Consider the following 273031-nt stretch of genomic DNA (forward strand, 5'->3'; position numbering starts at 1 on the left):
CAAGGTAAGCATCCAGTAAGAGGGTCATGAGTGCATGCTCTCTTCATCTGTCTCACCAACGTGCCTCCAATGCAAAAGCATGAGAAAAATCTGTTGTGAAGACAATTTTGTAGAAAACTAACCCAACAGATTGTTCAACCCAAGACTAAACCTAACAACTCCTTTGCAAACTGTAATGATGCTCTGGACAAATGAGGAGAGAATGCACGAAACAAACACTAGATGATATTCTTAAACCTGATGATGTTTTAGCAGAGTAAGTTGTAGTGATGGGAAGCTATTCTCCTGCTTGGGAAAATAACTGAAGAATAGGACAAATACTGGGAGAAGACACACTCTGTGACTTCAGTAGCTAAGAGTTGGGAGAGGAGATACGTCAGTGGCTACCAGTGGGAAGAAGACATACCTGCTACCTCAATTGTTTTGCACATTGTCAGAGCTGGAATGATGTGAATGTGAGCAACGTTACTTTTTCAACCTGGCCTGAAATTCTACATTTGATGAGTTGAACAATATCCCACCGTTTTAAATCTGTTTCCCCTGACACCTCAGAACATAATCCTTTAAAGAAATGTTTTACAAATAAAATTAGCTGAGTGTCATTTATTTAGAGCAGACTTTAAATCCCAGTGATTGATGTCTGCAAGAAGACATGACAATACAGAGAGACGCACGGAGAAGAGTCGAGAGAAAGAAGCAAAGAATGACAAAGATTGATGAAAGCTGCCAGAGGCTCGGAAAAGGCAATCAACAAAATCTTCCCCGGGTGCCAGGATCATGTCAATACCTTGGTTTCAGACTTCTCGACTCTGGAACTGTGAGAGAATACATTTCTATTGGTTTATGGGGATTTGTGGCTGAAGACAATCCAAACAAATGTTAAAAATAAAACTGCAGTGAAGTGAGGAGACAGAAGGGAGAGAATCAAATGGTCGGATCGCTGTCAAGTGGACAGCATTGTATCATCATTAAACACACATTAAACGTCATTAAACACAAGCATCTGTGTTTGCTGGCCACCACAATGAGGTCTAAAGAGAGGCTGCTTTCAGAGATCATCTGGACCAGCTTCCCACTACTACTGATGGGATGGGAAAACGGAGGTCTAAGGTGAGCTCAGACTCATGCAAAGGGCCAGAAGTGGTTTTGAACTTTCAGGTGTATATCCCAGGAGACTCCCCCTCAGTCTCATCTCTAACTCCCCTCACACCTTTTTCTGGGCCAAATTCAGGTGGGCAGAGAATTTCCTAGTGTGCAAGATGAATAATAGTTAAAGAATATTACATATATTCCACAAAATACATACATAATATTACATAGGAGAGATGGAAAAAGAAAAGCCCAAGGCAAAAGGAAGATGAATAATATACAGAAAAAAAATTATAGAAACCAAAATTCAGAAGGGCCAGTGAGATGGTTCAGATGATAAAGGCACTTGCTACCAGACTCAATGACCAAGTTCGATCCCAGGACATAAGTGGCAGAAGGGAAGAGAGAACCAACTAACTTGAGTTGTCCTCTGAGCTCCCCACATACACTCTGCATGATGTGTGCACACAAATGCATGCACACACAAAGTAAATGAAAAATGAAGAAAAAGAAAAAAAATGTTCCAAGGAAATATTTACCTCAAAGAAAAAACATTATGATGTCCTTTTCTGACTGTAAGAAGCTGAACGCACAGCTAGAAGAAAGGGAAATGGAGAAACAATATGGTGACATAAAAATATGAGACAGAAGAGCTGAGAAAAGAAACCAATTATAGTAAAACCAATGGAAATTAAAATCCATATTGAAAAACAGAAAGAAGATATAAAAAACCCTCCCAAAAAGTTTTCAAAGATTCAGTGGTATAACACACAGCCCTTGTCTCTTTTCTAGAGCTAATTACCCAATAGCACAGAGGAGATAGATCACACCAAAAATAGGCTTGTTTGGGCTCACGGTTTTAGTTCAAGGTTGGGATGTGGGATATGACAAGAGAGTCCTTGCTCTCTGAGTTCCCAGATGTCATACAAGACATCTTGGGAAGGCCCAAGGATAGCACAAGAGACCTGGCCTATGAGGCTTTTATTTATAGCACACTCTTTTCGAGATGACACATGTGACCATATGTCTATTAATCCAGTCATGAAAGCAGAACCCTAAAACCACTCAAAGGTCCCATCTGGTCTCACCTCTCCCTGTGTCATGAAAAGAAATAAGTTTCAATATCAGTTTTAGCAAGGGCAGATTATATTCAAATCCATGCAGCCTTCTTTGAAAAGCTTCGTGAGAAAAATGTAATGGAAGGAATTAGGAGACATTCGAAAAGAGCAAAGCGAAAGTGGGCAATGCAGTGACATTGTGTATGTGATGGTAGTTGTTCCTGAAGATGGCAAAAAGTGAAAGAAGGGGAAAATGTGTTTTTAACCAGAAGTGAAGATTCAGCAAACTGTTCAGAGTAGGGTGGGGAGAGGGTAGTTATAGTTATTCAGTGAGACTTTTCAGGCAAAAAAAAAAAAAAAACTTAGTTTCTCTATATCAGGAACACTGTATGACAGAAAGGCAGGGAGACAGCATCCACAGTTAGCTGTAAGAGGCATGGTATAAGTGATTGGATTCAATTTATTGTCTACTTATAATGAAAGCCAAAAGATTTATCAAGATTAAAGTTCTCAGAGGGAAGCATGGTAGTACATGCCTGCAACCCTAGCAGTTGAGAGGCTGAAACAGGTGGACTGAAAATTTAAGGCCACCCTGAGCTTATAGTCAAATCCTATCTCAAAATGAGAAATAAAGACAAAAAATAAGAAAAAAATTTTAGCCATATATCCTTCATGCAAAACAACTTGAAAATGGAATTCAAATCATTAAAGAATCAACAGCACTAGAATGAGTAAGTTATACATTGAAAGTGATTAAACAGGGCAAACATCTTAGGACAGAGCTAAGGTTAAACACTTGGTGGGTTTGTCTGATTCATGCAGTGGAGAAAGTACATGCAAGTTTAAGTTCCTGGGCATGTGTGTGTTTCAGCAGTCAGCCAATACATTTGTCTAGACTTGTCAAATCCACAAATATAAACGTGATCACATTATGTAAATGAACACAAGAAAGAACACAAAGATACATTAAAAAAAGATAAACCACTTCAAATGAGAAGGGAAACTTAGCACATTTCAAACAAATATAAATGAAATACATTGCAAATTTTAATTGCAAATAGGATTTAAAAACAAAAACAAACAAACAAAAACCAAAGGAACCAAGAGCCTGTCTCAGTGGTTAAAAGCACTGGCTGCCCTTCCAGAGGTCCAGAATTCAATTACTAGAAACCACATGGGGGCTTACAACCATCTCTAATGGGATCTGATTCTATTTTTCTGTGGACATGAAGACAAAGCACTTAAATGAATTAAAATACATGAATAAACAAATCTTAAAACAATAAGAGCCTCTGCTAGAAAAGCAACTGCCTGGTAGAGCACTTGCTTAGTACAGGCAAGGCCACAGGATGCAAAAATAAAGAAGTTAAAAAGTAATATGGTTTCAATAACCTGCTACATTGGCAAGATACTCCCTCAAGGAAAAAAATGGCTTGTGTCTGGCATTCTGACCAGAATTCTGATAACAAATGTATGTTGCTGTATGATATACTTTATAGTATTTGTTGTAGTTGCAACAGAAAACTAATAGTCTCAAGATGGGGCTGGCAGTTTGAATTGGTGTCAAATGACTGATTATGTCTTTTAATTTCCTACTGTCAATAATTCATTACAGCAGAAGGACAAAACAAGAACTTCAAAACATCTATTATAGATACGATCAAAGAAACCTTAAGGAGTGTGTGTATGTGTGTGTGTGTGTGTGTGTGTGTGTGTGTGTGTGTGTGTGTGTGTCCACTGTGAAATACACAACAACATAAATGGTGGAATGCAATGAAATAGAAATAGAATCAACAAAGAAAAACCAAACTGAGGGAAAGCTGGAAATAAAAAATTTAGGAACTTGAACAGGAACCTCAGAGGCAAGTGTCACCAAGAAAAGCCAAGAAATAGAAGAAAGAATCTCAGATATTGAAGACAAAAAAATAGAAGAAATGGACACCTCAGTTTAAAAAATGTTGAATATAAAAATATCCAGATACAAAACATCCAAGAAATGTGGGTCACCATGAAAAGACCAAATCTATGAATGATAAGACAAAAAGGTGAAGAAGAAACCCACGGCAAAGGCATAAAAACGTTTTCAATAAAGTCATAGCAGAAAATTGCCCTAACCTCAAGAAGGAGGTTCGAAGCAAGGTATAAAAAGCATATAGGACACCAAATAGACTAAGCCAGAAAAGAAATTTCCCATGACATATAAAGTCAAAACCCTAAATTATAAAACAAAGAAAGACTACTAAATGCTACCAAGGGAAAGAACCCAGCAAGAAATATTCAGAGAGACCTATTAGAATAACACTACACTTTTCAGTGGAGTTTCTAAAAGCAAAAAGAGTCTGGACAAATGTTTTATAAACTCTTAAGAGACTTCAGATACCAGTGCATACTTCTATACCCAGCAAAACTTTCAATTACAATAGAAGGAAAAAGAAAGGCATTCTATGGTAAGCAGTATCTATTTACAAATCTAGCTCAACAGAAGGCACTAGAAGAAAAAGTTCAACAAAAGTAATGTACACACACACACACACACACACACACACACACACACACACACCCATACACACAAGTACCCTTCCTATGTACAAAGGATATACTGAGAAATAACAGTAACCATACATTTCAAAATAGCCTTAAAAAAAAAAAAACCTTAAAATATCTTGGGATAACTCTAACTAAGCAAGTGAAAGTACGCACTCTACCAAATTACAAAACCTAAAAGAAATAGATAATTTTCTTGATATGTACCACTTACTAAAATTAAATCAAGACTGGATTAATGATTTAAATAAATCTATAACTCTGAGTGAGATAGAAGCAGTCATTAAAAGTCTCCCAGACAACAAAAAGCCCAGGGCCAGATGGGTGTAGCATAAAATCCTACCATATTTTTTTGAAAAAGAATTAACACCAATACTTCTCAAAATATCCAACAAAATCGAAACAGAAATGCTGCCCAATTTGCATTGTGAAGTTGTAGGACCCCCTTTCGGGGACCCCCACTTGAGTCTCAGGACACGGGGTTACCCAATGAAATGCGAGAGACCTTCTTGCTGCAAAAGCACAAGGTAGTTTAATGACGGAGCTCCGGGCCGATACATATCTCACGCAGGAGACAGAGGCATCGACCCTGAACTCAATTAGGGGAACATATTTATAGGGAAAATTACATAAGCAGTTAGCAACAAGCACATAATAATTTCATTGGTTTATTCAAATTGGCACTCTCTGCTTTTGGATATGATTTAACTCTAGACCACTCTGTTTTGGGGCACACTGACCTTCATACTAGTTTTTCTCAGGACTTGCAAGACCAGCCCAGAACTCATGGAGTCTAGCCGGTCTGAGTTTGGGCCATTTCTTTAAACAAGTCATTTTGTTCTTAGCCTTGAAGCATACTTGTCCTCAAAGCAGGGTTAGTGGGAGCTAACTTGAAATTTTAACTCTTTCAAAGTCATAGTTATTACTCTGATACCCAAACTACATAAAGACTCACCTAAGAAAGACAATTGCAAACCGATTTCCCTCCTGAGCACAGATGCAAAAACTCTCAGTAAAGTACTTGGAAATGGAACCCAAGAGCACATTAAAAAGACCATCCACCATGATCAAGTAATCTTTATCCCAGAGATGAAGGGATAGTTCAACATACATAAATCAATAAATGCACTCTACCATATAAACAAACTCATGGACCACCTATACCAGATCTTGGGCATATACTCAAAAGTATTATACATGCTGCTTGTTCAACCACGCTACGCTCTACTTATAATAACCAGAAACTGGAAACAGACTAGATATCTGTCAACAATTTAATGGATAAAGAAAATGAGGAGCATTTGCACAATGGATTGTTACTAAAAGACAAAAAGAAAGAAAGAAAGGAAGGAAGGAAGGAAGGAAGGAAGGAAGGAAGGGAGGGAGGGAGGGAGGAAGGGAGGGAGGGAGGGAGGGAGGGAAGAAGGAAGGAAGGAAGGAAGGAAGGAAGGAAGGAAGGAAGAAAAATGTAATTCATAGGTAAATGGATGGAGCTAGAAAAAAAAATCATCCTGAGTGAGGTAACCTAGATCTTAAAAGACAAATTAGGTGTGTAATATATGTGAATGTCAGCTGTTAAATCATTGATAAGCAGGCAACAGTTCTTATAACTACAGGTTGATTATGGAGTAAGGGACTAGAGTGGATAAATGGATCTGCCTTCGAAGAGGAAATAGAATAGACAGTTATGGATGGACAGGGGATGCAGAGGAAACAACAGGAAGATCAGATAGAGTAAGAGATGAAAGAGAGGATGAGGGAGATTTTTTGTGAAGGAACAGCTAAAGCAAATGGTCATTTGAGGAGTCATATGGAAACCCCAATACAGACAAAGCTTCCTAAAATGTACGCTAATATGAAAGTGATTTAAACAGAATTACAAAACAATGAAGTAGGTTGAGCCTGGATTGGGAATCTCTTCTCACCAAATGCAACCTCTAGTCCTAGGAATTGGCTACATCTAATTGAATTGTTGGTCAAATGGGCCACAAGGGAGTCCTCACACCCAGGCCGTTGTCTACAATGTTGTCTACAAACTGCTAGTAAGGCCCTTTGAAGAAGACAACACCCACACAATTCACTGAACATGGAGAAGTTGAGCTGGTGCCTCTCTAAAGCCTTCTCTCCCAGAAATTACTCTTCATAACACTAAAGGAGAAAGGTAAACAGCAACCCAGCTACAAACCTTTCATCTGCAGCAGTGGCCTGAATGCAAGATGTGCTAGAGAAACAGTGGTGCAAAGTTTCTGGAACTAACCAGCCAATCTGGGAATGGATTCAAGGCCCACTCCATGAGATGAAACCCATCCCTGACACTGCTCGGGGTGGCCAAGAACATGATCTAACAGTCCAGGGATCTATGGAAAACAAAATACTGCTGTTCTCCTAAAGAAACATAACAACAAAATGACTCCTAATGATATTCAGCTACACTCATACACCAGTGTCACAACAAAGAAGTTACCTCCTACAGTACATGTGATACAGAGACCCACCACTGGTGCAAAGAGGGGGAGACTTTATAAAACTTGGTCCTAAATAGGCTGTCTCCAAATCTCTTTCTTTCGGACTCATGAAACCCTGAAGATGAGAAGGCAGAGAGATCATAAGAGCCAGAGGACTTGAGAAAACCTAGGAAACAAGATAACACTAAACACAGCAGAGCAGACATGCATGGATTCAGTGTGGTAGCATGCACAGGACCTGCACACAAATACCCAGATGTGGCCACAGTGCTGAGAGAGGAGGTGAACATAAGCCCCCTTCCCTAACCCAGAAGCTATCGCCAATTGATAACCACTGGCCAATGAAATATCAGTTTTCTGCAATGGAGTCTCACTGGATATACAAACCACTTTTAAATGTAGACTTTGCCCCACAGTAGATGGATAACAGAAAGCCAATTCAGTGGTTACGGTATTTTGTGGTTTTGGTTTCATTTTTTTTTTTTTTATTTCTTTGTTTCATGATGCTTTTTCTCAATATTTTTCAATGTTTTTATTTATCATATTCTACAGGTCTTTTGCTTATATATTATAGTTCTGATGTTCTTAGGGGATTTCTCTACACGATGTGTGTCTGTGTCTCTCTGAGTTCCTTGTGCTTTTGCTTTGGCTTCATTTTCTGTTAACTTGTTAGTTTTGGTTTATTTGGTTTTGTTTCTTTTTATTTTATCTTAGTTTTTCTTTAGATGCCTGTAGTTTTCTTTTTTAATTATTTTATTGGACATTCTCTGTATTTACATTTTACATGTTATCCCCTTCACCCCACTCTCATTCCCATTCCCCTCCCCCTACACTTGTTTCCATGAAGGTGCTCCATCTCCCAACCACCCTCTCCACCTCAGTACTTTGGCATTCCTCTACACTGGGAAAATGTGCCTTCACTGGATCAAAGGCCTCTTCTCCCATTGATGCCAGACAGTGCTAACTTCTGCTACATATGCAACTGGAGCCATGGGTCTCTCCATGTGTGCTCAATAAAAGTTGTAGATTTAGGTGGGTGGAGAGGTAGGGTGGATTTGGAAAGGGTTTGAAGAGAAACACCATAATCAAAATATATTGTATGAAAAAAAATCTATTTCTAGTTTCAGCCTGGGCTATTTAGGGAGACTCTGTTTCAAAAAAGCAAAATCAAAGCAAACAAACAAACCCAGAAAGAAACAAAAATATCAACTCGACATTTCCAGGAAAGGGCCATTTTAACCCCCAAATTTATAGTTAGCCATGCAAGGCTTGTGGAGACATTTTTCTTCCTACCTCTCTTAGAAGACACACTGGGCTGCATTCCAATAAGCAAAGAAATATAAATATGACTGTAGGTTGGAGGCAGGAGGCGGGAGACGGGGAGGGCGGAAGAATGGACACTTCTCAGTGTAGCCCTTGCATTCCTATCTATAGCACTGATGATTCTTTGTCATTTGTCGTAGCATTTTGGTTCCCAATCAGCTGAGGAATGAACCAGAGGAGCAGCAAGTGGGAGAGAAACTGTCATTACTGCCAAGGAAGCTGCCGTGGAGAAGGGGAACAAACTCAGCCACACAGATATTCATCTGACCCCAGAGTTGGGGCAGAAATCTGTGAACACAGAGTGGTGTGGAAAATTTCACCCTCGAAAGCTCCATCACACGTCAGCAGTTGTTTTAGGAACAGGTGCTATACTCCACCTATACAACCGGACACCCTCAACCTTGGAAAACGGCTAGTGTTTTTCATTCCAACGCCATGACGTAACGTAAATATTTTACGTCAGCGATCAAGAGCCAAAGCCAGTGCCACACTCTTGATGGCTTGTCGGAGGCCAAGGCCTGTGACTCTGAACTGTGACTTTCATTTTATGCTCAGATTCGGAACCGGAGTTCGGTGAACCACAGACAGTACAGCGGATGGAGGCCACAGAGGTGCATTTTCTCATCCAGGCAGTCTTGCTTACCACTCTTGTCTGTAGTTCCCTGCCAATGTGGCTCTGAGAGACAAGAGGGCCATCCTGGAGGTCACTCAAGAAGTCCCCACTGGAACCAGGAAGACAGCCAAGGCTTTAGACTCCAAGTTACTGCTGAAATCAATAGACTGGATTCTGCCTTCCTCTGGGCATTGGTGTTCAGAAGCCAGGCTTGCAAGGAGATGCTGACGTTTAGCTTTCTGGGCATTTAAAAGGCAGAAAAATAACTGATCCTATTGTAAAAATAATAGCCATTCATCATTTCTCTTTACTCACTATCTAATCAGCAGATGAAAGGCATCTTTGGGATGGGCATATGTATGTGCTACTGAGGTATAAAAGGGAAAGAATCCTAAACTTGTCCCTCAACTTCACAATGTTTACTGTTTCGATTCTCATACAACCAAAAGATGAAGGCCACAGACAAAGGAAATAAACCCAAACCAACCTCTAAGAGCAAATGAAAGAGGGTAGGGACCAAAGGAGAGCGTCTTTAGAGGATGCCAGAATTCTATTTCAACATTTATACTGTGGTTTTCAAACAAGCAAACTAGATTCTTTTCAAAGAAGACCGTTGTTAACTGTGGAATGACTAGTGGTGGCAGAAATGTATTGGACCTGCCTAAGCATGTCATCTCAATAAGAAATGTCACAAACCCTGTCGTATTCCGTGAGCAATACTGCCAAGAACTCTGCCTTTGGAGACAATATTGGGCTCAAGTGGAAACTGTTTGATGTTGAGCAAATTACATTATCATACAAGATCTTCATTTCTTCACCCACAAAATGTGAGTTGTATCGATAAAAAAAAAATCTAGTAAAATAAAAAGATAAAAACTGTTTTTCAATGAAAACTCCGGTTAATGCTTAAGATGTTCTTTATTCCAATCTCATTGCCTGATACGACAGTGACAAGTGCTGGGACAACACTCTCCATTCTTCCAAGCGTGTAGAATTATTGTTTCTTCTCTGTGACCTTAGATTGGTCACGTGGTTGGCTTCAGCCAATGAGCAGTGAGCAGCCAGTGCCATAAAAGCTGAAGCCATAATAGAAGTTTGTCTGCGTGTTCCATGACTATAAACGCCAGTATGCCCACTTAAGACAACTTGCAACCCAGAACAAGGGTGACACAGCAAAATTCACCAGGGTCAGCTGTGCAAGGGCAAGCCTATGCGTGTTAGGCCACTGTGATCTCCGAGACTCCTGTTACCACAGAAAAAGGTACTTCCTGGTTGGCTTTAAATAACACTTGACAGCAGCTGCTTTCCCATCTCACAGTTTCCATCACCTCATGCCGGTTTAAATGCACAGACCGATTCTTGACTTTAAAAACCATTATGTTTAATCTTTACACACCAAGAAAACTCGGACTATTTCCATGTTACATTTTGTTTTACATGTACTTTATGCTCATTGTAACCAGTAAGATTTCAATGCATACTATCAAACCTTTAAAAAAAAATCAAGTACTGGCAAAAATATACTCATATAGTTTTACTCTAAAATGCTTTTAAAAATCTGTACATGGATTTCTGATTTGTTTTTTCTTTTTTTAATAAAAATTGTAAAAAAAACAAAAAGACTTCACAAGCTCCTAAAGGGGGAAATGTCAGGGCTGTGGTCTGGACACTGCCAACTCTTAACAGGTGATTTTCACATTCAGCCTAAGAGAAGTCCAGAAACTGCTAATGCTGGGAACCCTGGATCCTTTGCATGTGGTCTCACAGCCTACAGCTTTTGATAACATGGAAGCTAGAAACTGTAATAAAAGATGGACAGAAAGGGGGGTGGGGGAGGGAGAATGAGGAAAGAGGCAGTTAAACCAACTCTGCTCTGTTCACTTCCACTTTCTAATGATTTACTATGTCTTTGATTTTTGGGTTTTTTTTCTGATTTGCTTTGTTTTTACATTGTTAAATCAAAAGGAGTTTTAAAGATCGATAGTCATTTCTATGATACTAGAGATGGCTACTTGAAAGAAAAAATCTTGCCAGTTAAAAAACATAGTCCCAGGTTGTTTGACATTACCTCTCCAGCTATTCATCAGAGGTGTTATAGTGACTATTGAAGAAGTAAAGGCTATTGCCTTTGCTCTTGGTTGCTCACCATAATTTTATGGTAAGACCCTACTGCTGAAGATACCATACACCATGCAGGTCTGTCAACAGGACTTGGAGAAATCAAATAGTGATGACGAGGATGCTTCCTCATTGCAAGATAGCTCTCATAGTACTCCGTGGTGCTTTGCAAACAGCCAGGGAGAAAAGATCAACAGTCTTGCCCCACTATGAACTCTTTGAACTACAATGGTGATCTGTGTGGCAAGACATGCCCATGCATGCATGCAGTAGTGGCACAAATGTCATGGACATAACCAATTGCTTTCTGATGAAATTTAAAGCCTCCTCCATAGGAGGAAATACCTGCCTGGTGCTATAAATCTGGATGAAAGCCCATGGTCGAAGAGCTCATAAGCCCTAGATGCAAACCTCCCATTATTATTCTACTAAAAGGAGCATAGCATCAAATAGTCTTCTAAATTCACGTATCTTCACTCACAGATCAATGAAGCTTTCAGACCTCCTCAGAGAAGTTTCTTTGTGTATCTGTGAGTGGTTAACACAGAAACTCACAACTGATATGACACAAAGATCCACTTGCCTCTGCTCCCTGGGCTATAAGTTTTGTGTGACACTATTCCTGGGGAGCCGAGAACAAACAGCAATTGATCTCAGATAGGAAACTAATGACAGACCAAGTCCAGATACCACCAAAGTCCAACTTGGCAAAGCAATGAGCTTTACTGGGGTTACTTACAAGAATATGGACAAGGGGTTAATTGCAGAAACACAGTACCATCACCAAAAGCCTATCCCACCATGGGTGACTGTTCACTAAAGCTAGATACCTAGACTATACCCCAGAGCATGTAGGCAGCTCAACAGGTTGGAGAGTGCTTATTACTCAGTTGGTCTGAACCTCTTCCAGACAGCTTGGTTGGGCTCTGTTTCTTCAAGACACTGAACAGCAGACCTATGCTCCTTCCAAGATGCTTGGGTAATTTCTGCCTCTTCCAGGTGGCTGGTCAACCAAAGCCTCTTTCTAAGCAACTAAGCTTGTCTGAAAGATTTTGATGGCGCTTGTCCTGTCTGAGAGTGACTGAGCAGTCTTTATATATTCTTGGGAAAGGGGTGGCTAGTGAATCCTGTCAGTTTCAGGGTCTTCCTGAAGATACTTTGGGTTGTTTGCTTCCTCTCTTAAAGTCCCTTAGCTGTCTCAGAGCAAGATGGAGTATTTCACTTACCCCCCCCCCCCACCCAGAATACCCAGTTGTTTTACTTTCTTGTAAATATCCTGCCTTAAAATATCTTGGTATTTTTGTTTGTTTGTGTATTTGTGTTTTGCCTTCCTTTTCATATCCTATGTTTTACATTCCCAACTAAAATGAAGGGAGTGAATGTCAGAGAAAACTGCTACACAGCCCTTGAATTACAGGCCATGGTTATCATGCTGTTTGTTTGTTTTCTCTTAAGCAGAAGCTTTGCATGCTGTTCCCATTCCCTTGCACTTAGCATCTGCAGCCTGACACAGATGGGGATGTTTCAGTCAGTAAGGTCACAAACAAGGGAAGCAGAAGCTGAGGGAGGTGCCCTCAGGTTCCATTTGTACAGAAAGGTAGAAGAGATGCATGGTGGTACTCATTCTTCTAAAGTGCTTCTGTGACTTGGTTCCCTCCTGTCATCAATGGTTTCCAATCTGTTGCGTTGTTTTGGAAACATTATGAATGGCTGGTGATAACCTGAAGCGATTGTGATGATCTCCTCCTGATGTTCAGGTTGACTCATCATGACCAATGTGAGCCTAACTGGGCCATTTCTGTGTCTGTCCTGAGACAATGTTAGTATCGGTTAACTGCTTCCTTCCTTCTCCTTAGGTGTTTGTAAATAAAATGATGTGCTGCCTGAGACTTGTTTCACGGAAAGGGGCACTGGGAACAGCAGCAAGTATAAAATACAACTGGCCTGGAGTCGATGATCCTGAAAGGTAATGATGGCTCCAAAAACTTTCTGTATTTTTTTTCTTACCTCTGTGTGTATTTCCTAGAACAGAAAGTAAAGGTTTGTTTTCTTTTTAAGTTCACCCCACGATGTTCAAAATAAAAATTGGAAACTTCAGTCACGCAATAGTCTTGGATGTCTGATGGAACTGGAGAGCTCTAGGTTCCCAAGGCTTCTTTTGACTTGGCAAGACCACCTGAGAGGTCTGAGTAAACCTGTGATGGGCTGAAGAGCCAAAAAGATGGAGCACAAGAAGGGGCCCGAATGCACAGAAAACCTCTAACGTTTCCTAGGCTCGGTCCCCTCTGCCATCAAGTTTAAAATATAAAATTTCCCTCGACAGTTTGTTCCGGCTTCTGCTCATTGGCCCATACTCTTGACTTAATCCCCAGGGAGCTGAACTCAGTTTCTCCTGGTTATGGACATCTTTGCAAATAAGGCAGGACGAAGCACTGGGTTGGAAATCCAGAGGCAAAACCATTTGTCCTGTCAGGAACACCAAAGTGACCCAATGTCTTGGGTAATGTCATACTGATAATAAAGAGTTACCCTGCCAGACTAAAGACCTTTCAGTGTCTCATTTTTGCAAACAAAAATTCCCGCCAGGGCCAAGAGCCGTGCCCCACGGCCTATGCCTTTCTAAAGACCATCTTTCCCACCTTTGCACATAACAGAGCGCCAGCTATTCTTGCTGATAATTGGAGAGGAGGTAGCTACTATAGGTGACCCCAAACTTGACAGCACTGTCGGGCATTGGGAAGCAGGTACAGCAAGGACCTGTAAGATTTCTCCTTTGTGCCCTTGCCTGCTTACACACCCTGACCTGGTCCCCACTGCGGAGAAATCTGGCAGGCGGCGGCAGCGGGCGTGGCCCGCGCAGGAGGCGCGCAAGGCGGGAGGGCGCCGAGCTGCGGCTACTCCCGCGCCGCCGAGAGGGAGGGGCCCAGCGGCATCCGCCAGCCTGGCTCGCCACAGCTCGCCTGCTGCTCAGTGTCCTCGCGAGCCTAGCTTCGGCGGCCAAGGCGACATCCAGCACGAGCCTGGGCCCTGTCCTCAGGAGGTGAGAGCACGGCCCGGCGCGGAAGCCTTGCTCACCGGTGCTGGTAAGTGCGGGTCTCCGGGTCTCCGAGTCTCCAGCTCTGCGGCCGCTGAGCCGCTGGTCCCCTGGCAGGTCGCGCGCATCGCGCTGCTACGCCGCAGGCTCACAGGTGGCCCCGCGGTGAATGTGGCGCCCCAGGCCCACCTCTGAGTTAGCCAACTCTCCGCCCGGGGGCGCGGGTTGCCAGCCCCCCCCCCCATGGCCCACCCAGGCTCTGAGAGGGAGGGCATTGGCAAGAGGCTGACTTAGGAGGGGATGCGCAAAGGCGCGCTCCTTCCCCAGACACACACAAGCTATCCGGGAAGAAGTGGAGCAAGCTCCATGCCAAAGGCATCGCAGCTCCAGGCTGGCAGGTGGGATGGCTACGTTTTATTTTCTTACTGACCCTCCATAGGAAAAGTTTAAAATCATGCAAAGCAAAGTTGGGGCACAGCTGGGGGCACATCCCAAAGAACAGAGTAGTGGGTTTTCATAGCTTGCTCATGAGCTGATCTTGCGTCTTGGGAGTCCAACCCAGGCTAGCCTTGACCTGGCACTGTGACAATCTCTAGAGCGCTGTGAGTCTCTTAATCACTCAGGAGTGCTAAGCTTAGACATCTGCAGGCAGCCAGTTCGATGGGCTAGGGTTATCTGAAGAGCAGCTGCAACTCAGCCTGTGTTGACTGGCAGTCTTACTCTGCTCCAGCTAATCCCAGTGTGTAAGTGGCCTGTGTTTAATTAGCTTATTTTACACCTGAGGTGATCTCGGCGAATGCCCCTAAAATGAAATCACTGGCCTCGAAAAAGAAAATCAAGACAGGAAATGTAAAGGCTTGTTTAGAAAGGGAATCTTGGCTGTAGCAGCAGTCCGGTGGGGTACTTTACCCACCTCTTCCGTGGACTAGCCAATCAAAACTCTGCTTTGCGTTATCTGGCATCAAGGATAGGTGTTGAGGCTACTCTGGGAGGATTTTATGGACGGAGGTGTTGCTGCAACGTGCATGTTGTTTACGAAATACACACTTGGTGTCTCTAAATAGCCTTCTGGTCATGTCACTGCCTTGAGCTTTGCTTAAGCTTTTGAAAATAAGACTAAAGGATTTGGTTGTTGTTTTGAGGCTCCTGCTGAAGACGGTTTAGATGCTTTAAGAAAAGAGCAGCTCGTTTGTGTTGCCAGGACATTTTTTTTTTTTTTTTTTTTTTTTTTGTAAACTTAAATATTTAAAGAGGAGGATTTCTCTACCTAATATGAAACACTTTCAAAAAATAATATCCTGTGATTATTACGTGAACAGGAAGACAGTATTACCTCCTCCCAAATCCACCCCTTTCCAAATGATAGGTTCAATCAGAAAATGCTCTGAATTACATAATTGTTCTAGTAGAAACATAATGTATAGTGGTCAGTTGTCAAGAACTTAGTTCCGAAGGAAGTGAGACCATTTTAGCACTGGGAGATGGTTGCATGACTTCAAATGGATGACTTGACTTTGGTTTATAAATTTTTCATTCTTACACGCATCTCTGCTGTCTGAACCTAACATCGGATTTGTTGAAATATTAACTTGGTTTATTCATATGTGATTATGAGTCCATTCTAGATACCACTTCTTCCAAGTGCACCTTATGTTTTAATTCTTCTTAAAGAATTTATGAGGCTGTAGTTCAGTGACAGAGTTATTGTCTGGAGTGTTGGAGGCTCTGGATGGGAGCCTCAGTGCATGCGTGTGTGAGCATGCATGCACACACAGCAGTTCTGGTCGGTAAAGACTTTAATTGCCTATGAATTTTAATCAGTAGATTCATTAATCAATCTCTCTCTCTTTCTCTCTCTCTCTCTCTCTCTCTCTCTGTGTGTGTGTGTGTGTGTGTGTGTGTGTGTAGGGAATAAACCCAGGGTTCCAAGCATGCTATGTAAGCACTTCAATGTCATCCTGTTGACCTGTTTTAAAATAAGGAAACCCAGGGCTGGAGAAATGATTTAGAAGTTAAGAACACTTGCAAATACATATGTAATTTGTAAGAGCACTCTACTCTTGCAAAGAACCAATATTTGGTTCCCAACACCCATGTTAGATGGATCCCAACTGCCTATACCTATAGCTCCAGGTGACACTCCAGTCTTTTCTGGACCCCAGTGGCACCTGCACTCACATGTGAACATACTCACACACAGACACACATGACTAAAAGTAAATGAAGGAAACAGAGGCACATGGAACTTTAGTAACTTACCCATGGACACAGACAAGGGGATAAGACTTCATCATATCTGCAAAGTTACCTTTAGAGAAAGGTAAGATTTTATGACTTACTTTACCATTGTTGTGTTTATTTAAGCTTAGGTGGTGATATTTTCCCGTGAAGAGTAAAGATCCCCAGTTGTAGAAGCACCCTGTAACCATCATCAACTGGAAGCAAGGAGCAGTATGATAGAACCGTCAGTCTGAGTCTGAAGTGTGAAGACCACCATATCCACCAGAAGAGCCAGGATGGATCTCCATCAAAGCACCACAGTAAGGCTCCTGCAGAAATGGTGTTCCCATGAGTCACCATCTGGCTGCAGGAGACATTATAGTACCAGGAAAAAACTGAAGCTAATTCGAGTCATTGGCCTTGTCATGGGCCTGGTAGCTGTGAGCACTGTCCCGTTTTCAATCAGTGCCTTGACTGAGACAGACTATCAGAGCAGCAGAGGAGAAGCCAGTGAAGTGAGGGGCCCTCAAGTAGCACCGGGTCACCGTCAGAGAACTCTCTTAGACTTAAATGACAAGATTCGAGATTACACCCCAGAGCCACCAGCTTCTCAGGAAGACCCATCTGAGAACAGTACTGATCATGCCCAGGGAGACTACCCAAAGGACATCTTTTCCCTGGAGGAGAGAAGGAAAGGCGCTATCATTCTCCATGTCATCGGAATGATCTATATGTTCATAGCCTTAGCCATTGTCTGTGATGAGTTCTTTGTTCCTTCTCTAACAGTCATCACTGAGAAACTGGGGATATCTGATGACGTGGCCGGAGCCACCTTCATGGCTGCCGGTGGGTCAGCACCGGAACTTTTCACGTCTCTTATAGGGGTCTTCATCGCGCACAGCAATGTCGGCATTGGCACCATAGTAGGTTCTGCCGTGTTCAACATCCTCTTTGTTATTGGCATGTGCGCTCTGTTTTCTAGAGAAATCCTAAACCTGACCTGGTGGCCGCTCTTTCGGGATGTGTCCTTCTACATCGTGGATTTGATCATGTTGATCATCTTTTTTCTGGATAATGTCATCATGTGGTGGGAAAGCTTGCTCCTCTTAACAGCCTATTTTGCCTATGTGATTTTCATGAAGTTCAACGTCCAAGTAGAGAGATGGGTGAAGCAAATGATAAATCGCAATAAAGTTGTCAAGGTGACAGTACCAGAAGCCCAAGCAAAGGTCGGTGGACATAGTCTTTACTTAAACCGTTTTCTTAGCATAGTTCTGAATGCAGATGTTTTGGCAAGCCTCAGCTTGCTTGGTTTTTTTTGTGGGGCGGGGGTGTTTTGTTTTAACTATGATGATCTTTGGGCTATAGTGAGTAATAGATTGCATTCTGCAGATTTGTGGGAGCCAATGAAAGTGACATTAGAAAATATAATTTGTGTAACATTCTTCTGCATGTCTACCGAGTTTCCAAGCTACTATAGAGTTAAAAACAAAACAAAACAAAAAATGTAAATATAGGTTACATAAGCATCCCATGGCAGACTCGGCATTGGCTTGTTTTTTTGGAAAACGGACCCAGTGATTTTGAGAGAGGTTTAATTTTGATGGGCATATTCTTAGCAAGTGACAGGGTTTTGTTTTTTAGGTAAGCATGTGACAGTGATCAAGAACCATGTCTTTAAAGATGTGTAGGAGAGAAAGTTTGTTTGGTAAGAGCCGCATCCTTCAGCAGCAGTCTGGGCTGAGCAGCAGTTTGGCTTCATTGCAGGGTTTATAGTTCATTCTTCTTTTCTATTTAAGTCAGTTTTATTTCACTGTTCTGGGGGTTAAACCCGGGTGCCACCCACATTGCTGGGTGAGCACCCTGAGACTGAGTAGCACCCCCAGACCTAGGCCTATTTTGCTTGGTCCATGTGATCTTACTCGAAACGAATCAGTGTCCACTGTAGAGGAAGTGGTTGTTTCTCTACTGCAGCAGTCTTTCTGCACAGCGAATAAACATGACCCGGTGTGCTTCCACAGAAGCACCGGAGGCAGTGCTGTTTAATTAGGAGGCAGATTTGTGAAGAGTTTAAAAGAAACTGACCTAAAATTAAAAAAAAAAAAAACCTGTAAATTTGAAAGAAAAACAATAGATGAACGGCATCAGGGAATTTTTATGTAGTTTCATAATTAATGCAGCATCCTGATTTATACTCTAACCATAAAAATGCCATCTCTGAATATGATTTTAAACGGAAAACCCAAGGACATACAGGAACTTTTCATGTTTGCAAGTGGGAAAATCCTCACACATATAAAAGGCAGCTGTTTGACTAGAGGTAGGAGATTTGATCACAAAAGGAAGGAAAACAGTATTATTTTAGTTAAATTTACATAGTTCCTTTATATTCTAGTTTGATCATCATTTTTGTAGTAGCCACACAGCAGAAGCTGAGTGAAAAAAAATCACTAGTAATATGTATGTAAACAGGACATGGAGTATACACAAAACATGCAAAGGAGAAATGTTTTAATTATTTTTGTCATGTACATGATGTGTGTGTGTTGGGGTGTGAACTGAAACTCCATATGTGTCAACAAGAGGGCAACCTGGTTGAGTTCATTTCTTCTTTTATCTGAATGAGAGTTCAGGGAGTCAGACTCTGGTCACCAGGCTTTTGTAACAAGCGCCTTTTCTTCTCTGGTTGGCAGCATGTTTATACTATATATATTTATTATAACATGTATTTCAATGTTCAAAACTGTAGTTTCCAGAGCTGTTTAGCACAATATTCAGCAAGCATGCATTTACTTGTGACAACTGATGATGTACCCTTCATGGCATTTGACAGGAACAATCTTTGTGCTCTGTGCTCTACCTTAGCAACAAGGAGGGTGGCCCTCAACTTCTCCTTGGGCCTGCTTGAATGATTTGCTTACTAGTCCGTGGTTTATTGCAGTCAGAGTGCTGGACAGTTCTCAGGAAAAGCCATAGTTTTGAGAAGCAAGGAAGTGACCTGGCACATTAGAAATACCCCAGGCACATCATCAGTGAAAAGTCTTTTGAGAAACTCTGTGCTTTGGGATCTTTTTCTTTACTTTTCTCTTTTTCCTGCCCTGGGCCTTCTTTTCATAGGCATATACTTGGTTGGAAATTGTGCTGGCCACATTTGCAAACGTTGGAACTTACAGAGTTCAAATTCTGATTTTAGTGGGGGTAAGAATGCAGCTGGTTTTGTGCATATGGGAAATAATTTTAAATGCAGACTATGGTATGCACTCGGTCATCTATAATGTCCTCACTAAATGAGACCCGGCAAAGTACTTACCTGAATAATTAGAGGACTGTTGTTTTACTTTTCTGATCATTTGTAAGTCAGTGATTCAGGCTAACAATTCCGTCTTCATACCCAAAATTTTATTCTTAATTCTGTCTTAGTTTTAATTAGGAAATTCTGAGTATACATAATATTATCATAAAGCTAGGGGTTCTAATCTTAAATATTTCCATATATGCTTATTCTTTTATTGTTTTTTCACAATACATAGTTTTAACTTATTCTAGCCAATCATCATCATTTCTTTTGGCATTGGATAACTAATTGGAAAAGGTGGGGTTTTTCCTTAGCAGAGCTCTATCTGGCTTGAACACAGTCAAACATTTTCAAGTGGGGTGGTTCCTAAGAACCAGATTCCCTTCCGGAAACTAACCATACCCTGTTGGTTTCTCTTTGGACTCACTGCTGGAACTTTGAAGTGGTTGCAATCCTTATCACATTCCTGATTCCCGAATTCTATAGAGCTTGCTCCAAGATCTGAGCACAGATGTCTCAGATGGACTAATTTCAGTATAGCTGAAATTTTTTTCTGGTGTCCTGAGCTCACTTTGACTGGAATAACACTTTCCTGTTACAGGAATTAGTGCTCTGTTGTCATCTGGACATAGAAAGGGAGATACTACACTGAATGTATCCCACCCACACCTCAGTAGGCAGGACTACACTATATAGGCACCCAGAGAGAAAATATTAGCACATTTTCCTTTGTTCTTGAAATTGTGGGGCAGGAGAACTTGAGAAAATAGAGAAAACACATCTTAGATAACCTCACACCAATCATCAGATGGTTCGTGCTATAGAATCATCAACTCTGCTGGGCTCAATGTAGTGAAATGTCTTTCAAATGACTTACTTCAGTCAGGAAGTGGGAACTCCTGATTTGGTTTCATAATGACTGACAGATTGTGCCAGGAGGCAATAGACTATGAATGTAGAGAAACTGGGAATTCTTTTCACAAAAGGCTGCTTCCCTGTGTGTGTTTTTCAGCTTTTGTTTTTATTTGTTTGTTTTAAAATTTTCTTTGATGGGACTATTACCCTCTTTAAAATGTTTCATTATATCATTACATGATACAGAAGCCCAGACAGAAAAGTTTCTTTTAATTAGTTGAGTTTCATACAATGTATTTTGATCATATTTACCCCCCAACTTTTCTTAGTTCTGATCCCTTTTTATTACTTATTCAACTTTGTGTCCTTGCTTTTAATCCTTAAAGACCAATTTGTGCTGCTAAAATATTCTTGGATGTGTAGTCTTCCATTGAATAGTAATCAGCTTACCAAGAGCTATAAGCTTAGAAAACGTTTCCTCCCGTCTCTCCCTGCCAGCAGCAGGTAGCAATGTATCATGGTGTCATGATCACCTCCCTTCTTCATAGTGGGGTTTAGTCTGGCTTGAGTTTGCGCAGTTTCACTGCATGTTATCACAGCACCTGAAAGTTCACTTTTGCACCTACCTTGCTGTATTTAGAAACCATGTTTTCTTGTTGTCTACTACCTCAGACCCTTACCATCTTTCTCTCTCCTCTTCCCCAGTGATTCCTGAGCCTTGAAAGAAAGGGATAAAGTATATATGTTCCTTTAAGGCTGAGCATTCTTCAGTCTCTTGTTCTCTGAACCTTGGCCAGTTGTGGATCGCTGTGTTATTAACTATCTGGTGCAAATTGAAGCTATGCATATGAGGATTGAAAGATGCATTGATCTATAAGCATAAGGATCTATAATGATTTATAGGTACAATGATAAGTCATTAGGAGTTGGTTTAAAACTCTTTCCATTGAACAAAGTAATAGCAATAGGCTCTACTCTGGGGCCTTTCTTTATCTAGCCATAGGCTTTTAGCTGGATGATAGTACCAGGCTTAGGTTTCATCTTCTGTGGGGGAGAATCAAGTTCAATTTTTTTAAGTGGTTGTTTACTCCCATGATAGTCATGCCTTTGTTACACCAGTGCATATGTCTTGCCAGACTAGTCATAATTGAAGCTTATCGGATTCATCACTGAGTAAAACTACTGATGTATTTTCTCCTCTGGTAGCCTGCCTAGTATCTTCCAGAACTATGAACACTAGCTATAGAGAAAGCTTCTAAGTCAATACCAGTTGGAGTTCTCCATATTCTCTGACCCCAAGTGTATGGTGGCTTAAGAAGCGTCTTCTGTTGGTTGTGGAGGTAGCCAAGAGTATATGAGAGAGCATGGGATGTTTGAGGGTCTCTGGGACCACTCTGGACAACAACTCCAAAAGAAAGAATTAGTTCCTGGTGGTAAGAATTTGACTTGATAGCTTGTGGTATCTAATGAAGGCATTGTTGCCTGCTGTGGCAACATTTTCTCTAAATGTATGTGTGCTTATAATAGGATGCGTCTACTGAAGTGTGTTTCTGATGTCCTTTTTTGAAATGTTTTTAGTTCCACATATTCCTCTCTGTATTCCCTCCTCTACCCGGCTCTCTGTTTCCCCATCTCAGTTTAACCCTTTCTTTTTCATTACTCTGTTTTAATCCTTTTTACCAGTTCATTCTGTCTCGTCTCCCATGACACCTGCCCCACAAGTATCCTGAGTAATTTCCTGCTTCCCAGGATATCAAGAAAGAGGTTTGAAACCCATTCCTGTAACAATCCTAGCGGCTTCAGAGAGATTACTGAAGCTCTCTAAGCCTCAGCTTGCTAATTTTAAAGATGAAAATGGTAGCATTAATTTTCTAATGATTGGGAAAACAGTTAACTGATCAGTGAAAGGTTAAGTATCTAGCATAGTCTTTGACGATTTGGTGTGGTCAGTCTGTGTTGGTTCTCCTCTTTCATTGTTCCATTCTTAAAAGAACAGTGAATCAGAATAAATGATTCCAGGTCTAATCTATAAGAGCATTATTTGAAGGGTGAATTTACTTTAGTGGCTCACTGGGTTAAGCAGGTCGCTGTGTCTCCCAGGGGAATGTATTTACCATGTTATAATATTCATAAGCCTAATTGATGTACAGTGACTACTGCTTGCATGTCATCAACTACAGTGAAACCATGTGTGTGTGTGTGTGTGTGTGTGTGTGTGTGTGTGTGTGTGTGTGTGTGTTTGCCCTAAAATATCATTGCTCAAAATTTTGCATGACATAAGAAGACTATTTGGAAGGGGCTCAAAAATAACTGTACCGAGTGTAACTTCTGTTTAAAACATTAAGGCATAAAATTATTGAGACCCTGTTCTCCAAGCCCCGTCCTAACAGGTCCATGGTACAGGGTGTTAGAGTTGTCCCTTTTCAGGACGTGCAGACATTCTGGGGAGGAAATGGCTGCTGAGACCTGGTTTTGACATGTCACAGTAATAGGCTGTTACTGGCCCAGAAAGCAGCTGTCCGTGGTACTTAACTTCTTAGCCTTGGCACACTAATCTGACAGCAAGTCAGCTGAGTTCTAATCAAGGGAGCGATCCAAATAAAGACACCGAACGCAACAGAGTGGGATGCTAGACTCTTCTAATCTGGAAGCTTCTTGCTTTCCTCACCATCACTGTTCCTGGAAGTTGAAAACAGTTTTTGCTGTTGAAACTTGTTAGTTATATTCTTGGGAAGTTAGAATTAAAACACTATAAATATTCCTTACATAGTTAACATTTCTTTCATTAAATCATAAGTAATTTTATAAACACTCTCATGGAGCCCAAAGCTTTCTTAAGATTCAGAATGTGTTAGAAAACTCATGCCCTTCCAAAGCTAGTATATAAATCAATAAAAGCTTGTGTACAGACATCAAGAAAGACAAGATCAGTCTTATGCAAATAAAGGTTTGTTTTTTTTTTTTTTTTTTTTAATTTTCACCCTGCTTTCTTCCTCCCTCCCTTTCTTTCTATCTTCCTGGTCTCATTATGTTGCCCAGGATGAACTGGCAACCTCAATCCTGCTCAGCTGCCAGGTGTACAAGGATTATAGTTGTGCATGCCCCAAGCTAAAAAGGATGTATTTCTAAATAGATGAGAAAAGTGATCATCTCTTTTTAACAGAAAGAAAATGTAGGTGTCAGTAAAATTTCGACTGTTATATGCTCACTTAGATAGAGATATAATGTGCTGCTATTTTTATTGCTGTTTTTTGCATTAACCAGTTGGTAAGTGGATGTGGTTTATAATGAGTGAAAGCTTTGGGACGACCCCGGAGGTCAAGGATATTTAATGCATTGAGTCCACATTTGACTAACCCCCTTTTAATCTGGTTTAAACTCTTGAGTTGTCCAGCAATGCAGAAAAGCTGTTACTTTGCCCCAGCCTCCTTTTCTGCCTTCTCCTTCCTTCTCCTCTCCTGCTTCTTTTGGGTAGAACCAAACAGTTACAGACCTGCATTTTAACTGTCACCAAACATCAGAATGTGAGGTAGAGGAGCAGCTCAAAAGTTAAGAGAGAGCTCTTGCTATGTAAATCTAGAACTTCAGATCCAAGCAGCCAAGTGCCAAGTCAGTGTCCTGCACACACATTTAACCACAGCTCCCAGCAGAGCAGAGGCAGGAAGACTGTTGGGGTTTGCTGAATTGCAACCTAGGTAGAATAATGCAAGCCCTGGGGTAAAGGAGAGACCCTCTGGAGGAACGCACAAAGGCACACAAATACACACACAGACAGACAAACACACACGTAATAAATCTCTTTTGAAAAAGGAGAACGGAATTGTGTTAACCTTTCCGGGAGACATTTGGCAAGTTTAATCTTCCCATTCTTTGATTTCTTACCTTATTTTGAGTCTGTGTGAAGAATATAGCTACATGTTGTTTCTTTTGCAGGTTGACAGTCATTTTCTTTGAACTGGAGGCTCAGTGTGCTTGACTGTGACATTTTTCTGTCATACCCATATGCTTTCTATTGTCTGACCTTGCTGTTTCTTTTCACATCTTTTTCCTTGCCTATTTTTGAAAATGTTTTTTTTCTAAGTTTGTATTTTCCAGTACTGTTCTAGAACTTGTTCACCATACTTGAATAAACTTTTTGTTATTGTCTTGTATTTGAAGAATTTTCTTTGTTTGGTGATGTTATCTTGTATGGGTGTGTGCGTGCTATTTTGAGAAGGGATTTTCTGAATACATCATCTGTCATATTGCCAGAAATTCATTTTGGCCCATGGATTTGTTCAAAGATAGCATGCGCAGGTGACAGTGATGTGCAATTTTAATAATTAATCCCAGGGTTTTTAATGTAGCCTATCTGCAGAAGAAAACACCCTCATTAGCAACCATCCAACCAACAGCAAAATCTTGAGTCAAATCAGTTTTAAGAGGATATTCTAATAAGAAGTCATATGGGATCACTTTAAATATTAGACTTGCCTTTTATATTATATTTTTTTAACCAGACACTAAAATAGCATACTCATTTGATAAGACTATGAACAATGAACGCACTAAAGATAGGAATCTGAAGTAGCTTCTAATCTCCTCATTGTTCCATCCAAACATAACTTTTGCTTGTCTGCTTCTAGACTTTTCATACATATGCATTTGCACATGTACTGTTTGGTTACATGCATACCTACATATTTACACAAACTGGAAGTATATGAGACATGCATGATTTAAAAATTATATTAACTATAGATTACTTAACGTGGTAATTTCTTAGCCTACTGAGAGCTTGTCCTCTTCCTGGAATATGTTAGGTACTGTTTAGTTTTATCATCTTGTATTATTTATTGCTGTAGCTCACTAATGCTATAAAAAGGGATAAGACAGATTGCATGTGAGCTTCTATAGAAGAAGAAACTTAACACCAAAGGTTTTGAGCTTTTGAAAGTTTCTACTACATCGCCACATTCTTCAGGAATATTAAATGTCATGGTGCTTTTCAACTCCGCAGGTGAAATCTAGAATTTTGATTAGTTCTCATTTGCATTTCTCTGATTAATTGGGAGGTTCTGCTTTGAAACATATGCTTATGACAAATTAGGTTTTTCTTGTATAGATTGCCAGTTTCCTATTTCTTCTGTGTCAATTTTAAAGTTCACTCTGATGACTAACATGAAGATCTTTTACAAATATATGCTGAGAATCCTAACTTTAGATTTCTTGTCTTTCCCATTTCCCTACCTAAATACCATCAAGAAGTTTTTGCTTTTGTTGAATGGGTGAATTGTTCTGAAGAAGGGGTCTTGAGACAGAGGTTCCAAATCTGACATGTGTTCCTTGGCCATATGACCTTGGGGAAATTTCTACCAGTCAAGGTCTCTGTTTCCCTATAGAGAAATGGAGGTGTGGTCTAATATATAAAGAATGGCCTTATTACGATGTATGTTTGAGATGACCTAGTATATCAGTGTTTTAGCATCTTGCTCCTGTGCTTAGAATGTCTAGTACTCTGTTGACTGTCCTAACCAAGCCAGCCATCTCCTATGTTGACATTATCAGAAGACCAGATTCTAACCAGATCCATACCACCTAACTCTTCTCATTAACTGCCTTACATGTGATGTTTCACTTGAATGTTTTAATCAACTTAATTAAGCTGTAATTTAACTTAATCATGCCTTGGGAGATGGCTCTTCTGGACAGATGGGAAACAGTGTGCATGGAGGAAAGTCATTTAAAGTTTACTGCAGGACACTCGGCCTCCTTGGCACTTGCAGCTTCTGGCAGTAAATACCCTTGCTGGCAGCTGCAACTGCCTCCCTGTGCTACCGGGGCCTGCTGAGCCCTGCTGGCCTTCCAAAGTCAAGGGCAGAGAGGATCAGAAAAGTAGACAGCACTCCCTCTCTGGCTTACCCAGCGCCATACTCTGAGGTAGATATCTCCACCTGCAGATCAAGGGATCCAGGAATCTGAAAATACAGATAATTTGAACTGAATTTGAACTTGTGTCTGCCTGACTCCAAAGTGCATCCTGATTCTCAGACCTTAGTGCTTCTCAGGATAATTAGCACCAAAGATGAATCACACTTCCAAATTATATTCTGTCTTCATATTAGGCTCCATTGAGTCAGCATATTCCAAATATTTTTTAACATGACTCATGTTTAAAATAATTTTAAAAATGCTTATTTGTTTTTAAGGTTCTGGAAATTGTACTCAGAGACTTGAACATGCTAGACAAGTGCTCTACCACTGAGTTATATCCCCAGAACTAAAACATACAGCTCAGTGTATAGAAGCTTATCATGTTATGTCCTGTACCACCAAGCCAGGTATAACAACTTAGCGTATATACACATGCATGGGTATGAACATATATACATACAAAAATAAAATCTAGGTAAATAAAACTCTTTGCCTTCACCTTTGCACTGCTTGCATTTTCCATTCATTAAAAAACATTCTCTTCAACCTTTTAAATAATGGCTTTGTGATTTGAGTTGTAAAACATCTGTTAGAAAGTTTCTTTTTCTTCTTATTCTTCTCTGAAGGGATTCTCAGCAAAGCTTTTAGTTGTGTTGACATGTGTCTGGAAAAAGGAATGAATAAGGGAAGAAATCCAGAAGTCACCTCAATGGAGTAGCTCTGTGCTTCAGCCCAAGACTGTGGCTCCCAAGGAATGGGAGGTGACCCTCATTGTGTGTGTGTGTGTGTGTGTGTGTGTGTGTGTGTGTGTGTGTGTGTGTGTGTGAGGGAGGGATGGATAGTCAGATAGAGACAGAGAGAGAGAAAAGGAGAGAGGGGGGAGGGAGGGAGGGAGGGAGAGAGGGAGAGAGGGAGAGAGGGAGAGAGAGAGAGAAAAGGAGAGAGATATCAGAGGGATACTTGTAGGACTCACTTCTGTCCCACTCCAGGGGTGCTGGACCTCAGTGCATCAGACTTGACAGCAAGCACCTTTCTTTGCAGAGCCAACTCACCAGGACTTTTCAGTTTGACAAAAGATGTTCTTTGGTCTAGTGGGCTCCTTGCTTCTTGTCGATAAATTTTCCCTTTTATGACTTTAGTTTCAAAGCCATGAATCCAAAGAAATCAGTAAATACAAATAAACCCATGCTAATTTTAATGATAGAAACTTCTGCCGTTGAGATGTGTTCATGTCTTTATAGCCTCCTTCCCAAGCATGCACCTGTGTGCACATGCACACTCATGCACACATGCGCGCACACACACAGACAACCCCCCCACACACACACACTGTGTATCCTAAGAAGCCAACATTCAGCAAAATGTGTGCTGCACTGTGGCTCTGATGTGGTTAGGAGGGTATGATGGTTAGTTGTTGTTGGGTTTCTTGTTGTCATTTGTTTACTTATTTGATTGATTAATTTGACCCAAGATAGAGTTATCTTGGAAGAGGGAACTTCAATTGAAATAAATGCCTCCATCATATTGGCCTGCAGACATGTCCACAGGACTTTTTTTTTTAATTAATGAGTGTTGATGGAGGGAGCCCACTCTGAGTGGTCCCATTCCCGGGGTAGATGGGCCTTGACTGTATAAGAAAGCAAGCTGAGCAAGTCATGGGGATCAAGCCAGTAAGTTGTGTTCCTACATGGTCTCTGCCTCAGTTCCTGCCTCCAGGTTCCTGCTTCAGTTCCTGCCCTGACTTCCCTTCATGGTAGTGTATAAGCTGTGAGGTGAAAAAAAATAAAACCAACAACAACAAATAACCCTTTTCTCCCCACATAGATTTTGATCATGCTATTGATGACAACAGTAGGAATTGGAATATGACTAGAGTGAAGATTAGCTTGTAAGCTTACGGAACTTCAATTCATGCTTACTTTCCAGTGGGCTTGTCAGGAGGTGGGAAAGAAACATGGGTTATGAAATCAAAGAGAAGCCAAATTTTGTCAAGGGCTGAGGCTATGACTGTTAAGTTGGTTGGCTGCCTTTCTATGAAATAATCTATTCATGAACCAAATAATACACAGTTGTTATACCAGTAAAATTGGTGGTTTGTGAGGAGTCTGGGCATCATGCTTCATTTAACACCATGCTCACAGCTTTACCAGATGCACTCAGAACCGTGCATTGGCAGGGACCAAGCCTAGAGGGATGCAGTGCCCTCTAGCCCACACCCTGGCTGTGTAAGACTGTACCAGGCACATTACACCAAGCCGCTATTCTCTGGAAATGAAAGGCTGGCTCATATCTGATACCCCAGCAGCTCTCATAACTGTGTTTCTCTGTTAATGGGGAATAAATAAGTCACATAAAATGCCCTAGTATTTGCATAGAAACTAGATCAACCTCTGCCATATTTTCAATTGCCTCTCAGTCACCTGTACCTAATACAACTGGTTACATAAGTGGCTGTTGGACTGTGCTGTTTAGAAAAATGAAGACAAGAAAATTTTCTATTGCTCAATACAGGCAATACTTACTTTTTAAATTATTAACCTGTGGCTGGTAGAATCCATGAACGTGCACCTGTTTATAATGATAGGTTGACCATGCACAGAAATAAGCAAGTACTGTAGCCCTGAATTTATCTTCCTTGGAGACATTTTTCAATGAAGAGATCAGATCAAAGAAAGTGATTCACAAGCAATGAATGAAAGGGGCTTCATTCCTTCTTTACCTGCACAATGGACCTTCTTAGAAAGGGCCAAGTGAGTCTGCGCTGCTCTGACACTCTTGCTATTATCATGTGGAGGAATTGGGCATGTGCAATGCAGGGAGAAATATGTTTCTTCTCGGTAGTCATGCAACCTTCTGGAATGCTGAGGCAGGAAGATGCAGAGTTCCAGGCCAGCTTGGCTTGCAGAGGGAGTCACAGGCTAGCCCCAACTTCCCTCTGTCATGAGAGTCTGACTCATGAGAAACAGAGACAGTGAGATATACACATGTAAAAACAGACCAACACACACAGGGAGAGAGAGAGAGAGAAAAAGACTTTTATCATTTTAAGCCCAGGGTCATCACTAAACACAACATTTTCCTGAAATCCATTGTTCTTTTTTCTGAGATTACAATGATTAAGAGCTACATTTAGAACTAGGATGGTCATGTGATCTTAGATGAACTGCTTAACCTTCTTGGGATTATATTTACTTATCCATATGTTTAAAACAATAGAACGATTTCCTTTGCAGCGAGGCTATGAGTTCTAAATGAGACTAAATGGCGTAATTGTTTAGCCAAGCCCAGCTCAGGCCCTACAACTAACAAGGTACATGGCAAACTCTGGATCTGTAGCTCTGAGTCTTGTGTGCCAGCCTCCCCCACAGTTCTCTCTTGCTTCCATTGTTTGCCTCCTGCTATTCAGGCCCCTTTCTTTCCTTCTTTCCTTCTCTCCTTCTTTCCTTCCTTCTTTATTTCCTTCTCTTCTTTCTTTCTTTCTTTCTTTCTATTTCTCTATCATTTTTCTATCATCTATCTTTCTTTTTTCTGACTGCTGTGCCCTCCCCCTTCATGCCTCCCTTGCAGCCACATAACTATGCAGTTTCCCGACTAATCCTTAAGTGATACCTTCATGTTTGGATGTAAATCTGCCCTCCCTTTCTGTTTATGGAAGATTAAGAAAGCATGCCTCCTTACCTATGAAACTGGTCCTCTGTCAACCATAGAGTTATTCCAAGCTCTGCATGTCGGCCCTGAAATTATACTTACTTTTTCCATATACTTCATCAATATTTAATCCTAATGCCACTTTTGTCCATCTCCTTGTCCCTGTTCTTATGTTGACTTAATGATATCTGTTTTCTGCCTTGAGTAAGCTATACTCCTCTCCTTAGGAACTATTGAGTTGCAATTGTAGAGTTGATGCCTGGCCCAGGCTCATGAGGAGGAAGGGAATAGGTGCTTAATGTTTCAAGAAGTTAATATTGGTGGTAATGAATGTTTGCTCTTGATGAACATTCTAGGCCTGTAAGTTCTAAAATGCTTCGTCCCTCTGCTAAGGCCCATGGTTAATGGCAGTTTTCCTACATAGGAAACAGAATTCATTAAAATTCATTTATTATTCCTCATCACAGTGCAGATAGGAAAACATGTCTCTCGGATATAAAGAAGAACCTCAGTTCTGCAAGCTGTATTTTTCCAGCTGCGGCCCTAAGAATTCTCTTGTGCTTTTCTGTTGGCTTTTTAAAGTCTTAGCTCCCTTAAAATAAAATTAATTTCCCACAGTATACAACATAAGAGCACACTGTAGAGATTTTTAGAGGTGTTTGGATTGTATAATTTTAGAATGTTTTAATCACCCCAGAGAGAAGCCTTTAAGATAATAGTATTACCACCTCACCCTCTGGTTCCTTGTTGACCCTCAGTAGTCACAATCTATTTTTCCTGTAAAGATTTGTCCATGTCAGGGCATTTGACATAAATGGAAGCATAAAATGTATAGCTTGCTTTCTGGCTTCTTTCAGGTAGAATAACATTTTCCTGGAACTTCAGGATTGTATCTTTTATGGCAAAACCATACCCTGTTACATGACCTTAACACATCTTGTTGACTCTTTCATTTGTGGACACTTGGGTTGTTTCACCTTTTAATTCATTAGGCATAATGCAGCAACAAGCATCTGTGTACAGGTTTTACAGATGCTATGGATACTGTATAGAATAGACTTAAGAGCACAGTCACTGGGACACATGCTAACACGTGTGTTTAGCATTTCCAGGAACTGCAGACTCCTCTCTTTTGTTCCAGTACCATTCAATGGCATTTAAGAGTTCTAGTGTTTTCATCATCACCCCCTCCTACTCTTCATTTTGCCTTTTGCTTTTTTCTTGCAACAACAGCTCTGGCTCTTGTCAAACTCCTGCTGACGGTCCCCAAACGCTGTTTGTGGATGTAATCGACCCCACCTCACTCCCTGATCCTTTGTCAAATCCCTCAGTTCATACCAATGCATGTGAGTGTGAAGTTGTACCTCAGGGTAATTTTATGTGCATTTTCTTAATGGATGGTAGTAGTAAGCTTTTATAAGATAGGGATGTGAGACCATTTGCATAACTTCTCTGAGAGAGTCTCTTGCTTGTTTATAATTGGACTGCTTGCTGGAGTGATTCAGTTATATACCCTAATCAGGTGTATGACTCACAAATATTTCCCACAGGTTTTGAAGTCTCCAGTGTGCTTCACAGGTGAGGCTACTCCTAGCCTAGGAACCTATGAAGATTTAACTGGTCCATATAGTTCTCAAGGCATACTTGTGTGGAAAGTAATTTAGAATTTTGGGGTCAACCCTAAAGGTGCATCCTGTCAGGATCTTGGAAAAAGAGTTGATCTTTGGGAAAAGATTCATTCCCTTGAAGCTGAAACCTTTGTAGGACCCAGGCCTTGTTTAGGAGTCTCTGAATTCCTGACTATAGGGAGCCTGGAGTGTATCTACATGAACTTTAGACCCAGCATGCTTGTTTCCAGAACGTTCTCTGTCTTACCTTAGGTTTTCTCACATCCAGTCCCCTTCCCTGCTTCCTGCTCAGAAGCCCTTTCATGACACACCAAGGCTATAATTCTCTTCGGTATCTAATATGGGCAATTTTAAAAGATTTTTTAATGCATATAAATGTTTGCCTGAATGTTCATGTATCATATGCATACTTACTGCCCAGAGACCAGAAGAAGACATTGGATCTCCTAGAACTAGAGATATAGATGGTGGTGAGCCACCAGGATATTGGTGGGTGCTGAGAACTGAACCCAGGACTTCTGGAAGAGCAGCAAGTGGTCTTAAATGCTAAGCCATTGATCCCAGTCTCCACAGTATAGGCTTGTATCTCATCTACTGTCTGGCATTAACCCTTAGATTTATTCATTTTGGTTGTATTCTAATCAGGCCTGTGTGTGTGTGTGTGTGTGTGTGTGTGTGTGTGTGTAGCCCTTCCCATTCCAGGCCCTAGTAACATTTGCATCTTTCTTGAACAAGGTACTGAAGCTAATGTGCTATACACAGCTATATAGTATAAGAAGAGATCTGTGGCATTGTCTAGAACGAGCTAGCGGTAACTTCACCAGCCTGATCCATGAGCACAATCTGAGGATAAAGACAACTTAACCAACATGATTATGCTTTTAATGCACAAATGGTTCAAAGCTCTAGTGATTTCCTAGGGGCCCCGGAAACATCTTTTCCCTAGAGTCTAGCTTGCGTCAGCTGCATAGTAACTGGTGGCCTTGTAGATGGAGTTCTGTAGCCTTGAGCAAGAAGCTGATTTATTTAAATGGTATTCAGGTGAGCCAGGCTGCTCTTTTTAGGCTGACTATGAAGGGCCATTACCAATCCACTATTTTCTGCCGCCTCTTATTTTAAGTCCAAAGATACAGATCGCCATAAATAGCTCTGACCTTGAAAGTCTAAGTGAAGGTGAGATGTGATAACACGCTTAGGGAACATATGTTTTGATGTGCTAATGCTCTTGCAAGTCTCATACACTTACAGAAATAAATAGAACCGGACAAGAGAGAGTTGTGCTGCAGGGGGATGGATTTAAAAGCTCTAGGAAAGAGCACCACAGGCCTCGCTGGTGAATAACCACAAACTAGGATACAGTTTCACCCTGCTCTGTTTCTACGTCTCCCGGTGGCTCTGGGAATTAGCTGCATGTGTATGGGATTTCCGGTGATGTTTATTGTGTGAGTGCCTTTGACCAGCCACAGGACATAACTGCACATACTTCCTTCTTCTCCGAAGTCCCAGTGTGTGCTCAGCTTCTTTCTTTTCAGTAAAACAGTGCCAAGAATGCCAAACCACCATGTCGGTTCAGCTTGTCACGAACGTGGATGGCAGTTGTATAGCTTCTGTAAAAAGATATTACCAGCACGGGGCCTCTTATTAAAATGCTTAAAGCTCTGGATTGGGCTGTGGAGATTCTAACAGCTACTTTTGTCATCCTAAAAAAATAAAACTACTAAGTATTTGCGATGCCCCCTGAACATTTGTTCTCTGTGTTTAATCTGCTCTGTCCAGGGAGACAGATGCAGCTCTGAAACTTACTGACACCACGGATGGTCAGTGTTACATTTTCAGTTCCCACACTGTCTTTATGTATTGTTATGTCCCTGCTTTCTCACTGTTCCCACACTTCATGAGTTACAAATGCCTTTATCCGTCCCCAGTTTTCTACATCAAAAAATGGGAGCAGATGGCCTTCCTCTTGCTTCACAGGGTAGTGTGAATATTAATGAGGTAATGGGAATGTTTCACAATCTGAGCTCATGTCAAAAGCAAAAGTGCAGGCAGGAAGAGACGGTGAGAGATGCTAAGTGGGTATGCTAGGCAGCAGGATTAGGATAGTTGCATGCACATTTTAGTGTAGAGTTTAAATGATCTTTTAGGAAGGGTTGTTCTCGTGAGGTTATCTTTGTTAAATGCTTCGTAGGAATCTCAAGAAGCTAATGCATGAGCACATGATTTTAATCCTAGAAACCTTAATTTATCCATAAGCTTCTTACTGATGCCCAGAGCATAACCAAGGTGTAAAGCCAAGAGACCTGTGACCAGAAGATCACAACTTCACATTTCACATAGGAACTTCTTGAGGCCTGTTGCTTACAATCTGTTTGCTTTTTATCATATTCAGAATACAAATGAGTTCACTTGCTTTGTTTCCCACCCCATAAAGAAACTAGAAGTAGAAAATGTGCTCTGTGAGTCTTGGTGGAGAGGATTTTTAGTTCATCTTGATTCCCATACCTACAGTATTAGCTGTTGTTCAGTTATAGAGTCTTTAAATGGATTGTAAAGGATCCCTAACCTGTACAGTTTAATCAGAAAAGATGTATACACAGAAGTACAACCAGTCACACACACATGTAATATATATATATATATATATATATATATATATTACATATATATAAACATATAACAGTTATATGATGCATATGTAATATATATAATTTTACATATATTACATATATAAACATATAGCAGTTATATGATACATATACAATTCAATTTTATTTATTTACTTATGACAGGATGGGCAGGTGCTTCATTGCACCCATAGTTATACACCTTTGGGCAGTGCACAAATTCACAGCCTAAGCTGATCACAGCAATAAGACTTCCCATGACAACAAGGGTCAGAGGAACTTTAGCAACATACAAGAATCTCTGGGGCCAGAAAGTGTACAGTCAAATTACAGTAGTTTACTTTTTTCATGACTATTATTTCATGTGAATAATAGTGTTATATATTGATGAATGTTGAACTTGCCCACAAAATCTTTGAGAATGGCCATGCCCCACCCTGGCTTCATTAGAGGCAGTAGGGCTGTTGAGGCAGACAGGCAGACCAGGGTAGGAACGTAGTGTGTGTGCTGATGCTACCCCACATACAAGTGATGATGGTGACTTGGCCGGTAAGATGGGAAACAAACAGGTAAAAATAAGTGTTCACATTTGAAACACATATTAAAGGTATAGCATGTTTTGATGGATTCTATGCAAACTAGAAGAAAAGGGGAAAGAGGAGAATGATAAAGAATGCTAAAGGTTTTGTCCCTGTGATGGGAAAAGCATCCCTCAGATGAGAAAAACATTGACCAGAAGCAGGTTTCCAATGAATGTTATAAGTTGTATATCTAATTAGCTAAGCTAAATATCAAAGGGAGTAAAAGCAGGCATTTGTATAGAAATCTGAAATTCAGACCATAAATGCAATTTCAGAAATTACTAGAGATTATCTAAATCTAGAAATCATAAAGCTGTGAGGCAAGTAAAATCCTCCAAGAATAAGTGTAGATAAGAGTGTGAAGACTGAGTCATGAGGTCTCCACAACACAGAGAAAGGAAAATGGAAACCAATTAAAGGAACTCAGAAACAACAGGGAACAGGGAACGAAAAAACCTGGTGATTGAGGAAGACAGTAAAGAAGGTATCTCAAGTGAGTGATTGTGTCACAAGGTGTTTGAATAAGGACAGGGATTGGAGCATTGGAGCTGGAGTTAGCAATGAAACAGTCATTAATAACTTGACAGGAATGAATAAATGGACTGGAGAGATCGCTCAGTGTCTAACATTTCCTGATCTTGCAGGGTACCTGTGTTCAGTTCCCAGCACCTTTGTTGTGCAGTTCACAAATACCTAGAACTACAGCACTGGGGGACCTGACCTCTTCTGGGCTCTGCAGGCACCCATACTCATGTGCGCATGCCCACACATGTACATTTATAGATTAAAATATTAATCTTAAAAAGAAATGAGGGGAAAAAAGGTGGAGGTGTTGGAGACAAACAAGGAGAAAAGGGGGAGGAAATATAAACTCGGATGGTTTTGGTGGTGTTGATTTGTTATTTTATCTTGTTTTGTGATGGGGTCTTAATCTAGCACAAACTGGCCTGGCACTCTTGGTAGCCCTCTTGCCTTAACCTCTTGAATGTTGGGATTGCAGATATGAACCATCACACCTCCCTTATCTTTTTAAATGGAAAAATAATAGCATAGTAGGATGGGAATGGCATAGCAGAGGGAAGACTCTGTGGTGTGCAGAAAAATGGTACAGCTGGAACAGCGTGCTCAGTTAAGTGGGGAAAGGTACCAATGCTACACAAAGGTGAGAGGGCTGGGCTGATGAACACTATACACAGAGGAAGGAAGGCTGGTGTCCCAGCAGTGCTTGCTTTAGGTGATGGATAACTACATGGGGTTTGAGGAGTTATCTTCTTGCTTCTGTCTAATCAGTAAGACAGAAGGGGGCAGATTTCCAAACTTTGATGGGAAACTCTTAGAAAATAATACAAATCATCTGTCATTCAAACTAACATTGACCAGAATAACGTGCCATGCCTCAGATTGAATTACAAAAATCTGTTCTGCTTGTGAAGCCAAGTAGAAAATGTTCAATTATCCTGTTGAAAGGAAGACCACAGATTACATGGAAGGACATCTGTAGGCAGGTTGATGGGGCTCAACCTCCTCTCTATTCCCAGGAACCTCACAGTCTTTAATAGAAAGACAGAAGCTGGTGAAGTACACACTTCATTAGGGCAGAAGTCCGTTTTGTTCACACATGTGTATGAGTGGCAAACACTGGGTGCTCAGTAAAATCTACTGAAAAATTGACGAGCGTCAAAGCGAAGAACAACCAGGCGGGATTTTATAAGAGTTTTAAGTCATCTGTTTCTGCATTCTTGGCTTTCCATCCTGTGCTGAAAGTATCCATATGGCCACAGTGACGCCATTTTCCCTCCTTCGATTCTTTTTTTCATGCAGTGACTACAGTTCTGCTTATGGGATCCTTTCAGAGATGTCAATCCCTTGGCAGTTGAAAAGCTAGCAGGGTCTTTGTGCAGAATGTGGACCTTCCCTTTGATGTTGTCTGGACCAATCTCATTATGAAATAGTGATAGTGATCATAATGCCAGGCACTCCTTGTAGGCAGTTCAGATGCTTAATCTGGAGATGAGGCCTTTTGCCATTCTACCACCCTATGGGAGGGACGGTAAGAATCAGAAGTAAACAGAAGCATCATGCTTTGTGCATGGTCTGAGGACCAGTTTGTCATTAGCTGTTGTTTGATCTTCTTTGTAAATGGCAGGATTACAGAGTAAGCCAACTGTACTTTATTTCTCTTGGCTGGGCAAAAATGTCTTTACATAGATCAATAGGCCGCATACTGATAGCTGCACCATCTCCTCATGAAAGGATGAGGCAAGCACTTTTGTGGGTCACTGCAGAAGCCTCAGGAAAGGTACATTGCAGGATGGGGTGAACTGCTGAGTCAAGAGGAACAAGTGACTTTTCCACTGGAGAAGAACGTGCTAGGTTTTACTTCCAGATTGCCTGCCTTGCTTTAGTATTGGATTTAACACTGTTCAAAATTAATTGCCTTCCTTTTTGGAAGCAAGTAAGTCTGACAAGTTCTCTTCCTCTTGGGCCCTCTCTTGTACAATTCAACTTCTTTGCACACCACCTGCATAACCTGACAGGAAAAACATGGTCTTTTGTCCCTTGACTGAAAGAGGAATTTATTTTCTAAGTCACAATATATTATGACTCTTGGTTTAGCCTTTCTCACTGAAGATATGATGGAAACAAATAAGAAAAGGTCAACATTGCATATGAAATAATTCCAGTTAAAATGCAGCACAACTTGCTCAACCTGTAGATAGGTCACTTAAGGTTTCTTCCAGAGGAAGGCTGAGGTCCTACTCATGTGAAGAAGTGGACAAACAAATAAATAATGGAATGTAGCAACTGTGGCTGCAGGGCCCTCCCCGTGTGGCTCCTCTCCACCAGTGTAGTGTAGACCATTGGCTAGACCTCATGACTATAGGTGGATCACAAGTTGCTTACTTTCCGCAATAAAATTACCCTAACATGGGCTCAGTGACTCAGTCTCTTCACTTCTATTCATAGATCTTCAACTTTGCCAAGATCTTTGCCAGGCTCTACATGGATTTAAGATTCTAGAAAATCACATTTAGCTTCTCAGGTTGATGATTTTATGTTTCTTTGTTTCAGTTCTGGGTTTGGCCTTTTCCTCAAACTATTTTTTTTTAATTATTGTAGTGGTATTTCTAGTTTCTATCTGTTTGCTAACAAAGAAAAGTGTAATATCATGGCATTTTAAGTTAACATTACTTTTTAAGAAGGGGAGAGGGCAAAATAATGTTGCTTTGTATATTTCCCTTCTTCTTGTAAGTGATTCTGAATCAATGTAAATGATCAATAACTAGGTATTTGTTTGGCTGCTATGCGAGTTTTCATTGGAAACTCAAACCTCCCATTCTGTGTATGAAAAAAACATAAGAGAGATCATGGTTGGGTCTTGGGATACAGAAATAAATGTGACATGTTCTTGCTTTCCAGGCTGATGTTCTCTGTTATTCAGCCAGTTACTTGCTTCAGTAGAACTTGGAGATTCCTGAATTCTTAGTTAGTTATTTGTATGTTAAAGAAGCTTCAGGGAAAGACCAAGGCATAGATTCTCAAGTCTTGAATCTGCACATTTCTGATACCATCTTTCTTATCGCCCAGAGTCTTCCCTGACCTGGAGCAAATACAGAAATGCAATTCTTTCCCCAAGAAAACATGCTCATGTCAAGGTTTTAAGGCACTTGTCTGAATTAAAACAGATTAAAATCGGGTTTTCAGTTTCAGAATAATGTTGACCTCTTGAATAGCCTTCAGTGCCTCCCAGGGGAAAACTAGATGTCACATAACACAGTGATTGCACCAGGAAAGAACCCTTTTTCCCATGCCAGGCCTGGCTTTCTGACCTATAGCAACTAGGAGACATTAAGTAGATGTTACAGTAAGCTTCAAGGTTTTCAATGATTTTTTAAATTGAAAATAATATAAGATATCAGTATAAGAAACTACCCAATGTTAGACTAACAAGAGCTAAGCTTTGAGCATGTTTGGAGACTCACTGTAGAATATTTAGCCCATGATTTACCCTTACATAGAATCCCTTTAGAAGAGTTTTCTTCTCGTTTTGTTTCTCTGTTTTTTTTTTTTTCAAACAACCCTGATAAAGGACACATCCATGTGTTAATGGATTATTTCATCAAGTATTTATTATATATCAGCTATGTATGTACTTGGCACTCAGCTGATGTTTTAGAGGATCAAACTAGAAATGATCATTATACCTCAGGAAGTCCCAGACATGGAAGCAGATCATGGTGTTAAGATGTTCAAGTTTCAAGGTTATCCCAGTAACTGGAGACCGGAAACAGGTAACTTGGTGGATGAACAGTGCTCAGGAACCTTGTATTCAGCTCTAAGCCCGATCGCACAAGTCACTGCAAATAGTATAAACTCATATTAGCATGCTCATTATGGCTGTTCTTCATATTATACAAATCCAATTAGGGCTCCTAAACGACAATCATAACCCCGTCTCTATCACTGAGTGGACTGTGCTTTATTGACCTGTAGGCAAGTGCATGAAAAGCAAATTATAATAATCAGGGTGACCATCTATTAATTTACAATGCGAAATTAAGCTGTCAAGTTGACTAGTCTTTCCAACACATTGGTTCATATAGATAGCCAAATGGGGAGCCAGATGATTCCATTATGATGGCATCAAAAGTGTTACTTTGCTAAAATAGCTCGACAGACCAAGCCACAGCAGGGGTGACCTCACTGAGGAAAATGGAGCAGCTTCTCAGCCAAAATTTCCTCTATCCCGGAGTGGCCTAGGGCAGACCTGGACAGCTCCACCTCTTGTGAAATTTTGTGTCATTCACCTGTTTGAGACTCTGTTTCTACAGTGCAGCACAACACAGTTATGCTTTGTTGAATTATAATTAGCTCCAGTTCTCCTTCAAAGTTATGTCTAGATCTGTTTAGTTCGAGTTTGTAACATTCCTGTACTTTTTATTTATGTTTAATAGGCATTCTCTGGGTTTGTAGTCAAGAGGATTAATCAATACAGTGTGATACATGCTATCAGAACTCAGCACAGGAAGAAACTGATATTCAATATTATGGACCAAGTATTACAGTAAGGATTCTACATGTAGGATCTCATGTAATCCTATAATAACCATATTATGTAGTAACTGGGGATTAAGGCCCTTGCCTGGGGTTATGAAGCAAGCAAGAAGCAGGAGCACAGTTTAAGCCCAGGCCGTCTGAGCTCAGAGCTTATGTTCTTAACTGTTAGCTCTGCTGCCTTCCTGGATGTTTGGTCCTTACATGCCCATACCAAAGGACAGTCTTTCCAACACATTGGTTCATATCATTCTGGACTTGAAGAAAATAGGAAAGGCTCTGTTGTATTAAAGATAGCAAACATTTAATGAAGGAATAGTGTGCTAAGAAATGCATTTGGAGGACTTTAGTGGCAGGCTGAAGCTTCGGGAAAGCTGTCCAGATGTTCTCTGTGACTGGCCTCCAGAATAGCTGCTGCATCTGCCACAGTCAGAAAAGTAATGAACTGTGAGGCCAGAACAGAGAAACCTGGGGAAACTCATCTTCTCTCCTATCTACTCTATGTGGGATGCCCATTTGGTCTTTGGGTGTATGTTCTCACTACTCCATGCCTTTAGTGAAACAGTCGTTTTGAAGAAATATTTTATTCTAAAGAGGTGGCTTAAGTAAGCAAACACTGGCAGAAAAGATGAGAAATTCTAAACTCCAGGAAGTACTAAAAGATGCTGACACATCAGAGGCTGAGAGTGGCAACTGTAATAGACTTAATTACCGTCCAGAAGCACCAAGGTGAGCACCACAGTACAGAAAGATGGCATCTTAGATCAACACTGTTTTTATACTGTTATCATGGCTAAGTACTGGTATACAGAAACAAGTTGTGTGAACAATTGTAATTTGAGGGTTTTTGCCCTCTTCATTCTTAGGTCTTCCCTCCCACTTTGAGAACTTTCTAGAGTAAGAACTTAATCTAGTTTTAAAATATGTACTGATTGTCGGCGCAGATAAAATCCAGGGTTTCTAAAATGCTGGGACTTGAGAGTGAGAAACTGGTGGCGCTGTCCTTGTGGAGCCTGGACAAAGGTGACAGCCCGGGTGAAATGATTCAGCTGCTGTGTTCCTGTCCCCTCTGCCAGTGCGGTGCAGAGGAGCCCCCAGAGGTCTGAGGGCTTCAAGGGGTGCTCTATGTCTTCACATGAGGCTGTTCTTAACAACCCGTAGAATGAAAAAACAGAGGTGAAAGTGAATCTAGGTCTAAATTCTGGGAACATCTGAAGAAGTGGGAGCCTCCTTTGAAAATGGCAGCTTAAGGATTCTGGCATTCCCACCTCTCTCGCATCTGCCATTTGTCCTCATTTTGTCTGCTAATCCCTAGAGAGAATTTTGTGCATAGAGTAGTCGTCTCAGCACGGGCTCAAAGACTCTGGTATCAAATTATCCTGGATCAAAGTCCAGCCTTGCTGCCTAGTTATCTGTCTGACTTTGGGAGGTCACCCTGATTCTTTGCACTTCTGCTTGCTCACCTGCAAAACGGACGTGCTCATAGTTCTTACTGCCTAGGGTTGTTGGGAGGGTACCCAACTGAATGCACACGTACGTACACACCTTTTGTCTTAGTTAGGGTTCGTTTCATCTTCTATGATTCACATGACAGCCCATCATCAAGGGAAGTCAGGTAAGAGCCCCGAGGGCTGGAACTGATGCTAAGGCCATGGGAGAGCCCTGCTTACTGGTTTGTTCTCCAGGGCTTGCTCAGTCTGCTCTCCTATGCAGTTAGGAGTACCAGCCCAGAGATGGCACCTCCAGCAACGGGCTGAGTCTTTCCGCATCACTGATTAGGGAAATGAGCTAATGGCTTGCTGACAGTCAATCTGGTGGGGATATTTTCTTAACTGAGGATATTCGACCTTGTGTCAAGTTAACAAAGCTAGCCAGAGTTCCTTCCATAACTGATAACTGTTGTTGAAGTGAGTTTTTTTTTTTCTTTTTCACTTCTTTCTCTTCATATCATATGAGGGGAGTATTTATTAAGAGTATTTGTATGTGGAGAAACTGAAGCCCACTGTAGTTACAAAGCTTTCCCACAGAGACACAGCTTACAAAGGAGCCTAGCCAGGGCCTGAGTCCTAGGATTGCTTGACTATATATCCTATGCCAAATGGCACATTGCTTCCTGTGACAGTTTCCTTGACAGTAAGAAAGAAACAGCAAGCTCTATGCCACAGCCATTGGGGAAACTTTGCCTTTTCTTATTGGGATCCCACTGAAATCTATCAATTTCTGGGTCAGAACCGATCTTTCTATAGCTTCATGAGCCTCGTCATTCTCCCACACTGCATACTACTGATGACTACTCGGTGATCTATCATTCTTAGGTCTTTTGTATCTGCTAAGGAAACTCCTCTTCCCATTGTCTCTCCATCCTCAATCAAGTCCGTTGGCCTGGTTTCTAGTTCTTTTCTCTTTCCTCCCTGGCGTGCAGCCTGCCCGGCTGCTGTATAACCAGATGCCTGTCATACTCTCATCAAATGAACATTTCTTAAGGTCAGATTCTGCCATTTGACAACTTTTCACTACATGTAAAATGGTTCCTGTGCTTTACATCCTCACCTGTGGAGAACGAGCTCTCTTTGCAAGCCTGGAGCTGGTGTACAGAGAGAAGCGGGACCTGACCTGTCTCCAGAGATTAGGTGGGAACACATGTGCTCTGCAAGGCTTGACCCACCCTGAGCCTGCCTCTGTCTCCCAGATTGGAAAGGAGCCATTTCCACCTTCCATCTCCCAGCATGTACTGACTAGGGAAAAGCATAGGCTCTTCTGCAGCATTCAGGAAGAATCTGGAGTGTTCTCTCAGGTGGGCCTGCCCCCCATGTTCATCTATATGGGTTTTTACAGATGGTGTCCACGGGACCATAAATAGAAAGCTACTGACTAAGATGCCAATGTTTCGGTTTTTTGTCCCCTATCAAAAAGTAAATACATAAAATATAAATAAGCAAACAAATAAATAAATATTCTTTAGCTCTTGTTCTGTTTTCTCAGTACTAAGTTTTCCAAGGAGACAGTAGACCCATGATCCTCAACTCTCTCTGTACATGAAAACCACCAGCACATTTCCATAAGACTGCTCAGGCCCCAGCCCTCAAGTTGTTGGCAGGAGTTCCCAATTAAGACTGAGCATGAAAATTTGTAAACATCTTCATAGTTAAAGCTGTATTTAAACCTCCAGGTCCCTACCTAGAATATTGGCTATCCCTTTTACATCCTTGCTTCCATTTTTTTTCCCTCTCCTGTCAAACAGAGAAAATAAAAGTGATGTTGTCAGCATTAGAAACTTAAAGTAGAAGTGGGGTCTAAAAAAAAATAACAGCATGAGAATGCTTACCAGAATTTGCCACAGAAATAGCTCCTGCAGTTATTACTGCAGTCAGTGCTTGTGAGGTATCCAGAGGCTGAAAGGCATAGCAGAGGCCCATGCTGTAAGCTATGGAATAGGAAGCAGGAAGGAACGTCCATGTCAGAGAAGGAAATGGGCTTCCAGGATGCAGAGCTAATACCCACATACTCTCTGAGTCTTCTAAAAAGCAGCATAGACAGAGGATGTCAGGTAGAGCCAAACAGTCTGTACAGAGCCATCTTGCAATCAGAGTATCAGATGATGGCTGGTCCTTTAACAGGATATGTTGTTGGGGACAGTGATGGTCAAGAGGCTGTAAAATAAAGACCAAAGCCAAATCTTGAAGGACATGTGCCTCTTTTGCCTGGGAGTAATTTGGATTGTTCCCAAGTTTGGTTTTTAATAAGTGGGGAGAAGCCTCCTGATATTTGCATTTTAGATGATTAGCTTACCTAGCCAGGAGAGTCAATTCAGAAAAGAAATCGCAATGCAGGAAGAGCTTAGTCCAGACACCCTTGCTGTTGTGGAGGTCCAGAGGTTGACAGCATAAGGTGAGAGACAGCAGCCTTCCAAGGAATGGGCATTGGATGTCTGGGATTACTGTGGGCTCTCAGCCAGTACTGAAGACTAACTATTATGTCTGTAGTTGAATTGGATCATAGGAGGACAAGTGGTATTAGGGGAAAAAAAGTAAATTAAGCAATGAATTCTGCTGAATTGGGGGAATGTTTTTGGCTATGTAAGAAAGTATTTGAGTAACAGTATTCTGTAGAGAGCTGGAGAAGCCTTTGAAACCATAACTCCCCTAGGCCTCTCTAGTGTCCCCAGTAAACCTTCCTGCATTTTGGAACCCAATGAGACATCACACTGCAGCCAGCCTCTAGAGCTGTTAGTACTGTGCTTAATGGTTGTATCATTCCTTGGTGACATTTTTCTCATTAAACACCGGTCTACTTGGCAGCATCCAGTGGTTATGGATAACTGGGATTCTTCCTGTGTTGCCTTGAGTTCCTCAAATGTCTGAAAACTACATAAATTGTTCTTCAAATGATTGTATTCCACTGATCTTTCTCACAAACAATGGTCCCAGGTTGGATAATTGGGTTATGGTTCTGTTGGCATTGTTCACCCCAGTGAAAAGAGAGGAGAACAATGTTATTGGGTTCCCCAAGATGGTCACATGTGTACTGCTGCTACATGACCTATGAGTCTATAGGGCCCTTCCTCGTAAGGTTGTTAGAAAAAATACAGGATGCTCAAAAAAGCTTGAATTTCTAGTGACTACTGGATAATTTTTTTTATATGTGCACTCTCCAAAGTACTGGGACAAATGTCCTAATAACACAATGGCCTATTGTTTTCTCTCATGTAAATTTACTTCAGAACCTTGAATTTTTATATGTTTCCTCTGGCAACCCTAAACTTAATCTATGTCACGTAGTCCCCATTTTTGTTTTGAGACAGGGTCTCACACCACCTGATCTTGTACTTACTGTATAGCTCAAAGCAGCTTCAGACTTGTGGCAGTCTTTCTCCCTGAAAGCACCAGGTGCTAAGATTACAAGCATGTGGCACCATGCCAAGCTTCTTTTACACAACTTGCAATGGCTGTGTTGTCTCCTAATGCAAAAAGAATGACCCCCTTTGCACAGGGAGAGCAGCTAAATCTGGCTCCTGAGTGATGCTTCTCAAGTTTCATCCCACAAGCAGTAGGCTCAACGTTGGTGGTTTAGTTTTGGTTTTGGTTTTGGTTTGGGATTGTTTTATAAATCTTTGGGGGGCTTTGTTTTACCAATTTAATCTATACATCCGCCTTTTAAAAAGATGAACCTGGGGTAGTCAGCTTTTCATGACTGGTAACAAATACTACAGGAAAATGAACTGACGTTGAAAAGATTGATTGGGGGTTTGGTTTCAGTGGTCCTAGCCCATGATTGCTTGGTTCCAATCCCCTTTGGGTCTGTGACAGTTCAGTCCATCATCGCAGGAGCACATGAGGGAGGATACACATCCCTCATGGCAGCCATGAAGCATAGTAAGAGATTGGAAGAAGCCAAGAATCTAATTCCCCCTTTAGGGGGACTCCCCCAGTGGTCCAACTTTCTACTAAGCAAAACCTGTTTTGTTTATTTGTTTGTATTTAGATGGGATCTTATTGTGAAGCACTGGCTGGCCTTGAACGCATTATTTAGATCATGGTAGCCTCCAACTCCCAGAGAACTGTCTGCCTAAAGGTTCAACAAACTCCCAATGGTACCACAGACTAGTGACTAAACCTTTGACCACGTGGACATTTAATGTTCACGTCCACACCGCAGCAGGTTATCAAAAGTGATACAAAACACAGCCAAAGACAACATGGGTTGGTTTTATATCGTTCACGAAGGGAAACCGGCCTAAAGAAATACGCTTTTTATGTCTTGTGGAAACATTCAATGAATCTGACTTCAGTTTTGGGGAAGCTGTATTTTAAAACCCTTTTCTCACCTAAGCAACTAAAGCTGAGAGCAAAAGAGGGAGGTGAGCTGGGTCAATATTTGGAACACACACACACACACAGATTGATTTTGCTGATTCATGGGAATCTTGGGGACATATTGATGGCATCTGGAAATAGCTCTGGAAGCTGGTTATGCTGATCAGATGTGTCTCATCTCTTACCCCAAGGTCCCTGGAGAAACAAATGCTGCAGAGTTGAGAGGCAACTGTATCTTATTTACAAGGCCCTTCTTTCTCCTGTGTCCTCTACGTTGAAAAGCAAAACCCATGCTTTGTGGTTCTCAGCTGATGCTGCACTAGTCCCTTTTCCTTCTTCACCTGGAAATATTTTCTCCTTCTGGTCAACCCAGTGTTATCAAGAGGCTGGAGAGTAAACAACAACAAAGGAACAACAAAAAGTAACCAGGCCCGGTGTGCTGAAATAAAAAGACGGGTCAATTCTGCCAGAAACTGATTATCAAATAACACTGGGTAAGATCCTGGTTCTGCCTCTATCCATTCACATCTGGCACCACCTTTACTGCTCCCTGTGACTCCAGAGAATTTTAGTTAACCATTCTTAATTACTGTCCTGTTGCCATAAGGAGACACCATGACATCAATACAACTTTTAAAATAAATCATTTAATTGGGAACTTGCTTACAGTTTCAGAGGGTGAGTTCACGATCACCAAGGCAGAGAGCAGGCAGGTAAACAAGGTGCTAGAGCAGTAATTAAGAGCTCATATCTGTTCCATAATATGCAGGCAGAGAGAGAGGAAGACTGGGTCTGACAACGCCCACTCCCTGTAATACAGCTCCTCCCACAAGGCCACACTTCCTAATACTTGCCCACAGCTCCACTAACTGGGGACTAAACATTGAAATATATGAGCTTCTGGGAACTATTCTCCACAGCACCACAGACATCTCCATACTTTGTAGATGCCTTGCTACACAATATAAATGGAAGACCAGTTTAAAAACCTCTGTCATTTAGTTTATTCCAGCCTATGGTTAAGAAGAAAAGATTCCAACTGTGGTGTTTGCATGAGCTGGTGGAATTCAGTCTCTGCACAAGTCTGAGATTTCTGTCTACTCAAGCTGGACTGTTAGCTCATTTCCAATGCAAATAGCTCTGGGGATTTATTCTTAGTAAATGATTCATCAGATAGCTCGTATAGCAGACATGACATTCACTGTCATTCATTCATTTACGTGTGTGTGTGTGTGTGTGTGTGTGTGTGTGTGTGTGTGTGTGTGTGTATTCTGTGATCTTGTAGCCTATGGAAAATCATAAAATAGAAAATTTTGTATAGGCAAAGAGGTTAAGAAGCAGTAAACATCAACAGGCATAGACTTGAGCAAATCTGTTTGCTTAGAGACTTCTGCTGTGATGCCTCTTATTAGCTCTGTGATCCCAGACAATGTGTTAAATTCAGTGTGCCTCAGTTTCCTCATTTGGAAGACAGAGGTGATGAGGTAGTGTTATGGGCATCAAATGGTTTGATGCAGATCATCTTTTATGAGTTCCTGACACAGAACCTCTGTACGAGGTGTGTGCCTACACGTTTACATCTGCACCATCCCATGTGGAATATCAGTCCCTGATGCTATCTTTATGCTTGGCCTGTTTCTGTGTCACACAAAGCAGATAGAAATGCTGGCATTTACCAAAGACGTGGTAAAACTGAATTTTCAGATAAGGCAAGGAATTTGCTTTAGCTAATCTCTTGAAAGGCAGAGTGCTGTGTCAGATAAGAACATTCTGTAATTAACTTCTCCCACATGCCTATTACCTGCTGAACACTGTGCTAAACATTTTACTCCTGTAGGTAGGGTTATTTTTCTTGTTTTATATATGAGGATTTTGAGACTTAAAGAAGCTAAATGTGTGTATAAGAACTTGCAAAATGAATAAAAGGAGTGAAAAGGGCAAATCATGTATGGATATTATACAATTATTTATAGAGACAAATTATACTCATATATATTCATATATGTGTATTATGAAAAGAATATAAAGACATAACTGTGCTGGGGAGATGTTTGGGAGATGGCTCTATGAGAAAGAGTATTTGCTGTGCAATAAGAAGACTTATATTTGAATGTCCAACATTGACATAAAAGCCAGATGTAATCAGCCAGACATAATCCTGCCTCCAATGCCAGCTTTGGGAGAAAGATACAGGAAAATCTTGAGGGTTCCCTGGCCAGTCACCTAACTAAAACAAGCTTCAGAGTTAGTGCTAAACACTGTTTCAAAAAGTATATGGGGAAGTAGGGTGTAGTGGCTCATGCCTTTAATCTCAACATTTAGGAGGCAAAGGCAGGCAGATCGGGCTAGATTGAGACTAGCCTGGTCTACAGAGGAAGTTCCAGAACAGCCAGAACTCCCTTTATGTAGGGTCACAAAACAAACAAGAGTAGATAAACAGAAAAGTCATAGAGGAAGATACCCAATGCCCTTTTACCTTTTACCTTTACAAATACACAGATGAGTTTATATGCCCATGCACACATATGTATACCACACACACACACACACACACACACACACACACACAGAATATTCATGAGGATGATAAATATTAAACAACGTGGTGACAGAGAGAGATGTGATTGAATTAGGGAGGATGCACAGAGTCTCTTCAAGTTTATCTGTGAGACTTTATTTCTTGTAAATAAAGAAATATGAAACACCATTAAAATTTTAAGAAGCAATAGATTCATAATTCTATCTTTAAATATTAAAATATTTAGTTCTTTTATAAAGAAATCATTTCTCCATGACTTGGAAAGACTCAATACACGTTACAGGCACACAAAAGACACTCAACAATTCTAATGATTAAGAATTTTCTCTCCAACCCTAAAAATGTGGGCTGTGAAGCAAAACTGCTGATTTTGGTATTGGAATTATATTAGATTGATTTCAGTATTGGAATATTAGGAGAGAAGATATAGGACACCACCTCAATTACCCACCTGGAACTCAGACTACTTTGGGAAACAGCCTTGCTCACAGTCAGGCAAACCATCAAGAGGAACAAGTGCAGCTAAAATACACCCCCAAGTGAGCTCTGCTTACACACAGTACAAGTATCACTGGTCAGCAAAAGCATGAGCTTAGTCTTCTGTGAGTTTCCCAGGGACTCCTCTGCCTTAGCTTCAGAGCATGAACTTAAGGGAAGATGAGAGGTTAGAGAAATGCCAGAATCATGGATAAACAATCCCCTGGATCAATAAAGAAGAATCAAGATTCTCATTGACTGTCCTTGAGCACTTTTTTCTTCTTTTTCTCAGAAGCAATATCAATTTTGTTCGACACAGCACCGTTATAGAAATGGCAGGTTGTTCTTACTGGATTCTATTATTGTGAGTCGTCTTGAGTCCGTCCTTGTTATCCACAGTTAGAGTTGCCTCAGCTGCTCGGTCAGATAAGGCATATTGAATATTTTTGCACCCGGATTAGCAGTTTCCTCTGTTTTCGTCCTAGAAAAGTCAGCAAAGCTGGCTTACTCTTACTTACAGTTTACTCTTATTTTAAAATTACTTAGGAAGTTGATGAGTAGAGACATAAAATTTACGCTTCACAGAGATGCACTTGCCTTTGCAGAAGGTATTGCACTGCAAGAGAGCTCGCTCCTTCAGTCAAAAGAAGAGAGACTGGAAGAAAAGCATATTGTGGAGGGTAGGATTGTGGCATTGTGGTTGATTTCTCCTTTTCGTGTTTTCTAGATTTTTCTGCAACTGATATAGCTGATTATTACAAGTATTTTTTTTATTTTGGTATTCTTGAAGATTTCATATTCATTCAGTCTCCTTTCTCAAATCTTCCCAGATCCAACCTTTTTCCTCACTCACCCAACTGTGTGTCCTTTAAAATAGAAAAATTAAAACCAATTTACACTGCCTTAGAGGAGAACCTACTAATGGTACTCTGCTAAGTGTGTATTTTTTAATACTATTGCCAAAGGACTGAAGGGAAGAAAAGGCTGTGATTTATGTCAGGAAGTCAGACAGAAACTAACTCTGACACATCTCTTTCTACTGATTTTTACATTCCCAAGACTGTCAGAATGGGGAAGATAAGCTGACTTACTTTCCTAACATGCAAAATCATTATATGTAAAAGTTAGTTGATAAAATGTGAAAACTTAAGAATAAAAAATATTTCATCTACAAAAAAAACCAAAAAACAAAAAAAAAACTTTTTCCCAGCATATAGGAGAGGGAATTGAAGTTGTACAGCAAGATACAAGGGATAGATTAACTGCCCTTTTATGTATCATTAGGCAGGTATAGAGGGCAATAGACCTCACACTTGTAGCTGTCAAAAATACTGGGAGAACCTGTAGTACCCAGTCAACCCTTGGGTTTATATTTAACAGGTCTTGGGAAGGGCATGAGATTATGTGTTTTTAGAAAACTCCCATCTTCTATTCAAGAACCATTGTTTGAAGTAGGCACAGAGGATGAAGCATGCACAGTTTTTCTAGAAAATTGGGTGTTTAGACCCTTAGTGGTGACCTTGGAAAGTACACATCCGGTAGAAGGAAGATTTGATAAAAACTGGCTGAGGAGAGAACTTGAGCTGTGGAAAAGATGTCAACAGTCTCAGGCTAGATGTTGGGCACATGTGAGTAAAATCACATGGTACTCGAGTGGGAAGGTGACAAAGTAAATTGTTAGGCAAAAGATGAAATATTTGGTGGAAGCCCATGAGGTATTCATTTTACCCTCATACCTTATTATTCAATCTTCTAAGCTTGTAGTCAACATTTAAGAGTAACCAGTTTTCATATAGAAATCCAGGTTTCCTTCTGGTTTTGGAAAATCTGCTGTGGCACCTTGAGATCTGAATTCCCAATGTGACAGCAAGTGAGCAGAGATAAGACTGGCTGTCCCCTCTATTCTTGGGCATTTATTCTCGGGCTAACCCACCTACACATACCCAACAGATCTCTGTATGCCTGTATGTTTGCACAAAAGCTAACACTCTTTGAGGTGTAGCCACATCATGAGATAGTCAGCAAGAGCAGGAGTGGATGGACTCAGGAACACAAGCAGAATTGTTGACGTTGGGAAGAAACAAGAAGTCATTTCCACCATGTGCCAGAGGTAAAGGATGGATCGTCTTGGGCCAAAGATGGCAACCTTCAGCTTCTCAGTAGCACAAAAAAAAAAAAAAAAAAAAAAAAAAAAAAAAAAAAAAGACTTTTGAGTGAAGAGGGCTTTAGTCCTAGAAACAAACAAGGAATTTGGTCTGATTGCTGAAAATGTATTGAGGAGTTAACAGGGCATTCTAAAGCATTACAAAGTAGGTTTGTTAGCCCATTTGCAGTAAGAGTATGAGGTTCCTCTGCTCCAGCAGCAAAGTGCATAGGTAGAAGCAGTGAACTGATACTGAGAATTCACCAAATAGTGATATCCATCCATGTGTAGAATTTCTACTGTACCAAGAATTCCATCTAAGTGTTTACGGTGTTTGAATTATAAAAGTAATGTACTTGAGATAAACAGAACAGGAAAACCTGACTATATTTTATTGGTTAATATCTCTCCCTCTCACTCTTTCTCTCCCTCCCTCCATACATGCCTGTATGCATGTGTGCGTGCGTGTGTGCTGTATGTGTGATGCATGGGTTACTTTGGCACATATGTGGGTGTACATATGTATTCGTGTGTGTGAGGCCGGGGATTGATGTCAAAGATCATCTTCCATTGCTTTTCCACCTTACTTGTTTAGAATCTTTCAGGCAAATCCAAACTCTAAGACATGGTTAGATCTAGTCATGCTGTGCCTCTTGCTCTGGGATCCCTGTCTGCCTCCTGGGGCTGGGGTGGCCGATGGGCTGTCCTGCCCACTTGAAGCTTATATGAGGTTCTAGGGGTCCAGACTCAAGCCCTCAGCCTTGCACAGAAAGTGCTTCACCAGCTGAACATCCAACCCCTAGCTCCTGATTGGTAGATACTTTAAAAGAGGGCAGCACTTGAACAATTTCCCTAGCAGACAGTTCAGCAAAACTGTGATGGGTGTGGAATCATCTTCTCTTTCCTAACGCAATCTGAATTTCAAGGAAATTGGTGTACACACCTCTGCCCAGCCTCCAAGGCTAACACCGTTTGCCTTCTGTCTGAGGACAATAGCAAAGCTTGGCAAATGCCACCAAAGGAAAACATTTCATTCTTCACAGTTAAACTTGCAGCACAGTGAACGATGGTGGTTTTTAAAAATTCAAGAAATTAGGCCTGCAGTGTTTTAAATAGTTCCCCTAAAATGCAGCCTACTAAAATTCTGTATAATTTATCAGGTGAATTTCAAATGAGGGCATGACTGAGCTTGCTTTGAACAGAAGTGATACACCGATTGACCTCTTGACATAACGTCCGCAGTGAGGTCCAGCCCTAACTGCTCTGTCAGCAGAGGCTTTCAGCGCTGAGTCCTGCATGTGAAATGCAACACTTTGCAAGCTATTACTTTGTAAAAGAGGTGTTAAGTACACAATTCCTTTGTCTCTCCAAAGAATGGAGTCCTGGCCTGCTTTTTCCCTAGAAAAACAGACAACTACATCTTTTAGTCAGAAGAATATTTTTAAGAAGAAAAGGTAGCAATAGAAAGAAGCTGCTTGTGCTTTAAGGGTGCCATGGGAATTCACCAGGGCCACACCATGATGCTGCTCTGGGAAGGGATATCAATACCCCCTATGGTTAATTAGAGTATCAAAGGTGGCTGCACTTCCAGTTCTGTTCCAAGGATATTTTTTGTTCTAAACAATTGATAGTGTGTCTATTTATGACCCAATGGGGGAAAAAAAGCAAGAGTCCTTCCCCCATCCCTGGCCCATGTCCCCAGCTCAGGAATTTGCATTTGGTGGAGAACGCTCCAGTGGCATGTTGTACAATGGAGGACCTCATTTCCTGTCTTCAAGCCCTCAGAAAAGATGGAACCCTGAGAGCAGAAGATTAAAATCAAAGAGCTGAGCTGCGAATCTCTTGTCTTTCATTCTCCGTTAGTCTAATCCAGCTGAGTTCATTATCATTTATTGAATTTTTCCCCCTGAGGATAATACCTGCCCATCTTTCCGAAATGGACTGTGACTCAGTTCCCAATGTGGAGCTTTTTGCTTTGGGCAATATCCACTCATGCACTATGCAAGTTTCTGATCACCCACTTGTAAATTCAGCAGCTCCCTTAAAATGTCCATATATCACACGGCTAACTATAGTATTATTTAATCTAAATGAGATAGCTGAATTCTCAAACGAATAAACTTTTCTAAACAGTTGACAGTATGTCCATTAGGTAGTTGGGTATTAAGTTGCTAATTGAGATAACTGAATTTTCAAACATATAAAATTGTTCTTCGTACCTAGAGTGGGAGCAGGGCTGAGTAAAGCCAAGAGGCTGTTGGCTTTTTAATGCAGATGTATCCCCAACATAAGAAGATAATCAATAACTCGATGTCAAGTCACCAGAGCAGCAAGAGCAGAGTCTAACTCTCGAAGGTCCGTCCATCTAGATCCAATTAGGAGGCAGAAATTGCACCTGCTGTTTCAGCAAGGCAGGCTTCCCATAAAGAATTGTTAACTAGGTAGAGATCTGTTAATTATCACGAGTGAAAGGGAACTTTTTAAGGTACCAGGGAGATGAAATTACAGGAAGCGGCTGTCACTCTAGGCACTGGGGAAACAAAAGGAAGACACTAGAATTATTAAAACGGAGAAACTCGGAGGAGGCAGTGGCTCAGTTAGTGTTTAGAGCATGGAGAGACAAACAGGTCCCATGAGTGCTGGAAAATCTGCACACTGAATTCAGCTGCTGTAAGAGACACTGTCAGCCCTGGGGTGGAGCAGAAAGGATGGGGAAACAGGAAATGCACAGAAAGTAAAAAGCACAGAGCCGATCCCATCTTCCGCTCCCCCTTATAGGCCTCTGCTCTTTTTAAGCATGCCATTTTTAGAAGAGCCTGAAGGCCAGATGGGAAAAGGAAAGGAAATTTGCAGAGTCCCCTCTCCAGTGTCACAAAGCAAGAATCCAGGGCAGGTTGAGGACCCAGAGGCACTTAGTGTTGCTGCACAGAAGTCTTCAGGCAGGGGGCTAACCTGTGAGCTCCCATGGGGCAGAAGTAAGGCAGATCCTTCTGCTCGGAACAGCCTATAGATTATAGCTTCCTAATTGTTGTCCCTAAATGACAGTCTTCATTTGCCTTCAAATAAAGCCGGTAAAACTGATTTGAAAGAAGAGGCTTTAAAATCATCGTACAGATGCTGTGGGACTCAACAAATGAACTGCTGCTGCCCTTGTCCTTGTTGTAGAAAAGGCAAAGTAAACTCCAGTATGGAGCTATGACAGCCATAAATATTTGTCCATTCTTTCGTGTCATTGCAGCCTTTCTGGTTCTCCCTCGGCTTCTCACTGAACTGCCACTCATAAGCAATTCATTGTGTTTCATTGCCACTTGATGAATTTTTACAAAGCAAATAGCTCCTGTAAATCTCACTAAGATCAAAACAGAAAACTGCAAACACTGGAAGCTCTCCTTTGGAGAGCTCCCTTGGGTCTCTTGACTGTTTTCCAGAAGAGAGGCCCCTTTTGCCAGGTTTGAACTGTGTGTGTCTAGACATGTACTTTTTCAGAGTCCTTAGGATCTTTATTCTTAATTGTTCTGCTTTATTTTGTTTCGCTGTATGTGACACGGGTCTCCGTAAGTACATTTTCATATGAGTATGTATTTCTTCCCCATGCCCCCCTCTCCCTCCTCCCCTGCTCCCCTTCCCGGCACTTCCATCCCGCCCCATGCCAGCTTCACCTCTACTTCTGCGTCAGCTAGACACATTCGGTTTTTATGCGTCTATATAAAAGCTTAGGACCCACGCGAGAGAAAAAAACGCAATCTCTGTCCTTCTCAGACTGAGTTAATTTCTTTACTATGACTCTCTCCAGCTCCACAAATTTTCCCGAAAGCACTGAAGCTTTGTTCTCTATGGCGAAAGCGATTCCATTGTGTGTATATCTACCACGTCTTCTTTATGCCTTCCGTCCTCTGATGATGGTTCTGTGAGTTAGCTGTTGTGGCCAGCACTGTGATAAACTTGAGTGTGCAGCATCGCGTGTGCCACGTTGGAATCCTGCTTCTTTTCTGAGGAACACTGGAGCAACAGTTGCTCGGTCGCCATTCCCACCAGCAGCATATAAGGGTTTGCTTTTGTCTGCATGCTTGCAGGTATTTCTTAATGGCTGCCACTCTAACCAGACAGACTCTCACTGAGGTTTCAATTTGCATTTCTATAATGGCTAGTGAGGCCGAACTCTCCTTTTTCATCTGTTTATTGACCACTTGGAGATTCTATGTTTAAGAACATTTTGCTCTTTTCCTTGTCTGGGTTGTTCGATTTCTTATTCAGTTAAATATTTTAAATTTTTTATGCATTCTAAATCTCGATCTTCTGTCAAATATGTGACTGGTAAAAAAAAAACGTTCTCCCATTCCACAGGCTCTGTCTCCAATCGTTTCCTTTCTTGTACAGACAATCTTGAATTTTATAGGTTAACAGTGTTAGAACCCAGACACTCTGGATACAGTCGCATTTTCTCACAGAAGCTGTGAAGAGCTGGCAGGCCAGACCCAGCCAAGCCTTTCTTCCCTCTGGCTCTTCAGGTCTTTCCCATCTCCAGTTCTCAGAATTGTCCTTTCCTGTAGCAAAGCCCTAAACAGAAAACACTACAGGCAGACCAGTACTAACTAGATCCAGCCACTTATCCAAAAATGTCCGTGGGCCCGTTAGAAGATAAATCTCTGTCTCTTTTAGGTGCTGTTCACTAATTCTGGACCCCTTTCTTCTCCACAACTCCCATCCTTCTACTCTGCCTAGACTGCCTGGGGCTTTCTTTCCAACCCCTCTTCCTCAGTTCTAGTAAACCGTTTGCCTAACACTGGATCCATCTCTGTTTCTGTCTTGAACCCCATCTTTTAAACTGCAGAACCCCACACGTTTGCCAGTTGTTGTTATAATGTCTCGAGCTCCTTGAGCCTCATTCAGAAAGTCCTTATCTATATAGGCATCTTGACATATTTTCTCTAATTTTTCCTGTAACAGATTCAGAGTCTTGGGCCTTACAATGAAGGCTTCGATCTATTTTAGTTGGTTTTCATACAGGTGAGAGAAAGGAATCTAGTTTTGTTTCTCCTTCATGTTCTTGTTTAAATTGAACTTCCACATTAATTATAAGATCTACCAACAACGCCTCATGTGGTCATATTTCATTTCCCTTCACTGTGCTGTAGTAGTGCATTGTAGGAGTATCCCTGTTTTCTCCAGTCTTTGCTCCACAGATATATAATTGCATTGCCACCTTTGGCTACTAGAAACAATACAACTGGACATGCACATCCTCTAGTATATATTTGTCTACCTTTCTGTTGAGAATATGTCAAAAATAGGCTTCAGGATATGGATGTGTTCAACTTTATTAAACATAGCCTTTGAGTTTTGAAAGTACTTCAATCAGTTTAGTTCTAGTTGCTTCGTGTGTCAATACATGACGCTGTCTCTACTGGCTATTTTAGCTGTTCTATGGGGTACATGCTATTTTATTCTCGCTTTAATTTGCATTTCCTTAATGAGTACATTTTCGATGGATGCTTAACTTGGCAACTGAATGTATTTTGTAGAGTGTTCAATTGATATTTTTCTTGCTGATTTGTGTTTGCATGTTCAGAATATGATTTTTTGTTGAATAAGAACTCTGCAGATATTTTTCTCACTGTAGCTTATTTTTCCATTCTTTTTGATGGTATATTCTTAAAGAATAAAACCCATAATTTTAATGTAATTTAATATATTAGACATTTTTGAAGTGAGCTCTTCTTGAGTCTTATTTAGAGTGAGCCTGTTGGCTTTTCCATTTGGGTTTGTATTCTGCCTGATAGGGAACTTTGTGAATTGAGGTAGATTGACCAAGCAACACGTAGCGGAGAAAACAAGCTTTTCCTTACTGTGACGTTCTTCTTTGTCATAAGTTGTTAGTACAGACAGGAACCTGTTTCTGGTTTCCCAAGCTATGCATGAAATCCCTGTGTGGATAGCCTGCTATTTTAATTGTAATAGAAAGTGGGATATCTGGTAGCGAAAATTCGTGTTTTATATATAGTTAATTTATTTGCATTTTATGTGTATGAGTGTTTTGCCTGCGTATATGTCTTTGTACCATAAGCAAGCAATGTTCTTGAAGTCCAGAGAGCATCAGAACTTCTGGACCTGGAGTTATGCACAGTTGTAAGCCACTGTGTGGCTGTTGAGAACCAAACTTGGGTTTTCTGAAAAAGCTCTTAACCAGCATCCATTGTCTCTCCAACCCCAGTGCACATTCATAAGGTTTTCCTTCAGAATGTCCTCTGCTTTTTAGAACTTTCCCGTACATTTTAAGCTCATTTGCCAATTTTCAATTTGTCAATTAAACCTAGTCGTTTTAATAAGGCTTAGGTTCAGCCTACAGGTTGCCTAGAAATGGCTTCCTTACAACATACAATAACTTTATTCATGAACATTTTGTGCCCTTTCTTTGATCTAAATAGCTTTATTTGCTTTGGATAAAGGCAATTCTCGCTGCAGAAGCCATGTAAATTATTAGGTTTATTTTTCCAGGCAAATATTTTGTGTTCTCTTAAGTGGAATCGTTTTATATTTTGTGTTTTGTTATCATGTGGGAATTGATTTGCAAATTTATGCTAATGCAAATGACGTATTTGGAGATAACTTTTTTCTCTGTTCAGAGAATCATACTGACTACCAGTTTTGACACTGTCTTTATTTGTTTCTTTCTGACTCATGCCTTCTGCTTCTTTTTCTTGCCTTCTTGCATTGATTAAAATCACCATTGCTTTTAGACCATCGTAACTTCATAATGGATGTGGACCCTCTCACTTGAAATCTGTCACACTAAATGCTCACTATTTAAAACTCCCCAGAAAAAAAAAATGTCTCCCCATTCCTTTGCCTTTACAAAACTGTTATTAGTAAAACTTTAAAAAATCAAATTTATAGTGACAGATTAATATTTTTACTTGAAAATGTGAGACTTACTAATTAATTTGTATTAATTTTTTTATTTTGATATATAGTCATGAAACATTTTGAAAATTTATGTTTTTAAATCAGCAAAAAATAGCTTTTTATATTTTTAAATGAACTATATTAAAACTTATTTATTCCAAAAGGAAAACCTACAGAATCACCCAGCTTGGCCTCATAGGGGGGGCTCACAGAGACTGAACTGATGTTCAGGGAGCTTGCATGGGACTGAGCTACTCTGCATATATGGTACAGTTTCATAGCTTGGTCTTCTTATGGGACTCCTAACAGTGGGAGCAGGGCCTGTCTTTGACTCTTTTGCCAGCTATTAGGACCCTTTTCCTCAGTAAAGATTGCCTCCTCCAGCTTTACTATGAGGGGTGCCTAGTCTTACCTTGACTTGATGTGTCCTGTTTGGTTGATATTCATGGGACGCCTGCTCTTTTCTGTAGAGAAACAAGGAGGAGTGAGTAGGAGGGGAGATGGGAAATGCGGAGAAGGACTTGGAGGAAAAGAGAGAAGGGAAACTACAGTTGGGATATAAATGATAATAGTGGTAGTAGTAGTAAAAACTTATTCATCTTGAGGGCAAGTACATGTTACTTTTATCTTTTAAATTTATACTATAAAAATATATCAGCCGAGTGAAAATCTTTCAACAAGACGACAAGCTTACGAATATGAAGTTATTGAAAAAATTTAAATACATATGTAATTATTGACGGCTTATTCTCTCTTAATTTTTTTCCTTACTCAAACACGTGCAGTCCAACAACAGCACATCTGGATATGTACCATAATGGTTAAGTGCTATCATCTTTGACACTTTGCCCTCCTTGATATTTTTAGTCATGTGCTAATGATAGTTTTATTTATTTTGCCTAGGTCTATTCATCAATGCAGAAAGGAAGAGCGTATCTTGACAGTGTCTTAGCTTGATTTATTATGCTAACATATTTAGGTATGTGAAATGCAGAACTCCATTTGTCTTGCTGTTTTCACAAATCAGTGAATCTGACAAAGACCTTGGCTCAGAGTTGCAAAAAAGAAAAGGCACTGGGCACCCTTGTTCATCGTGTGATTCAAATAAATCTTTGGTTATTTCAGCTTTGGCTTTTTATGCTCTTCCTGTTCCCTTTTAGAAGGCCTTGCTGTGTTTTTAGATTAGCTTATTTCACCATTCAGCTGTTTATTTCTGCTGTAAATACCTTGACTTTATGTTGTCAAATTCATTACAAGTTGGGAATCTTGTCACACTATCACTGATGTGCAGTGGCTCTCCTGATTGTAATAATCAATCTGGTTTTAAAGCTAAGCTACTTTTTGTGGTTGACTTTTGAGATTGTAATTTAGTTTCATTTCTCTCTTCCCTCCCCTCCTCTAAACACTCCGATATACCCCTCGCCACTCTTTCATTGTATTCATGCATCTATTTCTACATACATATATACATATACATACACTTACAAATACATAAATATAATCTGTTGAGTCTATATAGTGTTACTTGTATACTTGGATGTCCAAGGCTGACTGTTGAGTACTGAACAACTGGTATGCTCCTCCCTGGAAAGGACATCTCACCATTTCCAGCTCTACCCAGTCACCAGTACTTCTCTGTATATTTTTCCCCATTCAGTTTAGTATGTCTGTTGGTAGCATGATTGCACAGTTACGTTGGTGAGACTTTACTGGTATACCTTTTGATGCTAGTAATAGGAGACACAATCTCACAGCAAAACCCCTGATCCTTTGGCTCTTACAATCTTTCCACACTCTCTTCTGTAGTGCACACCTGAGCCTTAGGTGTGGAAATGCTTCGCAGATGTATCCATTGGGACTGGTCTCCACAGCTCTGCATTTTGATTGATTGTCACTTTTCTGTGATGGTCTCTATCTGTTACAAAGAGCAGTTTCTTGATGAGGGGCGAAGATTACACTTACCTAGAATGTTTATAGATTGTGGTTAAGGCATATGCTGGTTTAGTAAATTAGTAGTTCTAAATTCTCCTTCGATAACTATGATTTCACTGTCATTAAGTAGTTAGGGTTCCAGTAATAGGCCTGATATCTGTCTTGCTAAGTAACTCTTAAATCTTAAGTCAAATTAGAGATCTGTTGGTTACCACCAAGTGTGTATTGCCACAACCATACCTGTAGGGCTTTTGTGCTGTGCGAAACTGGTCGCTGATGTGGTTCAGAGTAAGTCAGGTTTTTTGTCTTAATGTTGTCTGGAATTTTCTACTGTTTACTTTCCATTCTTTCATATTTAAGATGCCTCTTACAGACTGTGAGTGTTTGGATTCTGTTTGCAATTTGTTGCTTAAAGTATTTTTCTTTAAGTAAGATATTTAGTCTACCCCAATCTGATGTAATTGTGGGTATATTTGGTTTTTAAATGCCTGGGTCATACCTGCTTCCTAATTTTTGCATTAATCAAATATTATATTTTGTACCTTTCTACGAAAACCATTAAAAAAGGGGTCTAGGGTAATTTCTCGGTGTGTAAAGTGCTTGCCATGCAAGTGTGAGAATCCGTGTTCAAATCCTCGGGTAAAAGCCAAGTGAGGCAAGAAAATCAGTGCTCCTAAGGCAAAAATGGAAGGCAGATGCAGGAGAATCCTTGAAGCTCCTGAGCCAACCATCCTGGCATCTACTCTGAGCAACATTCGTAGATACTTAGATAGGCAGATAGATGGATAGATGGATGGACAGATAGACAGATGGATAGGTGGATGGGACCCTTGCCTCAAATAAGGTTGAAGGTGAGGACCAATATCCAAAACTTTCCTCCTATTTCTACACATGGCTGTCATTTACACATTCATAAACACACATGACATACATAGTGCACGTTCAGTGTCCTAGATAAACTAGTTACTACCTTCTTGGTAGCATATACTAAAAACTTTAGACTACTTGATCCCATATAATCCCCTCTATTTTTCATGACCCTGCTGTCTCATTTTAATTCTAATGGATTCTAATGGCACCTTGGCATGGCTTAAACCATTTTGTGTTCTGTCTACATACCTATTTCTTTTGCAGGAAGCTCCGTTAGCACCATCCCAATTAAAGTATCCTCACTGGACTCTTTCTTTCCCATTTTCCCATTTTTCTATCTGCTTTTCTCCCCAGGCTTCATGCATGACATGGCAGTATGCTTTTTGTTTTGGTCTGGGTTTTACATTAAGTTTCCCAAGGGCTGGACTGTTGGGAACCCTGCATTGTTGGCAGTCAATAAATAAGTTTAATCAGAAGGATGAATAAGGGGTGCCAGACAAGGGACAAGGGACAAAAACCACTAACACTCATAGCATTAGAGATTCAATCTACAAACCATATGGTTTTCCTCGCAAGAAGACTTGGGAGGGATATGAAGATCACTGCAGGAGCTAAGTGTGCAGATCTCCCCTGTGCACATTTTTTCATTTGTTTACTATTTCCTTAACACCTGCACAGATCCAGGGGTTGGTCGAGGTGCAGAACTAGATGCTATGCTGCATGGAGTAATAGCAGCTTCTCCATGGGTTCCTGAAGCAATCACACTGAAAACAGTTACTGGCTGGGGGGATAGGGAGTAGGAGCTGGATGGCTAAGAGAAGATTAGAATAAGGAAGAACTGGAATAGAGACAATTCTATTCTCCATAAAGCATTCCTGGGCTGAAGGAAGTCAAGAGCTTTGCGCCCAATGTCCCTAGATCACCAGCAACAGACAGTGAAGAAATTCCCAGGGGTATTCACACATAAAGATTCTGGGAGCTGACCCATAATATTCTACACATGCAGACCTGGTTTTACAATTCCCTGTTAAGTTCATCCATAAGGTTTAGAAACCAAAGGCCACAATGCCTGAAATTTTGCGCCAGGGTCCTGGGCAAATAGTAGCGCAGATACCCAGTGTTTACTTGAGATTATTATTAGCCTTTAAAACAAAAACCAAACAACAACAACAAATGAAAATCAAAAGGGGAGAACAAAGCTACCAGTCAGGGGGCTGGAGATATTACTTGGCGACTTTCTGTTCTTGTACAGGACTAGAGTCTGATTCGCAGTACCCACAGGCAGCTCACAACCACCATAACTACAGCTCCAGGGCATCTAGTACCTTCTGGCTTCCTTGGGCACTTGCACATGTGTGATACAAATAAAACTTATCCATGTTCCCATGCAATACATGCCTGTTGCATCCTAGGACCCCCATGTGTCCTATCTTCACATGAAGTCACAAAACAAAGGGACTGTGCAGTTTTTGCATCCCTAAATACTTCTCCTTGGTTTTACTCACTTTTGAAATAATAAAACAAAAGGCACATGAGCTAATTCCTAAGTTTAACTCACAAAATGGCAGTTGAAGTTCTGAGATTTTTGTTGTTATTGTTTCAAGTAGTGGGGTTGTATTATTTTTAACCTTTTCACTTTTCAGAATTCCCTCCAGCCTCACAGACAGATGGGAAGGCAGCTTGCTCTACAATAACAAATGACCCTGACTATCAGTCTGTGTTTCAAGGTCTGCTTGAGACAGCCTTGCATGGGTCCTGCAAAAGAAATGTGACCGGCAGATTGGCTCAGAAGAAAGACCCAGGGCAGCTATAGGGAAGAGGTGTCCCTCAAGTTGGCGCTAGGATTAAACCTTAATGCACACCTCACACCGCTGAAGCCTCATTAAGAGCTGCTGGTCCTGGTGGAATTGTATGAGTAGATGTTCTCATGCTGTTTAACAACCAGTTATTCCCAGAATTTCCGCAGGGTCTCAGGGTACTGTGCCAATCCAAGCTTTACTTAAGGGTTCTTTCTGTAAGCTAATTGGAGTGTGTAGAAATTATTCTCATGACCTCTGCCTCATATGATGACTAGCAAGGCTTAAGCACTTGGACTGTATGGGGAGCAGACATATCTGGGTGCTCACAAGAGTCTGGTTCTGGGTTGGGTATAATAAGCTATCTGAGCCTGTCTTTCTTTTCTATGTGTATGAAGGTGATGGTGTGTATCACTTACACACCTGTGTGTGCTAATACTACCTTGGTGCTTTGCTTCTGTTCCCAACTCCTCACTATCATTGTAGATACTGTGCTATCCACTACACAGAGAGCATCTCCAGAAAACTGTTCACGAGGTGCCTGTTGCAGGCCTGGTGCTTCCTAGCCCAGGCACTTAAGACGGTTTACATCACATCTCAGTCTCTCTTACAGTTATTGACTGAGTATGTGAACTGCTTCCCTCCCTCCCTCCCTCCCCCCCTCCTCTTTCCTCCTCCTCCTCCTCCTACTCCTCCTCCTCCTCCTCCTCCTCCTCCTCCTCCTCCTCCTCCTCCTCCTCCTCCTCCTCCTCCTCCTCTCTTCTCTCTCTCTCTCTCTCTCTCTCTCTCTCTCTCTCTCTCTCTCTCTCTCTCTCTCTCTCTCTCTCTCTGCAAGCACTTGGGCAACTGAGTTCCCATCTCTCCATTTGGAATGAGCTCATGTAGGGAACTTTCTTCATTTCTGTATGATTCAAACCACATAAGATTGGAGCTTTCTTCTCGGTAATTCTCCACTTTCTTTTGACACAAAGATTGTAGAATGTCCAGGCAACCATTTTAGCTGGAGGGCACTGTCCTTTAGTTTTACGTTTTCTTGTTTATAGTGTGTGTGTGTGTGTGTGTGTGTGTGTGTGTGTGTGTGCGTGTGTGTGTGTGTGTAGAAAAGAGTATCAGACCCTTTGGAGCTAGAGTTAGTCAGTTGTGAGCCACATGACATGGGAACACGGCTCTTAGTGCTCTCGATTGCTAAGCCATCTCTCCAGCCTCCTCAGATTCCATTTTGAATATGCAGAGTAGCCAAGGACTTTGTGTCCACTATGTCCAAACGGAAAGCATTTCTATTTCAATGGACCGATGATGACAAACTGTGTATGTTCATTGGCAACTTATCATCATTATTACTGCTGTTTTCGGTAACAGGTTTAGTATTGCTATTAACTAGACTGATAGTGTACTTTTATGGACTTCTTGGAGTGTGTTTTGAATATATTAATAAACATAATCGCAATGCACGGATAGCATATTATTTAATGTGTTGATTCTAGGTTCACAGCATATTTCTGAAGTAGCTGCTGAGCAAACCGAGGACAGTCTGATCACACAGGTTCCACTGATGGGATTTGGTGTGGCACAAACTGTAGTGTGGCTGCCTGAAGCCATTTACTTAGTGTCAGCTCTGTACTAGGTGTTTAACAGAGGTGTGCGGGCGAGCTTCATTTACACCGAAATACCGCAGCCTGGGTATCGTAAGCACTACAGGGTTTCTTCTAGTGGGCTGTGCCGTGAAGGTCAAGATCAAGACATCAGGTGATTCTGGCTTTTGGTTTTGGTTTTTGGTATTGTTTGTTTTGTTCTGCTTTTTAATGGACTGCAAAAGGCTACCTCATTTCAGCTAGAAGGAGGGAGGGAAAAAGAATAAGGTCAAGTAAGGGAGGGAAGAAGGGAAAGGGGTAGAGAGACAGAGGGAGAGACAGAGAAAGAGAAACAGAGACAGACAGACAGACAGACAGACAGAGGGAGAGACAGAGAAAAAGAGAGAATGTTTCTAGTGTCTTTTTTCACTTTAATAACACTGAGTCTTCTGCGTCAGGACCCTACCCTTACCAATCTATTTAACTGAGTTGTTTCCTCAGGATTTCTTCTTCCAAATACAATCATATTGGGGATTGAGCAGGCTTCATCTTTCTCAGACATTAAAGGACAACACATTCCGTATATAACACTATCCTAGAACCCCATAAGAAGTCCATTTTACACACAGAGACCCCGAAATGCTGAGAAGGCATTTCATACTGGAAAGTCTCTTCAGAGACAAGTTTCAGATGAGAACTGATGACAAGAATCTGTGCCGCCCACTAGCTGGGTTTCCCTGAGCATCGCTCAGCACTATGTGACATCTGGACAGTAAAGGGAATGGTGAAAGTGCCTTGTCAAGGACCATAAAGTTTCTGCTAGTCTGCCTTGTGTAGGCTTGTTCTGAAAGATGTACTCACAAGAAATCAGCATCACTTCCTTCGCACACAGTGTATATGGCAGGATACGTGGAAACTGTGACTAATTTCCATACATCTAATTCTTAGGAAATGAGTCTTTTTACATTGTCAGAAACATTTATTACCAAAGGCAAAAATTAACCTAAAATATGCAAGACTTAAAAGGACAGAGGGATAAGGATTGTGGGTTAAAACGCTGTTCGATTTTAATTAAAATATATTCTTTTTGTTGTTGTTGTTGTTGTTGAACTTCACACAGTCTGTGAGTTGTTTCTGGGGTGTTCAGGGCTTTCTGAGGTTAGTATCCCATTATCGGTGACTGCATGTTATGTCTGTTCTTTTGTGACTGGGTTATCTCACTCAGGATGATATTCTCTAGATGCATCCATTTTCTTAAGAAATTTGTTAAGTCATTGTTTCTGATAGCTGATTAAAATAGAACTGTATCACATCCCCCTTTCCTCCCTTAAGCCCCTCCTAGTCTCTCTCCTAACCCCTCAAATTAATAACCTCTTTTCCTATATTATTGTTACATATATACATATGTGTATGTATATGTTCCCACAGATACTTAATTACAACCTTAAAAAATGTATTTGTATACTTTTATGCAAAAATGCTGAAAATTAGTACATTTATCTTTGTTTAAAAAAAAAAAAAAAAAAAAAAACGCTGTTCGACGTGAATGGTGCCCATCAACCAATGCTTTAAGTATAGCTAAAACCTTTAAGAAAATGTAGACTATTATAGGTGTATTAATCTGCGCAAGAGAAAAATACATCAAACACAAATCAAACACAAGAAATACCCAGTGTCAATACACACCTGTACACACTCGTGGACATTAGATTCCATAGTTAATGTCTTAAACTGGATATTTTTTATATTACCACTCAATAAATTAACCCCATTCTATGAGGCGCCATCCTGGACATCGGTAGGCAGTTGTTTAACTTTTTATGTATAAACAGCAGAGCGCATCTTTGGTTTGCCTTATTGCCTTTTAAGTCCAAGTCTCAAGTCAAGCAAATAAAACTGCCTTTGATTCTGAATGCCCTTTTTCACCATCCGTGAAGAAAACAAAATCAGCCAGACTGAATGCAAAAAAAAAAAAAAACAAAAAAACAAAAAAACAAAAAACAAAACACTTGAGGAACCTTCTAATAGGTAGAGCCTCCTAATCCTAAGTTTTCCCAATTGAACCTCTTATGCAAACAATGTAAAATGTAGCAGCAGCTTTTGTACATGCTTGAAACATGCTACGGTCTTTAAAAAGTAAAGCAACCTACTTGGCCCTTTTCCCCAACAGTAAAGAGCCTTCTATAATTACAAGTATGACAACTTAAATATTTTTCACTGTAACAAAGTACAAGAATTAAAAAAAAAAAAAAACAACCTTTTTTCAAAAAGGATAGTCCCTAGGCAAGAGCCCTGTGACATGCCAGTATGCTGTATTCAAGAGCAGCTAGTCTACTCTCATTAATGGCCAGTTGTATGGGTTTGTGAGATACTGTTCTTCTGAATTTGGCATGTATGAATTGATCCAACTGAGAGTAAGTCCATTTAATTTTTCTGTCAGTAATTCATTAGAAATGTCAGTCACACAAAGCAGCAACTCAAGAGAGACCAGCTGCTTTTCCAAAAACCTTACACACACACACACACACACACACACACACACACACACACACTTGGCTAGAGGCAGAGCCATCCTGAGCTCAAAGCTCTTACCTGCTTCCCAGGGTTGTCTAGGCCTTCTTTGTGAACTCTTCCTTTTCCTTGTCCTGTGGTGAATTTGAGGCTATGCCCTTAACACTGCAAACAACCACTTTACCCAAAGAGAGGTGAACATTGTCTCGGTTTATGACTTCTTGTTTCTAATAGCCATGCTTTTAAATAAATGATAGTCAGACTACATGGCAACAGGACTCTTTTTAACATTTAAGGCACGTGTGTTTCTCAAAAAAATTATTTCTTCTAGAAAGGGGTTTGCCACAAAGTTACTTAGATAGCTTTTTTAATGGGAGGAAGAGTGGGAGACTGAGGAAACAGCCTACCCCTGCTGGCCTGCACTCTGCTTGCTCAGGTTCCTGTAAGAAGTAGAGCTAGTTCAGAGGCCCAGCCTCCTGGAACTTCCATACTTGAGAGAAGACAGACAATACAGAAGAAATAACTAAATCATAAAGAACAGAAAAGAGTGCAGTGTTTTGCCGAGGAAAAAGAAAAAAAAGAATGTGAGAATTATGGTCAGACTCACCTGCAAAATGACTGGTCCTATAGCATCCTCACCATGAGGACTCTCCTGGCACCTTCTTTGTATTTTATTTTGTGAGAACAACAGAAATGTCACTCCACAAACATCCTCATTGTTTGGTTCTATCCACATAGGATGTCTAATTTTTATGGCAACTTAAAAGGAGAGGACACAGCATTTAAAGTTGAACAGCTTTTTTTCATCAGAACACAGTCATGGTGAGGCCTGTGGATACACAACCGCCCCTTCTGCTTGTCTAATACTTAACATGGTGCAATCTTATCTTAGTCCCTGTTGATAAAGTTCTGTCTCAAAATATTTAGGAGGCTTGATGAAATGGGAAAAAACAATAGCTCTGGGACTGGTTTCAGGAAAGCTTCAGACTGTAGGATGATCTTCCATGCACCAAGCAATAGACTAACTGCCTATTACCTGTTCTCACAGGTAAAAGGAAACAGAATATGCCCAAGAGCATTTATCGGAACTTTAAAGTTAGCCAAGAAACATTTCTTGTTGTTGTTGTTGCTGTTGTTATTTATTATTTAAAGAAAAGATATCACATTGACTTGCCTTGAGGCAGAGAGACCAATGCTACCGGGTGCAAAGTTATTCTATAGAACAGTGGGCGAACTGAAGATGAATTCAGTGTCAAGCATGTGTGAAGAAGGAGTCCCGCAATGATTTGAAGTGAGTCATCTGCACAAGGAAGGGATGTTTAATGCCAAAGGGGTGTGTCAGCCTGTCTCACAGCTACTCCCTCTTCAGTCTGGAGAAGGTCACTCAGGACTCCAAGCCCTGAGCGCTTCTCTTCCTTCTCCACTTTCAGGAGAGGTTCGGGACCTTCTGCCTGCTGTCTGGAACCACGTGGCAGTTTGATTTGAGTTTTACAGAAACAAAGAAAGAGGGACAACAAAAGCGATATTCATGAGAATAACATAAACCTATGCTAGCACATGAGGAAGTAGGCACGTTGGTTTTAGAACTAGGTTTAGCCACCTTTTATTTGGTTATATTCTTGAGGTTCTGGTATCTCCCAGGCAATTATACCCTCAGCAAAGAATCTACCCATTAAAGGGAAGTATGGTCCCTATGTCATTTTTAAAAAAGTAATTTATTTTTTAGATATGTTTCTATGTGGGATTTTCATACATATTTCATTTTGGCTGATTCTTTTCACAAGATGGTTGGTTCTGGGAGGATGAGTTTGTGGGTGCTATAAAGTTCAAAGCAGAAACTTTGATGCAGACTCATTGTTCTTGAGTTTTTATTTGTTTGTTGTAGATTTTTGTTTTTGTTGTCTTGTGTTTTGTTGTTGTTCCTTAGTGAGGTTGTGATTTCCTTGGAGCTGTGTTTGAGTGTAAAGACAAGCAATCACCATGTTCACAAACCCACCTTGCTAAGAACCAGGTGTCACTGGATATGGTACCAGCTCTGTGAAGGGTGAGAAAGGAAGGCTGCCACAGTGTGAAGGTAATAGACTGGCCTATAAGAAGAGACCATGATCTTAGAAGAGGGGAGAACCAGGGAAGGATGAGGAAGAACATCATCAGTGTATGTACTGAAAGCATAGGGGCTGTTTTTGTTTACAGCTTTAGGGTTTTTAGGGGGGGTGTGGTTAGGGTGGGTTTGGTTAGGTTGGGTTGGGTTGGGTTGGGTGGGGTGGGGTGGGGTTGGGTTTGGTTGGGTTGGGTTGGGTTGGGTGGGGTTGCCTGTGCCATCCAAATCTGAACATAAAGGGCCAGGCAGTGATGGCTAGACTTTTGTTGTTGTTGTTGTTACCCAGGAGCAACCTCAGCATGGGTCTGGCTGGTGAGGCTCTGATAGGCTGTACCCAGTGCCCATTTGTGCACTCTGGCTTCTCCCACTCAAGAAAGAAGAGTTGAGAGATGTGACAGGCACAATGAATCTATCCTCTCAAATGCTCAGCCTGTAAATACTGTAGCCAAGGCACCTTCTTTATGTGCTAATGCTGTGCATTTTATCCATATACCAGTTCATCCTGTTTCTGGGTATTTCCTTTAAAACAGAAAAAAAATGTATATATGAAAAAGTACTCCAAATAAAATAAAATAAAATGTCATGGTGTATGTAAATGAAACTAGGACATAGTTTATTTTGTAGACAGTTTACCTCCAAATCTGAGAACTTTATCAAAACATTCAACAGAGATTGGACACAATCCATCCTAAGACAAATTATAGTAAAAAACAAAATTTTCTGAGCCAAACTCTCTTACCTAAAGTATTGGCTTGTTCTGAAGGAGGCGTGTACAGATTGGCATTGGTTCATTTAACTGTGTGTCATAGTCGGGGCGGGGAGCATGGAGACACCTGACTGAGTGTAAATAAAATGTAATTAAAATGTGCAGTGTGAAATGAACTACTTACCAGAAGTTTAGTGTGCAAGGTACACAGCAGGATTTCTCAACCTGGTTTTCTTTGTCATGGGTCACTGTCCCAACTACCCTGAGCCATTCAACAACATTCCCAACCTCATTCACAAGACCCCCAGCAACACATTTCTCCTCTAAAGGCACTAACCAAGATAAGATGATAGCCTTCGTCCTGCTCTAGGGCTCCTCATAGTATTACAGCAGATTCTAAAGGTACATGGCAGAGATGTCTTCTTTCAGTGACTATGTTAAAGCCATCTTGAGTTGTTGAAAGATGCGGTTTGTGGCCGAGAGTAGGGGGAAAGCCTGGGTTGTAAATTAAATGGAAAGTGATAGAATATTTAGAATAGGAACACCTACCTTTGATGTTACTTTTTTTAATGAGGAAGGTATACCAGATGTTCTGTGGGCTCACTCTTTTTGGTGCCTCTTATTTTTCTTTGTTGTTAAGTAGAAATGTGAAGTAAATTAAAAGTCCTTCCCAAATGCACAGCTGAAATAGAGAGGGCCACCAGCACACATACCAGATAAAGCACTCCTGGAAATAATTGTCACAGGCTATTTGCAGCCTCCTTGTGAATAAGAGTGCAGAAATGTGCATGATAAAAGTGGCATCTGTCATTTCAAAAACAATATAATTTATTTAAAAACGAATCTGTATGCACTGCTGAGATTGACAGGTCTTTAAATTGTGATGATAATTTTATCACTACCACCTCCAAGCTTCAGTATTTTATGTGCTTTTTGCTTTGGGATCTTCCTTGAATTAAAAATTGAACAATCTTATTGCACTGCAGAAGAGATTTCATTACTTTCTGAGGTGACCTTCCAGATTCTATTAGGGCAAGAAAATAGCCCTTAACAACATCACTTAAAACCTGTCTTCCCATCCTGCCTTCACCAGATTCTAGCACCTCCAAATGTTCTAGAAACTCTTTGACATTTCTCTTCTCCTTGATTTTCCCAGACAGACGCAGTAATAAGAATGTGTGAAGGTTCTTTGGAAGTCATCTTCTCCATTGTTCTGCCTGCATCTCTGATTCTGATACTCAGAATGCATTATCACAAAGGCTTTTTAAAGATGTGAGCTCGGCCCTGAAGGTGGGGCTGCCCTATTCTTGCTCCTTTGCTAACTTAGCAGACAGTCCACTCAATGGCCGCCGGATCTCATTGACTTCTTTCTCATGAAGCACCCCATGTGCCCCAGCTTGATTTGCTGTTCGGTTTAGATATTGCATAAAAACTACAAACCAAATAAAACCAAGTGTTCCCAGTCTTTTTATTACTAATGAGGTGGTGCCATGGAAGGCACTGTATATTTTTATCTTAAAGAGATACGAAAATATGTATTGAACTCAGTGTTTACAGCTCAGTTAAATTAATTCCTGTGAGGAGTTATAATTTTATGCTACTTCGGGAATTCTAGAGATGAGACATATTAGTGTCTGGTTTCATCTGCTCCAGGTTTTTTAGTCCATTAGCTTGTGCCCCGGGCTAAACATAAAATGACTTAAAACTCTACAGTTTCCAGTTGACTCAAGCCTGACTGTAAACATAACAAGTACACAAAGCTTACAAGCAGTTGCCAGTTACTGTAATGCTTTCTCCTCTTGGGGTGGGGTGGGAGCAGTTTGGAAAGGTGTTGTGGGAAATCAGGAAGCTGTTTTATATTAGAAGATGCAGAGCAAAAAGTGCCATTGCGTAAGTTTGGAGAACCTCACTTATTTGTCTAAAGAAAAAGAGGAGGAGGAGGAAGGGAAGAAGGAAGAGAAGCTTCACTAATTCAGTGGGTATCTCATCTATGTAGTTACTTGAAGAGGGTCACCAATGTACTCTCTATAAATACATAGACATGGAGTCTTATCAAAAATAAAATAAGTCTTAGAATTCAAAGATTAACCTTAGATTAATAGATCTTAATTAACGAAAATACCCTCAAAATGAAGATATTATATATAGTAGAAGTGGTCCCTTAAGGTCTGCAGATTGTTTCCTTGGGAAGCAGAAGGAATGAGGAGACGTAAGTGCAGGCATGTAGAAACCAAATTCACATCATACACAACTGAGCCTCCTTCTCAATGCTACCCAAGACTTCTTTCCATTTAATTTTTAATTTCTTGATTAACCTCTTTGATTTCATTGTACTTATCATCATTTCATGAATGAAGCTTTTAAACTCCATTTTCAAAAGAGGGAGACGACATTGATGCTTGCTTATCTTATTGGGCATGTTTTTGTCTCGTTTTTCTTCATTTGCCGTTAGTACTTCAATTAACTCAAAACATTAGCTCCAAGTGGAAAACAATTCCAGATGCACGAAAAGCCTTCTCTAGCCAGTGTCAATAGAGATCAGCTTTCAGAATATTTATTCCATAAGAAACGTGTGCCTGGGATCTAACTGACATCACTATTTTGAACTGTTATGGCATTTGTTTTCCAAATAACCCATGGGTGTGTTCTTAAGGTGACATTTTCAGAATTGGAAATTTCCTGAATTAGGTGCCATTTTTAAAACGTTTTTCTTTCCCATTCCTCTGTTTCTCTTCTTAGTTTGCAGTAAAAGATTTTAAACTCCCTTCACTTTGTGACAAGTGAGGTTTCTCGGATTTACAAAAAGGATTAGTTGCTATGGGATGTAATTGGCAGTGAGAAATGTCTGAAACAGCACTTCTTGCTTCCACACCACAGCGGAGTTATGGCTACCACAGTTAGTGCTTGTGCCAAGCACTCTGTTTTGGAAAAGACAGATAAATAAATAAATAAATAAATAAATAAATAAATAAATAAATAAATAAATGCATGATAATACTAGCAATTGGTAAATATAGAGATAATATACATGTGTTGAGATACAGCTCATATATGTATTATTCTTTACACAAATACAGTCTAAAATGCACACACCACTCTGTACACACAAACCACTATACACACATACTCCTTTTCACATACACACACACACACATTCCTGTAGATTTATACACACAGCTGTACACACACACAGTCCTCTTCACATACATACCACACATACATATATTCCTTTATACATACACACAACACTATATACACACACAAACTTCTCTACACACACATACCACTCTACACATGACACTGTATATACACACACCTTTGTACATTCACCACACCACTACACACACACACACACACACACACACACACACACACACACACACAAAACCAGTTTATACATGCAATAATCTGCTCCCACATACTACCATACATGGCAGAAATTAAAGGAGAAGAGAACAGAGTCCTCTGTTTTGAAACTATAAAGATGAAATCAGGATGAGTTCTGCTTATGTGTTTTCTGTTAAGTCACTAATATACTGGATCCTAAACTATAGCAGATAACACGATTGGGAACTGTTATTAGCTTCTGCCTTTTTGGTACTCACTACATGTTCAGTAAGAAATATTCATCAGCACTGATTTTGAAAAGAAGTAGCAGATGTAAAAAATGTGGCATATGGATGGATGTCAGACATGCCCTTCTTCCAACAGAACTGTACTTCAGCAGCACCTTGGGGAGAGTGGAGACTTCATCCCAGCTGCAGAATCCACTGTCCACTGCATCTTTCCATGTTTGAATTTTCACACAAGCTGTCTCAAGTCAGTTCTTCCATCCTTACTTATTCACGGAGATGTGTGTGCCCTCTTCTGTGATACTCCTCACTGTGTCTGGACCTTAGGGCAGAGGAAGTCAAGCTGATGACTCAAAAGCCCTCCAAATGAGACTCTTTTCAACCCAGGGGTTTTTAAGATACAACGTGAAGATTGCTTACATTTCTCTTAGTCACAGTACTAGCAGCATGGTGTTCGCAAGTTTCAGCCTGTTCCACCATCTATATTTCCTCTCTGGCCTCATAGAGCTCCACTAGGACCCCAGGGAGCTTGAAGACTCTCGTGGATGAACCCAGAAAGCTTAAGTATCCTGCTGGACACCACAGAATAATGCACGCACCAGCATGTGTTCTGAAAAGTTTATATTGTATCTACTAAAGAAAACCTTTTGTAGTTTGATGTGTTAAAACAAACACCAGACCAAAGTCAATTTACAGGAGGAAAAGATTTAATTGACTTATAGTTCCAGGAAACTGTATATTATTGGGAGAAGTCAGGGTAGAATCTTGGGTAGGCTCCTGAAGAAGCCATGAATGGTCATTGTTGGCTTGCTTGTTCACACTTTTATAGCTTTCTCATACAGTCCAAGACCAAGGGAATTGTGCCACCCATAGCAAGCTGGCCTCTGGTAAATCAATTAACAATCAAGACAGTCTCCTACATACATGCCCACACAACAATCTTATCCAGACAGCCTTCATTTGTGATCCTTAGGTGACTCTAAGCTGTGTCAAGTTGACAGTGAAAGCTCTGGAAACACAGCATACAGTACAGATAATGGGTGACAATATGTGATAAAGTTTTCTGATTCAGCAAAACGTTTACATGAGTTTGCCTGGGTTTGAACTACATCTTACTTCATCTCTAAACTGCACCTTTGTTTTGTTTGGTTGGCTAATTGGTTGGTTTGGGTTTTGGCATGTCTATGTTGTTGTTGTTTTAAGTTAAGCCATGGGTGGTGCCACATAGCACGTATGAGTCAGAGGCAGTTAGTTCAAAGTCAGCCTGGTCTACATAGCAAGTTCTAGTCCAGACAGGGATACATAGTGAAGCCATGTCTAAAAGAGCCACAATATAATTAAAGTAAGTAAAAGTATTCAAGATTTTACCTTAATTGCAAAATGAAGCAAAAGTGTCAGCATTTGGTAGAATGAAGTTGGAGTATTGCTGCAAATTCAAGTTCAAGGCAAGCCTTGGCTCTATAGCAAGATCCTTCCCCCATATCAGAGAGAAAAATAAGAAGAGAGACAGAGACAGAAGAAACAGAGGGCAAATTTTTCAGGACCAGGAAGGAAGGGACAGAGAAGTGGGAGAGGGAGAGGAAAATGTTTCTATAAACCCCTAAACAGCTTGCTAGGCTGATCTTTTCTTTGTCTAGTCTGCTTCTCACTGAAGACCATTTCTCCTACCGTCATTGCAAATCCCCAACAAAGCCAGTGTCTAGTGTCCCAGCCTGAGCTGTCATCAACAGTCTAGGAAGCAAGATGATCTGAGGCAGAGTAGACGTCAGATAGTAGTGACATGTCCTTCAATATGTGCCCTAGTCTGAGACAGATACACATACAAAACATAGTAGCTTTAAAGATATCCCTTAATGACTGATCAGACAGATGTGATAATGACTCACTATCTCAAAGGTGAGTTAAACTACAATAATTGGACCATAATGAAATAAAATTTGTTTAGAAAAGATAGTCAAAAGCTAAACTCATCTCAGTTGGGAACCATGAAATTACTCACCTGAGACCAAGGGTCCTTGCTGCCAAGCCTAGTGAATGGAATTCTGTTCCCAGATGTGAGTCACACCGATGCGAAAGTAACTAGAACAGGGTACACAAATGTCTAAAAGGTCTTTAGGGGTTAGTCACACTTCCTCGCCCACTAAGTTGGTCATGAGAATATTTCAATAGGTTGCACTGAGCAATAGGAAGCCCCTCCCTCACAAAGCACAGGGAGTGTCTTGTAACTGCAAACATAAGGCCAGCAAGCTATGCACCTGAATGTTCCACCAATCAATCAACTCTTAGTTCTTCATGCCCGGAAGGCAGATTCATCACGAGCCTTCGCATTTGGGGTGTTATGTGAAATGTGGGTGGAAGAGACTTGGGTACGATCCACTCTGCGGAGGACTTGATTGCTTTCAGCCAATATTCAGTTTAACAGCTTATTGCAGATGGGTCTTTCCTTTTCATGTATCTTGAAATATGTCAAGAGAAATGTGTCCCACTTTCTCAGACCAGCTCTAACATTTCAAAAGGCAAAACGCCAGTATAAATTCAGAAAGAGTCATGGGGGAAATAAGTTGACATCATACTCCAGAGCTCCCAAAGTTGAAGAGAAGAGAAAATGGGTCACCTTTAAAATATTTTTTATTTTTGAAATTGTAATATAACTAGATCATTTGCCCCTTTCCTTTCCTCCTGGCAACCCCTCCCATAAATGCCCTCGATCTCTCAAATTCTTGATCTCTTTTTCCTTTAATGAACCAATAGAAAGGCATCTCCACTCTGGAGACTGTGGATCCAAGTACTCAGACATACATGAGTTCCACCTCTGGGTCTAGTCTTGCTGTGTTCTTACCATAATAACAAAACCTGGTTGGTAGCAAGGGCCGTGGTGCCTATCCAACATCACAGTGATGTTATAACCATGTGAGGTTCCCCAAGGTTATTCAACGGATACCCAGTTCACACCTATCTTCACAAAGTCCAGCCTCAGTAGAGCTTTGAAAACACATGCATTCTCGGGACTTGCAATTAGTTAAGTCACCAAGAAGCTAAACCTTTGACAATCCTTGTAAGGAGGGATTTAATATGATATGGTCACTGAATGAGGCTATGGAGTTCTTAGTCATAGAAAAAAAAGAGAGTAGCTCTCCTGAGCAATTAAAAGAATAATAATAAAAAGAAGTCCTGAATCTCAAGCATGCTGCTGAGCCATTCGGCATAACCATATTGTTGAACAATTGAGCTTTCAAAAGCAATGTGTTAGTGTGGATTCTTCCTGTTAGAATCCTAAAAACATAATCACACAAATAGGCTTTTCAAAATTGCTACAGTGTTCTTACTGCTCTTCAAAGCAAACATTTTGACAGCAGCCTTTTAACAATAAACACATTTCTCCCTGGTTGGGTAATCTGTATTTCTGCTAGGTGCCTTCTAAAGTGGAGTCCAGCCAGGCAATTATAGTGCTAACCTTGATGGGAAGGGCTACTCGCTTTAATCATTTTCTTGCCCCTCAGTGCATCACCTAAGAACAAAACACAAGAGGAATGTGATGTGTCGCCAAAATACTCAGCTCACTCCCCATTAAAGGTCACCTCTCATATATCTGCAATTCTGTTGAAAACTAGACGGTTAGAACACAACAGACTGGTTCTGTGGTGGTTTGAATAGGAATGGCTCCCACAAACTCATGTGTTAGATTGCTTGGCCCATAGGAAGTGGCACTCTTAGGAGGTGTGGCCTTGTTTAGAAAAGTGGGTCACTGCAGAGGCAGGTTTTGAGGTCATATATGTTCAAGCAATGTCCAGTGTGGTACACAGTCTCCTGCTGCTTCCTGTGGCTCAAAATGTAGAGCCCTCAGCTCCTTCTCCAGCCCATATCTGCCTGCACACCACTGTGCTTCCCACCATGATGATAATCTCTGAACTGTAAACCAGCTCAACTAAATGTTTGCCTTCATAAGAGTTGCTGTGGTCATTAACTCTTCAGAGCAATAGAAACACTATCTAAGACAGGCACCAAATGTCAAGAAGTCTTCATTTTCTGATGACGGTAATGTACTGGTGGTTGTAAAGGTGGAACTGTCTGAGGCATCTTAGAGATGGGTTTTCTACACTGCATTACATATAAAATCTTAGCCTATTATATGTCCTTCAGCCTACTGCTCTTTTCTCCTTCCCTGCCTTTCCTATAACCAACCATTGTTCATCCCCTGTCTCTACACAAAGTAGCAGATATGGGAGATATGGGGAATGAACAAGCTTAGAATCCTAATTGTCAACATGAAGAACACACTTTAAAGTAGTGTAGTAAGACCCAGCAGGGGTGGAGCACTCCTATCATTCCACCACGCCGGAGACCGAGGCAGTGAGTGTGAATTCAGCCTAGACTATAGTAATACATGCTATGTCTTTGTGTTTTTCTCCTTGTTACTGTGAAAAACAAACAAACAAACAAACAAACAAAAAAACTGTCAAAAGCACCCGAAAGGAAAGGGGGGGTTCTTCTGGATTATTGTACAAGGCTATATACACTCCACTGAATTCAAGGCTACAGGAGCATGAAATAGCTGCTTGCATCCACTCGAGAAGTAGAGAGAGATGAATGCACTCTGCTGCTCAGCTTCCTTTGTCCATGAGTGCAGTCCAAGATCCTTGTTAAGGAATGGAACCGCCCACAGTGGGTGGGCCTTCCCACATCACTTAACATATTCAAAATAACCTCTCACAGGCATGCCTCCCCTGTGATTCTAGATTCTATCAAGTCAATAAAGCATCTTAGCCTATCTCTGAAAGAAAATAATAATTGTAAAGCAGGAACTGGAGAGGTGGTTCAGTTACACTTAGTTACTTTGTTACTCTTGTTACCTTGTTACTCTTGCAGAGGACCCAGGCTTAGTTCTTCAGGCCCACATGCTGTCCCACAACTGTTCGCTTATAACTCCAGTTCCAGGGAACCCATTGCCTCTGAACTCTAAAGACACCAGGCATATTGCATGCGTGCAAGACACTCATGCACACAGGATAAAATAGATAAACCTAATTCAAATTTTAAAAATGAGTGTAGAAGAGTCTAGGTGTTGTTGCCACAGGAGGAAAAGTAGTTATGCAAGGAGCACATGTTAACTTGTTTCGTTATTTTTTTTTAAAAAAAGCATTTCACTTGATATGTAAATATATAATCATATATACCTTAGATATACACAATAAATTTATTGGTTAAAAGAAAGTATTTGAGTAATGGTGAATATTCCCTTCATTCAAAAACTGACTGGAAACAAATGTATAGTGAACCCCCAACAGGACCAATGGTGAAAGTCACAGACAAGACTAAAAGGAATAAAGAAGAGGATGGTGTATTTTAAGTCAAGATAACTCCAGAAGGGAAGGGGTCCTGTCAGCCTTTGACTAGGCAGTTTTTAAAGGCAGGATTTAAGCCTCTGCATGTCCTTCAGAAACCTGTGCTGGAGAAAGCAAGCTTTAGGGCCACTCGAAATCCCACATTCTGAGACCTACACCCACCTTTGGTTGTGCTGATATAAACATTTGCTGAAGGGTAAGCATATGTCACTAGTGCACGTAAACTCTCTGTCTCTGTCTCTGTCTCTGTCTCTGTCTCTGTCTCTCTCTCTCTCTCTCTCTCTCTGTCTCTCTCTCTCTCTCTCTCTGTCTCCCTCCATCCTTCCTTCCCTCCCTCCCCCCCCCCTCTAAGTTTTTATTATTGTCTTTAAAAAGTGTTACCAAAACATTTCCATCCACTTACAATTGGAGAATAGGATCATGGTATTACTTAATTTTACCAAGTTATATTTAATGTATTTGAAAGTCCTCATTCCCTAGAGGTTCTCTGGAGTGCACAGCAATAAAATATCTTTTAATAGCTGACTAAACCCAAGTCTTAGGAGGATGGATATTCTGACTGTTTGTAAGAGCTGCCAGCAGTCGAGGGAAAGCTGCCCTTAGCCTCTCCCAAATGTGAAGCTTCCTCTGCCCTTAGGATTTCAATTCAGCACTTAAAGTTCCTTCCAGAAAAAAAAAAATCAGCATCCTAGAAATAAGTCCAGCATCCTTTAAGGAATTCAGAAAGACGGCTGCATGCTGGGATTGTGTGGTGATGTTACTTAAAACTCAGAGAAACACACTTACAACTGAGAAGGACAAGGAAAAGATACCAACCTTTCATCAGATACTTTCCTAATTACCAGCATGATTTTTGCCCTGTGCCAAGCAAACATTGGGGTAAATACCGGCTGAGAACTCTGCCCTTTGATGTTGGGAAATCACTGCAATTTTAGGTCTCAAACACAAAACATGTATGTTGTTCACAGACGTGCTTGACTATAACATGTCTCTGCTTTCAAAGAACCATTTTAGAGAGAATGGGTGAAAACGTGCCTCTTGTTAGAACATCCCTAAAGCCCAATCATCATGTAAACAATGACCACTGCCGTTTTTAACAGGTTACACTGAAGCCTTCCTTCGAGTGCAGGAAATTTCCATGCTGCCAAGAGAACTTCCCATCCCTCTTTGGAATCTTGAAACAGTATTTTATTCACCAAAACTTCATCCCAGGTACCTGAGTACTAGGTGTTAGGGGTTCAGCCTTAAATGACTAATGTAAGTGCATACACAGCAGGGCATCTGATTTGGCATTATAATTGTGATAAATAATAGGAAGAAAATAATATGGGGAAGCGGGGAAGGTAGAGCGTGGGCTTCTTTTTCCAGACTGGGTTTTGAGAAAGTTTCCCCAGAGGTAACATTTGAGTGCAGACCTAAATTAAGTGGCAGAGTGAATCAGGCAGATATCTAGGGCAATGATTCCTTACCAGGGGTGACTTTGCCTCTCAAGGGACATTTGGCATTTAGATGTTTTAATTGTCACAGCCAAGGATGGGGTTGCTGCTGACCTTTGCCATTCAGGGGCCAGGAATTGTGTGAAACATCTATGTATACTGTCCTCATCTTCCACTTTGTATGACACAGGGTCTCTTTGCTGCTTTTCCACAGTGTATTGGCATATACTGACTGACTGGCCAGGCTGAGTGACCGGCAGGCTTCATGGGAATCTTTGGTTTCAATCTCCCTTCCTCCCCGTAGGAATGACCTATGTGTACACTGGGTGCTCAGCTTTTTCATGAGTGCTGGGGATTCCACTTCAGGTGCTCAGACTTGCAGAGCAAGAATTTGTACACACAGAGCCATCTCTCTACCTGTTCAAACATCTTAAAATGCACAGGACAGGCAAAGAGTCATCCGGCCTAAGCATTGGAGACTGGGACAGAACATTCCACACTAAAGACAGTAAACACCAGACCAAGCACTGAGACGGAAGCTGAATTGGATGCTCAAGGAAGACTAAGAAGGCCTGTGCAGCAAGCCTGGTAACAAATGGGTATGCAGCAAAAACAGATTTTAGACACAGCTCAGAGCCAAGTGCTAGGGTCTCACTCAAGGCCTCTGTATCTTCTTTCCCCAGTCCTGCTTCTCACTTAAGATCCTGCTACACATCTCTCCTAGGAGACCATGCTGGTTTTGCTAAAACTTCTGGGTAGGTGACCCCAGGATCTTATGAAAAACAGGAATTTTACATACTCGCCTTTATGAGGGATCTTAAAGTTGGCTCTCTAGTGATTTAGGAAGATCACTCCACTGAACCAGTAGAAACACCTTCACCTCTAAGGTAGTCCTTTCTCTTGTGGGTCTCTGAATTTATGTTTTAGGAATCAAATAAAACACAAAACTCGTCCCTACCAGCCCATGAAATTCTAGTCTTAGGGCTTGACCCTGCCTGGCCCTCAGTATCCTGGGTCATTTCCTGGGTATTTGCTTTTCTTCTGACCTCCCTCAGGCTTTTCTAGTGAAAGTCCCTGGCTTCTGGGAAAAGTGGACACCCCAGGATTGTTGGGGGCACAAAGCAGCCTGCTCTGGGTTCTCCTGGCCTCTGCACATGGTATACAGAGAGACATTCAGGGATCTGCCTGCTTGACTAGTGCATTGCCCTCTGATTTTTTTTTAAGAATGTTCTAAAAAATAATGATGATGAGAGGAGAGACTGGTCCCCGAGGCATGCTAGCATCCCTCTGGGTGGTCACTTGGGTCAGGCTTCTGGTTCTTGGCGTCCTCTACATCATGTCTGAACGCTGTGTTATTTTCCCACCTGCCCACATCCTCCAGCTTTCCCGCCCACACGTCGAAGCCTGTTCTGATCTCTGAGTATTACTCACTTGCTCTGTTCTCTCACTTTGTTTAATGAACAAAGAATCCTCTGAATTGCAGATACAGATTTCATATTTCCTCTTTCGGGCATTTTCCTTGCACTCTGCTTTGAAGAGACAACAAAGCTAAGTTAGGAACCAGCTTCTTCTGTGGGCACTGTTTTCCCTCTCTCAACTTCCCACACTCTTGGTAATGGCTTGAGAATGATTTTCATCCCTCGAATGCCTTAAAGGTCACGGAGGATCCCAAAGATCCTTTGCTTATAGGATTTTATCTTTCTGTATTTACCATACTCCAAATTAAAACCAGGGACATTTGGAGCCTAATACAGACCATCACCTATCAGAACAATGATGTTATTACACATTCTATAGCCTTTGGAAAACCCTGTGTGTTCCTGAAAGAATAGAACCAAACAGGAAAATGGAGTTGTCCTTTGGTGTCTGGTGAGAGAGTTTTGATGCCAAGAATCAAGTCCCTTATATAATATGGTGTTTGCGTATGACCTACACACTTCCTCTGCTTTAAATCATCTATGCATTACTTGCAGTAACCAATATAATATAAATTATATATTTGCAATATTGTATTAAAATGATAAAAATTCTGCACATTTAATACAGATCCGTTTTTTTCCTACTAGTTTGCCTCCTGTTTGGTTACAGCTACAGTGGAACAAATATAGCACCTTAGTGTTATAAACATAGTTTTGATCTTTAGTGGAAAAACAAATTCTCAGATCTCACTTTGAGAAATGCTAAGAAGAGGCAGGTATTCTTCAACATCACTAAGTTAATATTCCCTTGGCCCGAAGCGGTTAATAGATCTCCAGAAAGAGGAAAAATACAGTCCCAAAGAGCTTTTGTTTATAGGATTGTATCTTTAGTTGTTTTTAACCAAGAACGTGTTAAAGGCTTTCTTGGTACTTATTCTATCACAGTCTCTTCCCGTCAAATGCTGGTCTTAGCCCATGAGCAGCTGTCTGTCTTCACTGACCTACTTGAGGATGGAATAAGCTCTCCCCTGTATCCATACAGCAGCTTCAAAGCCAGCCAATACTCGACAGCCCACTGCCTCCGACCCACATTCCCCAATCTTGACTCCAGGCATGCATTCAGAACAACCTTGCTAGGCCCTCATATTGATCCTGTTTGACCTTGACTTTTCCCACTGTCCTTTGGGTAAAGTTAAACTCTCCCACATAGCTGATAAGGTTCATGTATGACCAGGCTCTGTGGAGCTAAAGGTTTATCTGAACATGTCACTTTGTTCTTTTATTCGAACCCTCGCATGTGTCTGTCTTTCCCTCAAATGTGCAGATGTCACTTTCTCAGGAAAACTCCATCACCAACCCTGCTGCACAGAGACATTGGTCCTCCTAATGTTTGCCAATAGCTCATTAAGGAATGAAAATAAAGCAACTTCCTCTTGGATTAGTTTGAACAAGAGTGAACCCAAGTTAGAATTCTGTTTCTCTCACTGTCTTCTGTCTGACCCTAACAAAGGGCATTGCTCTCTATTTATTAAACAGCACAGAAAATATGGTGTGGGAAACACATAAGGCATTGTTTACTATTTATAAAAACAGTATATTTAGTCATATCATTTCTCCTCCCAGATACTTCTTCTCCTATCAAAGCAAATTCATGATCTATATCTACCCCCTTCTCTCTGCCTGCCTCCCCACCTCCTCACTCTTTAAAACAACAACCAAAAAACTACCAGATCAAAAAAGTGCACCAAACAAGCAAACAAACAAACATGAGAACCTGCTTCGTGTTAGCTAACTGACTATTCTTGAGTATCAGTGAGGTCTACCCCTCTCTGTGTGAATCACTCCCTTGGAGAGAAAACTGATGTTTCCTCTCCAGAAGCTATCCATTTCATATCCCCTTCAGAATGAGGGGCTCTTTGCAGAAATCTTTAGCAGAGTTTTACAAGAAAAGAAGTAACTTACACTGGTTGGTCCCAGCTGGCCCAGGACTCAAAACCACAAGCAGATACTATCACCCTTTTACACATGTTGTTCCTAATGCTCATGGAGAATATTTGTTTTAAGGTTGCCTTCAGTTGGTTGGCTGATTCAGCAAATGATCACAACACACATTCGAGTCAGGCATAGAAGCCTATATAATTTGAAGATTAGAGCCATGAATTTAGCTTGGGTTATAGAAGCTGGTTGTATGGGAAAGTCGGGGCTCGGTAATGTTGATGACATTGTTCTCTTAGAGGCCGGGTAACTTAAATAGGTGAGTATGAAGTACATGTACAGCAACAGGCTACATACATGATCTTAAGTGACCTCAAAGCATGTTATTAACTTGACTAAGAAGTCCAACGAAAGTTCAGCCTTTTGGAGCCAAGAGATATTTCATTAAAATCTGTCACTACAGTCCCTCTCTACAGCCTGACCTTCCTCATTATGGTGTCACTGGTCACCTCAAAATATCCCAGGTAAGGGAATGTGGCTGACATCATTTATTTCCTCTGCCTGGATACATGCTACAGTGTTGTTGAAGAGAAAATTACTGAATGAATCAATCAACTTTTAATTCTTCTTTATGCTCAGTGTTAATTATTTCATTAAATACTCTAGACTACAGTAGCCCTCACTCCCCCTATTTGAAAAAAACGTTGGCTCTTTACTGCCATACCCTGAACACTCCAACAGCTAGAAACTGTTGAAGCTGGGGTTTTGAATCACATGCTTGTTCCTGTGTGCTGAGAAGGGTATCACCGAATGGAGGGAGCACTGCAGGAAAGGAGTGCATGTAGGAGGAATTTTCCAAGTGAGCATGCAGGTGAAGAGTCCTTTCAAAAGCAGCTGGAGCCTCTTTGAGCCAGAGGGGACACTGCTGGGATAGTCCCAGCCAGAGCTTAAAATAAAGCCACTGAAAATAATTGTTCAGGAAAACTGATCTGGTTCATCATAAAAGTATTTTCTCAGCTGGCAGTTTTGAAAAGATCTATTACTATGTCTTTGTGGCCTTGTTGAAAGAGAAAGAGAAAGATTGACGAGTGCGTAGACACAGCTCTCTGTCTTTCTTTCTCTCTCCCTCTCACACAAACTCAAACACATACACACACTCAAACATACACACAAACATACCAAAACACACAACACACACACACACACACACACACACACACACACAGGGTACAGTGGCTGCTGAAAGCCAGAAGAGGAGGACTTGGTTCTTCTAGTGAGAGTGAGCTGCTATATGGGAACTGAAAAGTGAACCTAGGTCCAGTGCAAGAGTTCCAAGTGTCCTGAACCAGTAAACCATCCCTCTAGGCCCATTTGGAATATTTTAGGGCAAGTTAGTAATAGAAAGTGCAAATCAACTAAGGTGTAAATGATTTCTTATACACCACCATTATTTGGGTTTATGTTCTCCTCTGTCTGTTTTATGTTTGTCTCTCTTATTTTGATTTATACATTTTAAACCTTTGTCCTTCTTCATGTGAAGGCAACCTCTTTCTTAGCATTACTGATGTCTTTCTGAGCCTCAGTTCCCTGGCTCACACTTCAGTGCCATGAGAGTCACTGGGAAACGGAACTGCAGAGTCAGCATCTCTGAGCCCCCTCAGACCTCCTGCCCTGGAAACTGCCCTGTAACGAGCTCTAGGTAAAGGCATGTTATGGTCTAATGACCATATTTCAGCAGCAAAGGGTGACATATTTTATGCACACTACACAGAATCTCAGGGTCAACATAGTTAGGGTGATTTATGACTTTCCAGTAGAGATGTAGGGCTTCCTTATAAGCATGAGCACACACATCTCTCAGCATTCTCCTAAAGCACAACACTGTCAGCTAGATACTATACCTACTTAAAGAAACTAATTCATTTTTAAAGATTCTAGAACAGTAACTGATGCCACCTGGGAGCACATGAGGCTGTCAAAGTGGCCACAGCAACTTCTAACAAGTTTCTAACATCTTTCCCAGTCTGCAGTGACCCGAGGCTAAATTTTTTTAACGTTATTTGAAATGGTTTTCCGTCTGTCTGTTCTTCGAGTTACTGGATTCTTTCCACCTTCACCACAAGGTTGTAACCTCACTTTCACACTCTTGAAGTTGCTCGTAACAACCCAAGATGCTGCGAGCTCACTTGCTGGATACTCCACTCTCTGAGTCAACTATCTCAGCGCACACTCACCTTCCTTCTCTCAGGGCCACTCAGACACATCTCATGGGACTTCTCACCTCCTTGACCTGATTATAAGTAACTGAGGAGGGTCTTCAGCACTTCACTCCGGTCTTCTGTTGCCCCTCCTTCCAGGCAAGCAATAGGGTGCGGTGGGAAGAGCTTGTGGGTGGGTCCCCATTGGGCCACGCACCACCTTATAATTGCAGAGTGACACATTCGAGCTGCAGGAGCCCTGGTCTCATCATCAATAAAATAGGAGCATATCTTCAAGGCTCATGTGTCACGTAAGCTTGTGTGTGAATTAAGATTACTGTTTAATTTCATGTGTCCCCTCACTACATGCTTCTCTAGAACAGCTCATCCTATAGCTTGTCTGTATACATCATTCCAGCTGACGTATGTGAGTCTCTTCCCTCTCCGTATATGAACAAAGAGAAGGTGCTTTAGACTTTTACATCAATATTTATTGTTTATAATTAACATTAATGATTAACAGATAAGTAAAGTGCGTATATGTTTGCTTCACAATACCCTGCTTTTAATATGGCTTTTTCATCATTGAGAGTTTCATTCAATGTATACTGATCATGTTCATTTTCCACTTCTTCTCCTAACTCCCAGCTCCACTCCTCACGCACAAGATGACGTTAGACACAGGAATACATCAGTATCTTTACTTACTTCCTAGTTATGGCAAGAAATACTGTAGCCATATAACATTTTCTTTTTAAAGGATTTGTTTTATTTTATTTGCATGAGTGTATGTGCACATATGCATGCACAGGTACCAATGGAGCCCAGAAGAGGCATCAAATCTTTGGAGGCTGGATTTACAAATCTTTGCAATTGTCTAGATGTGGGTGGGTGACATCAAAATCCTGTTTCTCTGGTAGAGCTACGAGAAGTGCTTTGAACTACTCTGCCATCTTCCCAGTCCCGAAGTTCATGTTTTAAATGAATTTATTTAGGAAAAAAACATAATTTAATAAATTAATAAAACACAAAAGTCTTTAAACAAAGCACTTAAATTAAAAAATATATATAGTGAACTCTTTTGCTAATGGTCGAAATGACTGGAGTTTGAGAAGCATCTACCTATAAGTAATAAAGCATGCTGACCCCAATGACTACCTCAGCTATTATGATGTAACCTGCTAACTGAGCAGTTCTTTCATTTCCTGCCTTAGACATAATAGAATCTCACTAAAAGTTACCTGGGTGGAAAATAGACCAAGCAGACGAGTGTTCTGTTATTTACCAAGTGGTTAATTGTTTTACTTCTGTATCCTGTGGCTGTGATACAATACCCTGACGGGAAACATTTACTGTGGAGGGGGAAGAGTTGATTTGGCTCACAATCTTAGGTTCTAGTCAGGTAGTAGGAAAATGAAGCATTTAGTCACTTCCCACCCAGAGTCAAGAGACAGAAAGCAGTGGATTAATGCCCAGCTTGCTCTGTCCACTCCTACACAGGACAGAAGCCTGTCCAGGGAGCGGTGCTCTCCATGAGTCTTCCTGCCTCACTTACAATAACCAAGATAGTCTATCACAGGCAAGCCCATGGTCAGACCAAATCTAGACAGTTCTTCAATGATGTTCCCTTCCCAATGAGTCTTTGCTGTGCCAAGTGGACATGGAAAACCTTTACATTTTCCATTGTTTGACTCTCAGAAGTATTCAACAAGCAGGAAGAAAATAGCTTGCATCTGATAAGGAAGTGAGATATAAATCCAGTAACCGGGTTTATTAAAGTAACTGGAGTAGATAACACAACGTATACTGGTTCCATTTGGGAGGAAATGAATAGATTACTCCACCGCAATGTAGCATTCTCATTGTCCAGGACAATCAAGTCTTAAGGAACACCAATCATTTACTAGGAAAATTTTGACTCAAATCTTCATTCATTAGAAAAACAAGCTGATTATTAGAAAAACAATCTCATTGTGCTGAGCCACCATGTTTATGACCATTGTACTAGAACTTAAAGCAAACTCACTCATGTAGAGTTATTCTTTTAACCGTACTAAAACCTCTCAAGGATGAGCTGATTTTATTAATTCTTCTCTCTACAAAAAAACTGAAATAAGATGTTGGGAAGAAAACGGTTGAGGGTACGATAAGGAGGGCAGGGTAGGTGAATAAGATCAAATAGATTATATGTGTATGGAATTATTAAAGAATAAATGCAAGGGAAAATCAAGTAAGAGAGATTATAGAAATAGACTTAATGCCATATGCTATTTATAGATACAATAAGAAATTATTATTTTGTTTGTTTCTTTGTTTATTGTTTGTTTTTCTTCTTATTGGATATATTCTATTTATATTTCAAATGTTTATTTGAATGTATATTTTATGCATATTTCAAATATATATTCCCTTACACAGATTCTCCTCCATATCCCCTATCCTATCCCCCCTCTCCCTGCTTCTATGAAGGTATTCACCCACCCACCTATTCTCTCCCACCTCTCCACCTTGACATTCCCCTACACTGAAACATCAAGCCTTGGCAAAGTCTTCTTCTCCCATTGATGCCCGACAAGGCCATCCTCTGCTATATGTGCAACTGGAGCCATAGGTCTGTCTCTTTGGATAGTGGTTTAATCTCTGGGAGCTCTGGTTGGTTGGTGTTGTTGTTCTTATAAGGTTGTGAACCCCTTCAACTCCTTCAATCCTTTCTCTAACTCCTCCGTTAAGGACCCCATTCTCAGTTATATGGTTGGCTGTGAGCATCTGCCTCTGTATTTGTTACACTCTGGCAGAGCCTCTCAGGAGACAACTATATCAAGCTCTTGTCAGCATGCACTTCTTGGCATCAGCAATATTGTTTGGTTATGGTGGCTGAGTATGGGCTGGATCCCCAGGTGAGGCAGTCTCTGGATAACCTTTCCTTCAGGTTCTGCTTCAAGGTTTGTCTCCATATTTCCTCCTGAGAATATTTTTGTTCCCCCTTATAAGAAGGACTGAAGCATTCATACTTTGGTCTTCCTTCTTCTTGAGCTTCATGTTGTCTGTGAACTGTATCTTGGGTATTCCGAGATTTTGGCCTAATACCCACTTATCAGTGAGTACATACCATGGGTATATGTTTGTGATTGGGTCACCTCACCGACGAGATTTTCTAGATCTGTCCATTTGCCTAAAAATTTCATAAAGTCATTATTTTTAATAGCTGAGTAGTATTCTATTATGTAAATTTACCACATGTTCTGTATCCATTTCTCTGTTAAAGGACATCTGGGTTCTTTCCAGCTCCTGGCTATTATAAATCAGGCTGTTATGAACAGAGTGGAGCATGTGTCTTTGTTGTGTGTTAAACCATCTTTGGGGTATATGCCCAGGAGTGGTATAACTGGGTCCAATTCTCTGAGGAACCACAAGACTAATTTTCAGAGATGTTGTACCATCTTGCAATCCCACCAACAATGGAGGACTGTTCCTCTTTCCCTACATCCTTACAAACATTTGATGTTACCTGAGTTTTTAATCTTAGCAATTGTGCCTGGTGTAAGGTGTAATCTCAGGGTTGTTTTGATTTGCATTTCCCTGATGACTAAAGATGATGAACATTTCTTTAGGTGCTTCTCAGTTGAGAATTCTTTGTTTAGCACAGTACCCCATTTTTAATAGGGTTATTTGATTCTCCAGATTATAACTTCTTGATTTCTTTCTATATATTGGATATTAGCCCTTTATCATATGTACAATTGGTAAAGATTTTTTCCTAATCTGTTGGTTGCCATTTTGTCCTAATGACAGTGTCCTTTTCTTTACAGAAGTTTTGCAAATTTATGAAGTCCTATTTGTTGATTCTTGATCATAGAGGATAGGCCATTGGTGTTCTGTTCAGGAAATTTTCCCACTTGTTTATGTGTTCAAGGCTCTTTCCCACATTCTGTTCTATTAGTTTTAGTGTAACTGCTTTATGTAGAGATACTTGATCCTTTAGGACTTTAATCTTTGTACAGGGAGATAAGTATAAATCAATTTGCATTCTTCTTCATTCTGACTGCCAGTTGAATCATTTTTCCACTGAATGTTTTTAGCTCCTTTGTCAAACATCAAGTGTCCATAAGTGTGTGGGTTCATTTCTGGGTCTTCAATTCTATTGCATCAATCTACCTGCCTGTCTCTGTACCAATACCATGCAGTTTTTTGTGATTATTGATCTGTAATACAGCTTGAGGTCAGTGATGGTGATTCCCCCAGAAATTCTTTTATTGTTGAGAATAGTTTTCACTATCCTGGGTTTTTTGTTATTACAAATGAATTTGAAATGTACTCTTTCTAACTCTATGAAGAATTGATTTGGGATTTTGATGGGGATTGCATTGAATCTATAGATTCCTTTTGGAAGATGACCATTTTTACTATATTAATCTGGCCAATTGTCCCATCTTCTGAGATCTGCAATTTCTTTCTTCAGAGACTTGTTCACTTTCTTGGTTAGAGTCACACCAAGGTATTCTTTATTATTTGGGACTATTGTGAAGAGTGTCATTTCTCCAATTTCTTTCTCAGCCTCTTTATCCTTTGAATAGAGGAAGGCTACTGATTTTTTTGACTTAATATTATATTCAGTCTCTTTTCTGAATTTGTTTATTAGTTGTAAAAGTTCTCTGGTGGAATTTTTGGGGTCACTTAAATACATTATCATATCCCTTGCAAATAGCGATATTTTGACTTCTTCCTTTCAAATTTGTATGCCTTTGACCTCTCCCCCCTTTATTTTTTGTCTAATTGCTCTGGCTAGGATTTTTAGTACTTTATTAAATAGGTAGGGAAAGAGTGGGCAACCTTGTTTATTCCCTGATTTTAGTGGAATTGCTTCAAGTTTCTCTCCATTTAGTTTTATGTTGATTACTGGTTTGCTGTTTATGCTTTTACTATGTTTTTAGGTATGGGCCTTGTATTTCTGATCTTTCTAAGACTTTTAACATGAAAGAGTGTTGAATTTTGTCAAATGCTTTCTCAGCATCTAGTGAGATGATCACGTGTTTTTTTTCCTTTGAGTTTGTTTATATAGTCAATTACATTGATGAAGTTTCATATATTGAACAAGCCTGCCCTGGAATGAAACCTACACGATAGAGTTGGATGATCATTTTGATGTGTTCTTGGATTCAGTTTGCAAGAATTTTATTGACTATTCTTGTGTCGATATTCATAAGGAAAATTGGTCTGAAGTTTTCTTTCTTTGTTGGGTTTTTGTGTAGTTTAGGTATAAGCATAATTGTGGCTTTATAAAAGGAATTGAGCGTTTTTTCTGTTTCTATTTTGTGGAATAGTATGAAGAGTATGGGTATTAGGTCTTCTATGAAGGACTGATAGAATTCTGCACTAAACCCATCTGGTCATGGGTTTTGGGGTTTTCTGTTTGTTTGTTTTTGTTTTTGGTTTGGAGACTTTGATAATTGCTTCTATTTCTTCAGAAATTATACGACAGTTTAGATTTTTTTCAACTTTAAATGTATCTTTTATTTTTCTGATGTAATTGTCATCTGCATAAGCTCACACTTTCTCTTTCTGAATGCTGGGCTGGCTAGTTCAACTCAGTTGCTCTACCTCAAACTTTTCTTTAAACTGACTGATTAAATCTGGCTACTCTTGACTTCCTGCTGACTTGCTCTGCTTGAAAAAACTGCCTGTGAACGGTATGAACTGAATTGTACTGACCACAATGACTACAAGAATTGAGCTAAACACTACTGCATTGAACTGCTTTTTACTGAACTCAATGAAACTGACTGACACTCTTTCCCTGCACTGTACTTCTTAGTTATCACTTTTTCCTGTCCCTTCTTGTTAGAGTTGGATTTTTTTCTCTTTTGACTTTATTTTAAAAGAGAGAAAGATACATGTACAGATTTTTAAAGGCATTTTTGGCATAACACTATATGAATATATTTTTGTCAGTACTTAATTCTTTTAGAAGTTTGATAGTATGCATTGAAATCTACTAGTTACCATAAACATAAAGTACTTGTAGAACAGAACATAACATGAAAACAGTCAGAGTTTTCTTGATCTGATCCTGATTTAACTTTGGTACCTGGTATCTGTCTAGAAAACTGCCCATTTCATCCAGATTATCCAGTTTTGTTGAGTATAAACTTTTGTAGTAGAATCTGATGATTTTTTAAAATTTCCTCAGTTTTTGTTCTTTTGTGTCCCTTTTTATTTCTTATTTTGTTAATTTGAATACTGTCTCTGTGCCCTCTGGTTAGTCAGGCTAAGGGTTTATCAATCTTGTTGATTTTCTCAAAGAACCACCTCCTGAGTTTGTTGATTCTTTGTATAGTTCTTTCTGTTTCCACCTGTTTAATTTCAATGTTGAGTTTGATTATTTCTTGCCATATACTCCTCCTGGGTGCATTTTTTCTTTTAGTGCTTTTAGGTGAGCTGTCAAATTGTTAGACATTTTCTCTAACATGCTCTCTCCAGTTTCTTTTTGGAGGCACTCAGAGATATTAGTTTTTCTCTTAACACTGCTTTCATTGTGTCCTGTAAGTTTAGGTATGTTATGCCTTCATTTTCATTAAATTTTAAGAAGTCTTTAGTTTCTTTCTTATTTCTTTTATGACCAAGTTATCACTGAGTAGAGCATTGTTTAGCTTCCATCTGTATGTGGGCTTTATGCTGTTTTTGTTTTTATTGAAGACCAGTCTTAGTCCATGCTGATTTAATAGGATGCATGGAATTATTTCCATCTTCTTCTATCTGTTGAGGCATGTTTTGTGACCAATTATATAGTCAGTTTTGCAGAAGGCACCATGATGTGCTGAGAAGAAGGTATATTCTTTTGTTTTACAGATATCTGTTAAATCCATTTAGTTCATAACTTCTGTTAGTTTTACTGTGTCTCTGTTTAGTTTCTATTTTTATGATTTGTCCTTTGATAACAGTGGGATGTTGAAGTCTCCCGCTATAATTATGTGTAAAATGTGTGCTTTGAGCTTTAGTAGGGTTTTTTATGAATGTAGGTACCCTTGCATTTGGAACATAGATATTCAGAATTGAGATTTCATCTTAGTGGGTTTTTCTTTGAGGAGTATGAAGTATCCTTGTTTATCTTTGGTTGAATGTCGATTTTATTCAATATCAGAATGGCTACTCCAGCTTGTTTCTTGGGACCAAGTGCTTAGAAAATTGTTTTCCACCCTTTGACTCTGAGGTAGTGTTTATCTTTGTCATTGAGGTATGTTTCCTGTATGCAGCAAAATTTTGGGTCCTCCTTACATATCCAGTCTATTAGTCTGTATCTTTTTCTTGGGGAATTGAGTCCATTGATGTTGAGAGATATTAAGGGCTGGTCTTTTTTTTTTTTTTTTCCTGTTATTCTTGTTGTTAGAGGTAGAATTATGTTTGTATAGTTGTCTTCTTTTGGGTTAGTTGAAAGAAGATTACTTTCTTGCTTTATCTATGGTTTAGTTTCCCTCCTTATGTTGACGTTTTCCATCTATTATCTTTTGTAGGGCTGGATTTGTGGAAAGATATAGTGTAAATTTTGTTTTGTCATGGAATATCTTGGTTTTTCCATCTATTATAATTGAAATTTTTGCTGAATATAGTAGCCTGGGCTGGCATTTGTTTTCTCTTAAGATCTGTATGGCATCTGCCTAGGATCTTCTAGCTTTTACAGCCTCTGTTGGGAAATCTGGTATGATTCTGATCGGTCTGCCTTTGTATGTTATTTGACCTTTTACCCTTTCTGCTTTTAATATTCTTTCTTTGTTTTATGCATTTGCTGTTTTGACTATTATGTTATGTGAGGAATTTCTTTTTTGGTCCAATCTTTTCGGAGTTCTGTAGTCTTCTTGTATGTTTATTGGAGTCTCTTTTGTTAGGTTTGGGAATTTTTTTTCTATGATTTTGTTGAAGATATTTACTGGCCCTTTAAGTTGGGAATCTTCCCTTTCTTCTATACCTATTATCCTCAGCTTGATCTTCTCATTGTGTCATAAATTTCCTGGGTGTTTTGGGTTATGAGCTTTTGCATTTTGCATTTCCTTTGACTGCTGTGTCAATGTCTTTTTATGGTGTCTTCTGCCCCTGAAAATTCTTTCTTCTGTCTCTTGTATTCTGTTGGTGATGCTTGCATCTATGACTCCTGATATCTTTCCTAGGTGTTTTTATCTCCAGAGTTGTCTCCCTTTGTGATTTCTTTATTGTTTCTATTTTCATTTTTATACCCTGGATGGTTTTTGTTCAATTCTTTCACCTGTTTGTTCATATTTTCCTGTAATTTCTTATAAGGGCTTCTACCTGTTTATCTGAGTTGTCCTGTATTTCTTTAAGGGAGTTATTTATGACCTTTTTATTAGTCTAACATCATCATAAATTTTTATTTTAAATCAGAATCTTGCTTTTCCAGTTTGTTGGGGTATCCAAGACTTGCTGTAGAGGGGCAACTGGTTTCTGATGATGCCACATAATCTTGATTTCTGTTGTTTTGGTTCTTGGACTTGCCAATCACCATCTGCTTATCTCTGGTGTTAGCTGGTCTTGCTGATTCTGACAGTAGGTTAACCCTCCTGTAAGCCTGTGTATCAGCACTACTAGGGGGACCAGTTCTCTCTCAGAAGGGTCTGGGTATAGATAACTTTGGCAAAGAGTCAGCTCAGGGCACAGACAGAAACCTTAAGGATCTTGTCCCAGACTACTCCTCTGTTCCTGAGTCCGTAGGGCTCTGTGTTGGAGTCACAGAGCAGAAGCTTTGGTCTTACCTGTGTTCTTGGGGTTTTCAGCATTTCTGAGGGACCAACTCTCTCCCAGCAGGGTCTGGGTATAGAGAGCTATAGCACAGGGTCAGCTCTTGGTGCAGCTGGAAGAAACTGGAAGGCAAGAAATTAATCTTAACTAGATAATTCACTATTAATTTTTATCTAGCATAGGTTTCTCGAACATTCCACTTAACCTTGCTTACTGAAAATATTAGTGAACTTTACTCAGGGGTTCCATATTTGAGTTGCACAAAAGTGGAATTAAATCATATGTTAGATTAACTTGAGAGAATTAATTAAGTGGATTGAAACAGTGTCTGGTGTTGTTTGTCAGAAGAGAGTAGGAAGGAATGGGCATTTTCTGCAAAGTGTGTTGAGCAAGCATCTGGTAAAGTAGACCAAAGTGTGGCTAGCTAATTTTTAGGAGACTCAGAGATTTTGCATCCTTTCTCCTCATGAATATTTCAACCTCAGAGTTGAACCAAGTCCCTTCTATAGCCTGCTTTCTACCATTGTCTGTGGGATCTTGGGCACGTTGTCTAACTCCTATAGTTCCTAGTGCAACTACAACATAGGAATAGTAGTGTTTGCTTCAGATAACAGTGATGGGCTTTAATGTATAAACACAGAGTATGTTTACAAGAGAGCCTGTCTGCAAAACAGAAAGGGCAAACTGACATGCTAAGGATTTCCAAGACGGAAAATTTAAGCTGGTGTTTTAGACATTTCAGGATCCTCTGGGATTTACAGACTTGCCCCTGAGATGGAAATTATTCCCGCCCTTTGAATGATTACCACATCCTTTGCATCTTTTGTTTGTTTCATTAGTGATGTTTTCCAGCATGTCTCAGCACCTCTGCCTTAAGCGAAACACCCTAAACTTGTAACCACCATTTCTACTTGCTGATCTAATGACTCAGTCACTAAAATGAAATTCAGTATCATCTTATCAGGTCACCTGACTTCCAAGTGCTTCCTTATGCTGTGATACCCCAGGTCACATTTCTTGATCTGTGTCTCTAGCATTTACCCCATCTTGCTCTCACTAAGACCTCTTCAGAAAAAGACCCTGAAACAAGGCTTTCACTATAAGTAGATTTTTCAAGATGTTTGGAAAACACTGACAAGAAAGTGGAAAATTTTTCTGAGGAACCTCATTCCTTCTTAGAAAAGAGAACAAAACTCTCATGGTAGGAAATGCAAGGTCAAATAGAGAAATAGGGATTGAAGAAAAGATCACTCAGAAGCCACCTTACCTGGGGATCCACCACATATGTAGTCACCAAATCCAAGCACTATAGCTGATCCCAAAAAGTACTTACTGGCAGGAACCAGACAGAGATGCCTTTTCAAGGACTATGCTAGAGTCATATAGCTGCAGCTGAATATGCTTGCAGATAACCATCAGTCTGAACTCCGGGATCCCAGTGAGGTTGCTAAAGAAAGGACCTAAGTAGCTGAAAGGGGTTGCAACCTCATGGGAAGAACAACATTATCAACCAACCAAACCCTCTAAAACTCCAATGGAGTAAAACACCAACCTTTGTGCACACTTTGAGAGACCTGTTTGATCCAGTTGCATAGCAGCTGAAGATAGCAGTGTCTGGCATCAATGTAAAAAGAGGCTTTTGTTTCAGAGAGGGCATGTTTTCTCATGCCAAGGCAATGGGGTGGAGCGGGGGCATGAGAGGGGAGTGGACCTTTGTGAAGGCAAATGGAGGGAGAGAGGGGATGTGAACAGGGCAGGGAGGTTAAGGGATAACATCTCAAATATAAATACAGAATATCTAATAAAATAATATTAGAAAAAGAAAAGTGGAGAAATAAGGGAGAGAAGGGGGGCCACCAGGATACATTGTAGAGCCATCACCACCACAGGTGATGGGACCTCATTCCCTGGGAAAAAATTCTGGAAAATTACATAAATTTACCAGGTAGTAGTCCTGCAAATAGCTCCTGCCTATGTTCTCATTCCAAAATTTTGGAATATGTTGCCTTATATGTAGATTTCACATATGTTAAGGATCTTGGGATGGAAAGATTATCGGGTCGGAGTCATGGAAAAAGGTGGAGGTATTACCCGGATACTTTCAAAGATGAAAGCAGGGACTGAAAAAGAAAGAGATGGTGATGTGCACCTGCATCCATTGCATTTGGGAGGTGGGGGCCGGATGATCAGTAGTTCCAGAGCAGCCTTGATTACATCTATCCTATCTCAAACACACACGCGCACAGACACTAACCAACGGATACAAACAGCATCCAGATGCCACCAGGGAAGCATAGGAATAAATTATTCTCAAGAGGCCCCCAAAAACAGATCAGCTTCACCAACCTCTTGATGTTAACCCAATAAGAACATATTTCAAATTGAAGGTACTTGGCTTTTATTTGTTTTATTTTCATTATTTTTTTAGCACAACAATAGGAAATGCTGCCAGAGCTCTTTGCTTCAAAGGCGAGTACTTATGGATGGATTCCTGTCAGTTTTTGACTGAGGGGTGCTGGGTGTGCAAAGTTAAATCCTTAGCACTTGAAAGGCAGTGACAAGATACCAAAGTACCAGGAAAATGGACCAGACACCTTTTGAGTATGCTGCACTGTGTGTGCCCTTCACTGACCTCTTCCTTTCAAATCTGTCTTCCCAGTGTTTGTCTTGTAGACCACAGCCCTCCAGCACCTGTCAATCTACCTTACTATAGCAAGGAGGTCCTTCAGTACACTGCTCCCTTTCCTGACACTCTCCAGCGACCCTTAGGAAAGGAAACCCAGGTGTCAGTCGGTTGATGAAGGTTGAATGCAAAGGCGTGACAGTTCAGTCTCAGTCCTTAGGTTTCTGAGGTTGTGCAGAAGAGGAGTGAGTGTGCTTGGCCATCTGTGTGTGTGCAACACTCCAAGCTCCAGTGTGCAAATCCTGAGACCCCTGAACCATTGCTCTCTTCAGTCTGTGTTTGAGAATAGCAGCAGCACCGTGGGCAAGTGAGAAAGTCTATAGTGAAAGGGGGAAGGTTCATTAAGGGAAACATTTAAGACATGTGCCTGTCAGTTGGCACTAGAGAACCCGAACCTGAGACATTCTGAATCCTGCACATTCACAGAATGGCACTGATATACTGAGATGAGCCTACTATGGACTAAGAACTCTCTCTTGGGAGCCAAGAACTTAGCCATCAGCCCATCTCAACAAGTCACACACACCCTTCCTCCTCAGCCCATTCTACCAGTCAGTGCCTCTTGGGTCAGAATCTTCATAGGAAGGGCTCCAGACCCAAATGATACCTTCAAATTTAACAGTGTCCTTCGCGTTGATTTTTCTCCAATTGTGATAAATCTGTACTTGCTGTTTGTCTAAACAGTTGAAGGATAGAGAGATTATAAAAAGAGTGTCTGTATACTCCTAAGGTGTCAAAAAATCAAAATAATTATGCTTCAAAATTACCACAGGTGATGCTGAAGTTTCCCAACACTACATGAGGTATTCAGTTCGGCATCAACACAGTAACCCATGAGCCCCCAGAGAAGGAGTTACTATCCTTCTGACAGTTGTCTGTCTGCTGACATAAAAATGTTATTGATTTAGTATCAGTCTGTTTTCCTTAAGCTCTTCTTAGGTTTTCCATTTCATCTGCGGGAAAGTATCAGTGGCCACATTTTATAGATACAGTTACATAGGCTCCTCCAGTAAACAGCAAGTCCTGGCTGTGAGCTCATATCTCATGACCCATTTTGTCCATTGTGTTCAAAACAGAAGGGCTGAGTCACTTGGTGGCCTGAAGCCAGTGGGTAGAAGGCAGTCCATTTCAGAGCATCATCCCGGTCAGGAATAGGTCACTAGCATAATTATTAGATCAAAGAATTCGATGTAGAAAGCGTGAAAACCAGGGTGAAGAGATGACTCAGCCAGTAATGCTCTTGCCTTTGCAATCCTGGCCGTCTGAACTGCAGATCACAGAATCCAGATAAAAATCCAGACGTGTGGCTCAGGCTTGGAGTCTCAGGGAGAATGAGGTGGGGGCTCAGATCATAGATCCCTGGAAGCCTGCCAGCTACCCTAGCCTTTGCCAGATACTAATTCAAACAAACAAACAAACTGGAAGTCACGTGAAGATTGACACCAGAAGTTGTCACCTGTGCGTCATCGCCAGTCATCACGGGCTTCATGTCCCACACTGTCTACTACTAGTGCAGGTGCTTGTCATGCTCAACTCAGGCACATAGCATTTTTAGAAAAGTCAGGATCATGCTACATGTATGATGGTTTTTACGATCCTGTTAGGTGTAGTAGTGGGGGCACTTTGCCGGCGGCTTAGCAGACTGCTTTATATGTCATGATGCTTTGTGAATGAAGTCTTAGTTTGTGACAGTGTTTGCCCGATGTGACCATAGTCATCCCTGATTAAAGCCAGCGTGTGTCATACTGTAGTTTTACATCTAAGCTTGAAGTTCAGATGTCTAGGGCAGTTTCCCCAGTTCGAATGTTGTTGTTGTAAAGCTGGCTAAGGTTGACAGGTGAATCCAAGCTCTTCTTCAAAGGTTCATGTTCCACACCATAGCTTAGCTGACTTTGCTTGTCCGTATTGGCTTAACCGGGGTGTTCTGGTCCCCACACAGTCCCAGGCTTGTTTGTTTAATACCAACATCCTTAGAGACACCACAGTTGGAACTAAGGTGAATCTTACAGAAATTCCCAGCGCTCCCCGTCCCAACCACTACCAAAGCTAGAGAGAAAATACCTCCTGGCACGAACTGGGTCTTATTCTCCATTCTTGTGCCCATCTTGGCTCCAAGCCAGACACCTGGCAGGCTCCCAGCACAGTTCTTGAAAATAGCATGAGAGCCTGCATGTTCTGCATCGGACTTTCCAAGGTGCTCCGTGACTTCAACAACTCAGGTCACCTCTCTGCAACTCAGGGTCCTCACCTAGACGTGAATAGATACTTGATGGTAGTAAAATGGGACACGTTCCATATGAAACTGCTTGTCGCCTGGGCAGTAGTTGTCTGCCTTCCTGCAGAATCTCAGGTCTCAGGGGTTTGTGAATCAATCCCTCCTCTTGGGCTTTGGATGCCTTAGGTGCAGCATATTTCCTGTTGGTTCTTCTCTGGAATCTCTTGGCACACTGGGGGTCTGGGAAGTGACGTGTGAGCTACAGGGCATCACCAGTGACAGTGACCATGACCCTGCACACTGAAGCAGCTCTCACAGAACCCCCTCAGGGACTTCAGACTCCATGTTGTTCTTTGTAAACATTTATATTATCAATTTTTCCTTATAAGCACTTCTGTCGAAAAAAAACTTAAAATATTTAAATAAAAATGGATTTAAGTAACCAGTGTGGAAATGTAATAAGCATGTCAGTTTTAAGATATTTGAGTAAACCATTATGGCCATTTTTGTTTTGCTCTCTCACTGGCCATGTTTTTTAAATTATTTACAGATTTCAGAAGAATAATGCTTCACTCTCACAGGATGTGTGTCTTAAAGGAACAATTTTCCTAGGAATCAACTTTTTTCCTGATGAAATTTGCAACCGTACTTTTTATAAAAGAATCGTGAACTTATGTATGTTCCCGAGTCTAATTACTCTGAATGAGTACTTGGAGCCTCTGGAGAATAGAAAGTTGGCTGTGTCCTTCTGGGGTCTTTTCCCTTGAAATACTAAGAGAGGGTGAGTTTTTCACCTAGTGACATATTTTCTTAAGATTTCATCACTTGCTATACTAATACAACAGTTTCAACCAAATGGATAAGATGATAATTTTAGGTAAACTAACATATCAAAATTAAAATGTTCACATACCCAGCTCTCAGCTTGTTTTTTATCACTTCAACCTAACTGACAATTTTTAGACTTTTTCTCAAATTCCCATTGAGTTAAATAATTGCAGAAGTTGTTACGATTTCAACAACATTGATGAGGCCACTTGTCTCGAGCTTAGTTCATCAGTGAGGCCTCAAAGCACTGCCGGGTGGCTTTGTTTTCATTTCTCTCACTTGTAGACCATAACTGCTAGAGGCTCAACAAGCTATAGCAAGAATAATTTATCTCAGCTCTTAGTTGGTATATAGACATAACCAGACTTGTACACCATGTCCTGCTATGTAGCTGTGAAACTTTCAAAGGCACAGGACCAACCTTATTTCATATACTTAGTTATGAGAAAAGAAAATTCAGTTCTAACATGATGCCACTGAAATTAAATTTAACTTTTTTATTACAAATGAAATTATACATTTTAAGGAACATGAATAAATTATTATTTTTTAATTCTATGGTTGTGTGCCTATGTGTGTGTATGTGTGTGTGTGTGTATATATATATACATATATATAAATGAGAGAGTGTATGTTTGTATCTGTGTATGTGTGTGAGTGTGTGTGAATGTATGTGTGTATATGTGAGTGTAATGTGTGTGTGTGTGTGTGTGTGTGTGTGTGTGTGTGTGTGTGATACCAGAAAAGGGTATCAGATCCCCTGGGCCTGGAGTTACAGATAATTTTGACCTACCATGTAGATGCTGGCAACCAGGGCTCTTAGCTTCTGAGCCATCTCTCCATCCAGATATGTTATATTTTAAGACCTTTAATAAGCAAATATACACTGGGACTTTTTTGGTAGCTATTACATTTTTGAAATTATATTCCTACTTCTTAAATAAGATCACACCATTTACTTGGTACAATAGTCTCTTTTATCTTTCGGAAGACGTTATTTAATATAATCTAAAGCATACTAGAAATATAATTGTTTATATATGTATCATAAGCTTGCCATATAAAACAAGCACTAGGGAGCCCAAAATTTCATGAAAATAAATAAAATATGAATGGTTGGAGTTCTCTGTGCCCCTTCTGGTGACAGTGGCTGCTCTGCCTCTTGGGGATCTTTCCTCCTGAGTCTGACAAAGATCTGGTACATAGATAAGGAATAACTCCTTAGAGGACATAAAGTCTCTGCCTGCTCTTTAACTTTAAATAGATGATCTCTTCCCGAGTGTGAAGTTCTGCAGTGTTTCTAATTGGCACATAACTGTCCATATTGATAGGGTACAGTGTGACATTTCAACACATTGTCATTATCATGTTTGTGAAGCTTATCTGCACTTAAATGCCTCTGTATGGTTCATATTAAGTGACTGGTGGTAAGAGTGGATAGACTGCACTTAATCTGTCTGTCATTTACCTACTACGCTGTTGAATTGGTTTTAGGTGTTTGTGACCAGTCAGGAGTGCTGCTAAGAATAATCTGTGCACATTTCCTGGGGTCCATAAGAGCCTCTCAGAGATCAGGCCCTGCAAGAAGACTGTCTGGGATACATCTTTGTTCTGGCTCTAGCTTTCTGAGCATTGCCAAATTGCATTTGGGGTTGGTTGTGTCTATCCTACTTCCTTTTTTTTAAGATTGATTGATTGATTGATTGATTGATTGGACATGAGATATGAGTACAATGTTGCTGTCTTCAGACACACAAGAAGTGGGCATCAGGTCTCTCTACAGATGGTTGTGAGCCACCATGTGGTTGCTGGGAATTGACTCAGGACCTCTGGAAGAGCAGTCAGTGTTCTTAACCTCTGAGCCATCTCTCCAGCCCTTTATCACACTTTCTTTGCATGTATTTTTTTATGATCTCTAGTGCCACTAATTTTTTATTTGATTGTTTTCATTGTTAGGTGTTTTATTTTTACCCTGACTTACATTGTGGGGGGGGGGGGGCTTTATTTAAATGTCCATTAAAAGGTTAACCATCTATAATTGAGCATTTTCAAGGGATGCATGAGTGACAAGGGCATGAACAAGTTGGCTGTAGATGTCACTCTATGACAGCTGGCCTCTGGGGTGCTGTAACTCTGCGGGGAGAGCTATCTGTGTGCTCTGCAGAGTTCAGCAACTTTGCTAGCTCTCCATCCAATGGATTCAACAGCATCCCCCTTCAGTCATGACCATCCAAATCTTGTCTGATTGAGCCCCTAACTTGCACTTGGGAATGGCCACTCTTGGATAAATACATGGCAGAATGACTACTTGAAAGAATGTCTCTTCTTCAGAGACACTCCTGCATCTTTTTCCTCGGTGGAGGAAAAGCAGTTTGGTGGGAGCCAGGAGTGGCTTTTCCCTAGCCCCTTCATTCCCATTAAACACTCCACAATTTCCTGAAGTGTTCCTGGCATTCATGACTCAATGCCTCCATAGTTTCCCTCCTCAGCTTCCTGTCACCATAGGGTGACCTCACATGGCCTAGAAAATACAGGTTTGCAGATACCTATACCTAACCAGTGTTGGCATATTAACACATGTGTGTGTGAATCCTCTCATGATACACTACTGACACTGGTATTTAAATGGACACTAGGATGGTAAGGTGGCCCAACAGGTAAAGGCTCTTGCCACCAAATAGGATGATATACATTCAATCCCTAGAACTTGGGAGAGAGAAAGAACGGACTCCACAAATTATATGACCGCTGACCTCCACAGGTGCACACATACAATAAACACATAATGTTTAAAATATAAAAAAATATAAATGCATGTTCAGTTTCACATGTGTACATTTCAAACTTTGTGCTGTGAGGGGCACACGCACCTGCCCAAAGTCTGTTCCTTTAGTCAGCTTTACCTACTCATTTCTTGTAGCTCTCTCATCTTCAGTAAAATAAGCTGCCAGTCCCCTAAAAAAAAATAAAATAAAACAAGTATTAGAAAATAAATTTACTCAAAACAAATGAAGTAGATATTAGGGTAAAAATAAATGCTCTGTTGGAGTATATGCGCTTCTCTATGCAATCTGTAAAGCTTCCATGTAAATCTGTTAACACATAGAACATCTTATATTGGTGTGTTTGAACGGTGTAGAAGGTGGTCAAGGCAGTTGCTATAATAGCACTGTGTAGGAATAAGGCCCTTAAGCTGATATTTAATATCTCATCTATTATTTCTGGTACAAATTTTATTATTTTCCTAATGTTTTAAAACTACCTTGAGCTGATATCAACAGCAAACGATCTGGAGGAGTTTTTTTTTTTTATTATTATTTTATCTTTTATGCTATGTGTGTGTTTACCTGCATGTGCATTTGTGTACCCCGTATGTGCCTGGTGTCCACAGAGGCCAGACAAAAAAGGCATTGGCTCTCATGGGCCTGAAGTTATGAAGGGTTATGAGCTGCCATGTAAAGCTAGACATAAATCCCAGGTCCTCTGGAAGAATAGGCAGTGTTCTTAACCATGAAGCCGTCTCTCCAACGCGACCAGGGTCTTTGTTTTTCGGGTGTTTGTCGAGAGCAGTTGTTTTTCCTAATGCTTTGACCCTTTAATGCAGTCCCTCATGTGTGGTGGGTGACCTTAACTATAGATTTACTTCTCTTGCTACTTCATAACTGTAATTTTGCTACTGTTGTGCATCATAATGTAAATCGCTAATACACAGGGTATCTGTGAAGGCCTTGCTTGACACCCCACCCAAATGGGTTGTGACCCACAGGTTGAGAACCACTGGTCTAAGGCGACACAGTGACTCATTTTTAAATGGAAATTATAATCCTGTCACAATTCTGCTAATTCACTTCTCCTTACCGGTAAGATTCTGCAAATTCCAGATTTGGAAATGGTTCAATACATGTTCATCTTGTAAGAGTCTCGTTGACCATTGTTTAAACTGCCAACCAACCTTTTTTTTTTTTTTTTTTTAGATACTTACCTTCAGTAAAAAAAGAAAAATAAATAAATAAATAGCCTGTTTAATTTAATTGTAGTTCATGAATAAAACCACAAGAAGGATAGAGAAGTCAGGGACGCTGGTTTTAGAGAGAGAGAATGCCTCAGAAATCATCCTCTTAGCAATCCGATCCCTTTTCCCAGGCGCTCTTTCCTCTGTTTGAGAGAGAAGTACAAACCACACTGGCTGGCGGGAGGTTGACTTCCGCTCCCATCGGCCTTGTCCACACCCTGCTCTTACTTTGTCCTCCAGATGCGCTTGGCTGTGGAGAACACCATGTTTCTAAACTTCTTCCTCCTGCAGATATTTAAAGAGTAAGAGTTTGACTACACAAAGCTAGTGTTTCTCTCCGTTGATTTTTTTTTTTTATGTCCTTGGTTTTAGGCAGCGGCTTTGACAGCCAGAGCAGAAAGTTAGGCTCTGTGGTAGTTATTAATAACATAATCAGGACTGGCTGCACACCTACTATGCGCCAGGTTGCATTCGTGCGCAGCTCCATAAACGGACAAATACTTGGTGGTCACACAGAGAGGAGTCCCTGCACAGATGTTACTTCATTTTATTCTCACAAATACGGTAAGACATAGTAGTGTCCCCCCTTTACGGACTTTTTTCTGCATGAACACCCCCACAACTTACAGCAACAATGCTTTACCCACTCTCTCTTCATCAGTTATCCCCGGTTTTGACACATGAATTAATCAACAACAAAATCCCCCAAGACTTTCAGAGCACTGTTTCCAAAGAGAAGGGTAGACACTGGGCAGAAAGAAGCATGAAAACAGCTGGGTGGGAAGGGGCTGTTCACATGAGCAAGGGTATGCAAGCCTTTGTTTATATGAAGATTTTATTAGCTGTGCATCATGTCAACTGACCTATGGTGTTTGTCTACCCAAAACTAAGATAAATATGATGTCATATGTCACACTACCCTTTCTTTTAATATAACGAATATTTTTAGCATCATTCCGATGCATTGAAAGAGGTCTCACTAAGACTACACTAAATAAACTAAGAAACTCACCTTTTTGGCAAAAGCATGGCCAAGGCATGGATTGGTGCAGTACCATGAGGGAGACGTCATTCCTTCACTTTGAACCAGAGGAACCTGAAATCCCAAGGAGGGTTTTATGAATTGCCAAAAGCCATATAGTTACCTGTGAAGCTGGGATTATTCAACTCGAGACTGCTTTGCTCTGAATCAAAGGCTTTCTCACAAGTGTACTAGTATCGTGCCCCCAACTGAAAAGGGGGCTTTTTTTATTCCACACATGTAATAGCACCTTTCATTATCAAGGTTTCTACCATCGGAGCAAATTGTTTTCAGAGTATTTTTAGAAATCATTTCACCCATCACTGAAAAAGCGGCCTCTTTCAAGAACATACTAAGATATTGTCTGGCAGTTTAGTGAAATGAAAAAGGCAGGAGTGGGGGGGAACTATTGGGAATTGCAGAGTTTTTATGCATAAACAAAGACATACAAGCTGCCAGAGGTCAACTCCTCAACTGGCCTACCTCAGCTGAATTCCCATTTACATAATCTGAGCTTTGTTAGATATAGCCTGGGTCCTGTACAGAGATGAAGACACCTAGTTGGAATATTTGATACTTAAGCTACGGGGACCGAAACCATTCTTTTAATTTGGGGTGCTAATCAAGACAGCTGGAACTAGCAACTGACAAGAAAATGAACCCCACTTGGTGAGAAGTCAAAGATAGGTTGCCATTGGCAAAGCAGAACCCCAAACAGGAAAGTGGGGAGGAGGTCATAAACATGTTAGAGACATGACGTAGGACACACTTGAAGAAGTGAAGAGTGTGACCCAGGTGCCAGTCTCACCTGTTGCCTAAAGCACATGGCCACCCAAGTGAGTGTATGCATCTATTTCTCCTCACTGTTCCACCTATGAGTGGATGGCATGAGTCCTAAGACTGTTCTATATTTTCTTACAAAGTTCTAGGCTATGCCCGCAGAAACAGGTCATATGCCGGTTTATATATTCCACCCCAAAGCACAGTGAATCTGCACCAGATGGGGTAACAACTGAGCTTCCCAATAGCTGCCATCTTGTTGTCTTCTGGCATCAAGATTTTCCAGGGTTCTTCTCACAATCTGGCTTCCATCCTGGGGAGGTTTGTACTAACAACTCTAAAAGAAATTCCGCAGCCTGAAACCCAGTCTCAAACAACCAAAGACCACGTCACCCATCAAATAGAGGTGGATGTCCCATGATTGGCTATCCATCTCTGCCACGGTTCCTGAAAAGTGCTATTCCCTCAGCAACAAGCATCGACTGCTTCAACACAAGAGTTCCATCTTTCTTAGACCACCTGCATGAGCGTGGCCCCCATCAGGAAAGAACCCGAGTTTGCTAAATGAATAACACCCTGAGAATGCAAAGCCAATGAATGGCCTTGGGTTGGCAGCGTTCTGCCTCTCAATGTATGATTGAGACTTCTGCCTTTCTTGGTACAAATGGTGTGGGCAAAGGAAGAGTTTTGTTTTCTCCCTTGGACACAAGAAATATAAAATGGCACAAAATGGGGAAGAATAATTGGAAACTGTTTAAAAGGATCGTCAAACAGATCCTGCAACCTGGATTTTCCCCAAGACCCTTTGTAAATTGCTTCCAAATCATGTTCCCTGTTTCCCCCCAATCCTGTGAGTTCTTACATCAAGTACTTCCCTATTCCGTAAGCAGAAGGCTTCTTTTGCTTATGGTTTTTGAATTTTAAAATCTACTCCTCCAAAAGGGAGACAGTGAGGAGCCAGAGACCCAGAGAGAAGCTGCAGAAGTGGGGAAAGAAAGGAGTGTGGCTCCCCTGTGCTCAGGACTGTGGCCCCATGCTGGGAGTCTTGTGTGTCAGGTCACCAACAGCTTTCTCACTTGCCTCAAGTCTTATCAGTTCCAACACAGTCAATCCCCTGCATCCTTTAAGATGTACCTATTAGCTGTGTATCTACAGTATCCCTCTTAACCTATATGCTAGGATGATCTGTATCCAGCACATCTCTCATAACCTATGCCAGGACCATCTTCTGTGCTCTCTGCTCCAGTACCTGTCTGCAAACAGCTGCATATTTCTCAGGGCTGGTTTCATAATTGATTCTGTTCAGCTAGCTGTCTTTCCTGCTGAGCCCTAATGTTCTTGCCTTGGGGCCTTTGCCTGGAGTGTTTCAATGAAGCAATTAGGTATATGTCTGGTATATGTAGTAATCACTCAGAAGTTAATTTACTGCTCTTTAAAAATACTTGATAGTATGTCTTACTAGCTCCTCTATTTAATAAATGCCCTGAGTGGTGTCTTATATCAGCATAATGCTAAGAGTGAGTTTTGGGGGTGAATTTTCATGATAGATTCATATCGTTTCTGAAGTGTCAACATGCTTTTGTTTGCTTGAATTTTTGTTTCTTTGGCTGCTTGGTTTGGTTTGGTTTTTGTTGTTTGTTTGTTTTGTTTTGTTTTGCAGTAAGTAAGCTTTTTTGGAACCACTGCTTTCAGCTTTGTCTTTATTTTTACTCTACCTCACTCCAAGACAGTCAATATTTAAAGGAAGGATGTAAACGGTGACTTCACTGAGGTTTCACAATGAACTTCAAAACTCTTCCACATCTTGTGTGACACCTGCTTAAAGTAGTACAACGGTCACAATCTGATGTCAGCTACAAGTGTGTGCTTGGTCCCCTTCAGAGATGACACCTCCTCCCATGTGCCCCTGTACTTAAAGTTAGCCATCCGTGCTGTGTGTCTCCCTGGGAATTTCTGCGGCAGTACAGCGGTGCAGTGTCTGTGCTATAACGTGTAAATGGCCTTCCTTGTCACTTTCTCTGCACTATAGCCACAGAGTCCAAGACAGCAAATGTCTAGTTTTCTGCTGAACACGTGCCCGTTTAACATTTTAGCTGAAATTTTCAAAGGGACAGAAACAGCAGCAAAGGATCTCTGACTATTACTGTGGGGAGCTGGCTTCTTCATTCACACACAAGACAGGCTTGCAGGATCCTGAAAACCTTGCTGTCTGTGTTCTCTCAGTTCTATAGGCTAATACTGTCGGTGCCAGACGTAATTTCATGGTGCCGTCTTAGCAACTGAGAAACTGAGTCCTGGTCAGGGACTACTTCTACATGTCCATCAGTGAGGACAACATTGTTATAATTAGAGCCTCACCTCTGTTAAAGCACATCCCCAATACCAGATAATGAGTTTCAGAGGCCCTTAGCTAAGTCCCAGTTCCAATTAACCTGTGCCGGAGAGAGGTACACAGGAAATGTCAACAGTGATGAGCTGGTGGATTTGGGCAGAAGAAATGAGGATAAATCACCACCTGCAACCGGACCACATCTCTTCCCTTTACACAAAGAAGTTGTTTGTATAAGCCGTTGCTTCTCACTTCTGTTCTCTGAATAAAGATTGACATATGAGTCTCCAGAAAATAAAATCAAATGATTCCCTCCACTCAGTGACATGGAGATCCTTGTTATGTGTCTGAAATGTTCATGGTTATGAGGAACAAAGTCAAGACTAGCCAGAGCTGAGGTATTAGTGAGCTTAGTGGGTGTTTCATTTTATTGTGCCTCATCAAATAGTGTCTCCAGAGCACTACGAACCAGGATAAAGGAGAAACAAGGGTACCAAAACCCCAGAGAAACCCAGTTTCTGTAGGAACTCAGGTGGTGGCTCTCTCTACTGTCCCAAACAGAAGATGGAAGTTGACCAGTAAGCCCTCCCCCTAGAGACATTGCATTCTGGGAGAGGGACTCAGAAAAATAAACTGAATAAAATGTTGAAAGATGAGGCAGGCTACAGAGCATGGATCAGAAAAATAGGGAAAAAGCTATGCGGAGCAGGGAGGCTGGGCATGGGAAGCCGTCCTGGAAGAAAATTCTGTTTTATAAATAAGACAACTAAGGTGAAAAACCTGGAAGGCAAGGAGGGAAGGATCTGAAGTCTGTGTGAATAGCTTGGTAAAAAGGTATCTGAGAGCAGAATTCCAAAGTCAAGACCCTGAGGTATCCCTGGACAGCTGTGAGAAATGCAGGTCGAGTGAAGGCATCCCTAAGATACTGGAGTCTCTTCTAAGGACTCAGCCTGTGCTCTGAGACAGGGGTACTTTCAGTAGGGCACAGTTGTGCTCTGACATTTGCATATTATAAAGTCTCCAATGAGTCTTTACAACATGTTATAGTAGAGTCCCTGAGTTTCTTTGGGTAAAGTAGTAAGATTCCAAAAATTAGAACAAGAAAGGAAACCTATAGTGCTTATTAAATAGAAATGAAGTGCCCCATAAGATTGTTAAACTAGAGAAGTCAAGACAAGCATTAGGTCCGGTTGCCTGAACATTGCACAGATCTGAGATACTGATGTCTACAGCCTAATGTAAGTGGGGTGCACACCTCAGTTTTGAGGTCCTGCTGCCAATTAGACTGCAGCAGAATGAGACGCAATGGCTCTTGTGGAATGCAGTTGTATGAAAAGTACTGAAAGCTACATGAACCGGAGCCTTGCTTAGTGGGACAAGAAGAATGTGAAATTTAAAGTCACAGTAACGTAGGAACGGCTCAGCCATTGTAGGCTGTCATGGATTAATGCCTACTCTGGGCTTGGCTTGCTCTCTACCTCCTCTTATCTAACTCATAGTCCTGGTGTCAGCCTGAGTTGGTATCAAAGAAATGGAGTCATCTCTCTAAGGGTATAAAGCAACTATGACAGAGAGGGGCTAGAGAGGACTGTCTTCTTGAACGTCCCATGTGGTTACTATGGCAATACTGTGACCTGGAATCTGGTTCTGTTACTGCACGCCACTTACTGTTTGTATGCTTTTATATTTTATATTATATATGTTCAAGCACGTACATTTGAACATATCTAATTACACCTATAAAAATATGATCATGTTAAGAATCGAAGACACAACTGGGAGATAAAGGCAGCATTCACATCCAAGGAGTGTCCAGTGTGGCCATAGAAATAGATGTGTAAACTAAAACTTTAAATTAAAAACATTCTGCATGAAATACATAAGCATGTATTTGTGTACATAAAATATGTGTACACTGCTATAAAAGCTACCTAATTTAAAGTTTATTATATATATATATATATATATATATATATATATATATATATATATATATATATATACATATATAAAATACAATGTGTGCTGCATAGTAAATGTACTTATATGCTTTTAGGATACGATACAAAGATTTGTTTTGTAGGTAGAGGAGCCCTGGCAAGCCTAGAATTTCCTACGTAGACCAGGCTGGCCTATGTAGATCCCCCTGTTTCTGTACCCAAGTCCTGAGATTAAAGGCATGCACCATGATACCCAGCTACTATTTGGGTTTTAACTGCCAAAATACGTGAACATTTTAATCACCTTAATTCAGACTTTTCTGGTTGAAAGCATTTTTGTTCTTAATAATGTTTACAAAGAAATCACCTGGGTTATGAAAATAATTTATTTTCAAATAAAACTGGTTCCTCTCACTGTGTAATTCAATAGTAGCTAAGGTCTCACCTGTCTCTTGTGATCCTTGATGATTATGGAAGTACAGAGTAGTAAGTATTCACAAGTCAGGAATTTATTTTATCTTCTTTTATCTGCTTTCTCCTCACTATAATCTTGTCTGATTTTTTTTCTTTCTTTCCATTTATTTATTTATTTTTGTCTTTATTTTATTTTATTTACATATTCACTGTATATCCCACTCACTGCCCCCTCCCAGTCACCTCCTCCCACAATCCTTCCCCTATCCTCTCCCACCTCCCCTTCTCCTGTGGGTGGGTGGGATCACTCCTGTATGCCCCCCCACACACACCCTGGCACTTCGAGGCTCTGTGAGGCTCCTTCCTCTCCAACTGAGGCCAGACAAGGCAGACCAACTAGTAGAACATATTCCACAGACAGGCAAGAGTTTTGGGATAGTTCCTGCTCCAGTTGTTCGGGACCCACATGAAGGCCAAGCTGCACATCTGCTACATATGAGCAGGAGCCCTAGGTCCAGCCCGTGTATGTTCTGGTTGGTGGTTCAGACTCAGAGAGTCCCAGGGGTCTAGGTTAGTTGACTCTGTTAGTCTTCCTGTGGAGTTCCTATCCCCTTCGGGACCAATAAGCCTTCCTGCTACTCTTCCATAATGGTCTCCAAGCTCCATCCTTTGTTTGGCTGTGGGTGTCAGCTGCTGGGTGGAGCCTCTCAGAAGACATAATGCTCCAGTCTGCAAGCATAACGGGGTATTATTAATAGTGTTAGGGATTGATGATTGTATGTAGGATGGGTCTCAAGTTGGGGCAGTCATTGGTTAGCCATTCCCTCAGTCTCTGATCCCTCCCCTGTGCCTGAATTACTTGTAGACAGGATAAATTTGAGGTTGAAAGTTTTGTAGGTATGTTGGTGTCTCTATTGCTCCACTGGAGTTCCTATCTGGCTACAGAAGGTAGCCTCTACAGGTTCCATATCTCCAATGTAGTGAGTCACAGCTAAGGTCACCCCCATTGATTCCTGAGTGCCTCCTTGTCCCAGGCCATATCTTGTTCTGGAGATGCCCCACACTTCCTGCCTCACCCCCATCAGTTACAGAATTCCATTCATTTTTGTGGTCATCTAGCCATCTCTTCTGGCTTTTCCTATACCTGACCCTGAATCCCCCATTCCACTCCTCCTCCTGGTTCTCTGCATCTTATAACGATTTTATTCTCCCTTCTAAGTGAGATTCAGGCTTCCTAAATTTGACTGTCCTTCTTGTTTAGCTTCTTTGGATCTGTGGAGTGTATAATGGTACCTGTATTTTCTGGCTAATACCTTTTTACTTGGAACTTGCTCTGTTCCAGGGTGGCCCTGATCTCAGAGATCTGCTTGCCTCTGTCTCCTGGGATTAAAGGCATGTGCCACTTTGCCTCTGCCTGAGCTTTTCAAAACCACGATGCCTCAAGACCCAGATCAAAAGTATGTGTCTTCCAGCCTCAAGATCTGGATCACAGCTGTGCCCTTCATTTCTGGATCATGGTTCATTCCAGATGTCGTCAAGTTAACAACTGGGACTAACAATCTCAGTCATGGTTTTTTATTACAGTAATAGAAAGCAAACTCGGATAATGAGGTCATTAACCAAGACAATAAATGTGGGGGACAGGGCATATCTGAGAGGGACAGGGTGAGCGAATAGTGGGTCATTTTTTTTGAATAATTTCTTTTTAAAGGCCTGAGGGGAAAATAGGAGCAGGGAGATTGGAATGGAAGGGGTTTCAGCAAGATCTCTATCACTGAGTTAGCCATTTTCTCCTTTTGTGATAATACTTAGCTAGAGAGTTATTCTCTTCTTGCAGAATAAATCATGTAAGCTGTTTTTAAGGTGCTGGAAATTCAATTTCTTATAATAGTTCCATGCAGACTCATTGGTATCTCAGCTGAAAGAAACAGACCCCTGTCATATTAATTAAAACATGGCTGAAAGAAACAGACCCCGATTATATTAACTAAAATGTGCCTGGTCTTTCAGGATGAGTACTAAGCTTTTTATCTTCAATATTTTGAGAAAAGAGTGAGAATTGATGTTTGTGTAGCTCTGAGATTGTGCACATAAATAGCACCCATCATGACGGACTCTGTGCTTTTGAAGAGATAAAATGCCAAGAGGAAGAGCAGGAGAAAGAAAGGGAGGGAGGGAGGAAGATACAGAGAGACAGAGAAAAACAGAATAGAGCACCAGTCAGGGAGAGTTATCTCTCAAGCCTACACACTGTCACCTTGGGAAGAGGACAAAGTGTTCAGCACCAGATAGAACCTGATGGTTTCTGTCACCCTGGGAGGGATGGGAAGTCTGTTGGAAGAGAGGAGGTGTTATTTCATTACTGGTGCATGCTGTTCTCATAAATGATTGCAAATAAGGAAATTTGGATCCTCAAGACTATCTAGCTTTCCTTCATCTGCATCACCTTCGTAGCCAGAAATGTAAAACTCCTTCAGTAAATGTGACAGGTGCTTCACGGCTCCTCAGACAACTAGGAAACAATTTTTATTTCCTAGAGTATGCTCTCTCTTATCCTTACCAACAATATACCATGAAATTTTCCCTATCATTTTCTTATATTAATCTCAGGAAATAAAAACAAGACCTTGATATTTGGTAATTAATATAAAGCATCAATAGAAGGTCCCAGGCAGAGGGGCTGGGGAGATGGCAGTGAAGAATACTGGCTGCTTTTCCAGAGGGCTCAAGTTATCACCACCATCACCACCACCATCACCACCACCATCATCACCATTATCACCACCACCACCATATCACCACCATCACCACATCACCACCACCACCACCATCACCACCACCACCACCATCACCACCACCACCACCACCATATCACCACCATCACCACATCACCACCACCACCACCACCATCACCACCACCACCACCATCACCACCACCACCACCATATCACCACCATCACCACATCACCACCACCACCACCATCACCACCACCACCACCATCACCACCACTACCACCACATCACCACCATCACCACATCACCATCACCACCACCACCATCACCACATCACCACCATCACCACATCACCACCACCACCATCACCACAACCACTACCAATATTACCACCACCATCTACACCACCACCATCACCACCACCACCACATCACCACCATCACCACATCACCATCACCACCACCACCATCACCACATCACCACCATCACCACATCACCATCACCACCACCACCATCACCACCATCACCAGCATCACCACCACCACCACCATCACCACAACCACTACCAATATTACCACCACCATCAACACCGCCACCATCACCACCACCACCACCATCATGGGAAATCAAACCCAGGGGCTTGTAGATGCTAGACAAGGCCATGTTCCCTCTTCAGGCTCTTGGAAGCCTCCATCCTTACTTTCTCCGGACTTCTGGCTGCTAGCAATCCTTGACAGTGTTTAGCTTCCAGCTAAACAACTCTGATATGCCTCTGTAATCCTTTGTGTGTCTGATGTGCCTAAATCTTTCTCTTCTTTAAGGACACTTGTTAACAACTGTAGAGCCCACTAGATCCAGGATAACCTCATCTTCTCTTGATTACATCTGCAAGGACCCTGTACCAAATAAAGGTCACACCCACCTGGAATTAGGCCTTCAGTGCATCATGGGTAGAAGGTTTGCCATGTCTCAGGTTTGCCCCCATGACCTTATTATCCTTTGAAGCTTGATTTCATGTTTCCCAGCATGTCTGATGTCCACAATAAGTAAGTTGATGTGCGTGATGAGCTTGTCTCAGTTGTATGTTTCAGAAATTTGTTAAATGGCAATTTTAACTTATTGCCTTAAAAAATTGAAAGCTTACCTTGTATCTAAGAAAACCTGCATCAAATCCAGGCACCTCTGTTTCTGTTTTGTTTTGTTTTCATTTTGTCTTCCTATGTCAAGAGGTTGCAAGAAAGAGACACAAATCTGAACTCAGGGTAGGGTACATTTGCCCGAATCAGGGACCATCTTCTGCCCCTAACCTTCATGTCTCACAGAGAGGAAGTTGTCCTATAGGGAATGGAAGCAGAGGAGGTGTGGGTTATGCCTTTTGCTCCTGCATGCTCTAGATGAGTGGTCCTCAACCTTCCTAATGCTGCGACGCTTTCATACAGTTCCTCATGCTGTGGTGACCCCCAGTCATAATACTATTTTGCTGCTACTTCATAACTGTAATGTTGCTGCTATTATGAACTGTAATGTAGATACTGTGTTTCCAGATGGTCTCAGGTGATCCCTGTAGAAAGATTCGTTTGACCTCCAAACGGGTCGTGACACAGATTAAGAACCCTTGACCTGGATGATCAGTGCCCACAGCCATACTTGGTTTGTAGTAATTCAAGGCTCCTGGGTAAGAGCTGAAATTGAAGCCCAGACACAAATAGCATCATCAGAAACAGACCTGAACTCACGTTCTCCTAGTGGCACCGACGGGCCATGCCACCTTGAGCAAATCTCTTGGACTCTCTGAGCTCTTTTCTTCTCATCTTTTCTTTGGCACTTATTACTGTAACATCTCCTCAGGAAGGTCACAGGTGGAGAGCCATTGTTTCCTTCTTTCATTTCAAACAAAGGGTAAACACGTTACCTAGCCACTTGCCTCCTTGGCAGATGAGAAGTATAGAAATTATCTTAAATTGGAAGCCTTTTTATTCAGTAATGTAAAGATCAATCCATATTTTATTTAGCATATACTATGAGTTGTTGCTGTATCAGTTTTACGGTTTGGCACTTATTAGCCATCTTTGACCACTAAGGTATAGATTGCAAGTGTGTGCACATGCGCACACACAAAACCACTCATCCATCAATGAATGAGATAAATGAGCACATTAGTTATCAGAGCACAGCATAAATGTAATGATCCGAGTTTGGAAAATAGGCATTAAGTCAATTCAGAGGTGGCAGAGGAGAGGATGGTGTTTTGAGAACAGGTGTTCTTTTTTAAAAAACTAAGCAAACAAGCCTAGACAGCATCTGGGTAGTAGTCACGCCAGGCACAGAGCCAGGAGGTCTGCAGTGGTGTCCCAGGCTCAGAGGCCACAAGTATCCTTGTGCTGTGGGAGAACCAAAGTGCACTCACTCCTGGGTCTCTGCACAAGGAGAGGAGACTTGTGCATGCCTTGGAGTGTGGCTGGTGCAGGGCCTGAGGAGTGTCACATGCCCTAACAGAAATAAGAATAATTAGAACAGACAGGTTGAGAGACAGCAGTCTTTGAGACCTATTTTGTGCTAGGTGCTAATCCTCCCTTCTAAATATGTGTGCTCTAGGGCTGCAGTGTCCAAGGGGAGGCACTCTGAGCCCTTCAAATGCAGCTCATCCAAGCGAAGGTGGGCTGAGATCAGGTGTGGTTCAGAATCTAAGGAACCGATAACCTGAGAACCTCACCTGCTGTCACCAGCGTGTTGCTGATTGCATGCTAAGATTATAATCAAGTGGAGATGTTTGATCAAATAGAACATATGGTGAAAACTAGCTTCACCTGTTTCCTGTCAACTTCTAACACGAAGTTTCAGAGCCATGTATTTGTCCTCCTCCCCCCCCCCCCCGCCCCGCGCCACATTTCTGTTGGACAGTGCTAGTGCGGTCAGAGATCTTTGCCTGCAGTGGCAGAAAGGGATGTGGAGTTTGAACACTGCTGTGTGGAATGTAATGTTTTCTTTCACCTGAAAGGATTTCCGGAGGACAGAGAAGGGTGACCATCAGGTCTGGTTAAGAATCACTTGTGAGCCACCGGAGAAGTAGGGGAAACCCCTTACCAGCGCGTTGACAAAATACGCTCTCAGAAACGCACTTCAGTTACCATGCCAGGCTTCAGCAGAAGACAGGAATGTCTGTAACCAACAGAAAGCTTGGAAGCTTATAGAGAGAGGCTCCCTAACCTTTTATAGTCAAGGAGTCCCTGAGAGACCATCAAAATGCAATGACATAATTAAAGTTTTAGAACACGAAAAAGTTGATATTCTTGTCACAACTTAATTTGGACTTTCTTAACCCAATAACCTCTTGCAACTATAAATATGTCTGTCTTTCCAGGAGATTAGTATGAGGAGACAGCCATGCCTATGAGGGTCCCTTGACATGAGAGCTAAGTAAGATGTCTAATCTCTCATAATGATCTGCTCTTCAGCAAGAAAATACTCAGCTGGATTGATCCAGCGTGGCTTTTATTCTTGCTTTTAAAATAACTAATTTCACAATTAACTCTGTCTTTTCTTAACCACCCAAAGAATGATAATGCAAAATTTGTCCAGTATCAGCTGCCTTATCAGACAAATTTATACGAATGAAGTGCAATCGTAAGAAAGGTTACGTCTAAGCACCGAAAGTAGGAGGATGTCTAGCGTACTTATTCATTTAGCTAACCCACCAGACACCTGGATGGAAGGCCAGTAAATTCCATATGGGACGTTTTGGAAAAATGAGACTGGCTTTTGTAGTAGAATCATTTTCTGTGTGCTCTGGGGTACTAGGCACACCCAGCTGGGTCAGAGAGATCAAGGTTCCAGCCTGTCTTTCATTACTATGGCACGTTGGTAACAGCACTGCCTGTCTCTTAACCCTGTGCACCAGAGTGCCTCCAGAGCATTTTGCACCAACCAGGGTGCCGCCTTTGCTTGTTCAGGGAGTCCAGTGCAACTTCTCCTTTGAGAAGAGAAAAATAGAGCCTGTGCGTCAGGAAGTGGTCTCCCCAGAGTTTCCTAACCTGTGGTACCTAGCCAGGTGTGCTCCCTTCTCTCCAGGGGAACAAAGAATGTCCAAGTCATTCTTCCCACTCTAGGTAACCCCCAAACTTGGCCTTTTCAAGGAAGGCTGAGAATCTCTGTGTCCTTTATCACCTTCACTCGTGGCCAACAGTGTTGAGAATTTTCCCATTTCTCAAATACTCGGCAATATCTCTATTCCAAGGAGAGATTTGTGTGTCTTCATTAGTGCCCTCCCCTGAGGTGATTATCAAGAGGAAAGGTAAGATTTGAGGGTGGATATAAACACCCCTATACAAAGAGTTTAAATCTAAGAACCTCCTCCCCACCCTGGGTACCTACATGTTCGAATGAGTCACTCCTACTAAAAATAGTAGCATCCTTAAGAAGAAATGGTAGAGCAGTAATTATTCAGACAGCAGCTGCCTTCACCTGCTCACCTGGGCAGGAACTGAGATGCTAAAGACAGAGAAGGTCCCGAGAAGAGAATGTTCAGAGGCTGCCCTGTGGCCCAAGAAACCTCTGCAGCTTTCATCTGCCAGCTCTTTCTTCCTTTTCCATCTGAAAGAATTGGTACTTACTGAGTAGCCTATTTGCATTTAAAAGAAGCTCAGTTCCATCACATTCCCCTAATGGTCCACCTTAGAAATGAGGACAGTTCCCAAAGTTCAAGGCCTTGATAGCCACAAAGGTGGGGACCTGCACCGCCACCTGGTGTTCTGCTAGCTTTCCTGGGAAGCATTTGAAAACCCTGACCCTCCCACTTGTACCATTCAGCAAGTACGTATGCCTCTTTAGGGATCAGCTTTCTCATGTACCTCCTCTTTATCAGAGCTTTGCCAGTTCACACAAGAGGTGGGCTTTCAACACTAGACATTAGTGCCCAGGCAAATGGCACTAGAGAGTGAATAATAGCCCAGTACGAGATTTACCCATAATTATTAATATCATATGGAAGATAAACTCTCGGGGCCATCACAGCCTAAATTCCATCCCTGGCTTGTTTTTTAAGCCTTGAGAGAGTTAGAGGGCAGAGGACAGTAGAGAGCACGTCACTCACATAAAGAAGCTAACTGAAGAGGATTTGTGATTGGGTAATTGCTAAACACACAGCTGGTATGGTTTCCTATGCTTCGAAAAATACCACTGACGGAATGACTTACCACAGAGGTCTGTTGCCTCCCAGCCCTAGAGGAAAATAAAATCAAGATGCTAGACGGGTTCTTTCTGTTCCTGCCTGAAACCTATAGGAGAGCCTTGTTTGCCTCTTCTCACTTCCCACTGAAAGCCAGCAGTCCTTGGTGTGGCTAGGCAAACCTGGAGTCTCTGCCATGGAGGTTCGCTCTGCTCTCTGCTTTGTTGCTCTTTTTAGTTTTGATTGACACACACTGCCACGTATTTGTGGGGAGCAAAAGTGATGTCTCAACATGTAGACATCTTGTAATGATGAAACCAGAGCTAATTAACATAGATTGAGCATTTATAATGTCTTTGTTACAGGAACATAAAAGCCTTTGTTTCCAGCTGTTTTGACATATACTATGAACTGATGTTAGCTACCCTAGTGTACAGAAGAGCCCCAGAGATAATTCTTCCTATCTAACTGTAGTGTACACATTAACCAGAATCTTCTCATTACCTCCTTCCCTGCTCATAGGGTCTTAACAGGACAAGTCCCTGACTTCCCTCCTCTTTATCTCTTTATACCCAAAATAACTCCTTGCAAATGTGAGCTTTCTGAAATGCCATGTGTTAGAATTTCAGAATGGCTCTTTGGAACCCACTATGGTGAGTTTTAGGGAAACCAGCAAGGACCCATGGTACTCAGGTCCTTCTATTGACTGAATTAGGACACAGAGACAGAGGTTTATTGGATAGGAGTTGAGGTCTTGAGGAGAGAAAAATAGCCACTGGCTGTCCATGGCCACCAGGGAACAAGTTGGGGGGAAAATCAATGTTCTAACCTCTTTTCCCGGCTGTGTCTCCCAATGCTCATGCTAGTGCCTCACCCTGACTGAATCAACAGAGAACCCAAGGCCAGGAGCCCGCTGATACAGTGACTGAAGATTATACTCCTGGGTTATGACAGAGTAATGGAGGAGCAGTGTGCACGAAGGGGTAAAGAGAAAATGGTTTCTATGGCCTGTGGACGTTTGCAAGCTTCCATTCCCCTGAGAGCACCTGGGGATCATAAGAGAGGCTACTTCCTGGGGTTATTTATTAGCTTGCCACCCAGTATTGGTAGTACATGTTATTGTTTTATCTTGAGTTCTTCAGATGCCTCCACTTCCCTGCTGCTGCCTTATGAGCCTACTAAGTGAGAAGCTCAGATTTCACAGGGTGAACTGACACAGAGATGGGTGCTATGCTCAGCTGTGTTTTCTGAGTGATCGGCTCAAGTGAACGCTCTTCATTAGTTTGGAGCAGTACTGTCCCAGGGCAGATTGAGCAAAGACTTGGTGATTTCCATAATAAAGGTAGGAGGATGGGGCTGGAAAGATGGGTCAAAGGTTAGGCACCCGTACTGCTTCTGCCGAGGACCCAATGTCTATTTCCAGCTGCCTGTAACTTTGACTCCAGAAAATACAACACCCTTCTCTGGCACACGCATGGACATGCTAATACACACAAATAAAGATATATACATGATAAATAGATAGATAGATAGATAGATAGATAGATAGATAGATAGATAGATGATAGGTAGAGAGATAGGTAGATAATAGGTAAATAGAGGATAGATAGATAATAGGTAGATGATTGATTGATAGATAGATAGATAGATAGATACATAGATAGATACATAGATAGATAGATAGATAGATAGATAGATAGATAGATAGATAGATAGATAGATAGATAGACAGAGCATAGATGAATTAAAATCAAAGATAGAAGCAGTCCAATTTCTGGTTATTTTGGAGGATGGTGTGACTGTGATCCTCAGGAACTCAGAGTGTTATGTGGCCTCTCCCAGATGATCTCACAAGCAGAAATCATCGATGTGTTTAATACTCATAGGAAGAGTGCTGGCTGACAAAGAGCTGTCTGAAAGAATTTTGTGGAGAGAATGGTGATTGAGCTGGGCCCTGACACGGCAGGGTTTGGGCGCATGGAGATCGAGGGTGAGGAAGTAAACGGACTGTGGAAAGTCAGAAGTGGGGCTGTCCAAAAAGCAGACAGGTGAGTATTATGTAAATGGAGTGAACTGGATCATGATGGTAGATGAAGGACAGCAGACGCTCATGAGGAAAAGAAGACTGATCTTCCTCAAGCTTAACAAACAATACGGAACACGTATATTGCTCTCTAGGTCAAAATAATATGTGAGTCATTCTCTAATTGTAAATGGACTCGCCTCATGATGGCCCTGCTTAACTACTCATGGTTATTTAAAGATGCATGTGGCTTGAGCTAGAATACAGCCTAGAGTCAATGCTTAGAATCCAGAGGTGTGCAGAATCCTAGAATCACGCGGTAACAGTGCAACACATGCCAAAGACAAGGACTCAGTAAATCCACATGGACAGTCAGTCACCCCAATAAAAGGCAGCCTGAGGATAGATTAAAGGCCCTTCCAATCAGCATGGGGTGTGAGAGGGATCCACCCCAAGTAATGGACTACTACAGGAAAGGGATGTGTGGGACAGTGAGGTAATGAACAGGGACAAGAGAACAGCATGTCCAGTGTCACTGCTGCAAATAGACTAAGAAGGAAGGTGGCACAGCTGTGCATCAGCTGCAAAAGAGGAGAGGCAGCTGATCTGGAAAAAAAATGTATAGGCACAAATAAGGAACATAGGAGTAAAGTGACTGTGATGTGGCCTCAGAAGGCAAGGCATGCGACATAGATGATTTCCATACAGACTTTTTAGTAGGAGTCAAGAGGAAGAGTGGGAAAACATTTTAAAAGGAAGGTCTCTAGAATCAAGAAATAATAAGGCAGATTACAGTGTCCTGCTTGGGGACTGAAGAGGTGGCTCAGTGGTTAAAATCACTTGTGTCTCATTCAGAGGACCTGGGTTCTAGTCCCAGCACCCACATGGTGATTCCCAGCCATTTATAACTCTAGTTCGGAGAGATTCAGTACCTTCTTCTGACCCCCATGCACACACATGGTGCATATACTTATGTATAGGCAAACCATCATGCACATAAAAAATAAATTAATAGTTAAAAAACAACAAAAGAAAATAGTCTACCTTCTTTTAAATGATTTGTTTAGGTGGACTAGGTGTTTCCTATGTCAGAGATAGGGTTACCTTTAAGTTTTTTTCTTAAGTTAAAAAATAGCATTCTTTAATAACCTTATTTTATGTGATGTGTGTTTTGCCTGTATGTGTGCCTGTATACTACTTGAGTGTTTGGTGCTTAAGGGGGCAGAAGAGGTTTTTGGAGCCCCTCGAACTGTAGTTACGGATGGTTTTGTGAGCCACCTTGTGGATGCTGAGAATCAAACCCGAGTTCTTTGGAAGAGCAAACAGTGCCTTAACTACAAAGCTCCAACAGAAGCATTTCTAACTCGTGCATGACATTAAAAACAATGTTGCTAAGTATTATGTAAGAAAAATAAAGAGTAAAATTAATAGAGGGCATGACCAGTGAGTAACAGGAAGTTAAATGGGAAAGAAGGTCAAGTTCTCCTCGTGGCTGGGTGTTGTCTAGTACATGACAGACAGCTCTATGACTTGGGGGCCCTCATCCTTCTGGGAGCACACAGGCACTGAAGAACAAAGCATCAAGACAAATTCCAAGCATACGCCAAGCTCATGGTCTATCTACATAAGGCAAGGAACAGACCTGTGAACATTTCAGAAGCAGCACAACGGATACGTGTCGAACACATGGGAAATAACCAAGAACCAAAGACTACATTTTAGTGAGGCATAGGGACACCACCCTGTAATCTTAGCAGTCGGAGGCACAGAGAGAAGATCCCAAGTTCAAGGCCAACCTGAGCAGTGTAACAAAACCTGTCAAAAAACTAAGGGCTGGGGATGTAATAGAGTACTTGCCTAGTGTGTGCAAGCTGGGCTTGATCCATAGCGCTGAAAATAAGGAAGAAGGACGGCAAGGGGGAAAGATAAGAGAAAAGAACTTACATTTTATGTGAGTCCATTTAAGTGAATGTCTGGAAAAGTCAAAACTATGACAACAAACCACCCATCAGTAGTCTGAGAAGCGGGATACAAAGGAACATGGGGAAACTTCTTGAAATGATAGAAAGGTTTTTAGGTCCAAGATCAGTGGTTACACCGCCCTGACACTTGCTGAAACTTACTGAATCATACATTTACTATGGATGGGTTGCACTGCATGTAAGTTATGACTAAAAAGAGTTGATTTCCTTTACATTTTACCTCTGTAGGCATGACATAATGGTGGATCACCCACTGCAACTCCAGTAACCAGCAGGTGAGGCTGAGTCCACACACATGCAATACCTGCTGTTGGCCATGGTATTGTTTACTCCATTTGCATAGCATACCCAATATGTGCCCAGCACTGTGCTAAGCTACAGACATGCAGTGATGAAAGATACAAAATTAAAAAAAGAAATGTTGGGACTCCAAATAAAAGTGTATGATTCTACTGATACTTAAATGCCTTAAATCCAAATTGTCAGCATTTGGATTACTTAAAACGATCAACTTTCCAGATAGAACGAATCTTTCAGAGTAGAGATTACTATCCTCGTTTAAATCTGAAATGCTGCTCACTGCAAATTAGGACTTCTCAGTTAGGGATGATAATTTGAGTGCTGTAGAGGCAACCTTTTGACATTTTGACACAACATAGTCATCTACAAAATTCATGCCTTGAGAACCTCAGCAACTGAATTGGAATTTTTTTTTTCAAAAGAAAATCTCACATGTTAAGAAAATTATGATTTATAGCTAGCTGTGGCTATAGGTACTCCACAGACGGGACCATGCTCAGATGGGGCCCTACCTGCAGCAGTAGGCCACTGGGAATGAGCCTTTCATGGTTCTCCCTGCTCCTAGTTCAGGCTGTGGTCTCTACTTCCTAATCTACATCATGTGAACAATGCCACATGCTCTCACTGGCACAGACAGAACCACTTTGCTTGGTTTTCTCCAGCATGGTGAACTGTAACCCTCTGAAATCTGAGCCAGGATCCTTCCTCCCCTGAGCTGTTTCTGTCACAGCAAGGAAAACGTCTACTTACTATAATTATTCACCTGTGTTCACAAGTTCCGAGGATCCTGTACCTGAGGCACGGATATCCCTCAGTGAATGACAGCTTCTAGTCTCCTACACTGAGTGCATTCTTAGCAAGGAAGATGGTATACACACGAATAAGTCTCCATATGAAACTCAACAGTTTAGTGATGGAAGGAAAATATAATAGCACTAGACATCATGACCAAAGGTGGCATGAGGTAAGCATCCCTGGGGATACTCACTGCTCTGCAGGGCTCAAGAATAGAAGCTTCCCACTGGGCTTCTGAGAATCTTACCTACTCTTGTTTCTGTTACCTTATCCTGGTTAAGAATTTGGAGGTGAGTGGGTAGTCCCAAGTGGGGGTCTTGCCTAACCTCTGGATATGGTCTCTACAAGTCCTCCCTCCCCTTTGCTGGGCATTTCAACTAATCTCAACCCTATTGTGTCCTGGAATCCTCTTGCTTTCCTGGCCTCCGGGACTTTCTGGTGGCTACCCCCAGTTCCCCATCCCCCATTGCTACACACCTCTGTTCAAATTCATGACCCTCTGTATATCACCCCATCTCCTCCCATACCTGATTCTGACCCCTTTATCCCTCTCACCCTCCTCTCTTCCTCCCAAGTCTCTCCCACCCTCTACCTCCCATGAGTACTTAGTTCCTCCTTCTAAGAAGGACTAAGGCATTCACACCAAAAACAGCCACTATCATGGATGCCAAGAAGTGCTTGCTAACAGAAGCCTGATATAGCTGTCTCCTGAGAGGCTTTGCCAGAGCTTGACAAATACAGAGGCAGATGCTCGAAGCCAACCATTGAACTGAGCTCAAGGACTCCAATAAAGGAGTTAGAGAAAGTAATAAAGGGGCTGAAGAGGTTTGCAACCTCATAGGAAGAGCCAAAATATCCATCACCCAGAGCCCCCCAGAGCTCCCAGGGACTAAACCACCAACCAAAGAATATACATAGATGGACCCCTGGCTTCAGCCACATATGTAGCAGAGGATGAAATGCTCTGGCATCTTGGTCCTATGAAGGCTTGATTTCCCCAGTGTAGAGGAATGCTAGGGTGGTAAAGTGGGAGTGGATATGTGGGAGACGGAGCACCCTCATAGAAGCAGGGAGAAGGGGGAAGGTGAAAGGGGGAGTTCCATAGGGAAAATTGGGAAAGGAGATAACACTTGAAATGTAAATATGTAAACTATCCAATAAAAAAGAGTGAGACCTTTAAAAAATAAAAGATAAAATGACTCTTTAAAAAGAAAACAAGATAAAAAAAGAAGGGAATCCAGGTGTGGTGGTGCATGCACTCTGGAGGCAGAGGAAGAAGAATCTCTGGTAGTTAGAGGCTAGCCTGGTCTACATATCAAGTCCCAGGATAGCTGGGGCTACAAAAACAAAAGCAGAAAGAAGGAATATCTCAGAGAAGGAGGAAAACCCAGAAAGAGGAAAGAGAAATGTTGGGGAGAGTCAAGCTGGGTACAAAAGAACAAAGCATCACTCCACATATGAAAATGTCTCAGTGGAAACCCTGTTCTTTTATATTGATGAAACTAATAAGAAAGAGATCAGGGAATAATCAGTGAGAGAGACTGAATTCTGCAGAAGCTGAGAGAAGACAGGAACAAAGAAGACACACAGCTCTCAGCTTCAGGGCCCAATATTTTAGAACATTCATGAAGAGCCTTGGCTTGATTATTGGAACTTCTCACCTGTGAAAGCAATGTCTTGGTTGGTTATCTACACAGTTCTTGACAGCTCACATCTTGGTGTCTTGAAGTTTTGTTGATGGTTGTTTGTTTATTTGTTTATTTGTTTGTGTGTTTTTTAGAGATTTTTTCATTTGGTGATTGTACTGGCTAGTTTTGTGTGTCAACTTGACACAAGCTAGAATTATCACAGAAAAAAGGAGCCTCAGTTGAGGAAATGCCTCCATGAGATCCAGCTGTAAGGCATTTTTTCACCTAGTGATGGGGGCAGCCCATTGTGGGTGGTGCCATCCCGGGGCTGGTACTCTTGGGTTCCATAAAAAAGCAAGGAGAGCAGGCAAGAGGAAGCAAGCTAGTAACATCCCTCCATTGTCTCAGCACCAGCTCCTGCTTCCTGACCTACCTGAGCTGGAACTGGTCCTGACTTCCTCTGGTGATGAACAGCAATGTAGAAGAGTAAGCTGAATAAACCCTTTCCTCCCCAACTTGCTTCTTTGTCATGATGTTCTGTGCAGGAATAGAAACCCTGACTAAGGCAATGGTTTTGTATAGTTGGTTTGGTTTTGTTTGGGGAATTTTGTTTGGGTATTGAGGGGGCTGTTTAATTTTTATTATTGTTGGTTTGGCTTACGGTTAGGGTTTTTTGTTTGTTTCCTTGTTTGTCTTGTTTCCTCCTAATTCATCCAAAAAACAAACCTCACAAAAGTGACAATATAAGACAAAAATCAGGAAAAGAAAGAGAGAAGCCTAAAGATTGGTATAGCTTTCCCCAGAGCAGACTGTATATCCCTTAATTCCTAATGTCAGTTCTCTCCAGGAGCCTAATTCACTCCATGTGACCTGGGGTTAATTAGTTAGACCTACCTGTCTGCAGATTCACCAGATAGCCTTGGACAAGTTAGTTGCCTAAATCCTTTCCATTTTACATTTATGTCTATAAGATAATAATAGCCTCATCTTAGACATCAGATAGATACAGGAATCCAACGAAGTAAGAGAAGTATGTTTCTTAAAAAAGTTGGGTACTACTGTACACTTACACGCTTGCCTCATATACGCGAGTTCTATCATGGCTGACATCCTAGTAGAGTGTGATTGCTTTACTCAGTCTTTATTTCATATCATACTCTTAAGACAAATGAAGCGATCCAAGCTATAGACCTGTGAGTCCTCATCCTGTCAAGTTTCCATCTGAACTCATTTCGAGAATGGTACTAATTTTTCCATTTTCAAGTTGTAGGTGGTAGCACATTATTTACCTCTAAGGCACATAGATAACAGCCAATGCAAATTGACTGTTTCACTGTGAGGTCTGTACAAACGCAAATGATAGCAAAGCTCTGTACTTCGGGGGCATTTGAAGCCTGGCAGCAGAAATCACAGAAGGCCCCTCAGTGACAGCACACACACTAGACTAGAAGCTGATTTGTAAGGTACCTGTGAATTAGTTTTATTTTAGTTCTAAGTCATGGCTATATATGTATTTTGATCTGGGAGCATATGCATGCCGTGTTGCGCTTTTCTCTGAAGGTGGCCAGATTGTTGGTGGGAAAGTGGTCCACTCAAGGACATTGCTATTTCTAATGAGGCCAAGGTCACAGCTTCTATTCCTATTTGGCCAGTTAGTTTTGCTCATAGCCACAGGCTAGGCTGCTCTGTAATTATTAAATCCAAGCTGTTTCACAGAGTGGGGGGGTTGGAATGTGGGGTAAAGCAGATTATCAGGGCTGATAACATGACTGCAGGCCAGGGCCTACATTGCACCAGAGACCCAAGTGGCAGAGAGACCACTCACTGCTGTGTGCTGCTTTGTGGGTCTGTGAGCACTTCTTTAACCACAGTGAGTCCCTGCAGAAATACATTTGGAGTTCTTTACCTCCAACTGACTAAATCATTTCATCGTTCCTTCTTCCCTTTACGGCTAGCACGTACCCCGGTAACCCAATCAGTAACAATTTCTTTCTGTCTTTAGAGGTATTTTAACATTTTGTGCAATTTTCGACTCTTGAGTCTGTTACTGAAGATAAAATATGCCAATAAAAGCCACAATGAATGATCCTCCTCTTCCCTGCCATTAGTTGCCTTTAGCTTTCATCTAAGGGTAAGATTCCCCATCCCCGTTGGCACGTCAACTGGTGCTGTCATTGCTCAGGTCTTGTTTAAGCAGCCATGTTGCTGAGATTTCAAGGGCCCAGTCTCCTCGTCACACACAGAAGACACAATCTCAAAACTAGTCCTCTGGATCTTACAAGCTTCTCACCTACTCTTCCAGAATGTCCCGCGAGCCTTCGGTCTCGTAGGTGTTGTATTGTAGGTGTATCAGCTGAGCTAAGCAACCTACAGTTAATTGTTCACCCCGTGTTGACCATTGCGGCTTTCTGTAATGCTCTCTGTCTATTGCAAAAGGAAATGTCTTTGATCAGGGGTGAGAGCTACATGTGTCTGTGGACATAAGTGTTTAGAATGCAGAGCTCTCAGATTGGTTGTCCAGCTCTAAACGTGTATGTGTGTGTGTGTGTGTGTGTGTGTGTGTAACACTATATGGCCTAAAGAAGCTGTATTTATGTGTAACAATAATAAAGAATAAGACAAAATAAGCTTGAGATAGACAGAAGGACCAGAGGAAGAATAGGAGCTGAAGTGAGGAGAGAGAGGAAAAAATGGTGCAAATTCAGGACTCATGAAATTCTCAAAAAAAAAAAAAAAACTTAAAATGTTAAAAATTAAACACGTATTTATATATGTTCTAAAGTAAAACATGAAGTTTAACAATAAACATGTCAAAAAAGTCTCCTACTGAGTATTGAGTGCTCACACCAGGGCTCTCTATTTCAAATTAGCATGTGAGACAAAACAGAGTTTCCTTTCTTCCCTCTGAGAAGCAGAGCAGTTGAGTTGTTAGATGTTCACAGTCAGAGGGAATAAGGATCCAGCTCCTGCTTGCAGGCTGTGCATCTTACCCATGATGCCTTCACACTTATTTGCAATTGCAACAGTAGCACGCCGAACACAGTAATTGACAACTGAAGTATACTGCAAATTCCCACTACTTTGAATATATACATACTAGAGTGGATAATCCTATACCATGTTACTCTTAGAGGCACATCCAAGATGGCTCTTTGGACTGAGCCAGTTGAACATACTCATTCAGTGCCGGCTGTTAAATCATAGCCCCAGACACTTTGATGCTTCTCTGCTGAATCCCAAGCCACTGGAAGTAAGTAGAAGATGCTTGGACCACAAAAATACATGTGCTTAAACATGCTGAGATTCAATAAAATCTGTGTCCAACAAAGCCTTTGATCCAGTTGTACTCTCTCCACCCATTCACATGCACTAGAGCTTATTTCTTAGAAATGATTTTCAAATCCCACAAAAAAACTCACATTGAAGTTGACACCTAGAATTACTAACAGCCCCTGTCTCCTCCCTTTATTGTAAACATGTGGCTCTCTTATCTTCCCAACACAGTTTTGTGCTTGTTCATTCCTACTGCAGAGCAACTATATTATCTGGAGAAAGAAAAGTTTAGTACTCCTCATTGTTTAATTATAAAAAGACAAAAAACACCTACTCTCACATCTCAGGAAGCAGGATTGTGTTCTTTGATTATTAAAATTATGCAGCCTTAGCTCTGTAACTCTGCACTGTTTAGAAGTCATTTAGTGATGCATTGCTAGTTATTCAGCTGAGTTGATCAATCCCTGGACTTTCCCAAACAGTGCTTACATCTTCTAAAGAATCAGGTTTTTTTTTTTTTCTTTTTAATTAATCAGGGTAAAATTTGCTAAGTTCCGTTATTTTGAAATAAGTATCTCTAGGCCCAGACAGTTTTAGTAAAATCAGCTTTATCAAAAAAAAAAAAAAAAAAAAAAAAAAGAAAGAAAGAAAGAAAGAAAGAAAAAGAACAAAAATTTCTTGAGTCACTTCCTCCCCTATTTCTAGCATTCCCAATCTGCCCACACATGTGGGTGATACATCGTCTGAAAAACACAATACTGATCAACACTTTTTATAGAAGAAGCTTGAAGCTCAATAGCCAAATCCTAGCCCCTCCCCTAATCTTTCAAAAAAAAATATTGTGTCATTGGCTATGCCTTTGTGTCAGTGACATGTTTGCTTTGGTTTTTCTCTGTCTAGTAGATTTAAATGGTACTTTCTCCAGTCCAATTGGTTTCTGATTCAAAATTGTTTACTCCTGTGGCTCTTGTTTTCTTCTGGTCTCCTTAGATGACCTAGTTCAGCCTTCTTGCTTTGGCACCTCCCGCTGTGCTGGCCAAGTTCTAGACTTAACTCACTTGATTCTGTCTCTTGCTTTCATTTTGTTTTCCTGTTATCTTCATTGTTGGCCTCCGACTTCTTTAGGTGTCTGAAGGATTGCTCTTTTTCATGTTTAGGATTGTTTTGTTCTTCATCTCTTCACCCAGCCTCCTGATCCTTCCACAGATTCATTTTACAAAGGTTGTTTAAATTGTATTATCCCAATTTGGCAGATTTTCAGATCAAATACATGCCACAGTACCATTTATTCCTTGGATGACCTTAGAACAGAGTGTTTCACCTTGAGGTACCTGTACTTCCCACCTACAAAATGAAGTCTATAATAGCTAACTAAATGCGTTGTTATGTCTGTCATATAAACTAATGGCTTCCCGTGTCTAATACAGTTTTGGCACAATAGCTAATGCTAATGCCATTTTTGTCCGTGAGAACTAACTGGGGAGCATCCATACTGGATGGTGAGCTCTGAGCTGGAAACCACTTTTCTCTCCACAGTGTAGTAGACATCAATAAGGGAGGACAAAGATAAGATGAGAAGCCACATAGGCCATCCTACATCAAGCTTACTCGAGAAAAATGCCAGTAGACCTAACCTACAGGCCACTTTGACCCAGGCAGTTTCTTGGTTGAGGTTTCTCTCTTTTCAGACAAAGGTAGTTTGTATCAAGTTGACAGAAAAAAAAAAAAAAAAAAAAAAAAACTATGAGCAAACAAATCAAACAGCTCACAGCATATCTACCAACCACTCTTCTTTTGTTTGTAAATACTGATGCTTCCCGGCTCTTTATTGACCTTCATGTTAATAACCATGGAGGGAGGGAGAAGATCAGGAAGTAGCGTGTTTCTATCCTGTTCCATCTGATTAAGAACACTATTCCAGTTTTTTCCCTGATAATCCAGAGCCAGGCATGCTAACTGGAATAGACCTTGCTGCTCTTCCGTGTCTCGGGGACATCTGTCACATGAAAACTTAGACACGAATGTCCCCAGCATTTCTTACTTCTCTAATTTTAAGGACATATTCATGATCCTGTCTACTTTGACTGGATTTTTCAATGAAAAAACATAGTTAAAAGCCTAATGCAAAACATCTATAAGTTATCTGATATCAAAGCCACTAGCTTTGGGACCAGTGAAATGACTCATTGAGAAGTGCCTACCTGCCAAGCTTGAGTTTGATCTCTGGGCCCCACAGGATGGAGGGAGAGAATAGAGCCCTATAACTGTGCATCATGGCACATGAGAGCATGTCTGTGCACACACATAAACACAAACTTTTTTTTGTAAGTTTGCACGTAGGTTCTTTAATTTTTTTAATGTGAGTTTTTAAGATGGTGTTGAAACTCAATAGTTTAGTGTTGCTCAATGAAATACTCATTTACTGTGGCCAAGACATGGGTCCCTGATCCTTGTTCCTTATCAATGAAGAGTTCCCAGCATCATGAGAAAGCAAAAATAAGAATCAATTGCTAGTGAAGGCAGGCTGTAAACACTACTGTAGCACTAGAGGAAATATTAATGGTACCCTGGAAAACGAAACTAATTTTATATGGGAAAATCTTGAAAAACTCATATCAAAAGACGGGATGACAGATGACATTTAGACTTCTACAGGGAGATTGTCAAGGGAAATACACCAGATAAAGGACCAGCTAAAGACGTTACAATGTCTTCCTTCAAAGTGGAGAGAGAGAGAGAGAGAGAGAGAGAGAGAGAGAGAGAGAGAGAGAGAGAGAGAGAACACTGGTGGGAAATACCTAGAAAGACTGGGTAAAGCCACATCTTGAGGCCCCAGAGCCATATTTTCATTGTAAATGTGTAAAGAGCTAAGATTAGGAAGGAAGAAAAAAGCATCTCACTCTTGTCCCCATCTGATTGCTCACACTGTTAAAATAAGAAGCTTCTTGTCCCATCTGTGCCTGTCAACCCCCTACCCCCAATTTAAAGCCCAGTACACAGAGCCATACCAATCTGTCCCTTACAGTGGTGACCTTTCTTCAAAGACAAACCTGACCTAACATTAGTGATGCTTAAATTCAGCATCCATTTGAAAGTGTTATAAGATAGAGGGGCATCCTGTGGCCTGTAGATGTCTTGGAGAAAGCTGTTATGAGAAAGACTGGTGGAGTTTCTAATGTCCCATGGGTAGGAAGCCGAAAAAAGACCTCAAGCCAATCACATTACCCATCCCCCACCCTACCGCCAGTCCTGCCCCCTGCACACATCCAGGTATCACTTTCTGCTTAAACCAAAGGGCTGAACAAGAAAACTCCCTTAGGTGGGACAGGAGAGATGCCTCTGGCTGCTCTTCTAAAGAGGACCCAAGGTACAATTCCCAGCACTCTCAGGCAGCTAACAACTATCTGTCACTCCAGTTCAAGGGAATCTATTGCCCTCTTCTGCCCTTCATGAGCACTGCATGCATGTGGCACACAGACATATGCAGACAAAGCACTCACATATAAAAATAAATCTGAAGAATAAAAAGATTTCCCTTAGAGGCTTCTTATAACCCTAGAAAGTTTTTTAATTAATAATTCAAGGAAATGGGTGTGGATATTTATTTTTTACCAGAGCAGTGAAGAAAACCTAAGAATAAAGTATGGGTAATCCCATCCCAGGCCTGGGTGACAGGATTACAGGCAGTGCCTCCTCCATGATGAACTCTACGCAGCTTCAGAACCATTGCCCCTGTCCTTCCTTCCCTTGTTCCTGAACTTGACTCCTTCATACCTGACCCTCTTTGACAATCTATATCTATATTTATATGTGTATATCTAGATCTATGGATGGATGAATGGATGGACAGATGGATGGACGGATGGATGGATAGACAGACAGATATCTTTTTATTGATTCACTAAGTTTCACATCATACACCCTAGTCCCACTTATCTCCTCATCTCCACCCTTCACCCTCACAACACCCTCAAAATAAAAATACACAAACAATCAAACAACAACAAAAAGCATAGAAGACATCTCATCATGGAAGTTGTAGTGTGTCACAGTGTGTCCCACAGTGTACCCCTCTACCCACACATCTTCATTTGCAAATGTTCATTGCAATGCGCCATTGCTCTGGTTTCACTTACCTCTGGCTTATGTGACACCATCCATATTGGATCCTGTTGTTGACCTGTGTCTTTAACATCCTGCAGCTTTGAATCGACAGGTCTGGCCCTGTCATGCATCCCCACCCTCACAGATGATGTGGATTTGGGGGTGTGCCTATCTGGGCCTGGGTGGTAGCTGAGATTGTCAGTATTCTGGCTCTCCTTTATCTGCACCACCAGGGCAAGCTCTCCAGTGCTTCTCCAGCTAGGCCACACAACCTTCCCCTCTCCCAGTGCCTCCATCAACAAGAGGCAGAGTAAGCTTCTTGTTCTTACATCCTTGGGGCCAGCTCACCCATACCTACACCTCCAGAGTCAGATCTGCCATGCTACCCAGTCAGGGAAAGAGGCCCAGTCTCCGAAGTGCTGCAGCCTGTGAGGGGCAGGGCCAGCTCTCCAGCTCTCACACCCTTGAGGACGGCTCACCTGCAGCCCCTCCATCAGGGCCATGTCCACTGTGTTCTCCAGGAGAGTTGCAGGACCCACTCTTCTGAGTGATGCAGCTGTCGTGGCACAGGGCCAACTCTGCATCTACATAATCATGACTCTAGGACCAGCTCTCCCAACTTCTAAAGATGGCACGGGGTAGGAAGGCAGAGGACATCTCCCCCACCTCATGGCTGAGGAGTGGTGGGGCCTGGTCTCCCTTGTACACACTGTCCGGGCTGGTTTACCAGAGCCCCCTCCAACCCTACTGTGCTGACAAAACAAGGGTGTGCTCCAGATGCTACAGCAGGTGAGGGCAGGCACCACCATTTTAAAGCACATTTATTCTTTACTATCATGTTGAAAAGCATACTATGTTTGTTAAATATGGAGAATTTAGTACAAAAATATCCACATTTCCTCATGTAACCATATGCTCTAAACTTACTTGTATGGCTGTTATAGCCCTGGTTTATTAATAATGCAGTTCTTCATAGTGAATGAGAGCATAGATGTTAAGATAATTGTGTCCATTTTACAGCCAGCCACTAGCATGTGATATTGCTAACATGGTAGAAGTTCCAGGTAGTTTGGCTTTTCTGGACGACTGTAGAATTGTGTTATGATGCCTTGAAAGTGGCCCCTAAGAGTAGCACTTATAATGCACCAAAGTGTCTGACAAGCTAGCTGCTCTAATTCTTAGGCTGCTTTCATAGTATATAGTTTGAAAACAATATTATATTCTCTTCAGCAAACATCTAAAGCATGGCTTCAACCTCCCAATGCTGTGACCCTTTAATACAGTTCCCCATGTTGTGTTGACCCACAACTATAAAATCATTTGTTGCTACTTCGTAACTAACTTTGGTACTGTTATGAATTGTACTGTAACCAGTGTAGCATATCTGATATACTATATCCCCAAGGGGTCTCAAACCATAGGTTGAGAACTGCTGATCTAGAAAAACTTTTCAAAACAATGTGATAAAAGAACAGGATGTTTCCTCACAGGCAAGTACTGCCTTATCCTTAATCTCCTTGCTTAGTTTCATGCTTGCTCAAAATTTGTTCTGAAATTTCTCAGTTATTGTAGGGGGAAAAAGCCCTTGTTTAGGTAAATATGCTTTTAGGCTTGAGAGCTCACAGAATGAGAAGACCAATATAGTCACAAGCTTAGAAAATCTCTCATACAAACAGGTACTGTTAGTGATGGCAAATATTCTACATGAATAACCAGATACAAGCATTCAGTAACTGAAACATGAAAACCCATGTTTTTCAAAACATAAATGCAAGCTCCCTATATTTCAGCCATGTCATCTCATATGAATATTTGTGCAAGCTAGGCCAAGTAAGGAAAACAAAAGCCATAATTGAAACTAACAAGGTAATGTAGAGGGCACATTGATGACTGAAGGCACAGACCTGTGCATACCCATTGTGCTCAGCTCTATTCCCTTCCTCAGTTTCCCCATTTCTTCTTACAAACTTGTTGTAAGGACTCAGGGGGTAAAACCGTGTAAAATGTATACCTCCTATTTTGTACTAACAAGTATGTATTACCTATTTCTTTGGCGTTATAACCATGTTGGTGTGCCCCTTGAGAACCCTGCCTTCAACCTACGCTCATCTTTCTGTGTGCTACAACCAATAAAGTGTTATCATCTCGTTCGGATGGGCAACCAAGAGCCTATGTTATTTGGGGACATCTGGAGCCTCCTTGATTTAATGTTGGTGGATATCAGTAGAGTAGGAGCACCAGACCAAAACAGCAGAGGAGGTAGGGTCACCCCAAAGTATATAAGCAAGAAAACTTCAAAGGAAACCTGATGTAAAAGAGACGCTAATTTAAAGGTAAAAATCACACACACACACACACACACACACACACACACACATACACACACATGACACTATTATTATAAATAATAAAAAATAGCTAAAGACACTTCGAAAATAATATTAATGAAAACCATGACATTTCAGTGGAAAGAAGGATGAAGGATTAAATATAATACTTTTATGTTTTAGCATCCCTGAATTAGGAAAATGCCTATTTTGTACAGCCTATTTTTATGATGTTTAAAACAGTTAATGTGTAGAAGACAGTTTCTCCTCACTAGGGTTCTGGCAGCTTACATTTGATACGCAAAGAGCACACTAGTCAGTAGCTACTAAATCAGATATTTTTTTTTCCAAAAGTGGGTAGATGATTGTTGAATTTATTTAGATTCGTAAGATAGATGCCCTCTCTAAAAGCAGGATCTTGCAGTCATAAAATATGAAAGTCATCACGTCACAAAAGCCAAGCCAACAGTCCAGACGAGCTCTGTTTGTTCTGGAAAAGCTGGACCAGTTTGCTGTAACTACTGGTTAAGTGGACTCTGTATGACTGAACTTGGCTCCCAGGAAAGTGTACTCTTGGCCTGGAAAACAGACCCTATGGTTTCAGTACATTTCCATCTGGCCTCAGCCATGGATGCTGAGTGTATCGGCACTCCTCTCCACTCAAGCCCTTGCCAGATGGTGATGAGACACATCACTGTTGAAATCATGCTGGTCTCCAAGAGGCATGAGGTCTGGCATCTGCCTGTCTGCTGGAATATTCCTTCCTCTGGTCTCAGATCCAGATACAAGCATGCAACCGACAGGATAGATGTATGCAGTAGGCTGAATGCTAGGACATGTTCTACTGTGTGTCCTGCCTAAAGAAGCTTCCGCACAGAAACTAGTTCTCACCACCCTGAGGTTTTAGACTTGCCAAAGTCAAGCTAATGCCCTATCTACTGACCTGGAAATTGAGCAGTCTTGTTTCTACCTCCCTTCCCTCCTTCCCCAACTACTGCTTCTTAATCAGGGGTAGATTCTACCCAAAATATGTAGGAACTTTATCTTTTTTATGCCTTGCTTTGGTACTGATCTTATTTCAGAAAAAAATAAAAACATACTTTAGTAGTGTGTGTGGCACCCTGCTGATATAGTAGATGTTGGAAAAGGAAAGAAAAATGAGAATTAAGATTTTTCTTTCTTTTTAAACAGCTGAATAGGATTAGTGACATCTTCCTCCCCTAGGTGGGATACAGAATATTAATAGATTTGGACATAGAGCATCAAAAGTCAAAATTTCCCAGTGAACATGCATTGGTTTAATCATTCCAACAGGTGAGTTACTTTACATTTTTTAAATGTTTTCAAGGATCTGGAGAAATTGTTCAATGGTTAATTTCACTTGCTGCTGTTGCAAAAAAAAAATGATGTTTAATTATTGGCACTATATCACGTGATTTACAAACACCTATAAAAACAGGCTCAGGGGTCCAATACCTTCTTCTAGCCTCCTCTAATGGTGCATACACTAAGACACACACATAAAATTAAAAGTATTTAAAAATGTTTAAGAAACATAATCAAAAGAAGTAAAAGGTTTTATAACATTGAAGTTACTAATGAGACTGCTTACACCAGCACAGGGGACTTTTACTTCTAATGTTCATTCACGTTTATGTCAGCCTTTTTAAGACTGTCATGCTTAATAGACATTAACGGACATGGCAGTTAGACAGAGCTACAAAGTCAGGAGTAGAGATTTCGTATGGGAATTGAAGGCCACAGGATCATATAAGAATAGACCAAAGTAGAATTCCTATGACTTAGAAGTCAGTAAGGACACCATAGAAAAATCTTAGGAATCAGGCAATGGGAGGGTGGTGTGTGACACATGAGCTCAGGGACATGGTTGTCATCCCTGTGATTGTGGTCGTTGGTGGCTCAAAACACAGAAGCATCACAGGTCTTGTATGTTACCCTCATCCCTAGTATTCCTGGTCATTGCTATAGTTTTCTTTTTCATTCCTCCTCCAGTTTACACATCAGTCAAAGCCATCTCTGTAAAAATCAAATGCTGGTAGTCATGTAACAGTTTCATTAGCTCACCCTTTGAGCCTAGAATCAAATACACAACTCCAGGGCTGTGCCTAGTTGGAGATGAGTAAGAACTCAGACACAAAATGCAATGGAGCTTGAAATCTCCCTTTGATTCAGTGTAATATTCTAAAAACATGAATTGGCAAAGAATAGCCTTTAGAGTAGCCTCGTGTTTTAATAAAGCTTCACTGGAACCAAGGCCAGGATTAGGGTTAAGGTGAGTGAGGAAGGGCCATGCAAGTAGAGGTGGAGGCTCTCTTTAAAACCTTGACATTCAAGCATCATTAATTCTTTTGCATTGGTGCTAGATAAATTTTTTGGTATTTCATTATATCACTTTAAATATCAGACAATATCATTTACCTTTGTATTATGAAGTTGTTTTCACTCTTTGCTTGGTTTGATTTTTTTGTTGTTTTGTTGTGAGTTTTTATTGGTGGTGGTGAGTTGGTTGGTTAATTGGTTGGTTGGTTGGTTGGTGGGTGGGTTTTTATGGTTCCCTTTTACAGTATATAGAAGGCCACTGAAGCCTTCACCAGATCCTTGTGTTTGCATCAGGGCTTATCTACTTCCTAGAGAACATGTGTTCCTTTCACAGTCAAAAAATATAAATTCTAGTCAGTGCTTTCAAAAATATTTTAACAACCTAAAATAAATCCAAGAATATGAAGAAGTTTGCTCATCCATACAGAACCACATCCAACTTTCACAGAAAATTCGGAGAAAGCTTCTAGTTTTGCCCCTGGATCTGATGTTCCCCTTGCCGGGATTCAGAGGCCAGTGGATTAGGAACAGCAGGAGAGCCATTTTCAGATGAAGCCGTTGATGCTTTCATGGAAAAGTTCCAGGCAGATTACTAAGCTGCAGAAGACATCCTGCTTTTTGACAGCTTAAATATGTTAAGATCATAATTTTAACTTGTGACTTCTTCAACAGAAAGAGAGTTTCTCTTTCCTTTTATTCTTTTACAATTTCATTGCACAAGAATCATGTACTTCAATCACAATCTCCATTATCTTTCCTTTCCTCACTTCTCCTCTATCTTAACTCCTCTTCTCGGCAAGTCTTTTCTCTTGTTTTTGTGTCTGTTTTAGCTTTTTCTATGTTTTACCCCCACTGCATTTAATCTGGGTTGATTGCATGAGCAGGTTGAGAGCTGTTTATTTGAGCAAGGGCCACATACCAATGGCTACACCACTGAAGACTCTGCCTTCACCAACAGTCTTGACATTGGAAGCCCAGGGAAGAATGGACCCTTTGAGTCCCTCCCAGTCTCCATTCTGGAATGTTAATGGATGTTGTCTTGTTTCAGTCTTCTGCAGGTAGCCATTCACTGCTGGTATGTGCCTTGAGTACAATAGGCACACCATGTCCAGAAGTCAGCGTTCTACAACACCACTTCCCATCCTGGGGCTCTTGTATTTTTCCACGCCTTCTGCAATGCTCTCTGATGGTTAGGGGAGACTATAGAAATGTCTCACTAGGACCGAGCACTCAACACTTGTGTCCTTTGAAAACTTTTGACCCACTAAGTGCCTCTGCATTACCCATTGCAAACAGAATCAAGAAAGGTTTTTTTCTCGTGACCAGATGACCAACTAAAAGAAGCAGTTGTGCTAATTTTTTTCTCATCTAATAAACTCCCAATTAAAAAGCATTCCTTTGACAGTTTGAGGTTTGATTTACAAAATAAATAATGTGTTTTTCAAGATAACAAGAACTTGTTTTCCTCTCTTGGCCTTCTCCCCCCCCCCCCCCTTTGCAGCCTATGCATTATATTTTTAAAGATTGCTTTGCTTCTGTTGTGAATTACATGTGCATAAATGCATTCAGCCAAGCCTACATACTGTACTAACTTTTATCACAGCTAAGCTCATACTATTTAAGAATGAAGGTCTTATATGAGCTTTCACATTATTTTCTATCCATGCTGCCTTATTTGAAAGCTGAGACTTGCTAATACAAAATGCTATCCATGTGCATAATGGGAACTGGCTATCTAGATGCATGGCTAATATGACCTACAAGTCCATATAAAGAGCATTAGTCAGATACCTGGAGGTATTTTCCAAGTACATAATGTGCCCCAAAGTACCTGTCTCATTGCTTGTTAATTCTGCCATCTGTCTAGATAATGACTAAACTTCCATGGGACAACTAACAAGGTATTGTGAACGTATTCATATGAAATTCAGGTAGTTTTGAAGAGTATTTTCATATATATAAGACCTTTTGAGGTCTGTGCTAACAAATGGCATGCATCACTTCCATGGACTCTGTTGGCCCAATCAAGTCACAAGATCTTGTATAAAGAATTGAATTCATTTCACTACTGTACGGGGAAATCACCACCCAATCCACTTAGACACTCATCTCAGTAGACTAGGAATAGTTTATTGAACACCACATCCCTAAACTGATAGTTCAGGGACATGGTTTAGGCTTGGGGGCTGAATCATAAGCCTAAGTTAAGGTCCTACAGGGTTTCTAAGCCTGAGATCTACAAATATCTGACCCAGATTATTCCACCAATCAGGATTTATGGGTGGGAGACCTTTTCTAGAAACATGTCTGTCTTGGTTGTATGCATATCCTGCTCCCATTGGTTGGGGGATTCACTATAGCAGGGGACTTGCCTTGTCTAATATTTCATGTCTTAACTTGCCAACCATGATGGGACTTGTCTAACATTCATGTCTTACCTTGCCAACCAGGATGTCAGTTGCCCACATACATGTCTCTTTCTGTCAAGTAGGATGTCAGTTTCCAAGGAAGTCTTAGAAACTTAAAAGTTATGCAACAACTATTCAAAATGGAAGTCCTATTCTATGTAGTTTCTTAAATTGGTGCAGGTGTCTCATATTGGGGTCCATCCCAGGGGCAGCTTATAAAAGCAAAGACCATAAAAGCTTATACACAGGGTCAGGAAGTGGTACTAGGCAGTTGGTTTGGATCCAAGCTTATTGGGGTTACTATACAAAGCAGTTCTACTGAGTACTATCATGGTCAGTTTCAAGGGCATAAATGTAACAGAATATGTAATCAACTTGGCATTAGAAAGTTTCCTAGTAACAGCAGAAACAAATGAAAAGGTTCCTTATAATGGTAAGCTAACCAGGTAATAGTTACCTAGGCCTTAACATTCTATCCAGGACTTAATATTTTACCTAGGTCTTAAGAACTACTACCTGGGGCGGGAGCAATAGGGAGATGTGGGCTGAAAACTAACCATTGTGAAGGGATATGGGAAGGAGGGTAATAGCAGCTATTCCACAAATTACCACAGCTGATAAAGTTGGAAGCCCACTCAATTAACTAAAATAAAGCAGTACTTTTCAACAAGAGCCATGTGGACAGCTAAGGAAATAAAAAGACCTGGTAAAGACTCTGTGTTGGTAAATCCATTCGCAAATGCAGAATGGCCCTCATTGGAAAGGGAGAAACTAGAGCGATTATGTCCCCATCTCTCTAGAATAACAGCTGACTTGCCCTTTCTCCATAGCTTTGTGAAACTGAAATTTTTAGCTAAAGCTTTGGAGAGGTTCATTCCAATGTAGACATTCCAGTCTGGCCACTAGCCATCACTGAGTTTGTAAACCAAGCTGCTGGGTCACAGATTCTTATCATTTTATACCTCTTGTACGTTTACTGGGTGCCTATAGGGAGAGGACTTTACATGTGTTCTTATTTAATTGGATAATTAAACAGCCCCTTGAGACATCATTCCTCTACATTCTACATCTCTGTCATTTCTAAGGCTTGCATCCCTCTAACATCCAGCTGAAGGTCACAGACCAAGGAATTGGCAGGAGGACTCTAAATATATATATATATATAGCTTGTGTGGGGTCAAAAGGTAAATGTTAGGTGTTTTACCTTGATAGTATCCACCTTTATTTTTAAAACAGGGTCCCTCACTGAATCTGAAACTTATCAGTTGAGCCAATCTGGCTGGTCAGTGGCTCTCAGAGAGCTGTCTGTCTCTGCCTTGAGTCCCTCTGCCCTACACTAGCAGTACAGAGTTTGCACACACATATCATCATACCTGGCTTTTCATGTTGGCTCTGAAGCTCTGAACTCAGGTGTTCGTGTTGTGTGCAGGTACTTAGCAAACTGAGTCATCTCCCCAGCCTCACCATGTTTCTTTTTCGTGCTTAATACTTACAAGTTAGAAAAGCTGATATCAAGTCAGGCATCATGACACGTGCTATTAATCTCAGCATTTAGTAGACCAGACAGGCAAATTTCTGTGAGATCAAGGCCATCCAGGGCTGCATAGTCAGACCTTGCCACACCCCCAAAAGAAAAATGCAAATATCAGAACAAACTTATTTGGAAGTAGTTGTCCCATTGCCAAAAGATGAACGAAACCAAGATTCCCTTGGGTCCTCCAGTATATTTACACGATTATTTATGGATTTCCAATCCAATAAGCAGAAGTGCAAGAAAGCATTAAAAGTATTAAGATTATTCCAGCAAACTAATATCTAATAATAATAGTAAATTTACTTTTCTAAAATTTTATTTCCCATGAAATTTCCTAAGAATCTATGCACTGGATTGCAAGGATTACCTTGGAGAAATCTTTCTTCATGCAGTTAAGTGCCAATAATCTGAGACTTTGCACTCTCCTGGAGGGTTAAGTGTTTATTAAGCCCACCTGTCCCTTAGCATCAAACCAACAAGGACAGAAAACCTCAACTTCGTCACCTCGTAGTTGGATGTAAACCCTAGCTTTGCTGTGTACTACGTCTGGAGCCTTGGGCTCATTGCTCTCTTTCTCCAACAGCACAAAAAGATTAATCGTGCTCACATCACTATAAATCTCATAGGAGATCTTGTAAATCAAGTAGTTCAAGTGCTAAGTGCCATCATCTGTCATCTTTACTGTCCAACAACAGCAGCACTAGGCTGGACAAGCCAACCGCTGCACAGGGCAAGCTGAGAGCACCTGGTCACGTCCCCCTGACCTCCCATGCTGTGTGTCTGTGACACCGAGAGTGGGGTGGGAAACTGCACTTGCTGGATGCAGTGCGAATCCCAGACCAATCTGCTGCATCGCTGCCTGGCCTTGACCCAGTCCCAGGCCAGGGGCTTTATCGTTTTGAGCTTCACTCCCTTCTAACTTTGAAAACGCTATTTGAGGGAAACTACTAATCCCTCTAAAGCCAGGAGGCGACTATGGAAGAAACCCTAATATGATGCTTGGTGTTTCTCTGAGGTCATTGTCTTGTTCCCTTTGGTACTGATGAAGAAGTATACCCAATACCAATTTTCAAAATATCCAGACAGGTGAGAAAGGAGGTGTTCCTTATTTCCTCGCTGTTTTTGTTTTCCTTTGAGGGACTTTGAGAATGTCTACCTCCCCCTTGTGTGTCTTTGAAGCCCAGTGCAATCACAGATGCGAACCACCCTCGAGACTACCAGTCCCTGCCCAGGCACCATTTAGAACAGAGTCAGCAAGAGGTGGCAGGTGCCTGGAGCAGACCTTGGGCACCCTGCCCAGTCTGTGCCCACTGAATAGAGTCAGATCAACTGCAGTGACATTCCAGCTTTTTCCTGAAGAGTGTGGACCGATTGAAAGCATGACACTGTGTGTGGAGTGCTCCGTGACACTGTGTGTGGAGTGCTCCGTGACACTGTGTGTGGAGTGCTCCGTGACACTGTGTGTGGAGTGCTCCGTGACACTGTGTGTGGAGTGCTCCGTGACACTGTGTGTGGAGTGCTCCGTGACACTGTGTGTGGAGTACTCTGTGACACTGTGTGTGGAGTGCTCCGTGAAGCCTCTGTTCTCCCTCTCCTCTGCCAGATCCCATTCCTGCAGTACAGGCAGGTCCTCAAAGGGTCCTCCCGGAACTCCTGTTGGTGAGCAATGATCCTACGTGCCCTTTGGAAAAGTATTTTCCAGCATCCAAAGGGCAAGTAGTTTGAAACCATCAAATTTATAATCGTTAGCCTTTGGGGGGTGGGGGTCCTGTCCAGTGATTAGAATCTGCTGAGAGCTTTGTACAGTTGAACTTCTATCCACTGAAAACTCATATACACACAAATTTTATCCAGTCTCAGACTTCCACAACCCCCCACTCCTCAGATTTAGAATATAGAGGAATTGGTTCTTTCTCTTCTTTTCTTAGAGCCAAGCCACAGACAAGGCATTGTACATCTCCAGCCCTGTGTCTCCCTTGTAACAAACTAGCTTCTCTCCTGTTTAAAAAACAGTCATGGCTGTATATCATGTTCATTATTTACAAACTTGTGAATAGTCATGTCCAGAGATGCTGAACACCAGTGATCAGGAAAACTACTTATCTCAGACCCCAGATGACTTGGTGGGTAAAGGCACCTGCCGCCAACCCTGATGATCCAAGTTTGAGCTCCAAGACCCACAAAATGGAAGGAAAGAACCAACTTCCTGCAAGTTTACCTCTGACCTGCACGCATGCACCATGGCAGGCATAGGCGAATGCACATTCACACAAATAAACAAGTGTAATGGTAACCCTTTAGAAACAGAGTACTTACGTCACAGCAAAATTTAGCAACTTAAGTGCTGTTTGACTCTCTGTTTTTATAAGAAAGCATAAGAAAATGGGAAAGAAGAAGCCTGTACAAGTGGTGCCATTAATTGTTTTATATAATATAATATAATAAATATAGTATAATATAATCTAATTAATATAATATATAGTAACTAGACTTGGGACAGAGGCATAAAACAAGTAAAATTGACAGTGTTAGCAAGAAACCAACAGAACCACCATTAGGATGTGTTTATTTGTCAGTGCAACTTGTTCCCCATTACAGAGCACATGAACACACACACACACACACACACACACACACACAGAGACACCCACATCTATGCACATACATAGTGACTGACTACGCAGGAGCATGTTTGTACATCCCTCACAAAAAAAAAAAAAAACTGTAAAACGTTTCGGGCTAAAGATATTATTATGTCTACGGTTTGCTTTAAATTATTCCGGAAAAAAAAATGTACCTATATTCACAAAACAGGTACAAAAAAAATGAGTGATTTTGGCCTAAGTGGCAACAATATGATTATTCTGAAAATTTCCTTGGATTGACGTTTCTCATTGTAAAAACTTTGAAAACGAACAAAGACATAATCAAGCAAAATGTCAGCCCAAGTACAGCCTTTGTTTTGGAAACTGGATCTCTTTAATCAGCCCCACAGTGCTGGTACATTTTCCACTGTTTACCGGAGTCCTGTCCAAAGACTTCCAGCACTGCTGCTGTTGAGTAAACGGTGAATGTCTGATGCTGACACGACACAGCCTTCTGATTAGTCTCAGCGCTTGAGATGCTACGTGAGCAGTAAACACCTGCATGTGAACGCTGCTCGTCCAAGCTCCCGAAACCACCTGGAAGAACTGCCACACGTGAGCCAAGGCTTGGGACCGGCCATCGTTAGGAAATTTTATGTCATTTTCCTCCAGCCTTGCAGTGGACTTTTAATTCCAGAAATGAAATAGTGCTGAGTCGTTGGCCACAGAGATGCTGCTGATGTACTTACTACTGGTCAGTTCTTGACTGCTTGTAACAGCAGTGCAGTAAGGCTCTCCAGAGCACCTCCTTCCATTTCTGTTTCTGCCAGGCTACGTCTGTTTTCAATTGCACACAATTTCCGCTCTTCTATTGACAGATAACAGATAAGACAGGCCCTGGGAAACCAAAGCCACTGCCTGAAACCATATTTTTTTTTCTTTTTTTAAGAGTAAACGTGTAATGTTTTCAGCAAATATGACGTGCTATCTTAGTGTCAAACCCCAGCTTTATCTCTGGTTTTCCTTTTATGCTTTATAAGATTGGATAATTCTCATTTTATAAGATTAGAGGATTTGTGACATTGAAAATAATAAAGTTTATGTTTCAAACCCTGTACTTTTTGTTCAAAGCAAAGCCAATGACTAAAGCTCTGGATTTCTTTGAATATTCCTATGAAGGTCTAGAGGTTATGATTTCTAAATACATTTTACTATCCTGCCAGGAAGATAGAGTCAGAGTGTGCTTTATGTCTACTTGGAAAGTACAAAAAGAATGATGGACTTGGGGAGTCTGGGCATTAAGAGAGTGAACCATTGTGCTTAACCGGCACACAGGAGGCCTGAGACTCAGTCCTCAGCCCCCAATCAAGCAAGGCAGGGGTGTCAGGGAAAGAAGCAGAGGGTTTTCATTTAGACTTTCTCCTTTTCTAATTCCAAACCCACCCATACTACCTGCATAATCTGAAGGTGAATTGGTTAGCCACTGTCAGCTTTCTTCTCTAAAATCTATAATTGCTTTGTAGATAGAGGTGCTTTGCTAGAAGCCCAAGGACCTAAGCTTGGTCCCCAGACCTACAAGGTGTCAAGGGAGAACCAGCTCCTAGGAGTTGTCCTCTGACCTCCACACACACACACCGTGACACATGTGACGTGTACCTGCACTCACACAAACACAAAACTGAACATGCATAGTAACAAGTAAGCATATATCACCAAAAGAAGTACTAGACTATCTAAGACTCCCACGATATGGCAGAAAAAGGAAAAACTGATATCACCAACTTTTGACACAGGAAAACTTTATGTTGAGTCTAATAGGACAAATTATAAAATAGAAGAAATATTTTTAAAATCAGGTATTTGGCAAAAATGTATATGGACTATACATATAATTTGCAAAATATAACCCTAAAAGACATAAATAACCAGTTAAAAATGAAGCAAAAGATGCATTCAACTCATTGAAAGAATCTACAATGGACAAATAAGCCCATGGGAAGATGTTCATCATTAAAACCATTTAAGAAAGCCACAGGAACACCACAAATATCTGTCACTGTGCTAATTTGAATGTCTAAAATAAAAACTAGTGATAATACACAGTGCTGCCCAGAATGGGAAACCCCTGATCATCGCTGGGGGGGAGAGAGAGAGAGATGGAACAGCTAGATACTGTAGAAAGTAATCATGATCCTTTTAGTACTAAAAATAATCTTATCATATGGCCCAGAAATTGTGTGCTTAGCATAAATCTCAGATCATTTATATTTATGCAAAGACTTGTTTGAAATATGCACAGGGTTCCAGTGATCAAGCCCAAAAATTGTTTAAGGATGCCATTGTATACTAGTCAAATAATATCTAATGGCTATAACCTGAACCTAAACACCAGATCCAATTATCTCAAACTTCTTTTCCTCATAGCTTTTCTAGCATAGTGGTTGACAAAATCTGAAGTATAATAAAGATGTGTAAGATGTAAGATGACCTTGCTCATGAAAATCTACGATTCCGGTAGAGCATATAAAGTTACACACCATGCAATTAGGACTTGTGTTTTTATTGGTTACCTAACGATGCTGTGACCAAATCCCTGACATAAAGCAGTTTTAGGGAGGAATGGTTTGCTGGGACTCACTGTTTAGAGGTACAGCTCATTGTGGTGGGAAAAGCTCGGAAGCAGAAACATGAAGCAGCCGGTCACACTGTGTGTCACATTGTGTCCACAGTCAGAAAGAAGAATGAAGGACCCCAGCCATGAGACGGCACTACTCACATCCAGGGTAGATCTTTCCTTCTTAGTTAATCCTCTCTATAAGCACCTTCAGAAATGAAGGTGTATCTCCTGGGTGATTCCAAATTCAACTAGTCTTCATGATACCATGAGACCCTCCAACTAAAGAAGTTCATAGAATGGAAGTTTAAGCTTATGATTTTTCCCAGAATTGAGACAGCAGGGGCCAAGTCAGAGCATACATCCCTTTATTGAGGCACTGGGTCATCAGAAGTATCAAAGACAAGAAGAGGAAGGGCATACAAACCAGAAGCCATTTTCCTCCAGCATCCTTACAGACCAGCATAAGGCTCAGTAATTCATCGGGTATTGAGCATCCACAGTGGGAAGTGAGGTAAAATCAAAATATGTGCTGTCAGAAGGATGACCCGTGATGGAAAAAAGACGAGAATGCAGAACAGACTAGAGGAGTCATGGAAGACCCAGTGGGAGGGGTATGTGGAATCACCCATATGGTTGCACCCCCTCTGCTGTGGAAAGAGGTTTCAGCTGCCTCTTGACCTCAACCAGGCACAAAGGAGCAGATTTAAAAGTACAGTGATTCCCATTTTTTCAATACATTTTCAACAGAGGCTTCGAACTTGGTATTTATGCCTTTTGTTGTTTTCTCCAAAATGTATTTATGTTGACCCTGGTATTATTAAATATTCAAACTGGGCTGCATTGTATTTATTTGGTCGGGGGACTCCCAAACTAAGGAAAGTTTGACATGTGAAGGAGACATCCATTGCATTCCTAAGGCTCTGCTTTTGCACTGCGGAGACCGTGTGAGAAGCTTTCTACAGCGTACAATGCATGGAACTGCTCCCCTGTGGACTCTGGCGTTCACACTTAAATCTATAAAGGCCTCTAAAAAGTGTGTTAGCAAGGAACTTTGCTAACACTGGAAAGAAGAATAAGAGACACTCAAAACTTTTTCAGTTTCACTTTTATCTGTCCTTTCGGTATCGGCTTGCTTTTGATGCCGGAATTGTACCGTACTTGAGTTCATCCCTCCACAGATACAACCATGTTCTTCGTATCTCAGTCGTCTTTACCAACACCTCTCCAAAGAGGATGGTACACGTCACATCCAGGATTAAAGATCAGCCACAAAGTACCATCACGGACATGAGAGGGAGATTCTAGTATCTGTAACTATAACTTAACTCTAAGTGATGTAACGTCTACTGGTCCTTCCTCTTTAATTTTATAATAACATATACTGAAGTGAGGGGTCCATAAGGACAGAGACTCTTGTCAGTTTTGGTCACACCTAAATTTCTAAAACCCAGAAACCAGCCTGGCATAATCTTCTGAGTGAAATAAGTGTTAGAAAATAGTGTTGAATGAACCTCCGTTCACATGGTACTATTCAGAGTCTCCATCGACGTTCCCAACATTAAGGATGACTACTCCATTTTCTGAGCTTATCAAAGTATATGAAATTAACTGAAGATTCAACACCCATGTCTGCTCCTGGTCACAGGGTGAGCAAGGCGATCAGACAGCCCCAATATCTGCCTGTTGCTGAGTTATTGACACAAGTCAAAGTAATGTATAAAGAAACTCATTTGCACCTGCTACATTGTGAAAGTCATAAAAAGTACCTATATGACCATCCAGAGACAGAAATTACATTTTAAAACATGGGGACAGTTGTGAGCCAGTCTAAATTACAGTTCTGGAAGAGTCAAATGAACCAAAAATTAATTTCTATACTATCTCTACTCTCGGGCACTTGCTCACAACTCCTAACAAAACAAATGTGTACATAATTAATACAAATAAAATCTGTCATCACAAAGTCCCAACAATTGCTTGGCATCATCTGGCCTTCATTAGAAGTCCAAGTACATAAACGGTTCTTAATATTTTTATTCTGTTTGGAGCCCTGCTGCTTGCCACTTTCTTCCCGCTGGGTTACTGAAAAGAAAATGCCACTTCCTTGTTTTCCAACACTCAAAAAACTGCCCCAGAGCCCACTACCTGAGCTTAGATCACACCTTTGCCATGTGCTTGCTCTGGGACCTTGGATTAAACCCACCTCATCTCTATCAGTCTCGGGAACTTCATGGAGGATAGGAAATAGATGTGACACTTATTATTTTAAATATCCAGTAAGGTATTTCTTATATGTTTGGCATATACTGTGCTTTCTGTAATAATACCTGTTTGTGCTGAGGGGTGCCTGATTTTGCATCCAGCACTAGCATTTAATGGCTTTAAAAATGAAATAGGGGCTGGGTAAATGGCTCAGTAGGTAAAATTCCTGCTGCACAAGCATGAAGACCTGACACTGGACCCCCAGCACCCATGTGAGGAAGGAAAAATGGCAGCCTTCATCCCAGCACCGGGGAGGAAACAGAAAGAACATGAAGCTCACTGGCCAGCTAGTCACTGAGAGATCCTGACACAAAATCTGAAATGAGAAGTGATAGTAGAAGGTACTTTGTGTAGACTTCTAGTCATACAACCACATGTTTGCACCATCTGTACACACCTGTGCACAAACACATCACATACACACACACACACACACACACACACACACACACACACACACACACACACACCACATCCTCTAACACTCTTTCCTAAAAAGGAAGGAAGGCAGGTGGCCCAGCTCAGTGGGAGAGGACTTGGTCAGGCATGTGCAAGGTCTTGAACTTGTCATCAGACTACAAAGAGACAGAGTAAAGCCATGGAGACAATATATAGATGTGTTTGGGCCAATGTCCATGCTTTGTACCAGATCAACACTAACAGACTACGTTTAGGTGGCATATCAGAATTGTTCATTAGCCATTATGAAAATTGCCCAATACAATACAATAAAGTAAATGGGCAGCATCTGGATTTTGCAGAAGGCAAGAGATGGCAGTGGTAAATGGACTGTTAATTTTCTAAACAAAACGACTTGGCATTGGTACTACATACATATCCTGAGCACAGAAACAGCCTGAGGCCCTCCCTGCCTCTCACTCTCCATTTGTAAACCACAGATGATTGTCTTCCATGGGCCTACTTAATAAGAAAGATTAAGTAGTCATTGAAGACGTAGACCTAAATAATCAGCATGACTATTAATTCGGCCAATGTCGCAGGCAGCTGGGGAGCTTCACTTGCTGACCTGGAACCATGCAGCCCCTGTCCCACCTGAGTGGTTCATGCAAGCATGCTGCCTGGTTTCATTTTAAGTTGCCACAGTCAGAAACCATGGAAAGAACAGGGGTGAATTCTGTCCACAAAGAGATCTTACAACTTCTGCTGTTTTGGGAGGCTCTGTGGAGGAGCTGGGTACAGATGCACCCAATATAGCTTGTCAGTTCTGTGAGAGGTATTTAAAGAAGTCCTATTTAAAGGTTGGCACGGATGTGCCACTGGAGTGTATGAGATGACTATTTGGTAAGCAAGAGGAAAATATTAAGATGAGTTCTGTTTATTTTTATCTTTCAAAAAGAGAGTCAGCCAAATGGTTCATCAGGTAAAGATGCTTACACCAAGTTTGATGGGTTGACTTCAGTCCCCGTGTTGAAGTTTCAAAACAGACTCTCACAAGTTGACTTCATACCTTCAGACTTGAGCTATAACATGTGCATAAATACATAACAATAATCACCTAAGAGTAAAGAACTCAGTCTGTGCTTACTTAATTGTTGTTAGCAAAGGTAAGATAATGAAATACAATAGGATAGAAAGATAATAAATACATTGATCATACACAATTATATAAGCCTGTCAGTAATAGTCCAGGTCTATACGCTGACATTACTCTGGTGCCTGCCTTGCTTACTGATCCTTCCCAAATTACATTTTATAAGGATCTTAGTAGAATCCACACTGTGCCTCTTCTCACCTTCTTGTATAAGAATATGCCCTCTTACATAGTAAGCTTCTTTTCAAGTTGTGAAGGAACTTTACTTTCTCTGTTAGGCAAATCATGTCAATTAAGAAATAGCACTCCATGCTTGCCCGTACCAGACACGTTCATGGATCATCTGTGTGTGAACTGGCTTCTTGCATGTCATAAGCAACCAACATCCAGAACCCAGCCAGAGAAGAGAGATGCTTTAACAGTCTAAACATGGGATGGGCTCACATCTTTCTGACCCCATGTTCCCTTTCCCACTCATGTGAGCAGCATCCTCCAATGGAAAGTGTCCTAGAACACTCGGAGTGAGATTCTGTGGGTCAGACCTGAATTCTATCTTCTCAGTCTTCTACCTCCTAAGAGCCTTGGGTACAGGAGATATGAACTGTGTCCTCCAGAAAGTACAGAGATGAATTCAGAGGCCAAGTCAAGAAAATGGAATCTGTTGTGCCATCATCTCCTTCCACAGATGCCAAACTGGATATGCCTAAGTGGTTCTGCCTCGATTACTTCTTAAGGCGTCTTTCTCTACCCTTATCAATGAATGTGTCTGCTTCCCATAGAATCCACCCTACTTCCAAGTCTAATTCATGGCCTTGAAGTACTTGAAGCTGTCATCCTTACCTCCACAACAGCACTGTATTCTTTCTCCCCCCCCAAAAAAAAATTTTTGGAAATTATCTGCATTTACATTTCAGATGTTATCCCATCCCCCCCCCATTGCCTCCATGAAGGTGCTCCCTCTCCCAACCACCCTCTCCCACCCGATCACCATGGTGTTTCCCTACACAGAGAAAATGAGCCTTCGCTGGACAAAGGGTTCTCCTCCCACTGATATCAGCATTGTATGCTTATCTCCATTTCATTGAAGGAACTAAAGAGTGGAGCAATTAGGTCACCTCCTCAAGGTCATATAGCTGAGAGGAAGCAAAAATCCAGTCACCAACACTGGCTCTGAATTTCAAGTGACTTCTCGGCTGTCATGATTTCTTCTCTTGTCCAGTGATTTTTTTAAAATGTTTCTTAACTCTCTCCAATCAATTTATCTTTTATTCCCTCCACACAGTATTTTTCTACCATTTTCAGATCTCTTTTTACTGCCCCAAATATTTCATGATGACAGAGATGATCTAGCCAGACAAATGATCAAAAGGCTTGCTTGTGGACCCTGAACTTCTTAGAAACATTTCCAACTTGGGTCATTTCGAGACTTTCTCCCATCTGGCGTCTCTTTAAGCAGAACTATGACAGGAATAGTCTGTCATCCTGGGCTACCAGCTTCAGTTATCTTTTTTTTTCTTACTTCCCTGAAAGATTAACAGAGATTGTGACCCAATCCAATTTTTAGAGTATGCAGTCCAAAATCATCTGGATTTTCATCTCTTCTTTCCTCACTAAGCAATTTGCTGAACTTCCCTTCTGCTGTGTCTTGAGGAATATGATTATGCCTCATAATAAAAGGGATCAAGAAATGGGTTTCTGCCCAAAGGGCTTCTTTTCTTGCTATTTTTACCTTTGACCTTTTGTACCTGTTACCTTATCTTCCCAATAGGCTTTGAGGTTTATTCACCTTTAGCTGAGAAAGATATTTTTAATTGGATAATTTGTTTATTTACATTTCAAATGTTATCCCCTTTCCCAGTTTCCCCTCTGAAAACCCCTTATTCCATCCCCCCTTACTCTGTTTCTATGAGGGTGCTCCCCCACCCACCCACTTTCACCTCACCACCCTAACGTTTCTCTATACTGGGGCATCAAGTCTTCACAGGACCAAGGGTCTCCCCACTCCAACTGATGCTAGATAATGCCCCTTCAGCTCCTTCAGCCCTTCTCCTGACACCTCTACTGGGGTCCCTGTGATCAGTCCAGTGGTTGGCTTCAAGCATCCACATCAGTATTAGTCAGGATCTGGCAGAGCCTCTCAGGAGACAGCTGTATCAGGCTCCTTTCAGCAAACACTTCTTGGCATCAGCAATAATGTCTGGGTTTGGTGTCTGCATGTGGGATGAATCCCCAGGTGGGGCAGTCTCTGCATGGCCTTTCCTTCAGTCTCTGCTCCACTCTTTGTCCCTGTATTTCCTTTATACAGAAGCAATTATGTGTTAAAATTTTGGAGATGAGTGGGTGGCCTCATCCCTCAACTAGGGTGCCATGCCTAACCTCTGGATATGGTCTCAGCAGGTTCTCCCCCCTCCTTTGTTGGGTATTTCAGCTAATGTCTTGCTTTCCTAGCATCTGGGACTTTCTGGCTGCTACTCCTAGTTTTCTATCCCCCATTGCTACACACCTCTGTTCAGTTTCCTGCCCTTCTGTAAATCTCCTCAATCTCCTCCCTTACCTGATTCTGCCCCTCTTTTTACCCTCCCCCTTCTTCTTTCCTCCCAAGTCCCTTGATTTCCACCCTCTATTTCCCTTGATTATTTTGTTCTCCCTTCTAAATAGGACTGAAGCATCCACTCTTGGGTCTTCCTTCCTCTTGAACTTCATATGATCCATGAGTTGTATCATGGGTATTCCAAGTTCTTTACCTAATATTCACTTATCAGTGAGTACACACCATGTGTGTTCTTTTCTGACTGAGTTAAATCACTCCGGATGATATTTTCTAGTTCCATCCATTTGCCTAAGAATTTCATGAAGTCATTGTTTTTAATAACTGAGTAGTATTCCATTGTGTAAATGTACCACATTTTCTATATCCATTCCTCTGATGAAGGACATCTGGGTTCTTTCCAAATTCTGGCTATTATAAATAAGGCTGCTATGAACATGGTGGAGCATGTGTCCTTATTACATGTTGGAGAATCTTTTGGGTATATGCCCAGGAGTTGTATAGCTGTGTCCCAGGTAGTACTATCTCCAATTTTCTGAGGAACCATCAGACTGATTTCTCAAGTGATTATACCAGCTTGCAATCCCACCAGCAATAAAGGAGTGTTCCTCTTTCTCCACATCCTAGCCAGCATCTGCTGTCACTTGAGTTTTTTATCTTAGCCATTCTAACTGGTGTAGGGTGTTTTGGTTTGCATTTCCCTGATGACTCAGGATGTTGAACATTTCTTTAGGTGCTTCTCTGCCATTCTAGTTTCCTCAGTTGAGAACTCTCTGTTTAGCTCTGATCCCCATTTTTAACAGGGTTATTTGGTTGAGAACAATGATTTGAATGTGTTTTTATCACATGAAAGTACATTGGCAGAAAAAGGATGCACCATTTGTAACAAATGTCAATTCAGTCAAATCTCATTTCGCTCAACTGTCTCAATCCTAGGATGTTAAAATTAATGCCCGATAAATATAAGATTTGCATTTTAATCATTAGAAGATCTGGCTTGGGTCACATTTATGACCAAAAAAAAGATGGAAAAAAAAAACCTTTAAGTTTGTCTACATGCCCTTTATTTACATGTGCTGCCTGGTCTTCAGTACAATTCACAGGGCATGGTAGAAGGTTTTGGAAATAGAAGTTAATGACTGTTGTTGTAACATTCAGACAGTTTCTATGTCTCCTCTGTCCTGTGCCCAGCCACTGATGGAGAAAACCACCTCTTCTTTTCCAGACCTGTCTGTCATCATCTGAAGCCTTCATGGTGACCCACTTGGTTGTATAATTTGCAGGTCATTTTAATCCAGAGTAAACCACCAGCATGTCTCATTGTGTGGTCCAAGGCAGCTGGACTGTGCAATATTTGCCTCATTTTCACATGCCAGGATAAGAGCAGGGAGCACTAACGCTTTGTACAGAGTTATATCGAAACTGCATGTGCCATTCAGCGAAGCCATTTCCCAGCCAGAGATTTTCCAGGTCAAATGCAGAAAGAGATCATTTAAAGACTTGCGGGGGATTTCTATCTAAAATTCTTCCGAACTGGTTATAGGTTTTTTTTTTTTAATCTGGGGGCAGAGAACTTTCAGAATAATTACAAGTAGCTAACAAAATTCCCATGTGCAAGTAGCATTTTTCTCAAAGACAGATACTGCACCATCCTAGTTGTTCGGTGCAGTCAGCACACGGTTAACGTGGAGTAATAATGGAGAAGCCCTTTTACGTTGAATAACAAAATAAATTAAAGAATTGTTTCTGACACCCTGGCCTTTAGAGACCATCTTGAATAAGCTGGAGAATTCCTGTGAGTACTTCAGACTGGCTAAACAGACCTCTCCGGTATGTGGCACAATCTTGGAACTAACCTCAGAATTGGGGCTTTCAAATTAGTGCAGTCCAAATCAGTGGTATTGATATATTATCAAGGGATAATGGGACTGTGTTAAAATTTAGGTGTTTTTAAGGCACAATAAGAACACCAAGACTGAAGTCTTGTTAGTCTTCTTTAACACTGAATACAGTAAGTTCCTCAGGCAATCATGGCCCTGAAAATAACTTTGTGACACCAAAGTCAACCCAGTTAAAGTCCTCTACCATTGGGATTCAAACTCAATCAGGAGCCCACTGTCAGGATCACAAGCCCAAGTGATGTGAGCACTAGAAATCACTCAGGGTGGAAGGTAGTCTTTATCATGTATCACACCCCTCAACAGACTACATAAAAGAAAAGCAACATGTCAGTCCAGACGTGCTCAGCTGCCATTGGTATGTCACCTACATTTACATACTATGACCTAATACATATTCATGTCTGCAAATTACACCTGAAAGGAGAAAACTGATGATGTCAACTTCTGATGACATCTTGGACAGACTCTAGTCTTTGTTCTTTGCAAAATCTATGTCCTAAGCCTGTACCTTCAGCCTACTTACTTTATGATCTTTGAAGCCTATAAGAGAAAAAGAAAAGTTACTGGGGTACATTTTTTACTTTTTTTCAGACCCAGAATATAGTTTTGAGGTTTTTTTGCTTCCTCAAATAATTTTGTTACATACATTTTTAAAACTTCAGACTCTCTGCTGAGGATTTTTGCTCTCCTGAAACCCACCCTTTATTCATCCTGGCTCTATTCTCTCATGTTCTGTGGTATGGTTGGGGTATCAGTCTGGCTCATAGTTATTTGCTTCTCGTTTAGCCACAAGGTATAAATTTGTTAAATGTAAAGGCATGTTCTGACAGCTAGTCTCAATGTATGTCCAAAGGCTAAACTGGCTGCACTGGAAAATTTCCCCAGAGAGTTACTTTGTAAAATGTGGATCCACTTGCTGTGCCATCTGATGTAGAAGAATGAAGAACCTATCTTAGAGAAATGGGCTCCCAGGATGCCCCTCAGAGCAGAGAAATTAAAAGACAACTTCCAGTCCACTTCCATTTCCAAACTTGTCCTTGGGTACTAGGACATCAGAGATATTTTGCTATGACAATTTTTTAAGAAGCCACTGAGTGCTGACCCCCAAAGAAGATGTTATAGCAAGTTCAGTGGTGCGTACAGGCTGTGCTAGGAAGTTATCACCAACCCAGAACTTGTCTGTCTGTCTGTCTGTGTCTGACACACACAAGTTCTACACAGACATAAAACAATGTTTGGAAACATAAGGGAGCATACATTACCTACATGATTCCAGGGTGCAAAAAGGCATCTCAACAAAATTAAAGGTTATTAAATATTTAATTAAAGGTCTAAATAGTCAATATCAACCTTATTAAGTATAAAATTTACATGTCTTAAGCATTATATTACACATAGGGGTAGAAAGATGAATTAGCCAAGAAAGATGGCTCCACTGATAAGAGCACCGTTTGTTCTTCCATAAGTCCCCAGTTCAGTCCTTAGCACCCACACTGGGTGATAATTCTGGTCTTTGATCCAGCCCTTAAGTTCTTCAGGTATTATTTCACTCACCATATGTGGAGCATTGAATATAAACTCCCTCCAAAACATGGAAATTTCCTTGTAATCCCATCACGAAACAACAACCGTTTGTGACACTAATTCTTGCAGAATCTTTTCCTTTACTTACACTATGACTTTGATAAAATGAAGTAATAAATATTTTTCAAATATTTTTGCACTTAATATATTTTATATTTCAGTATGTGTGGATTCAGCTCATCTATTTTAATGATTATATGGCATTCCACTGTATGCATGGGCCATAATTGATTTCATTGCTTTTTATTTATTTATAGTTTGGCATTCACGTTTGACTTTTCAAGGGAACGAGTCACATGTTCAAGCAAACCATTAATATCAACTGGAGATATATACCATGTGCACCAATTTTGACTTAACTCATACCAGGAGTAGAAATAGCCATCTCTGTATTGGTAAATGTTACTAAATATGAAGCTTGTGTGTGGAATTTATTATTTATTTCTTTGTCTTTTGTTTTTTGCCTTCTTCTCTTATGCAGTCATCTACAGCTGGGGACAAGGAAGAGCCAACTTTACCGGTAGGGAGCAATAGCCTTGCCTAGTCCTGTGTGTGGGGGGAGTGTGTGGCAGAGGTGGGAAGGGAGATCTATGCTTTCAAACCTTCCTCTCCCTTGGAATACTTGTGGTTTGATACACAGGGGCGGGGGGGGGAGGGGTTCTGTCCTACTGTTGGTAACTCCGGCATTCACTCACAAATTATTTCTGATCTTATGTTTCAAATTTTTGAATCCTTTCTTCCATTGGACATGAACTTTTATAAATGTCGGAGGGGTAAGAAGTCTCTAAATTACATTCCAAGGGATGTTGGCTGATACGTGGGACAGTATGGAATCCAGGACTTGAGAATTGTTTTCTTTGTGTGTCTGCATGCATACTCTGTTTGGAAAATTGCTGCATGTGATAGATGTATTCAGTGTATCCCACACTACCTGAAAGAATGCTTAATGTCTTCAAAGCATAGGAATAATTCACGCCTAAAGAAGATACCCAAAACAGAGTTCTTGTGGTTTCCCAGAATAACAACTACAGTGCCTATAATTATAAGGACAAATCATTAGCAATAACCACATTTTCAGTGGCCTTCTAATTAGCACAAGACATTTCATATTGTGCTGCCTGGCAAGGAAATAAACTTGTGAGTGTGAGCTTTTGTGTTCAACAAACTGCATCTCTGTTGGATTTACGTCTGCTGCCTTCGCCCCGAGAATGTTTTGAACTTTTCTGACCTGCATCCTCTATTACTAAATGCTACACTGAATTTAAAAATGTTACAGGCTTTTAGGATTGAAGGGGATGGTCATGCAAACAGTTATGATCCTGTAAATACTTCCTCCCATTAACACTCAGAGGAAAGACATTGCATTCAGTGAGCGCCCAGAGGATACACAAGACTCAAGACCAAGGGGCAGCTCAAACTCCAGGCTGCCTTTGAAGAGCTCAGAATGTTTTTTATCACCGAAACACAAATATTCTCCTTCATTTTTCTCCAAACTCTGCTGGGCTGGGAATACAGCTTTAATATAACATCAAGTAAAGTAAAATCACTGTTGGTTTCTCCTTGTATTACATGCTGACTTTTTAAGTTTACCATCGCATTTTTGAACCACAATCCTTAATAAGTATTTTCTGGACTAAAAGACCCTAGTCAAAAATTTGGAAATACTGCTGTGGTGGTCAAAATTATGATAATTCTTTTGCATTATACTGGGTTGATGACTGGCATAAATATGAGGTTCTCGATGTGTTGTTCTAGAAAATATCAGCCTGTCTAAATGTGTTTAATTATGGAGTCTCTTATGGGAAATCTGTGATAGAGAAGTTTGAAAGGCTTGGTAAAATGTTTTCATTTTAATTTTTAACTAAAACAAAATCAGAGAATGGGTGTTAATTTTACCAGGCCACAGAAAATTTCCTTGTCAAGATTTTGGACCCAGTACAGTTTTAAAAAAAAACAAAAAGTAACATTAAGTCAGGCATGGTAATGCACTCAGGAGGAATAGGCAGGCAGATCTTTGTAAGTTTAAGGCCAGCCTGAGGGTACATAGGGAATTCTGGGACCTCTAGAACTACACAATGAGACCCTGCCTGAAAACAACAACAACAATAATGATAATAATAATAATAAACCAAAATAGAAAATAGTCTACTTATAGCAGCCCTCCTCCCTATGTCCATTGACAAGACTTGACTGCCTCTGAGAATCTTCCCCTGTGTTCAGTACCACAAAGCCAACCAGAGAAAGATGTCGTGTCTAGGCAGGAATAAATACCTGTCCAAATGAGGCAGGTTCAAGTGGCTTCTGTTTGACTTAAGACTGTTTGCTTCTGAAGACAGAAGAAAGTACTTGTTGGTAACCCTGTCTCCTGACTTTTACTTGGTGTCCTAACATATCAGATACGTAGTTAAAGCCAAAGGTTACAGCTCATAGGACCCTGTGCCAAGGAAGCATCCTGGAAGCCAGGAAGGCTCTGTGTGGAGTCACAAGAGGAAGCTTTGCCTTCCAGGTTCTCATATAACACAGTCCATTGACATAGACACATGAAAACAAAGATCTCACTGACAGGATACACAATTCAAAATTGTAAAGACTGTCTATTAGGTTATAAAGAGTCTTTAAGTAAAGCAAGCCTGGAATCCATGACTCCATCCAACACTTTGTGACCCATGGCTTCATTTGACTCCTTAGAGATTTCATGGTCTACCTAACGTTGGTACTCACAATACCTCTCTCATGGGGCCCATCCTGAGAATGAACGGAATGAGTGAATGGTGTGAAGCATGCCAAGCATTGCCTACCCTGTATTAACTCTTTAACGTTTATCAAAAGGGGTAGTGTGGGGGCTGGATAAAATGGATTTGTGTAATAGAAAATCTGTTTTCTTGGGATGCTTGAAATATTCTTTAAAATTTTTTGGTTCCACTGTGTGTGACCATGTAGCAGAAAGGGATGACCATAAGACTAAAGGTGACTCTTCTCTGTGATGCACTTGACACTCATTCCTGAGAACTAACAGCATCTTTGGTTTCTCTGTTCAGACTAAGCCGCGCCTCCAGCGAGGTGGAAGCTCTGCATCCCTCCACAACAGTCTCATGAGGAACAGCATCTTCCAGCTCATGATACACACCCTTGACCCACTTGCTGAAGGTAATCGTCGGGCTTTGTTTGAGAGCACTGTTTTGGGGAAAGGAGAATGTCAAAGACTTTGCTTTAAAAAAAAGCCTATGTGTGCCGAGGTCAGTCACAACTGCCAAACTCTTCTAGTTAACATCGCCAGATGAAGCCTTGACGCCTCCATGTGCTTCATTTGTTATCGCTCAGTGGGGTGGTTTTTCAACAGGAGTAGAACATGAGTTCTGTGTGCTGGTTCTGTCTTTTGATGCCTCTGGCACAAACACCACTTCTTATGAGGTAGGGGACAGAATGGTCTCCATCTGTCTAGTATTTTCCTTTATCATTTTCAAAACAAAGTTGTGTGGGGAGATAAATCGTACACCTTTAGAAGAATAGGATAAAGAACTGTATCTCTAAGGAGGGCTGTGAATGGTTTGGAGAACAGTGCTCTCCGAATATCAATGGAATGGTACGATTTCGTGGCAGATGGGTGGGAAAAGCATCCATCCAAAGAACCCATCATAACTTCTTGGGACCAGTAATTGAAGACCTAAAAGACCTGGTTCACCTCCCAGAGTGATTGTAAGAACCATTGCTAAGAATTCAGCGTCATCTCATTCCAGTTTTACTAAGTCACAAAGCCAAATATGCTTTGTTTCTTCAATTGCATAGGTATCTTTAAAATGATATTTATAGTAGATAGATATCTGGAATAGTTAAATAAATAACTGGAGCTCTGCCACAAGCCAGGAGTTCAAATACAACTAAGTCCATCCTTTCATCCCTGGATCTTGTCGTCTTACCTACTGAAGCTAATAGACTTTGTGGGAAGGGTAGACTAAGTAGGAACGTGTCATGGAACAGACACAGGAGATCTGACTGTCCGTCATATTGCATATATCATAGTTTTCACCGAACACTAACCTTTGATAAAGTTTTTGCAGGCTAAAGGCACTCAAGACTTAACATGGTATAAATGACCACTGGGGACCCAAAGACCAGCTCCTCTGGCCTTGATTGCTCCATTGGACACAAGCCTCTCACTCAGAATAGGTGAGATATAGGTGGGGACCACAGATCACATCCCACGTTAGAACATGGAACATGTCAGTTACAAAGCACTCACACCACCCATAGACCACTGAGCTGCCATGATGCTCCCGGGCCATGACGCTTCGCACTCCTGGCTTTCGCTGTAGGTATTGCCCGTGCAAGGAGCTGAGATGCCATTACTCTGTTCACCCAGCGGTCCAGTTAATAAGGGAGTCCACACCACCAACAGCCTTCCTTGATCTTTGGGGAAAGGAATGAAAGAATCATTTTTGCTTGTTCCCACCTCCTGCCCACTACGCAGCCATGTGACTTTGGGCAAGTTGGGGTCTCCCTCTCTCTTTCTCTCTAGAGCCTACCTTCGTCTATTGTAACACGTTTCTCTATTGGGCACGTTAAAGTTGACAAAGCATTCTCACCCCCGTGAATTTATGTTCTGCTACATATTCTTCTTCCGTGGAGTATCGTACCGCCAATAGATCCCGCCGTACCTGCTGCTGCTTACCCTTATCACCTAGTTCTTCGAGCCATCTCCTTCCTCCACCACAGCTGTGGAACTGGTCCTCCTGCATAGCCTCCACCTGCTCCCCACAAAAAGCCAGCCAGATTGTACAAGCTCCTACTTTGCAACCTTTAGTGGCTTACTGGGGTTCTTAGGAAAGCTACGAAACCCTCACCTCTCTAGGACCCACTTCTCATCCCAAACTCAGCTGGACTTGTTTTGTTTAAAGCGTGTGGGGTCCCCATCTTCAGATAGTAAAGACCAGTCACTGTCTTTACTGTTTCTGTCACCAGAACTTTCATCCCTCCATCCATCTCCTACCTCCCCTTGCTCCCACCCCCCTTCCACTCTTCAGCCTTCTGACCATCCAGCATAGTTCAGGACCTCCAACCCTCATCTATGCAGATCCCTTTCAGCTTTCTTTACGGCACCCATTATAGTCCCTGGTTGCTTCCTAATGCCTAGGTTCTTGAGAACAGGCATGCTCTGTCATTCAGCAGCTGTCCCCAAAACACAGCAGTGCGTCCAGCATGTCATTGTTACTAAGGCTCAGGCAGGTGAAGCACCTTGGCCCAAACCATCCACAGTTTAAAGCCCCCAAAAGCCATTAGGACTTGAGGCTCTCAGTGAATTGTTCATTGGGTATTTGGGGACACTATCTCCTCTGTCCTTGTTGCCTTGGAGAATCAACTGATAAAAGAAAAGAGGAGTTGTTTCCGCCGTGGCTCTGTCCTGGGCAGCTGATGATTTGATTTTGATGTGGCAGCATTAGGTGGTGAAGAGAAAATGCTCCAGGCCTGGATGTTCCGACTCTGGGTCTCACTTCTACATATGCAGATTTGTGACCTTGAACCACTTACCTACCTCTCTCTTCCTCAGTTTGCTCATCTACAAAATCAAGGTATAATTATGTCTGCACCGGAAATGTAAGGATTAAAGGCACGAATACACAGAGAACGCGGCACTCTGCCTGCCAGCGTGTGGAATGGGTTTGGTGTTCTTTGCATACATCATTGTGATAAGCAAGGACCCTGTGTGGAATTATTAAACTTTCAGGCGCTCAAAGGGCCATCATGGGCAAACGCCTTTTTCCTCTGCTCACTGTCTAGCCCTCTTTTCTCTAGTTCCCCAACCCTCCTTCACAGAAACCATGGTTTTCAGCTTCTTGGGGCCACTTTCAGAGAAGTTCTATCTTAAGTAAATGTTGGGGGGGTCTATGTGTATGTAAACAAATGTGAATGAGAATGAGTATGTGGGCATATACTTGTGTGTGTGTGTGTGTGTGTATGTGTGTGTGTGTGTGTGTGTGTGTGCCCGCACATGTGTGTGTGTCTGAATCCGAAGGTCTGAGCAGTCTAAATCTCTTCAGTTGACGGATTCCATTTCTGAGAGAGCTTGTTTTTGTTTCTCTCCTCAGAGAGGAGGCTGTGTTTTGTTTCTGTGTGATAAGAGAAAGTGAGTCTGGGTTGTCTCAGAGTTGGGCCATCAGTGATTTTCCAAAACACCTGGTCCTTGTGGAGCTAAGCTGCAATTAAGCTGTTTGCTCCCGCTGCTATAGCAAGAGGTGCCTTCTGAATGTGGGCACCAGCTTTCAAAGTGAAACCTCTCCCTGAAAGACAAGGGCTTCCTGAGCATGATTCTGAGAGACACTGAGGGCCATCATCAGTGCCCTACTAGAGTGACTGGAAAATACAGAACGCACTTTGATGCTTTCAAACTGCTCCATAGCACACAGGCCAGAAAGGCTTGCTGTGATACACACACACACACACACACACACACACACACACACACACACACACACACACACAAATAGATAAAAATTTTTAAATTTACGATCAGTTTTTATTTCAGCCAAAAGCCTAACCCACTGCTCTCTCTGAAATGTCACCTCTCTTGATTTAGGTCTCATCCCTTGAATCCACATGTCCTGTGACAAAATGCAGCTTTTGAAGAATATAGAACATTCTGGTTCAATCCCCAGGCTAACCCCATGAATGTGGCAACATATCTGGAAACGTCTCTGATACTCCTGGCAGTCACCTGGCTGAGAGGTGCACTGGAACCACTGGTGTGCAACCAGTGCTCACTAAGGGAAATACTCCATGTCACTGAGAACATTTAGAACAGATGGCCTGTTAGGACCACATTTCCCTTAGTGTCCTCTGTCCCACACAGGTGGGTTAACTGGGCCTTGGATAACACCCTTGACTGGCATCTGGTTTGGCCTCTGGGCCTTCGTCCCACAATCCCACTGTGGGCGTATATCCACCTTCCATCGATGTATCACAAAGCACCTAAGACCTAGACCTTGACTCTATGGTAGGGATTTGGTTGGAAATCAGCTGGGTGATCCCTTGCTTCTTACAGTGTTGATGGGGCTTATTTGGTGGTATCTAGCTGGCCAGATAATAGGTTCAAAGGTCCATGAGGGCCTTTCTCACACATAATCTTTTGAAGGAAGTTTCGGCTCACCTAGATCTCTAACGCTCCGTGTTGTCTTTGCCCCATAAACATAGCCAGATGTCCTACTTGATGCCTAAGGGTTCTAAGAGTAGATCTAGGAAACCCGGGCTGGGAAGTCCTAGAGGCTCATTTCTACTACATCCTCAGTCAAACATCACAAAGGCTAGGCAAAGCTCGACTTCTCAGGAGAGAAACACCAGAAAGCTGCAAACTGTCTACCATTCTAGTGCAGGCTGTTTTACTCCCCTGTTCCTGGTTATTTGGTGTGCCAGAAGCAATCCACACTGTGTGGAGTGACAAGCCATAGTCAGTCTTCCAAACAAAGCTGACCTGTGTCTTCCTAGGAACACAAAACCATAAGCATGCCTTGTTCGTGAACATAAGGTCTCAGATTAGCCTAAAGCTCTTAAAACAGTTGAAATAAACCAAGACTAGAGGATCGCTCCTAGTTCTAGGCCAATCTTAGCTACAAAGTAAAACCTGCTGTCAAAAATTAAAAAGAGGGCAAAAGAGGAAGAGGAAAATTGACTGAAATACATTCTTTTCCTTTGTAAGAAAGTCCCAGGGAACCAGGCTTTGAAATTATACCATGACTGTCTAAATTGATCCTTCTAATAAACTCACTGTTACCTATTGATTTTAACATTTTCCTAAACAAGCCATCTTTATTGACCTAAAACAAGGACGCTGGGCTGAGTGTTCTGTAGTGTGACGTAACCTCTGCTTTGGATGTTTCTGATAATGGAATCTGCACATTTACAGGGTGCTTCCCGCAGCCCCAGCACTCCACTAAAATCTCTATATAAACCAGAACTTCACTCCCTCCCAGGCCCCTCTCTGTGAACCGGAGCTTCACTCCCTTCTAGCACCTGCCCCCCATGCAGAGGACAGACATGGAAAAGAGGTGGCTTTTCTTGCCTAAAGGTGGCACAGAAGTAAAACGTCAGAGTCGGGATCTGAACTTGTATTTCCCTTGCTCGAAGTCTATCTTGGTTCTTCATGTGCTTGGAGCCACCCCTGGAGGCCTATGTCCCCCATTAGAGCCAGAACGGGGCTATGTGAGCGCCTCCAAGTCAGAAGGAGCCGGGAACAAACTCTCTGCCTCTCACCAAAAGTAGGAAGTGCTTGGCAAGAACATGTGGAGTGTCAGGAAGATGGCACCCATGTTTACCACTTGTTTTTGCTACTGCAGTTGTTGCTTAGAAAGACTTAAAGTGCCTGCCTTTCCAAAGAGGAGAAAAAAAATATCTCTTCCTCTGGCTTTTTAGACAATGAAAAAATATACAGACAATAAAGATGTTCAGGACTGACCTTTTGTAGAGAAGAAGAGCTTTGGGAAGATGGCGCCATTTTCTTCCTGTCATCCTTGCAAACTCTGCCGGTCCTGTGGCTCCTTTGTGGTGTCTTGTGATATAAGAAACTACAGTTTGTTGTGAGGCACTCCTGTAAAGGACTTCTAAAGCCCAGACTCCTTTCTTTAGGGACAACTGTCAGGAGATAAACATCTGTCCCAGAATGGGTACTACAGTGTTTTCAATGGATCAGTTGCCCTGGTTTGAATATGCTTGGCCAAGAGAGTGGTGCTTTTTGGAGGTGTGGGCTTGCTGGAATAGGTGTATCACTGTGGGAATGGGCTTTTGTTTACATTTCTAATGTTATCCCTCTTCCCAGTCTCCCCCTCTCCCATTCCCCTCCTCCTGTTTTTATGAGGATGCTCCCCCTCCCACCCACCCACTCTCACCTCAATACCCTGGAATTCCCCTACAGTGGGGAAAGAAGCCTTCACAAGATGAAGGGCTTCTTCTCCTATTGATGCCAGACAAGGCCATCCTCTACTACATATGCAGCTGGAGCCATGGGTTCCATGTATACTCTTTGAATGATGGTTTAGTCCCTGGAATCTCTGGAGAATCTAGTTGGTTGATATTGTTGTTCTTTCTATGGGGTTACAAACTCCTTCAGCTCCTTCAGTTCTTTCAATAGCTCCTCCATTGGAGTCCCCATGCTCAGTCTGATGGTTTAAGACCCTAATCCTAGCAGTCTAGAAGAGATTGCTAGTAGCCTTCAGATGAAGATGTAGAACTCTCAGCTCCTCCTGTACCATGCCTGTCTGGATACTTCCATGCTCCCACCTTGATGATGATGGACTGAACCTCTAAATCTGTCAGCCAGCCCCAATTAAATGCTGTCCTTTATAAGAGTTGCCTTGGTTGTGGTGTCTGTGCACAGTAGTAAAACTTCAACTAAGACATCAGTGAAAGGCACCACAGGAACAATGGCTTCAAGAATAAGCATGCCGGAATGGAAAGGTAAAGCAGAGTGGCTTTGATGGTCATGGCGATGCCACACATTCCAAATGTAAAATATCAGAATTAAACACATGCAAAAAATCTTAAAAAGCTACTCCCTAGGCCAAGAAGGCAACAATGTTACTTTTAAATACTAATAAAGAGTACAGACTATGTGGTGGTTATTTTACTGAAGAAAACGGCAATATACTTGCCATCGGCAATAGGAGCCACCTATTTTTAACCTCATACTGACATCATCAGCTCCATTTTGGATAGAACGTTGGATGTTCCCCAAGACCAAGAGCATTATAGTGGCTTGACCAGATGGATATCAATCTATAACCATACAGTGACAGCCATACCCATTCTGTCCTCCACTGAGGGACTGTGATCAGGATGTGTGAGCCAAATATACCCTCTCCTTCCCAAGTTGCTTCTGGAAATAGTCTCATCACAGCAACGGAAGAGTAATAGCACCATGACCTCCATTGGAATGACCTCCTTTCAAAGCCCTCTCCCCAACAATGCCTATGCAGAATCCAGGACTGGGGTGACTACCCTTCCCCCTGGCTCATTTACCTTCTCTCTTCCTCTCTTCACTCCTGTTCCTGCTCCTCCACTTCCCTTCCAACTCCTTTCATCTTCCTTTGTCACTGCCTGTCCCCTCCTCTCTCCCTTGTTTCTTTCTTTGTTTACTTGCCTGGCTACCTAGAAGCTCCAACAAACTCCAAGCAAACTTCTGTCTTATCACACACTCCTGTTCTTTCATGAATTGAACTCCCAGAAGCTACCTGATCAGAAAGGTCTTGATCCCCTCTGCTCTGTAGAACTCCATAACGATTAGCACGTGTTTGTTGTTTCCCAACCATGTCTCCCTGAAATGGCCAATAGGACAGGACTAAGGCCGGCTGTGTTCTATCCCCAGGGCCTGGCTCAGGCAGACCCCAAGATATGTTTGTTGGCCGAACAGAATGAATACTGGCTTTTAAATTTTTTTTTTCTCTGCTGAACAACTGTGTGTTTAGCTGTGCTCTGGTGAAGGGCTCTTTTGTTGTGATCAACAATGTCCTATTCTGTTGTTGTTCATCTTACAGTAGTGAGAAACAACCTTCCTTGCTTTGGCTCTTGTTATATCCACAGCCTTCAGTGTGGATCCTTCCTGAAGCAGGTACTTGGTCAGCCCTTGCTGGGTGGGAAAATGAACCCCCCCCCATCAACTGTGGCTACCAGGATAAACAGCCTTTCTGGTTCTCACTTCCTTAGACATTCCAGACCCCTTCCAAATACTTTGCTTTTTCATTTTCTTTCCTTTTCTTCCCCTTGATATTTGCCCTTTCATTTCTCTCATTCTATAGACTGGTTTGACAAATCAAAAAAAAAAAAAAAATTAGTAGCGCTGCAAGGGTCTAAGAAGCTGGTTGTCTGAGCCCATCATTCACAGTGCACACACACACACACACACACACACACCTGTAAAATGGCCCCCAAGAGTATGTCTTGGGGCTCAGGTTCTCTCCAGGCACAAAAGCTGAGCCTGTTACATTGCTCTGAATCCTTTTCTAAGACATGTGCTTTCTCCATCCTGAGGAGATTAAAAAACCAGTCTTGCATTTTTTTTTTTTAACAGTTTCATTAGTAGTAGCCACATGTGTGAAGTGAAGTAAGTGCAGTCAATACCTCCCAGCATAAAAGTAGAATCACTGTTGCCTGTCGAGCCTGTCATCAATGAAAGGTTGTTTGCTGACAAGCCTGAGAAGGTTCAGGACAGGAGGGGGTCCCAATGGCGTCCCCACGTAGACTTGGGGAGGCTGCTTTTCGTGACAGAGCCTTCAGAATGCTGTAATGAGGTGTCTGTAGCTGACTCCACTTTTCCCATAGGACAAGTTCTTTGTTTGCAGTTAGGTAGATTTCCCCTGTGTGAGTTATCTTCCAGCCAGCAGCCTGCTCACCTGCCTGCAGATTGGCCACATCATACCTTTCAAAGGGACCTTCTATGCCCTCATTTCCTTTCCTCTCTGGTTGCTTGATCGTACCCTGATTGTTCAGGGAACAGTGGTAAGCAAATGACATCAGTGTCCTAAATCCCAGAATGTCCTGTTTACAAATGATAAGCAAATATATGTGTATATATTTAATATAATTATTTAATATAATTATTTAATTATATATTAATATATATTATATGTGTGTGTATATATATAATATATATATATAAAACAATCTTCCCTATAGCATAGATCATGAATTTATTTTCTTCTTCTTTTTTCTTTTTTTTTTCTTTTTTTTTTTTTAACAAAAGAGTTCTTTTGTTCAACGAAATTTCCACACGGAAGAGTAAATCTTTATGTGGTTATAATTCCTGAGCACTCACGACAGCTTTTCTCAGTGTGCCTAATTCAGTAGCCTCCCTCCCATACAGCAGGAGGCTGAAAGCGCAGGCACAACAAAGCCATGGAAAAGTACAAAAAATACACAAAATCAACATTTCAAATTTTTGTGGCAAAAAATAATTAACATTATTAGTCTTCCTGAAGAATGTTTTTTTTTAAAAAAAAAAAAAAAAAAAAGCCAAAATATAAGCCAGTGTGTTAGGAAGTTGTCCATTCTTTCCAAATCAAATTTCAAATTTCAGATATTGCATGAGGCTGCCAAATTCGATTTGTAAATGTATGTAAGCTAAGTAAGAAGAGCAAAAGATATATTTTGGCAACAAAGGTGGGGGAAGGGGTGGTATATGGACCAGAGGAATCATTCTTGAAGCATCTCTGTTAAATGCTCCAGTTGAAGTCTAAGGAGAAATAACAGGCTTGATGAAGGCAGGAAAGGTGCCCCTTGGGTGGCCCTTGAGGGACTTCCAGAACCTAGCATCTGTGACCTGCTTGCAGTGAAGCACCGGAGAGGGCTGTCTTCCCAGATTCCAAAAGCAGGCCCCTTTGTATGCACTTGTGTGGGGGTTTCATTAAGTATCCTTGTACAGTCCACCACAAGCCTGGGGACTGTCATAGCACAAGCATCTGACAGAAACGAGCAAAGCTAGCCATGTCCCTCGGAATCCATCTTGCCCGAATGAAACCTGAGGAAGGGCCGCCGGGGAGCATTTCTAGAGGAGCTGTGAGAGTAGATTGTGGAGGGATTGTGAGCACCAGAGGAACTGTTTGGTTCAAGGAGACTCAAAATATGGACTGTAGGCTCAATAAGAGATAGAGTTCCTTTTACAGGGATATCAAATGTCCCTGATTGCCCACTAGACTACAAGCCTGATAGCGGCTCCCATCAAAGGGTGTGTGTATGTGCCTGTGTTTGTCTGTAGTGTATGTGTGTCTATGTTCATATGTGTTGTATATGTGTCTTGTGTGTTTGTGTATGTATACATGTGCATGCATACATATGTGTGTGCCTGTGTATGCATGTGTGTACATGCCTTGTGTTTCTTTATGTGTGTGTGCATGTATATGTGCCTTGTGTGTCTGTGTGTGCATGTGTGTATATGCATGTGCCTTATGTGTCTGTGCCATGAATGTCTGTGTGTATCTGTGTGTTTGTGCATGTTTGTGTGTATCTCTCTGTGTGTGTGTGTATGTGTGTGTGTGTGTGTGTGTGTGTGTGTGTGGAAATTAGAGGTTGATGCTGGTTGTCTTCTCTTGTGGTTCAACGTACTTTTGTGATAGGACCTCACTGAACCCAGAACTCAGCAGTTGTCTAGAATGACTGGCCGGTGAGCCCATCCTCAGTCCTTCTCTGCCCATCTGCAAGCACTGTGATTCGGGCATCAGCTACCACTCCCAGCTTGCGTGGGTGCCAGAGATCTAAACTCAGATCTCAAGCTTGACAGTGCTCGCTTAGCTGGCTGAGCCGTCTCCTTGGCCTCAGGACTGAGATTTTCAAGTCCCTCCTCCATGTCCCGTGGCTGGTGGTCATCTGTGGGATTCTGTCAGCAATGGTGCTAAGAATATAGAAGTGTTTTGCCTCTGAGGAAACACATTCAAAAACACTGTGAGTGCTAACAGCCACCCAGGCCTGAAGTTTGGCTCCAGAGCTGAGACATTTGCACCCACACAGGACTCGTGTCCATAGTCACACATGCGCAACACCACTACACTGAACCATCTGTCTCTATTCCATTGCCTTCCAGTTCTCCAACATATGTGAATGTCAGCGAGGAGCTGACACAAAAATTCAACCTTCCTCCCCTACTTGGTTTTCTTGTTTCTTACCAGACCCTGGAGCCTGGTATTTATTCCTTCCAGTTTCTGTTTTATAAAGGGAAGGCCTGCAAAGTGAGCTTCTACAAATTATCAGTTGGTCCCCAAAGAAAAAGTCATTTCATGCCAAGTTTATTCAGACTGTGGAGGTGTCCCTGGAAACAGGAGAGTAACCTTTCTTTCTGTCTCAAGTTATACATCAGTTTAAATTAGCAAGAAAAATGTTTGCACACAGCCCGAGCCAAGGAAACCAGTAGCAACAGGAAGGGAAAAACTCCCCAGAACAGAAGACTTGTGGGCCTCAGTCTCATAAGATGACCCCAAGCCTCTAGGTAAAGGAGAGAAGAGTGTGGTTAGCCCCTCTTTTAGGTGATAATAACGCTTATCTCTGCTTTTTAATGTCATAATGATTGGAAAGCAATCACTCCTATGTTGAACATATAATAAACAAATATCAATTAGGGCATAAGGGAATGTGGTAGCTTTGCTGAAAATAAATGCTTTTGAGAGTGGAAACAGTTTCTCTCTCTCTCCTCAGCCAACAATTTATGTTGCATTTGAGATGAAGCGGAGCATGAAGGAGTCAGGCTACAAAGCACAGAGTTACACATCCTTTCCCTCTTTGGAATTTGTTCTCCGGTGCCCACTCTTTCATAAAGGAGGGCTCAGAGTCCAAGAGGTGAAAAGCAGTTTTCCAGACACACCCTGAATATAGGGCAAAGGACAGAGTTAATTCTGAGGGTGAAAAGGTGTACATGAATATTGTCTGTGTGTAGCTTGCTCAAGGGCTCCCTTCCTAAGGAAGAATTGGAACTGGATGCTTGCCTTTAGTAGTGAGATGGTCCTTCCTCCTTATCTTATCCATCTGGGAAGTGCTCACCAGCATCCTAGGGATGCTAACCCTATTGAAAATACAAATCTTCAAGTGGCTCCCAGGCTCCTGTCTCTCCTGTGAGATCTGGCTTCTTCATGTCAACCATTAAGATCATCCCTTCACCCACACCACATGGTCCTTTACTGGTTTTTTGTGCTCAAATGAGACTATATTATATAATCATGCATGCAAGTGGTTTTTTTTGGGGGGAAGGGAACAAAACCATTGTTGTTTATATAAAGCTCCCCAGTCTCCATCAGATGGGGACAGGGGATGTACATCTACCCATCCATCTACAAAACACTTTTTTTTTTCAAAAGCTGGCATGCGTGGAAATCCCATTCAAAACAGTTTGGGGGGAACTCCCACTATATGTAAAGTTCCTGGGGAACCATTAGCGCTTGCCCCAGACTACCCTGGACAGCCAGCTCAAATGCCGAACATAACCTCTGCAGTCATGTTCTACACAGCCACATTCATTGGTCCTCCAGGGTGGCGGGTCTAATGCTCAAACAACTAAGAATGAAAGGAACTTTGCTTTAGCTTAAAAGCCTTCTGGCCAAAACACTCCTCATTAGCGGAAGATAATGTCATGCCTGAAAACTATAAGAAAATTCTTCAAGGGAGAGAGAGAGGTTTGGCAGTACCCAGCAGGCATGGAGGCAGGAGGAGAAACTGAGAGATCACATCTTCCATTGCAGGAAAAAGCAGAGAGCCGATTGGAAATGGAGTAAGAATATAAACGCTCAAGGTACTTCCCTCTGCAATACTCCATTTCCAGGAGCTCATGGGTCCTGGAGGGATGGCTAGGACACAGGAACACCACCTGATCTTGCAGATCTGAGTTCATTTTCCAGCATCCATAACTCCAGCTCCAGGGATCTGATGCCCTCCTTTGTCTTCTGTGGACATTGCACACACATGGTACACATACATGCATGCAGGCAAAACACTCACACAAATAATTTAAAAAAAAAGACACCACCTTCTAAGGTTTCCACTTCTCCCAAATGGTGCCACCAATAGAGGACCAAGTGTTCATTCAGATAGGGACATTCTCACTCAAACCACCAGTGCCAACTTCTCAGAAGGCTGGACACCAGCCAGAACAACTTAGTAAGAGCTTGGATGGAAATTGCAAGTTGAGAAAGTTCAGCTAGCCCCGTGGTACCGGACAAGCACGCTTAAGGCTCTGAGTTCAGTTCCAAATACTGCAAAATAAGTCGTCGGCTTCTCCTTTTCTGTAATTTTCCTTGTCAGAGAGCCTGTTTAGCCCGGATGGCAGCATGGCTGAGTTTCCCTCACTCATCCTCCAGTGGGCAGAGGTTATCCAGGAGCTGAGAAGCCAGAGTTTTTGTTTATACAAACTTCTGTCTTCTATACAATGAGAAAGATATGTGGTATGCTATTTCACGTGCTTTCTTTGTGAAGTCCGAACGTCACCTGGAATGCATAGCTTTAGTGTGGTCAGCAGACACGAAAAATAAAAACAAAAACAAAATAGTCACTCCAACATAGTGATGAAAACTAGAAAAAAAGTTGCTGCAATACTTTTTGGTTTTTTTTTATCATTTTATTGGATGTTCTCTGTATTTACATTTCAAATGTTATCCCCTCTCCCCACTCCCATTGCCATTCCCCTCCCCTTGCCTCCATGAAGGTGCTCCCTCTCCCAACAACCCACTCCCACCTCAGCACCTTGACGTTCCCCTAAACTGGGGAAATACACCTTCACTGAACCAAAGGCCTGTCTTCCCATTGATGCCAGAGAAGGCTAGCCTCTACTACATATGCAACTGGAGCCATGGGTCTCTCCTTGTGTACTCACTGGTTGGTGTTTTAGTCTCTGGGAGCTCTGGATGGTTTGGTTGGTTGATAATGTTGTTCTTCCCATGGGTTGCAAACCCTTCAGCTCCTTCAGTCTTTTCTCTAGCTCCTCCACTGAGGTCCCCGTGCTAAGTCCAATGCCTCATCTGTATCAAAATGGCTCTGGCAGAGCCTCTGAGAAGGAACACATATCAGGCTCCTGCCAGTAAGCACCTCTTTGCATCACTAATAGTGACTGGGTTTAGTGGCTTCATATGGGATGGAACCCCAGGTAAAGCAGTCTCTGACTGATCTTTTCTTTAATCCCTGATCCTCTATTGGTCTCTGTATTTTTTCACTCGATTATTTCATTCTCCCATCTAAGAAGGACTGAGGCATCTACATTCTGGCCTTTCTTCTTTTTGAGTTTCATAAGATCTGTGAATTGTTTCTTGGGTATTCTGAGCTTTTGGAGGTAGTATCCTCTTATTAGTGAGTGAATACCATGTGTGTTCTTTTGAGACTGGGTTACCTTACTCAGGATGATAGCTTCTAGTTCCATCCATTTGCCAAGAATTATATGAAGTCATTGTTTCTAATAGCTGAATAGTACTTTATTGTGTAAATGTACCACATTTTCAGTATCCATTTCTCTGTTGAAGGTTATCTGGATTCTTTCCAGCTTCTGGCTACTTAAAGAAGGCTGCTATGAACATAGTGAAGCATGTGCCCTTGTTATATGTTGGAACATCTTTTTGGTATATGCCCAAGAATGGCCAATAGCTGGGTCCTCAGGCAGTAATAGTTCCAGTTTTCAGAGGAACTACCAGACTGATTTCCAGAGTGGTTGTACCAGCTTGCAATCCCATCAACAATGGAGGAGTGTTCCTTTTTCTCCACATCTTTGCCAGCATCTGCTGTCACCTGAGTTTTTTATCTCAGCCATTCTGACTGGTGTGAGGTGGAATCTCAGGGTTGTTTTGATTTGTATTTCCTGATGACTAGGGATGTTGAGCATTTCTTTAGGTGCTTCTCAGCCATTTGGTACTCCTAGGTTGAGAATTCTTTGTTTAGCTCTGCGCCCCATTTTTATTAGGATTATTTGATTCTCTGGAGTCTAACTTCTTAAGTTCTTTGTATAAACTGGATATTAGCTCTCTATCAGATGTAGGATTGGTAAAGATCTTTACCCAATCTGTTGGTTGTCATTTTGTCCTAATGACAGTGTCCTTTGCCTTACAAAAATTTTGCAATATTATGAGGTCCCATTGGCCAATTCTAGATCTTAGAGCACAAACCATTGGTGTTCTGTTCAGAAAGTTTTCTCCTGTGCCTATGTGTTCTAAGCTCTTCCTTACTTTCTGTTCTATTAGTTTCAGTGTACCTGGTTTTTTTGTGGAGGTCTTTGATCTACTTGCTCTTAAGCTTTGTACAAAAAGATAAGAATGGATTGATTTGCATTTTTCTATAGGCTGACTGTCAGTTGAATCAGCACCATTTTTTTGAAGATTTTTTTATTGAATGTTTTTATCTCCTTTGTCAAAGATCAAGTGACCATAGTTGTGTTGGTTCATTTCTAGGTCTTCAGTTCTTTTCCATTGATCTACCTGCCTGTTTCTACCATGCAGTTTTTATGACTATTGATCTGTAATACATCTTGAGGTCAAAGATGGTGATTCTCTGGAAGTTCTTTTATTGTTGAGAATAGTTTCACTATCCTGGGTTTTTTGTTTTTCAAAATTAATTTTCAAAGTGCTTTCAAACTCTATGAAGAATTGAGTTGGAATTTTGATGGGGATTGCATTAAATCTGTATATTGCTTTTGTCAAGATGGCCATTTTTACAATATTTATCCTGCCAATCCAAAAGCATGGGAGATCTTTCCATCTTCTGAGATCTTCTTCAATATTTTTCTTCAGAGACTTGAAGTTCTTGTCATACAGATCTTTCACTTGCTTGGTTAGGGTCACATCAAGGTATTTTATATTATTTGTGACTATTGTGAAGGGTGTAATTTATCTAATTTCTTTCTAAGCCTGTTTATCATTTGAGTAGAAAAAAAGCTACTGATTTGTTTGAGTTAATTTTATATCAAGCCATTTGGCTGAACTTGTTTATATGGGTTTTTTGTTGTTTTTGTTTATATTGAAGATCAGCCTTAGTCCATAGTGATCTGATAGGATGCATGGGAATATTTCAGTCTTCTTGTATTTATTGAGGGCTGTTTTGTGACTGACTATATGGTCAGTTTTGGAAAAGGTATCATGAGGTGCTGAGAAAAAGGTGTACTCTTTTATTTTAGGATGAAATATTCTAAAAATGTCTGTTAAATCTATTTGGTTCATAATTTCTGTTAGTTTAACTGTGTCTCTGTTTAGTTTCTGCTTCCATGATCTGTCCATTGATGAGAATGGGGTGTTGAAGTCTCCCACTGTTATTGTGTGTAGTGCAATATGCTTTGAGCTTTAGTAGAGTTTCTTTTATGAATGTTGGTGCCCTTGTATTTGGAGCATAAGTGTTCAGGTTTGAGAGTTCATTTTGATAGATTTTTCCTTTGATGAGTAAAAAGTGTCCTTCCTTATCTTTTTTGATAACTTTTGGTTGAAAATCTATTTTATTCTATATTAGAATTGCTATTCCGGCTTTTCTTGCAACCATTTGCTTGGAAACTTTTTCCCAGCCTTTTACTCTGAGATACTGTCTCTTTTTGTCGCTGAGATGTGTTACTTGTATGCAGCAAAATGCTGGATCCTGATTATGTATCCAGTCTGATGGCCTGTGTGTTTTCATTGAGAAATCGAGTCCATTGATTTTAAGCAATATTAAAAAATAGTGATTGTTGATTCTTGTTACTTTTGTTGTTAGAGGTAGAATTATGTTTGTGTGCTTTTCTTCATTTGGGTTTGTTGCAAGAAGATTGCTTTCTTGTTTTCTTAGGGTGTAGTTACCCTCCTCATGTTGGACTTTTCCATCTATTATCCTTTGTAGGGCTGGGGTTGTTGAAGGATATTGTGTAAATTTGATTTTATTGTGGAATATCTTGGTTTCTCCTTTTATGTTAGTTGAAAGTTTTGCTGGATATAGTAACCTGAGCTGGCATTTGTGTTCTCTCAGTATGATGTCTGTCCAGGATCTTCTAGCTTTCATCACCTCTTGAGAAGTCTAGTGTGATTCTGATAGGTCTTCCTTTGTATGTTACTTGACTTTTTTCTCATACTGCTTTTAGTATTCTTTTTTTTTGTTTTGTACATTTGGTGTTTTGACTATTATGTGTCTGGAGGAATTTCTTTTCTGGTCCAATCTATTTGGAGTTCTGTAGACTTCTTGTACGTTCGTGGTCATCTCTTTCTTCAGGTTAGGAAAGTTTTCTTCTGTAATTTTGTTGAAGATATTTACAGTGCCTTTTAGTTGGGAATCTTTGCTCTCTTCTATTATCTTTAGGTTTGCTCTTCTCATTGTGTCCTGGATTTCCTGGGTGTTTTGGCTTAGGAGCTTTTTACTTTTTGCATTTTCTCTGACTATTGTGTCAATGTTTTCTATGGTATCTTCTGCGCATGAGACTCTCTCTTCTATCCCTTGTATTCTGTGAATGATGCTTGCGTCTATGACTCCCGATGTCTTTTCTAGGTTTTCTATCTCCAGTGTTGCGTCTTTTTGTAATTTTTTTATTGTTTCTATTTACATTTTTAGATCCTGGATGGTTTTGTTTAATTTCTTCACCTGTTTGGTTGTGTTTGCCTGTAGCTCTTTACATGGTTTTTGTGTTTCCTCTTTAAGGGCTTCACCATGTTTACCTGTGTTCTCCTGTATTTCTTTAAGGGAGCTATTCATGCACTTCTTGAAGCCCTCTATCAGCATCATGAGGTATGATTTTAAGTTTAAATCTTGTTTTTCTGGTGTACTGGGATTACTACTATTTGCTGTGGTAAGAGAACTGGATTCTAAAGTTGCCTGGTTGTCTTGGTTTCTGTTGCTTAGTTTCTTGCTCTTGCCTCTTGCCATCTTGTTATCTGTGATACTAGTTGATCTTGTTGACTATGACTGGAGCTTGTCTCTCCTGTGTGCCTGTGAGTTTAGGAGTGAGAGCACTCCTGGGTGCTCAGCTCTTTGTGGGTAGGCTGTGAGTCCTGATGGCAATGAGCTGGCTCTAGCTCTGGGTGCAGATGGAGGCTGGAAGGGTCCGGTTCCAGGCAGCACCCCGATACCTGTGCCCTGAGAGTTCCCAGCAGTCTCTCCCCCGGATAGTCAGTGGAGAGAAAATAGGGTCTCACCGGTGGGCTCAGGATTGAGAGCACTCCCAGGTGCTCAGCTCTCTATGGGTAGGCTGTGAGTCTCAGTGGCGGTAGGACAGCTCTTGGTCTGGGCACAGATGGAGGCAAGAGCATGCTGCATGACTTTTTCAACCCTACTGAAGCATCCCCAGACTACCCTTAGAATCCACCAGGGCTAGAAGATGACTGCTCCTTTCTCCTGCTTTATTCATCATGTGTGCTGTATAACTTCAGGTATATAATGAACTTTTGTGAAATATATCCCAGTCCACTGAAATCAGTCTGGTGAATGGATGATGTAATCTTAGAGAATCAAGTTAGTCTTCCTCCAACTCTTAACCCAGTCTTCTAAGTTTGTCTTTGTGTGTGCTGCATATTTCTGCTGTGGTCAGGAGCTGAGTACACAGTGAAATAGCACACAGGAAAACACTGTTCTAAAGGACCTGGGACTCTAAGGATGCTTGCTTCTCTCTATCACATCTACATCAGAGAATTGGTTGCTTTTCTGTTGTATCTCCTTACCCTGGAATCACTGTTCTCAGCCCCTCTCCAGTCTTCACAGCCTGTTGTACTCTTTGCCTTTAATTTCTCTTGGATGATGGGACTTTGTTTGTTTGTTTTCTTCTCTCCCATCCTTCTTCCCCCAGCATAGAATACTTCTTCTACGTCATGTATCAGAGAGTAGACACCTCCCTGTGCAGGTCCGGTGTCTGGATTTTCTTTAGCTCCAGTTCTCTGTGTGGCACAGACCACTAAGCCTAGCCATGCCCTTAGAAGATATCCAGGAGCAAGTCCACCATGTTCTCCAGCCAGGATGCAACCACTACTCTTCTCAGCAGTGTCTTCCCTCCCACTTCCTAGGTGGTGTCTGTGTGCTGAGGTCTCATTTTTCTCATGCCTCTTTTGCATGAAGTCACTCCTCCCACTATAGAAAAAGTTCCCAGCATTCCTAGAGTAATGCCATGAACATCCTTCACTTCCCAGACTTCCTCTCAACAGAACAGTAGAAGAATCATAGGCAGTGGTACCAAAGGCAAGGCTGCAAGGAGACAACTGGAACACTTTGAAGGCGGATTTAATTGCTGATCACCTACAAAGCACCAGGAACTCTGCAGAAGACTGGATTAATGAAATGAGTACAAGGGTTCTTGCCCTAACACAGGATAAAGCAAACTGGTTAAAGTAACTTTGACAAGCACAACAGTGGAAGTAAGTGTCTGACACAGACAAGCAGGAAGGAAACGGCTTATCCCAGGGTTGGGGCATTCAGTGAGTGCTGCCTGTGGAACCTTAAATCTTTTTGTTTTTAAGATTTATTTATTTATTTCATATATGTGAGTACACTGTCACTGTCTTCAGACATATCAGAAGAGGGCATTGAAACCCCATTACAAATGGTTGTGAGCCACCATGTGGTTGCTGGGAATGGAACTCAGGACCTCTGGAAGAGCAGCCAGTGTTCTTAATCGCTGAGCCACCTCTCCAGCCTCAGGACCTTAAATTTTAAAGCATGCTTTTGGAGTGGGAAGTAAATTGGGACATCTGATAAAGTTCCAACTACAAAAAGAGAGTACATGTAGGGATGAGAAGTAATGGGTTTTCATGTAGGCTTTTGAGAAGAATAATTGGCAATTGGTATGAAAAAAATCAGCAAAGTGGAAGAATTCAGACAAGACCACCATTGCAGGAGAAGACACAGAGCTCAGGCAGGGCAGAGCAGGGAACAGAGCAGAACTGGAGATGTCATCTCTGTGATGACTAAAGCTCTGCACAAACCCCTGAGCAGCACAGCATCACCTTAGACGCCACTCTCCCAACCACAGAGCTTACTCAAATCTGAACTGTATGAAACATGTTAGCCTCTCTGTATGGGCAGTCTCAGAAGTATTCTGCCTTAGACATGTGTTATTAAAGCCAAATACGTTGTTAAAATCAACAAATACCTGTAATCCTCCACTCGATACCCCAAGATGGCTGTGGTTTCTCCCATTTACAGAATGATGAAAATTGAGTTCCAGGGAGATCAGATAGCCGCACACACACACACAGGCACACACACACACCTACCTCCTGGCCAGGAAGAGCAGATGCAGCTGTGCAAGGCTATAAACTGGACACAGATCTATCATAGCATACCATCACCTGTTTTTCACCTTGACTTTGGGAAAAAGGAACAAAGCACACTCTAGCAATGTGTCAGACTCTAAAACTATCTTCAGATAGTTGTTGAGGTTCGCAATGGCATAGTTCAAAGAACTCTCATAAGATGTCCTTCTGGCCACGCTGTGTTATACTGGGTCTTTTCTTAGGATGTCCTTTGTTTTGTTTTGTTTTTCTGAAGAACATCCTTCCCATTAAAAGGCTTATTTTACTCTGCCCCATCCCCTCCCTACCCCATCTCAAAAAGAGAATAGAACCTCACATCCAAGGGCCTGTTTTTCTTGCCTGATCACCCAGCGTGTGTAAAATATGGTGAAACATGACCTGAAACCGCCCCTCACAGGACAGAGCTCAGCAAACACTGTGACATTGCTAAGCAACACCGCAGAGAAGCTGGCAGCAAATTAGGGGACAAATTTGTAAGAAGCCAGAGTGTCTGGGGACTCGCACGAACATCTTATTATGAGCCATCTGGATGATCTACAGTAATGTTTGCCCATGATTGTTCACTGTTTGAGGCTGATAATTCCCACATAATTATATTGACGCCTTCCCCTGTGATCCTGACCTCGCTTCCAAAATCTTCCACTGCGCTCCACTTCATCACGCACTAATCTGCAAAACGACGGAGGGCAGTTAGACCTAACGGGCCACTTCCCTTTCTCCCCGAGTAAAGGCACACACTGCTGAGGGATGGCCATCCTAGATGGAACTGGTCACAATACCAGAGCTGCTCGGGTTTCCTAATGTGGGCTGCAGTACAGTTTCCCAGAGGGAGCCATCGTAAGACTCAATCCTGTTCTCAGCCAGCAAGGACGAGAGCAGGACAAGAAGAAGCAAGTCCTCACCTGCTGAAGAAAAGTGTCAGGCAAGCGTTGCTCCCAGGTCCAGCCACCTGAATGGTTCATTTATTCAACTATCATTTGTAGCAAACTGGGCGATACAATCTATTTTTAAAGCACAAGTTTACAAAATTGATGAGCCAAATATAGCTCAAATTCGTTAAGCTTTTTTTTTTAATTTAGAATTTGTTGAAATGCCTGTGAAAATCAAGAGATTTTACAAAGAAAACCAGGCATGCAGATGCCACTCTGTCTGTGAGCACTTCATTTACGGTACTAACTTACCAAGGAGCATAAACCAGGGAGCAAATGAATGAGAGAGGCAAAAATGTTGATGGTAATAAACCAGAAGGCTTAGATTTGCAAAGAGTTGAGACAAAAGAGTAAGAATTTCATAAAAGGGCCAGATTCAAAGTCAGTGGTAACTCCCTCAGACCACAAATGTAGGTACCTGCACATGTATGTACTATTCATACATCTTTCTTGGAATTCAGTAGCTGGTGTAGGATTACTGTCATGGTTCATTTTCTGATGCTCTACCAGTATGCCTAGGACTATGTAATTTAGAAAGCACATAACTGTGTGCTCAGTTGCTCATCGTTTTGGGGATGTGAGCCTGGTGAGGATTGGCTCTCTGCTTGACAGCACCTTGGACATACATCCTCTATGGGCATTGAGTGTTGCTTATAAAAGCAAGAACAGAGCCCTTCCCATGATCCTTTTTATAAATCCCATGGATCCATTCCAAAAGAATCTATCCTCATGACCTAAACGGGTCTTGAACAGTTCTAAATCCCAATTTTACTGCACTAAAAATTAAGTTACAATTTGTGAATTCAGGAGAACCCATCCAGACCAAGTTCAGCTCTTTCTTTTCGTTTGCCAAGCACTTACCTTCCTTTGAGAAACCTAAGCGAGAAGCTTTAACCTCATAAAACAAAAAAAGAAGATACTTTCAGCAGGAAGAAAGAACTCCACGCTGCAAAATGTATCTCTCTTAATGCCACATGTTGAGTTCAGCTGTCCCCAGGCACCTGTGTCTGATGTACCTGTTGAAGAGCCACTTGGAGAAGTTCATCTCGAATGTCTGTCCCACAGACTGCCACGCAGAGCTTCTGCAATGACTCGGTCCTTTGAATGCTTTGAAAGCTTTTGAATTTGAAGGTTAAAATATTTCTTCCCTTCTCACTTGAGTAGGAAATGGGATTCAAGATTGTTTCCCCGCTTAACCTCCTTCTCTTAGCTGGCTTTCAGTTTGGTTTTGTTTTTCTCCCAAAAAAAATAAAAATAAAAATTACTTCTGTTGGCCGGGCATGTTTGATGCATAAAAATGATGGCTAAAGAAAGCCTTTTAAGAAAAACCATTAATTTTGGTAGTCGGTACAAATTGGTTTTTGAGGGAAAAAACAACAACCATAAATCTTAATTTTAGGCTGCATTAGAAAACATCTTTTTTCAGTCAAGAACTTATGCTTAGTATGAAGAAAAATGTCAAATTAGGAGACATTAAAAAAGATAGTAATGGTACATGACTTTAATCCAGTGCTTGGAAGGTGGAAGCAGGCAGATCTCTATGAATTCGAGCCCAGCCTGGTCTACAGAGCTAGCTCCAGGACAGCTACCCAAAGAAACCCTGTCAAAAAAAAAAAAATGTAGTAACCAATTTATTTTAAACAGTTTACAAAACAGTCGTAAGATCTACGAACAGTGCAAGTGCTGTGCATGATGGGAAATTACACATCATCAACCTTTATCCTGTCATTTATCCAGCATGGATGTTGGATGCGTGCCTGCAATCTCAGCGCTTTGGTGGGTAGATGCAGGAAGGTCAGCAGTTCCAGCTTGAGCCCAGCTTGGGCAAATTGAGTCACTACCTCAAAAATCCAAAGAGACAATAAATAAATAAAATCTTCAAAGCAAACATTTACTCTGATTAAAGGAAATCCTTTAATAGACTTTTTTATAGAAGAGACAAAACACCTTCATTCTGAGACTAAATTAACAAATTGCTGACTTGCTTCTGGAAGTTTTCCCCAGTGTTCCTTACCAGGTTCTGCGTGTTGGGAAAGAAATAGAGGGAACTTCCTTCTCATTTGCACATCTCAGAATGCTCATGGAGACAGTCAGCCTTTGGATGGGGTGTCACAACTTTGCACTAAGCTGACTTTTATAGATTATTGCTGGGCCTTTGGCAGACAGAGAAATGAGAGCGGTTACTAAAGATGTTTGCAACTCCTCAGTCCAAAGTGCATTGCAGCCCAATTCGTCTGATCCTATAAAAACACTCCCACCACAAGTGTGCCTCTCCGTGTGCCCACCTCGGTTTACGGGCAGAACAGAAAAGGGAAGGGGTACCTAGCTCATAACTAATAGAACCTATCTTTGAGTTGCCCAGTGACTGTCTTCAGAAGGCCGCTTAACCTCTATTGTAATGGCTGTAGTGGAAAACCTTGAACATCTATGTTGACCTTCTCGATTTTACCAAGTCCAGAAAAGCTCAACACACCAAAGCATTCCGAATGTCACTATCCCTGGGGAGCTGTGCGTTGGAATACTTTTATTTAGTAAATGAGAGAAGAACTAAGCATGTGGTGTGGGGATATGAGTTTTCTGTTTTATAGATTTAAAGTAAGATAGTCTTTATTCTCAGCGAAAGACAAGTTAGTCAGAAACCAGCTCAATGACAAATATACAAAGGAAAATGTCTGGGCTCCGACTGCCACCCGACAGTCAGATGAAGAAGGGTCACATGTCCCATCCTCTTCCTCCCGCTCAAAGGTCAATGCTTTGATTTTCCTTAAGTCTGAGAGCAAATGTGCAGGACTAATGAAGAAATGTTTTTAAATGTTTGCATGATGAATATTGTTTGCTATTGAACAACAATAGCCTCTTGGTCATGTTGAATTTGTCTTAACAAGCTTGGATAAGGCACTAAACTGTCTCACTGTCCTGCCACACATCCTAAGGGTCCTCATCTCTGTGGTACTTGCAATAATGACAGCTTCTCGTATTCTTCCTTGTATAATTCTTCAATGCCACTTTGTATAGGACAGAGCAATGACCATGCTTAGGATGCCAGCATCCAGAGAAAGGAAACACCTTGCTCAGAGTCACATGTCCCATAAGCAGCAGATCTTGGCTCCCAAACTACACCTCCAACTTCACATTCCACCTTCTCCCATGCACTTTATACTGGACAGAACCCTTCCACGCAAGCCGGTACTCATCCATACAAATTGATAAGCACTGGACAGCTTAACTGCAGTTTGGACGGCAGTCTGGACTAAAAAAGCCTTGATTTTTTCAAATTGTCCCCAAAAAGGTCAAACACAGAAATAAAGCTAGATCTTTAAAAAGAATAGAACATCAATCATTCATTTTTCCCTTGAGATGACACCTAAATAATAAATGTGTGTTTTTATTTATTCCCGCACCTGCAGTCCTCACTCAAATCAAATGAACTCAGCATAGGTCCTTCTGCTGAGTTTCCATTTCATACACCCAGATTTTAAACCTTCAAGCATGGGAGGCCCTTTTTCTGATGCTCCCATCTCTGGGGTTTGGGGGTAGAATATCAAAGAATGAAGACTGTCGAAGGTCTCAAAGGTACAGCTGAAGAAGGAAAAGCCTGTGCTTGTATGCTTCTTGAGAAAGGCAGAAGCCATGAGTCCCAGATACTAGTTCTTATTCACAGATTACGTTTTTTAAGATTGGAAACAAAACCCCTGATTTTATTCAGTGTGATGTTTGTATGGACCAGATCCCAGAGGCCAGACCCATAAAGTCAGCTAGAGAGATTGCTAACAAATGTGGATCAAAGTGGTCAGATATGTTCAGTTCCTTGGATGTATAGATATTTGGACACCTGGGTTCCAAACTTTTCAGGTGGCATAAAAGCCAGCACAGGACCATGTTGGGCAACATCAGTGGTTGGCCTTCAGGCTCATTGAAAGCATATCAGTGAGTTTGTATAGCACTGTGCTAGGAAGCATCTATGATCAGATTTAGACTCATCCCAAACACAAACCCAATGGGTTTTCGATGTACCCCCCCACACACACACACAGGCTACATGGTATTCTTAGAGAAACCTTTCAAAGAAGAGGTACCAGATGATTTTCAGAGTGGAAACCAGAATGACACACCAGTCTTTCATGCTTCCTCCTGTGCCGTTACTACGGCGAACACTGCCAGCTAGGACTAAGCAGTTACCTTCTAAGTTTTCCAAGCCTCTTCCCTCCTTTATTTCAGGAGACACTCAGTTAGTTCCTAATACAAAAAAAAAAGTTGGAACAAGCTGGTGGCAGTCATGCATGCCTTTAATTGCATCACTCCAAGGGCAGAGACAAGATCTGTGAGTTCTAGGCCAGCCTGGTGTATAGAGTGAATTCTAGGACAGTCAGGGCTACACAGAGAAACCTTGTCTCGTTAAAAAAAAAAAAAAAAAAAAAAAAAAAAAAAAAAAGAAGTAAGCAAATAGGTGATAGACAGACAGACAAAAAACAAATTGAGGGTGGATTGAGAAGGTGTCACAGGTTGAGTGGTGGGTGATTTGAAATTCAAGTTCTTACGCAGGTGATTTTCATTCCACCTTCTGGGCCCTTGCATCCAGGTTTGCCTGGACACAGGCTGTCAACAAACAGTGGTTGCGGCCACTTTCCGTGGGGCATCCCTGGCCTATAGAACAGTAGCCAGATGTGTGAGGAGCTCTGGCATCTGCATGCACACTGTGTTTGTCCTGCATGCATGTTGCATCCCTCAACCTGCACCACCCATGACCCCAGGATCAGGGAACAGGAGTGTCTGGCTCGTGGAGATGTTACCCTGCTTCCCTCGGGATGTGGCTGCTGAGTTCACCGTCTCACCATCCCGTGGCTGCCAACGATGGAGACCGTTCTTATTCGCTCATTTTTATCCTTCATCCTTTCCCGAAAATATGGTCCCTCCATCTTGAGTAGATACTATTCCCTTCAGCTTCCTCCTTTGACTGCTTGACTAGCCACGTAAACTGTTGCTATGCAGCTTTTTACTGCCCTCGTTCCCCATCGTTTGCCTTATTTTTTTTCCATAAAGTGTGCTCTGTTCTTGTTCCTGTGTACCATTCGTCATCCGAGGAAGCAGCTCAGAAGTGATCTAGATATTGCCACAGTGCAAGAATGTGTGAGGCTTGTTATATGTGAAGAGTTCTTACTCTGTGTCAGCATAAAGTGACAATTCAATAATGTGGTTTTATTTATTATATATGGTTCCAAGTAGAAATAAAGTTCAAAACAATAGCATCTGCCACAAACAGATGCTTCACGGGTTGGAATCAGCATGTGAAAATAGGTGTGTGCATACAGAAAGGTTTGCGTCTGAAAAGATAGATCCACCAACACGCAGTGGTATGGCATCACTGTGCAGAACATGGTTGACAGCCAGCTTTGCAAACACATGGCCACCCGTTTCCTGTTTCCTGAACAGGTAATAGTAGATTCCAGCTGCTCGTTCCTCTGCTTAACCTGGCAGAGGGAAGTGAGCCTACAAATAAAACTATTTGTTGGCTGATAGAATTTATCAGTTTACTGTAAGATTACATGCACATGCCTATTTTGTAAAGCCACCATGAACGTATGATTATTAATATTAAGACTTCTGCTCCTCTATAAACACACATATGCACATGCACCAACTGTTCTTAAAACAACAGAAAAATTATTTCACTAAAAGCAATGTCTAGAAATCACAAAAACTTTCTTATTACTATAAAATTCAACTTCTCGTTGAAGCTCCTGCATCTTTTGTAAAGATTCTAACAAAAGTCAGAATAGATAAGACCACAAGAGCATAAAAAGATGGCATGATTTTTCTCCCCAGAGGTATAATTTTCTACCGGTGTATTTGTATTTAAAGTAGCTTTAGATAAAATAGACACGAGTAAAGGAAATGTAGAGGAAAAATGCATGGTATAAATATCCAACTCAGGGATGTTTGCCACCTGGTCCTGCATCTCACACAGATGCACCAGTTTTAAGTTGATTCACATGCAAGTTTTCAGCATCTGTTCAAGGCAATGGGCCATGGACACATTCTGAGGAGTCACAGAGTGTCCCTGGAGTCTAATTAAATTCTCTAAGTTTATTGAAAGGATGTAATTATGACCAAGAAAATCATTTTTAATCTGCTTGCAGCATTGCTCAAAATTATCTGGGATTAGGAAAAGAACAAAATTCAAAGTCTCTGTTTAGAAGCTAAAGTAAAAAACAGAAGTACAACCTTATCTCCTCTCTCTCCTAACCCAGTCCTCATGTCTCCAGTTGACTTCAGCATCCCTGCCTCCCAGTGATCACAGTACAGATAGGTCGCCGGGTTTTGCTTCTCTCTCCCCTGTTTCTGGCATGTCAGCTTTTCTGGGAAGATGGTCTCACTGGCCCCTCCCAGTGCTAACAGAGCCTCTGACACCTCATCTAGCATCCCACACACATGACACTCGGTGTCTCATCTAAACTATGCGATCTTCAGGAATAAGGAAGTTAAAACTGAGCTGTTCATACAGCATCTCTCCAGGTAGCCTCCTTATTCTCTAAAAGATGGTTCTGTTTGGGACTGGAAAAGCCATGAGGTGACTTTTAGACTACTTTACATAGCGAGTGTCTACAGGGATCTCTGGGTATAGATGGATGTTCTTGCTCATTTCTTTCCTCCTGAAGTGTCACCTCTATAAAAGTTGTGAGGTTAGGAAAGGCCTGGGCTGAAGCACCTTTGCCAAGTATTCTGTTTTGTTGAGTGTTAAACTAACATGTCCTATTCTGTAACACACAGCCCAGCCCACCCTTAGTTGAATAATATATTTTCAGTAATTCTGTAAACGGGCCGTGAAGCTGTCTGCCACGTGGCTCATGTTTGCACATCTCCATATAGTTATGATTGCCGAATTTGACAGTATAACTCTGAATCTGATTAATTAAGAATGTGTAAAATGGAAGTTCTTGCATTATAGCTCGTTCCTTATCTTTGTGTCTTTTACTGTGATGTTGTAGAACTTGGATCATATGGAAAACTAAAATATTATGACACAATGACTGAAGAAGGTAAGAATGATTTCAGAATTGTATGCCCCTGGCTTTTTCTTTTCCTTCTTTCATTTATGGTGTCTGTTGCTTGCCCATTTCTTAACCTCTTTAGTTTCTTCTTTGCATGATCTCAGTAACATTGTGTGGTTTTTGGTTTGTTTGTTTTTGTTTTTGATTTCTGCATTTTTGTGTAGTTTTTGCCATTGTGTTTAGTTGGAATTAGAGACGTGCAATACCATTGGGTAATTATGTTATTTCATTCAAACAATCAAACCATCCTGATTATATAACACACGCAGAGAAATGGTGTCCACAACACAAGCACAAATCAACACCCACATATTCACAGGAACATACAGAAACAAGTCTGCCCAGTGATTGCCTGGGATGCCCTGCATTTTGGGGGGGAGGGAGTTTCAATGGATTTATTGTTCATGTAAAAGCAACAAAACACCTAAAGTAACATATACACCTTAAACCAGCCTAAAACCTAGTTCTCAAGCAGAGGGCAGTGGCCTGTGTCCTCAGACCCTACTATTCCTGCCAACTCGGACAAGAGCCTTAATCTGATAGCCCAGAGTCACCATTCAAGGCACCAGATTTGTCTCTGAGGCTCCCACTGTGTCAGGTTGGGTGAGTCACCTGAACAATTTCCTAAGTCGGGATTTAGTCTTAAATGCACTTACTAGTAGGTTACAGTCTGCATCTCAGAGAGCAGCCTTGTCCCAAGCAGAATCCCTTTTCAGAATTATTTAATTCCAAAAGAAAATTCATAGAACAGCAATTTGACATTTTTGAGTTCTTGTAAAGAGAGTTGTCTTCTCACCCTAGCTGTTGTTCCTCCCCACACGTTTCCACATTTTTGAGGAATATATGATGTTTATTTTTAAAAAAATCATTTGGGGTTTTCACATGATTCTTCCTCTGATACTAGCATGCAATCAGAAGGTGCCCTATAATGTCCTTCAACACAGTAAATTCCCAAGTGTGTTGCATATCTTGCATTCAGCTTCCAGTATTTCTAAGCTGGCTTAGTTTACCAACGATTTTCTAGTTGCTTTGCATGTACAAAGTGGACCTTCTGACAGTCCTAAATAGGCCCATTCTCAGCCCCCGCCCAGTTCTGGCTTCTGTACATAACTGGGGCTTTCTCTGTGGCTCTCCTGGGTTTCTGGTTAACCACTGGAGTGTCATTAAGTGGCCACTAAGAAGATCTTCATCAGAGTCCTATCAACAGCCAGTGAAATGCAGATCTTTGGTCAGTACCCTTCCACCAGGGAATAGACTGGAGGGAACCCCCAGCCTAGCTGTCATTTGACTTCTGGCTTAGGAAGAGGGTTTGTTGACTCTCACTAATCTCCACTGTTTCCCTTATAACACCCTTCCCATGGCCTCCCAGCCCCACCTCTCTCTTGTCAATCTGTCACTTTATCAACCCTTTCTCTGTTTCTCTCCTTCCTCTTTGTGCAACCCTCTGAGCAAATGCTGTTATGAAGCCTCTCTTTCCTCTTTCCCTGCTCCCCCAGATAAGATCATGTGGGGATACAAGAGTGGTACTTGCAGTCTGATGATATTACTTGCTGATGATTGAGGTTTGAAGGAATACAAAAAAAAAGTCAGACTGTTGCCTAGACTAAAAACCAAGGATGATCCTTAGGTTAGGAAGTTTGACCTCTGGTGTCTCGGTGGCCTCATAGATCACCTTTAACCTCCTTTGACACTTTGATTGTCCCTCCCTTCATCTATTTTCCACTCACTGTCTCATTCTTGTCCAAACACCCCTCCAGATATGATACAAGGTGACTCTTGGTCCTTGACTATGTTGTCAGATACCACACTCTGCAGTGACTCATGCAGACAGTGAATCTGATCTGTAGGATTCTTGGGTTTCTTTGATCAGAGAAATCTCTCTTATGTGGATCTTCTTGTGGGACCATCGAGGAAATGATACTTGAGGTTAACTTTTCATCTGGAATAAAAACCTCTGGAAGAGTAAGGTCTTCCAAACACATAGCAGTCCCTTTGAGGTGCCAACATAAAGGATGTCATGGAACAGAGCTTCAACCCTCCGAGACCACACTAGTTGATGGGACAAGCCAAATTTGGCTTGAACCTAGCTCTTGGATTCCATCCAAAAAAAAAAAAAAAAAAAACCAAGGTCAACTTAGATCCCTCAGACCTGAAAATAGACATTTTCAAGGGTTTCTCACCTCTCACTTAAAAATAATAATCATTACTGTGATTTATGACCCTCCATGCTATACAGTGTAAGGGAGTATAATAAAGATGGTATTGTCTGGAGTGAAAACTATCAATTCACCATCTTTGGGAAATACTCCACTCCATTTAAGCAGTTTTACAGACTGGGCACTGTGATTAGCCCTCCAGTAAGGCTTTATTGTCTCCACTCATATGGTGAGTCATTATTTATAACTATTTCAGGGATTCTCTAGACATGATGCAAGATCAGCTACTTGCAGCAAGTCCTTTCCATCCTCTTTAAATGGATCAAATGAAAAGATGCCTTAGACATCCCATCTCCTCTCCAGAGAAGAATGCAATAGGAACTTTTAAATTCTGTCCTACACATAGTTGGCGCATTATTTTTGGGCACCTTTTTGTGTGAGATGTTCTACTAGGTGCTCTGAGGAAACATGACTGAAGATCAGGCAGTCTGTTCCCGTGAGGCTTACAAACAAGGGGGAGCTGTAACAGAGAGTGACTGAGGCACCAGGAAAAAAATGATGACAGCTGGAGAAGTTCAAAAGATGGTGTAGAAAAGATGCCAATGGGGAAGGGAGGAGATTCTTATAAAGAAAGGAGTCTTTAAATGAGCCCTAACAGGTCAGTAGATATGAAATAATCTAGATAAGGAAGATGGGGTGGGGGGAACCAACTGACTGGGCTGAGAGAAAGATGAAGGAGGAGGCCACTCTAGCATCGTGGGGTGCCTGACTGCAGGCCTGTAGGTTTTGTAAACTTTATATTGTCTCCGCAGTACCATGGTCATGTGGGTAGGCTGTACTGACACTGCAGGAAAATCAAGGCTCGTAGAAGTATCTCGGTACTTGAAGACAGTAAAGCTCAGAGGAGCAAAGTGATCCCACTGGGAATACAGAGACAGCAAGTGATGGTGTGGGGGCTAAACTCAGTACAGTCACACCAAAGCTCTGCCTTGTGCAGGTGGCTCTGGGGAGCTTGCCCACTCCAGATATCATCTACCTCTGCCTTGGTGTGTCTCTGAGATAAAGCACCGAGACAGATGCAACGGCCCAAGCCATCTCTTCAGCACGAGGATGGATGTGATGCTCGGGAGGGTTGAGAGCCAGCAAAGATGATCCTCTTGGAAACCGCTGAGTGGGAGACATGAGATTTGAAGTCTGTAAGACATCGATCGGGCTGGGAGAAAGCAGCAGGGTTCATCTCTCAGCCTTGGGAACCTAGAGCAGGCAGAACCCCAGCCCTGCCCCAATCAAACACTGCCTCTGTAGCTTTTCATTCCTGTCCCCAAGGTGATAAACCGTCTAACCAGTGTATTCCCTCAGTAATAACTGAGTGGAAATTATCTTTACAAACATGTCACAGGTTCGTGAGCTTTGATTTTTCCCAGGTAATCTGTTTGCTTTTGGAACAAGACACTTATGGAAATTCTAAAAACAAACGTACAGAGCTAGCTCAAAGACAGTGAGATGGCAGGTAACGGCACTTGCTGCCGAGTCTGATGTCTCCGAGTCAATCCTCTGGACCCACATGGTGGAAAGAGAGAAACAGTTCCTACAAATTGTCCTCTGATCCCTAGATACATGAGTAGCACAACTTCCCCCACCCCACCCCAACTAAAATCAAGTATACAAAAGAAAAAGTTACCTCAACCTATTATTATAGCTGAACCCGATACCTCAAGCATGCTAGGCAAGCACGCTATCACAGACAGACCTACTCTCCCCAGCCCCGGTTTATATAATAGATTTAAAGCAAAGGCAATGTGCCTAAGTGATCATCTTTGCTCTGTGGAGATGGGATTTTATAGAGACAGGTAGGTGGCTAGACGGTTACTTTGACTAACATCACTGAAAGCCATGATCTGACTGTATCATTGTCCTGAAAAGGCTGCAGCTCGAGAAAGCCATTGGCAGGAGATTTCACAAAAAAAAAAAAAAAAAACTTATTCATTGATCATTAGCATATATAAAAGAAAGATAGTGAGGACAAAAATTATCAAGACCTTTCCTTGATGGAATTAAGCCTGTTTTATGGCAACCAACAGCCCCTATACCTCACCAAGGCGCTATTAGTATGTGCATGAATCACGGGATCCTAAACTAGATACATGGTTAGATTTTTTTTAAATACATTGTTTCAAAGAAACAAAAGCCCCAAGCCCTCACCAGCCATCCAGATGTCCAGTGTCAGCAGTCGCTGTGGGTGGCACACTTCTCTTCCAAAGACAGGAGGACCTTGGAAGACTGTTCAGTAGTGCTTTACATTGCCCAAGATACATCCTGTAAAACCATAGGAACAAAATAAGTCTGTGGGTTATCCATTGCCTTCCCTACACATTTCAGTCATTGCTTGAATGTGTATGGCTGTGTCGTACACACTGGTATTATCAGATAGGGTTGGCTCCACAATAAGTAGCAGAAAATCCAGACTAACAGTGTCTTGATCAGGGAGAAGCTTATTTTTCTCTCAAGTATAAGACCCAGAAGATATGGTTGACCTACAATATTTCATAACCCAGGAGCCTTCTACCCATTCTGCTGCTTCAGCACCCTAAGGGCTCCTTGTGGTCCAAGATGTCTGCTGCTGAAGCCCCAGGATCACATCCATAGTCCCAGAAGGTCAAAATGATTCCACAGTCAGATAGTCACAGCCCCACCCCACAGATATTTTCTTTTTGTTTTAAGGGAGCGTTCCTGTAAGTCCTTTCAATAAAACTTAAAAGATGTTAATCCTCTTCCACTGATCTTTCTGTCATCACTTATTCCTAACTATGAACCTAGAATTACACAGGCAAGCCTTTTCACATGGTTAGTTTCAAGATAGACTGGAAATGTAGTTTAAAAACAAAACAAAACCTGATAAATTACTGCTCCTAATAATTAAGTGGTAATAATTAGGAAGTGAAAACAGAAGAGGCGCTGATGGGCACCTGAAGTCTCATGACAAGGAGCGAACTTTCAGAAACCTAGGTGTGGTTTAGAGGCAGTGTATGTGAGACACCAAGAGCTCGTTGTAACTGTGGGAGTCCCTAAGAGACAACCAAGCAGAGACCTTGAGAAGGGCTGAGCTCGGCAGAGCTGTCAGATAGAGCTCTCGATGTACATTTGCAAGTCATACACATATCCTTTGTGGCGACACAACTGGATGCTAATATGTAACTTGTAGGTGGGAAGAGATGGCAGCAGGTTGAGCTTTAGTGACTCCAAAGTTGTGGATCTACAAAGAAAGAGGAGGCCCAAGTAGGAAAGCCACCAGGCACAGAAGATGTCCCAGAAAGCAAGGGAAGATCACATTCCAGAGAAGACAGTTGACAGATGAGTAGCAATGAGTGAGCCTGTGAGAGCAGGGCCTTATGTGCACCTCTCAGTTTGGAAGATGGTGGCATGTCATGGTGATGGGAGCTAGCTTTAAGCCATTGGATAAGTGACTGAGAAGAGACATCCTTTGAAATGTATGGGATGTGGCAGTAAGGGGTTAAGGATGACAGGGCTCTCCTGTGTGACACTGCCATGTTGGTAGGCTGGGCAGCAGGAGTATTAGTAGAGAAAAGTGGTGGAAAGGTTTAAAATCTTCAGAGAAAGTAAAAGGAAGACTAGGTAGGGCTTTGGGGTGTAGAGGTGGTGGGATTACCAGGTGAGGGAGATGTTCTAACAGCAAAGAGGGAGTAGAAAGGCAGATTCAAAGGCTACAGATGAAAAGGGGGTGCTTCTGTACATAGTGTTCGAGCTAGAAGAAAGGAAACAAAACTTGTAGAGGAGAAATCACGGACAGTGGAGGTCTGCTTCCTTCAGAACTGAGAGGTTTTATCAGGTTGGGAACAGTCAAGGCCATCTGGGGATGCAGATCTGGATGCTGATGCAGACATCCTACTGGGAAGAAAGGATGTTGTTTATATCTAGGAATAGCCTAATGGTTCTCACCTTTCTTGGAATGAGTCGATGGGCCATCTGTCACGGAAAGCAATGTCTATCTTGTCAGAAGGAAGAACTTCAGGTCCCTTGGGGATCAGCTGGTGGTAGTGCTGTGAGTAGAGAAATAAACCAGCCTTCCACGGTTCAGAGATAAATTTCAACCCAACCTAGGAAATCCTTTTTCCTCCGATATCTTCATAGGCAGGGTGGCCTTGCTTAGGAAGGAACAAGCCTTTTCTGAAGAGGTATGATCAGATGTTGAACACCCCTCACTCATATCCACAACTGTCCCTTAGGAAGAATGGCATTGCTCCATCCACTCCAGCCTCCCAACACCTGGCCTTGTAGCTGGTTCAGCTGAGGAGTCGTTGGTGCCTCCTGGGTCACACACCTAAAGAGAATACCTTAAGTATTGTTTGATCCAGTTCACAAGTAACACAACAGCTACTAGACCTTTGAAAGAATAGAAGGTGATACATTTCCTTTTTATGACCAACCCAGACATTTACCAGAGTAAACATTTCTAGTCACAAGTTCATTTTAAATTCATTAAAACTATTTTTTATTTAAAAAAAAATACATGCACACAAAAGTAAAAAGGAAGGCACTCCTTAAGGAAAGACTATGAATTTCCTTTCTCCTCTGCAATCAACCTTCCTAAGGCTGCAACCCTTTAATAAAGTTCTTTATGGTGACCCCCAATCATAACTGTCATTTTGCTATGGTCATAAATCATACACATATCTGTGTTTTCTGATGGTCTCTGGCAGCCCCTGTGAAAGGGTTATTCAACCACAAAGGGGTCGAGACCCACGGATTGAGAACCTATTGTCTAGCTGCATATGCTTAATACAAATGCTGAAAAGTAGGGATGCCAGGTCAAAAGAACTTGCATACACATCTCACAATCTGAAAGACACATCCAAAGTCCCCTCCGTTTATGGCCTCACCAATTTATTTTCCTAGTGGCAGTACCCGGGAGAGCCTCAAAGACGGGATTTAAATAAGCCCTTTGAAGAGAGATGTTTTCCTGACTCCATGGCAAAGTAGATAGGTGCCCTACAGCTACCTTCTACCTACTTGTTTTAGAGACCTGAGTTTTTAGCAGAGATGAGTTAAAGCCAGGGTACAGCTTTGGTTGGAGTGACTGCCCTCTTAAAGTGAGAAGGTTGTTTCTCCTACACAGGACATCCAATCCCAGACCCCTGACACCCTCACAGAAAACCTGGGAAACACTGATACCTCCCTATATCCCAGTGATGGAGGTTGGATCTCCACTGTGCAGGGACACCATTGCCCTCTCTACTGTGCAGCGAGAGAGGGGGGAGCCCTACTGTACACAGGCACCATGGCATTTTCTACTTTTCAGTGACTGAGCAGGAACCCTACTGTGCGCAGGCACCATGACCTGTCATCCAATATGAGTGCTGGAACCTCACCGCCCAGGCACCATTTCCATCCCTATCTTCCAAGGACCAAGGCAGGAGGCCATACACAGACACCATTTCCAGTACTGTGTTGTGTTTTGTTCATTCAGTTCACAGCTAAATCCATCTAGTCCAACTTTTCATGGCCAGAGAATTTTGAGGTATTTGAACAGATGCTTTCTGGAAGGCTGGGTTTCATCCAGAAAACAGATATCTGAACTCACTATGACTTCTTCAGGGATGTATTCTGGCAAGTATCTCCCTGGGACTGGATCTTCAGAAGACAAACAACAACAAAAAAATATATGCATAACCATGCTAAGCAGCTAGTTCTGGGAACTGGGTCTGTCAGAGAGAGCAGCCCCAACCCTGTGGGCAAAGCTGCCATCCTCCTGAAGACTGGGACCAGGGAGTTCTTCCTATGAGAATACATCTGCTGCTCAAATGCATTGCATCCTATTTTCCTGATCTAAACTGTCAGCAGTAAAAGCAGAAAGATCAGACTTGGCAAGCTCAGGCTGGTTTTGCCACACTGCATATGTAGGTGTTAAATGGCAGCAGAAGGCAAACTGTGATGCTTCGCCCTGTCTGTTCCTGACATCCCTGGAGCTCACGAGGTTAGGTTGCCTCGTCTCCATCAGTCAAACCGAAATACTGTCATTGTAAATTATTCCCCCAACACACATAGAACTGTGTGTGTGTGTGTGTGTGTTTGTGAAGATAAAAAAGAGGGTCTGGAGAGATGGCTCAGCACGTAAGAGCACTAGCTGCTCTTCCAGAGGTCCTGAGTTCAATTCCCATAGGGGCTCACTGCCATCTGTAAGTCAAGTCCCAAAGGACCCAATATCCTCCTCTGGCTTTAGTGGGCATCAGACACACAAACATAGTGCACTGGCAGACATGCAGGAAAACACCTGTGCTAATAAAATAAATAAATGAGAAGAAGGAAGGAGAGAGGGAGGCAGGGAGGGAGGGAGGGAGGGAGGGAGGGAGGAGAATCCATCCCGGATAGGAAGCTGGCATGTTGACTTAAGGATGGTGAGTTCTCCTCTGATTAACTCTAAGATGAACTGAATTGTAGGATTTCAGTCACGGGCCTCTCTGCCTTGAGTTAAGGAGTTCTGGCTGTGCTTGCCTTTCTGCGGAAAAGCCATAAGATGTGCAGGTACCACACAGCAGTGTGAAGTAGAGGGGAATGAAAAACAAGCAAACCAACCCAGGAACTCAAAGCGATTCTTTTGCACAAGAAACCCAGATGACAACAGATTACATGCCAAAAGGGGAAAGAAAGCCACAAAATAGTGACCGCTGCCAATTAAGTTTTAGTGAATCTAATGTCTTACTTTATGTAAAGAGAAAACATTGGGTAATATGCTGCCTTATCAACAGACAAAGGTTTTTTTCCTAGTTTCTGTGTTTTATAACCAGTTTACAGAGACCTACTCCAGGTCAGCGCCTTAATCAACTGCCTTGGACCAGACCTTGCCTCCCATTAGAAAATACTGGACTTAAGTTCTGGAAGTCTCTGGGTGTACCGGCTACTTTATCAATAGTGTCTATTTATCCATTAATCTCTTGGCTCTCTCCAAGGACCTGGGGATAGAAACCAAGAGAGACTTTAAGGCTTCTGTGTGCAGGCCCACCTAGCTCAGAAAGCCAAATCTAAGAACGAGGCTTCACTGAGACCTCTTTGCCTGGGAGCAGGAAAATGGTCACAGAATAAATTTTCGAAAGCAGAGCAAACTCCCTGATAGGCCTTGCTGGAAGTGCCAGTTTTCCTGAGACCCTGCCTTAAAGATGTGCTGCAAAGTTTTTAGCTTGCATACTTCACACTCCCTGAATTTCATTAGATACCACTTTCCAAAGATGACCACATTATCTGTTAGTGCTACTAAATGTTGGAAATCCACCAAAAGTGTGAACTTAACCAGTCTCCCGAGGCTTCTGTCATGTTCCTTAGGGCTTTTCCTCTTTCTTACCCACTCTCCAGAAGTAAACACAGAATTGAGTTTAAAAGAAAAACCCACACTCCTCCCCACCAACCCCTTCTCTGATGTTTATGGTAATGGTGCCACATCCACAAACCCCAATGCTAGAGCAAGCCTAACGTTAGGGGACAGATACAGCAACCCCTTCCTCAATGCCCAAATAATAGCTAAGGAGAGTCAGAAACATGCCTTGAAGGATCTCTGGTGAACCCCCATAATAGGACAGGTTGTCTTAGAAGAAAGAGATCTCTGAAGGCTATGGTGTCTAAGATGAGATTTGGAAGAGTAAGATAAACCACTTAGTGAGGAGCAGTGGGAGCCAGGTAGGAGATGAAGAGGGATGAAGGAAACAGTATAGACGCTGGAGTTCAGTGAAGATGCTAGAGCAGACACCAGCCAAGGAGGCCAAGCTTGAAAGGTAAAGTCAAAGGTCTCCGCATTGATGGGGTGTTAGCCCTGGAGAGAGAGCTAAGATGTGTCTGGGTGTGGGATACTATCTATAGTGTAGACAGCAGCAGCTTGGACAGGTAGAAGAGCAGATCCCTAGGAAGGGAGATGATGCCCCAAATCTGGAGCATTTGAGTTTGTCAGAGACGCTTCTGACTGGAGGCGTCAGTCTTCTGGAGAACAGTCTGGACTTTGGGATTCATGGACATTCAGGATTCCTCGGGAGAGGAGAGGTACAAGGGTGCAGGGGGAGCTCTGAGGATTACTAATATTTGAAGAGCTCCGTAGGGGTTGTGAAAAATTACAATGATTTTGAAGATGGGATAAAAGGGCAAATGCTACAAAGAAATCAGGTCATGAGGAGGCAAAAAGTAATAATAATAACCAAGGGCATGTAGCCCAGAGAGATGCTGGCAGGCATGGAGTGCAGATGTAGGACCAGAATAGCCAGGTTTTCCAAGTAGGGTACCTGCAAGAGGAAGAAGAGAGGGCAGTGCCAACAGGAACTGAAGGCCCCAAAGAGACCTTGAACCCGAGAGGAGGCTAAAGACTGAAGATGATACAACATCTATGAGAGGAAAGTCTGTAAACCAGAAAGGATAAAAGCAAAAATGTCAGCATTTAAATTCCAACATTTGTAAAATGTTGAAAATATTTCAATATGTTTACAGAAGTGTGATCATTCTCCCCATGATGAGGTAACCAGCTCAGAGATATAACATAATAAATTCACACTGACCAGATGGATGCCTTCTAACTCATTACAGATCTAATCAGATGGTCAAACCAATAAATGTCGTGACGCTCGAATTATGTTGACCACTCCTACTATGAAGTTCACTCAGAATTGACCAGTGACAATTTACAATGGTAATTCAATTTGATTAATATCAATGTGGTATAATAAGTAAATAGTATAGTAAATTCATGATGATCCTCAGAATGAGGGAAGTAAATTTGGAAACTGCTTTTCAAAAACAGATTTAGGGATAAATAAAAATCCTATGTTTTGTTTAAGATAAAATTATTATCTTTAAATTTTTTAAAATAACTTTCTTTTAAAGAATAAAAAGCAAGCCAGTCCCTATTAAGAAATTACTGTTTCACAGAACTTATAAAACAATCTATTTGTCCGTCCTAGCTGCTAGGTAGCCTCTGTGCCAAGGGGCCTTTTCACCTTTATTCTCTGAGCTCAACATACACACATACACACACACACACACACACACACACACACACACACACACCACAGCCATCAAGAAGCTACAGTTAGAGTAGGAATCTGAAATGCCTGTGACTAATCCAGGTTGTAAATGTTCCAGAGGCACCAGACAAAGCTACCAAACTCTACTGAAACAGTAGCACAGGTTTGCTTAAGATTTCCAAGGCTACCATGAGCTTTTGGGTAGAGCTTCATTGTAGTGTGCATCTGATGTACCTGATGTTGTTGATTTTAACCACTGAACTGTCTCTCCACCCCCACAAACCTGGCTTTACTGGGGAATAGAGGGGGCTGGGAGAATGCCCCTCCTCAGTGAAGTCTACCCTCTAGTGGTGAAATGGGTATGTTGCCAGGAAGCTTGACACAGGCTGACACACTGGTAGACAAATGTCATGAGACCAATGACTCTGAAAAGTTGGAGTGGGTGCCCACTTCAGATTAACCCCTTATAAATTAGGTGACACATAGGAAAGGAGGAGCAGAACCCAGCCTTCTGTCCCCAGGTTTCCACAACACTTCTACTTTCATCCCAAAGACTCTTTGGGGAGCTGGCCCTGGAAATTGACAGAAGAAGCCTTTCATCTCTGGGCTATAAGTACTCAGTCTATCCCCATTGTCACCTGTGTAATGATAGCAGGTTCTCATGTTGGGTGGTCTCAGTCCCACCATAGCCATAACCTGGGAAGGTTCCGAGAGAACTGAGCTTAGGTTCTAGCCACTAGGAAGGAAGTCTAACCTTATCTATTTGCCTTGGGATGAGGAGCACAAGCTTTACTGAGCTCTACTGGGTAGGGTGCTGAGGACACAGCAAGAAGGAACAGAGGGAACAACAGGAAAAATCCCTGACAGCTTTTCTGCCTGTAGAAAATAACACATAAGCAACAGTAAGAATGATGATTATTATATCGTGTGTGTGTGTGAAATATATATATATATATGTATATATATATACATATATATATATATATGTATATGTATATATATATATTCTGCCTCTGAGGAAATAAGCTGGGGATAGGAAATGCTAGAGTGCAGGGAAGGCTCAGGGAAGGCAAGAAGAGGTGGTGACCATTGAACAGATACTAGAAAGAGTGATTTCTAACAGGAGAGCTTTGCACAGAGCAGACCAACCAGTGCAGTGGTCCAGAGTGGAAGGTTGCCCAGTGTTCAAGAAACAGGGGGAATGGGGCTATCCTGAATGGAGCAGACCAAGAAGGGGGTGAGGGCTGACAGGGACAGGGTGGTCAGGGATTAGATAGAATCCTGCAGGCAGCTATAAGGACCTGTACTTTCACTTTGACCTGGAGATGCATTGTGGACCATCAATCAAAAAAAGATTAATATGACCTAATTTATCTCTTCTCCCCCCCCCCCGAGGTGCTAGGTTGACAGAGAGGTAGGGGATGAAGAGGACACATCAGCTGGCTGAAACGCTCCTGTAGGGGGGCGCTCAGGGTGGGACTCAGGAAGTGAGAGCTGGAGTGAGAAGTGGGCTGAAAGGATGTGAGAATGGAAACATCTGATTGGCTGGTGGACAGCTTAAGAAAAGGAGGGGTGCTGGGGAGACCCGAGGCAACACCCCTGGGCTGTCAAAGCCTTGTCAGAATGAGGAAGGCCTGTCGGCTGGATTCCAGTCCGACCTTTCATGAGAAAAGACAAAGTAGTACACGGTCATGAGGGACAGGACCGGAGCTCAAGTGACCTTTGGCTTTCAAAGCTACCTGCCAAGTCCTGAACTTCAAAGAAAGTGACAGAAAAGAAGGGTTTGAAAACACAGAAATAGACTTGAAGGGCTGTGCTTTCAACACTCTCTCTCTCTCTCTCTCTCTCTCTCTCTCTCTCTCTCTCTGTCTTCCCCCCCTCTCATTTTTTTCTCTTCAAGTGTCTGGCTCCATTTACATCTGTCTCTTTAGTCCCATTTTTTATTATTTGTTTGTTTGTTTGTTTGCATTGATGGAAACTCAGGCTCTGACAGTCTGGACCTAGTCTAGTCACAAGACCCAAGGGTCCCTTTTGACAGTTGCCTGTCACAGACTTGGTGGGGGGGAAAGTGAAGGGATTTCCAGGGGGCTGTTTTAATTCATTGGTAGCAGAACAGAAGCCAAGTTTCCTACCCTTGAGTGACCAGGTTGTCATGGTGGCGCTTGAGACTTCTGTTTTACCTTGGAGTGATCCAGCCAAGGATTTTGGTGGCTGTTTTTCTCAATTCCTTCTCCTTCCCAGGAAGCCCTCGGCTCCCATCTTTTCCTTCCAAACTTCCTGACCACCCCCTCAACACACCCTCCTGTGAGGACACTCAGCTGGTACTCTTGCACATTTCAGATCAAACTAAACTATACTAAAATTGTGTGCCAGGTTTGACGTAGGTGCCTCACGATCCCAGCCGAGTTTGCTATTTCCGAGGCTTCTAAGTATACAAATATCTGTCGCTATAAAAAAGAAAAAAAAAAAGACAACACCTTCAGGGTTTGCACCACAGCAGGGAATATTTTTAAAGCTGCTTTGAATCAGGCTAAAAAAATCACTCACCTTGAAAAGTATTCAAAGGTGTCTTGATTTGTTCTTACCAGACACAAAGCAGCGTGGTTGTTTCTTACGCCCATCCTCTGGGCCCCCACCGAAATGTGAGCCTAACACTTAGAGGTGATGTTTAGAGGATTCCCTGAAACTCCAGCACCAATCAAACAAGCTGAACTGAGCACAGCTTCCTTTGTCCAGCTCTACCTTCCACCCTCAGAAGTGTGCTCACTAAACACGAAAGGTGGACCTTACCAAAAATCCTTAAACATCAAGACAAAACCCCTTTGGATGTGGGTGTTAGCATCAGCTCTCAGAATGAGAATAGTCCCCATGTCAGAATAGTAGGACTAAGGACAGTGGGAAGAAGCATGTGAAGAAAAGAAATTGAAGAGCTCCTTGCCGGCTCAGCTGCCTATTCGACCAAACACCAAGAGCAAAAGGCAACAGGCCAGGACCTTTTTTCCATAGCACAGGAAACTAAAGACCTGCTACCCTCCTTGGGGAAAATGGTGACACACAAGTAAGAAAGCTCTCCCTGGTGGTCACATGGCTAGGATTCCCAACACCCCAGCCCCACCATCACACCCGGTGTAAAGTATCCAACATAGTTCTTTGGGAAAACCACACCAGGTATGGTCAACTCTGTGTTGAAGGATGCTTTGTGACAAAGTGAGTGGCCACAACGGGACATGTTTGAGGGTCCATTTTTTAAATCATTTCTCTCTGGCACATATATAAGCCATGGAAGGAATCCTTTAAACGTGGACATTGTCTCTGCTGTGTGACCTAAGGGCATTGGTTGGGCTATGTTGGTTTTCACAGGCTTGCTTCTTCAACACCCCTTCCCACTTTGTTACTGTGTCATACAAACTTTAAAACAATGTATCTGATCTCCTTATTTAATAGACAGACAAGGTGACCTAAGCTCAAAGGTGGACCCCCACCAAGCAGAAAGAGTTTTGTTAGCAGAAACTCCAGGGACTTGCAAAACCTCCTTTTGCCTCTCCTGGCTACAAGACACATGATTTGAGGACTCCCTGGAATTGTCTGCCAGGAAAAGTGACCCCTTTAAGCTTAGGATTTGAGGGTCCTAAGAGCCACCCTCCCCAGCTGCCTAGTGCTCAGAGACGATCACCAGACATCCAGAAAGTGCCTGGCATCTGCTGGGTCACTGGCAGCCTCCCATACGTCTACCCGTCTCCTTTATAGTTTTCTTCTTCCCTTCCTTTCTATGCTTCCTTTCACTCCCTTCTTTATCTATCCCCAAAATGACTTTCCTTCCCTCCCTTCTTCCCACAGTTTACCACGGAGATTAAATAAAAATAGATAAGCTCAAACCACCTTCCAGGATGAGTGTCTGCCCATCTCCTTAATCCTTCCTTTCCAGTCTGAATTAGTCAGTTCTCCAATATAGTGACAACACTCTGGAGAAAAAAAAAAAACAACAACAACTCAAAGTGAGCTAAGATTTATTTTGGCTCCTGGTTTCAGAGTTCCCTGTCACCTGTCCTTTGCTTAGATCCTAGGGAAGACAGAAAATCATGGCAGTGAACCCCTGTGGCAAAGGCTGCTCACTTTGTAGTGCCCAGAAGCAAAGAGAAGTCACAGAAAAGGGCTAGGATCTAGTTCTCTGCAAAGTTGTGTCTCCTTGCAATGCCACCTTGACTACCACAGTTCCCACCACCTCCACCGGCCTACTCAAATGTCTAATCCATCAATGAAGTAAATCACTGATAAGGCAAGAACAGTCTGTTTTCTCTAAAAATACACTCAGATACGAGGAGGGACAAAACTAATCCCCTAGATTTCACTCACCCAATCAAGTTGACCATCAAAATTAGGTATCACACAGTCCATGACACCTCCGGCCCCCTCCCCCAATACCTTTGGGGAGCTCCGTTTTGCAACACACTCAATGTCTAGACCAACATCTTTGTATAGCAAGACATTTAGGTAGAGGCTGGCAAGATGGCTCCATGGGTAAAGTACTGACCACCAAACCTGACAGCCTGCCTCCCATCCCCAGCACCCACGTAGCAGAAAGAGAAAATGTACCCTCATGAGCTGCCCTCTGACATTTGGGTACATCCTCCCAAATTAAAAAAAAAAAAAAGTTTTAAAAATACAATGGATTGAAACACAAAATAAATTTAAATTCGGGAGTTGATGTTGCTCATAATACATTTTAAAAGAGAGATTTGGGTTAGTGGCTAACAGAGCTGTGAGCAGAAATGACCCTATCCTGTGTCACCTTCACATAGGCGTCCACATGTTCAATCACTCTAACTTGAAAAGTAGAATAAGATCCCCTGCCCCCGATAATATGCTGTTAGGTAACACAACCAACAAGAAGGCCCAGTAGAAAATTGTGGGTATTTTAAGGTACACATTATGCTGGAATCTACGCAGTAATCAGCTCATTTAGAAATGAGAATCTTTCGTACCTTGAATATTCCCAAGGAAGAAAATCAAAGATTTAAAGGGAGAAATGTGCCTCGTGTCCTTAAATCACTACACTTTGCATGACTGTTTTCGTGTGCTTTGTCGCATGCATCTATCCATTAACTATGTCAGTAATGAGGAGGAGATGTGCGCTATACTTGTGGCACAGCTGTTTACGGTGGTTGCTTTGAGCACGGTATTTCTTTTCCAGCACCTTTCCCGAAGTGCCTTGTCACCAACATGCTCAGTCATCCTTCTTTACCCTAACCCCCAAATGGAATCAGCCTTCCTGCTTTCACTGCAGCTGACTCAGCTTTTCTGGGGAGCTGCGATGTCTGTCCCTGACTCCTTTGGAAGCTGCAGTCATGACGAGTGCTTGGAAGCCAAAGTCAATGAGGAGGGCTGCTTGGCTTGGCTCTCCTTCCCAGCCATGGTCCAAAGCAGATCTGGAACGAGCATTTCATTCTAAAGCAGCTGTGGGTCTTCAGCCTTGTTTGGGGTTTCAGCGGTAGAGGTGGTTTGGAAAAGGATCCATGTTCTCATGCATTTTGTGAGCAGCCGGAGGGGAGGAAGAGGTCCGAGTCACATCCCCCCCCCCCATGGCCCTGCAGCTTGCAGATAGATTCTCAGATAGAGAACCTGGCTGAAGAATCCACCGAGGTAAGAAAGCGCCCCACCCCCACACAGGTTGAAAGGCATTTGGACTGGACAGAAGGTGTGGTCACTGCTGTAAGGACTCGTAGAGAGACCACCCACCTTGCAATCCTTCCTCACTCTGTCTCTCTCCTGCCACTTTCTCTTGCTTCAGGGAGGTTCAGAGAAAAAGCTTCAATTCTCCACAAGATTGCCAAGAAGAAATGCCAAGTGGATGAGAGTGAGAGGCAGAATGGGGCTGCCAATCATGTGGGTGAGTGAGAGACCCACCCCCCTGTACTTCCCTGGTAGGTATGGGAGAGGGGCAGAGGGACAGATCCAGTGTGGAACCCCTGCCTCACTACTAGTTCAGGCCCTTCCCTTCCTAAACAATGAAATGAGTTCTTCTCCCCCCGAGACAGGGTGGGAATGGACATGTATGTCTCCAGTACCGCTAAGGGAATCCACAGGGAAGAGTAATTGTAACCAAATCACCAGACAGTCTGTTCAGACAGCCACAATAAGAAAGACACACCCAAGTCATCTATGTCATTAGCATTTAGCTAGAGATGGGAGTCCTGCTTCTGTATGTTCGACTGGTGATCAGATGATGTATCTGTGATACTGCTCCCAGCACCATCATCCCAATCACTACTCACTTACCCAACAGGGTGCTTTTAAGTCTATGCCACCTCCTCTTTCTTAAGAATTCAGCACCATCAGTGCTGGGGAAATGTACCAGCAGATAAACGTTTGCCATGTGTGAGGACCTAAGCCTAGATCCCAGCACCCACACAAATGCTGGAAGGGAGTGGTGGGCCCTCCTATACTCTCAGCACTTAGAAGCCAGGGACAGAAGATACCCCAGGGAAAGACAGCTAGCCGGACTGGACAAATTAACAAATTCTGGGTTCCATAAGGGACCCTTAGTAAACAAAGTGAATATGAACCTTTGGCCTTCATACACATGTGCACACACACATGTACACCAACACAGACACACAAACACATGTACACATGATATCACAAACATACATAGGCCAAAAAATAATAAAAAAGCTAGGCAAAACCAACCTAGGTCTGTCTTGGCTGACTTTTCTAGAACTTCTGTGTGACCAGATTGTGACATTCAGGCGTCTTATTTTAACTTGGGGTATCATGTTCCTTCTCTCCTGCCTGTAAGTATAATATAACTCTCAATTCTAAATTCAGACTAAATTTAACCTAATCTGGATCCATGCTGTAAACGAAGCTATTGCCCAAGTGACTAAAATTATCTGCAGACAAATCTCAACAGTTTTGCCCTCAAAATACTTCCATAAAAGACTTCCTGCCTCTCCTACCATCCTGAAGTCTAACCCAGGCAAAATTTCAGCCAAGGAACAGTTAAAAGTCAGTTGAATATTTATGGAGAAAGTGGTCGGGAATGGGTTCAAGTGTTAACTAGGATTGGGTTATGAGTTACGGGTTTTTGTCTAATCCTCTCTGCTCCCGTGAACCTGGACACATTTTTTTTTTTCAGAATGAGCAGAATTTTGGTTTTGTATTGTAAAAAAGACAGGGAAAAGTTACTTCCCAGCTAAGCTCTGTGTGTGATTTTTCTGGTTCAATTACCAGGGCTACTTTTTCAACTCTGTTTGTTGGTTTTTCTTTTGTAAGATGGAGTAGCTTGGAACAGAATGGTTTATGTGGCTGGGCTCATTCCCAGACCTCCTCTTGCATGCTGGTGAGTGTAGGCTTAGTGTAGGCTTAGATTTAATCATCCATGACAAATAACCCCAAGGAGTGCCCTGCTGATGGGACCAGTGAAACCCTTGATAACACAAGGAGTGTGTATCAAAAACGTATGCTGTCCAAACCTCAGGAGTTTTTTTTCCTGTGTCTGTGACAATGAAGGCTGTGGTTTAAAAGCACACTCAATTTAGGGACTGTGCATAGAAACTGGATTCTTATTTGTCTATGTCAATCCTAGAGGATCAAAAGCCCCTTTGGATCCCTCTGTCCTGTGTGAGTGGATCGGGAAAGCCCAGATCCCTACACTTTCCATACCCTCATTTGTACCTCAGGACACCATGGTTAAATTCATGAGCATTTTCCTAAGACTTTCAGTACTTGACTGTTTGAAACCAAACATTTTTATGAAGTTCTTTTTTCTTGGAAGAGGGCATAATGGGGTCTCACCATATAACTCAGGCTAGCCTTGAACCTGTGACAGTCTTACATCTACCTACCAAGTGATGAGATTTTGGGCTCTGTTTTCTAACACACTCATGCTAGAAATATTTGGTTCTTCTGAAATTGCTAAGAAAAAAAAATAACCTGTTCTCCCATGAGCATCCTGTGATTGCTCACATCCAGCACAGATTAGCAGACTGGTGTCCAGACCCCCTGACTTCTGACTCATTCCCTCCTCACCCTGAACAGAATTGGTGCCAGTAATAGCCTTTCTTTTATCTTAATTTTAAAGATTTATATTTATTTTATGTGTCTATATGTGACCCACATGCACAGAGGTGTCCATGGAGCCTAGGATAGAGAGAATTGGACCCCCTAGAGCAGTAGTTAAAGGCAGTTGTGATCCACCTGATACAGGGGCTGGAGACTGAACCTAGTTTTTTGAAAGAGCAGCAAATGCTCTTAACTGCTGCGCCATCTCTGTAGCCTCAGTGAGAGACTCTCTGTTTCACCCCTGCTTAAGTCCCAGCTGAACCTAATGGGGACGGGGCACTGGTCACCTGGAAGGGCTTCTCTTAGCACTGGAAAAAAGATACCTGGCCAAAAGCAATCACAGTGACATAGATTCCGATCGTTTATTCTGAGTGCTCCCCATCGGTGGGCAGTGGTAGCAGCAATAGCAGTCAAGGTGGTACTATAAAGAGCACCAGCATTCTCCAGGCCAGGAAACTGGATGCCACAGAGGTGGAGGCAGTTGCTGAGGCAACTACAGCACAAGGAGAAGAGTGAGAATAGTAATACAGACACATCTGGTTTCTAACGTTAGAGTCCCAGAGCCTTTGAGCCTGTTCTCCTGTCTCAGGAAAGCATGACTGCATTTGCTGACCTGTAGCTTCTCTCTGCTTTGCTCTCTCACTCAGCCACGGTCCTTGTCTCAGCACCCCCACCCCCTTGCATTTCTTGGAACAGAACACCCAGGGCAGAATTTGCTTGTGAGCGTTCTCTGGGCTGTAAGAAAAAGCAGGTGGCCACATCCTCTCCCGGCACGGGCAGTTTTGGAGCCTGAGAGTATTAGAGCAGAAAGCAGAGGACCCTTCCTGGCCATCAGCCACAATGAACCATTCACCATACAGGAGGTGTTCCAGTCCGGTGGAAAGGGGGGCCTGACAAAGATGGCAGACTGGTTGTGACAGAGCATAGCCTAGAATGTGGTATCATGGACAGTGTCCTTTGCAGGAAGGTATGACTGTAGGAGTGATCCAGTTATCCACAGTCTGTATCTAAATGTCTAACAGTGTATATCTGCATCCTTGCATGGCCCCATTACGTGTGGCAGCTGATAGGGCCTCCAATAGTGTCACGTGTGAGCCAGAGCACACTAGGCAGCAGAAGCTAAATAGTTAAAAAATAAAAATAAAAATAAAATAAATACACAACCCCAGCTTCACGCCTCAGATGCCTTCTTGTCCCCTGACCACCATTTTAGAACGTTCATTCCAATGCGGCCCTTTATACCCATTGGTTCTCATCGTTTTCTTTGTGCTTAGATTATGCCGCAGAAAAAATTGAGCTGCCCAACAGCACGAGCACAGAGGTGGAAATGACACCATCCAGCGAAGCTTCAGAACCCGTGCAGAATGGAAACCTCTCTCACAGCATTGAGGCTGCAGATGCCCCGGTAAGACGTCAGAGCGTGACAGCACGTGTTCCTTGGTGGCCCGGCTCCCTACTGAATGGACATCAAGGGGGATCTGGATTATATGTGTCTTCCCCAGGGCCTCACATGGGGCGACCTCTGTGTACATCGAATGAACATCCGAACTCTCTGTTATTGTTTTCTCAGGGTGAAGGGGAGGGAAGATGCCTCGGGATAAAAAGGCATACACACTAATGTATGATAAAGATTGGTGGCTATGGTTTTAAACTCAGTGCTAAATAACATATATATCTCACAGTCACCACATCTTCGTGAGATCTTTTATCTCTCTGATGTTAATACTCTTTGGCCCCACCCAGAGTTCAACCACAACCAATGAACTGTTCTTCCAAGAAGTAGTAATAACTAACATCTATCAAACACCTACTGTGTGCCCATATGTGGTTCTAGATGCTTTAGGAATAGCCATCTTCTTATCTCGCAGCTAAAAGTACTTGGCATTGGCACCTCCACTGAACAGCCGATGAAGCCAAGCTGGCTGAGATGATGTGGCTGAGCAGGTTAACTAGTTGCAAGTAGTAAGCTAAGACTCCATCTCAGGCACGTCCAAATGCAGTCCCCGACTGCTTCCACTACAATGCCAGATGATCTGGCATTCAGATGACAGATGCTCAAACACTGGGCAGAACCAAGTGGTGCTTGCTGGGCGTTCGGATTTTTTCCTGAACAAATAAGCCAGAACTTGTAAAGTATGGAGCCTCGGTTTTGTATCTCATCAAGTATCCTCCATCACAGATAGAAAGGTGCTTCCAAAGTCTCAGGTTGGTGGGGAAGACGGTGATTCTGACTTTCAAGCACTGTAGTGAGGCCCAAGGCATGGATTGAAGTTGGCTTCCCAGTGATGATGGTGCTTCTGACCAAAGGACCATACTTTACATAGCCTCGTTCTAAAGTCTGCAAGCAGTTTTGTCCCAGAATGCTTCCCAATGAGCTATTACACAGTGCTCCCAAGGCAAACAGAGACTACAGGCAGTGTGTTCTAGCATCTCCTTTCTCTTTTATATCAAGAAATACTCTGCCATAGGGGCCGTCTGCCCTCTACAAAACAGTGTGTAATTTCTTGCCTGCTGCCCCTCATCTCTAAAAGTAATTTAGAAGGAAGTTCTCTTCCATTTATCTGAAGAGTTCAGCGCTCTCTGCCCTTGTGTCCTCTGCCTTCCTGCTTCTCACCCCGCTGCCCAGAGCCCTGGGCTGCCACCACGACAGCTCAGCACGGATCATCTGGCAGAGTGGCTTATGTCCACATGGATAAGCAGCATGTGGTGGCAGGAGGCAGGCCCCAAGGACATCTGGCTGCCCTCGGGGCTGGCACAGTCACAGGTGTACAGAGAGACACCTCATCACCAGCCACTCCATCTGGCTGGCCAAGGGACATCTGTATCCCTTCAAGGGAGGACCTTGCTGCAGGCGAGTGAAAGTCTTGCTGACCCCTGTCCGTTGAGCTGCCCCAGGTCGCAGGGCATGGAGTTGGGCAGATTTGTGTACTGTGCTGGCTCGACTGGACAGTAGTCAAGCTATCAAAAAGTCATCAGCATAGCAGACTACAGGGTGACCTACTGGTTTGTTCCAAAGCCGCAGGGCGAGCTGCCAACTTGACTGAACACTCACCTCCTTCTCCTCCTCCTTCTCTTCCTCCTCCTCTTCCTCTTCCTCCTTCAAGCATAAATCCTGAAAATACTACCTCATTGGTGCTATTGTAGGAGCTAAATGTGGCTTTGGCATAGAGCCATGTGCTAGCTGCTTACGTCATATGCCCAAACTCACTGCTCAAACAGCATTCACCCCTTCCTTAAAGGATTCCTTGGAAGTAAGTGAAAGGGAGTTATATAAGTGTGTGTGTGTGTGTGTGTGTGTGTGTGTGTGTGTGTGTGTGTGTGTGTGTATACCTGAGAGTATTGGGGATATAAATAATTTAGCTAACAAACATTTGGTAGCTAATAACAACCCAGATTAATCATGGAGGGCTCTGGAAGCCAGCCCCGCCCCAGAAAACAATCCTAGCTGGGGAATATATGAGAGCTCTGTAGAACATGTGACATTTTAACTAGGCATTGATGGATGGGAGGAATTTGTCACTCAGAGAAGAAAAATAAAATAGCAAACAATGCAGGTGTCCAAAATCTTATATTTAGTGATTGCTGATCGAGATAGTAGATCTGGAAGCTGAAAACCAAGCTTCCGGCTACTGTGTGGGTTCTTCTCTCCTCCACCCTTCCCCACCCCTTTGCTTCCACAATTTGAACCCTCTCACACTAGATATAAAAGAGAGAGAGAGAAGGATAGAGGAGAAGGGGTGACATTGTTGTCAGACTACTTCCTGCTGATTGGAGGCATCGAGTTCCTCTGGGCAAGTTTAATCTTCACTGTCAAGTTGTCTAGTTTCTTCTTGCTATTTCTTCTTTGTGCACAACTTAACAAACCCTGGCTAACAGCAGCCAATGGCAAACAACCAACAGCCTAGCCCACCTCTTGGGGCCCTCCCATTTTTATACCCTCTGGAAAAGTCCACAAACGTCACAGTCACAGAAACTACCTACTGATGACCAAAGTCACACCCCTGCTAGAGCACAAGGCAAATCATAGTCAGCTGCTGTGGACAGTCTGAAGCAGCCCTATCTCTCTCACCTGGGAATGAAACAAAAATATATTCCCATAATATTTCTGTGATTTTTTTAAAGAAACCAAAACTCCATAATTAAACCAGGAAGTGCAAACTGGCTTGAGGCTCTTTACCCACCCATCAGATCAGAAGGTTTTCTGTGTTCATCCGGGTCAACAGTGCCCTGGGCTTTGAGCAGCCACAGGGACAGAGGAGGCAGAGGAGGATGAGGGCACGGGGAAGTGCAGAGCCCTCTGGAAAGCCTTGCTGAGGTGCTGTCCTTCAAACTGAGGAGGAGTCTGCCGAAGGCACAGCAACATTGGGGCGAAAATGAGCTTAGCATGTTTGGAGACAGAGAGAGCCAAGAGCAGGAGACAAGAGCAGGAAGGCGGCCCTTTAGATGGTGGGAGGTTGGTTCTTCTTGGGCAGCAAGCAGCCACTGGACATCCCAGCTGTGGTTTGAGCATCCAGAATGCATTCAAAGTAATAATGAGGCAGAGAGGCCCGTGAGGAGCTTGCACAGTGCAGGAGACCCAGAGGAGGAGATAAGTGTACCCCACGAGGCATCATGTCCATGCTGGCCAGCTCTTGAGCACGGGGAGCTTTAAAGGACTTAGAGAGTGATGGCAGCTTCTGGATGTTTTGCAATAACACAGCTCATCTCGTTCGAGAAGGGACCATGTGGCTAGAGATGGAGGTTGGCAGCAGGGCACTTGCCTAGCATGCACCTGTCCTGGGTTCCAGGCCACGAAGCAAAAGAAAATTAGCAGAGGGTAAAATAGAAAAAGAGCAGGCACAGAAAAGTGAGTCAAGAACCCAGAAGCTCAGGGATAAGTATATGTAGGTCCATAATCTGTGTCTGTATGACCCAAGGGGCTAGCATGGTTTATACATTTCAAAATGTTTTTGTAAAAAAGAGAAGCAGGAACATATGGAACAGGGACCATATGGACCCCAAAGCCTGAAATATTTACTGTCTAGCCCTTTGTGGAGCGCGGGGGAGGGGTAGTGCTCGTGCCCAATATAGACCATCTGTAGTCTCTAAGGAGAAAGCTCGCCTATGCTGATCTGGAACGGTCCCCGGTATGCGTTGTTAAGTGGAAAGGCACCGTGCCAGAGTGTATCCTAGAGTGTGAGATAGAACAGAACACTGTCTGATACGCTAAAAGGAAAAAGAGGGAACCGGCATGTGAGCCTTTGTTTGGGACACTGCTAGAGAACTTGGCTGTGCCAGGTACCACCAGAGACTTCTCAGTATGTAGGGTTTGCATTTTGTACCAGGTAATTGTGTTGCCCAGTACAAAAAAAGAAAGAAAGAAAGAAACAGAGTAACAATAAAAATAGCAATCAGTTAAATTAGGAACAATGTAGTTCTACCATGGGGTGCTTGCCTAGCCCATACAAAGCCCTGGCTTCAACCCCCCACTGCTACAAAAGGGGGTACCTATAATCCCAGCACTTGGGAGGTGAAGACAACAGGATTAGAAGTTCAAACTGATTCTCCAGTACATGGTAACAATGATGGATGAAATTAGAACATTATTCATTCGTCATTCAAACCTTTTCCTTACCAGCTATGTGGCCTAGAGCAAGGTACTAAACCTCTCTGTTCTCCACATTCCCTCTTGATGAAACACTGTTTTTAAAAAGTGATTATCTTACAGTGTTAGTGTGAGGCTCAGCTGTTCTGCCAACAGTTTTTGGTGTGCAGTGAGCAAGGAACTCACCAGGATTTATTAAAGTTGGTAATGCTTAGGAAGATCCTTTTGGGTGGTTATTAAGTGATGAAGATGACAAGGCTTTCAACCGAATATTGGTTCTAAGACAAAGAAAGCATGGCTGCATTCCAAAGTTATTTCTGAGCCAAAATTGAGAGACTATGACAAAACTGGCCATAGAAAAATAAGAAAGGGGGTGTCATGGGGAAGGCTGGGGTGCCTGATGGTTTGGATTAGGGTAACAACTCCAGGGTAAGAATAAAATGAGATTTGTAGTGGGAAACTCCAGTCTCCTGGCACAGACTACAGAAATGACTCAGTGGTTCGGTTTTGTTAGTTCTGTGTCTTCCTAAACTGTATTTTTATCAAGTTCCATGACAAGCAAGGCATGCATCCCAACTTTATTCACGAAAATTCAGAGCCCATGCTACACAGTCGCTGCTGTTCTCCTGAGAGTTTAGCCCGTCTCCTTAATTAACCTGCTGTATTAAAAAAAAAAAAAGGATCCAGATTTGCAGGTGAATCTCACCTTGACACCTTGGGTCAAAGGTTTCTCCCGCATAGGCATTTCATGACCCACGGCTGAGAAAAACATATGAAATAAACTCTTTCCTGTGGATCACAAGACCTGTGCAGCAGACTTACTGCATGCTAGTCCGTGCAACTACAGAGGACCCAGCCTTCTTCACACTTCAGTGCTGAGTGTCTTCTTCCCTGACAAGCCAGTGCTGAAGAGAAGTGAACTGGAGCTGCCATGGGTCCACCGCCCACCGAAATTTTAAATGTTGATAATTTCCCTAGGCATAGACCCTAATGTGTTTTTACATTTTAATTCTACAAGTCTGTAGAGAGCTAGCTTAGCAAGTATGAGGGGTCCCTGGGTAGGATCCCCAGAACTGAGGAGTTAAAGGGACCAACTCGCTGCGTTTTAATTTTGGCTATCTAGACGGTACCCAGCATGCTCTGTGATGTGCCTCCTTGCTGCAGTGTCATCTTCGCTGCTGTAATACATCCCGAACTCTGTAGACACACAGAGCAGAGTTTGGGGTGTAGCTAAAGAGCTCACCAGTTTAAATTGTACCTGCTTTTTATTTTACTTTGAGACAGCCATATGGGCCTGGCAGTCATGGAACTCGCTATGTAAACCAAGCTGGCCTCGAACTCAGAGTTCCACCTGCCTCTGCCTCTTGGGATTAAAGTGTGAGTGTTCATGCCTAGCAGTGCACCATAAAGTGACTCTTTCTTTGCTCAGCTCTGATGTCATTTGACCTGAGACTACTCTGTCCTCAAGGAAGGAAATCTTAATTGTCCTTGTTTTGGTTGAAACCCAGATATATCCATGGTTAAGAAAATTCATGTGAGAAAATTACATCCCTGGATAGAAGAATGGATGGATGGATGGATGGATGGATGGATGGATGGATGGACGGACGGACGGACAGACAGACGGGTGGGTGGATGGATGGATGGATGGATGGATGGATGGATGGATGGATGGATGGATGAATGGACAGATTATGTGGAGACTGAAAAACAGACTTAGGATCTGTAAAATGCAGACTCTGTTCTTATTTCCTCAGCTTATAATTGAATAGCACCTTGCTGTGTTAAAGCCCTCTTTTTTGCATTTTAGAAGTCAGCTCTGATAGATCTCTCCCCAGGGCTTCCTTCCCTACACCCAGTAGGGTTTTTCAGGACCTGATTTCTGCAGTCCCCATTCAGTGCCTAAGTAAAGGGTGAACAGAGGAAATGTGACACAAGTGACAGTGTGTTTAAATCTATCCTTTAAGAAAGAATGATATGCTTTAAAATATCTCCTGCCTCTTAAATTTAGGTTTCCAATGGTGCTTTAGAAAAACAAGTGCCCTTTTCAAAGTTTATCATTTACTGCAGATTGTCGCTGTGATCTGAGGGCTCCCTGGAATGACTAGGTAATGCAAATGACTCAGACTGCCAGGTGTCGGGCCAATTTCCAAAATTACCCGTGCAGGTGGTACCTGGAATCCATATTCTCTGTTTCTTCTACAAACCACTACCCTTGACAGCAAACATCTATATCCACAGTGATGGGGTTAGGCACAGGGACCCCACACTCTCCTGTTAATCAGCAGGGTTGTGTGTGGGTAGGAACAGATAAAGCGCTGTGGAAGTCTAGAAACACCTTCATCTCCCTCTATTAGTGAAATTGTCCAACTCTTGGGACACCCATGGGGCACAGTGAGAAGTTTCTAATAGCCATGAAGTGGCAGGAAGTGACACAGCAGGGCCGGGGGACAGTGTTGGGAGAAGGGGCCATGCTTCTCTGTGCAGGCAGTGGGAATGTCAAAAGATTGCCCACTCTGTCGGACTGGATGGCTTCCTTAGAAAGGAACTTATTTGTGTCAGAGAAAACCCAACCAAAAAATTAAGAAAAAAATACATCAAATACAATTTGTGTTGCCTGTATATTCATTTGAGCATGGTCAAACTCCCAGTGGCCAGCCCCTTAAAGATAACTGAGTCCTTTGTAATGTATTTTAAGAATGAAATAGATGCAAATTTAAAACTCTTTAAAATCTTCTTAAATTTGAATATTGGCAAAGAATTACACCTTATTCAGTGGGAGGCTTGTTGCTAATATTTGTGCTTTCTGAGGAGTTCTAGGACTATCTCTTCATCTTTCACATGATACACCAGTAACTGACTGTTATTAAAAAGAGGTCGAGCTTCATTAACACTGGGGGGGGAATACTGGCATTGATAAACTGCTTCCAATGACTAGTTCTACCCCAGTTGATAATAAGAGGCTAAAAGGGAGTTTATGACTGCTTTTATAATTTTCTTGTTAGCTTCTGTGTTGACAAATTGTTTATTAATGTGTCAGCAATATTTACAAATCCCTGAAAACACATCAACACCAGCGTACAGAAATGCAGAAGAAAAAAACCATTTTGTCCATAACTTGTGCCTCAGAATCCCTTGGACAAAGCACACAAAAAGGGAAAAATGCCGCGTTTCAGTGGAGACACTTACATGCTGTTCTACGTAATTAGAAATGGCTCTTCGCCTTCCTGGAAAGCTGAGGTTCAGACAGTTCCATCACTCTAAGCAATACACGTTCAAACCTTGGTTTTAGTTCAGCATCTCATACAAGATAAAATCTGGGCTTGCCATTGCTCCATGGAATCTTATTTTGTGTTTCGTGTGCTAAGCGTTCGATGCCAGGATTTTTTTTCTGAATGTAAAGTAGATTAATGGTGTCATTGTAGGGGAATTAATTCCTTCCTTCCCACCACCTGCAGTGAATGTGTTTATGTTTTAAGGAAATCTGTTTTCTAGTTAAAGATTACGTCTGTCAGCTCAGGATGTCCACACAGAAGACCAGGCAAATGCCTCGGATGGTTCATTCCCTCTAAAGAGGGATGGCGTTTGACTCGGGCTCTTTTCAACTTACTCTGTGTGTAGGAAGCAATGGGTATAGATCCTGAGGCTAAGGACATGTTACAGAGAATAAGGAATGTTAGTGGAAAATGAGAGGTCAGTGAGGCTCTCAGAACACAAAAGTAGGATATTCGAAAACTCACAGATGAGTTTTTTAAAGGACAAGTGATAAGCCAATTAAATGAAGTAAATGTACTTCCTTTCCAAGCCAAAGCATCTACTCAGCAATGAACTTCTGGAAAAAGATAAATACCTGTTCAGTCATCACATTATCTACTCAGACAGCATGGAGGGGTGACGTATACAACACACACTCATTTTCTTTCCTTGGTGCATGCAGAGACAGGATGGGGGGTGGAGGGTACACAGAAAAGGGAGAGAGAGAGAAGCCTAGGGGTGGGGGACACTTCAGGGAAGAAGCACTCTGTGATACTTTTCATAAGGTAACTCATCTTTTCATATCAGGGTCCCAGGCTCACAACCTCATTAAACCGTAATTACTTCTTCAAAGTTCCCATCTCCAAACACAGTTCCCTGGGGAAGGGAGGGCTCCACATGCCTGCAGGTTTCTATTCAGCCACGATGCTTCCTCTTCCGATAGATAACTGACGTTTTCCTATATGACTTTCTAGCTTTCTATCAACTGCTCTAAAATTTTTTCTTCTTCAAGACTTCCTGGTTTTGTTGTTTTTATAGAGGAAAGGGGAATGACAGTGTATCACTTAGAAAGGCGAATGACAATGTATCACTTAGAGGGGCAGAGCCTTTCAGAGACCGACCCAGAGCTCCCAGACTGCTTTGAACACAACTCTGCACACCTTGTTTGATAAGTCCATAAACTAATATTGAAATCCTGAAAGTTCAGATTCCATGGTGACTTTGAGATTTTTTTTTGAGTCTGTGATACTAACATGACCCATAAGCCAGTAGTAATGTTTTTGTGGCTGTCTTAGTTTAAGGTTTCTATTGCTGTGATGAAACACCATGAACAACTTGGGGAAAGAAGGGTTTATTTCACTCACAGTCCCATATAATAATTCAACAATAGAAACAGTGAGGGCAGAAATTCCCACAGGTTAGGAACCTGGAGGAAGGATCTGGTACATATCGTAGAGGAGTGCTGCTTACTGGCTTAGTCAGCCTGCTTTCTTATAGAATCCAGGAACACCAGTCCAGGGAGCGCACTACCCACAATGCCCTGGGCCCTCCTCCATTAATCACTAATTAAGAAAATGGTTTACAGTCAGATCTTTTGTATTCAAACATTTTATTCGTTTACATTTCAAATGATATCCTCCTTCCCAGTATTCCCTCCACAACCCTCCCCCTTCCCCTTCCCTTTGCCTCTATGAGGGTGCTCCCCCACCCACCCACTCCCACCTCACTACCCTAGCATTCTCCTATGCCTGAGCATCAAAACTCTACAGGACCAAGGGCCTCCCCTCTCACTGATGTTAGGTAAGGCCATTCTGTGCTACATGTGTATCTGGAGCCATGGATCCCGCCATGTGTGCTCTTTGGTTGGTTTTATTGAGATCTTATTGAGGCATTTCCTCAGTTCAGGTTCCCTCCTTTCAGATGACTATAACTTGAGTCAAGTTGACATAAAACTGGCCAGGACGCTGGGTCAGTCTTGTCCACAATCCCACATTCTATTCTGTAGTTGGTTGACAAGGATGTCTGTGAGTATGTTAGCCTCCACAGATTGGCCAGTTCATTTTGTAAGAGACTAGACCAGCAGTTTGCACCATTTCCTTTGTGCCAAACACAGTTTGGCTTACATAACAGGCACCCTGTGGAAGTCTCCCTCCACTTCTACTAGGGCAATTGGTTGTTGACCGTAGAACCATTCACTGTTTTAAGGAGTCACTGTGCATTTGGGGTAATTTTGCCTTAAAAACTTCCAGCACTGCTATTGTTTTTAAGTCTGCATAGAGCTCCGAGTCAAGGTGTCACAATATTATGAGTCTTACCATCTGCTTAGAAGCTCAGTTTCCGATAGGAAGTCATCTCAGAGCTACCTACTGAGTCACATAGTGGTTCTCCTCAGCACTGTGCAGTTCCCCTTTCCTTTTTGTTTAGAGTCTTCTGTTATCCATTTGAACTAAGACAAGAAAACTGGATCGCTGATATCACTGCAGTCAACAAATGCTTGTCAATACTGGATGGGTGAACAGACAGGGAAAACCATGCAGTTTCCAACTTCATATCAAATAAGTGAATTATCTTGGGACTCTACTGTTGGAAATGACATTATAATTCACATAATCAAACCTCCCTCCCAGAAGAAATTATTTCCCTGTTTATTTTTAAGAGTGATAACAGCCGTGTTTTGATTGTTCTGTGCTAAACACTGTTCTACATACTTTGTTTAAACTATTTCAGGCCAGTGCTGTAAAGGAACGTTCTAGAACAAAACTTCTATTTTAAACAGCTTTCTGTTTGACGTCCTATTTCATAGGAAGCACATGAGGGGTGGATCTGTGTTTCTGGAGCCGGGCTACAGCTGTCTTGTCATTAGATGAGGGACCATCAGGATGTCCTCTGGGAGCATCTTACAGGCTCACTGCCCAGGCCCACACACCTTTCGCCAGTTCCCATGGATACCTACGTTGAGAGATGATGCATGTTACCAAAGAGCTTTTGTTTTTTTTAATGCTTTGGGCACAAAGGAGGAGAAAGGTAGACCCGGAATAAAGGCAGTGCTGTTTTCTTCAAACACTGAATAACAGAGTCCAAAACTGGCCCAGCTCACATCTCAGGCCTTGCTGACATTAGTCCTAGGACTGATTATCGTAAAGAGTTTCATTCATTTTCTACAATGTCCCATCGATATCTATTTTAATGGTAGCCAAAATGGATTATCCACTGCTATAGAAGTCTGGGGTGGTATCAAGCAATAAAACCCACATACAAATCTCATTGTTGGGGCTTAACTACCACCATCCCCTTCAGCAAACCCAGGGGAAAGCAAGTCTGTCTTCTTGCCTGTGTTTGAGAGCCCGGTATTCACTGGTGTCTATAGCTCCTGCCTTTCAGCTTTTTCAATTTTTTTAAATTAAATTACACAATTTCTCCCTTCCCTTTTCCTTTCTCCAACGTTTTCCATCTTCCCCACAAAATCGTGACCTCTTTTTCCTCTGTTACTTTTAAGTGTGTGTGTGTGTGTGTGTGTGTGTGTGTGTGTGTGTGTGTGTGTGTGATTTCAGGGGTGACCACTTGGTACTGGATAACCAATTAGGGGATTCATCCTTGGGGAAGACTATTTTTCTGCTCTCAGCTTTCCTTAGCTGTCTGTCTTAGCTGTCTGTCTATGGGTGGGCCCCAGTGAGATTCCCCTTCCATGTTAGCTTGTCTGTTGCTACTGTCCTTGTCCAGGTCTTTCATTGGCAGTCATTTTGCTGAGGTACTGTGAATGTATCTTCCCTGTCACTTCTAGGAGACACAATCTCACAGCAGGTTTCCTGATCTTCCAACTCTTACAATCTTTCCACCCACTCTTCTGAGATATTTCTAGAGCCTTAAATGCAGGATTTACGTTGTCGATGGTAACAGATGATAATTTTTAAATGTGTGTCTTAGAACCCCGAGCTAAGGAGACAGCTTCTCCTGTCCATGCCCCCAAACTGCCCTTCACATCCCTGGAGTGCCGTTGGGAATGCTTCGAAGCACAGATAAAAAGGAGGAACATGGAGAGGTTTAGGTGGGGACAGATTCTTTTTGAAAATAGAAGTGTAGGCCATCCAGACTATCAAAAATTGGTTTTGGACTCAAGATAATAAATGGGGAAATTTCTGTTAAGTGCTTAGTTTGTTACAGCTGAGCTTTTAATTTTTTTTTATTTGAGTGTGTGTGTGTGTGTGTGTGTGTGTGTGTGTGTGTGTGTGTTCCTAAAAGTCCTGCCACAGAAGCATAAAGACCTAAGTGCAGATCCACGCTGTTGAAGTAAAATCCACATGCAGGGGTACACATCTGTAACTCCATCACTGGGGGGGCAGAAACCATTAACCAGCCAGCATAGCTGAATCATTGGGCTCCAGGTTCATACCCACAAGAGACTGAATTTATTACAGAACAAAGCTGGGAAGCCTGGTGCCATGGGTCACAAGTGCCTGCTCTGTGGCATTGAGAAAGGGGACAGTGGAGAATGGAGAAGGAGGTTTCTAAGGCCTGGCTGGGATAGAGGAACTTCTTTCAGCAGGTCATTTCTCATCTCCGAGCCCTCAGCCATCAGCCAAGACAGGTGGTCTCGGATGTGGAACTTGCTTCTCTCAGCACCTAAAACTGCTTTGCTAAAAGACCCTGGAGTTTGACAACTACAGTTGGCTTTTCTGACCTATGAGCACCCACAGGAAACTTGACTGACAGTTCCTCAGGGAGGTAGTCCCCTCTCAGCCTCAGGATGGCATGGTTTAAAGTCCTGCTGGTTTGCGATACATCAGTGTCTTCAGGGGACCAAATGCCATCCCATGAACATTGCAGACACTGAGGGGCTGTCGTTATAGTCTTACCCAGCATCATGCCACACTGAGGTGCTACCAACAGGGAAAGGCAGCACTCCTAAGTTCTGAAATGAGTAAGGACAAGGGAGTAAGATCTTCACTTCCAACTTGAAGCAAATAAGTCCCAGCTAAATTGAGTTGGAGGCCAACCCTGGCGATCCTGAGGCCACTTTCTGTGAAGTGGGGGTGAGGTCTTGCCACCAACCAGTAAAACTAAATCTATTTATTATATATGAGTACACTGAAGCTGTCTTCAGACGCACCAGAAGAGGGCATCAGATCTCATTACAGATGGTTGTGAGCCACCAGGTGGTTGCTGGGATTTGAACTCAGGACCTCTGGAATAGCAGTCAGTTCTCTTAACCACTGAGCCAACTCTTCAGCCCAAGACTAAAAGCAGCTTATTCATAAATCATTTTGGGGTTGTTTTGTTTGGTTTTCATTTTAATTCCCTCAAAGAAGAGACTTCCATAAAGTGAGTTACCTTCTCTCTAGATCTGGTGGCCACCTTTCACAGGCAAAAATGAGATACTTACTGATTTGCTTCTGAGAAATAGTGTTCAGGTTCCGGAGGTGACCTCTGGGTTGATGAGTCTCTACAGCATACATGCAAAAATGCCAAATGGATGCCACAATCCTGCAAGTAGCCAACAGTAAATGCCCTGAGATCATCTGGTTTTGCCTCCCTTTTAAATACAGGACGTCCCTGGAAGCCCTAGATTTTCATAATTGGCTTTATATGTAAAAGGAGAAGCTGATTGAGAGATCTGAAAACTGGAGTTTTCAAGTTCTGACTCTGTTGCCTGCTCTCCCCATTCTACTGGGTCTGAGCTGTGTGTTAAACATGTCTCTATATATTGTAGGCAAACCTGCTACTCAACATATAGCACATATAGATTCAAGACTAGAATCCTCCTGCTTCAGCTTTTGGGAGTACTAAAATTATAGGTATAAAACCCCCAACCCTGCTGAGTAGTGTGTTTTTCTAAGGTTCTTTTATATCAGAAATGGCAGGTTGTAAAGAGCCTAGTTTTGAATAACTATATGGCTTGTATACAACCCCAGCAGATAACAAGCCATGTTACGCCTTTATATAAAAAATCACTTGGATTCTTTCTGATGTAGCCTGCTCTTCTTACCTTGTTATCTAGGGGCTTTCTTCAGACAATTTAGGAGGCAAGCATGGGTCACCACAAGGTCAAAGCTAGCAAGCCACAACACTAGTAAAGGCTGAAACTCATTGCCCTGACCCCAGTGGCCTCTTGCTTGGAGCCAAGCCCAGTTCAAGCACTGCCTCTCCTGCTCAGGCATAAACAAAATGGGCCCTGAACTGGGAACAGTGTGTTCTGCTATGTCTCTAACCAACTGAAAAGCTGTTGCCCATTGAGCCAGAGAGAGATTCTCTGGCAAGAGGAAAAACAGAATTTCTTCTGAAGTGTTCTGACAGCTTTCTCCTGATCTCTCGTCCATCCTGGGGTTCTAGGCTCCTTCACTTCCCTGCAGCAGGAATTGTCTCCTGCCCCACACCCCATGAAGAGTGGAGATTCCTGTTGGCATAGCCTAAGGCACAGACTCTTCTACTCTGCCCCGGCCCTAGCAGCAGCCTCCTTAAATGTCACCCATGGACCCCATACAACACAGCTAATTGTTTGCACTGGACATGAGTGTGTTTAGAGCTTAAGCAACCAAACAGACAATTATTTTCTGCTATTTGTTAGTGGCGTTCCCTGCCTGGTGACTTTGGCAGATGGAGAAAAGAGCTAATCCGTAGGTTACAAGCTGAAGGTAATTGATGAAATGTCACCATCTGTTGGTGTCATTAAAATGATATGAGTCATAAAGCATTGCTTTTGGGTTTTTTCTTATCAAAAAAAAAAAAAAGATAGCTGGGAGTTTAGAGAGAAGTTATTAACTTGTGGATGGAGGTGGGGACTGTGTGGGGAGGGGCGGGTACCCAGGAAGAAAGAGCTTGGTAAATTCATCAGATGAGCAGATTCGTCCTCAGGGAAGCCATTCATTTGCTGGGTTAAACCCTGTACATGGTATGAGATGAGGTGCTCATGAAGGCTGGTATAGTACCTCAACTCCCCATGCCTACTTCCTGCTGCCTACTTCCAGGTTGTGGGAGGGAAAGTCATTCACTTGGTTACATGAAGATCTCATTGGAAGGAAATTTAATAGGTCCCTCACCTTCTTAGTCCTCACTGCCCCGTGACACACAAACAATCATTCTTATGCCCAGATGGCACTGTAGGTATGTAAGCCCGTAAGGGATGGTTGTCTCTGGGTCACCGCTCCTCCAAGGAAGATAGAGTGGCTAAGACCATGGATAGAGCCCCCAGGCAAAAGCACAGATAGTGATGGCTAGAGTGGCTTCTCCGTCGTATTAGCAAATGGGTGGGGGTGGCTTGCGGTATGTGTTTGATGAAGGTCTGGGTAACCAAAAATCCATTGTCAACTTCTTTAACTCATCCCCACAATTCTCTCCTATTTGTGCCTTGTGCATTCTTACCCACTCCCACAAGCCTGTTGTTTTCAGTCTTTTCCGGTACGGCTTCCAATCTTTTGACTTTTTTTTTTTTTTAAGACCTTTTGTCCATCCCTAATGTTTACCAGCAAACAAACTAACAGTAGTATTGCTGTGGGTCTGTACCTACTCAGACATGACCTCTAGTTAAATACTTGGTCCCTTAAGCCATCCGGCCCAAATCTTTGCCACTTGCCCCTCCTTAGGAACACAGACACTGAAGAGGCCCAGCCTTGGTGCTTAAAACGTGTGCGGAAGCCTAAAGATGCTGTCTGTGCTGTCTAAAGGAAACATCACTGCAAGAGCACTTACTGATATTTTTAGATCTGGTGCTCTGGCTGGCTGATGTGGTTTTATTTCTAAACAAGCAGAATGGGCAGCGAAGGGTTGTGTCACCAATGCCGTGGTGGTGATACCGTGGCCCCATCTCTGGGACCAATGGTCATCCTGCAGGGCAAATCCACCTTTTGTCTCTTCTGCCCCTGGAAGCACAGGCTGCCACATCAGAGACTGTTTGAACCCTGCATCTGAAATAGCAGGCAGGGTCAAGCCCATGCTTTATTCCTGTTTCTCTGAGGCCTAAGGCCTATGTTTGTATAATGTGCCTTTAATGACGAATGAAATGGTTTCGAATTCACCCCCGTTGATTAAGCACGTTAGGAACACCCATGCAGATGTGCTGAGCTTATTCTTGGGTGGGTGAGGGGTAGCTAGGACCTCTCAGGGTTATCACTGAACTGTTTCTGAAGTTAATTTTCTGAGCCTGCTATCAGTTGGAGGAAAAGAGAGGAGGGGAGGAAAGGGGCTGAGTTTTACCTGAGTTCTTTCTCCCAAGGTGTCTGAATCACAGCCCTGGGGAAAAGGAGATGGGGGTCACAGTTTGATAGATCAGCAAATACTGTTAATCATAAAGTGGTCATGAAGAAAGAGTTTTGAAAGGATGAAGTGAATCGTATCAGAGCACATATGTGCAAATATCATAAAAGCCCATCATTTTTACAGTTGGATAAAAGACACAGTGGATCAAAACGTTGTTATGACTAATAACTATGGTTGATGTTTAATAATCAGTTGATAAGCGTGAGAGGCCATAAGATACCCCCAACTCATGAAAACAAACTTCGAGAGCACACTGGAGGGGTGAAGAGCTGCTTGTTCCTGAGCCTCAGGCTGTGACAGATGGGGTGCTCTTACACAAAGAAAGCAGCTGAAGTATAGCTTGGGGAAAGCCCTAGCGAGACTCAAGACAGCCCTGGTCTGCTCTGCGGTTTGTGGTACTGACTCCCCTTGTCTCTGATTATACCTGTCCTCTTGTTCTACAGCAGGCCACAGAGACTGCCGAGGAAGAAGACGACCAGCCCCTCAGCCTGTCCTGGCCGTCCAGCACCCACAAGCAGGTCACCTTCCTGATTGTCCTTCCCATCGTGTTCCCTCTGTGGATCACCTTACCTGACGTCCGCAAACCTGTGAGTAAACCCCTGTGGAAAGAGCCCCCTCATAAAAAGTACGGTAACCACCAGTGCCTCTTCCCAGATGTGTTTAAAGAGAGGCGAGGCAGCGTGGTGTACGCCTCTTCTCAGACGTGCCTGCGACTGTTCAGTGACTGAAAAACGTGAACTGCCCCAGAAACTAGAAGTGGGAAAACCACCATTTTTTTTCTTCTCATGGGTCCTGTGGGATAGGAATTTCAGTGGGGTACACTGGAAATGGTTCATCTCTAGCCCAGGCAGATCTCTGTGAGTTCAAGGCCAGCCTGATCTACATAGTGAGTGCTGGGACAGTCACAGATAGTAGAAAGAGCCTGTCATTTAAGGGTGCTGGCATTCAACTAGAGGTAAGAAAAATAACTTGGTGATTAAGAGTGTATGCTGCTCTTGCAGAGGACCTGAGTTCAGTGGCCCTTGGTCCTGTGAAGGCTTGATGTTTGATGTCCCAGCATAGGGGAATGCTAGGACAGTGAGGCAGAAGTGGGGGAGGTGGAGGAGCAACCTCATAGAAGCAGGGAGCATGGGGGATGGGGCCGAGGGGAAACCGAGAAGGGGGATAATGTTTGAAATGTAAATAGAATAAGCAATAAAAAATTCAATTAAATAAATAAACTGTAGGCAAATAAGAAATAAATAAAGAAAGGAAGGAAGGAAGGAAAGAAAGGAAGGAAGGAAGGAAGGAAGGAAGGAAGGAAGGAAGGAAGAAAGAAAGAAAGAAAGAAAGAAAGAAAGAAAGAAAGAAAGAAAGAAAGAAAGAAAAAACCACAATAAGAAGCTCATAGCCACTTGTACTTCCAGCTCTGGGGATGCCATCTCCTGGACTCTAAGGTAACCTGCAGACAGATGTGTATAAACCCAGACATAGACACAAACATACATATATACACAAATTTCCAAAACTTGAATCATAAAAAATAATTGACCTGGGATATATACCAGTGTCATGTGCTGTATGAATCTCTTAATGAGGAAAATGTCAAAAACCTTGAAGCCACCATAGCAATTTCCTCTTAAGGGGTACAGCTCAAGGTCCAAGCAGAAAAGCAACTCAGTATTAGATTTAAAAAATAAAGAGTTGCACATGCCTGCACATATAATGTTCCTTCTACAATTTTATTGCCATCACTATAACCAATATTATTATCTAATATTGTCAGATATCAAGAGCCATAAATGCTGTACCACCCGACAGACACAGCGAAATGCAATCCGAGTGTAAACTAAGCAAAGGAACAGTCCATCCCAGGGTTGGTAAACTCACAGCTTGAACCGTTACTAATTTGCCCTGGAGGTGGAGATGCTCCTGAGAGTAACAGGCCACAGGCATCAGCACACACATGACAGAAGCATGTACCTATCATGCATCAGATTCTGCACCAATATTTTCAATAAACCACATTGTGAGATCTCTGGAAACATCTGTAATGGAATATACGTGTATCATTGGTAAAAGAAAAAATATAAGCTCAGGACCCCAAAGACCAAGTTCTCAGCCAGGACAAAGGAGATTTATCTGTCCCAGAGGGGCAAAGGTCGGGGAATAAGAGTCAAGGACAGGAAATAGAGACAGAGGGAGAAGGGGAAGGGAACAAGGGATAAGTTGTAAGGATATTTATCCCAAGGGGAACAGGAAAGACTGCCTCTGGCTAGACAGGAAATAGACTGGTCCATAGGAAAATGGTGGCTTATAAAGTTACAAGGGAAAACCCTGTGTTAGGATGAGGTGATTAATTTTAATTGGGCCTGTTAATTAGGAGGCTTTTGATTGCTGGACTTCAGTATTTTGATAGCTGGACCTTGGTAGTCAGTCTCAGGAGGAGGAAGTAGCCAAATAAGGGAATAGACATTGGGGGCCAGCTTTAGGAATACAATGTCGTGGGTTTTAACACTGCAGAAAAAATGGGAGAGAAAGGCAAGGCCTGCCAGGCCTTGTTCACCATGCTCGACCTGGCCAGGGTCTCTTCAGTTTGTATAAAAGGAGACATAAAATAAGTCAACCAAATCATACCTGGTCACTTACCAGAGGATGGAACTCAGAGACATGCCCAGGTCTCTGCGACCACACGGCCTGGCCTCCCCTCAGATTTCTTGACACCAGAAGATTGAAGTCTGAAAAGAAAATGAAAATTTGTTCAAACAACATTTCAATAAAATACATGCAAGACAATTAAGCAAAAATCTTCAAGGTCCTTCTGGTGATCCCACTTTCCTTATTTGGACTAGGGTGGAGGTTGAGAAGAAAAAAATCCAATGCCATTAGCCTGATCTGTGAATAACCCAGCATGGTAGAGAGCCACATCTTATGCAGTAGACACTAGGAGAGGACTCACGGAAGTACTCCTCACAGTGCGTTCCTGGGAGAAGATGAGGGTCCCTGGAAGCAGTGTTTAAGTTACTTAGTTCGCTTTACAACTGCAGGGCCTGTGCCCTTCCAGAAGGACTGGCTTCCTGAAAACCACAGTAAAACAGATGATGTGTTCTATCCCCTTCCCCCATGGCTCACACTGTGCTGATAGATCTGAGATGTCTTTATAATCCCGTCTAACAGTTTATGCTGGCTGTCAACTTGGCAGAATCTAGATTAACCAGACACAAGCCTTTGGGCATATTTGTGAGAGGTTCAGTTAGTTTCAGGTTACTTGAGGAGGGAGCACCCACCCTAAATGTGGGTACCATCCTATGGTCTGGGGTCCCCAGGCTGAACGAAAAGGAAAAGGGCAGCTGAGCACCCACACTCAGCTCTCCCTGCTTCCTGACTGGACACAATGTGACCACCTGCCTTATACTACCTTTGCACCCTACAACTGTGAGCCAAAAGAAACTCTTCCTTAAGTTGCTCCTGTCCGTTCTTTTGTTACAAGAACAAAAGTAACTAAAATGTGGACCATTCCTGTTTCTACGCTGTTTGACCCAGTAGTTTTTGTTTACCTCACAAAGAAAAACCAGAAGACTAGGCTTAGTTTTCTAACTCTCTGCAGAAGGTTTAATGTGATACGGACCAGAGTAGTAGGCTATCTGGCTGATGAGAGCCAATTGTTCCTATGCCCTGTGCCCTTGGGCAGAGAATCTTGGGAGCAGAAGTGTGTGGCAGGGCTGTTCTTCACTTCAAGTGGGCAAGAGGCAGCAGAAAGGAAACTCCCTGAAACACCTTCGAAGACCTACGCAAGGGGTGTACCTCGAAAGTCTTCTAGGTGATTCTCATGAGAAGTCTGACTGATGAGAGAACGACTACATGAGACTCTCTTCCTAGTGATTCTGTTGACTCATTCTTTACCATGCAGCCCGACCCCAAGGGCCAATGGAGCTGGCTTTCTCTGTTAATCATTCTTCTAGCTGCCGTGACAGGCTACCTGGCAGACTTGTGGTTTTAAAAGTCTAAATTCCATCAGGACCAGGACGGTGTGGCTGATTGGCATGAGGTCATGTGACTAGTGCCCACCGATGTCCTTCTGTTGACACATAGGATGTTGTCACCCACATTCATGATGAGCCTCCTCTCCTCAGTTACACCTCCTTGGACCTGTCCTCAAACTAAAACGCAGAGGTGTCTCTCCTATGTGGTTCCAAATCCTGTGAAGACAATGAAGATTACCCATCACCTTCCTTGCTTCCCCAAGCACCAGCCACAATATGAAGTGCAGTTTGCTATCTTTTTCTGGGTTCTGTGTGCTCTTCGAAGCAGAAATGAGACTACTAAGGGAGCATTTAGTTCTGTTCAGATTTCCTCAGCAAATATTCAGCACTGGGGACCACATAAACGACCCTTAAACAAAAATCCACAGTTTAATAACTAAACCAAAGCATGCTCGCTGTGCTGGATAGTTTTATGTCTACTTGATACAAGCCAAAGCTGTCTGAGAGGAGGGAATCTCAGATGAGAAAGTGCTTTCATAAATGAAGCTGTAGAAAAGCCTTTAGGGCATTTTCTTAATGTGTGATTGATAGAGGAGGGCCCAGACTATCCCTGGGCTGCAGTCCTGAGTTCTATAAAAAAGCTGAGCAAGCCATGGTGAACAAGACACTAAGCAGTATCATTCCATGGCCTTTGCCTTAGCTCCTGCCTCCAGGTTCCTGCCCCTTTTGAGTTTCTGTCCTTGACTTCCTTTGATAATCAACAGCAACGTGGAAGTATAAGCCAAATAAACCCTTTTCTCTTCAAGTTACTTTTAGTCTGAGTGTCTCGTCATAGCAATAATGACCACAAGTAAAAAAACACATATAACTCAAAGCAAGATTTCATAGCAACAGTAAAGAGACTAGAGCCTGAGACTCCCACTCTGGGTCCTGTCCACACCACTGTCCTGACTCTGGTAGTTTGTCCCTCCTCTCCTATCTTACAGGAGCAACCTTGGGAAACATATTTCTCTGGACCCTATTTTTGTCAACTATTAATGAAGGTTTCTACGATCTCTACCAACCTTGTCATTCTGTCATTGAGAAAAGTGAAAATAAAGAGATCAGCCTCAATACAGTAATATTGCAGATTGGAGGGGACTGTATACCCCAGCTTGCCCGAGATAGCCTCAGCGTACTCTGAGAGCATTCTGGTTGGGAGACAAACTGTATGGACCTCCCCGCTGCACATATAAGAGGCCAAATGAAATAAACCTCATCCATAGATACATGATCCCTTTAAGATGTTTCCTGGTTATATGTATTACAGGGGAGTTTTATTAGATTGTTTCTTATGTCAACTTTCTCTTTGGTCTGTCACATACCATCTAACACTCAGCTTAAAACAAGCATATTTCCACCCATGATTCTGAAAATGGGACGTTTATGATAGACTCAGTTGGACAGTTCTCCTGGGAGCAGGTTATCTCTCAGCTGAAACAGCTTCTGTTCAACAAAGTCTCTAATCTTTAAGTAGTCTGGTCTGGACTTAGTCACAGGATAGAAAAAAGAGCCAAGAACTATAAGAATGAAAACTTCAAAAACCCTCCTGAGATCTAATTTAGAATTTGTGAGCATCATTGCCAGCACATTCGGTTGACTGAAGCCAGTATAAACCCAAGCCAGACCTCAGAGTAGACAAATAGTCGCCTATTGATGAGAAAGGCAGAGTGTCTTAGTTTCGGTTTTCATTTCTGTGAAGAGACACCATGACCAAGACAACTCCTATAAAGGACATTTAATTGGGGCTGGCTTACAGTTTCCGAGGTTCAGTCCATTGTCATCATGGCAGGAAGCGTAGCAGCATGCAGGTAGACATGGCACTGGAGGAGCTAAGAGTTTTACAGATGTAGAACAGATCCAAAGTAGCCAGAAGGAGACTGTCTTCCAGGCAGCTGGCTGGGAGTAGGGCCTCAAAGCCCAACCCTACAGTGATATACTCCCTCCAACAATGCCACACCTCCTAATGCTGCCACTCCCTGGGTCAAGTATATTCAAACCACCACACAGACTAATGTACTGGAGGGGGGACAAGAGTTTATCTCTTTAACTTCTGCCACAGACTTCATGTGTGTCCACAAAGGCCACGAGAGGTAATACCAAGGGAAAAGGAAAAGAATGGGGAAAATTAACAGCTATTTCCTCCTTATTAGGGCCTACTCTCTCTGTTTCTTTAGCAGGTTTTTTTTTCTTAATTCCTCATGAAGATGAAAATCTCAAAGCTTACCAGTAATTACAGAGGAAGCATGATTGTGTAGCTCTAATTTCGGAATAAATATTACTCCCACTTGTTTTTATTCCCACATCGTTTCTATGCAAATTTTATGCCTGTGTTTATTGGATGTCACATACTTTCAGCTCAGACACTAAGTAAGAGCCTCACAATTATAGTTTTCTTAAATTAACAACTTTGTTTCAAAAGGGAAAAGGCTAAAATGTAATTAATCCTTGCTGAGAAACATACCTTTGAAGGAAACTGAAAACAATAAACAATGAAACACCCAATGCTCCTTTCTCCCAGGGCCTGAGATAAATGTTCATACAAAAGAGGAGCATAGCTTAAGATAAGAAAACATGAATCATTAGCTCTGGGAAGGAAGTTGAGCACCCAGCGAGACGTTTGCAGATTCAATCATCTATTCGTTCATTAAGTTTTTATTGATTATCTAGCAGGAGCCAAACATGATGTAGCAGGAATGCAGTGATTGAGACCCAGGGAGGGCTAGTGGTTTATTCAATCACAGTCAGCAACTAAGAGGAAAGCCAAAACTCCATCACACCAGGCATCCAGTCACCTTACCTACCCTGGGATCAGACTCCTCATTTCCTAAAAACTGAAATAAAGACAATAGTGTATGGACACAACTGTAATTATTATCTGGGCACTTTTTATGTCCTCAGGGGCTTTGCAAGGTTTTCTGTGCACATGACTCTTTAGAACATATAGATTTGTACTGCCTTTCCTTCCATTTTACAAATGAAGAAACCAAAACTTAAAGAGATTAGACAGTTTTCCTAAGTGAAAAATCACTGCTCACTTGGGAGCAGAAATTTCAACCTCCATTGTCTTCCCCAGGGGTCCTGCTTTGCATCTTAGTAGGATTGTTCTGGAAAACTTCTTAAATGTATACCTCCAGAGCCACCAAGAGGACTTGGCAGGTGAAGGCAATTACCACCATGCCTTTTGGCCTAAACTTGATTCCTACATGGTAGGAAGAAATAACAGACCCCCACAAGTTGTTCCCATACCTTTTCTCACATACACACACATAAACAGACACACACACACACACACAAACACACATATAAACACACACATACACACACACACACAAACACACACATACAAACACACACATACACACACACAAACACACACATACAAACACACACATACACACACACAAACACACACATACACACACACAAACACACAAACACACACACACACTAAAGGAATGAATAAACAGATAAATAAATACATGAATGTAAAAAAAAAAAATGTATTCTTCAATTCAGGCTTAATGGAAAGCTCCTGTGACCTCCGCTACTCAGAAGACCAAAGCAAGACAATTATAAATTTCAAAACACCTTGGACTACATAGCAACACCCCCATCCCTTCCACCCACAGTATATTCTTCAGGAAATTGCACAAAGTAGATGCTCAGTGACAATTAAATTTAGAACAGCAAGGACATGGACAGTTTGCTCAGCCAGCTATTGTCCAGTGACATTTTTCAAACCAATATCACACTGCTCTACTAAAAGCGTCTAATGGGAACATTAGCTGTCAATTAGGTACCTAACCATTACATTGGAAACAAAATGCACAGCACATGGACACAATTTGCTCAGTTGCTAATTGGTATGAAGCCTATCCTAGCAGATGTCAAAATGAGCCACTATTGCTGACTCTAACCTAATGTGTTAGACCTTGGGTTTCAGGGCTATTTTCTCTCTTCCAGTGGGACTGGTAACCTAATACCTGTGCAGACCCTCCAGGGCAGTGGCATCCATAATGAAACCATGGAGTCCAAATGAGGAGAGTGGTCCAGACCATGATTAGAGAAGTAGGTTGTGAGACTGGGCATGGCAGGGCAGTTTGACAGAGAAACAATTAGTCAGGCTGCTGGTGCATGAAGGGTTGCAACTTCCAAAGCAAGAACAATATGGGAGGCTGGGGAGGCAGATGGCCCAACAGCTGGAGCACTGGCCTCTGTTTCCTGGATGCTGTTTTTAATTTTCTGACGTAGGGAATAGGTCCTGACATGATGATGATGATGATGATGATGATGATGATGATGATGATGATGATGATGATGCTCAAGCTGCCTGTGGCTGTGTGTATTTTGAGCAGTTTTTGGCCCTGTTTTCTTCAGGGAGTGTTAGGCACATATACTGTGTAGTCAGCTGACCTGTTTAAAAAAAAAAAAAAAAACCACCAATTCAACAGTTAGTGCTCTTTGGTGCCTATTAATTATTAATTGGCACCCTGATTAAGAATCTTAAGTATCAAATATAGAATTGGGCAGGTTCTCACAAATGGATGGGTTTCCATTTGGTTCCTTTACATCCCTAGCTTCACCCCTGACTTTGTCCATTTTGCTCAGAACGTTCTGCAGCTCAGTGCTACAAGGGAGTTTTGGTATTTTGATTCTGACCAATGATGTCATCCCAATGAGCAGACATGCAAAGGGGACATTTTCAGATGTATTCAGTGAGAAATAAAGAAAAGTATACGTTTAGGAAATACACAAAGCTGGAAATAGAACAGTCTGCAAGGCAAGAGGTATGTATGGCTGTCTCAGCATAAAGCAGATGATGGCTCTCTGCGCTTCTCATGATGCATGCAGAATCCTGATCTAGTTGCTACTGGAGTCAGAGGTAGCCTTATGTGGCAATCACTGCCCATCTCTGCCTTTGAGAGAGCATGACCCTGGGAGACCGAAACCTGCATCCTAAAGCAATCAGAAGGAGAAGACTCAGAAGCCCAGTGAGCTCAGCACCCCACCTGGGCAAACTTGGTGTCTCCTCTGCTGTGGAAATCTTATCTCAGAAATCCAGTTTCCAGCCTTCAGGAAATCGACATTGGGAAGAGAAAGTGTAGGCCCCACTTGTGAGGAGCCGGGGCGGTTCCCCATCACCCACTGAAGTGCTCAGGGACCTGAGTCCTTATCCAAAATATTTTTTCTAAGAAAGAGAAGGAGCATAGGGAAGCATTTAGTGGTGATATTTGGCCTGCTCAATGTGTCATGACACCCTCTCCCAATTAAGGGTGCCCATTTGGTCTTACAGTCACCCCAGAGAATGCTCCTCTGCAAAGCAGCAGCCACTGGAAGAGAGAAAAAATTCGTGTAAAGTCTTAGGGGTATGTGAATGATGATGAACAGACTCACTCATAGCTTGAAGTTAACAGAGAGAACACAAGCCTTGTCTGGGGCCATAGAGTCTGTCATTGTGCGTCAACCTTAAAAGATTGACACACACGAGTTTACTTTTTTCTTTCCAATAAACCTTCAAATTCCATGGCAGAACGGACTCTGTGGCTGCCCTGAACCAGCTCTTTGGACAACTAAGGCTCTGAACTGGATGACATTATCAAAGTATGGTGTGTGTTTTTCTCAGCATAGAAGGCTTTGAAATCAAAATCATTGGCAAGAAGAGGTGGAAGGCTCTCAAACAGCTTTCTGTTGTCTTAACTAAGCATGGCCCATGTTTCCCATCAAGGGAATCAGCAGAAACTAGTTTAGGGCAAACCACCATTTCCCGGGAATGGTATTAAGTAAGAAACATTGTGTTTAATATGTGTTTGTTCATTTTCCAGTCCATGTCATCAGAAAAAATGGGCAGGAGTTGGTTCTTTTCTTTCACTGTGTGGATTCTAAGGAGAGAACACAGGTTGTCCGTCTTAGCAGTGGGCACCTTTACTCATTGGTCCTGAAAGACTACATTTCTGAGTGCCTGATTTTTGATGGATGTTCTGAGGGAACTCTTAGTGTTCTCACACTGTACAAGTCCAACATGACACAAAGTCCAGTGTCACGAGAATGGAACTTGTAATATAGATCAGAGTAGCACACAGGAGGAAACACATTTCCAAGAATGTGCCTGACCTGCCCCTCCCCCCTTGGAGATCACTCTGATTGGCATCTCCACCTCTGTCCACTCCAACTGATGTGTGGGGTTAGTGTCCTAGAGACTAGCCATTACCACCCATCTGTGGAGGTGGCTTTCCTAATAATTCACAGGATTCTAAAGAATTCATTTATTTTTCAACCTTCCTAATCCTTCCCATTTTTGTCCCATATAATCAGTCATATAAGATGTTTGGCATGTAGATTATTATAACAAATGTTTTGCCAGCAGATTCTGATGACCTGATTCTGGATAACTTGGGAGCAAACAAAAAAAAAAGGTGGGAAAGATAGAAGGAGGAAGAAAGATGTTTAACAGAAGAAATGACAGAGAATCCAGATCTTACAAAGGGCAGAAGAGGGCAGTGGGCATCTAGCTACAGGTATGAACTGGCATTCTCTCAAGTGGTTTCCAGAGCCTAACACAGTGGCACATATCACACCCTTTAAAGGCTGAGGTAGAAAACTAGGATCTGAGGCCAACCTGAGCTACATAGTGAATTCTGGGCTATCTAGGCTATCCTAGGGTATGAAATCTTGTCTCAGAGAGAGAAGTGGGGAGAGGAGAAGGAGGAAGAGAGAAAGATGTCTTTCCAAGTTCTACAATCATTCAGCATCCACTTATTTTAATATCCTAGAATGACTCTCTTCTCTCCCAGTTTGGTTAGGGGAAGGTAGCATCCTTTGACTAGTAATCCTGCCAAGAGGTAGGCTGTGGTTCCACCACAGCCCAAAAGATGCCACAGAGGACAACAGTGACACTCTCTGCTTGGTTTGTCTTGCAGGCTTCCAGGAAGTTCTTCCCTATCACGTTCTTTGGCTCCATCACTTGGATTGCGGTTTTCTCCTACCTGATGGTGTGGTGGGCACACCAGGTAAGACTACATGCCACCCATCTGCCTCGTTTGTCTCTAGTCTGGTTGTCAAGAGGTCAATCGGTGTGCTTGCCTTTTGAACCGGTTACAATATTGAGTAGTACGAACAAGGTATATTTCAGGGAAGAATTTTCTTATTCTCCAGGCTCATCTCTGGGGTCCGAAATCAAATCAGCAGAGCTCTTGTTAGACAGCTTGTGGAGAAAGGCAAGCCTGGCTGCATCTTGCTCTTACCTAAAAAAGTCAAGATTCTGACTACCTCGGTGTCTTTATTTTGTCTTGGGCAAGCAGCTCAGCATAGCTATCTCCCTCTCTCTCTTCCCCTCCCTCTCTCTCTTTCCCTCCCTCTCTCTCTTTCCCTCCCTCTTCCTCTCTCCCTCCCTCTTTCTCTCCCTCTCTCTCTCCCTCCCTCTATGAGAGAGAGAGAGAGGCAGAGATAGATAGGCAGGTAAATAGATAGATGAGTGTCTCTTCACTAAACCTATAGCTTACCATTTTTCAGCTAGCCTGGTAGGCAGCAAGCCCCAATGTTCTTCCTGCCTTCACCTCAAACTCCCATGGTGGGGTTACAGACCTTTTCACATAGATTCCTTGGATCTGAACCTAGCTCCTCATATTTGTGCAGTAATTGTTCTTGCCCACTGAGCTACCTTCAACCCTCACCAGCCTTTTAATTTACTTATGTATTTAAATGCACACACCAGAAGAGGACATCAGATCGCTTTACGGATGGTTGTGAGCCACCATGTGGTCACTGGGAATTAAACTCAGAACCTCTAGAGCAGCTCGTAAACTTAACCACTTAGCCATCCCAACAGCTCTTTCACCAGCCTTTTAACAATGATTATTAAGAAAGGTCCCAAAGGCTAATCACCAGACTGAGCACGGGAACCCCGATGAAGGAGCTAGAGAAAGGACTGAAGGAGCTGAAAGGGTCTGCAACCCCATGGGAAGAACAACATTATCAACCAACCAAACCCTCCAGAACCCCCAGAGACTAAAATACCAACCAATGAGCACACGTGGAGAGACCCATGGCTCCAGTTGCATATGTAGCAGAGGACAGCATTGGGAGATGGACAGATGGGAGTGGGGGGAAGGGGAAAGGGAATAACATTTGAAATGTAAATACAGAGACTATCCAATTTTAAAAAATAAAAAAGGCCCCAAAGACAAAATGCTCTTCCTTGAGCTTCATTTGGGGGGTGGGGGGGGAGGAGAGAACATAATGATGTACATCATTCTTGTAATTTTAACTCAGAACCAGGCATAATGCTAATCCCAAGCTATCATGGGGGTATGACTGTTCAAAAACATGAATGAGTGCTTTCAAACTTCCATTCTCAGAGATGAGAGTGGGATCTATTGCTTTTTGAGTATGTGCCCCATGCTGGGCAGCTCATGCCCCCTCTGTCTTTTCACTCTTCTTTTTAATCCTGTACATAGATTCTGATACTTTGAGGGAAGATAATCATTATCTGCAATCTGCAAATATAAAAGAATTGAATTTAAAACTGATTAGAAAAGTGCCCAACCTGAGGTGCATATGCAGCAGAGGATAGCACTTTCTGGAATCAATGGAAGGAGAGGCCTCTGGTCCAGCAAAGGCTTGTTTTCCCAGTGTATGAGAATGCCAAGGTGCTGAGGTGGGAGAGGGTGGTTGGGAGGGGAAGCACCTTCACAGATGCAATGGGAGGAGGAGGAGCGATGGGATTGTGGGAAAGGGATAACATCTGAAATGTAAATGCAGAGAATTTCCAATTTAAAAAGAAAAAGAACAAAAGAAAAGTGCTCAAGCAGCCAGGCATGGTAGCTCATGTTTGGAATCCTAACGTTTGAAGGCAGGAGAATCAGAAAATTGAGACTATCCTCATCTGAACCTAGAAAGGTATCCTGGGCTATAGGAGATGCGTCTCTGTTCCTGACCAAACCACCATGCTTCTCCTCTTCTGTTGGGAATGGCATTCAAACTCCAAATATAAATAAATGGTGTGTTTTTAAATGGGCACTGCAGCAGCATTCCACTCTAAGAACTTAAATTATAAAGAATGTGTTAAATCAATTGCAACTTACTTAGGGTTAATTTAATCAAAGTGAGGGAGACCACCCTGTGCAAACTGGGCATGTCTGTTTCCCAGAGAAATCACCAGCGTACGTGATCAATTCCTTCATGCAGCCTACAGCAGACAGCTCTTTAGCCTGTTTCTTCTTAAAGCTCTTCTTACACGAGAAATATTTTTACACAACCCCAAATAAATCATGCTATAAAACAAATACACAAGTCAAACATTTGCTGGTGGTAGAACCATAAAGAAACTTATTTTAAGACCGTTCTTTGATATGTGTGTGCTTTTATTATTTGTTAAAGATGAAAGCACACTCCCACACTTCTCCGAGGGGTTTGCTTGTTTGTTGTTCCATGAAGAATGAAATCTTCGAAGAGTATTTAATGCTGCGGGAGACAGCATCTTCAGATTTGATCACTAATTGCCTGAGAACAGCGAATCACACAAATACGCAGTTCAGTACAATACAGGTCTGTTTCGGGCGACATCAGAAATGGCTAGATAGAATGTATTTACCTTTTTCCACTTGTGTTATACATTTGGGCAGAGAGGAGCACGCACATGCCACAGCACACATGTGGGTGTCAGAGGACACTGTGTCACTTCTCCCCTGCCACCATGTAGGCTCTGGACATCAGGTCCCCAGGCTTGGGAGCGAACGCCTTTGCTCACCAAGCAAATCTCACGAGCCTCTCACTCGGCTACCTTTTTCAGAAAATCAAGTCAGCAATTCAAACAACAATCTGTATAACCTAGTATTCTAACAGTCTTATCCTCAGTAAGGATCTTGCTTGCATGTAGATTACATTTTTTTAAGTTTTTATTATCATTTATTAGTGTGTGAGGGGAGGGGCAGATAGTATTCCTGAATTGCTTCTCTTCTTTCACCATGTGGGTCCTGGATACCTAACTCAGGATACACAGGCTTGGTGGCAAGTGTCTTTACCTGCCATGGGACTTACCTTCTAATAGGGGAAGGGCAGTGAATCTATATGCCTGGGGGACTAAGTCAACTCAGTGGACTTTGAGCAAACTGTCAAAATAGAAACCACTTTCTACTGTACCTTTAAGTTATCAGGAACCAAGATGCTGTGTACTTATAAATCAAAAAAGAGACTTAAAAATAAGCGTTCTAGTCTCTAAAAACATTTATTCCTGTATTATTTTGCCCATTGAATGCCCCCCAAAAAAAAACAATGCTGTGGATGTCATAAAGTAGACTATTGGAAAACTTGGTCTAAAATTTTTTAAGACCAGTAATTTACCAGTACCAGAAAACATGTAATTTAAAGTCCCCATACAACCAAGTGTTTGAGGAAACAAAGGAAATAATGTGTGGTGGCTTACAGTAATTGTCCCAGAAATCAGGAGGCAGACGAAAGCTAGAGGATCCTGTGTTCAAAGATAGTCTAGGCTACATAGTGGGATACTGTCTCAAAGAATCCCTGACTGAGTATATGGTTTAACGGTTGACTGCTTACCTAGCATGCACAATGCCCTGAATTTGATCCTCATGATGGATGGTTGGGTAGGTGGATGGATGGATGGATGGATGGATGGATGGATGGATGGATGGATAGATGGATGGATAGATAGAGCTTCTAGCTGAGTCTAAGCCAATTCTCCAAACATAGCTCAGCAGTCTCAAACACTTTAATAAAATATAATACTATGCCTTCTTGTTTTTTCACTAACGATGCACTATTTACAAACTATCATTTAGCACATAACCTTCTGGTAAGGCGAGAATTATAATCCCTACTTGATTTCTTGGAATGCAAGAATCAATACACTGTACAAGGAATGGTTATCATTTGTCATAAGACAGGTTTGGGACTGAGGTCCTCTGATTCCTTGATATTGGTTCTGCATAGATGTTTTGTTGATTTAGATTCATATTTCCAAGCCTGAGTATACCCATTGCTAAGGTCCCTATGGAAACAATAATAGGTTATGAAAAAAAGTTATAGGTGTTTAAGAGTGATAGAAATAATGAGAGGTATTAAGAAAAGGTTGAGACATTATCTTAACACTCAGTAGGAGATTAAAGGGCCCTAAGGCTTGATGCTGTTGGCGAGTGCTGGCCTTAGGTTCAAAGTCCATTGGCTTTGTAAGTGAATCTTACAGCTTCCCTTACACTGAGAAGACAGAGCATGATGGCTGAACTCAGAGTCTCTATAGCTCTTTATTACTGAGATAGTCAGCTTAATCTTCATATGCACATGGCTGACTTCCTGGGTATGAACATTAAAGCAGTATCAAGTCCTTTCTCCGTGATATGGCTTGTTTGTTTTTTTATTGTATCAGCACTTAGTCCAAAACAGAGGTGGTGATCATTCAAAAGAAGTCACATGGTGACCGTGATGCTGGGGTCTGTGACTTCCAACCCTTACACTTGTCTCTGCTGTCATATTTAGGTTGGAGAGACGATCGGCATTAGTGAAGAGATCATGGGTCTGACCATCTTGGCTGCTGGGACCTCTATCCCTGACCTTATCACCAGTGTCATAGTGGCCCGAAAGGGCCTGGGGGATATGGCTGTGTCCAGCTCTGTTGGAAGCAACATCTTTGACATCACCGTGGGGTAAGTAAAGCATGCACACCAGCTCCACCTCTGTCTTTGTCTTCCTAGAAGCTGTAGAAACATGAGCTGGCTCTCTAATCCGAAACTTCCCAAGTGCCAACTGAACTTAAACCTGGGAGCACCATTCCATCTAACCAGCTGGCTTCTTAAGACCAGCAAAAACAAATACTAACATACAGAATGGTCTAGAAAACAAGACTTTCATCTACATAACTACCCTCAACAAACAGTCTAAATATGCACCGTCCAGGTAGGACAGGGGTGCCTCTGGTAGCTTCTCAGGATTTCTTTCCACTCTCTAATTACTATCCTGATCAGGTAAGGATTAGGGTCAAAGGCAGCTTGGGACACACCTGGACTCAGTAATGACATCCTTTCTCCTTTCCTGGACACTACTGGCAACCTAGGTTTTGTGAAAGGCAGAAGATGAGATGTTTTTCTCCTAGCTGAACAAATTGGAGCTCTCGGTAGGAATAATCTGTCGTGGGCCAGATTGGCAGGGACTCTGCTACCTCTCCCACTCATATAACTTGTCAACAGTAGTTGACAAAATGACTCTGAATGTCAGCTCCTGAGAAGCTAAGTCACAGAGTCTCTATGCTCTCAGGATGATTGGGCTCGTGACCCTGGAGTTGGGAAATTCACTGAAACGTGCCCACTTTCTCACTGAACAACTTGAAGGCTGTTCTTTTTCCTTTCAATTAAGCCATTATACACGTATCTGTCACTGTTCGTATAGTGCTTATAGTTGGCAACTTAAAACACACAGCCGTCATCGGGATTATGTCTGATTAACCTCATTTCTGGTAGAAACTGGAAGGCACGAAAGTCGTGTTGCTGGTAAATGAGGCAGCTGAGATTAAACTAGGATCTCTGAGGACAAGTGCTCTACCTCGCAGTGAAATCCACCTGTGAAGCCTCCAACGTTCTGAATCTTCTGCCAAGGTGCCCTCTCCTGGGTCCTTATGCCTTTGCTGCCTGCCCACTAAAGAGCCTCCTCATCTGTCTACAGGAAGCTCTGACTCATCTCTCCAGTGTCTGTCAAAATCCCCGGGGCCTCTGCTTTTATAAACTCTGCGTATCATATTCTCGCTATGATTATTTCTTCCTGCCGGTCTGTGAGCCTTTCAAGCATCCCCCTAATGAACTCACCAAAGCCTAGCCCACTGTCCAGTGCATAGCGTCTCACAAGTGCTTATGGTGTGATCAGATAGATGGGCGTTTTCACAGAAGTTGCTCTGGGATGAGCTGTATTTGTCAGCTCTGCTGCTCACAAATTTGCCCTCGCCTGAGCGGGTCCAGGGAGGGAGGAGGAGGGAGAATGTTCCACAGTGTGAAAAAGGAAGAGCCTAGTGCAAGCTAAGAATTGTAAGCATTCAGATAAACGTGTTTGTCACGTTTCCCAAAGGTACATACGCTAACAAATTACGACGTGCTCTTTGCCCATTGCTGCTTTATCAAATGTAAATGGTGACAAAGAAGAGTTTCTCAGAATACCCCCCGGTCCTGCTACCAGAAGACCTTCGTCTTCTATCTTCTCCTGCAAACATTTAATAATACTTTTGGAGAATATCCAGTTTTGTTCTGTTGAAGAGTACTTATCTTTTTCAACTCAAAGCCACATAGGCCTGCACGAAATAGCTTCTCTTAGCAACCTGGCAGGCCATTTGTGTATCATTCTGCTCCATGTTTTTATAGCCTTTGAGGCTGACTTCAGGTGTGTTATCCTCTTGCATTCCAGTCTAACCAATGTCTTTTAGTAGACCATCTCTCTCTTTTGCTTTATGATATTATAGATATTTCATTACAATAAACCCTTTAAAGCAGCATGAACAGAAAAGATATTTTTTAAATACTTTAATGGGTACTGATACAATTTATATATCTATTTTCTATAATATTCTTCTCAAAAGTTGTTCCATTTGTGTTTTTATTATCATCACACTGAGTATGTCGTTAACAATAGAGTGTAAGGTTTCTCCACAGTCCTGTCTGCATTCTCTTTTGCACACATAAGTAGTAAATAAGGGTTTAAGAAGATACATACAGAAATCAATGATGATCTGCCTCCCACTCACAATATGTAAGTTTTACATGACTAGAATCACCTTGCTAGTTTGGTGTGTACCCTTCATTTGTTAATTAAAATTATATGCAAGGTTCTACTTTTAATCTCAGTACTTCAATAAGTAGATATCATGAGAGATGTGGAAGGAGGAGGATCAGGAGTCAGTCCAATCGCAAGTTCAAGGCCAGCCTGGGCTACAAGAAACCCAGTCTCAAAAATAAAAGTTAAAAGGAAAAAAGAAAGAAAGAAGAAGAAGAAAAAAGAAAGATTAAATTAAAATCACATCGTGGGTATTTTCCTATCATTGCTGTACAGCTTGCAGCGTTTGTGCTTTGGTTTGCTCTGGTGAGTCATGGTCTCAGACAGCCAGACCGCCTATGTCACAGAGAATGATGCTGAACTCCTGGTTCTTCTGTCTTGGGTTTACAGCAGCATGTCTGCCTTAGGCAAAGCAGACGACGCTGGGGCATCTTGCTGCTAGGCAAACATTCTTCCAGCTGGTCCATAACCCTGACCTCCAAGCTTATGGTTTTAAATAGTCACATAACATTACACTGGTTTACTCATGATCTAACTAGTTCTTTACTGCTAGAAATTATAAAAATGATCCGCAACTCCTTTCTCAAATAAAATGGAAATGATCTTTTTTATGAATAATGTCACACTTATAGGTCATTGTCTCCTTATGTTTGTTTCTTCACTGACAACAGAGCTGACGGGTCAAGATGTGAATGTGGGAAGTGTCACTCCCCAAAGGGTTTTACAAACTATCAGAAGTGCTACCTGCCTCAGCTTTCCAAAAATCAGTTGTGCATGTGTGTAAGTGTGACTATGGGCTGTTTTACTTCCTGCCCTGTGACAAATATCTAAGCTCTGTCACATTAAAGGCGAAGACATTTATTTTCACTCATGGTTTCAGAGGTGTCAACCTATGGCCTCTTGCCCCGTCACACTGGCTTTTGAGTAACCAGTGTGTCATAGTGGGAGTGCATGAGACTTCGAAGGCCTGTGTGCCTTGATGTGGGCAAGTAGCAAAGAAAACAACAGAAAGGGTCCCAAAATCCCATTCAAGATTGTGACCTAGCTTCCTCTCACCTTACCTCCTAAAGGTTCCCTCACCTCCCAAGAGCCTCAGGCTGGAGACCAAGCCTTTAACAACTAGTCTTTAGGTCATGTTCAAGATCCAGCTATTGTGTAAAGTTTAATGAGAGTCAAATGTTTAGATTTCCCCAGCCCAGTACGATGCACTAAAGTTAGCATCTCCCATGCAGGCTTTAGTGAGCAAAGATCTCTTTTAACATCACAGGCCAGGATGCCAACCACTGGAGCTTCACCTAACTCATGTGCTAGGCCTGGAAATTAAAAAATGCATATGTAATGTGGCCTCTCAGAACCTGTTAGCTAAAAAGAGAAAAAGAAAGAAGGAAGGAAGGGAGGGAGGGAGGGAGGGAGGAAGGGAAGAAGGAAAGAAAGGATAAAAAAAGCATGCTATATTCTATTTGATTTTACATTAGAAAACTTTGTGATTCAAAAAACTAATTCCTCCCCAACATCCCAGAAATCAAGCCACAACTGAACCTTCTTAGCCCTACTCGGCCGGGAACTGGCTGCATGCCGCGGAGATGCCTCGAGGTGGTGCTACACCACTGGAACCAGATATTTCCAGCCATGTTTTCTTTACCTTCAAGGCTTAGTTGACTAACTCCTACGTGTTCCAACAACTGTTCCTCCTCATGTTTGTCAAAATCAGCACTTTGATTAGGAAACAATGGTTATCAGATTTCAAAAGTCAGTTCAAAAGGCAAGAAGACTAGGAAAATATATAATATAGTAATAAAGTATAACTAGGAAATAAATAACATATATAATAGATAATAGATTATATAAGAAAATCTATAACAAAGTTTTTAAATTTTGTTATAAATGTAAGACCCTTTGGTTGGTTGTTTGGTTGGTTGGTTGGTTGGTTGGTTGGGTTTTTTGACTATTGAGTGAGACAGGATCTCACTGTGTAGTTCTAACTGTCCTGAAACTCACCTTGTAGACCAGGCTGGCCTCAAAACTTACAGAGATAGGCCTACCTCTGCCTCCTGAGTTCTGAGATTAAAGGCATGCGCCACTATACCCAACCCAATACCCTTTTTAGTAAATGATTATCACCATCTTTCCCAGAATAAACTTCAGACTGACAGATTGTGCCCTGGTCCCCACCACCACCATGCAACCTGACTGCACTTCAGGTTTTCAAAGAAGTCCTTGTTACTCTGTCTCCATTCTGAACATTAGAGACTGTCGTCTCCATGTTTACTGCTCATTCCTGTACCCTTTTTATGATCCTTCACCCCATGCAAACCTCCGTTTAGGGCTGAGAGCATGCTCTAATCTCCTCTAGAAAGAAAACAAAGACTAATTTTAATCAAATTCAGAGGTCACCTGTGGCAGCTGCACCTTTGATGTTGTCCACTAGAAAACAAATGAGCCGGAAAGTCCAAGGGTCTCCGGACTTCTTTACATGAGTTCCTAAGCCAATCATTTGTCCTAGTGACCCTAAAGTGTCACCCTTCTCAAGCCGTAGACAGGCATCCTCTCTGCTTCTTCACCACACCTGACTTTTCCCTGTCTTCCCCTCCTGCCTGCTTTTCTTCCTCTCAGGCTCCCACTGCCCTGGCTCCTCTACACCATCATCCACAGATTCAAGCCAGTGACTGTCAGCAGCAATGGCCTCTTCTGTGCCATCGTCCTCCTCTTCATCATGCTGCTTTTTGTCATTCTCTCCATCGCCCTGTGCAAATGGCGGATGAACAAAATCCTCGGCTTCATCATGTTTGGCCTCTACTTCGTGTTCCTGGTGGTCAGTGTCCTCCTGGAAGACAAAGTTCTCGAGTGCCCTGTCTCCATCTAGTGGAAAAGCCATATCTTAAACCAACAGCACGGATGGTCCCTCCCGGCTCTGGGCTCCAGGCTCCTTGCAGTCTTGAGAAGAGGCAGCTTGTGCACAGCCCTGGGAGGCAAGTGTCCCTCCTTGGAAGGTTGGAGGAAGGATGGATTCCCACGGGGCCATTTGCTTCACGGGCACCTCACCCTTGCCTGCCGAAATGACTCCGTGTAAGAGACAAAGAGGACTGTCTCTCCATCACCGCTGACAGGTACTCCTCGCTGGTCGGAGGTACGTTCATTGTGATGACGCAAAAGAGGACAGAGGCTATATACACATATAAATATTATAAATATATACACATGAGCATACAAATCTTGCCTGTTTCTGTACTATACCTCTCCTACTAGATCTATAGATTAATACATAACTGTACACAAACAGAAAGAAAAATTATATATATATATAAACATACATATTTAAGTGCAAATGCATCTTTTCAGGGATAGCTCTAGCATATTTACAGTACCTATTTGAAGAGGGGCATCAACCTTCAACCTTTACCTTGTGCTTTGCCCCTTGAGTGCAAAGGCTGAACTAACAGATCAGTAGGCAAAGCACCCTTTGCAGTGATCTCTAGCCTGCTTTGGATGTACTAAGTTTAGCGAAATACTTTGCAGAAAGGAGAGCTTAGTAGAAACAGTCTGTAGGATCCCCAGTTGGAACTTCTAAAATACTCCCACAAGCCAAAAAGAATCTCCCTGCTCATCTTCCCTGGAGTGCTCTGAGATCCCCTGGATTCCCTAAGACAAAGGTAAAACTCAGACTGGGTGACAACCAAGGGGCGGGGATCTGCTGAGGGTTAGGCTGTTTGGCTTTGTTTTGTTTTCTTGTAATGCCCCAGCATGCAAGTAGATGAAATGAATGAAAACCCAAATTAGTGCTTTTCTAGGACAGCAAAATTATATAAACTGAGCCTCTCATGTTCCAGTGCATGGCCCATTATCATCAAACAAACAAGGGCAATCTTAGCCGTGACTGTCATTTGACATGCTTTAATGCCAAGGGCTCCCACACAGTCCAAAGTCCTGCCAAGAGCGCTGAGATGTGTGCTGAGCAACACCATCCAGCAGAGGTGCTCAGTGGGGGTTGCCACCCGATGGGAACATAAGGGCATAGCTCCTTAGAGCCTTTCTCAGTGCGGTCACAAAGGGCTGCAATGTCTAAAGATCATTCCCCATAGATCTGAAGCGACTGACAGTGCTTAGCTGAGGCAGTTCAGGTTTATTTGCAGAGGCATTCAACTGTTCAGTGTGGGCCCCACCCCACCCCCAGAACAATTTCCAAGTCCTGTGTCATGGATTTGGTGTGTAGACCGGTGCAACATCGGTATCCTGCCTCCCATCATAACCCCATCTGGACCGCTAGTGTTCCAAGTACAGTGGAGACTATGTATGTTCCATCATTTCTTTACATTACCTTGAAGAAATGATTATCTTTCTCAGCTTCACATGGGTCATCTCATTCACTGAGTGTCCCTAAGCTCTGTCTGGCATTTTGTGTGACTTCTCGGATTCACTTCAATAGAAAAAGGGAAACTGGTTGACAGCAAATTAAATTGGAAAAAAAAAAATGTTCAGAGTTTTTTGTTTCCCTAAACCATGCTTCCTCCTTAAAAATCAACTGAAAACGTGAATAGAGGGTGGCCACCTGCATGTAAATCTGCACACATCACACACAGAGAATGTCACCGAGTATTCACGTCCCGGTCTGGCACTGTGCCTTTTCTGACTGTTGTGAACACCCCTCAACACAGGGAGGCAGGACACAGAGCTCAAAGCTGAAGACAAAGGTTGGGTAACCCAATGCCCGGCTCAAGTTCAGCATTCCATCTCCAGACACTCCATTTACAGAGCATAGCAACCGCGGTCACTCACGCCTGTCCCTCCTTCACTTCAAAGTGGAGGCCCCCTGAGGACACAAGAAATAAAAAGGTCTGCCGCCTAAGAAACTGGCTTTCATGTCTCTCCAACAATGCAGAGTTAGGCTTTCAATGGTGAAAGAGAAATCCATGCCCCATTTATCAAGGGCTGGACTTTGTATGGGGCAAGCATTTGTATGTTGCCTCCTTACAGAGAAAGACAAAGGAAACCTGAGTTTTCAGTTTTATAATCTCAGATTCTTGTCCTGGCTCTGATGAGAGCATGATGATTGTTGGACAAACTCTTTTTTTTTTCTGGTTAGTTTATTGCTTAAAGTAGATTTGTTTAAAACCAACTACAAATAGACTGTAAAGTAAGAAAGGTCACAGGATGTATGGGCCTGCCATGACTATCCCCTCCTAGCCAAGAAGCCAGGAAGCACTCAGATGCCTAAGAGCTGGGACTTCTGCTTCATAGGGAGAGTTGTGGTCTTTCACAAAAAGTTGCTTTTAGAAGACAACATCCCCAAAGCCAGACCCCACTTCCATGGTGTCCCCTCCTTGAGAGGTACAAGCACCACCCACTGCTGGCTCTCGCTGCCTTCGTTAAGGGGTGTGTGGCGATGTGCCCACATGTTACCCTGGAATTATTCACACCATGCTAAGACTGCTTCCTGAAGGGTAGACTCAGATCATCTCCACTTTCTTTCTTGCATGTCACTGTGTGCAAGTGTACTAGATCTGCTGACAAACGATGATGTCATCACCCTCTGCTGACAAACGATGATGTCATCACCCTCCTGGCCCAGTCACATTTGGAATCCCAAAACAAAGAGCATCAAATTAAACAGTCAAGGAAGAGGAAACTTATGCACACCAACCAAAGTGAACATTTATGAACAAACTGGTTTTTTTTCATTCTGTGCACACATACACACAAGCATTTGCATACCATTCAAACACTTCAACCCACAGAATATAGGAAATGGCCATACTGTCAGAAAAGCGAAAATATGCAACAAGAGGTATGGGAGAAAAATTTTAGACTGCTGTCTCCTTGCTTCTCTGGAGCATGGTATGAAATAATATCAAAAATTCAAGCCAAAATTTTACCACTCAGCCTGAAAGGAATTGTACCCAAATGGGTCCATTTGCTCACAGAAAGCCAAGCCAGTCTTGCTTGCTATCACCCCTCCTATAGCCTTAGGCAACCCTGGAACAGGAGAGAAACTTGGTTCAGACTGAGGATTCTAAAACAGAAACTCTTAGATTTGCATTTGAAAGTGTCCATGACACATCCACCTGCCCTCTGGACCCAGCCAGTTTCTGATGGGATGAAGCATGAGATTAGTGGTGTAATTCAACCACCCGGGACCTAAACATGCCAGACAGAGTCAGCAGGACAGAGTACGTGGGCTCAGGGATGGGGTTATTCATCAGCTCAGTAGATGGTGCAGAATGTCTAGCTGGGGCATTTAGGGTCATGAAAAGAGACAAGAACAATCTCATATTCAAGGAAAATGCTTTGCAAGGCCTCTAACAGAGGCCATTAGAATTTATTTTAGAGGGAAGACATGAGTCAGGTGGTTTGGAGGCCTTTCAGCAAAACACAGCTGCCTCCATGATTAGACTTTTGGTAACATTAACATACATCTGCTCCTGGCCAGAGACAGTTGGCTGAGTCCCCTACACCACCACTTCCACATCTTTTAAATGCCTCTGTGACATCTGATGATGTAAGATACGGTCTGTAAAAGAAGGTTGTCCACACCCAGACCACCTTAAACAGAAAGTTGACCAGAGAAGAGACAGCTGTTAGAGCTACTGGCTAGTCAGAGGGGAATATGGAACTTGAAGTATTCTACTGAGAGAATGGCGCTGAAGCGTTTGATAGGGTTTGATGCCTGTCTGAATGAAGCATTTCAGGGAATTCCAGTGGGCTTTCACACACACACACACACACACACACACACACACACACACACACACCTGCATTGGACAGGCATATACACAAAATTTATTCTTCCTTGCACTCAGAAAGATTGGGGCTCCAGCAAGTAGCATGTTGCAGACAGCAGGTCTGTTCCAGGAAAAGCATGCTACAGAAACTAATACCCATTCTTACTTATTCACCTGGTCTAATCATTTTTAAACTATCATCCTCAATTCCCATGCCGCTTTTCAATTAGCAGGCAAGGTTTGTAGAAAAATATAAAAATAAAGGGGGGGAGAGAAGATAATTTATTTGTAACAGGATTCCTAAGAAAGCAACCAAAATATATCTATGATGTTTAAAGTGCTTACAAATAGCAGACATTTTTAAACAATTACTGGAGTCTATACACGTCCTACATTTATTTGAAAAGCACGTGTCAAGAGGACTCAGGAAAGAAAGGTACCTGTGCCTTGCCCCAGTGTCTGTCCGAGTTTAGTATACTGCCTTCGGATCTTTGTGGTCCTTTTTAATCTCACAGCTTCGTATTCCTTGAAATGTATAGCAAAGAAAAGCAATAAAGGAAAATACAGCCAGCTCACATTCAATGCATATTATTGGACCTTCGAGCGATTTCCCGCATGTCGTGAGCACTTTGGGTCCACAGAGGCTGTGGTGCCACAGCAAGGGGACATAGGTTTCTGTGCAGTCACAGATGTGCTCACATTTGCTACATCTGGAAGTAGCTTTCGTCCCACGTAGACCTCCCAGACAGCATGCATCCACATGCCTTTCTTACACATAGACAATCAACCTTGCTTTAAACTACCTAAATGGCACCAAAGGCTTCAGTCTTGCTCATGAATCTTTTCTTAAGAAAAGGTGAGAGAGAGCCACACAAGCAAATGCAAGACCTAGTCAGGCTTTGAGAGACCAACCTAGTCCTGAAAGTTTAGGCACCGGGCTCAAATTATTGAACAAAGAGGGACTGAATGGAGAAGCGTGGTACCTAAGCCAAGACACTTTCCCAAAAGGCTGATGGGCTGGACTGGAAAATTAATACCTAAGGATGAAGAAATTTCATGGACTTGCATGGGCTCCCACCAGAGGAAGTGATACCACCGATTCCACTGGGGGAATTGGTCTGCTAGTTACCATAGTCCATAGTCATGATATACAGATAATAAGTCATCAAGAGATATCAGCAAAGAGTTTCTAATGTACCCGAGGTCAGTGTTTAACACTGAGAGAAGAGCCCCATCCAGCTTAACCCTAAGACCCTACAGCTGATGACTTCATCCTTTTGGTTGGGTGGTTGATTTGGTTTGGTTTTTTGTGTTTCCTTTGTGGCAGAAGTCAACTGCCTTTGAACACTTTGATCTTACTCACGACATGGTTGAAAGTTGCCACTGTGGAACCCTGTACCTATTTTCATCAGAAGCATCCTTGAATTTTTTTTTGTTTGTTTGTTTAGGTGTTTTCTTCTTCCTTCTCCTCTTCCTCCTCCTCATTTTTCTCCTCTTCCTTTTCTTCACTGTTCTTACTCAATGTAAATGTTCAAAACTTTTAACCCCAACAGCACTTTTCTGTGCATGACTAATCCCTGGAGGAGTTCTTTCTAATTGCTATTGAATGGCAGGCAGGATCTGTAACCACAAAGGCGATTGACAGTGCAAATACCTTCCAAGGACCAGTAGACTTCAATTCGGTACCAATGGGAGTTGGTTGTCTGGGGTCAAGATGAATAGTGGCACTGCAATTTCATAGTGCTGGTGAGGTCAAGGCCACAGCTCTTCTTGAATCTTGCATCTTCATTCCATATAGTCAAAAGGGAAACAAGAAAGGAGCCACGTTAAATCATTCCAAGACTCTGGGTTTGTGCTTGCCTACATTGATGGCTCGGAGGAAGTCATTTCCATTGGGAGGTCAGAGAAAGTGTTGGGCTCCTCTTGTTATGAGTCCCGCAGTTCATTTACTTCCACGTGTTGATAGAAACAGTGAGGTCACTTCCTGACTGGGAAAACTGGTCACCAAAAGATGGGGATTTTCTCTTCGGTTGCAGTTTCTTCATAATGGAGATATAAATATTGAGTACCTTGGACACTGACGGGTCTTTAAAACTCTCAGCTATCCAAAAAGATACTAATTTTCTTAAATCATGTTATACACACACAAACAAGAGAAAGGTGAAATAAGTCTGAATCCCAGAATAAAATCATTTTTAGAATAGAACTGCATGTGTGAATTAAGGGCAGAGAATTCCTTGCCAGTTAACCCAATGATGCTCCAATTCTTACTATCAGGATAAAACTGAAGGACAAAGGATGCCTTTTGGGTTTTTAATTTTTTTAATATTGCACTTTATAGTATTTCATAAGAGACGATTGTCTTAATTAAAGCCATAAAACACCAATAATGCATATATTCAGGGCTTCTGGATATAGTCAATAAACAGTCCACGGGTCTTTCTGTGTGTTGTTCGTTGTAAAATGAAGTTTATCTGTTCTGTTTTTATTACTTAAACTACTGTTCTAGACAATCCTAATCGACTAAAAAATCTTAGGTATGTTTTTTAGTCAAACTTTGAAAATCAAAGAAATTATTCACTTCATTGAAGAATTCTTCATTTTCAAAGCAGCTCATTGCATGGTTTCTTTAAATAGCAAGTTCCACTACTGTACTGAAAATATTTCCTTTTAAAAATCCTAGATTATTTTTCAGGAATCCATTTGCTATGTTAAGCAAAATTCACCCACGTGGAGATTGGAATGGATGATTAGCAAACATGCCTGGAAAAATTGGGATGTGCTTGTGTTTTAATGTAAATATATGATGTGTCTAAGAAGTTCCCTTATAAAAATGGCAAGCAGATATAGAACCATATCTTATGCCTGTATATTATATTTGTATGCATCCCTGGGAAGACAAGAAAAAACAACAGACTTTAGGGTGTGCTGGGTGGTCAATTTCCTTTTCTGTCAAAACATAGTTTCTGACTGGGGATGGTGATTGTTCTTGTATAGATCTGGACAGAAGTTCTCAAGACTAAAACCTTTAATATTTCACTTTGCAATGCCATTGGGGTGAAAGCTGAGATGATGACTACAAGGTACATAGGAGCCACAGCAGGGTAGCTAAGTCCTCTACATAGCCCCAGTGTTAAAGAGAGCAACCCCATCAATAATCTTAGGCTTAAGCAGACAACTTGCCCTAAAGAAAACTCTGAATGCAGAAATGGTGGCACTCCTCTATCACAGGCTGTGTGGGGTTCCCAAAGAGTCAGACTGTCCATCAAGAACAGAGAGCTTCTGTTGAATTTGGCAGAGTCCACCTTGGTCCCTGTACCTAACCGTGTTCTTTCACGTCTCCATGGCAACAGCTTCCATCTTCACAATGTAGACTCAGAGAGGTACATGAAAATGGTATATAGGAATGGCAAGCCAGGCATGATGGCACACCTGCGATCCAAGAACAGAGGAGGTAGAGGCAGGAGGATTGGAAGTTCCTACTCAGCTTTGGCTACCTGAGACCCTGTAAAAAAAAGTAAGAGTAACAGACACTGTCCTCTTGGTTTGATAAAGACAGTGCTAGCACAAAAAAAAGATAAGTTATATATTTTTTAAACAGAAATATTATTGATGTTGATCCTAACATAGATATATACCCTATAAGGTATGACCTGCCTTTTAAGTGAGTTATGTTAAAAATATATACATGTGCTTATGAGCTTGTTTGGTGATGCCCAATCATTACTGACAACCAAATCCTTTCCATGCACTATAGCAAAACCTATGACCCAGATTTGGCCATGATATCATACCCCATAAATATGTACAATAGCTATGCCAATCAAAAGAACAAAGCGGTTTTCAGAATTTTTAAATGACTGTGTTTTGGAAAGATCAAAATATATCGGAATGCCATTTTTGTGAAGGATCTTTTTAGGGGTAGCCTGGGTCTCACACGGCCTTTGTTTGCCTGCATTCTAAAGAAGCATCTTAGCCCCTGTCTCCACCCCTCTAGATTCCAGGGGATGTACTTTAAAGTCATCTTTGTCATTTTGTGTTTGTTGTGAGCAGTTTTCTCTGGCTGGCTTGACGTGCAGCGACTCTGTGTCATTTACCCTGTGACTCTGTCTGTACTTAACTGGACTTCAGATGGCACCTGTACATAGGCTGTTTGGAGTGGTGTTCTTGGGTCACATGGTCTCACTCTGAAAAGGGTTTTCTTCCATGTTCCACTGTCTGCATTCCTGTGCTTGTACTACTGATAACCAACTTACTGAATACACTTTATGTAACTAAGTCTCCTCAGTGTGAAAGTAATAACAATAAAACAATTGACTCCAAAAAGAGTGTGGGTTTTTTTTGTGGGGTGTTGGGGGGGATGATGTTTACCTGCATTAAGTCTTGACACTCAGCATCTCATGAAAGAAACACTCGGTGGTGGGAGTTTGACAGCAGGGACTAGAAGCCGGCGTAGGACAACCAAGTTACTGTTGCTTGTGTCTTTTACCTCTTGAATGTTTGCTGGTCTCATCTGAGCCTTTAGTTGTCAGTGGTCACTTGTTCAGTAAGAAATCTATGCCTAGGATATGAGGTTTTAGTCAGAGATACCGAAAACCACTGTTACCTGTTTCTTGAGATCTTATTAAGATTTGGACATCTTATTGTAGAAAAAAAAAAAAAAAAACAGAAAAAAATGTGATATTTACCTGTGATCTCAGCACACGGAAAGTGGAGACTGGATGACCAGGACCTCCGGGTGATCCTTGGCTACATAGTAAATTCAAAGCCAGTTCAGGTATGTGAAGACTGGAAAAAAGATCTCATGATAAATCTAATGTTTTTATATACCTATGTATGGTCACCTTCTTATTTGAATAAGGCTAATTGACTAATAAGTTTAAATAATTAATTTATGAATTGAGTTATTGAACTCTCTTCAGCATTTGATATACACATCTGTTTCTCTCAGATGCCTCACAGGTAGATGTACAAACCAAGACAGCAAAATCTAGCAATGTCACAAGCAACACAACAAACCAAACTTAAGGGTTGTACTAAACTGGATTATCATAAGAATTTTGATACTGTTCACAGTATTAAAGCCAACTCTACCTTTAAAAGTCATGAGGCTAGACCTAGTTGCACATCTCAGATTTTAATGAGATTATCCACTGTGTTGAATTTCTTTCGAACGTTTTGGAATAAAAATAGACATGAAATAGTCCAGTGATTATAAAACCAATACCTAACCCACAGTGTGTATCTTATGAACTTGGTTTCTTTTGCCATCTCCACATTTTTATAGCATCTTCCCAGGTGGTCACACAACCAATGAGCAGATCTGCCATCTTGGATCAGGTAAGGTAACTGAGTCACATCCCTCACTTACCATCTAGAGATTCAAGCTCCTGGCATAATACAGTGGTCCTGGGAGCCCAAATGCTACCAGGATGGGTCTACTGGAACAACAGCTGGTGATGCTGCACTCCTGTCTCTAAGCCCAGCCCCATCTCATTGCCCGTGGTACCATCTCCTTACCTGGACCATGCTTATCAGCATCAGCTTAGTTTTGATGTCTACTGGCTGTGTTCCTGTCTGCATTGCTGGGTTCTCTATTAAAGACCCTGTCTCCTCACTTGTGTCTGTGAATTCATCAGTCCCACATGGGTTTATAGCAGATGATAGACAGATAGACAGACAAACAGACAGACAGATGATTGATTGATAGATAGATAGATAGATAGATAGATAGATAGATAGATAGATAGATAGAAAGGTATGTGGATGAATGGATGGATGAATGGATAGATGGATGGATGGATGGATGGATGGATGGATGGATGGATGGATGGATATGATTCTAAAACTGATTCCTAAACCACAATGTAATGCACATATGTATGTGTGTATGTATGTATGTATCACATAAAGTTATATTATTTCATGAGATTATTTATTTATTCTTCTACCTTTTTATCCTGACCACAGTTCCAGACTTGCTACACTAACAACTTTGTGTCTCCAGTATACTACAGGCCTACAGATATATTTATGTACATAGACAGGCTGGCAAAGGCAGACACTTGGGGATCTGGGGCCTGACCTAAAACCCACATTTCTATAGAATCATACAAAAGTGTCAAAAGTAGTTATACTACAGATTACATCATTGTATATTTGGAATGGCTTGGACATTCAGTGTCAGACATTTTGTACAGAGTCATAGCCCTCTTTCCCCATGTCCAGTGTCAACCATATTTTATCTGACTTATGCCATGTCTTAGTCAGGGTCTCTATTCCTGCACAAAACATCATGACCAAGAAGCAAGTTGAGGAGGAAAGGATTTATTCAGCTTACACTTCCATATTGTTGTTCATCACCAAAGGAAGTCAGGACTGGAACTCAAGCAGGTCAGGAAGCAGGAGCTGATGAAGAGGCCATGGAGGGATGTCACTTACTGGCTTGCTTCCCCTGGCTTCCTCAGCCTGCTTTCTTATAGAACCCAGGTCTACCAGCCCAGGGATGGCACCACCCACAATGGGCCCTCCCACTGTTCATCATTAGTTGAGAAAATGCTTTACAGCTGGATCTAATGGAGGCATTTCCACAAGTGAGACTCCCTTCTCTGTGATAACTCCAGCGTGTGTCAAGTTGACACAAACCAGCCAGTACATGCCACATATCCATATCAACGTCATTTTATCAAAACATAAACTGAGCCTTATAATCTTCTTTTCCCAACACCTCTATCACATCATTTTCTGCATTGGCACTACTGACATTTGAAGCTAGAAAATGTCTTGGAAAGTGCCACCCTGTGCATTATGGGATGCTTTATCCTATAGGTACCAGTGTCCTTTAAAAAACAATGCTCAGTCATTGCCAAATTTCTCCAAAACATAGCAGGAGGGTAGAATAAAATTGCCCCAGTTGAAAACCACTGCTGTTCTATTTGATATAATTCAGTCCACTACCTCAAAATGTCTACACTTAGGCCAGTCCTGGCCTTTTAGCCCCTACACACAATTCCATAACCTGCCAAAATTAGAAAAATTAAATATTCAAGCAGGAATCTGAGTGTAGTGGTTCATGCCTATATAGCCCATCAGTTAAGAGGCTGCAGGTGAGGGGCTGGAGAGATGGCTCAGAGGTTGAGAGTACTGAAAGAGCTCTTCTAGAGGTTTTGAGTTCAATCCCTGGCAACCACATGATGGCTCACAACCATCTGTAATAAGACCCGACGTCCTCTTCTGACTGAAGACAGCTGTAGTGTACTTATAAAATAAATAAATAAATCTTTTAAAAAAACAAAAACAAAAAGAGGCTTAAGATAGGAATATTGCTATGAGTTCAAAGCTACCCTGGGCAACCTGTTGAATACCAGACCAGCCTGGGCTACATACTGAATACCAGGCCAGCCTGGGCTACAGAGTAAAAACCTATCTCAAAAGAACAACAAAAATCAAGAGGAAAAACCTGTTTGGCATTATGTTCTCAAATGGTCTCTTGTGTGAACAACAGACTACGGAAACTTAAGCTTTGAGATGCCTCCTCCCTTGTCACAATCCGAGTGACCAATATCGGACAATCTTAGTTGAAAACTTTGCTGAGTCTCTAGGTTTCTCCCTCAACAGATCCTTGATTCTCTGAATATTTCTCTCTTTCTCTATTTTTTAAAGATTTATTTATTATATATAAACACACTGTAGCTGTCTTCAGACACACCAAAAAAGGGCATCAGATCTCATTACAAATGATTGTGAGCTACCATGTGGTTGCTGGGAATTTAACTCAGGACCTCTGGAAGAGCAGTCAGTGCTCTTAACCACTGAGCCATCTCCCCAGCCCTCTCTGAAGATTTCTACAAGCTAAAAATGGAGTGACAGCACATCCCCAAAGGTATACTCTGAGGTGAGATCTTTAATGTCCTGGTAGCTGGGTTTCCCGTTGGAGCAAGAGTGGACATCTGTTATTTTGATGCAGCTATTAAGCATCACACTATTTAAGGAAAGCTCGATCCCTACATAACTCTTCTCTCTTTGCATCCCAAAGTGAATCCCACTTCTTAGAAATGAGGTATTCTTATTCTCTGTTCGACCCAGCGATGTTTAAAACTGTTGACTTCAGGGTAGTAGTCATGAAGCTGACTGAGCCTTTCACCAGTTCCTTATGGGATACAGTTAGACCATTTCTCACTGTTGTTATTTTATTGACATTTTCACACGGGGAGGTTTTATTCCCTTAGAAAATTTTAAAACGGGAACACAAAGAATAAAGTAGGAGGGAACTCAGCCTGCGCATGCGGCTTGTGTCTACGTCAACACTTTTTCCAAGTTTAGCTACTTGAAATCCACATTTCTAAAAAACCCAGTTAATAACTACAGGTCTAGATTTCCACAACAGACACACACACACACACACACACACACACACACACACACAAGATTTATCCTATTCTAGAAGAGAAGTTTATTGTAGATAAACTTTCTCCTCCACCATACCTGGAGCAGACACATCCTTTCCTTTTTATTTCTTTTTTCTCAAACACTTTCCCCTTTAAACTGCTTCTTGTCAAATATTTGGTCACAGCAGCGAGAAAAGTATCTGCTGCAGTCCCAGGAAAGAGTGGTACCAACCGAGAGCCTAGAACGCAGTTTCCTGGTTTCTATAACTCCAAAGCTTAAGGGGGCTCTTTGGAGTTAGTAGCATTCAAATATAATGGTCCATTCATTTATATGGACTCTCAGAGAGGGCAGAAAACTGAGTAGAGGAAGGTGTGAGCTCCCAGCAAAATTTATAAAAGTATATCACTGTTTATTCGAAGGTCTAATCCCAAATCTTTCTCAGAAGCCTCCATGAATGGGCAAAGGGAGCACTGGTTCTGTGCCATAGCCCAGGGGCAGACTTGGAAAGGTCTCATCTGGGGCTGGAGCCAAAAGAGTAAAAAGGTTTTGTTTTGCTTGTGAAAGACTGAGTTGTCAGTCCCAAGGTGGCTGAGATACCTGTATCCTTTGTGCAACGTTGCTTGATTAGCTTCCTGCTCACTTGGCCCCACTGAATAGTAGCTTTCTGCAGACTCTGTCCAACCTTTCCCTGTGTAAACTATATATAAGATGCTGTACTCCTTAATAAACTTGATAAGTTAGTAACACCTCCTGACCCTAAACATAGCTTCAGTCCTCACACTCCCTGACAGATGTAATTCACATTTAAATTTCTATTGCAACAATTATTCTTTGTGATTTTAATATAACATACTTTGATCATATGTTTCCCCACCTCTTCCCTTACCCACCCCCTCTTCATTACCCATAGAATTTTGTGTACTTTTTTTTAATCCTGAAAGGCATATTTATCCTGTCCAAATAATCATGGGTGTATGGTCGTCCACCGGACTATGGTCTACTACCGATGCTCCTTCTCCAGGCAAATAACAATTGCCAATAGAAACACATCTTCTGAGTGGTATCACATCTGCTGAGTGGTGTCACATCTGCTGAGTGTTGTTGTGTGCCCAACTCCCCTGTCCATGCTGAAGATTGCTTAAGTGTGGGCTTGGACAGGTTTTACACATTTTATGACAAGGGCTGTGGGTTCTTACTTTCAGCTGCCCTGTTATTTTCAGAGAATAATGTTTCTACCACCTCTTACACTCTTTTCTGCCCCATCTCCCACAATGATCCCTGAGCCTCAAACAACTGATTTCTTATTGGCTATGTCATGACATGCAAAATCTGTAAAAGAGAAGAAGGTAAGTACCTGGGTATTTTTCCCTTTTCTGCTGTCACATAGAGAAATGAAAATAACCCCGATGTACAGTAAGATATAGTTCAGAAAAAACAACTCAGAATACTGGGCTTTCTGGGTTTATAAAATATTCTCCGAAAACTTCAGTTAGAAAGGTCTCTGAAATAATTTTCTCCATTTGTCCACTAGAAGTTTAACATCTACCAGATACCTCACAAGTAGTTCTGGCCGTTGTTGACCATGCCCTCTTTATCTCCCGCAGAAGATGCTAGATATCTCTGGCTAATAGAGATTAAAAAAATCTCTCTTCCTAACATGTTTGTTCATGGAGCCTTGTTTAAAGATATAGTTCAGTGCTGCAGGTAAGAGCACCAGCTTTGGAGTTAAGTTGCCTGGGCTCACTGCTTTCTACTATCATCTGGGAATATGAATTCTTCTTGTTTCCAGGATGTTTGACTCGAGTGCTTATGGCTGTTCGAAGCACAGAATAACGATTTGATGATGGTGGCTATCATCATTATTCTGTCCTTGAGACTGTGCAAATTTTCTGCTCTCCAATTTGACAGTTCTGATGGCCTCACATATAGCATGTTTTTAAATGCCCATACAGATCTAGATCATAAAATATGCTCCAGAGCCTTAGTTGGAAAGGGCCCTGAAGGATTTCTTAGCTATTCTTCTCTATGTAGCATCTCTTAAAAATTATGTCTCTCCTTACAAATGGATTCCATGCCTTTGAAACATTGAGATAAGAGTATCATGTCTTTGTATGTGATTTTAATTCCAAATAAAGCTGCCTTTATATTTAAAAACTGCATCCTTTTATATATTAAATTTTATGCTATATATATATACATATATATATATTAATCATACTCTTAGACCACTCCCAACTTCTCCAGGATCTTCCCAAGTCTCTAACCACTCAACTTCATGTATGCCCTCTCTCCCCAACCCAAAAAATAATAATCAATTCAAAACAAATAGAAAACAAATAAGGCATACATACTAAAACAAAACAAAAAGCACACGCACTCTCGCGCACACACACACACACAAACACACACACACACAAACACACACACACACATTCAATAGTTGATCAACTATTCCTGGATGTAGGCTCCGCCCTGGAATGTGATTGATTCACTCAGTGGCACTCCATTGTACAAAACTTACTTTCTTTTTCCATCAGGTTCAACTGCAAACAGCTTCTTGCTTAGGGGTGGGAACCCATGTCCACTTTCCAGCCTCAGTGCTGGGACCTGTACATGACCCCATAGTCTCTATGAGTTCATATGTATATCAGCCCTCTTGTGTCTGGCAGATGCTGCTTCCTGAGTGACATTCGCCACCACCTCTGGTTCTTACAATCCTTCCATCTCCTCTTCTGCATAGATCCCAGAGCCTTCAGGAGAGTAGCTTGATAAAGACATAACCTTCAGGATAAATGGTCCAGAGTCTCTCACTCTCTGCACATTGTACAATCATGGATCTCTGTGTTAACTGTCATCTATTGAAAGATGAGGGCTGAGCAATGCTCTTGCTCTGTGGGTATAGCATATGTCATTGCGTGTTTTTGATAGCTATGCCCCATTAGCAGAAAAATAGTAGCAGATTTCTCTCTAGGATCATGACTTCTCTAGTCTCTGATTCTTGGATGGGGGTTGGAGGCAGAGCATTCTTTGCAAATACCACATCCAACAGAGTGTTGATCCTTGTGATGCAAGAAAGAAGTTCAATTCAACACCACTCAGTGGCCAGTGTTAGCTCAAACTTCAAGAGACTGACACCAACAGAACATATTTAAGTACATATTTTAGGCATATTTAAGAACAGCACAGTTTGGGGGAAAAAAGTTTTCTGGTAATAATTTAATCCTGTATGCACAAAAGAAGAAGTAAGGCATAGCTACACTGAAATTCTTTGTTAAAGTACATGTGACCTCTTTTAGAAAGGCGAGTTCTACAGACTGGCTACATGTGATATGTTAAGGATCTGGGGAAGGATCTGGTATGGTCTCAGGTCATACAGGTAGCTCTAAAGGTCACCAGGCTAAAAACTACATCCAGTCCCATTTGTAGTGTGCATGTAACTTTTCCATAAGGATGAGTTGCCTGAGAAACAGTGCTCACGATAGGAATCTGGGAAGGATGACTGAGATTGACATAAAAGTCTTGGGGACCAGGTATTGCCTGACCATACAAATAGCACCGAGGTCACCAAGCTATTAGCCATATCCATTCCCAGCCTTCTGGGTAGGAAACAGGTTATACATCTCTTCCTTTGAATGCTAAACATTTGTATGTTTAACATTCTTGGCTTCCCTGCTGCATAATTGTGAGCACAAGGGTCTCATGCCCTCTGTGTCAGGTCTGAGGGCTTTAAATCCATTCAAGAAGTGTCTGGTTACTCTTATAACATGTGTGCCACTATTCCACTAGGACATCTTGCAGGTAGATTATTGTAGGTTTGTAGCTGAATGATATTGATGATTACTTTTCTTCTTCAGTAGCATTTAAAATACCTTCCAGCACCATGAATGCTAGTCAAGGGGGAGGGGTGACTCTTCTAATTGAGCACCAGCTCAATTTCTCCATGTTTGGTAACAAAAGCAAGTGATGTCTTCAGCTATGGGACCTTACCATCAGATTGTAGAGGGTTAGCAATAGCCTTGACAATAATCTGTGATGTTTGGGTAGTCTCTGGGACCCCTTTGGTCAATGACTCAACAAGATATAACCTATTCCTGGTACTGAGGGCTTTACTTCATGGCATACATTGTTCAGTTGTGGCATTGTCTTCCCTATTATATGGTGGCTCCACTTAATTTTCTTTTATTTCAGTATATGTTTTAGGAAAGTTCTACAGTAGTGTTTCCATAAACCTTTTCAAAAAGTGATAGTTGTCCCTTTCCATACTTTCCCCTTTCTCCTACCCTCCCATACCCTACTGCTTAGCTCTCCTATTCCAGTTTCTTGTTTATCTTTTTGTAACACCATATTCTATTTTACCCTCCTTGAAACATTCCTTTCTCCCCACCCCAACCCCCAGGTCCCTTACCAGCTGCCTAACCTCTGTGAATATTCTAATTGAAAAACCCACCTCTAAACCTTAAGTTCTAATATCCATATATAAGAGAAAACATGCAAAATTTGTTTGGGGGGGGCTGACTTACATCACTCAGAATGACTGTTTCTAGCTCCATCCACTTACCTGAAAATATTCTTAATATCTGAATAATATTCCATTGTATAAATGTACCACACTTTCATTATCAATTTATCCATCAATAGGCATCTAGGCTGTTTCCAGTTTCTGGATATTATTAGTAGAACAGCAGTGAACTTGGGTGAACAATATCACTACAGAAAGATATAGAGTCCTTTGAATTATGCCCAAGAGGATATAACTAGGTCTTATGGTAGATTGGTTTTCAGCTTTTCGGGGGATATACAAACTGGTTTCCTTAGTGACTATACCTGTTTGCACTCCCAGTAGTAAGGAATAAGTACTCCCCTTTCTCTGACTCCTAACCATCCTGTAGTGTCATTTGATTTACTAATCCTGGCCATTCTGACAGGAGTAAGATGGAATCTCAAAGTAATTTGCATGTCAACAGTGGCTTAAGACTATTGAACATTTTTTAAGCATTTCTCAGCCATTTGTATTTTATCTTTTGGGAACTCGAGTCAGTTCTATTCCTTTATTTTTTTAAATTGGGTTATTTGTTTTCTTGATGCCAGGTTAAGTGGGGAGGGGGTTCTTTATATGTTTTAGATATTAAACTTCTGCCACATGTATAAATGGTAAAGATTTTTCCCGTTCTGTTTGGTGATGCTTTGCTTGAATGAACAAGATGTAAATTTCTCAGCCCCTCCTTAGCATTATGTCTGCCTGCACACTGCCATGCTTCCCACAAAAGCAATAATAGACCAAATGTCCAAACTGTAAGCTGCCCCCAACTAAATGTTTTCTTTTATAAGAGTTGCCTTGGTCATAGTGTCTCTTCACAGCAATAGAATCCCTAAGACAATATAATTGGAGATGAAAAGGTAGAAATTTGCAGTAAACACTGGAGAAATTCAGAGAATGGCAAGGACATGCTCTGAAAACCTGCATTCCATCAAACTGAAGGTATTGAAAGCATCTACTATCACTAGATGAGGGCCAAGATGTGATTTGGGGCCATAGTGGTGCTTCATTTAGAAACTTGGGTGGTCTTATGTTTGGTGCATAGATGGCTTAGAATTGCAGCATTGTCTTGGTGAATTTTTCTTTAAATGTGTTTGTAGTGTCTTTTCTTATTTCTGCTTATTAGTTGTTATTTGAGGTCTATTTTGTCAGATATTAAAAATAGTTATACCTGGTTCCTTCTTAGTTCCATTTGCTTGGAATACCTTTTTCCATTCTTTTATCCTAAGGTAATATCTGTTCTTGATGGTGAGGTGTATTCATTGGATGCAGAAGAAAGATGGATCCTGTTTTATTCCTTAGTCAGTGTCTTTTCATAGGGGAATTAAGATCACCAATATTGATAGTTGCCAATAAGCCATGCTTATCAAGGATTGTTGTTTTGTTGTGGAGCTGTATTTTCCCCCTCTTTTAACTGTTTTGGAATTACTTCTAATTAAATTTTTTATTAATTCTTTGTAAATTTCACATCATGAACCCCAATCACATTCATATCTCTGTCCCTGCATAGCTACCCTCTGCCCTTATAACCAACCCTTCTAAAAAAAAAAAATCTCACTATGGAAGCTGTGGTGTGTCATGGTACATTTCACAATATACCCCCCCATACAGCTTTACTTGCACCTGTTTATTGGGATAAGTCATGGGTCTAGTTAGAGACCTCTGGCTTTGGCTACACTATCAATACTGAATTCTCCCCAGGGCTTGGTTGCCCTGTGCCATGTAGATCCTGCAGCTTTGAGTCTGTGGAACTATTCCCTTCACTTACTCCAGCAGTCCACAAATGATGTAGATGTTGGAATAGGCCAACTGAGAGCCCTGAATCTCAGCCCCCAGCTTTCTTTTGCCCACACTACAAGAGCCAGCTCTTCCCTTTGCCCAAGGGAGGACTGTGGACAGCCCTCCTACTTTCATGCCTTCAGGGCCAACTTACCCACCTGCTGCAACTGGTGGGGGAAGAGGGGAGCAGGACTAGGGTCAGGGCATCTTAGCTGTGCCCATGCCACCACACAAAATGAGAAGTGGGGCCATCTCTCCCAAGTATGGTAGCTGGCAAGGAGTAGGGACAGCTCTCCTACATTCACTCCATCAAGGCCAACTCTCCTCAATTCACACCATCAGAGACAGCTCTCCCATGCTACCCAGGCAAGGGACAGGGCCAGCTCTCCTGGATGTGATGGCCATCAAGAGACAGGGCTAGCTCTCCCACCACAGGTGAGGGACAAGGCCAGCTCAACACTTGCTCAGGAACCAACATGGCCTCGAGAAGCAGCATAGGTCTCAAATGTCACCATAGCCTCAGGAAGCAATGCCAGCCACTCAAATCAGTATGTCCCTTGGTGGCAGCATAGCCTTCAGACATCCGAGGCAGTCCAGACCATTGACATCTACACAACCTTTGGTGGTAACTTGGGCCACAGACATCAGCACAGATGGCGTTAGGAGAGCCACAGTTCCAGACATGACCCTTTCAGCAGCCCAGGCCTAGGCATCACCATGGCCCCAGTTGGTTGCACAGGCTCCTTACATCCACTTGTTCCTCACCACTTTCTAATCTCAAGTTCCACCTCTCTCCATAGGGCATGAGCCTCTGGGCTTTGCTTTCCATAACGCCTCTCTACTGCATACTCCCTATTTCCCATCTTTCAATCACATATTCTTTCATCAAAGTGATACCCGTCATGGAGCCCAGGACAAGGGCTTGGGTGTCTCCTGCTCTTTGGGGATTATTTATTTTTTATGTCCTCTTGATTGCAGTTAACCTTCTCTTCAGACTGAAGTCTTCCTTCTAGTATCGTCTATAGAGCTGGGTTGATGAACAGAAATTACTTAAATTTGTTTTTTATCACAAAATGTTTTCCTTTCTCTGTCAATTCTGATTGATATTTTTGCTGAGTATAGTAGTATGTACTGGTGTCTGTGGTCCCTTAGAGTTTGTAGAGCATATGTTCAGGTCCTTCTGGCTTTTAGAGTCCCCATCGAGTCTTTTCCCCCCTTGAAGCTTTTACTATTCTTTCTTGGTTCTGTACCTTTAGTGTCTTAATTATTTTGTACCATAAGGAGCTTCATTTCCCTCTTATAACATGATAGGCATGTCTTTACATTGGGAAAATTTTCTTCTATGATTTTGTTCTAAAATATTTCTGTGCCTTTGCCCTGGTGTATTCACACCATTTCAGATTTCCTGGATGTTTTGTGCCTGTATTCTTTTAGATTTAACATTTTCTTTGACAGAGCTATTCCTCCTACCTCCTACCTTGTGGGTCCATGGGAAGTCACAAAAAAATGAAGATGAGCTAAAAGAAAATGCTGGCCGGGGCAGCAGAAAAGAACAAGGGAGACCCTGAGTCTAAGCCAAGGTGGTACAATATGAAAGTATCCTCTTACATATTAAAAAGCTGAAACTTTTCCTGGATCTTACAGCCAGAGTTCTTACTACACCTGACATCACTTAAGACTTAAGACTGCTATCCTACTGTTTGTCTAACCTGTTTTTAGGAGAACAGTGTCACCACCAACCTTACTTACCTTGTATTTACCATGTAATCCACTTTTACAACCTAAACTGATACATAGCTGTAATCTTAAATTATTATGTATCACATGACCCTGACCCAGAACAATAAATATGCATCATTTTCTGAAAGCAGAAAAATAGAGGTTAAACACAGCATTATGAATAATGTTGTCTGCAATATTTGGATATCAATTAATGAGCAATGATTTTTGTGGTTCTGTTTGTTATCTGGGTCAGTTGGAGTCAATGATTTAATCCCTTATAAACTCTGTTAAAGATTTCTGTAAAGTATTCCATTCCTTCTCCATGTGATGCTTTCTGTGCTGTTCAATAAATACAGAGCAAAGCCCTTTGTCAGACACAAATTCACAAGACAGCCTTCAGGAAGGCACAGATTCAGACTCATAAAATACACAAGAGACAGACAGAAGATGGAAAACAAAGGGAGCATGAAGTAGATACTTCAAATCTGGGCTCGGTCTTAGTTAAATGACACCAAGGTCAAGTGCTTCAATATTGATGTGTTTTTGTTTGTTTTCTTGCTTGCTTGCTTGGTTTTGCTTTTAATATTCCTTATAATTTGTTTTGTCAGGTAAGTTGTCACAGATGAAAGTCTGCAGTTAACACAGTATTAATTTTATATAGTAAAAAATAAATAAATAAATAAACTTCACATGTAATAATCCCCTAAATAGGTAATATGCCTGAATCAACCACTTAAAATATGAAATGAAGTATATCTTAGTATACTTCATTAAGGCTTGAAGGCACATGGATGTAATTGTCTTGGTTCACAGGCCAGACCAGACTACAGAGTGGAACCACATCTTAAAGGGGGGAAATAACTTTAAACCAATAGATGTGTTAAAATGATGTTGTTAGAAACGCTGAACTAATCCAAAAGTGTTTAAGGAAGGGAAGAAAGTCTAAATGTAACTTTTATTCACCTGATGTAATTGTAGCCTCTGAGGCTTACTACTGAATAAGCTCACCCTTTCTGGTTCTCTGAGTTCTAGCTGTCTGGTTCAACTGGCTGTTCTGGCTCAAACTCCTCTCCAAGCTGACTGATTCAAACTGAGTTCTCTCAGCTTCTGACTGCATTGCTCTGCTTGACCCAAACTAACTCCGACAATTAGACCTAATCTTCTGCTCCTTCTTCTTCACTAGCTTGTTCTGTCTCTCACCTCCTTAATGTGACACCAACAAGTTACTGGTTTGTTACTAATGCATTTAATCCACACACCCCTGGTATGTTAAAGAGCTCAGCAGTGAGTCAAGTTGTAACAGTTTATTATATTAGCAGCACAGAGCAAGCAACATAGAACCAAACCCCAGACCCTAAGCCTTTCCCCAGCCTGCACTCTCACTGTCCAGACACAGGATGACACTCAGGAGGGAAGTGAGCCTTGTGAATTTTACACTTGGATTTTGGTTTGTTCCTCACATAAATGTTTTCTCCTGCCTTTATCGTCTGTGAAAGGGAACTGTAAGAAGAAGCAAACAAAGGCACTACAAAGGAGGAAAACAGAAGCATCCAGCAGCTTAACCTCAATGCCTTGATTTTATCATGCACAAAATAGGAAATTTGATAATATCTACCTCAGATATTGATAACATCCGATTTAAATGTGATAATATATAGTGTTTAAATCTAGCCCATAACAAACTCTTAAATATTTGCTCTTTTAAAACTCTCCTACTTCACAAGCCTAACTACTTTAAGTTCAATCCCTAGGAACTATGCAAAGGTGAAATGAGAGAAACCAGTGTTGGTTCTGACCTCCATAACTACACCATGTATGTGTACACCCACATATACATATCATGCACACATACACACACATGCCTCCATATAACATACATGTACATTAATAATAATAAACAAAACTTTAATTCTACTACTGACATCTAGACATCACAAGATAAAACATTACTAAAAGGTCTAAGTCTGGCCTGACCGTGTTCTCAAACAACACAAAATCTGCTCATATTGATCAGCGTATCTTGTTCTGATGAAATCCTCTAGGTTTAGGGCACCAGCCAGATGGCCACCAATATTCACACTCAGTCTCTTTCTCCATCTCAGTAATCTGCTTGCTCATACGTTCCATCTTCCTGAGTTCACAGAGGGTCAAGATGAATTAGTCTGCAGACCTCTCACGAAGTTCCCCTGTGATTCTCCTGAGACCTCAGAACTTGCAACTAGTGAAGCTTGTCTGATATGGTTTTAACCAACCTGTTTCCCTCCCCAGCTTTACACCCTAATACCGATAGTGGTGTTGATTTTTTTATAATACTAACTCTTTTCTAGACAGAAAAGACTCAATAGGCATACTGAGCATGTCTAATAGTTCACAGTCATTTCTCAAGTCCCTTCCAAATGCCAGATCTATCCATTCTTCTCCATACCCTACGAAGTAAGCTAGTCTCTTAGTAATGCTTATCTTTTCAAAATATAGCTCTCACTACTCTTAAATACTTCTTGATAGCTGGGGCTTTAGCTCAACCTCATACTTACCTAGTATGCCCAATGCGTGTTTTTTTTTATTCTCAGCATAGTAAAAAGGAGACAGAAAGGATAGAGAGCTAACGTAGTAAGTAAGCATTTGATGTGCAAACCTGACAGCCTGAGCTCAGATACTCAGAACACACGTCAGACCAGGACACAGTAGCACACACATAGGTAGTTCCTGTTGACACCTACAAGAAGGTAGGCAGAGACAATTCAATTTCCAGGTCACAGCCGGACAGCCAGGCTTGAACAGAAATGAACAGGAGATGCTCTTTTCTCAAAGTGGAAGATGAGTACCAACATCCAAAGTGTCGTCTGACCTCCACATGCACACCAATATATATGGATGCCCTCACTGACAGACACAGATACATCACACATACACACATACACACACACACACACACACACACACACACACACACACACACACACACACGAGGAGAGACTAGGAAGAGGAAAATAATACTTTATTCAACTTGGTGAACAACAGGGTGACCCACTTAGGTAATATTTACTAGCATTTTAGTTATTTTTCTGTGGGACAATGAACCACACCAGTAAACTTCATAAGATTTACTTGTCACTCAAGATAGTAGGCATCTCTCTACTCCCTACTAGATTCCTGGCCTGGAACAAGTGACTCCACTCCCCACATCAGTCACATAACCCAAAACAGAGTTCTCTATTCTAATGAGGTATCTAGTGGCCCTGAGGATTTAGCCAATAAGCTGCTCTTTCTGGATATTTATTCCTACAAAAGTATTTCATCTCTTGTTCATTCTGTGAAGGTGGTATGTACCCATTTTCCATAATGAACAACCAATAAACCATTTGGAACCAAGAACTGCCTCTTTTATCAAGAACCACCATGGAGAACACGGAGAAGGCCTTCGACTACTGAGCTGGGTGGTCTATGCCTCCCACAGAAACCCCCTCTGCATCCCCAGACAAGTGCTGCCAAGTTAAGGACAATCGCCAATGAGCTAAGTCAGAGTTTCCATTCCACCAGCCGTGGGCTCATCATCAGCCTGTGAACCCCAACTCCATTCACAACTCCTCGAGACCCAACTACAACTGGATGTCCAGGAGTTTGAGAGTCTCGGTCCTGGCCTCACTGCAGGCCCATGGACCCTCAACTCTTTGTTTCTGACTCTTCTGTGCAGTTTTCCAGAGGTGACAGGATGCCTGGGAACCAGAGAACCCCAGCTTCAGCTTTGTACATCTATGACTCTGAAACCATCTCCATTAGGACAACACAACACCTTCTAAGCAGGGTCATTACAGGGATCCCAACAGTGTTTGTCTTGTACTGCAACAATCCTGAAAACCTCAGAAACTATCAATCACATCCAGGGATACTGCTGATCATCCCCACCTCTCTTCATCGAGAACATCCAAGGCAAAAATCTAAAAGCCTGGCTTAATCAGTAACCACAGTCCAAAGACAGTCCATCTCGATCTGTGTCAGGCTCATCCAGGACATGAATGACTCTGTACTCCTCAAGCTCCCAGGATCCAGGAAGCATAGTGACTCGTACGTAACTAACACTGCTCATCTTTAGGACCTATTGTGGGACAAAACTTTTTATGGGGAGACGCAACATGAATTTCTACTCACCCAAGATAGAGAACCCATGACAGACCCAAGTTCAGATACTACCAAAGTCCAACTTGATAAACCAATGGGTTTTATTGGGGTTAGTTAAAGGAGTATGGGTGAGGGTTTACTTACAGGAGCAGAAATGACTCAAAAGGCAGCTGCATCACCAAAGCTGACCCCAGGATAGGTCACAGATCACAAAAGCTAGGAACCTGTAGTACACTGTGCAACCTGCAGGCAGTTCAAAAGATAAAACAATGTCCTTTCCAGGTGCATCTGTTGTTGTAAACCTTTTTCAGCCAACTCGGCTGGTTTTTGCTTGTCTAGACAGCTGATCTGGTCTGAGTCTTCCTTACAGTTTTGTTTGTCTGAGTTTCTTTGCAGTTTAGCTCTATTTGGTCGAAGAAAGAATCTTTCTTGGTTTTTATTACTTACTCCAGCATGGGCAGCCTTAGTGAGTCTGGTCAGTTTCAGGAACTTCCTGAAGCTATGTTGAGTTGCTTACCTTCCTGTTGAGGAGCATCCAGCAGAATAGAATATTTAAATCTCAGAGGAGATTATTAACACAACAGGAGAGTGTCAACTTCAATATGAACTACATTCTATACCTCTACAGAGACAGAACTATCACCTTACAGATGGTGAGTTAGCAATACTGGATAAAGTATTCCACTAATGCTCTCTCACCCATCTCAGACATCAGAATCAGTTATAACACCATTTGTAGCTACCTTTGCTCAACAGAGCTTTCCAACAGTAGCCCTTCCCAAAGAATCACAGATGAGTATAGGAGGGACCTGCCAATGGACAGGTCTAGACTCACTTACAAACCAGAGCATTAGACTAAACAGGCACCAACACCATTCAAAGGTCCCATTACACATCTGTAGATGTGGATATTTCAAAATAGTTATTTTAAGATGATAAACACTCCTGAAGTGTTTTGTGATTTTGTCAAGCTTGGGACCACCTCTAATCACAATGCAGACAAGTCTCAGGACTGAAGACTTTATCATAAGCAGAAATAGGTAAGTTCTGTAAATAGAAGCCTTCTCATTTAAAAGCCTCAGATTTCCAACCTCTGCTTAGGTCATAGCCAGACAGTGAATGATAGCAGGCTCTACTTAGTGAGGGTCGCACAGAAAATGTTAAAGGTTTTTGTTGAGGATTTAAGATTAGAATTTCTAGGAAACAATTACCACAGAAATTAAATAGATAGAGACAGGTGGAGAGGTAGAGGATAAGGTGGAGGATAAGGTGGAGGATCAGGTGGAGGATCAGGTGGAGGATCAGGTGGAGGATAAGGTGGAGGATCAGGTGGAGGATCAGGTGGAGGATCAGGTGGAGGATCAGGTGGAGGATCAGGTGGAGGATCAGGTGGAGGATAAGGTGGAGGATCAGGTGGAGGATCAGGTGGAGGATCAGGTGGAGGATCAGGTGGAGGATCAGGTGGAGGATCAGGTGGAGGATCAGGTGGAGGATCAGGTGGAGGATCAGGTAGAGGATGAGGTAAAGGCAGAGATGCACTACCCATAAAGTCACAAAGCTGTTGGGATGCACACATACAGCTTTGTCTGCCTCCCACAGCAATGGCCCACCTCCTTGTGTCTGACTCAGGTTTGGGAAGGTTGTAAACATTTGACAGTATCTGCTTCTTCCAGTGAGCTGACCAGAACATACTGTCCATTGCAACTGGACTGGACCTCAGGGGTATAAAAACTTCAGAATAATTTGGGGATGCAAGGAGAATCTGTAGACTGCCCATTGCTGAAGAGGGTGATGAGTATACCAGAGTTCACTGGGGTTCACTGCCTGTGTTTGGGCAGAGACTTTCCATCCTGCACTAATATCTTTAAAGAGTAGCCCAGAGAAAACAATCAATTGTTTGTTTCTCATTTTAATCTCTCTGTGTGTGTAAGGGGGAAAGCACATTGTGTGGGTGTTCACAGGGACCCTGAGAGAGCATGGGATCCTCTCTGGAGTAACAGGAAGTTGTAGGTCACCCAATATGGAAAGGACCAAACTCTGTGCTCTGTGAAAGCAGCAAGCTCTCTGAAGCTCTGAACCTCCATCTCCCCAGTGCTCCCCTCCCACCCCCTAGTACTCCCTTCATCCCCACTCGACTCTACCCCCTCACTCCCCTCAATATCCTTTGCACTTCAGTTTGGAAGATGATTTTGACAGGGGAGGAGGAGATAGGAAATGCCCAGAGAGAGGAGCCAGGGAAGTTAAGCACATAGAGACACCCCTGTATCAGCCAGCCACCTCCCACCCTGCCCAAATGAAGTATTTCCCTGCTCTGAACTTCTGACAGATTTCTCCCTCCTTTCCCTCTCGTACTTTACCTGCCTTTGTCTGTTGGCATGGGGGCAGGGAGAATATAATCATTTCATCAGCTGCTTTGATGTCTGTCATAGCAAGAACTAATCTAATGACAAGAGATTGACTCAGATTCTTTCTGGGAAGAGGCATTTAGGGACAGGCACACACAGAGGAGACATGTGAGCGAAGTCTGAGGATTGGGCAGCTACAAGGGGCCTCCCAGACAGCCACCTCCTGCAGGGGCAGAGCAGTGCCTTATGCGGGCTGTGTAGAGATAGCAATTCCTCCCTACCCCTTCGACAGAGCGGGGCGGGCCTCTAGCCAATGCTGCTGCTGTTTTCTGGGCCACCCTCCTGGCCATTGGTTGCTGGGACAACAGAGTCACTTTGAAAATATCCCTTCTCTGTGTGACTGCTAAAAGCAGGGCAAGGTGAAAAGAGGGACGGAGGGAACAGAGAGATACGAAACTGACTCCCACCCACACTATTAAACTGCAAAGAAGTTCTTGGTGATGCTGTCCTCTACTGGCAAAATGGTATATCAGGAAGCTGATCCCCAGTGCCTGTAGCCTCAGAAAGAGGATGCACCAGGGGCGTTTGGAAATGAATGCAAATTGGTGATGAAGATGAATCAGAGGGTAAAGACGCTTGCTGCCAACCCTGATGTCCTGAGTTTTATCCCTGAGGGGCCCACGGGGTGAAAAGAGAGAAATGATTCTGCAAGTCGTTCTCTGACTTTCACACACCCTCCACACCACACATATGCTCCTATACACAGGATAAATATAATAATAATGAAAGTGCATGCTAATATGGTGAAGTTTCAGTGTGGCTCCGACACATCATGGGACGTCTGGAAGCAAGGCAGTGCTACTGAATGGCCTACGCAGAAAGAAGCCATGTTGCTCTAAGTGTAGGAGGTCCCTACGAAAAACACCCGGAAGGCTTTCTTTTGTTGAGGGGTACCACCGCACCACCATTTCTCCCATATGGCCACACTTGTCCCACGGCCCACTACAGCCTGATGGAGAAAAAGAAGGTAACGTATGATGTGCATTCCTGAGCTGTGTCCTTGGACTGAAGCACTCAGGAAAAGATTCCAGCTGTGTTAAACCCTCCTCAAGGCTGATTGGCTAACCGTGGACAGACAGGTAATTATAGAGAATCAAATTATCATGGGCTACTTTTAGACTCCTAATGAGACTTTATTGCTCACTTTTGCATGTGACTGAACACCCTGTGACCACTAGGTAAGTCCTTTCGGAATATATAAGTAGACCCATGGCTCCTACCAATTCAGAAGCAGATAGACAACAGATAACTGAGACTTCCCCCACTTTGCTGTAACCTACCAACCCAATATTTGGGGGGAAAAAAGTTCTCAATTTCTATCTTTGTCCTGTTACTATTAAATTTTTTTTCTGAGGTGGTTACTACACTGGAATGCGTTTTTGGGGTAATGTAAATCTAGTCACTCATATTTAACTCCAAAATAGATTCTATTGTTCCCTTTGAGGTGAGAACTGTTCTTATGTCAACAATAGTAAAAGCCAACACATATGAAAACTAAAATACCTTCTTGGTAATGTAGGAACCCGGCATTTCTCTATATAGCAACTATCCCCCTGAAGCCAGGCTGGCCCATGTAAGTAACAAATACTAACTCTGTGTGACACACGGGGCTGTCTCGGAAGGAGCACCCCATCTCATCCTCATGCTGTGCTGGGAGGCAGGCAAGCCACTTAACAGACTCAGGAGCTGAGACCTCAGGGGAAGCAAGTGGGGTGCTTCGTCATTTAGCTATTTAGTAAAGAAATGAGATTTAGACAAGTTCCATTAGATTCTGAAGACCATGTTCTTATAAATCCCACCTGTCAGGAACATCTAAAGGAACTTTTCACAGTGGTGGAAAGATCCCTTACCTGTTGCTTCTAGACACAGGGTTCTTGGGAACTTGGGATGTTGCAAAGGATGCATTTTGGGGACTAAGCCCTTTCTTCCTGTTTAATTTAAGTTTAAATACCCACATGGGCTTAGTTGCTATTCTGTAATACAGTAGGGGGAGGTGACCTTGCTTTGTGGAACTCTAACGATCCTCGGGAGAAGACACACACACACACACACACACACACACACACACACACACAAGCTACCAATTTGTCAGATTAATCACTCATCTTTTCTTAATGGAGATGCTACCAGAAACCTTACTAATGGTGTCAAAGGAAAGACTTATCCACAGACTCGGTTAACTCAGATTTGAAGAGGCCTGCCTTTGTGAACATCAGCTGCCAGCAGGGTTCCTGTGTCACCCACTAATGGACTGAGCAAAGGCGGAAGAGGCAAATGGGACCATTTCAGCAGGTCATGGCTTAGTCCAGTGATGGAATGAGAGTCTTATTTCCTCTCATCCTGGTCCTTCTAAAGCTGAAAAGAACAGAATCAAACAGATCCACCAGTGACTTGACAGATAACAATGAACTTAGCAGGGATAACAGCTGTTTAGCTTTGCTCTGTCTACAGATAAGGACAGCAGTGTGTGCCATCTGGTTAGTGTAACTGGCACTTGTCACTTAGCCGCTGGTACCCACTTAATGGGAAATCCAAGGGGGTGTGCAAGAGATCCCAGAACAAGAAAACTCCAATTAGAGGGACAATGGACATTAACAGTCCCTTATCTGCAGACAAGTCCCTTCATGCATTCTGCTCCTATGTTTGCCTTTTAATTGCCTATAA

General features: G+C 42.0%; 1 protein-coding gene across 3 annotated transcripts; it reads left to right on the forward strand.

The window, feature by feature from the left end:
* Window positions 1-16760: 16760 nt before the first annotated feature.
* SLC24A2 (solute carrier family 24 member 2) lies at window positions 16761-243564 on the forward strand (the record flags this gene model as incomplete). Of its 3 annotated transcripts, none has more annotated exons than XM_080921633.1 (10): window positions 16761-17693; window positions 156435-156473; window positions 158992-159100; window positions 186551-186601; window positions 203572-203670; window positions 207131-207249; window positions 223377-223520; window positions 233855-233944; window positions 238428-238594; window positions 243315-243564. In XM_080921633.1, 10 exons carry the CDS (start codon window positions 16761-16763, stop codon window positions 243562-243564), a joined length of 2001 nt encoding a protein of 666 aa, XP_080777759.1. The 3 variants fall into 3 exon arrangements, with proteins under 3 accessions (XP_080777759.1, XP_080777760.1, XP_080777761.1); XM_080921634.1 differs by having other exon boundaries at window positions 223389-223520; XM_080921635.1 differs by lacking the exon at window positions 186551-186601 and having other exon boundaries at window positions 223389-223520.
* Between the last annotated feature and the right edge of the window lie 29467 nt (window positions 243565-273031).

The sequence above is a fragment of the Micromys minutus genome (genome assembly GCF_963924665.1).
Source record: "Micromys minutus genome assembly, chromosome: 9".
In the NCBI taxonomy this organism is placed as follows: Eukaryota; Metazoa; Chordata; class Mammalia; order Rodentia; family Muridae; genus Micromys; species Micromys minutus.